Here is a 288,358-nt window from a genome sequence, read left to right as displayed (position 1 = left end):
TGTTATTTTGTAAAGCTTGATATTTAAAGCATTCCTAAATCAAAGTAAACAATGTGACATCAATCTGATGTGTAAAGATCATTATGTATTTAGCAATGTCCTCTCAACTGGAAGTAGTTTTAAAAGGTCGCTAAGGGAAAGTTCTGTACTGTTACCATCAATGCAGAAAAGTCATTAGTTAACACGGTATCTATCTTTACCTACGGATAGAATTCTGACTCTTATTAAGCGACAGAGAGCAGCAAGAATTTTTGCATGTAGATATCTTAAATGGTTCTAGTCTAAGTGGCAGTCTAACAAACACCACTTTGCTGATATCAGCTCAGCTCTGACATAAGTAGAGTCCTACTGCAAACTTACAAATGACAGGTAAGTACAGTGAGCAGATTTCTATTTCAGACCCATTAAAATGCTGGAGGTTGTGTTGTTAAATAAAACCAGCAAAATGGACATGAAAAGCAATTCTTTATGACTTCAAATATTACAATGAACAAAGGGAAGCTAAAATAAGTGTACTTGAAGTTTCCTTGAAAAACCAGCAACATCATCTTCTTAGAATTCATTAATACATACAACATGGTCTAGCTTAATATTGCAAATACCTCAACATGCATAACTAAACAGCCTTCTATGGAGGAAAATGCAGTATAAAAGACAAAGAAGAGATGATGACATAACATTAGCTCAAACTAAAGATTACCAGAGCCTTACAATTCTAGTTACCACCATGGTCAAGTTAACAGGTTTTTACTGTACATAACCTTGTTTCTCTTAAAAGACAGTTGTGTGATCCATGGCAATCACTAGCCACTTAATAGTCCATTTAGACAAGAGAACAGACAAACAGTCCTTTAAGAACACACTGCAAAAAGCAAAGCTGTTGTCCAAGACACTGCTTTGAAGAGACAGCCTGAGCACAGCTTGCAGGCAGGGTGAGGAGGAACTCCCCAAGACTTCAATGCAAGTACAGTATCTGGAAAAATAAATGGGAGCTGTGAGATTCTGGCACAAGGAATGCTGGAAGCCCAAGAGAATGTTCATTAGCAGTAGTCTTAAAAGGTTTGGAAATGTGCAAACACAAAAACTGCTTCCTGTCCAGTAAAGCTAGACTTTCATACATCTTCTTCATACATGTCATATATATGAACAGGACAGTGTCAGAGAAATGCTTTCCTCATCTCCACCCTCTTCTGAACAAGCCAATCATTTCAAAGAGCAAGAATGCTAAAGGTATAAGGTATATCCTGAGATGCTATAACAGCTATATATCTACAAAAGACAAGAAGAATCAGGTGCAAAGCCACATTGAAGAGCATGTGCAAAATCTGCCCTATTGTCATAACATGAAAAATGTGTTTGACCAAGTGGACTTATTCTTTATGGTCTTCACGCCAGAAGTACAGGCTTCATGCTGTACCTCTCAACAAGCAGCTGAATGTTGCACAAATTCATACTTAATACCCTGACTAGCACCACTTGCAGATTACTTCCAAGGAAATGAGTACTTAGGAATTTGTCAGAGACCTGATTAGATGGTGAAATGAATCAGTGTTCATTAGCGCAATAGACTTTGATCAGTTTAAAAATGCCTTGTTTGAACATTTGAAATCATTAGCAAGGTGCAAATGGGAATGATATAATACAGTGTTGAGAGCAGTTAGATGAGAGTTGATTTTGTAGTGTCTATTATTTTTATCTGGTTTAGAAACATTGTAATACTTGCATAATACATGTGACACCCATCCTCCTTGAACATTATAATAGATACATTCTCATATACATGAAAGGAGCAGTAAAAATAGTATTTGCTCATAACTTGATTCTTTCTCTGAGAGAAAGCTGAAGATTGTGGTGGATCAAACACTTATTCTGCTTTCCAAGCTCTTTAGACATTTTCCAAAGATCTACTAAAGCAATCAATGCAAATGGAAATGAAACTTTAAGACCTAGGTCCACAAGATAATTAGACTGAATTGGCTTAGAAAAATCCAACTACAGATATCAAATAGAATGTAACTTCTTGCAAAATACCATTAACCTGGGAATTACATATCTCCAGTTTGTCCCAAGATTTACGGTGTTACTTTAAAAATAAAGTCAAGTAAAATAAACATGTTCCAGAGAGAGTCTATTAAAAAAATACAGTAATCAAAGTCCCAGAGTTCTCCATTATTTATCAAATTAATTTCATATTTTCTATGTGAAGTTCTGATGGTTTCCTCCCTGCCCTTTTCCTAGCAGTCCTTCCTCCTTCTCCAATAACAAAAATTTAATGCTCCCTCATATCACTTGGCAGTAAAGCACAGTTGGGAAATATAGCTGTTTTAATGGTAGCCTGTAGAAAAATAAACACATTGACTGTAGTGGTCTGAAAATGAAGATACATAGCTCAAGAAGTGACCTACTGACAGCCAACAGGGCTTTCAAAATTTCATTGTTTCACACCGTTTAATATCTTCTTTCATTAAAGTAGATCATATTAAGGGCCTGATCTAGGCCATTTCAAACTCAACAGCAGTCTTTCCGTCGCTATTAGTAAGCTTTGGATCAGACACCTAAGCAAGAAATTTTATACACATGAAATAAAAAGGGCCATTTAGAAACTGGTAGTAGGACTGCCTCTATGTGATTTGTGTGTAAAAACAGAAAAACTCATATGGAAACAGAACAGTAAATGGGGAGGTGGTTTAGGTTTTTTCTAATGGCTGTGTTTACAATGAGTCATTTCTAATACACAACGCTTAACATTAGATGGACTACTTCAGTATTTCAAGTAGTTTCCCTCACAGTACCTGCATGTGAGGTACGGTACTAATTTTGTCTTCATTATATACAAAAACCTGAAGCATTTAAATATGCTCATAAACAGAAATTCTGTAACAGAAAGAAAGTTACTAAGCCAAAGTACAAAGTTCATACAACCGACTTGTCTTCCCAACTCTTAAGTCTCTTGCTTATTCAGGCACTGCTGTGATTTTTGCCCTTGTTGGAAGATGGGTAATCAAATAAAAGCCAACAGCAGTGAAACCTAGAAGATCTCAGAGAGAGAGTTAAATAGACAGAAGGTTTCAAAGGACCTTACCAACAGATGTGGATAATATGTTATATCATTGTTATCAGGCAAAACTATTCTCTTGGATGTAAATTAAGTTAATGGGTTAATATCAATACATAGGAATTTGAATAACAAACCAGATTTCAATTATCAGCGTATTTCTATACCTGGTGAGGATTGAGTCCCTTGTATCAGGATACATTCTGCAGAATACTAGCTACTTAGGAGTGATTTTCCTGTTCATCAACAGCTTGCAGAACAGAGGGGCAGAGGAAGGAGGGAAAGCTGGCAGTGGTGCTTCTGATGGGCCCCTGAGTCTTCATGTAGGCTCCCAACACCAGCCACCCACCAGAGGTAAAAGACACGCAAAATCAGGGCAGGCCTTACAGCAGTCAATTCAAAATATCTCTAGGGCAGGTCTGAATATACAGTGCAGAGCTAAGGGCTATGACATGTACAAAAGTGGTGAGAAGCTTGATCCAGTCAGAGAGAAGGAAACAAAATGCTTCCTCACCTCACCTGCTACAGCCTCACAGCTTGTTTGTGTTCTCAAGTGTGAGCCTCCTGTGCACCTTGGCAATGATATCTTCTCACTCTTGGGCAAGGACCCCTACCCTTTATATCCCAAGCTGCTCCACAAAGCTTCCCTGTGCTAGATCTTTCTGCAAACCAAGACAGGAGGCTCCTCAGTAGAACAAGGAGTTTTCCCTCCACATTTACAGCAAGAAACAGGAAACATGTATAATTGGTTAATTTATACCCTGCATTGAATGTTTGTTTATGTTCTGATATTAAGGGATATAAGAATCGTTTAAAACCTGGAAGGCAAATTCACTGTTGGTGCAAACAGCTGACTTCAGTGACATTCAGCTTGTTTATGCAAGCAGCAAATTTGGCCTGTGTGTACTTTTTGCTCAATGCTTCTGTCAGACAATACAGAGCAAACAATATTTGGCTTCAATTCACTCTGAGCAGATCAACTATTTGCACCCAGGACTTTTTTCTTTGCCTGCCCGTTTGAATTTTCCCTCAGCCCAGGCTTTGATGTACCTTTGTAACAGCTGCAAAACACATTTCATGCCAAGGAGCAATTTGCAGGCACAGCACTAGACATTTCAGAACGCTGCTAGTTATTCATACAGCATTTTTTTGGCAGCTTTTCAAAATATAATACCATGAAACTGCCGTCTCTCACAGTAAAAAGTATTTTCATGCATTTGTCTTTTCTGTGAAAATAATTTATAATTTTTTGCCACAACAGAGAACTCATCCTAGCAACACAGAAATTTTGAATCCAATAGTTTGCTTTTAATAGTGCTAATTCTAATGCAGGCTTAATGAAAGCTATCTTGACACATGTGTGCAAATCATGTCTTGCAGGTAACAGAAAAGAAACAAGGAAAATAAAACAAATAAATAAATAAATGAAAATTTACATCCACACCGCATGCTTCAGCTGACCTACCTTCCCCCAGGGAAAGCATGCAATGCCTGTAAATCATATGTATGCTGTGAAAGCAAAGGATCCTCTTTCTGTTCCTGCTTTTTTCTCTACAAAATGTACAAAGAAGTACTTTTAATTTGGATAATTCCCCGTAAGAATAAGGTTTCTGTTAAGCAGGTACAGGTCATATGTACTTCATTTACTTGAAACTCCTAAAACCAGGCTAGGAAGGTTCTGAACTTTGTAATCTATGCATGGTTTCACCATAAAGATATGGTAATTTATTTTCTTTTTTTTTTTTTCAAAATACCTTGCACTCATGCTTTAGTAACTGCAGCATTACCAGCAAAACCCAAAGCTGTTCTTAGTAGCTTTCCTCTATGAAAAAAGCTTCCATCACAGACTAGGTCATGGATTATGACAGTACAGTTTTAAAATACACCTAACTAAGATACAAACGTATTTCCTACAAAGCTGTGCACAGTTTCATCACAGAATTTAAATTCCATTGATATTCAGCTACTAGTAAACCATTCCTGCAGGCCAAGAGCCACAGGGAACCATGCCTACTTTTCTATCTTTCCTCAGTTCAGCAGGTACATCACTGCTTTCTTATTTCACATCGCAGGCAGGTTTAGCCATTCCCTGAGCTACCTCTTCAATGTAGAAATCAGACTCCCAAATCTCATATTCTGGAAGACATCCATCTCTATTCACCAAACACTTCCGATTTCATTCACATTGTCAAAACCTCATTTCATCAGACTTAGAGGCATCTTGATATTCTGGCTTTTAGAAAAACCACTGATTCACCCATGGGGGCTGAGCTGGAGGCAATTCCAGAAGAACCTCTTGAGAAGAGCTGTCTGCAGCAAGTTTCAGCTCACCAGCACATATCCCCTCCTCTGTTCTGGAAGGCAGGTCAGCCTTGCCTGTCCAGAAAGGGATGCCCTTCTCCCATCTGCTCCAGCCCCAGAATCTCTTTGGGAGGCAGGGAAAAGGATAACTGCTGCCAATTCACCACTCTGTTCCTGCCCCCTCACGCACTGTCCCCAGCTGCCAAGTAATTTGATATTCAGTTGGCAGCAAGCATCTTGTTCTCTCAGAGAAAGTAAACTAATTGCCTTCATTATTACTGTTGTTTCTCATCCCTTTTGTGCTTTGTGCCACTTGGCTTTTTGATCATTCATCTTAAATATATACAGACTTCAATCCATTTAGATTTATCAGTGTTGTATTCTGCAAGTTATTACTCTTTCCAGAAAGGAAGTTTTCTTATAGTTTGATGAATGTTTAGATAAGTAAGGAATCAGTGCCTTCCTTTTCACCTCATTTACTTTTCCCCTCCCTCCACATATCAGTTAATAAAAATATATGAATGCAAAGTGTACGGAAATCTTACAAGATAAGAAGAACTGCAGAAACATACAAAGAAGTTAAACACCATCACCTAGTAAATCAATAGCCAAGTCAGAAAAACTTCCTATCTCTTGATGTAAATCACAGACAGTCTCAAAAAAGTACTTTATTTCTAACATATTTCTCATTTCAGTTGCTTGAAATACTTTCAACAGTGAGAGAGAAAAAAAAAATAAATGTGATAAGCTTTCCTTTATTTTCCTGGTCTAGTTTTAAACTCAAAAGAACCATCCAGCATCATCCCTAAACCCTACATTTAAAAATTTAAGTTGATTAAGAAAGCACAGATCAAACACACAGCAGAAAGTGTGGATGTTTTTTGGTTTGAAAAGAGACAATTTTTATTAAAAGCAGAAGAAAAATCTCTACAAGCACTTCTCAACTAACTTGCTAAAGATAAAAAAAAAAATACAAACATAAGACTCCAATTTGGTGTACAGAATAATAACTACATAAGAACAATAGTCAAAACCTAAAGATTCGGTTTTCAGGATCTTCTAATACTGAAAACTTTACTTAGAAGTGCTTTTGGCTAACTATTTGTTAAAAGATACATATATCCAAAATGATCGGAGCAGACAGCACAACTAGGTAGCCTTCAAGTTGTCATTTAAGAGACCCAGATAGGAAAAAATAGAGCCAGCAAGGCAGCTGGATACACAATTTGTTTCCAGTCTCTTTTATCATATTAAAGATTATTTCTCTGTCACAGCAGCAGCATTCATTATATTTGGAGCAGTGAAACAATGAAAATATCATGCTGTAATTGGCCTGGGGGATGCTGGCATTAGGGCATGAGAGTTCTTTCAGTCAGAGGAAGATTGTGGTTCATTCCTCCAGTGACTCCCACCCAGAAGCAGCTCTGCAGCTGAGAGCTCCTGCACCTGTGTTATACGTATTAGTCTATCTCATCAGGCTTAGATATCCTAAAATACACTAAGAAAATTCAAAATGTCATCCCTATTGGATTCTATTCTGGCTTGTAACAAATTGTGGCTTTTATGAAAAATTACAATTAAATCATTTTGTGTTGAAAATGTTATTGAGAGATATCGTAGGAACAAAACCAGCAGCATAATTCAATTTGTTTTCTCACTACAGGTACATTGTTGATCAGTATTTCTTAAATCAAGGTCTTCTACCCTTGTGTCTTGTAAAAGAGAGGACATTTCTCTAACCTCATTAAGTCCATAACAAAGACCAGAAGGAATACTGTCTTCAGTTTTCAAAAGATGACATATGGTGTGTTCCACAGGATTGTCAGAACTAATCTCTGAAATCTTCACCTTAAATTGGCTGACAACTGTGCTAAGCTAAATTTAGTTTTGCATTAACCCTTAGGAATACAAGCACTTTCCAAATTGCCAGTAACCTTTGCAATTCCGTTTTGCTGTTCAACTGAAATCCTGAAGGCAGTACACATGTGCCCACCTTCAGAATATCCAGTGGGAGAGATACTAAAGCCACCTTCAAGACAGAAACATAGAGTAACATATAGAATAAATTAGAGGGCAAAATAAGATTGCAATTCAAGTACAAAGCTATAGAGCTAATTTCCCAAGCCCTAGCTCATAGCTGCAGTCTTACCATTGAAGGAAGTATTTCCTAAATATTTGCAGATCCACTACAGTATCAGCATCACTCAGTTTGAAAAACTCTGAAAACTACCATTTTCGCATTCACAGAAAACCATCCACAAAGGCACTCCAGTTTTGTGGCTTGATGAAAGCTCTTTTCGTTAGAACCCAGAAATACATTAATTCCAACACTTCCATTCACATATGTCAAGAAATTGATGAAACGCAAGAGACCTCTTCCTCATTAAAGAATCAAATAGCTATCGTCTTGAGCAAGGGCCTTAAAGAGTGGTGCCTAAAAGTATTAAGAAACTTTTTTTTTTATAGCCACCCCCACACACTAAATCTATAAGTGGATAAAACATAATTTTGCACTTCACAGATTTTATGAGTAAAGCTGATTAAATACTAAGATACTCAGTTATTATAGCCAGCAAACATGTAGGCAGAACAGGACTTCAGTGAAAGGAAAGTTTTTCCATGAAGTGCAGAGTCACCAGGTAAAGCTTCTCCTTCCATCATTTCAGATGGTCTCTTCCAGCTTTGCTGAAGGTTGTTTCTAGCATTACTCTGTACAGCATGTAAGGCTATCCAGAGAGATCAATAAGATCAGTGAAGACTAGCAAAATCATTTTAACAACACATCCAGACTTATATTTCTCAAAAACTAGACAATGTAGGCATTCTTTGGCTTAGCAGCAAAGAAAAGGAAAGCTTACATCTCTAGAAATCATTTCCGTTTGATCATTTCTTGATCAGACACAACAGCTTCCCTCAACTTTTTCTGAAGAAGCTGCCTTAACCCTTTCTAGATCTTCTTCATACTAAGGCATGTAACATACTACTGTTCTAAGGGCAGGTATTTTTCTCATAAGACATTTGACTAGAAGAAAAGCCCTTTTTGGAAGTGAGGAATATCTGTTGTTCCCAAGATATTTTTGTCCCCTCAGCTGTAAGTTAGAGATTCCTATACATGGGCAGGTGTCCCTGTCCATGGCAGGGGGGTTAGAACTAGATGATCTTAAGGTCCTTTCCAGCCCTAACTATTCTATGATTCTATTATCTTTAACCCTAGCTCCTCACAGCTTCTTCCTAGCTGTATTTCCATGAACAGCTACAACCCATACATATTTTTGATTTGCATGTTCATTGTGCTTGACTGTAGTGTTAAAAATCACAGCTCATCTGGGTGTTGCTTTTTTCTTTATCTGGCTACTGTTCATAACAAGAATTTACTTCTGCATTCTCCCCAGGCTATGAATGTGGTTATTCAGTCATGATACTTGAAGATCATTTCAGAGATCATCTCAGATTCAACAAAGTACAGTCATGAATTACAGGCATTCATTTTATGAACCAAAAAATAAAACCTCGTCAGCTGATGTTGCTCAGGCAATATCAACTTACGCACAGTCTTTAGGAGACATTGCTTGGATTCCCTGTGAATAAAGAACCTTCAGAGCCAGAGACTCTCAGTCGTGCACCAAAAAATGAAGCTTGCAAGCTGCTCTAGGCAAAGAGGAGAAAACAAAGAAAACATTCAAGTCCCCTTTATATCACATACGCATAATAAGCAAGTGAAGGAGCAAAAATAATACCAGTATAAACCCTCCATCTAGCAGCTCATCACCTCCTTTGGAACTGCTAAAGGAAAGACTTTGTGTCAGCTTCATATTGATCGCAGATGTACATCAGTTAACCATTTTTCCCTCACAAAGATTCTCGTCATGAAACTGCAAGCATCTTTGTGATATGAAAGTTATTGCTCAACAACAGAAAAGAAGCTTTAGCTTCAACAGTCCTGAAAATTAGGCCACTAACTCCATTGTGCTGCGGCTTATATTCAAAACTTGCTGCATTCAAAGGAATTAATAATGTCTATCTACTGTTCAAAATTATACCCATCAGTTTTAGGGTAGTTTTTTGAAGCTGTACAGTCATAATAGGATAGGTATGTCTAGATCTTTGTATTTCAGTTATTCCCTGAAAATTAACAGTGACCTTTTGCAGTAGGTTAGTGTAAGTTCAGTATCTATAGACTCTTTTGGAGCTCTGTAGAGACAGTCTCAAAAGAAATACAGACATTACTGCTGAAATTCACATCATCAGAATACATGAAGTGTTACACATGAGAATACTGTAAGGTTGCAAGATCAGACAGGAACAGTTGGCCTATAATTAATATCGCACTGACAAGTGTATGCATGTGTGCACATATTGAAAATTATATGCATCTTTGTATCTTGCATAATATTAACTTACATCTAAAGTAATATATAATATAAATAATTCCCTCCTGCAATAATAATGGTTTCCAGTCATACCTCATATACAGTAAAAGCTTATGCACGTGCCAAAGCATCTATAAATACTTTTATGCTAAGACAACACTACAAAACTATCAGCAAAGCACTTGGGAGCCTGCAGGCCCTAGGCTCTCAAACATCTTTGAATCCAAGCTTGTTTTACACCATCTATATTGGCAAAAGCATTTTGCTTCAAACCAAAGTCTTGACCTTTCCAGTGCAACAAAACTTTCTACTGTAAATTGCCATTTCCAAATGTCCTTTCAGTATCAAGTTCACAAAAGATATTCCAGTTCATTTTCAAGTGAAATACAAACCTATTTTCCCTGGCAGACACCAAGTGCTGGGGAAATGGTTGCTGCTGGCCTCCAGTAATGTCTAGTATGTCTATGATAACGTCTACTATATCTATGATAATGTCTACTATGTGAACCTACACAGCTGGCCAGGGTCTAGACGTCCCAAGGCACGTTCAGGACAGCCTCCAAAAAGTACAAAGAACAGTAAAACACTGTTTCAGCAGCATAAGTAGCCCCTAGCTTGCACAATCTTTCCTGCTGGTTTCAGTGGTCCAATTGGCTTTACAGTGCAAGTCTTCTGGCCACACGCTGGTAGGCTCAGACTTCCAAAATATCACAGTATCACAGTATGCTAAAGATTGGAAGGGACCTCAAAAGATCATCTAGTCCAATCCCCCTGCCACAGCAGGAATACCTAGATGAGGTTACACAGGAATGTCTCCAGAGAAGGAGGCTCCACAACCTCCCTGGGCAGCCTCTTCCAGTGTTCCATCACCCTCACTGAGAAGAAGTTTCTTCTCAAGTTTAAGTGGAACCTCTTAAGTTCCAGTGTGTACCCATTACCCCTTGTCCTATCATTGTTTGCTACTGAGAAGAGCCTGGCTCCATCCTCATGACACTCTCCCTTTATATATTTATATACACTAATAAGGTCACCCCTCAGTCTCCTCTTCTCCAAACTACAGAGACCCAGCTCCCTCAGCCTTTCCTCATAAGGGAGATGCTCCACTCCCTTAATCATCTTAGTTGCCCTGCGCTGGACTCTCTCCAGCAGGTCCCTGTCCTTCTTGAACTGAGGGACCCAGAACTGGACACAATATTCCAGATGCGGTCTCACCAGGGCAGAGTAGAGGGGAAGGAGGACCTCTCTCGACCTACTGACCACCCCCCTTCTAATACACCCCAGGATGCCATTGGCCTTCTTGGCCACAAGGGCACAGTGTTGGCTCATGGTCATCCTGCCGTCCACTAGGACCCCCAGGTCCCTCTCCCCTACACTGCTCTCTAATAGGTCGTTCCCCAACCTATATTGGAACCTGGGGTTGTTCCTGCCCAGATGCAGGACTCTACACTTTCCCTTGTTATATTTCATCAAGTTTCTCCCTGCCCAACTCTCCAGCCAGTCCAGGTCCCGCTGGATGGCAGCACAGCCTTCTGGCGTGTCAGCCACTCCTCCCAGCTTAGTGTCATCAGCAAACTTGCTGATAGTACACTCAATTCCCTCATCTAAATCGTTGATGAATATATTAAATAATACTGGGCCCAGTACTGACCCAGCTCTATCTCTTTAGGAAGGGATGCAGTTCTTTAAAACAACAGTACACTCTTGTATAAACATGTAACTGCTGGAAACAGAGGCAGACCAGCTCAGGAGACACTCTTGTCCCTTCCTCACCAAATTTCCACACTTTGGTGCTTTAGCAAAAGGTTAATCCTCGTGACCATAACAAATTTAGAATTCCTGATGACTGCAGAAGAACAGAACACCACAGGCACCTGCCACCTTCCCTTGATTTTTGATTCAGGAAAAGTTTAACTAAATCCTATCATTTAAATAATCATGACATTAATATGAACACTTGCCACCACTATTTTGCTTACTCTTTTTGTATCCCCATCAGGCCCATTTAACTTACAGCATCTCTGAGATGAGGACCAATTGCTTCATGTTTGCACTCCAACCTGACTGAGCCCTACTTACAAGCATTTAAGATAATAATTGCATACTTGTATAAATTGACACAGAGACAATTCAGACACAGAGACAATTCAGGCACAACTACTTCAGTGCACATAAAAATCTCACTTTGCTGTTATTTGGAAAACAAGAAATAGCATTGAGGACAATAGAAATTAGCAAAATGCATACATATATTTTTTATTTTTTTTTAAAGTCCCTGTCTAAAATCTTCAGGACCCAGGATCAGATTTTCATGCTTAGGAAGTCTGTCCTTCTCTGAGCCAACTCTCTAGTGAAGGTAGAAAACAATTAAATGAACTCACGAAGCAGCCATCCTTGAATCTTTGGTTGAAGACAAAATTCCATGTAATTTTTATTATTCATTGTCCTGGGTTCAGCAGTGGCAGTCAGTTTTTTTCTCCTTCTTAGTAGCTGTTGCAGCACTGTGTTTTTGACTTTTGGCCTGGGAACAAAAAACTGATAACACTGATGTTTAGAATGACCAAGGACTTTGTGAGTCTCATGCTCTGCCAGGGAGGAAGAGGGGCCGGGAGGAAGCGGGGACAGGACACCTGACCCAGACTGGCCAAGGAGGTGTTCCATACCACAGCACGTCATGCCAGGGGATGTAACTGGGAGCTACCTGGAAGGGCACGTCCCCTTTTTGGTCGGGCTGTCTTTTCCGGCAGGCGGTATCGTATTCTCTTCCCTTGTTATTTCTCTTGTCGTTGTTATTGTTGGTGGCGGCAGTGGTGATTTGTGTTATACCTTAGCTATTAAACTGTTCTTATCTCAACCCGTGGGAGCTGCATTCTTTTGATTCTCCTCCCCGTCCCTCCAGAAGCAGAGGGAAGAAAGGTGGGGGGGGGGGGGGGGGGGGGCAGTAGACTGCGTGGTTCTGATTTACAGCTTGGGCTTAAACCACGACAGTTCTATTTTGGCGCCTAACGTGGGGCTCGAAGGGTTGAGATAACGACAGATCTGACCGGAGTGTGTGTAATCGTATTTGTGATAAGCATTCAGTGTTTTGGATTGATAGTCACTTGTCACAATGCTGATTTACTGGCTCTCAAAGTTGTTGGTTTTGATCTCACAGTCTCAATATGCTGTAGGTTACTTAGAGCCGGTATTTGCTGTGTTAGTGTTTTTCAAGTGTGGGGCTTGGGCTAAGGTTATTGTCTCATTATATTTTATGGTAATGACTTGTAATACAATAGAAAAATTGATCATGAAACTGGTCTGGCTTATGTTCCCAGTGTGGTCACCACCTTTATACTTTGGGAGGTATATAATACAAATGTTTAGCAACTATACATCTTTTTTCTCCTTCCTGGGTGGTCAACCTATGAAGGAGACATTCTTTTACCCTCCCAGTGCCCCTTCCAGACCCTTTACAGCATCGTTTGAGAGTTTTGAAGTTTTTGAGTGGCCTTTTAATATTGTTGAGACCTGTTTGCTGATTGTGATGGGGGTTACCATGTTGGCACGCATACAGAGTGTGTTTTGTCCACAACCATTACGTCTGATCTCAAGAGTTAAGCAGAGTCGGGTTTGGGCCTTGCCTGGGGTTAGACGACAAAATAGGGGGACCGAGAGATTTTCCCCAAGGCTGGACAGCCATGAGTGGCAGGGTGTGTGGGATAGTATGGGCAAGTATCTAGGTCAGTGGGCACCTCCAGTGTTTTGGAACTTCACCACCGAACAAGTGCAAAATCCAGAAGAATTAGTAAAACACTTAAATGAGGTGTGCTGTCATCCTGGTCATACCAGAGAGGGACAAATCATGTCAACGTGCTGGGGCTTGGCCTATGCTTACCGGGCCTTGTTCAACACTATCCAGCACCTTCAAAAGGAAAGGAATGTCCCTGGATCTGAGGGCGAAGCAACAGACAGCGCAGCTACTCCAGCTCCGAGCACAGCAGCTACACCACCCCTAGCGACAAGTACAGCCACTACTCAAACTTCGACTGCAACAGACAGCAAAGCTACCCCAGCTCCAACCACAGCAGCTACACCACCCCCAGCGACAAGTACAGCCGCTACTCAAACTTCAACTGCAACAGATAGCGAAGCTACCCCAGCCCCAACCACAGCAGCTACACCACCCCCCGCGACAAGTACAGTTGCTACTCAAAGCACAGTGATAATGACTGCAGCTAAACCAGAGGACCAATTCGTACCAATATCGATTGCCCCCATACGCAAGAGAAAAAGCAAAAAAGAGGCAAGAAGGGTGAAGCAAGATGAAGAAACAATGTATTCACCACCCGGGCCACCATCTGATCAGGAATCATCATCCCATGACGAAGAAGAAGAAGAAGAGGTGACTTCTCGACCTCGGACCTCAACCGAGCTACGGAATATGCGAAAAGATTTCACCCGTCAACCAGGGGAGCACATCATCACCTGGTTGCTACGATGCTGGGACAATGGGGCCGATGGTCACGAACTAGGAGGTATGGAAGCCAAGCAGCTGGGATCACTTGCTAGAGAAGGGGGAATTGACAAAGCAATTGCAAGAGAGAAAAAGTCCCTCAGTCTTTGGAGGCGGCTCTTGGCAGCTGTGAAAGAAAGGTTTCCATACAAGGATGATGTTACGAGTCGTTCGGCCAAGTGGACTACTTTAGACAAAGGCATCCAGTCTCTGAGGGAATCAGCCATCGTAGAGATGATCTATCACACCAAACCGAATAACGGAGATATACCCATAGACCCAGATGAAGTCGAATGTACACGACCCATGTGGCGAAAACTTACACGGAATGCACCGTCATCATATGCCCATTCATTGGCAACAGTAACCTGGGGTGACATAGTAACACCAACAGTGGATGAAATGATTCACAAACTCCGAGAGTTCGAAGACAATCTCACCCCTTCCATCATCTCAGCTGTGGAAAAACTGTCCCAGGATCTCAAACAATTGAGGGACGATCTATCTGATTTATCCAGCTCCTCACGTGTACCAACATACGTCTCAGCTGTTAACAAAAGACGTCCTATTGTTCAAGACAGAAGATATAGAAGGCAAACACCACGGGCCACCCTATGGTTTTACCTGCGGGATCATGGAGAAGACATGACGAAGTGGGATGGAAAACCTACTTCAGCTTTGGAGGAATGGGTGCATGAATTGAAAATAGGAACAAGGGTCAAGACTAATCATCCCATGAGAGCTGCAGCTTCAGTCTCTGGTGAGCAGGTTCCCAGATGGAGCGGAAGAGCTGATTTTACTCCAGCTCCTGTGATAACGAAGAATAATCCCTTTCAACACGACTTAGGTGTCCAACGTTGTGATGACTGTTAGAGGGACCCTGCCTCTAGCCAGGTGAAGGTAGGGGACAATCGGATTTACTGGACTGTGTGGGTCAGATGGCCTGGCACATCAGTCCCGCAGAAGTATAAAGCTCTCGTAGATACCGGTGCACAGTGTACCCTGATGCCGTCAAGCTGTCAAGGGGTGGAACCCATCTATATCTCTGGAGTGACAGGAGGATCCCAAGAGTTGACTGTACTGGAGGCTGAGATCAGCCTGACTGGAAGGAAATGGCAAAAGCACCCCATTGTGACTGGTCCAGGGGCTCCATGCATCCTCGGCATAGATTACCTCAGGAGAGGGTACTTCAAAGACCCAAAAGGGTACCGGTGGGCTTTTGGTATTGCTGCTTTGGAGACTGAGGAAAATGAACAGCTGTCCACCTTGCCTGGTCTCTCAGAGGATCCCTCTGTTGTGGGGTTGCTGAAGGTCGAAGAACAACAAGTGCCAATCGCAACCACAACAGTGCACCGGTGGCAGTATCGCACCAACCGAGACTCCCTGATTCCCATCCATAAACTGATCCGTAGTCTGGAGAGTCAGGGAGTGATCAGCAGGACCCGCTCACCCTTTAATAGCCCCATATGGCCAGTGCAAAAGTCTAATGGAGAGTGGAGACTAACAGTAGACTATCGTGGCCTGAATGAAGTCACACCACCATTGAGTGCTGCCGTACCGGACATGCTAGAACTTCAGTAAGAACTGGAGTCAAAGGCAGCCAAGTGGTATGCCACGATTGATATTGCCAATGCATTCTTCTCAATTCCTTTGGCAGCAGAGTGCAGGCCACAGTTTGCTTTTACTTGGAGGGGCGTCCAGTACACTTGGAACCGACTGCCCCAGGGGTGGAAACACAGCCCTACCATCTGCCATGGACTGATCCAGAATGCACTGGAACAGGGGCAAGCTCCAGAACACCTGCAGTACATTGATGACATTATTGTGTGGGGTGATACAGCGGAAGAAGTCTTTGAGAAAGGGAGGAAAATAATCCAAATCCTGCTGAAAGCTGGTTTTGCCATAAAACGGAGTAAGGTCAAGGGACCTGCACAGGAGATTCAATTTTTGGGAATAAAATGGCAAGATGGACGTCGCCAGATCCCCACAGATGTGATCAACAAAATAACAGCAATGTCTCCACCAACTAATAAGAAAGAAACACAAGCTTTCTTGGGTGCTGTGGGGTTCTGGAGAATGCACATCCCAAATTACAGTTCGATTGTAAGCCCTCTCTATCATGTAACCCGGAAGAAGAATGATTTTAAATGGGGCCCTGAGCAACAACAAGCCTTTGAGCAAATTAAACGTGAGATAGTTCATGCAGTAGCCCTTGGACCAGTCCGGACTGGGCCAGATGTAAAAAATGTACTGTACACCGCAGCCGGGGAGAATGGTCCTACCTGGAGCCTCTGGCAGAAAGCTCCAGGGGAGACTCGAGGTCGACCCCTCGGCTTTTGGAGTCGGGGATACAAAGGATCTGAGGCCAGCTATACCCCACCTGAGAAAGAGATACTGGCAGCCTATGAAGGGGTTCGAGCTGCTTCGGAGGTGATTGGCACTGAAGCACAGCTCCTCCTGGCACCCGGTTGCCCGTGCTGGGCTGGATGTTCAAAGGCAGGGTCTCCTCTACACATCATGCAACCGATGCGACATGGAGTAAATGGGCTGCACTAATTACACAACGAGCTCGAATAGGAAATCCCAGTCGTCCAGGCATTCTAGAAGTCATCATGGACTGGCCAGAGGGCAAAGATTTTGGAATGTCACCAGAGGAGGAGGTGATGCGTGCTGAAGAGGCCCCACCATATAATAAACTATCAGAAAGTGAAAAGCAGTATGCCTTGTTTACTGATGGGTCCTGCCGTATCGTGGGAAAACATCGGAGATGGAAGGCAGCTGTATGGAGTCCTCAACGACAAGTTGCAGAAACCGCTGAAGGAGAGGGTGAATCGAGTCAGTTTGCCGAGGTGAAAGCCATCCAGCTGGCCCTGGACATTGCTGAACGAGAAAAGTGGCCAGTACTTTATCTCTATACTGACTCATGGATGGTGGCAAATGCCCTGTGGGGGTGGTTGCAGCAATGGAAGCAGAGCAACTGGCAATGCAGAGGTAAACCCATCTGGGCTGCTGCACTGTGGCAAGATATCGCTGCCCGGGTGCAGAACCTGGTGGTGAAGGTACGCCATGTAGACGCCCATGTACCCAAGAGTCGGGCCACTGAGGAACACCAGAACAACCAACAAGTGGATAAAGCTGCTAAGATTGAAGTGGCTCAGATGGACTTAGATTGGCAATATAAAGGCGAATTATTTTTGTCCTGATGGGCCCATGACACTTCAGGTCATCAGGGCAGAGATGCAACATACAGATGGGCCCGTGATCGAGGGGTGGACTTAACAATGGACACTATTGCCCGGGTTATTCATGAGTGTGAAACATGTGCTGCAATTAAACAACCCAAACGGTTAAAGCCTCTTTGGTATGGAGGACGATGGCTGAAGTATAAATATGGGGAGGCCTGGCAAATTGACTATATCACACTCCCACCAACCCGCCACGGCAAGCGCCATGTGCTTACCATGGTGGAAGCAACCACCGGATGGCTGGAAACATACGCTGTGCCCCATGCCACTGCCCGGAACACTATCCTGGGCCTTGAGAACCAGATTTTGTGGCGACATGGCACCCCAGAAAGAATTGAATCAGACAATGGGACTCATTTCCGGAATAACCTTATAGACACTTGGGCCAAAGAGCATGGCATTGAGTGGGTATATCACATCCCCTACCATGCACCAGCCTCTGGGAAAATCGAACGGTACAATGGGCTGTTAAAAACTACACTGAGAGCAATGGGTGGGGGAACTTTCAAGCATTGGGATACACACTTACCAAAGGCCACCTGGTTGGTCAACACCAGAGGATCTGCCAACAGGGCTGGCCAAGCACAGTCAGAACTTTTACATATTGTAGAGGGGGACAAAGTTCCTGTGGTGCACATGAAGAATTTGCTGGGGAAGACAGTCTGGGTTATTCCTGCTTCAGGTAAAGGCAAACCCACTCGTGGGATTGCTTTTGCTCAGGGACCTGGATATACTTGGTGGGTAATGCGGGAAGATGGGGAAGTCCGATGCATACCTCAAGGGGATTTGATTTTAGGGGAAAACAGACAATGAACTTAATTGTACGCTGTTGCCTGCTATAGCCCATCAACTAGAAGTCTGCAGGGCACCAGCAACTGGCTCTGACTTCCCTCCGACCATCATCCCAACAGAGAATGAACTTTGATAGAACCGGACGAGTTCTACAGTAAAGGAATGATCAGCATCAGCAGGCAACGATCCAACACTGCATACAGCTTCTTCTGCCCTGACTGTTCCAAGAGATGGAGCCCAACATCATGAACCGAATGGACTCAGTAGCTTTATAGGAATTGGTCCGTGCACTAAGCTAACAGTGCACCGAGATGAGAGTGAGGGTATGTGGAAAATGATCCATTTGGGATCTGGGATCTGAGCATGACGTGAATGGTATGGTACAAGGGGTGGATACTGTCCTGGGTTCAGCAGTGGCAGTCAGTTTTTTTCTCCTTCTTAGTAGCTGTTGCAGCACTGTGTTTTTGACTTTTGGCCTGGGAACAAAAAACTGATAACACTGATGTTTAGAATGACCAAGGACTTTGTGAGTCTCATGCTCTGCCAGGGAGGAAGAGGGGCCGGGAGGAAGCGGGGACAGGACACCTGACCCAGACTGGCCAAGGAGGTGTTCCACAGCACGTCATGCCAGGGGATGTAACTGGGAGCTACCTGGAAGGGCACGTCCCCTTTTCGGTCGGGCTGTCTTTTCCGGCGGGCGGTATCGTATTCTCTTCCCTTGTTATTTCTCTTGTCGTTGTTATTGTTGGTGGCGGCAGTGGTGATTTGTGTTATACCTTAGTTATTAAACTGTTCTTATCTCAACCCGTGGGAGCTGCATTCTTTTGATTCTCCTCCCCGTCCCTCCAGAAGCAGAGGGAAGAAAGGTGGGGGGGGGGGGGGGCACTAGACTGCGTGGTTCTGATTTACAGCTTGGGCTTAAACCACGACATTCATTTTCCACTATTTGGGGTTGAATTATTAACATTTGCAAGATGCAAGCATTATTGAGTCTAGACTAAAACTACACCTGATTTGGCTTCAAGCATCACAAACACAATCAAGCCGCTAATGTTTTTCTTGGGAGCAGATTTTTGCATGGAAAATGAATTCTGGTAGTTCCAGTTTCACCCAGCACTCCATATAAATGACACAAGATTTCTAAAAAGTTTATGATAAAAATATTCAGCTTTCATGCATCAGTGTTTCAAATTCATTTCTAGTAGCATCACAACTCATTATTTGTTGTGCTCTTCAGACTATGAAGAGATGTGCTGGCTTAGTTTTGGGTTTTTCTAAAGCAAGAACCTGAAGAAAAGTGGATCTTTTGATCTATGTAAACATAAAACTATGCAAAATGATGATGAGACAGTTAAGGTTATACAGATTATTAAATTAACCTGCCTCAACAGCCCATAAGGAAGGAAAACTCAGCTGTCAAAATCAGCTGTAATTGTTTAATATGGAAGAAAACCAACAATTCATAAATGATCAGGTAACTTATTGTGTTAGTGTTAATGTGCAGTACCTACATGAGATATACGTATAGAGCCCATTCTGAAGATCTAAAAATCTACTTTTTGTAGCAACTGTTTAGAGAGATGGAATTTAAACTATAGCTTAGCATTTTAGAAATGCCAACTCAGAAACTGAATAGCTTAATATATTATTGTACTAAACACCCCAGTATTTTCAGAGAACAGAAGTTTGTTTAATTTCCCGAGGTGTTATAGATTAAGACATTAAAATTCCATGGGAAAGCATAACTGTGCCGCCTTGTGTGCATTAATAACATCATCATATGACAGGTCTTGAGCATACCACATGTTTTTGTGCCAGCTTAGTTTTCAGTTTATGAAACTTTTCATAGAATTTAGTTAACTCTGGGAATAATTCTATAATGAGTAGCACAAATGTGACAGTTAAGAGGCAGCAAAGGGAGATGCACCATAGGCTGGCCCTCTATCCCTACCATTCATGAGTGCTGTTTGCCCATGATACCCTCCAACACTGCTCACAGGCAGAGGAAATGAAAAAGTTCACAGTATCACAGTATCACAGTATGTTAGAGATTGGAAGGGACCTCAAAAGATCATCTAGTCCAATCCCCCTGCCAGAGCAGGAACACCTAGATAAGGTTACACAGGAATGTGTCCAGGCGGGTTTTGAATGTCTCCAGAGAAGGAGACTGCACAACCTCCCTGGGCAGCCTGTTCCAATGTTCTGTCACCCTCACTGAGACGAAGTTTCTTCTCAAGTTTAAGTGGAACCTCTTGTGTTCCAGTTTGTACCCATTACCCCTTGTCTTATCATTGTTAGCCATTGAGAAGAGCCTGGCTCCATCCTCATGACACTCTCCCTTTATATATTTATATACACTAATAAGGTCCCCCCGCAGTCTCCTCTTCTCCAAACTATAGAGACCCAGCTCCCTCAGCCTTTCCTCATAAGGGAGATGCTCCACTCCCTTAATCATCTTTGTCGCCCTGCGCTGGACTCTCTCCAGCAGGTCCCTGTCCTTCTTGAACTGAGGGGCCCAGAACTGGACACAATATTCCAGATGCGGTCTCACCAGGGCAGAGTAGAGGGGAAGGAGGACCTCTCTCGACCTACTGACCACCCCCCTTCTAATACACCCCAGGATGCCATTGGCCTTCTTGGCCACAAGGGCACAGTGTTGGCTCATGGTCATCCTGCCATCCACTAGGACCCCCAGGTCCCTCTCTCCTACACTACTCTCTAACAGGTCGTTCCCCAACCTATATTGGAACCTGGGGTTGTTCCTGCCCAGATGCAGGACTCTACACTTTCCCTTCTTATATTTCATCAAGTTTCTCCCTGCCCAACTCTCCAGCCAGTCCAGGTCTCGCTGGATGGCAGCACAGCCTTCTGGCGTGTCAGCCACTCCTCCCAGCTTAGTGTCATCAGCAAACTTGCTGACAGTACACTCAATTCCCTCATCTAAATCATTGATGAATATATTAAATAATACTGGTCCCAATACTGACCCTTGAGGCACTCCACTAGATACAGGCCTCCAACTGGACTCCGCCCCATAGACTACAACTCTCTGGCTTCTGTCCTTCAGCCAGTTCGCAGTCCATCTCACTACCTGATCATCCAGGCCACACTTCCTCAATTTAGCTATGAGGATGCTGTGGGAGACTGTGTCAAATGCTTTGCTGAAGTCAAGGTGGACCACATCCACCGCTCTGCCATCATCCATCCACAATGTTATTTCCTCATAAAAGGCTATGAGGTTGGTCAAGCATGACTTCCCCTTGGTAAAGCCATGTTGACTGCCCCTCATAACCCTCTTATCCTTGACATGCCTTAAGATGGCATCAAGGATAAGGTGTTCCATCACTTTCCCAGGGATGGAGGTGAGGCTGACCGGTCTATAGTTACCCGGGTCCTCCTTCTTGCCCTTTTTGAAGACTGGAGTGACATTTGCTTTCCTCCAGTCCTCAGGCACCTCTCCCGTTTCCCAAGACTTGGTAAAGATGATGGAGAGTGGTCTAGCAATGACTTCCGCCAGTTCCCTCAGCACCCGCGGGTGCATCCCATCTGGACCCATGGATTTATGGATGTCCAGATTGCTCAACTGGTCCCTAACCCATTCCTCATGGACTAAGGCAAACTGCTCCAGTGACCTGACTTCATCTGAGGTCTCAGGAGTACAGGGCTCTTCAGGACTGCCTCCGGCAGAATAGACTGAGACAAAGGCGGCATTCAATAACTCTGCCATCTCAGTATCTTCTGTCACCAGGGCACCCATCCCATTCACCAGTGGGCCAACCTTGCCTCTGGTGTTAGTTTTATCAGCTATGTATTTGAAAAAGCTCTTTCTGTTGTCCTTGACCCCTCTGGCCAGATTTAATTCTAAGGAGGCCTTAGCCATCCTAGCTGCCTTCCTACATCCTCTAGCAGCAGCCTTATATTCCTCCCGAGTGGCCAGCCCCTCCTTCCATGACCTGTAAACTCTCCTCTTCCACTTGAGCATACCCAGCAGTTCCTTATTTAGCCACGCAGGTCTCCTGGCCCTCTTCCTTGACTTCCTACGTGTCGGGATGCTCTGCTCTTGAGCTTGGAATAAGCAATTCTTGAATGTCAACCAACTATTTTGGGCCCCTTTACCTTCAAGCAGCCTTGCCCATGGGACTTCCCCTAGCAATTGCTTGAAAAGGCCAAAGTTTGCCCTGCTAAAGTCCAGGGTTGCAATTCTACTTGCTATTGTACTGGTCCTACCACACAAGATCCTGAATTCCACCATCTCGTGGTCGCTGCAACCAAGGCAGCCCTCAACCTTTACTGCTTCGACCAGCCCCTCCTTGTTAGTGAGGATGAGATCCAGCAGCGCTCCTCTCCTGGTTGGCTGATCCACCATTTGCATGAGGAAGTTATCATCCATACACTGGAGGAACCTCCTGGACTGTGGCTGGGTTGCTGAGTAGTCCTTCCAGCAAACATCAGGGAAATTAAAATCCCCCACGACGACCACGTCCTGTGACTGTGAGGCTGCTCTCAGCTGCTTGTATAAGGCCTCATCAACTTCCTCACCCTGATCTGGTGGCCTGTAACAGACACCCACAACAGTATCGCCCCTGCCAGCCTACCCCTTAATTCTCACCCAGACTCTCAACTCGCTCATCCCCTGTTCCTGGACAGAGCTCAGTACATTGCAGCTGCTCTCGCACATAAAGAGCAACCCCACCACCCCGCCTGGCTGGCCTGTCTTTCCTGAAAAGGACATAGCCCTCCATGAGTATATTCCACTCATGTGAGCTGTCCCACCACGTCTCTGTAATTGCCACCAGATCATAATCTCCTGACTTAACACAGGTCTCCAACTCCTCCTGCTTATTTCTCATGCTGCACGCATTGGTATATAGGCATTTCAAGGAGGGAGCTGAGCTCACCAATTTCACCCTAGGATTATAGGAGGCCTCCCAGTCTTCATCAATCCTAGAGTGCTGCCCCACTGGGGCAAGCCCAGTTACAACCCCATCCCCCTTCGAATCTAGTTTAAAGCTCTCCAAATGAGCCCTGTTAATTCATGCCCCAGCATCCTTTTGCCTCTGTGAGTTAAACCTTTCCCACGTGCCATCATCCGGACTGGAGCCTTATAAAACCAGCTGTTATCAAAGAACCCAAAGCCCTGCCTAAAGCACCAGTCTCGTAGCCAATTGTTTACGGACTGAATTTTCCCATTCAATCCCACATCATCACCGGAAGATGGAAGAACTGAGGAGAAGATCACTTGAGCCCCAGACTCTTTCACCATCCGCCCCAAGGCCCTGTAGTCTTTCTTCATCCCCCTCAGACTGCGGGAAGCAGCTTCCCCCCCACCTGTCTGGAAGACCAGCAGCGGGTAGTAGTCTGTCGGGTGCACCAGGCTGGGGAGCGCCTTGGTGATATCCCTGATCCGGGCTCCAGGCAGATTACACACTTCCCGATGATGAGGGTCAACTCTGCATATCGGGCCCTCTGTTCCTCTCAGAAGGGAATCGCCTACAACGATTTTTCTTTCTTTCTTGTCAGAGGCAGTCTTGAGGCGTGAAGTCGACCGCCTTTTCCTATGTGACCTTGTAGTCTGGCCTTGCACCACATCCTCACTTACCTCTCCATCAAGATCCAGGGCCTCAAACCTATTATGGAGGGGCACCTGGGGAAGCAGGGCAGGAAGGGAGGAAGGTTGCCCACGGTTCCGAACTGGAACTCGCTTCCAGCCCTCATCGTCTTTTTGGTCCCTTACCTCTGCGCGACAGCTACAGAGCAGGGGCTGTCTCGGGTCATCCCCCTCTGTCTGAGAGGACAGGGGGTCCATCCCCTTGTGGGGGGTATCTCCCTGGAACCGTTCCTGCTGGCACGCCAGGGAGTTACTCCACCAGTCGATCTCCCTTTCACACTCCCTGTGGTCCTCAGCGTCTCGACCTCCTCCTTAAGTTCTGCCACCAATCTAAGCAGATCTTCTACCTGCTCACACCTCACGCAGGTGGAATGTTGGCCTCCCTCCCTCGGCAGCAGCAGGCTCTGGCACTCCCTGCAGCCAGAGACCTGAACAGCCACGGTTTGGGGCAGGGTCTCTGTCTGAGTTGCTACAGTCTCCTTACTGCAAGCTCTCCTTCTGGAGGCGACCATATTGGTCAGCAGTCTGGGACACCAGCAACACAGTCCACAACACGACCTGGTTGTTCCTCCCTGCGCCTGGTGGCCAGCGCCCTCCCAAAGGCTCTTTCAAGGCAAGGGGCAGGGGTGCGGTCGCCGTTACCGCGGGAACGCCCCCTGCCACGTCAGCCGCTCTCTCGCAAGGGCTGCTGGGGCTCCGGGGATCGGGAGATGTCGGGAATCGCGATGTCTCTGCGCTGTCCCCTCTGATTTTCCTAATCTCTTCTGACCCTCGTGGTCTCTGAAGCGTGCTAGCTCCGATCAGCTGACTGACAGTTGAATTTAAGCTGAAGGGAAGAACAAAGCACAATACGCCTGCAGCACACGACCCATTTAATATCACTACCACAGGTCAGCAATGTCAGGGAACATTGCTGCAGGCAGTGTTTAATGCCACCTTTAATATGCTTTGCATAAGCTTTTTCTTTGCCTTTTTTTTTTTTTTTTTTTTTTAATTGGCTATACAGAGTGAGGATTTTTTTTTTTTTTTTTTAATTAACAATAACAGAGCATAGTCTCCAGAATTCCAAAGAGTCTTTCCAAACAACAAGGAGCAGTTGCAGGGACAGCCTCTGGGCCTTTCTAACTCAGTGAAATAAGGTAACTTGGGTGTCTTTTCTGTGTAGATGACCTTTTCTGTGTAGATGACCTGTATAGTCTCTCCAAAGACATTCACCTCCCTTTGAGTATAAGTTGTCGCCCAGGCTGCACACACAACCCTGCGCTGTGTGACCGACCACGTGTGCTGTTTCAAGAGTTTCATTTGAGACACACAGACCCATAAAAAACAGGTAACTGTGCCACGTAGGCTGCTTTTGAGAATTACACAAAGCTGATTTCAATCTCCCCCACTACCACCTTCCCCATTCCAGCAACCATTGTAGAGGAGAGGAAATGTAAAAGAAGAAAACCCTTGAAGCCTACAAAACAAAAAACAAAATAGCAAACCTGGGTCTACAGAAAAACAGGCAGAGACTCATTATCAGAAATGGAGGAGCCCGAGACAAGTTCAGCCATCTTAAATATTAGGAAAAAGAGACTTCTTTGCTGACTAAAACTTTCCATTCCAACTACTAGGAATAAGAATTGCATTTTCAAAACCTGTTCAGACTAAGGGCATCAAAATTAGTTCTGTAATTAGATCTTGAAAAGTTTGGGGGAATTTTCCACATTGATTCAAGAACTAACATAGGCTTCTTCACATAAAGCATTAGGTGCTCACGTGTATTACTCAGTAGACATTAGAAACACCAAAAAAAACTAGCAAAGTACATGCAGACTGCTATTGAGCTGCACCAAGAGAAGCTTAAAAACCTATTTCAACATGTGATGGAGAGTTTTAGCATATTGAGCAAACTTTAAAAATCCCATTTTGATGCTGTTTAGAGGAAAAACCCACAAATTACTCCCTGCAGGCAGAAAGTCTGCTCTGATTAAGTGGCTAAGCATGATTTAAGACAGAATAGTCTTTTTTCCATGTAACTTGCTGTTTTCTCTCCATTCCCCCTTTACCCCAAAAATTCATTTTTAAGTGAATCAAGAGAAGTAGCTTTCCCTTGAACTGGCTTTTGAACTCTCACTACAATTCCATTAAATAAAACTGCAACCACAAATGCCTCCGTTAGTGAGGAAAAATCTGTTCTGAGTAGTAAAATTTTAGAACTGTTTGGGTTTCGTGTAGTAGCTTCACTTGAATTGCCTGTTTAAAAAAAAAAAAAAAAGAAAGAAATTTCCATAACTCCCAAAAATCCAGTTTGTAAATGGATCCCATCTGTTCAAGGATGTCCAATCCCCTATTGACACAATAATCTTCCTCTTATTTTTTTCACAATCCTTCATTTTCCAATGTGTGCCACCTATCCCATCTCAACTTTGCTGGTTTTGATCATTAACAATGCCCTAATGTTAATCATTCTTCAAAAACAGATGAACAATGCATCTGCATGGCTTTTGAAGTAGAAGGTTGGAGCTTGATTAGCTATAAGGTGATACTCCTCTCCCAAAATCCTGATACCTTACTGGGTCTAGACTGTTAAATGATCTCTTACATCAGGCAGAGAATCACAGTTAGCACTTTTAAAGCAAATCTCTTGACACTTCTCAATAAAGGATAAGAGTATATCAGCCACACCCTACGACTCTGCTCATTATTCATCCCCGTCCCAAAAAACCTGGTTTTCTCAGCTTTACCTTCCTTTAAAGAGTTGTAAATTGATACTGTGTCCCTATAATATGGAACAAATCCTATTCTCATTTCCCTTTAAAACTGTCCCTTGAAATGCAAGTAACATGCAAAACACAGCCACCTGCTCTCTTCTGCAGATAGAGAAAAACACTTCAGGCCAAAAATACACTGGCAAATCAGCTATTCAGGGTTTAGGTAATATTTCCATTGTATGGGAGAAGGACAGGCAACACTAGCAGAACAACTGATTCTCAGGAGTGCTTTAAATGAAGAAAAGGCTTGTCAGATTGCCAGTGGCTGCAGGAGCAAGACTACACCCTCTCCTTCTTTGAAACATAAGGAGAGTTAATGTCACATAAACGTCACATTTTGAAGGCAAAGTTATAAGTAGCTTTAACTAGAGACACATTTTAGATAATCCAAAAAAGAGGAAAAGTTGTAATTAATAACTAAGCAATATTCCAGCATGCAAACTCCATTGAAACACCTTGAATTATAAAATATTCATCTTTATCTTTAGTAACCCCCATTAATACATGGAAGTTCAGCATTTACTTCATTTTCAGTATTTTCTGTATTGTAATACTCCCTTTTAATAACTGGATTTGAGATGCAGCATAGACTGCATAATAATTTGAGAACTACTCAACTTTATTTTTGCCACCTGTCAGCTGGTAATAGAACTTTTTTCAGAGGCTCTTTGTAGGTCTAAACTCATCACAACCACGAATCGCTATATTTCATGTCCTCAAGTATTCTTACGCAATCACACATTTCTCACACCTCTTCTCTGCAGGTCACAACAATTCACTAAAATGGCCTGTGCTTCTGCTAAAATGTTTTTCAAGGAAAAAAGGCTCAAATTGAGAATAAAAAACCTCTGAAAAATGACTTCTCTCTTTTGATTAAAAGGTAAAATATTGGAGCAAATACTTTTTACTGGACTTCAAGAGAGCAGACTTTGGTCTCTTCTGGAACCTGGTCAGTAAGGTCCCCTGGAATAAATCTCTAGGGGGCAGGGGGATGCCAAGAATGCTGGTTGATATTCAAAGATCACCTGCTCCAAGCTCAGGAGTGCTGTGTCCTGATACGAAGGAAATGGGGCAGGAAGGCCAGGAGGCCTCCATGGATGAATAAGGAGAGATTAGAAAACTCAGAAGGTAAAAGGAAGCTTATAGAAGGTAAAAGTGAGGACAAGTGGCCTCAGAAGAATACAGGGATGTCGTCTGGGAAGCTAGGGATCAAACCAGGAAAGCTAAGGCTCAGATAGAACTGAGTCTGGCCAGGGATGTCAAGGGTAACAGAAAAAGCTTCTATAGGTATGTTACAAACAAAAGGCAGGCTAGAGATAGCATGAGCCCTCCCTGGAAGGAAACAGAAGAACTGGCTGGCCTGGATTTGGAGAACGCTGAGGTTCTCAATGACTTATTTGCCTCAGTCTTCACCAACAAGTGCTCTGACCACACCACCCAAGTCTTGGAAGATAGACGCAGGGACTGCAAGAATGAAGCCATTAGACCCACTACTGTGGGTCTAATCAGGTTCGAGACCATCTTAAGAACCTGAACATGCACAAGTCCATGGGACCTGATGAAATCCATCTGTGGGTCCTGAAAGAGCTGGTGAATGAAGTTGCTAAGCCACTGTCCATCATATTTGAAAATCATGGCGCTCAGGTGAAGTTCCCAGTGACTGGGAAAGAGTAAATATAACTTCCATTTTCAAGAAGGGGAAAATGAAAGACCCAGGGAACTTGGTCTGACAGACAACATGGCTTCATTAAAGGGAAATTTGGTGGTCTTCTGACTGGGCTACAGAACTGATGGACAGGTGTAGAGCAGTTGACGTCATCTACCTGGACTTCTGTAAAGCATTCAACAACGTCTCACACAACATCCTTGTCTCTAAATTGGAGAGACATCAATTTGATAGATGGACCACTCAGGGGATGAAGAATTGACTGGATAGCCACCCCTCCACTCTGCTCTCATTAAGACCTCACTTGGAGTACTGTGCACAGTTCTGATGTCCTCAGTATAAAAAAGCCATGGAACTGTTGGAACAAGTCCAGAGGAGGACCATGAGGATGATCAGGGGACTGGAGCACCTCCTGTATGAAGATAGGCCGAGAAAGTTGGGGCTGTTCAGCCTGGAGAAGAGAAGGCTGCGTGGAGACCTCATAGCAGCCTTCCAGTATCCGAAGGGTGCTTAAACGGGTTAAAACTTAAACAGGGGAAGTTTAGACTGGATATAAGGAAGAAGTTCTTTACTGTGAGGGTGGTGAGGCGCTGGAATGGGTTGCTCAAAGAAGTGGTAAATGCTCCATCCCTGGTGGTGTTCAAGGCCAGGCTGGACAGAGCCTTGAGCAATACAGTCTAGTGTGAGGTGTCCTTGCCCATGGCAGGGGGGTGGGAACTAGATGATCTTTAAGGGGTTGGAACTAGATGGTCTTTAAGTTCCTTTCCAACCCAAACCATTTTATGATTTTATGAAGTTGTCCACAGGTTTTTCTCAGTGAAACTACAGCAGCCCCACCAGGCAGCTGGTGTTAGCACCAGGCTTTCCCTTGGTGTGCTCTACAGCAGCAAGGCAGCTCACCAGACACAAGCACAGCACATTGGTTTCAAGAGGTAAAGAAATAGTTTCAGTCACCATGTTTGAATAATAAAACACTGAGACAATATAGCTGAAAAAAAACAAGTGAAAAATTGATACAGAGCAAGGTCAAAGCACATAAACTGATATTCCTGAGAGAAGAAAAGATAGTTTTCCTTAATGCCATGTTAGTAAGGGTGGACCATATATAGATACTTTTTACAGCTCATATAAATAAAATCATGAGCAATACTTGGTAAAGTTGTGAGTGCAAGGGTTTCATTTACGCTTTTTCTGGGATAAAACACAAAGTCAAAAATCTTTTGTAAGACAGCTTCATTAACATTAAAAAGATGTAAAAGTATGACATTCTTCTAGTACAGAGAACAGCTACAAAGGTAGTAACCCTCACCTCCTGAACATCACTTTACGTTCCTTGATAGCAAAGCCCTACGGAAAACGCGTTAAACAATATTATCATAGGCTTCCCACTTCACAGAGAACAGAATCTCCTCATGGTGACTAGAGCAAGCTAGAAGAAAAATGATGTTGCAAAAGGTGACCTCTGAATAGTTTTACAGGCAAGTGATAATATAAACCTATTCTCCCAAAATAGAACGGCACAAGAATTGCAGTTACGAGCTAAAGAAGATTAGTTCAATTCTCCTATAGAATTTTCTCCTATATTTTGTTTAAGCTTAAGAAGCTACAAATTAAGAAATATGATTACATTAAGCAGAATTCAGTTTTGTATGACCTTTCTCATTGACAACAGGGTATGAGTAATCTATAGAAACACTGGTCTTGTCATATCAAGCAGTGCATAACAACATTAATGCTGAAGACCTTCAAGACTGCCTAATGATAAATGGTTACATTGCCATAGAACTAGTTAGCATGCAGAGTGCCAAAATCCCATGACAGTCAAAACATTCCCACAAATATATAGCACAGATTACAGTTTTGTAAAGAAAACAGAACAGATTTTGTACAAACAAATTGAGCAGTTGAAGTCAGCCTTTAAGCTTCTTTTTTCGGTAATCAGGTTGATTTATTTTTTAGAAGTGGTAGGAGTACAAATTCATTTTTAGTCAGTAAAATCCTGCTTTTATAGTCTATAGCAATGCTGAACTTATACGCTTTGGGATTTATACATAAATAAAGCTGAAGCTCAAAAATAGGCAAAGTATTCTCGAAGTCCTGATTAAAAATGTTTAAGAGTTTGTGAGCCAAGCTGACCAGCAGTTTCTTCACAAATTCAAATACTCATATTTTCCTGAAGGTTTTCCACTAGTAATTTTAGTTATTTATTTAAACTTCCTTTTACATTTCAGATTAAAAACAACCCTCAAAGCAAGGTTTTCCTAGCATGTCATTTTTTCTACAACAAAAGAGCTTTGTTAAAGGATGTTGGGAGCAGTGGCCACCTCCAGCAGCGGCCACCTCCAGCAGCGGCCACCTCCAGCAGCGGCCACCTCCAGCAGCGGCCACCTCCAGCAGCGGCCACCCAGACGCTGCCAATGGAGCCCAGCCTGATGCCAGCGCATCAGCACAGGCTGAGGAACATGGCTGCTCCTTTATCGCTGCCAGATTCAATCTGCACCAAACCGCAACGTGTGACCCCAAATTCACACAGATGCACACAAGCATACACACACAGAGGGCACAAACAATGCCAGTCACACAAACTGCCACAGGCAAGGCACTGCCTTCACAGTGCTCACTTACTGGACTCATGTAAAACACAAGCCCAGACAGCCAAGTCCCCTCCTCCTTCCTATTCAGCTGTGGAGGGACAGGCACACACACAGCACCCTTTGGGTTCACAGGGACACTTGTGGAACTCCTGAGCACTGGCACAGCTCCTTTTTCCCTTCCACACCCCTTCCCAGACCCTGGGCCCTCTTACCTGTCCCTCAGGTCCCTTGTTGCTAGCTCTTCCTGTTGTGTTTGCTAGTGAATACACTCACACACCCCAGATCCAGGGAGACACACACTACCACAGCCACCAGCGCCAGCAACACGAGCTGTGGCCGCCAGCCCCTCACTCACCCCACACCATTCCCGCCCAGGGGCTGGGGCCTCACCTGCTCAAGGGGTGGCACAGAGACCCCACTGGCTCCAGTAGCTGCCTCCACAGGCCACGGGTGTTCACAGCCCTGGCATGACTCCAGCTGCTGGGACTATATCCATTCACATCAGCACCAAGTCCTTGCAACACTCACGCACACTGAGATTACACAGAGAGGTCACTAAAAAAGGATCTAATCGGAAGATCAGACTGTGGTGATCAGGTGCAGGGCTCAGTCAGACAGGTGTACTGACTAGCTCTGGTTTACAAGTAATGAGCCCCTTTCGTGCCCTTTTCTGTCTACTCCCACTTTGTTCCTCCCTGATCCCCTTGCCTTGCACATTCCTCCATCAGATTGTGCAGTATCAGCCACTGCAACATTCTGGACCCTCAGGTTAGCAACCGTATCAGCTGCAGTCCCAGTTATTTCCTGATAATCCATTAATTTTTGTTTCTTGTCTTTGTCACAGTATGTTTGTCTGTCAGGTCTGTGTCTGTATTTTCATTATTCCTTCCCCCTTCTTTTCATCACATCTGACAACATCTTACAGAAATAAACATTCCCACATTCCCACACCCTTTATCAGTTAGTGAGACATACCCCCATGTACTCCCACATACCCTTACAAACATCTGATTGAAGTTAAGTGAAATCAAGTAAAAAATGTACTTCAAAAGTCTCCATGGATAAATTGCCATGGGAGTCTTTCACCATCTATTCTTGCTTATGGTGTGTTCAGGCAAGGACTATATTCATACTCATGTACGTAATTTGTACTCCCTGCATTTACAAAGAAGCTCCGCTTTGCTTCAAAGAATCTCTCCGGGAGGAAAGCCATATTCAGTATGAGTAAAGGGCGTTTTCAATTCTACTGCAATAAGCCAGTATGGGGGGGGGGGGGGGGGGATGGGGAAGAGCCAAAATAGTCCACAAACCAAAGGCAAGCATCTGAAAGAAAGCTTATTATTTCTTTCCCTCTTGTTCCAATAGTTACTTATGTGCTCAAAACCTGCACAACAGCAACTCGGCTACAAAATTTAGAACAAATAGTAAGCACAGCAAGAGGACATAGTTTTCATTTAGGAATAGCAATAACATGCTGGTCAAGGGTGGCCAGGGGGCGTAACGACATAGGCAGTGAAAACACATACTAAACAGAAGCACTGGCATCATTAAAGTGGAGAAAGAGGAAAAACATTACATCTTTGGAATTCTCTACTCTCCTCCACAGCTCCAGAAAGATTTCTGGACTTCAAATGCCTGCTCTCCCTAAATGACTGATTTAATTCTCCCTCCTGAAAGCATTTATCGTCTGGGTTTTGGTTCTTATTTTTTCATAATCTAAAGTTCAGAAACACGGTCAGGAGGACACAAGAGATTATGCTTATAATACTACACTGGGTAATAAAGAAATTAAACCCAATGCTCCAAACCAAAGTTATTGAATTAGAGGATTGAGGGTGGAGCTTTTGTCAAAGTGTTAATCTAGGGTAACCATCTAACCATCAGATGAACTCAATCCTTCTAGGCCCTTACAACGCACCTGGGAGATAGAACCCACACTTGCTCAGCATACGCATTTTAGCCTAAAAGAAATGTTTCCTTACAAACGAATCTGAAGTGCCCCAGCTCCCTGTTTAATATGCATTTTGTGTTAGAATTCAATTCCTCTGTGCGCAAAGAATTTGACATAACACTGTTGGAAAGATTAACTCTTCCCTCAACCTCAACCCCTCCTAGGAAACTAAACATAGATTGCACATTCCCAAAAAGTTGCTCCAAGTATCAGCGTTTTATAGCAATTACATTTCACAAAACATTCTTCAGCTTCTAATTGAGCCAGGCAGGTTTTACGAAGAAAGGCTTTTTTTTTTTTTTTTTTTTTTCCCCCCTTACGAAACACAGCTTATGAATTCTACCTGCTTACTGATAAATTTGACACTATTGGAAAAATAAAGCTGCTGATTTAGGAAACAAGAATTATTCACACTGGGGAGGAATATATCATTAACCATTTTTTGTTTCTTAATCTGTTCTTCATGTGCTGTAGATAGAACAATTCTGCCACCTAGAGTAAAATCCAGGACCAAGATAAAAAGATTCTGGTGAACATGCACTATCTTCTTGACTAATTTGAAATGAGAAAGATACCCTTTGTGATTAAATGCAAATATTGTGGGTTTATTCATGTTTTTTTTAAATCATGCTACAAAATATTTAGTAGGCTGCGCTGCTTGCTATCAAAATCAGCAGCATTACCAGGGAACTAGGTGGAATACATGATAAATAGTTGAGATAATTTACATTTGTATTGGCCTTTTCATTATACACATCTCCAAATATTTCCACAACTCCAAAAAGCACACATCCATTTCCCCATACAGAATAAGACAGAATTCCCTTAAAAAGGTTTTAAGTCTGGAATTGGTCTATTTGGTTAAATCAGGAAATCGTCATCCAATTTAACAGAAAAATTGTTCCAGTTCATATACATATATATGTATCACATTTCCAAATATTTTTGAGGCCAAAAACTGCTTCTACTTCATATGTAAAACCCTGTCCTCTAGCTGGGAGGGGAAGTGAGCTAACGGCAAGGCAAAGCAATTTCTTACAGAGTTGATGATCTTCAGCTTAATTTATGTAGAAGCTAGGATTTTAGCATCTTATTAGTATGAATTAATGCATCTATCTACAGTTCTCAAGCTCACAAGGGTGAAGAACTGATGTCTCCTTGCATATGAACCTCTGGTTTTAAAGATTCAGATAAATTTAAAACAATAAATCATCCTATTCTGAGGGCTGAAAGGACATATGTTGAGCTCTTCCATAAGCAGTTATGCCAAAGTACCAAATAGCACATAATATTTCCTCTAGTGACTGAAATACATTTGTCATCATGGTAGATGGAAATTTACTTCCAACAGACTAAAAATATCATTTTCTTCCTCTAGGTTCTCTCTCAGACAGAGGAGAACACCCTGTGCAAGGGTGTGCAAGGTTAATCCCCCAGCTCACTGAGCACTACTTGAAAAGGCAGGGACCAGAATCCCATTTAGAGGCAGGTTCTGAATGTAATGTCCAGATCACAAAGTCTTTAAAATGCTTGTTGCTAGAAGCCAGGAGGGTCTGCCAGATAAAGCATCTGTCTTTTTCACAGTTCTCTTCCTTAAACACCTGCTATTCCTGAAGCCTAGATATTGAGATAGCTGGACCTTGGCATAACCCATCGTGACCATCCTCATGTGGCAATTTTTTTTGATAGGAAAAGCACCAAGAATGAGCTGTTGCTGGAACTAAAAATAGCCTGTGCTTATTGGCAATAATGTGTTGCACCGGATGCACATAGCACACTTCATCTGAGGATCTAAGTGTTTTGCAAACATTAATTAAGCTCTGCACTGCTGTTATGATTCACAGAATGCCATTATCACACCCAAGGGATGCAGGAAAGAAAGCCATTGAAGCAAAGTACAGGGAAGCAAGCCCTTGAAAGCACAATGACTCTGGATCCATTTCAGATCACATCAATCTATACATATATCCTAGGACAAAGAAAGTAAAGTCAAGGATTACTCAGAACAGAGAATTTTATTTTTACATTATTTATAAGCCATAGGTACTTTAAAAAAGTACTGGTTTCTTCTGACCATTCTTTCTTTTCTTGTCACTTGTGAGATTACATATTATGAGCATTTCCCAGCCCTATCATTATTTCTGTTTATTCTGCTCTGTTACTAACCCTGAGTACATTCACCTTTCTTTTCAAATCTGCTAGTCTTGACCTACTCCAATCATTTGTCCTGCAAGTATCACATTTCCTCCAAACACCCTATCCCTCACATTCTTCCACTTGACATTCCCCCCTAGAAGCCAGAGAACACTTTCCTCTCTCAACCTTTACCACATTTCTCAATTCCACACTGCCCGTTTCTGACTCCCTGGGGGGCAAATTGCTTTCTATTGCTAGGAACAGGGAGTAAATAGATAAATATCTCAGGAGCAGAGCACAGCAACCATTAATTGTCCCCCACTACTTCCTTTTCTCATCTCCATTAAAGCAGAAACACACTGAAGGGTGTGTTTTCAGAGCTTCAATAACTGGCACTTTTTGTGCTGTGATAGGTCTTCATAGTATCAGCCATGGTATCAACAGGAAGCCAGCCTGACTGAGCACCTCTCTGGAATGCCTGTGCACAAACACAGCATGCAAAACAGACATTAGGACAGCATGCAGGGCTATGATCTCTTTGGGAACATGGAAACATGGTGGGACAGCTCACACAACAGCTGCTGCGATGGGTGGATACAGGACAATATGGTGAGGAAGGAGAGTTGCCCTTGATGTGAGAGCACTGCAGGCATGTGTGGAGCTCTGCCTGGAGATGGGTGATGAACCAGCTTCTGTGGGTCAGAATCACTGGGTAGATCAAAGAAGGCAATGCCGTAGTGAATGCCTGCTACCAACCAGGCAGATCAGGAGGAAATACTGGATATCTGTGGCTTTCTTCAGGCAACTGAAGAAGCCTCATGTGCACAGACCCTGGTCCTCATGCAGACTTTGACCACCCCAGTATCTACTAGAAGGATAACACAGCAGAGCACAAGCAATTGAGGATGTTTCAGGAGTGTGTTAATGATGACTTTCTGATACCAGTGATCAAGCAGCCAACAAGGGCGGATGCTCTGCTGGACTTTTGACTTACAACAAAAGAAGAATCAGGCAGGGGTGTTGTGATTTAACTCCCACAGGCAGCTCAGCCCCATGTTGCTACTCACCCACACTCCCCCTACAGGGATGAGGGAGAGAGTTAGGAGGTCAAAAGTGATATTTAAAATTTGTAGTTTGAGATACAGACACCTTAATAAAGGGTGGGAAAAGAGGGGGAGAAAAAAAACCCTAAATAAAAATACACAAAAGCAATGGCTTACCACCAGCCAACTGATACTCAGGTAGTCCCCAAGCAACAACCACCCCTGGGAAACTCCTCCCCAGTTTTATTGCTGAGAACAATGTCATATGGTATGGAATATACCATAAACCAGCTTTGGTCATTTGAGGTCAGTGTCCCAGCTGTGTCCTTTCCCAGCTACAAGCTACTCCTTAGGGGAGAGAACAGAGAAACAGAGAAGGCCTTGATGCTGTGCTAGCACTGTTTAGCAACAGCAAAAATATTGGTGTGTCATCAGCATTTGGTAACAAATCCAAAACACAGCCACATACAGGCTGCTATAAAGAAAATTAACTCCATCCCAGCCAGACACAGTATAGGGGGTATGAAGGCTGGGGACAGTGTTGGCTGCAGCAGCCATGAGGTATGTAGTTCAGGATCCAGAGAGGAGGGAACAGATGAAATAGCAGGATCCTGAACTCCAAAAAAGCTGACCTTGCCCTGTCCAGGGACCTGCTTGGAGAGGTGATATGGAGTATGGTCCTGGAGAAAAGAGTGGTTCAGGACAGCAGATAGAGAGTGTTGCATCTTCCAGAAGGCCAACTGACCTCACCTCAAACCCTGGAAAAGTGATGGAGCAAGTAATCCTCTTAAGACATTTCCAAGCTCAAGAAGGACATGGAGGTGATGAGTCAGCATGAACTTATAAAGCAGGAATCATGCCTGCGTAGCCTAACAGCCTTCCACAATAAAGTGATGAACTCAGTGGATGAGGAGAGAGCAGTCGATATGGTTTATCTTGATGTTAGCAAGGCTTTTGACAGTCTCCCACATCTTTCTTATAGATATGCCTTCAAAATTAAGTGGACAAAGCGGACCGAAAACTGGCTGAACTGCCAGGCTCAAATTGGTCATTGTGATCAGCAGCACAAGGCCTTGCCGGATGCCAGTAACTAATGTTGTATCCCTCTTCATTAATGAACTGGAAGACAGGACAGAGCACACCAACAGCAGGTCAGCAGATAACTGATGAGGAGAAGTGACTGACAGACCAGATCAGTGTGCTGCTATTCCAAGGGACCTCAACAGCCTGCAGAAATGAGCCAACAGGAACCTCACAAAGTTCAGAAAAATTTTAAATCTTTATCTTTGGGCAAAAAACCGCAAACACCAGCACAGGCTGAGGGGCAACTGGAAGGGAAAACAGCTCTGCAGAAAAAGACCAGATCCTGATGGACAGCAAATTGAACATGAATCAGCACTGTATCCTTGAAACAAAGACCAACAGTCTTTCAGGATGCACTAGGAAGAGCCCTGAAAGCAGTATAAGAGAGAGACGGACAAACTGGAGTAGTTTCAGCACAGGGCCATGAAGATGATTGCAGGACAGGAACATCTGGTAAGTGACTCAGAGAGATGAGATTGTTTAGGTTGTAGAACAGAAAGTTCAAGGGGACCTTATCAATGTGTATCAATACCTAATGAGAGCAAGACTAAGCCAGACTCTTCACAAAGAAAGGACACAAAATAATGGCCATTAATCCAAATAAGAAATTCCAATCAAAAAAAAAAAAAAAAAAAAAAAAAAAAAATTGGTTTTTACTCTGAGGCTGTTCATATCCTGGTACAAGTTGCCCAGAGATACACTATGGAGTCTCCATCTGTGGAGGTATTCAAAACCTGCAGTAAGGGGACTGTCGTGGTTTAAGCCCAGTCAGCAACTCAGCCACGCAGCCCTCGCTCACTCCCCCGCCTTTCGCCCCCCACTCCCGGAGGGATGGGGAGGAGAATCAAAAGAATGTAACTCCCACAGGTTGAGATAAGAACAGTTTAATAACTAAGGTATAACACAAACTACTGCTGCTACCACCAATAATAATAATGATAAGAGAAATAACAAGGGAAGAGAATACAACCACTCACCACCCGCCAACCGATACCCAGCCTGACCTAGCAGTGATCTAACCCTTCCGGGTAACTGCCCCCAGTTTATTTAGTGGGCATGATGTGCTGTGGTATGGAATACCTCTTTGGCTAGTTTGGGTCAGGTGTCCTGTCTCTGCTTCCTCCCGGCTTCCCCTCCTCCCTGGCAGAGCATGAGACTCACAAAGTCCTTGGTCAGAGTAAACATTACTGAGCAGCAACTAAAAATATTGGTGTTATCAGCGCTGTTCCCAGGCCAAAAGTCAAAAGCACAGCACTGCACCAGCTACTAAGAAGGAGAAAAATGACTGCTACTGCTGAACCCAGGACAGTGACCCTGCCTTCATTAGGGGTGTTAGATTAGACAGTCTCTAGTGGTTTCCTTGGATTCTAAAAGTTCCATGATCCTGTGATCCATGTTCTGGTGACTGAATAAAGTGGGGGGAAAAAAAAAAAAACCCACAAAAACCAAACAAACAAACCAACCCACAAAAAAAAACCAAAAACCACACCAACAAAAAAAACAAACAAACAAAAAAAAAACCAAAACAAAAACCAAAAACAAAACAACCAAAGAAAGGAAACTGACTGTTCCCCAATACATTTCAAAATCAATGTGTGGAAAGCCATCAGAGATCGCTAGACATTCTCAGGAAATACACACTAACTGCAACCCACCAGCAAGTTAAGCCATCAGTCATCTCACCCAGAATAAGATCCCAGAATGCTTTTGAAACACGAGGTGGGCTAACTGAGCATGTTGAGTTGCAATGAAAATCAAGCTGCAAGCCTCTCTTTCAGGAAAGGAAACACAAACTCCAGAAACACTTACTGTGTTTTAGCAGAGTACATATGTTAATGTCTCCAGCTAGTGAGCAGCAATGACAGGATAAGCCTGAACATTCCTCACTCCTATTTGTGTGTATAAAGGATTTCAGAATAACTAGCAACACAGATGTGAAATACATATAAAGCATTATTAAAGTCTTTGTGGTGGTTCTGTGCCACTTTATACTTTATGTTCGCAGTACATTTGTGTCTTTCCTTTCCCCCCATCATGTCACTATATGAAAGTCCCTGTTCAAGATGAAGGAAGGTCAAACCTACTTTTTATATTATACTTTTCCTGTCTTTTCATTTTACTTGCCACTCACTTCCCTTCTCCCTCATCCCCCCAAAGTTACTAGGTTAAAACATTCTGAAACACAGAACAGAGTTCAAGGTAGCTTTGAAAATCAACACTTCCCTTTGCAAGAGAAAATGCTTAGCTCTCAGAAGAGTTTTATCCCTTAATCTAGTGAATAACTAATAATATCTAGAATTCAGAACAGTACTTTCAATTAACAGAAGCTTAACATTTATTTGACCCCTAGCAGGAAGCCAGTTACTACTGCCTTTATTTTACAGAACAATTGAACTGTCTAATTAAAAGTCACAAAGCAGGTAAGTGACAATAAGAACTAGATTTCAACCTCCTGTCTGAAGCTTAACTAAATGTACGTTATCTCTTTGTATTAATTAAAGCAAAGATCCAAAGTTACTACCTTTGTCGATACTCAGCTTTGATAGGCCAGAAAACAAGAGAGATCTTTCTCTTCAAAGTGATAATAGAGAAAACAGCAGATTTTTTCACTTGAATGCTTCACTGCTTTAAGATGTTAGTGGGAATTTATGTGGATCCTTAGCCACATATTTATTTTAAACATATATGTATGTGTACATAAAACCACATACACACTGCTGAAGTTAAGTTTGAAGCAGACAATTTTCTTTTACAGAAGTTTTCTTCTGTTCCTGTCATTACTGTGAAGATTGCCATGATAGGCAGTAGCTGTTTCATTCAGACTAAACCTGACTGAGCTACACTAGGTTGGGTCCTATCAGGTAAGGCCCTCAAAACGTACAAAGCACAGTCTGTAGCAGTCCAGGCAGAGTGATCAAACACTAACTTGGAGTGCACTGGGAAAGCTCAGCTGGAGCTTTATCTGGCTGCTGAAACAGAAAAGAATGAAGTCCTACTGGTTCATTAAAAGCAGTTTTGTGAGACCTGCAGTTTTGTAGAGTATTCCAGAGCAGCCATCACCACATAAGATGAAAAGGGCTGCATAAAGAAAGTTTCATGAAGCAAATTTCTTCACTGTTGTGAGCAAGATATTACTGCTATGCTTTATCACTAAAAAAAAAAAAAAAAAAAAAACCAACCAAAAAAACCCCAAAAAACCAGAAATAAACCCACACAACCTCATTCTCACTAAGGACAGGTAAATGATTCGCATAGTGCAGAGTATATGTGATCACAGTATGATATATTCTTATGCTGTAAAGATGCAAAGTGCAGTCTCATACACAACAGTAATTTTCTATGTATTTCTAGAATCTAATTCTGCTGTGGAGGGACAGTATAAATAAATATTAATTAATTCAGTAATTAAGATTTTGGTTACACTTCCAGCATGACCTAGCAAGAATTTGTTAATTTCAGCTAACCATATCATTCTACCAGATGGGACAGAGGTGCAATAGGAACATTAGTAATAATCTTATTAGAAGACAATTTGGAAGAAATGCTCAAGGTAATTTTCGTAAGCTATAATTTCAAGTTGGGAAGTTGATGGAGCACTAAAGTGTTTCAGGTTTATAGGATACTATTTTAAACCAGCTTAAAGGCCACAGGTGTTGGTAAAATCTCTTTGGTGTTCATACCAGTAAACTACAAAAATGCAAGCTTCCAATTATAGATTCACAATCCTGAAAACTAATACCAATGCAATCTTTGAATTCATATCTTTCTTTGATTCTCTCTCACCCAAATTTTTCATTGCTCCAACTACACCCTATAGTAGAGTACTGCTCAAAGCAGGTGTCCTTTTTCTGCTACAGTCCCGTCTCCTAATGCAAAGCAAAGCACTCCCTGGTAATACACACAGATTTCCCTAAAGTCTTCAATAGGCAAACTATGAGTGTGATATATCATGAACACTGAACTATAACAGTGATTCACCAGTGTCAGACTCTCAAGAAAAAAAAAAAAAAAAAAAAAGAAGAAACAGCAAGTGTTTCCACAGGGTTCAGGCTGCATTTCAAGTGAGGGAACTGTTTATTTAATTCCCAAGTCTGCCTGTGCAAATGAATGTTTGATTTCTCCCAGAGGGGGAATACAGAAAGAAAATCGGCTTTTTCACAAACAGCTAAGAAATTGAGCCGCCTGCCTAGTTTATAAAATTCTTTGTAGAGAAGTCATCCTCTAATGTGCATAGTAATTTTCCCTTGTGAAAAGGAGCAGCAGTAATAACCAACAAGTTGAACATTAGCATATTTGCGACCTAATTGTCAAATCAAAATGTGTGAATTACAGTGCTGCCTTCTCCATTGATGTTGAATTCTGAACATATGTCATCTTACACAGTGCTTGGAGATGAAGAACATCTTTAAAGGGATGGAAAACATACACCCCTTCTCCCTCAGGAGCAAAAGAAGAAAATTAATGTTTGGTTGTAATGCAACAAAATCAACCACAGCTCTTTGATAATAGGTTTGTCTGAGCTCCCCTGGAAAATAGGACACTTGAGAATTCTTAACTACAGGAGATACAAATCCAACATAGCCAAGGAAGGCTGAATTATTTCCATTCAGTCTGGAAATAATACAATCTCAGAACAATTGGTTCTGCAGGAATACTGGACAATCTGGCAGAAGCCAGAAAGACAGAATTATCTGAATCAAAATACATCACCTCTACCTACACATGCATACGGCAGGTAAGCATGAGGTAAATATTCCTCTCAAGTTTGGCAACGGATATACCCAAAGAGAATATCGAGAAAGGAATGAAGGAGTACATGTTATTGGGGATCACACACTTAATTTCAATAGCTCTAGATAAAACAAAAGGGGAGCATAAGCAGAACTGTATTCTCAGCTATAAACTCTGGAGCAAGGCATGGCAAAGTATATGGTCTTTAGCTGCCTTTAGAGAAAGTGACAGCAGTAGTTTCTGCTTTCATGCAGCTCTCCCTCACAGGATTCCCGCAGGACCTTTAAATTACAGGATCTCCAGATAAGTCTCAAATTATTACCAATGTCATTAATGAGGGCTCTGAAGAGCAGAGTCTCTTCAGACATGTGGAAGAGCCTGGCTTGGTTTTCTTTTTCGCTTGCTCTACTGCCAAAGAGTACACTGTATCTCTCAATATGACTGACTCAAAAAAGATCAAGAAAAGCTCTTGTAAGAGCATCACAGTAACTATTACCTTGCATAACTGGCCATACTTTAAATATCTTTATCACTATTTTCTGCACACACAATCTTGACATCATGCATGTTCAAGTTGATTAGCAGCTTAACACCAAATTCTACACTGGCCTGCCAAGTCTCTTTCCCCAGTTCTAAATTGCACCTAAAGCATTCTAAAGAAAGTAGCTGACATTTCTAACATGCACTTATCAAACTCCTCTATGCTTTATTATACAATTTCCATCTTTACCATGTTTAATGAAATTAAATACCAATAAATCTAAGAAGTTGTCTTCACTATTCCCATCAGCTCATGCAAGCATATTATTCCCTTTAGCTTCTTAGCTTGACTGCTTTGTCATGAGCACCTTCTTTTACAGCCCTTTGAAAGAAAAACTACTGTGTTTTCCTTTATCTATAGTACTTTGGAATATTGAAGGACAAAGTAATACTAATTTTTTCTTTTCAAGAAAATAACCAGATTCAAGACTGCAATAACTAGAGCTCCTTCAAGGCTTTTTCTTAATTAATATTTACATGATTTATACAGAAAAAGCTTCAATATTTTGGTGAATGAGAATTTTCTCTACTCCCTGCAGAGCCTCAACTAGTTTACTTGTCTATGGCACCCTAATAGTAGCAATGGCACTGAGCAGCTACAGTAGTTGCCTGGCAATGCTCAGTAGCTCTGAACAGACCTTGAGGAATTAAGTATTCCAGGCTTGACTAATAAATAAAAAAAAAAAAAAATCTCCAATCAAAAACTTTAAACTTGTCAAAAATAAAACTTAGGTTTGCCTGTAACATGAGGAAATACATTGACAACAGCAAAACAGCAGGAGTATGCCAGGCCTGATTTAGACAATGGAGGTTGTGCAAGTACACTTAAGGGCTGCTTTGCACAGGTGCCTTTTCTTTGCATTACACAAGACAAAAAGTCAGATTTACTACAAAACATAACTTCCTGTTGAGGCAGACATTTACACTAGAAAACTTTTCTTAAAAGACTGCGTTCTTTTATTTGAATTTTCTCAACAAGGTTTTGAGCTTGGGTTGTGTTTTTTCTTTTTTTTTTTTTTTTTTTCTTTTTTTTTTTTTTTTTTTTTTTTTTACTTCTACATATTAGATTTGGAGGATTTGCTGTTTACAAATCTGAAGACGTATATCAAAGCTGAAACTACAGTTAAAGCACCCCTTTGGCTGAACAATTCAGCAATGCTTAGATGTATGAATGAAAAAGTCTTTTTAAAGTGTCATGGACTTCATCAGAAAAAGTCCACATTCAGAAGCCCTTTACTTGTTAGATACTGGCAATACATTAACTTTTATCAACTTTCATCAACTCAAGTGTTTTTTCTATGTCTCTGATGCTTCTTCTATCCTGAACAGAAATTAATCAAAATCTCTGACAATTATTCAGACTGTTATATGCTCTAAATGAAAATACTTTAAACACCACAGGTTCTGGTCATTATTGTTTTGGGATTTTTTTTCTTGTAGACATTTAGCATAGTCATCTATCTTGGAGCATTCCTAGCAGATAACATTCTATCTCTAAAGGCATATCTGAAGTTATTTCTGATGGTTTATCCTTCTCCAACTATTTTATCTAAAATTGCTACAAAAGATTAACACATTCTATAGGTTGAGTAGAAAGCAGAATGGATCCCACCTTTCCATACACACACCAGCAGTATTTTAATTCACACTCCTCTTTAGGATTTTATCTCTACACCTTAAAAACAGAGGAGGTATTTTCAGGAGCATGGGGGGGTGGGGATGGAGAGTAGGCATTTCAGTAATTACATAGTCTGTGTTCAAACTTCCCTCTCATATGCCTCATCTTTATAATCAATCCATCATTCCTCCACACTCCTGCATTTCAGAGCACAGTCAAATAATGGTAGACTCTTTCTCCTGTGCCCCTGTCCCCAGCTTCTTTCTTCTCCCACACATGTATTCACATGCCTTCACACATGCACTATAATTGTGACTTCCAAGTTCTGAAATATTTTCCTATTGCTAAGCCTCCTTTTTATAATACCAATGAGAAAAACTGGAGGATAAGTGGCTTTGCCAAATGTGAGCAGTACACAGAACAAACAGAAAATCCAGCATAAAGTTCAGAAATTACTTCCAGAGTATTATCAGCCACTAACTGACAGATAAGGCCTCTTAGAACAGACAAACCCCAGCCTTCAGAACTTAACTAGTTAGTTAACTTCCTCTTGGAAACACTGGGGAAAAAGTGATATTTTTAAATACAGAAGTAGGAAAGACACAGGATTGAAGCAGACAAGTACTGCAGCATTAAGCTGACAGGGAGCCCAGCTAGACATTACTTTGAATACAGATAAATTCCTTGATAAAGAAATATTTTCTGCTGTATAGCTGCATTAGCAGATACTTAGCACATCCTTACAAGGCAGTCAAAAAGAAATGAGAGTAAGGGAGACCTTTAGGAAAACTGACCCAGAACCAGTTTAATCAAGAGCACTCTATCCCTAGGAAGAGCTCAACACCCTAAGGACAAGAGATTACCTGTCCCATTTCAACCCTAATCCACACTTTTCAATTCACAGATTGCAAAAGCAGGATGCTACAGAATTCCACATGCAACGTCAACTCCCCAGTGGAATTGGTAAAACTATCAGTTTAAAAGCCTAAATTTGGCAGGGTGAGGAAATGAAATTTAATTCAATAGTAATCAAAAGCGTTCATCTAGAAGAAAAAATACTTCAGTGACTGAATTCCAGCTTCCTGAGGTTAATTAACCAAAGCTCAGTAATACCCCATGGGATCACAATGCTTTGTGTTCCACTTACTTGGGTGCCCAGTCTTGCAGTAAAGACATTTCTTATAAGCTATGCTATAATAGCTCAATTTAAACTTGCAGGAGAAATTACTAGTAGGTCTCCAACAGGAAGGTATTTAGCTCTCTGAATAAGCAGAGCTAATTTAGGCTTTGCCAGCCTATACGCTTTTTTCCATTGACAAACAGTTAACACTCTTTAATCAAGAACACTAACAACAATTTCAAGGGAAACCAGTGACCAACTTACACCAAGTTATTGCTTCTGAAGAGGGCTGTATTAGAAACTACAACTGAAAATCATTTATATACAGATTCAATTACCCATACCCTATTTTTATCTAGGAGAAACTTATTTTGCACTGTTACGTTCTCTAAACATAAATCACACTGATCCCATGGTCCACACTTGTACTGTCACTCCTTTATCCCACCGCAATCTTGTCATCCCCACATAGGTTCAACTTTTGGTTACAAGATAAGCCCTTTTTAAAAAGCTCTTCCTGATGTATACCTAATGCTTCTTCCTTCTCAGAGCTGCTTCTTTTTTTTTTTTTTTTTTTTTCTTTGGGAGCTCCGGGTTCTCAAACTAATCGTCACACTCAAAATCACAAGGCTATGCATTAATCCAACAGTCATTTGGAACGGCTTTTCACCTTGTTTGAAAGAAAACCTACAAAGTCCCATATGCTGAAAATATGAAGCAACTTAAGCTCAGACAGGCTATTTCAAGCAAAAGCAGTAAGACTCGGGATTTCCAAGCCTAACTGTAGCACCCTAGCTGACAAACAAAACTGTCTCTACATGTGCCTTCCCAGTAATATTGCTGTCAAGTTTCAATAATGTCATGAAACAAATAAATATTGGCCAGAATCCTAAGCAGAACAAAGAAAATTTATCTCACAATTTCTTTGGTTTTTTAAGTAACAATCAAAGTTTATATACTCTGGGAACACTCTAAGATCAGGCAACATTACATAACACTTTCACTAACACAGTTTCACTTTTCAAAATGGAAGTCAGATTTATTAAACATTAACAACACATCAGAAATCAATATCCACTTATAAAATAAAGCAAAGTAACATGAATAAACACAAGAAAATACTGTCTCAGACTCTCCAAGCAGGACATTTCTCAAGACTCACAGGAAAAAAAAATATTTTTAAATGCAAACAGTTTCAATTCCCAAAAACTCATTTTTTCCAGTTGTAAAGCAATATATAGCCAATGGGAGGTAAACTAGAAAGGGGAATGAAATGCATCATGCTGTACGACAAAGAAATACTCCAACTGCATTTTGTGTACAGCATTAACAACATGCAGTAGATGAGGTTAAAAGCAAGTACAGCGTGTATATATTAGAGAGACAGAAAATAGTCTGAGGGCTTTGTTTCTCATTTTAGTTCAACTAATGAAAACAAACAGAAGCTAAGAGCAATTAGAGGAAGAGCAGAATCTGCATGAAGGACATCTCTTCCCAGAACAGTAAAGCATCTTAAGACAGATTTAAACTGTGCACATATTTACTTGTCTTGGTCCTCTTCTTGTTATGTCATTGAAACATACCCAGATCCAATGATGGGTTTTATGCAAGTATCTACATTTTTGTATAGCTGTAATTAAAGAAAACAATGCAAGTCATTCAAGTTCTGCTAATCTTATAAGTCAGGCATTAATATGCTGAACACTCACTACAACTCAATGTTATTTAAATTAAAAATAAAAACAGAGCAAGGCATCTCCCAAACAGCCATGCTGAAATGCATGGTATTTTAATTCTTTTTGTTGCTGGGAGGACAGCAATGTGAAAACACACATGCTCCCCAATTCATTTCATTAAGAACTATTTAAACGATTCTTTCAGACAAAAGGCTGAGATCGTTGTTGGTTCTACTCAGGTCAGAGCCTGGCACATTTCTCTTGCCAGTCCTTTTTTTTTATATTTTTTTACAGAAATGTTGGTGGGTTTTTGGTTGTTTGGTTTGTTTTTTTTTTTTTTTGGTGGGGTTTTTTGTTTGTTTGTTTGTTTTTTTAAAACCAACCCTCAAGATCTCCTATAGCTTTTGTCAGCTATTGAAAAGCAAGCAAGCACAACGCACATGCAAGTTATTAGAATTATATAGCCAAATGTAAGTAACTACAAGGTTCCAAGCAAGAAGTACATCTACATTCCATGGGGAGACTTGGTCTTGTTGGGAGATGGATATGAAAGCTGATAAAGAACACAGGTCACCTGGCTTACTTCAGGTTCTCTGCCTTCCATCTGAAAAATTCCAGGAACCCACTCTACTACCAAACAAGCTAATAAGCCAGTACAATTATTCAGTATTTTAATTTCAGTAAGAATGAACTAATGGCTGACAACTGAAGACTGACTTTCGTAGGGCTGGACATACTGACCTTAATTTTAAACTAATTCAAGTCTGAAAGTAATTGTGCAGCATCAAGGTAAGATACAAATAAAGAACAAAGGAGAATTTAGGAAGGATAACTTTACCACTCAAACATAAATTGCATCAGTCATTGCTCTACCTAGTTCAACTGAAGTACAGCAGTGTTTTTCAAGACTAGAGCATGGTTGGATATTGTAAAAAGCATCTACCATTTTCCGTTAGTAATTCTTTGCTGAAAAAAAAGGCTACTGTACTCCAAACATGAACATAAATCAACTATCAGTACCTGTTTATTTAACAGTAGAAGGATCACAAAGAACTGGATTGAATTAAAATAAAAGGAATGCAAAGGAGAAAGTCTTAATTCATATGTCTTTACCACATATTAAAACAAAACTGACTTTAAGACACACTACTAAAATCATTATCTGAAACTGCTCTGAGGTCTGGCAATCACGTAACTTAGTGCTGTAATTACCAAATTTAATGTGGGGTCAAAAATGTAGTAAAAATATGAAGGTAACACTCTGTAAAGCACATCTGAAAAAGAAACATTTTGTTTGGAGGGTTGTTTGGTTTTTTCTCTTGGATTAAGAGTTACTGATCTGAAAGCTCTGAGATTAAATGTACCTCTCATCTCCAGCTATGTAAGTCATGAGAATTCCTTAGTCTTCTGACTCAGGAACAGACAAAAAACCTCTGAACTCCTTTTCATCAACTGCAAAGAGCAAGAGGAATTTCTTTTTACCCTGCTCAAATGTGCTTTCCTTAACATCTAAGCATAAATTAGTTTTCCCGCTCTAATTTCAGTGAAGAATTAGATACACAGAACACAAATTTTGTAAACTTGAGATTCAAAGTTGTAGAGAAAAAAAGGTAACACAAATCAATGTTATTTTTGAAAGACTGAAGCGGACTGTTTAAGCACTGCCATCTTGCTTAAGTAATGTCCAATGGAAGAGCAACTGGGAACAACAGTTTAAAGGTTAATATTGGTACAGTTTATATGAATCACTGCATTCTGTTTACGCAAGAGAAAACTACGTAGAGGTTCAGATCAGCACCATCACTAAAGAGATGGAAGGGAAAGCTAGCTGTTGAAAATGTGTATGACACTGTTGAACTGCTACTGAAGCCTCAAAGAATGGTTTCCTAAACATTTATATGCTGTCAGGCAGTCAAACTCTACTGGTAAAAGCCTTTCTTTGGTTACTAGTTATATCAACATCTGTGTTTAAGTCACTAGTAGAAAAGTTTATCAGTACTTGGAATCAAACAGCCTTAGTAGGTTTAAACATTGTTCAGTGCAACATCCATGATTAAAATGCCACAGCAATTCAGAGCAAGCAGTGTTTCAGACATGAGATAGTAATACATCACTTTAGTCAGTGCAACCGGAATAGATTAGAAAACTGTGCTCAACCTACTTAACATATTGTACAAGGAGATAAGCAAATGCTAAAGACTTCCAACATCCAAGTCCTCTATTTGGCTTTAAAACAAACAAACAAACAAAAGCATTCAGTTTATTTACCTTCTTCTTCCTTGCTTGTAAGTAAATGCATACATTGTAAAAATAAGGTAGTAATCCCTCTCCAGCAATGTATCTTGGAAATTGAATGAAACTATCCTGAAGCTCTAAAAGCTGGTGATACAAGAAATGCTAATTAAAGCTCATCTCCCTCCTCTGCATGCTGTTCTTCCATATATTGGAAAAAAAAAAAAAAAAGGAAAAATCTTGGAATCTTCAATTTCTAATTAATTTTATCTTGTAGGCTTTCAATCAGTCATAAATTAATGCCTAACTCAAGCTGGCATCCATAAATATACTAAGAAAACTCAAGTCAAGCATCCTTGCCTTCACTATCTTCAAGGCTTCCAAATGAGGAACTGTATTCTTACTATAACATTATTACCTTGACTATGATGGAAAAATCTTCCCTCTTTCAGCAAACTGCCCATCAGAAAGTGGAGGATAATCTGCTACCTAGGTACCAGTGAAGTGAGGAAAGAAAAGCTGACATATGCCTGGAACTGCCAATGTGCAATTTTAAATTCCATCACCGAGAAGGGAAAAAGAATCAACTGGTTTAATCTCCAAGTCTGTAAGGTGATCAAATGCATTCCCAATGGCAACCAGAAATGCCTTTCCTGAAATTTTTACTTTATGAGAAAAAAAAGTGCCACACTGCGTTTGTAAGAATTGGGGAAAGGTTTGGGTTTATTCAGTTTCAGAAGAATTGGTGTCATCTTTATATAGAACCACACACTTGATACTTCTTCCTTTTACAGGTGAAAGAGTTAAACAACCTCTTCAAAGAGAAACCTTTCACGCAGTTTCCACAAAGGGGCTGTTGTCCTGACAAAGTACTCAAAAAAAAAAAAAAAAAAAAAACAACCCAAAACATTTAAGAAAGCAAAGACCCTCATCTTCTGATATATACTGGAGAATTTAAAATAGAATGTGGATTTTAGCTATACAAGCTTAAAAAAGAAGTCCTCAGCCATTCAAAGCTGATGACACTAGATGATTGTCTTGAATGATTGACATGTCCTACAGAAATCCTAGTGGTCGGAATGCTGGCTGGACTGTCTGCCAGCCAGTTCAGGTTACACCATTAAGCAATTGGGCAGAAACAGAAGACCTTTTGAAGCACATCCTTTCACTTCTGAGACGCTGACATACCAGGTACTTCAAAATTAACACTGGACTGGATGTTTGCCACTGAGGACCTACCCAAGTCAGTGCTCTCAACATACCTTCGCAAAAGGATGCTAGCAGTTTGAAGATTAGTAGCCACAATAAGAACAATACAAGTCACTTAAATTGTGGACAAATTTAGGTGTCAAGATGTGCAAAGGGTCTATTAAAATAATAAAAACAATCCCAAATCTATTAACTTAAAATTACAGTTTGTGCTGCAACATCCAATACTCACCACTTCTGATCATAGTAACTGAAGCTATTAGTTCTATAATATTTATTAAGAAACAGCTATAAGTTACAGAATAGCTGGGGATAAACAGTTGTTTTTTTTCCAAAAGGCAGTTAAATTACTTAACACTTAAACTCACAGCCAATGAAGAGTCCAACGCCTTCTCTATATCATTTTTTGGTATGCTTACTACAGAAAGCTGAATTTGTCTGTTTTGGCTTCTCAGCATTTAAGGTTGCCTGACTTTGAAGTCAGGATTAAGAAGTGCTGTCCTCCCACTCCTCAGTACCAGATATTCTTTCCTCATGTGTAAATATACACTCTTCAGTTTCATCTTTTCTGATAACGACAGAGGCAGAGTTCCTCAAAATTCACATTGCAAGATTTACCATCCAACCCCAGATCTTACTTTAAACTCAAGTTTTTGCTATAGCCTTCTCAGATGCAGACATCAAAGTTGAACACTTTTCCGGTAGCAGCCTTCTCCATGCTGTTTAGGAGGCAAAATAAGTTCCCTACTTTTCTGTATTGTTTCCCTTCATACATGTTCAAGGACACCATAAGGCCTCTAACTACAGGTCTGAAGACTGAGCACTGAGATGGCTGTTTGGCACAAGTCTTTCTGCACTGCTGTTTTGGGGTTTTTTTTCTACCATGTACAGAGTGTAGAAACTTTGAGACAACTGTTACCTTCTGATGATTTTTTTGCAGCTATAGCTGTTCAATCTGATGCTTTATATCATAATGGAACAATATCCCATTTCTATTTGTCCTTTCCTAACTTTACTGAACAGCTGATTCCTCCTATGCTTTTCTGTATAGATGACATACAACTATTTTTAAACAGTAAAACTCTGGATGCTTTCTGTTCTGTTAAGGAACTGATGAATGCGTCAGGACTTTTAAGGTATTTGCACACTTTCTAACTCTCTTCTAGTCATTTCACTAGCTGCAGTAAATGCATCTGTTAACATCACCACCACTTCCTGAGGACAGAACTAATACATCAGTTATGTACAGTGGAACCTAAGTAGAAAATGATAGAAAAGACATCACTTGACTCCAATTAGCTACAGATTTTGAAAGCTCCTCACTAGAAAAAGAAACAGGCAGTCAGTGAATTAATTTTTTCATACAGTACAGCATGTACATACTGGCAAGAAGAGAGCGCCCCTAATCACAGGTCCCTGGCAGTGGCACCTGTTACTGTGGAAGAGCTGAAACCATTTAGCCATCACTGGGTAAATTGTGTTCACTACAGCAAGAAGTATTTCTTTGGAATGTACCTCAAAAGAAATTTATGCTCGGTATTAATATTTTCAAACAGACTGAATAAAGGCACTGTTGCTCAAGCAGTACATTTGTTGTCTCCAACTGTTAAAAAAAATAAAAATTATTCTGAACAACTAGCTACTGTTGCTCTAAGAAGGCTTCCTTATTACCCTCCTAGTAATTTCTTCTCTCCCTATAAAAGCTTAACATAAAAACTGCTTTTATCTGAAGCATGTCAAGTCTCACCTTTATATCTAAAATTATGAGTTAGTGTAACAGTATGCATTATAAAATTATACCATTTACTTCAGACATGTCTGAACAGCTGAATCTTAAAACTATACAAAAATAAAGTGTATGAAATCTTACAAAAGGACATTAAGACATTAACAGCTAATCCAAAAAAAATAACACCTTACACACAGCAGAAAGCATAAGCAATGTAGCCTGCAACCGCTTTCAATTAGCAGGACCTCTGAAACAAGTATCAGCTAAAATTGGAACAGTCCCAAACACAATATTTCCAATTTATTATCTTTGCCACAAAACAAACTTTTACAAACCAAATGTCTGTTGTCTGTCAGTCTGTAAACAAAAGCTACTATCCCCCCTCCTCATTTGAAGAGGGTGAATATTTTCAGTCCTCAGTCAAGATTCATATCCATCACTTGCATAAGGAATCAAGAGCCTCTTCTCTTGTTTAATTACCTTTTTTTTTTTTTTTTTTGTCATACAGCCTGCAGTGAAGCAAAAATCACAGTGAAAATCCCGGGAAAAGCATGATCTTTACAGCAGGACTTGAACCATTCTAATAATAAATGCATGTAACAAAGCTTCCCATAACAAAAGCATGGCATTTCCATTTCCAGAAATCAAGTCAATTAGAAATCCTAAGTTCTACTTAAAAACCCCAGAAGATCTAAAAGCGAAAAGATTCATCTTCTCAGACAAATACAAGTCTTTCACTTGTAGAAATTTCCAGTCTGTAAAACAGTAGTGCAATTCCATTAGTTCTACTTTTTATTTTTTCTTAAAGTCCAGTAGATAAATGTCCTAGCTCTACAGAACAATAGGAAGAATGCTCCAGTAAACAAGAGACTTTGGGAAGCCCAGGAAGGCTTACTAGTCCATTAAAGCTTAGGAAAAAAAAAAAAAAAAAAACAACAAAAAAAACCAGAGCAAACACTAAGAAAGACAAACTTAAAAAAAAAAAAAAAAAAAAAAAAGAAAAAGAAATAAATAGGCAGAAATGAATGTAAACTGTCTGAACTTTTTAATGATTTCTCACTGACAGCTGGCACGACCTTTGACAGTACAGTGAAGTCAAATATAGTTGACCTACAGAGCATTCCATTAGGGCATCCAGTCTGGAATGCTCAAATGGAATCACATTCCTAAAGATTTAAAAAACAGTTCTTACAACACTACAACAGGCTTCTTCTGCCCACCTCATTTACACTTCTTCTTAAAGAGGCTTTTTATTTTTGATGGCTTTTTGGTTTTTTCACCATTTTGGTACAGGTCCTGTGGGATGCTACTTATCCTGGGGACAGAAGCAGCTTCATGGCTGGGTTTAGTATCACTGCTGGCTGAAGAACAAGAGGTGTGCCGAGGCTTTGGAATGGGGATCCCAATTGAAAGCTGGTTCATGCTGCAGGACTTCTCCAGGATTCCATTATAAACTTTGCTTGCAGGACTAAAGATCATGCTCTTAGTTTCAGCCATGCCTACGCAGTCAGGAGAGCCCCTAGAAATATCTGCAGTTAGAGAAGAGGAGTCTCCCGTAGATGATTCCTCCAGGGAGCATTCTTCTGGGGATACTTTCTGAGAAGAAAGCACCTGGTACATCTCAAGACTTGCTGGAGGAGACTGCTTCCTTCCAGTGGATGAATTTAACGAGTCACATTCTGAACCTGTTTCCTGTACTTCCCTGAATCAGAGCAAAGAGAGGAGAAAACACAATTGAACTACTAATTCCTTTACACGGTTAAAAAAGGAAATTAATTTAGAATCAATAACATTATCCTAAAAGCACCACCCACACTTTTCCTTAGTTAATTAACAAAAACCATTTAGTTAAACAGTTTATGTCACAACTTGCATTACATCATTTCATTATCTAAACTTAAGATAGTTAATTGTGCAATCTCATTTTTGTGGGCAGCAGCATCAACCCAGAATCAGTCATTTGTATTTCACTTCAAAGAACAAAAACTATCTTTCTGGCATGTGAAGTCAGAAAAGTTATAAAATGAAAGGAGGAGATTTAAGCCCATCATATATAAAAAGTTTCTTCAGGACAAGTGTCCCTACCTTTCAACAAGCTCATTTGCTCCTTCCAAAAGGAATTTAACCTTTTCCTATGAGGCCATGTAACAAGAGTAGGTACACGCTCAACATGCTGTAAGAATTGTGTTACCATCCATCTTCTCTTCGCCCAGTAGCTGACATTGCTTTTGATCCTAGTTTCAGATGTAAAAGCCAGTAACATATTGTAATGGAGAATCAGGGTTAGTTAAGTGCACCCTGGATTGTAACATTACTTAACTGTATATGACATGCTAGCTATTTACATACACACACCAGACAAGAACTCTCTCTGTTCCATGTGGACTATATTAATCTACATTATCCTACAGATTATTTTAACTTTTTGCTTGGTTCAACCCCTAATTCTAAACTGTTACTCTCAATCCTATCAGATTTCCAAGTGCTACTTGCTAATCTCCATACCATTGTTTATCAGCAGAGAAGTAAATGGCTTCCTCCTCATCTTCAGTTCGATAAATTGCTGGGCAGCTTGACACAGAAAGGATGTCAGGGTCAGGGGAGTGCAAAGCATGCTGAGACTGTGGAGATGATGACACAACATTGCGTCTTGATCGACACAAGCTACTGCTTCTTGCCAGTGTGCCCGGAGGTTTTACAATGGACCCTGAGGCAAAGAAAAAGCAAACCAAAACCCTCCAAGTGACATTAAAGAAAGACTGGCATCACCTTATATATTCTACAGTTAGATGAAGCTCTAACTAAGATGCAACTGCAGCAGTTTGTGCCTGCCAAATGTTACTCTGACCATGTGCACTGAAGCTCTGGCTCACTATGCTCTCTTGAGAAAAAAAGAGAAAGATTCTACTAAAACTTCCAACCCTTTATAAACTAAAAATAGCAGTGCTGAAATTAGTATATTACACAATATCCTGTATTTTACTTGTGCGGCAATTTGGAGCTTAAAAGAATATGTGAAGGTTTTGCAATGTAGATACACTTAACCAAACAGCCATGAAATAGGCAGCATTAGTTGAAAGATATATTAGATGCAGAAGATCAGTTTCATTCATGTAACATCATATAAAATATAGAATTCAACCTCAGTTTTAGCTCAAGATTTTCCTTTTTGGTAACACTTTCTTTTGCCAGGCTAACCATGAATTTCTGGAAACAAAAATACTAAGAATGGGTGGAAACAGCAGCTCAAGACTTGATAAGGAAAGTATCTAACAGGAAGGGACAAACTAAAATGTTCTTAATCCAATTCCTCCTTGAAAATATTATTAGGCAGCAAAAACTTCTATGGAAATAAATCTACAGACCTGTTTTCAGGCTAGCTGTTATGAGCCTCAGAATTTCTCATACCCCTCCTCAAACTATCCCACAGAATGCATTACTGCTTAGGTAAGACAGACCCACCCTGATGTTCAAAATGTTTACCAAACACTAAAAAAAAATTGAAAAGGATATTTTTGTAGACAAGGATGTCTAGCCTGACAAATTCATTTTATGTTTTGAGATGCCAGTTTAGCATCAGGTAGATTATAATTTCCCTTCCTGGAATCTCAGAAAAGGTAGGGCTGTCATTCTGGTTTAGTGCAGGAAATCAGAACTTTCACAAAACAGCAACTAGCTGCACCTTCACCAACACTTAGATTTTGTTTCCTACTCAGCTCAACAGAAAAGAAAGGTTTAAAACTCCCAACATTACAGTTGTCATATAACTAAAACTTCTGATTTTATTCTGATGAACTCCCTACTGACCTAAAAAGCAGGGGTTCACAGGTCAAAAATAAGATTTGGTCATCACAAAAAGATTCCCAAAAAGCAAATGTGAACTGAGATAAGAGAGTAAGAACTCCTTCAGAAAATTTATACTATGTGTCGAGGTAAATCAGATGCCATCCTACTCACTCGTATAAAAAAAGAACAAGATCACACCATCAGTGAATTTTGAGAAGTCACAAGCATTTTGGTTCCTTGTAAGTGTATATACACAGAATTATGAAGGATTCAGCAATGAGAACCTAGCATCTAGAGTTGTCTACTACAAATGAAACTCACTAGATTAAGAAATTAGGTGTATCCTAATCAGTCAGTGGAAAAGTGGAAGTTTCACTATCACCTTCATGTATGATTTTGTTCCACTCTTGTACATTATTTCTTTATCCCCTTTTGTTCTTTAACTCAGGACTGATTAATCAGCTCTATTACTTCACACCATTTAAACCATCATCCCAATTGCTGCAGCACAAAGAAGCCTGTCTGGCAGACTTCCAATTTTGTCAATATTGAGATCAAATGATACTGGGGCAAGATAACAGCCCAGATTAGGGCTTAGGTTTAGGACTAGAGACTGAAACAGTTGTGTTCATAGCTGACCTGTCTGCATGTTGCATTTTGCCTGAAGCCTCATGAGTGAGACAAGCCATTTTGCTTCTGTCCTTCCTCATGTGCATTTGTCGTTTTTGTCTAAAGGATAGGAATAATTTACCAAACTAACCTACAATAATCTGACTCCTGTGGTTTCAACCACAGAGCATTCAATTTTAAGTAGCGTTGTAGGGGGATTAATGAACTTTTCATTGTAGCCTGTAGAAAGTTTGTTACATTCAGAAGAAAAACATGTGCTCCAGGCACAACAAATGAAGCCAGCAAAGTGGCAATCATTCTCCTTATGCTATTTTAAAATATGGTTCTAATTTCTTCTGAAAATCACAGCCCTGGAAGAAAAATGTACACATATGATGAAGTTTTCTTCCCTATCCATTCCTCAGCTTGATATTGCTTGTTTAAATAGCTACATGGGAACTCATCTTTTTGATTTGCCTCTAGAGTCCAGTTAATCAAAACTTCCATTAAACAGGCTCTTGTACTGATGCAATAACTCAAGATACAAGGGTGGTCTGAATCCCCAGTGTATATACTTAGATCATAGTTTAACCAAAGCTGAATTTCCCTCTCTCCAGTACTTGGCCTCTCTGCCATGCACTCAAACAACCCACTGTATCCAAACACAAATATTCTGCCTGAAAGCTTCCCTTAGACAACAAGAAGATTTTGTTCCAGCTACTAAAGAATGTTTTAAAAGCTATGTAGCACGCAGCCCTTCTAGGGTGTGATCTTCATGGTAGCTCAAGGGACTCTAGATGAACTGCATCCTTTCCATATGAAAGAACAAGTGTGCTAACAGAAATTCAGCATTACTCATAGATTTTTGTCTAAGCAGCAATCCAAGCATGACAAGCAGACTTTCAAAACCTTAACTGGATTTGCCCCTCACTTCCCCACTGAAACAGAAAAAAGACTTTTTGTTCATGTTACCTTTATTGCAAACCCCAGTTTTCAGTTCATCTAAGTCCCAAAAGATGCATCTGAAATGCTAGACAGAATTGTGGTTCTTTCGGCTTTAATCCAATCCTGTTTGATTTCAGCACTCTTCTCCCACCTCACTTCAAAAATCCCATGCCTCCACAACTTCTTCCCTTTATTTTTACCGAGCTCACCACTTACCATAAAACTGTGAAACTATCGGGGGAGTATCTTCATCTAAGTCATCAACGCCCCCTGCGATTGGGTAAGGAGGAATGGAAACTCGAGGCATAACTACCCAGCTGTGATCAGAGTAGAGAGAGGAGGTCAAGCTTGGTAGCCCAGAATTGTGTGCTATTTGAAAACCACAAATCTTCTCAATCTGTTGCCATCGATAAAGACGTTCTCGTAAACATGTTGTCAACTCAGAGAGTGCTTTCCTGAAGAAAAGCACACATTAAAGTTACATACACTGCTCTTAAAGATAAAGCAAAGCAACACAAGTACAGCCATTCCAGCATACCAGAACATCCAATTAAGATTGTCCAAATATTCACACTTTAACATCTTTTAAACTGATTTACTTAAAAGTGCAAAACCACTTAGACTCTAATTTCCATAACTCCCAAAAAATTCCATTGTTATAAGAATAACCACAAAAGAATATGCATCCTGGTAATACTCTTACTTTGCTTCAAGAATTTTATGGTCCACCTCATCCAGGGAGGAGCTATGTGCAACATGTAATGTTCCAAATACGGTGCTTCTCTTCTTTTTTATCTTTTCTGCCTGAAAAGCAAGATGAAATGCAATATTGACAGTTCGCAAACAACAACTCATAGGAGAAAAAGTATCCAAATTTACCTGAACAATTTGTATTTACCATCTCATATCTAGCAACAGATCAAGAAAAATCTTTAGCTAGAACTTATTACCTCATCTTTGGCGATTGCCAATTGCATTTCTGCATGCTGTCTTTTGATATTGTAATACTGTACTTCAACTTCATGTGTTAACTGAAGCCACTTCTGCAATGCTTCTGGAACAGACCAATTACTTCTCAGCTCAAACTCCTTCTCAGCCTTTTTTAAAGCCATGCGAACCTAACAAGAAGAAATAAAAGTGTCAAGAGTATCATTAGAACTGACAGCAGAAGAAAGTGAAATATAAGCACCTTTACACCCACGGCAACATACTAAGGCTTTACAGAGCTTTGGTGTATGCCAATTGCTGTCAAGAAGGTGGATCTGGCATTTCTGAAATGCAGCATATAAATTTCCATATACTCCATTATACATAAGTATATTTTTTTCTATTAAATATACTCTCTAATTTGAATCTTAAATATTTTTATAAGACAGCATTTTTATTCAGTGCAATAAATCCAATCTATTGCTACTCAGAGGAGTGAGACAAAGGTATCATCTCTTATCTGTTAACAAGATAGAAAAAAAAGCTTTTGTACATATGTATTTTGTTCCATGAATTCAAGAATATTATGATAAGCTAAGGTACAAAGTGTATGTCTTTTTAGGGTTTAAGGACTATTTTACTAGATAATGGCATGATTGATATTTCCATTCAACTCCAGCATGAGACAAATGCTGCTTTAAACATTCCTAAGGATCTATTAAAGCCAGGACCAATCTAAAGTCAACACTAAGATTATAAACATTTTGCAGATACCTGTACTAGCTCTTCCTCTGCATATTTGAGCCTGCTGAGCTCACATTCAGCTCCCTCCCTCAACTCCCTTAGGCGATGAGCTTCCCGTTTTGCATCACTGATCTCATCCATCATTTTGCGCTCCAGATTTTGCTTTTCCACAGCAACATTTCTATTCTCCTCTTGTGCTTTCTCAAGCCTTCACAATTGAACAAAAAATATGAGAAAATACACAGCATATTTGTTAAAAGTTGCAGTTCTCAGAAGAAAATGTCTCCAGCAACAGGGCAAGAGGCAACAGGCACAAACCAAAATACAAGAGGTCTGAGCATCAGGAAGCACTTTTTCACCATGGGAGTGATTTAGCATTGGCAACAAGTTGCCCAGGGAGGTGGTATAGTCTCCATCCTTGGGCATATTCAAAAGCCGCCTGGACATGGTCCTGGGCAACCTGTTCTACACGATCCTGCTTGAGCAGGTAGGGCTGGACAAGATGACCTCCAGAAGCCCCTTCCATCCTCAACCAGTCTGTGATAATAAAGACTGTGCAAGCTTCATGAATCAACAGCAATTACATCAGACAATGTGACGTCTATATCAGACAAAACATGCAAACTTCTAGGTGAGCCTTCATTAAAGGTGTAATAAAATAAAAAGTCTTCATAGACAACTGAGTTACAGGTACATCAGAGAAGACCATCAACTTTCACATGCAAATATGCAACAGCAAGTAGAAAGTAATCAGTCCAGGTCTGCTTCAATCTTAACAGCTTAAAAACAGGACAAATATTCTTATTTTCCATGTATCTAAGCATTCCAAAGCAAACTATAATTATACAAAAATAACAGTACATACTTCTAAATCTGAAGGTTAAAACCCCCGTATTCTCTACCTTCATACAGCCTGCTAAAATATCCAGGAGGAATTTCTATGCAGAAACCCATCACCACTAAAATCACAATTTCCATGCAAAATGAAGATGAACAAGGCAGATGAATACAAGTAATTTATGACTATAAAGGATCTGTATTTTTATTTAGCCTCAAAACAAAAGAACAAATAAACATTAACTTTTTTAATTTTTATACCTTTCCTGCAAGTCAAGAAGACTTTGCTCTGCTGTTTGGAGACTTTCTAAATCCTTCATCATTTTTGTGATATGTTCTCTTGAAGTCCTGTTCTGTGTAAATGCAAACCAGCAGCCTCCAAAACCAATAACTATAGAAACTGTTAATATAAAATCCTTCATCCAGTTGTGAGGGGGACCTGCACAGAAAACAACATGATTATTAGCTAATTCACTGATACAGACAACAGATTATGGACTTCCCCTCCACCCCCCCCGAGCCTAAAAGGTGACAAAACCTGATACTAAACAAAATTCCATTTCCTTTACCTCAAACCATCTCCAACCTTTTAAATGGATTCCAAAGCATTTTTCATACAGCATAATCAACTCTGCTCTAATACAATCTACTTAATCTATATAGCTCAGATCTGGTCTGATGTTTGCAAACTCATTCACTACTCTCTAAACTGACCACCAAGCTCGGGAAAGGCCTCCTAGTTCAGGAATACCCAACATGCACAGTACCAGTAACTGTGTACTAGCAAGCATGCACGCCACTACTGATGTGGTACATTTGGAAATGTCTGGGTATGCTAAAAATGGATCAGATGTGAAAATGCTGCATTAAATTTAACTGCGCTTAAACTCAAGCCTGCACAAAAGACACTAGCATTGGATCTGCACTACCATCTCCTTTTTTAATTCTTTGGGGAAGGTCATCCCCTCTCATTTCAGCATCCCAGCTTACACTGTCCAAGCTAATGCAGAAATGAATGTGGCATTAGCTGCAAGTGTAATATAAACATTAAAAGACTTTTAGAGTACACTTCCTGTGACACAAAAGCCAACATCGATCTGTTAAATGGCATTATACTAAAATTTCTACATAATCTCACACACAGAAATGAATCTTTGTCCTGATCCCAGCATCCAGATCATCTTTTTTAATTCACTGCCCAGTTCCACAAGGCATGCCAAGTAACCTGTCAGTACATCCACAAAATAGACAAGCTGTCCTACCTATCAAGTGTCACTGAAAATTCTATCTGTTGAATTCTTACAAACAAGAGATAAGACCAAAAAAAAAAAAAAAACCCCCCAAAAAAACCAAAAAACACACCACAACTTAAAAAAAAAAAAATACTAACGGGTGAGAGGTCCAAATAAAACAACATCCAATGCTTTAAGCTGAAGCTTCTGTCTATGGCTCCGGTCAATTATTTTCAAGTGAGAGATCATGAAAGCATGTTCATTTACTGCTATCCTGTTAATGATAAGACAAAATGTTACCTATTCCAGAAGCTATAATCAAAACCAGTCTATGGAAAGAAATATATCAATAGCATTTCCCACAGTTATATAGGTTATAATTATGTAATTAGAGTGAGAGATATAATACAATGACAACAGTGCTATTAAAAAAGCATATCAGCATATGGCAAAGGAAGAACAACAAATCATTTCCCTACTTTCTGTAATAATCATAAAACAAATCCATTTAGCGTAGTTAGAGGTAATGGCATATTTGAAGACTTGTGACAACTCTCTAAAATACACACAATACTCAAATTTAGTACTTATGCTCAAAAAAGCAGGTTCTACAGGTAGTTTGAGGTATAACCGTACAACAGATTGGAAATTGTTCAAAAGGAAGTTCACTACTGTACAGAATTGTGTCCATTGATAAAAGCTTCAACAGCAAGAAACAAAGCAAAAACAAAAGAAGCAGCATTTATATTTTGAGTTACTTTGGGAGAGGATAAAAAAAAGCAGCCAGCTTTTAAAAACTGCAAGGATGCTACTCTCCCCTTGCATTTAACTGTATCTTGTTTGACTTTAGGCTCACATAGTTCTTCCCACATAAAGACAAAGCAGCAACCTACAGGGAATTAGTTGAAACTAATCCAGAAGAAACGTTCACCTGGGAAGTGTTGTTCCATTGACATTGCTGTCTCTAAAATTCTTTTCATACTGGGGCAGTTCAACAAATTCTGACAGCCACTGAAGAGTGTCCTCTTGAGTCCAGTTATGAACTGGAAGAAAAAGTCAGATTAATTACCTTTAATTTTTGTGAAAATCAATACCAAGACACCAAGACACAGTAGAAAAGCAGGTTACAGTGAGCAAGAGGGTTTAGCCAAATATAACTGCAGAAAAATTAGTATTCACATTCACCAAGGTGTTTCTGGCATTTTGCTTTTTTCATTATATGCTTCTCAGAGGAAGCTTAGGCAAACCTATAAACAAAAAAAGCACAGAACCAATAGAAAGATTTCTTTATTAAAAATTCCACACAATCATTTAGTGTTTTGCTTTAGTTTAAATCAGGACAGCATCTTGTGACTTTTATCTGCTTAAACTGGTCTCAGCCCGAGTCTTTTTGTCCATGTTACCCCTGCAGAACTAAACACGTCAGCAGGTGCTGTAGCCATTTGAGGCAATGTACCAAGATCTTTCCCAGTATGACGGCTGAAGAACTTGTTTTCACAAAAATTTCTATAGAGGCTCATGCCTACTAACCACAAAATGGGAGCAGACAAGAGAGGAAGAGAGAAGATTGAAAGAAAATACTGAGACACAGAAGAAATTTAAGAGGAAAATAGTTAAATCTCTCTCAAATATGCCCAGAACAGCTGTACTACATACAATAACATCCCACTAAGAAAAAATATTTAAGCATTTATAGAATAATCAAACGTTTTTCTGTATAACAGCAACAGTTAACATAAGCTTTCATAGCTACAGAAATACTGCATAAATATTACACACACAAAAACACCAACCACCACCACGAAAGCATTTTTGGCCCTTACAGGCTAGCTGCTGCAGCTTACAGCTGCACACTGACAAAGTTGAAGGGAAGTTGTTCACTCCATTTATGAAGTCTGCAAAAGTTTGTCTGCACATGAAAGAAACTGACAGCCTCCTTCTGGACAGATGTGTCTTTGCATGAACAAATACATTTAATCTCCCCCCCAAAACTATTTGTATATGACAATGCTAAGCAAGTATTTCTTGATAAACCTTACCACAAGGACACATTCATAGTGGTAAATTTTGACAATGACCCTTTAGAAAGAGCTGCTGAAAGTTTGACAGGTAAGCTGCAGGCAATACAAAAATTTATGCGTTTAAATTCATATTTCAGTTTGCACTGAAATAAGGACTCCTAGGTCTCTTGTCTACACTAGCATAGCTGAAAAAATTAAGCTTAAACACTTCAAATTTTCATCATTCCCAGTAACAGAAGACAGAACACATTTCACAGAGCCATTAATAGCTTTAAAAAAACCCAAAAAAAACTCGCAGTACAATGCACGTGTATTCTATCTGTATGAACGGTTAACATCTACTTCCTGGAATGCTGCCCCATTTCCTCTTCTTCTTTTGAGCCACAAACTGTTTTCCAGGTATTGATCTTGTAACAGACTTAGTTTTGTCATATTACTCTAAGCTTTCATGCAAAATGTCGGGGGTATATTTTTAAGCAGATCATTTTCACATTACAAAGATTCTTAACTCTTTTGTGAATAAGAAGCAATCAGATTTACAAGTCATTCTAAGCATCTCGAAATGGTGGTAAAATCACCCAGAAAGATATCACCTTAATCACCTTGACTGCATTCCAGAAATAGGTTCATATACTGATGCAAAGCAAAAGCATTGTTTTGATGTGACATTAGGGGGGAAAAAAAAACCCTCTTAAAATAGCTACTATACACTACAGATGTTATCACTGACAGTGCAGAACACACAATTTCAGAAGCCACACAACTCACTGAGTTTATAAACTGAGGGGGAGGGGAAAAGGAAAAAAAAAAAGTATTAAGAAGTGTCACTTCAGCTGCTAAAAGTATTTTGTTGTCACTCTTGCAAAACTTACTTTTTTATCATTCAGTAGTAATTATAAATATATAATCATGTAAGAAATGAGGTACATACTGATGTTGTTTACTATACGGCCAATCACATCTGTTCTGCTTAGACTTGTGTGACGTTTTCTTCACAGGATATCAAAGGCATCTCCCCAAACAAACTATTTGTATTTAGGAAAAAGCACTTTACTATTCATTATATATCACTGTATCAGATACCTCCTTTAGTACAGAAACTGCAAAAAGAACCAACTAAAGTCTTACAAACTAGAATCAGAACATTTGGTATATGCTTTGTCCTTTTAAATGGCCAGTCACCATTTAAGTGAAGCATAATCAATAGACTCTTCTGGGATTTCTGTCTGAATCTCTGCCCATGCACATATTTCACTAAAAATTCAGATTTAGCATGTAAAATAATTCTGCATTAGCAGAATTCCAGTGTCAGTGCCCACAAATCCCCTACTTTTCCAGCTTGAACTGGACCCTAAGCTACCATGTTCTTCGTTTCCTACAGCACCACAGTAGAGCCTTGGGAGATTGCTGTACATCAGTGAAAACATTCAGAATGTTTTTGGGTTGTTTTTTTTTTTTGTTAATATCTTGTATATGCTATTTATTGGTAAGAAGTATTGCTTGACAATAAGACTGAAGACAGCATACATGTTTATTCTACAACAGTACTGAGAAGCAAAACAGTCTTTCTTCAGTAGAAGTCTACCGAAACATGACAGAAGTGACACACACCAGGTGTACTGAAAAGCGAGCAGGCCAGCTGAAACTCATCTCAATCAGCACTGACAATTAGAATGTGCCAGCTCCTACTAGTTAGCTGAGGTTGTAACTTTTCCTTATTTTAATCACCAGAAAATAACACAGTGGTTCAGTGGAGTAGCAACTGACAGGGTAACTTAAAGCGTATAGCATTAGCCAGCAATCATAACATCCTTTCCTCTCGCACCTGTTTTGTAAATTGATATCTTGGGAGAGAGGATGTCAGCAACATGCCTTGAGCAGCCGGGTGCAGAAGCCACAGCGTTTACACCCTGATGCAGCACTCTCTCTCTAGACTTGCATAAGCTGTTTTCTATTTCAGATTACAACTTGAGATTGATTTTTAGTTTGGCTGGTTTTGTTTTACTTTGGTGGGCGTTTTTTGTTTGGTTTGGGGTTTTGTTTTGTTTGGTTCGTTGTTTCGGTTTGGTTTTTAACTGCTCTAACAACACATCTGAAGGTGAAGACAGCAAAAGTAGCTTCAAACTTGCCCTACATGAATGTTGCTCCCTGCTAATCCATGTTAATGACCGACTAGAAGATCAGGCTGTATTTTTTTCATGTTAAATTTATCCTGCAGCACAGTGCTTCAGGGCAGACAGTCATGAAGAAAAACAAGATTACAGTGTCAGCCTCAGTACTCCTATGGGCCTCCTACTCCCTTCAGAAATCAAATTACATTCAATAAGTGTTTCACAGCAAGAAGTGGATACAGCTATCTATTAGGCTTAAAGTTGAGAACAGGCTGACCAGGCAACATAGAAAAACATGAGCTTGTTCTACATCAAGCACACAGAAGGATTCAAAAGTTAGTTCTGTTTTAGCAGGACTTCAGCAGCAACTTCAGCATGAAATATGCTGCCACCAGTAGGTTTTTAAACAGCATAAAAAAAGCAAGAGAGGTGTGACCCTAACTATCTTTTCAACAGTTGAGCATTCCAACTCCCATAGAAGAGCCTGTCATCAGTACTGTGCTGGCCCTGCTTGGAACAGCACACTGCATTATGTAATTCACCCTTAGCCAAACCCTGCTTGCATGCATTTCCAGTCTCCAGATATTTAAAAGCTGAGACAGCAATGATTAACAAAGTGTAAGGCAACCATAACATCTTTGTGATATGCATTTTAGTTCCAGTTGCTGCAAGAACCACTTGTGCACTCAATACAACAGGTGATTACACATACAAACATATAGGCAAATAAGCTATGATGTTAAAGAAAAACTACTTTTCAAGGCAGTTTGTAAAAACTAGGTTTTGGTGGTACCCAGATTAGTCTGACAAACTTTTCACGAGCTCCAGGACTGACCACCGAAGTTTTACTTTGCTACAAAATCAAATCCCAAGGGACAACACTACATCATCAAGAATGCGGCACCCTACCTATTCACCAAGACAGTTCAGAAAACTACCCAGCTGCCTTCAGTGGTGATATAGCTGCCTAGTGCTGGTTTTACAGACCCCCTTACTATTGAAACTAAATACCTACACACATCTCTTCAGACAGCAAATTCATATGATCTTAGCCTATTGGGGGGGGGGGGGGGGGAAGAGAAGGCAGACACCCTTAAGACACAGAACTTTCAAAAAACATTGTAAAAACCTGGTATTCAGACATTAAAACAAATGTTCATCTGTCCCCTTTGCTGCACTCACACCTACCACCTCTTCAAGGCCCTTGTAGGAAAAAAAATAGAAGATGCACCTTTAACTCAACAATAACCACTAAGCTTGGTGCTTTAGTCTGAAAGACTTTGTATATGTATAAATACTGCTTAGACAGAAAAAGTCAAATCAAATTCCATACAACAAGCATATACTGGCATTTACATTCAAAGAACAGACACAACAACAGAAGTCAGAGGACTATCAGAAAGCAGTGTTTTCTAGGCTTTAAACAGCTACACTATTTTCCTAGTCATTCCTCTAAATAAAGCTCTCTGTACATTATGAAACTAAAAAAATTCAGTGGTCATGGAAAGCACAAGTAACATGAGCTAGCTTAAACTGACAACCTTGAGTTGTACTGAAGGACCAATTGAAATTGTGTGGAAACACAACAATAGGCTAGATGCTGATTTAAGCTATGATGCGATTCCTTCCATGCAAGTAAAACCAATAGCCTCGAAATTCCTTTAATTTGCATCCATACAGACTATGCCTTAAGGATTCTGCAGCAGATAGGGATTACCAAAAACCTGCCCAGTGCCAGAAATATTAAAAAGCTGGGGTTTTTATTTTATTAGAAAATTTTTAAAGCTTTGAACAGAGCCAATTCTCAGGGTTCTATTCACTGTATGTTTTTCAAGGAATTACTCAAAAATAATCTGTTTTTCTTAATCCTAAAAGGCAACACCAAACAGCAATAACAAACTTACTATACCATAAACTGTATTTTCACTTTCTACCCTCAAATCTTATCTGTCTTACATCACCAATATCTTAAACGGCAAGCAACTTTAAGCAATTTGCCAAATACTCAAGACAAACATCTACATAAAGCTACATGGAAAAGAATCAACAATTCTGCTCAGCATAAACTAAGCAGCAATAGATCCAGAAGATGCTTCTGCATAAGCACTAATGCTCACTGTCCAGGGTACTACTTACAGCTTGCAATTCTCACAACAGATACCTCAACAGACTACTTAAAGTTTCAAATTACTGATACCATCATTTACACTACCTTCCACCCTCTTGTTTAATGCTGTCAAATTACACTGGTACTATAAACTAGCAGCACATAAACTAACAAACCAAAATTCCTAAAAACAGCTAGAAAGGAAAACCAGAATTTTCCATGTTACCTAATATTAAATGAAAGTAGTTTACTATTTGAGGGGCTTCATGCTTCCTAACAGTCACCAGGTCACTGTTAGCACTGCTTGGTAGTCTCATTCTAAGAGCCTCCCCGTGGTGCAACTTCAGTTTCCTCAACAGCATGCACAGTAAGGCCATTATAAGCAGGCACAGTAAGACCAGACATTCCTCTCAAAATCTTGTGTGTCTTACTCACACTGCTCACTACATTCAAGAAGCCTGGAACAAAGACATTACACAGTAGATAAATTAACTCTTCATAAATGTAAGCTATAACAATATCAGAAGTATCTACTCTAAGTCAGACAAACAATTGTAGGGAAATTATCTTCTCTGATAATTTAGTTGCAACACTTTCATTGAACAAGATCTTCAGTAAGTATCTGCAGAATATTTGAAGAGATGAGGATATAAATCACTGGTTAAAATTTAGATATTTACTACAGAGCAAATATTTAATCAATTAATTACCTCAGATTGCATTTAAATTACTTCCTACATAGAACCAGTGCAATGTTCCTAGTTTCATTTGTCCTTTGTTTCCACTTTTAGCTGTTTGACTAATACCAGATCTCTATATGCTACAATACATTCTGGACCCCTGGAAGTTTCATTTTAGTAGCTACATCATAGACCATATTTGGCAGTGAACAGCGTACTGCTCATTTACTACTGTCTTTTGATATTTGGAATATTTGGCTGTATTTACATTTTTTCATTCAAATCAAACTGGAGGAGGGATGGTGGTGTTGGGCTATCAGTCCATTTTACTATATTCCAAGTCTGAAAATATTTCCCGAAATGTTTTGACTAAGAATTCTAATTCTTTGTAGCCCAAAGAACAGTTACATCTAAATTGAAACACCCTGGACTTTCCACTTAATACAATATATCATTGATGTTTTAAAATAGCCTGACTGCCAACCCTAAGGCTTACTAAATTAAAAATGTGTTTATATGGAATTCAGTGCTTGCAACAGTCATCTTCATAAATTACAACCTCGTACAGATGAGGGTGTAAGCTAGCTTAGTTTACTTACAGTACACGCAGCACATCAAGAAAAAATTAATACTAGCTGGACTGAATGAGTTTTTAAGTAAGGTTTACATAGATCTATAAGTAACAGTACCAAAACAGATTCATGAAGATGCTTTTAAAAGGTCATCCATTTACTACTCTAAACTACTTGGTGGAAAAATTATTGAATTATGTCTATTTCAATAACCACCAAAATCTTTAGCTATTCTTTACCTACCTTCAGATGTCTTCCAGCGTTTCCACAGATCCTCAATGGTGATATGTTTGTCTTCTCTGTGCAGGTGATTATGTTTATTAGAGGCATCTTTGTATTGCATATCTTCTCTTAGAAACTGAAGGAAAAGGAAAACATCTTAAATGTCAAAAAAACCAACAGAACTACAAGGAAATCAGGCAGAGGAAAATCTTTAGAAGCTCTTCCTCAAGCAAGCAGCACACAATTCACATAAGTTGACCACATCAGACTCAGAAAACAAGTTAAACACCCTTACAGGAATTCATTTTCACAATGATTAAATCCTAGAAAAACTAGCAATTACTAGTATACTATGCTTAACATTATTAGTATGCCTTACATTTACAGTGATTACAAGAATGCACCACACAAGTCATACTACCTACTTCTCTATTCTCAACATATTTAACCAGCTTCACCTACTTGAAGACCATTTAAGATCTGAAAATGTACCAGTCCTTTATAAAGGAGTAACACTTGAACCCTTCTATACCAGATAAAGCAACTGCTTGAGGTACGAAAGAAAAGTGGTGACTAAATATTAATAAAGTCTTTTGATTAGACAACAAAAATTTTACTTCTGTTTCATCAAATTAAAAAAAAGAAGGCCATCTTAGGGCAAATTTTCTTCTTGCTAACCATTTCTCAGTGGTTACACTCCTAGTTTAGAAGCATTAAACAGAGCTGTTTCATTCTCAGTAATTAATAGTTTGCCTATGTCAAAATATCACTTTTTGCCTTTCAGTAAAAAAAAAGGAAAATAAGATGACAGAACGGAATAGCCTGGAATCCCATCATATATAGCAGTGTTGTATCAGTATTTCACAAGGCACTACAAACAGGATCTCCAAATACATACAAGAAAAAAAAAAAAAAGAAAAAGAAAAGCATGGAACTGTAAAAACCCCATTTTGTTTTTGTTTCACGCAGGCCTAGAAAAGTTGGAATCCTGGTTACCAGACCACCTCTCATTAATAGTGGAAAACTACCATACATATCAGTCCCTAGAAGCACAGCATGAGTCATGTCTGTGGGTAGAGATCTTAATATTAGTACCAGAAAGTTAACGTGGAAGCTAAGTCATCTTCCACAGCATATTGCTTGCTTTCTTCATTTCCTGAAGATTAAAGCTGCTCAGACAGGAACAGCTATAGGCAGTCATGACACTAACTCAAAAAACAGCTTTTTATGTGGCTGGTCATATGCCATCATCACCACTTCAAGCAGATGTGAAGAAGAAAGCCAAGCTAGTGATGCATGGCAGAAGACCCCCCACCTAAAATTTAGTCTTGCTTTATCTGCAAAGCATCCCACACAGACCCCATTTCTAACAAATCAAGAGACTTAGACACGCAAAAAACTGAAAAGTAGTCAATTGTAAACCATAATATTAACTCTTAATAAAAGGAGGCAGTATGGTAGCAGAAACATGCAAGAAAAGAAAACACAAATTCCCCTTATTAAAAACTTCAATCCTACTTGTAAGCAAGAAAATCTAAACACATGGGAAGGGATTCAAGTTTCTCTTCTAACTGCTAGACTTGGGATAAAGTACTATTTGCCTTCCCTAATCCAGTCAAAGTCTATGTGTCGTTTGGTTTGAGGTTGAATGCAAACCCTCTCTCATTCATCTATCACTTCAAAACTTGTCTGACGTAGCTTTCTAAAGCCTTTTGATTCCTAAAATAGTTCCATTTAGCCCATACAAATTACATGGCACTTTTAACTCCTCTTCCCTACGTATATGACAGAGGCATAAATACAGGTATTTATAGATACACAGAGATACATATATACATGAGAAATACAGGAGAAATTTGTGAAATATATGAAAACAAATGAAAATAGAAGCCTGTTAGAGCGATTACAGAACTTCTGCAACACCATGGACCAGCAACTGTAAAAAAGCACAATAAGCACAGAAAAGGACTGACTGCTGTAGCTATATGCAAATGTAAAAATACCTCTTGCATATTCCATCATCCAAGTATGCACTCCAAGCACTTCCCCAATTAGTACAGCTACCATGAAGCTTGCAATCTCCACAGCTAACATGCAATCAAAGCTGGATTAACCTTATTGACTCCCACTTCATTTTTATTAAAGGCTAAATTGAAGAAAAGGAATCCAACAATAGGAAAACAAAAAATCATCTTATTCACTAATGTCTCTAAAACTGTCCAGATTCAAGTAGTCTCGCAGCTGGACCAGCAGGAAAGAACTGACGCTTGCCCACCTCAGCTTTTCCTTTCACACTGCAAGTACCTATTGTCAACTACCATCCCCCCCACGCCTCTTGGGAATAATGTACTAAAATGACAGTAAAAAATACATTATAGTGCCCTCCCTGTAAAAGCCATCTCACTTCATATGGGGGTTAAGGTACATGTTAACACTCTTCAGCTTTCTAGTGACTGGTGATGCAATGCCCTTGGAGACTTCAAATGTCAGGTGTGGACATTTGTTTTGAAAACAAACGTTGTAGGCAATCAAGTTTCTGAAGAGGAACAGAATGAGATATATACTACACTTAAAAGGTTTCAGCAGGTTTCGCACCTGCTCTGCTAAAAGTCGCTTCAGATCAGTTTTGTTCTTAAGAAATAAACTTGCTTCTACCTTTACTGCTAGTTGTGAGAAAAAGTTGTAAAATACTTCAGGACAAGAACATTTGAACAGTTGCAGGTGCAGTCAAGTAAAATCTGAATTGCTGTTAACAATACTACATACAGGAATAAAGAAGATTCCGACTGATATACTAAAAAAGCTTCAAGGTGTTACGACTCACACCAAAGCACTAAAAGGTACTACAAGAAAGCATTCTGATTTTCAAAATGGGACAGGAATGGGTTACCTTGGCACCCAGGTAAGAAATACAAACAGTTTGTGGAAAACCTGAGGCATTTCATGTCATTCACAAGGCCTGCAGAGGGAGCAAGAGTTAACGTATGAATTCATATTCTCAATACAGTGCTAGAGCACAACCTGCTACAGGGTCGGGGAGGGGGGAATGAAAACCCCACTTTCAAATTTCATCACAAATACAGAAAACAAATTCAAGTTCAAACCACAAGATTTCCTGGGAGAATAGCACAACAATGGAACAGATATGGTTTACACTGAGAAGCTACTTAGAATATTTGACTAAGTTCCTTTTTTAAAAAGGGGCTGTTAACACACAAACTTATAAACAGCTTGCATTTAGTAATCAGTATGCAGCTGCTCCTCAGTGGAAGATATTATGCACTTGTGAGAATTTCTTCAAGAAAAGAAAGTAGCTCCTTTTCTGCTCAATGCTACCCATATTGCTCCCAGATCCTGTGAGAATAATCACAATGACTTTCTCAGTGAGGTTCTCTAATAACAGATAGTCACAGCGGTAGTTACAGGGTGCACAGCTGGAAAGAGGACATCATGTTTCAAAGAATGAATGCATTTACTAATGACATGAAACACCACTCTTCTGTTTAAAAGATCTTTGTTTCATAACTGGCCTAATATGGAAGTGCTCCTTCTAAGAAAAGGAATTGTGTCCTAAATTGAAGAAAGCCATAAAAAGAGGATTTTTCTGTTCTTTGTCATGGCAGCTAATCTCTCTTCTGTTGCTCTGATCATTAAATATACAAAGAAAAGGTTAGAAAAATAGCTTTAAATGGGGAGGTTAAAAGAATAAGCTTTAAAAAAAAAAAAAATTAAGAATTATCTTAGCCAACATATTTACTCAAGAGGGAGAAGGCCATTTAAGACTACAAAGTTGAAACAAAGAAAGCAGCAGATAAGATACCTAAAAACAGTGTGAAACAAAAAAAAAAAAAAAAATCATTTGTCAAAGTAGTTACTTCAAAAACAAGTAAAGTGTAAAAAAACCCACCACACCTAGACTCAAAACTGGAGCTTTGTTGATCCCAGAAGTACCATTACAACCATGCTTCTACAAAGATTCACATCCCAAAACCTAAGGTTCAGCAGCATAATACATAGAGAGGAAACTTTCTCCCTCCTGGAAGGAACAAAACTTGTGGAGTTCTGGGAAAGAGTTACAAAGTCAGGTAGCTACACAGCCACCTTTCTTGCTCTTCAGGAAGCTTTTAGTACCATAACATTCACCAAAATCCAGTCAACACATAATCAAAAACTAACCTGAACTAAGAGCCACCAAAATAAGAAGAATAACTCATTCCAATACCAGTTTGACATGGAGAGCTTTAAGGTCACATGCAACAACACAAAAAGTTCACATATGTTAAAATACAGAAGTTGCAAGAGATGCCTGGTCCTTGAACAGCAAATGAAGAATTGCATTCTTTTGCAATTGCCAGTGGAAAAGTAAAAGTAACTACACTCACTAACTGCAGAAGGAAGCACTCATGCTATGTTTACATTTTGTTCTGTGTGAAAGCTCAAGTTCATGAATTTCAGTTTCATCAACTTAAAATAGACTCTTTAACTGACAAGTTTACTTTAAGAACAATTAGTAAAATCTCCTGGCAGTGTTATGTCCTTCAGTTTTATCCCTTTAAAAGAAAACCTGCAAAAGTTACAACTTCGGTTTTCCTCTAATCCTACTTTCAGGTACAGCCAGTAACCGTTAGACAGCCTCCTAATACATTCCCTCTCATCTTCTGCTACCAGACTCATTGTGGCTATCACAATGTCACACTTACTGGCAAGTAGGCTTCTAAAAGGCAATATACAATGATTCAGGTATGACAGCATTCTCAACTGCCTACTCTTTAGAAATGGCTTCTAACAATGTTACACAGTAAAATAAGAAAATGTATTTAAGCATAATAAAACCATCACCAGAAAAAGTTAGGACATGGTGTTACTATGTTGCCAAATGTTACAAAGTGTTACCAAGTACATTTTAAGTAATCTACAAATTCTGTTGGAAAAAAAAAAAAAAATATTGCAGCTCAAAACAAAATTGTAGCTATTCTATTGCAATGTAAACTTCACAATCTCTTCAAAGAATTTCCATGGGGTCATTTCATTGTAGCAGGACTAAACACCTGCAGGCTTACACAAACATGTACAGACAGCTACATATTAGCTTAAGTACCTCCAAGGAGGCAAAGGCATGAAGCAGGTCTGATCCAAATCACATTGCAAAAAGTTTCTATGCAACAGTACACGTGATACACACACTGACTCTATACAGGACACCTTAGCACAGGCATAGCCACAGACTAACATGATCATGTTTGCAGACAAAACCTGGCTCTGAAAAAATCCAGAATGTGCAGACATGCTCAGAGTTGCTTATAAAACTTCAGGAGACAAACTGAGTTATAAAATCCAGTGTGGGGAAAAAAAACAAACCAAAAGAACAACCAACCAAGACAAAAAAAAAAAAAAAAAAAAAAAAAAAAACCACCAGAACACCCTTTACTAACAGATTGACAACCAACTAAGGGAATCAAGGTAACCCAACAGCTCTTGGGGAAAAAAGGTTTGCTACCCTGGTTAGGCCACTAACACACCAAGGAGCCACTCCAGTTTTATGCAAAACAAGTGTGTTCAGTTTCCAAACTGCAGCTAGTATTTCTCTACATGCAGAACTTTGCCTAACCAGTTGACACTGAAGCATCAGCTAGTTTACACAAATATGAACACCAGTTTAAGGACCTTTACTATAGCAATAATGACAAAACCAGTATACTAAGGCAACTTTACAGGACATTTAACACTTGCTGAGTGTATATCTGCAGACAAAATAAACCTAGAGCTCAGTCTATAGCAATGTTTCTCCCAGTTGAACTTAAAACACTCTGCGGTGCTCCTGATGCTTAATCTTCTGCTAAAACTTCTGCTCCCTCCAACAAGTAACAATCAAAAGGAAGAGAAATTCTGTACATAAATTTGCTGCTGGTTCAAGAACACAGAAGGACTATTCATTTAAGTCATCCGAGTTACTATTAAAACTCTGAAAGTGTTTTTTTGACCTCACACTTCATGCTCCTAATATCCAAAATATACATACTTAAAATGGGAGTATCACACTCCCTTGGTATCTAGTTCTTCAGGATTTCTTGTCATGGAATTTCTTGCCATTTTGCCCATAGTATTTAGTACTCATACTGTCCAGAACAGGTTACTGAAATGAATGGGTCCCTGGTCCAGACTAGTAAATCATGTATTGTTTACTTTTTATATCTCTCAAGGAATCAAAGAACAAAGATCCGCAAACTTCTTTACCAACTCCCCTTTACACAAATTGAACAGGCAGGTCTGTTTCAGCAGTAATTCAGAAAATTATTTTTCTATGAGAAGATACATGTTAAATTTTATTTCTCCAGGTTTTCCTGAAGTATGATATCTTAATTTAGCAAGCTTGTAAAATAGATTTTAATGTACAGATGCATATACCATTTTAATTCCTAAAAGAAAGGAAGCATAAACAACCAAGAATAGGACTAGCAAACTGATTATGTAATAAAAGCATGAACTGGTTCTCCTTTATTATAAAACCTTTAATCACAAATTAGCGCTAATGGGAATATATATTGCAACACACATTTCTGAAATCACCCCCCTTCCATAAATTTTTTATTTTGAATCAAGTAGTTAACACTTGACCTCTGTATCTTCCCCATTTCTATTTCCTTCTAGATTCTTCCTTTGACTTTTTTCTTTTTAGACTCCACCTCTTCATCCCCTCTTCAAAAACACAGCACATACTTCAAGATATTATGTTTGTTTCAACTCTCTTGGATTATTTGCATCCAAAATGCAAATATTACCTCAAGCCCTCAAACAAAAGCTTTACAGAGGCCATCCATTCAGAAGATTGTCACTTCAAAGGAAGATCATGGGCTGTCAAATATTCTGCCTCTGTCAAACATACTGTAGCCAAAGTGTGAACAGATTATACTAGCTACTTTTTCTGCTTTAATCTCTGTATAGAAGACAATCATACTCCCTGGTTTAGACTACTAAAACTAGGTTCTTTTCAATTCTTGCCTCAAGACAACATTTTAAGTCAGGCACTTTTTTTACATACGACTTCTGAGGTTCCAGCTTCTTTGACTGTACTGTTAAAAGCTATTCTCTGATTGTTTCATGCTTTCAATACTGCAGTTTCTTCCTCCCCACACAGTTTTTTGTTTGGGTTTTTTTGGGTGGTTCTGTGTGGGGTTTGTTGGGTTGGGGGTTTTTGTTAAGTAACTATGCAAGTACACACAAAAAGCCTAGAACAAAATATTAAGATATTAAGTGATCTATCCACACAGAGCTGTAGATTCATGCCATTAGCTCTGTGTGACATTAAACACACAGTAAGATATTAGTATTTCAAAACATCAACTTACTCTATTTGTACAGTGAGATTCCTTGAGAAAATTTCTTTATGTAGGATCTACATATAAAAGCTCTTTGGAAACAGGAAAAACCTATGTAAATAGTGAACATATGATAAGTCTTACTGCTTTTGCCTCTTCATCATTAAAACGAATCACTAAAACCACACATGGTGGAACAGATGCTTCCTGAGGCAGGTAGCCTCCCACAACACATGACTAAAACCTCAGTTAGTAACGTGTTCTCCCTTTCAGTTACCCTTTTACAGCCTAACTCTAAACCAGTTTAAGCAATTGCAATCTTTTGTATGCTAATAAAAGAAGTAACAACAGAAGATAGATTTGATAGAAAAATTCATATTAGCCTGCCCTAAAAATTCAGGGCAAGTATTAGAAAGTTACATGAATCCTGACTGGGAAAAAAAAAAAAAAAAAAAAAAAAAAAAGAAAACCACAAACATATGAGTAGCAATGTCAAAATGCTCGTTTTCCCTAAGTATTTTGTAATAATTAGAATTAAGAAAGTACCTTCTAGTGATTTTGAAAGTTCAGGGGGTTTTCATCACTATAAATACCTTAAGTTATACCATCTAGTCTAACTCAGGTAAGAGACTAAACAATAAGTAAAAAGCATAACTAACCAGTCCATGCTCAAACTAGAACCCCTCTATCTTCCTTAGAAGACTTTGACAAATCCCTCATGTGTTTCAATGACTAACAGATCCTGTGTTAAAAATTTAGATCAAGTTTCCCCACATCAATTTCATCAAGATCAAATACAAGCTTCTTTCCAGTCCACACAAGGTAGATCCAAAGGGCTTCTAGTATAAGACAATTTTTGAGGAAATAAGTTTCTAGTAACAGGTAAAATTCTCTTATATTCTGAAGAAACTCTTCCTCTATAGAATGATCTTATGTAAGGATTCATTTTACAGAGGAAAAACAAACTACAACATAAAACAGGGCATGACGAACATTAGGAAAAATAGAGTGCAGATGAAATGTCTGCAACTGCTGTTGGGATTTCTCAAAAGTATAAGCAAATTGAAGTGGCTACAAGAAACAGTTCAACATCTTTAGCTCCTCTTACCTTCCTTCTCAAAATAATATATTTACAAGAACTTCCTTCCTTGGTGTAAATATACACTTGTAATTTGTAACACTGCTTTAGTGCTGGTAAAACAGCAGAAAGTTGTACTTTGTGACATTTTTCCTGCCAAATATCTGATCAACACACTCAATGTATGGCTCTTCCAGCAGTCTTGCAAGTAAAAACCATGAAGCATGAAACAGGAAATCCATTACCTAGCTGTTAAGTAAAATCCCTGTATTCTATGTAAACTTCTAATCAAATGGGGTTTTTTGATTATTAATCCTCACTTTTAATCAAAACAAGCAGCATTACCCACTTTGACAGAACAGAAAAAATCTGGTTTTGAAATAGTGGATACTGGGATATATTTAGTATATATTCAGACCTACTGTAATCAGGTAACTGTTTTTAAAACATCAGATCTCTTAAAGGTTATGGTAAAGCTCCAGTAATAGTGTTAACAAGAAGAACATACAGGTTATTAGTTTAACTTGCAATTAAATTGCATTTCTCATTCATTTCAGGTTTGCTTTTAATGTCTTAAAAGAAAGCACTCTGTGCAAATACATATTCATCATTGATTTGCACAGAAAATATATGTAGAAAAAAGCTAATTGTGGGATTTATTAAATATTTCTTCTATGGTTAAAAATGAGCTTGCAGAAGAAAAGATTACATTTCAGTCATTTTATGCACAGTCAGTAGTTTGAATATACAGTTTCATTCATCTGTCATCACCCCAGCAATAACAGCATCCCTCATGAACTGTTTTAATTTCAGTCACTTCAACAGATTTTAAGAGTAGCTTCTGTTGCTGGGGTTTATCTTGACATTTCACTGGAACAAAATGAAACTTAAGATCAGATATAAAGATGGTCCACTTGAAACCAGGACAGATCTTTTGATTATTAACAAGATTTTTCCCAATGTATAAGTATTTCAGTGTTTTCTTTTAACTTTCTTAACAAATACAGCACAAGTCAAGAGAATCATACAGTGCTGAGAAGCTCCTTAAGGAAGCTTAAACTCCATTACTAACATTTCAAGTTTGCAGACTGGATTGTGCCTGTCCCAGACATTACCGACTAACCAAACTTTCTGCAGTAACAGAGCTAGTCTGTTTCTAGCACCTGAACTACCCTCACCATGACACTCCCTAAGGTACAGAGCAGATTTTTTCCCTCCAAAGTTATATTAGTCTGGACTATTCTCTCCATTGTATCATATTCCTTCACAAAACTCCTAGCAACAAAGCATCAACCACCGCTGATGCTGTTTGTACAATAGTCACACAGAAAGGTACGTAGCATCACATTAAACTTGACAATGGTAACTGACAACTCATTCAGGGAGAACAATCTTCCTAATGTTACAAAAACAGGAAGAAAAATCAGCAGTAGATTCTTCTCCCACTCACTTCCAGTGAAAATGGGCTTTAGAACCACATGGCAATACCCTCTTCACTCCCCTTCCTTTCTCAAGCCTATACCTGACAACTGCCAGAAAGCAAAATAAGCAAGAACAATGAAACTACATGGATGTTTCGGTTCCTACCCAGCAACTCTGAGAACCCCAGTGGTAAAGTTGAGACCTGCCTGTGACAAGCAGGTTCAGGGCAGTGACTCTACCCCTTGGCTCTCGTGAGACTCCATCTGGAGTACTGCATATGGTCCCAACTTAAAAAGGACATGGACATGTTGCAGTAAGTCCAGAGGAGGGCCACAAAGATGATGAGGCAGCTGGAGCAGCTCCCCTACAAAGACAGGCTGGGGGAGCTGGGTTTGTTCAGACTGGAGAAGAGAAGGCTCTGGTGAGACATATGAGCAGCCTTTCAGTACTTAAAAGGTGCCTGCAAGAAAACTGGAGAGGGACTTCTGACAAGGGTATGTAGCAACAGAACAAGGAGGAATGACTTTAAATTGAAAGAAGGTAGATTTAGATTAGGTATTAGGAAGAAATACTTCACTATGAGAGTGGTGAGGCACTGGAAGCAGTTGCCCAGAGAAGCTGTGGCTGCCCCATCCCTGGAAGTGTTCAAGGCTGGGCTGGATGGGGCTTTCAGCAATCTGATCTAATGGGAAGTATCCCTGCCCAGAGCAGGAAGATTGGAACTAGATGATGATCTCTGAGGTCCCTTCCAACCCAAACCATTCCATGATTCTATGATAAGCGCAAAGACCTTTCCAGGACCACTAGAAGCCTGCCTACCAAACTCATTCAAGCAGTCACAAAAAACTTCAGGCAGGTCTGCATAACCTTCCTTAGGCAGTACTTGCTACTTGCCCATAAAATGCAAGCAAAAACACATTTAAAAAAAAAAAAAAAAAAAAAACCACCACCAAAAACCAGGAACAAAAAAGCCACACCTTTCTTGACTGCTGTCTGTAACAGGTATTATTTTGCACCATGAAGTCTTAGGAACAGATCTAAAGTAAAAAGCAAAGACCAACAATGCCTTAAGCAGGAAAATCTTGGAGCAAACAGATTAAAATATGAGGTGGCAGATCACATCAACCTCACTGCAAGCTAAACCAACACCATTTGCCTACCTCTTACACTGACCACAAAAATAGCAGCTTTTATACACAGTTGTATAAAATTTTCCTTTAGGCTAAAATAAGAGACAATAATATTCCATTTCAGACAATTCTAGAAGTTAGACTTTCCTTCTACATTTGGCTGTGGGAAGGGCTGAATTAAGAAAAACAGTAACAACTAAAGTGCTGGAACATGAAGAGCAGCTATCTAAAACAGACAGACCTCATGTATGCATAAGTAAAGGCTTTTACTCCTACCTCATCACTTTCATCTACTTCAATACCACCATCTTTGTCATCATCCATTTGCTTATGGATCATGCGGAGAGCTTCTAGACTGAATCGGTCCTCCTCAGTAAAGCACGGTGGGCTGAGTGAACTGCAGGGATCTAAAGGGAAGGGGGGAGAAAAAAAAAAAAACAAACCAGAAATATTATCTACTGTCGCTCTACAATATAAAGCTCCCAAGAAAAACAATGGGCTTAAATTTCTGTATGTGTACATGTCCTTCACCTCGCACAGCCAGGAGGTCATAGATACCAAATTCAGCCGAAAACTAATAATTCTTACAAAAAAAAAAAGTGAAGGTGGGGGTTTAGGGTTGGAGGGGAAAGGGGGTCAACTCTTCATCGGGAGGGAAGCCCAAAGAATAGGCTAGAATAGTTTGGATATTGGAATTTTTTTTTTTTTTTTTTACCCCTGTAACTGCTATCTCCACCTCTCTTATCTATCATCCACCCTCAGTAATATATCACTGCAATAGCACATAAAGTCACTGTGCTTTGCAACCTCTTTCTGAAAGCCTGGGCTAAACAGAGCAGAGGAGGAAAGAAGTGTCATTCCTACAATTATAGCTTCATAAACAGGTAACAAAGGAATGACAGCCATACTGCAGAGCATATTCAAATTAGACAGACAGTACTACTAGATGCAAAATATTCACAGTGGACTGCAAGAGAAGCAAGCAAAGAAAGCTCAACTGATAACAACACATCATATTCTCAGCCACGTATGTTCTGATTAAAAACACCAGAATTACTGTGGAGCAGGTTTCCAGGTCAAAAATAGCACATTTTCATCTACATTCGTTACCAAAGACTAATGATTTGCATGCATCTGATGGCTCTGCTTCCACCATGTCAGATTGTTATAGCTCTGTTATTTCCCTTCCACAAGGCACATGCCAAATGCTCCAAAAATTCTACAAGGCATGATCAATTATCATTAAAGATTGTCTTTCACAGACCTTGGCATTAACTAATAGCCATTTCATTAATTCTGATGTACTGAACACCAAAGAACAGAAGGTGGAGAAGGACACACAAATTAATTTTTGAAAGTTCAGCTTTAGTAAGGTAGTGAATTCCCACTGGAATAGCCATTATAAAAATGCACTCACTAGTCCCATAAACTGGTCAACTCCAATCATATCAAGGCAAATACAAATTGAGGCAGCATAAGTAATTTTTGCTTCTAGTCTACCAAAGGATTAAGCTTCAATGTTACTATAGATTTTATTAAAGGCTCATTTATATAAGTAATGAAAGGGAAGCACATATAGAAATGGATAAGATCAAAAGTTTGCACAGAAAAATATATTTATTAGTTTAGTACCTCCATACCAATTGTGTTAGCATGATTCTGACTATTATAAATTTAAAAACAATCAAAAATAATGGATGCTGATAAGACAGCTTGCAGAAGGCTATAAAGCAGAAATACAAAGGTAGCAACCACAGCATAGCTGGAATCTCTAATGCATATTAACAGGATTGATCCCTACAGCTAGACACGAGTCAATGCACTCTTACTTTATACACCAGTTTTATTACACAGAAGTTAACAGTTACCTGTTATCTGTGTCCATGTATCAATTGAAAAATAAACAAAACAAAACCCAACCAAGAACCAACCACAAAAACAAACCAAACACCTTACTGAAACCATCCCAGAATGGAGATGCTGAAGTAATGTGTCATGAAAAAAAGGGAAACTGAGTAATTTTATGTTTAAAAAAAAAACACCTTCTATTTGCCCATCTTCGCTTCATTAGAAAAGGTTTAATTTGTACAATACACAGTCTTTGGATTTTTGCCTTCTAATGAAAATGTTACAATCATGGGGGGGGGGCTAAAAGACTTATCCTTGTAATACAGAGTATTTGCTGTAGAAAGGCTTCCCTTGCAATAGTATGAATCACTTCAAAGTTCTGCTAATAATTAAATTCCAATAGCCACAAACAAAGAAGATTACATTATTTTAAACACAAACATATTTCAGAAGAACATTTTTGTACTGAAAGATTAGTTCTATACTATGTTTTAAGTTAGAAGAAAGCATAATTGTCAGAACAGATGAACAGGTCCTCCACACTCAACTTCATTTGTAGTTATTCCTAGACTTACATAGAAAACATCAGACCAAGTGTTCAGCTCGCAAGCACTCACTCAAATGCTTCTTTATTTTGTTCAGCTGAAAGCCCAGCTTTTCAATTAAAAAAAGTTTTCTCAGAGTACATTTTCTGAAAACTGAGGTTTTTCAACTCTTTTCTCAATCAATTTCTTAATCAGAGTATTTATTTATCTTAAATATGACTTTTTTAGTTATTTAAGAAGGAAGGCACTTTAAAGAGCTACGGCTCTTCTTGAGAGAAGTAAACAGGCTGCTTGTACTTCAAATGTGCCATGTCCTGGCTCCAGGAACACTTGATCTCTCTTTCAAGACAACAGAGTTTCAATTGCTCCTTTTGGAACTGAGAAACATGGAGCAGGACCACATCTCGACTGTAATAAAAATTAACCCACTCTAAACAGAATCCAAATTTACCTTCAAGGTTATTTTCATACGGTAAAATTAAACATTCCTAGACTGACAACACTTGTCATCCCTCTACTCAGAGAACAATCTCATAACAATTTACAAAGCCACAACCTAAAGAATAAGTGAAAAACATTTCACAAGCATACCTATGAAGCCCTACCAACCCCAAAAACACCTGACAAATTTAATGACCTGCAGCTCTACAGAGGATTCTAGCACACATAATTTTGCCTCACTTGCATGGCAGAAACAATTCAAATTAATGTTACATGAAGCATGGCTAGAAACTCCCAAACATCCTGTTAATTAAGATAAAAGCCAAGAGGAAAAGTCTGAATATAGAACAAGCACCACAAACATAGGTCTGAGACCATGCAATAAATTATAAGACTAGTTGATAGTTTATTTTTCAATTTGAATCTATTGAAGGTGTTCTGGGATTCCAAACCTTCTATTGTACTTTAATGACAAACCATTTCACATCTGGACCAATTTCACTGTCCTAGTCTGGTATGTGTGGCATAATACACTCAGTCCAAAACCATCATCGCAGGAAAGAGCACAGGGATACCAAGTTCATTCAGGGAGTAAACCTGATATTTTAGAATCTGATCCTTCCTTTAACAAAGAGCACAGAAGAATTAACAAAGCAAACAACAGAGATACAGTGTAGATGAGTTGGACAAGAGTCATACAAGCACACCATATGTCACTCTAGGCAGGAGTTATTTTACAGCCCAGTTTTTCATGTTGCTCAGAAGCATGGAGTTTTTAGAAACTCAGGTCATGATATGGAGGGAATTTGCTACTAAAAAATTACATGTCAAATTTGTGGCTCAACAAATGCAGCAGAGGCTTTTGAACTGACCCTTCCATCTGCCTCAAGTAGCTCAGTAACTGGTTCCTAGCTCTGAGGCAAGAGGAGAAAGTACTCTTCACCAGTCCAAGGAGCTGCACAAGGCCAGGGGTACAGACCAGTCTTACACAAGACAGTTTGATAGTAAACTGAGTATAGAGTTATCCAAGGGGGTATACAGGAAACTTTGTATTTGCAGATAAGGGGAAAGTAACACTTACACTTTCCCCTCCCCCCCCCCTTTTTTTTTCTCTTCTCTGTCTTTCAATGAGGTTAGAATAAGGTGAGACTACAAGAAAAACTCCAGTTTGAAACTCTCCTAAACATTAGAATAATGGCTTTTTCATCCCATTTCCTAAAAGCAACAGGGGTTAACTTAAAATGACAATGTCAACACAAACCACTAAGGAAAATTAAGTACATCCATATCTTCAAGCATTTCAGCAAAGTCCTTGAAATTTATTTCAGGAATACACCATTAGAAATGGTCCCAAAGCAAAAGAATACATGCACCTTGCAGTCTTTATCTATCCTGAACTTTTCCCTAAATTGCTGCAATCATAACAGACTTCAGAATGAAAGACTGGCAGACAAACAGCTAGTAATCCTGTGGTCATCCCCTCCACACACACACACCCTGCTGCATATGGACACTGGAGTATAGCAGCTTTGTGACAGAGGGACCCTAGCAAGTGTTTGCACTTCCTATCTGGTCTCCAAAGCATTTGAGCCCTCAAGTCTTTTAAATGCCTCAAAGAGCCTTTCTAAGTAAGAATACGGGGTCACACAAAACTTTTATGATTTTCAAAGGTACCTGGAACTTGACACACACCTCCAAATTTAAAATTTAAATGCTTTTAAATTTCCCTGTTAGTTCACTCAGAGCAACTTTGTGTTGGGAGTTATTGGATAGATAGGCTACTACACATCATTTCTGCTCTGTGAGGATGTTCGGCATTCACAGAGAAGGAAGCACACTTTTTTATGCTAGCATATGGCAGTCCTATGAAAGTCTGCAGTGCTTCCGTGACAGTCTTTTTCTGATAATTTCAGGAGTGTACCATGTTCTTCTAGTTTTATGATTCCTTGTTCCTAAGAAGCCATCTGGGGAGAAAGGGAAGCCTCACAGAAAAGGCAAGCACTATACAAAGTGTCAGCTTCCTAAGTACATACTCTCAGCTTAAAATAACTGTTTCCCAAGAAGTAGGATTTCTTTGCATTTTCCAGAGCAAAGCAGGTGGCCACAATATCCCCAACCCCCCCAACAAATGGATTTTTACCCAACTAGGATTTCTCTTTCATTACATTTCTTTTGTGCTTTAGTTCTACACTATACTTTAATACATAACAGTTTTTTCATCAATTTAATATATTCCTTTCAAGGCAAGATAAAAACCATAAAATAACCGTAAAATAACAAAGTACAAATCTGGGTGTCAGGTACAGTAGAGACTACTCAAATTACTGAAAAACAAGTGTTTTCAAGAATTTCACCAGATGTTCAAAACAGCTATTCACAACAAAGGCAACAAACATGTTTCTTTTAGCTTAAATCTTTACATAAGGTGTCATTAAAGTCTTCAAATGCTTGAAGACACAGGCTCAAAGTAAGCTTTGTTTAATCTTTCAATTAAAAGCTCCCAAAGCAAATCACTCCTACTCTTAATAATTAAACTACTCCATATGGCAAGTAGGCTGAGCAGGATATAACTGTTAACTTGACAAAGTCATTTGTGACATTTATTTAAATGATTAGAGTGGAAAATAAAATTCATCACTGCAGCACATCTTTCCAATAAAAACATTTTAAAAAATTTTGACAAAAAGGGCAGAATACACTTAATCTTTTAATCACAACACTGATTTACTTAAATGAGCTTCCTAAAGAGGAAAAAATGCTGTAATACTAATTACAGCAGGGAAAGGGGTGCAACAGGAGAGGAGAATCAGGCCACTGTTGTCTCCAAAGAATTTTACAATGCAAAATTTCACTTTCCATTACCCCATATTAGAAACAGACAATTTCTGAAATCGTCTTTCTAAGCTCATGTAGTAACAGCAGATAAGACTCAGATAAAACTCCTGACTGCAAAGCCTGGTATCTGAAGCACTTGTTTCTGAGCATATGTGTAATGCTTAGTGACTGGTAGCAATTCAGTTAAAAAAAGTAAATTAATAAACCCAAAGATATTTGCAATTCAGCTCCATGAAAGCTGCCGTAATTCTTTTCAAATCCACTAAACATCCTTCAGTAAAAACAGATCGTTTTGAACAGCCTTAAAATAATTCATTACCACTTCATTATATATATATAAGCAATATTCCCATGGGAAATCCAAACCTGGCTCTGTCACTACTGAGAAGCATCCATTTGGTCTGCTACTTCAGTACCTTTTAATACATGCAAATCAATTATATTTTTAACCCTGCATGGAAACTTGAAACTTGATCAGGCAAGCAAGGCTTTGATTTTTCCTTAAATCACCATTAGCTCATCTCTGCTTTCTCCACACCCACAAAAAAGCTGTCTTACTCTGAACTTAAATTTCCTATTTTTATGCCAAGGAAAAAAGTGAAACCAGTTTGATATTTAAAGCAAAAATTCAGACAATAATGCCATTACAAAATCAAGTCTTAAAACAGTTTTTGATTAAGGCTTTTCTAATCTTTCCTAGATAAAAAGCATAAAAAGCTACAGAACAGCAGAGAGTGTTAACTTTCTGATCATCTGTTAAGATATTCAAAACATCACACACTATTTTAGAAAACTATTCAAGAACTCTGTAGCAATAAAATTGATTATTCAACAGAAAAGATACAAAATAAATTCTCTAGAGAATTAAGTTTTATGTCAAATCTAATTTCGCTTTGATTTAACTGCATTGAAAGCAACTATCCCAAATCAGCAATGCTTGTTTGAAAAGAAAGTTGCAATAAGGGGTTTGAATACATTAATCATGTCAAGGATTATACAGAGACAACAGAATATCAGTATAAACACTTCATTTAGACTCTTAGGAAATTAATTATTAAATTACAACACTGTCTAATTAAACAAAAAATCAAGAAGATGGCTTCATGGCTTTTCCATCTTCTTCCCACACCCTCCCTGAGCAATGACATAGTTTGAAGGGAAGAGGAAGCTGGACAATTACTGTACACAATGGTCAAAGGAGACTGATTTAGAAGAGGAACTCCTGCCAACCCTGACAGAGCAGGATGAGAGGAAACCGGGAGATGCATTTTATGTAAGCCATGAAAAATTCACCTATTTTCCTACTTCCAGCCTTACATGTACTTTAATGGTACTTAATATAAAACCCCAAACACACATATGAACGCTCAGTTAAAATATTAAAAATAATAAAAAAAGGATACCAGATATCTAATACCTCCTCTCAGTAACAGGAAAATCGTCTCACTTATTAGTACAACAAGACCAAGAAAGGAAACATTTAACGCAGTTTAAATCCAAGTACTCATCCATATATCTTGATTTTGTAGTAAAGACTATTTAATGCTCCTTTAAAAATGTATTTTGTACTCTTTGCACAATATCATAATTACCATTTCAAATTTGAATAGCTCCAAGAAAAAAAACAAATTAACACAGGCTGAAAGATGATCTAAATTAATAACTTCACCTGAAATAAAAACACACTCTTAACTCAGACAATATATCCCACACATTTAGAAGTTACAGCTATCAAAGAAAGAGGACTATGAATTTACTATTTGAATTCATTTCTGAACAGAACATTAATAAAGCTGATGAAAAACTGCAGATGCATATTCATATACATTCAGTGACTATTAACGCATATCACATCTAAGCACATAAACAACACACATCCAAGCTTCTAATACATTTTAGGTCTGACTAGTTATCTACCACTGTTCTAACAAGTTTCCTCATTTTCTAACAGCAGGAAGCTGGAAAAGGTGCAGTATATCCCTGATCATATACTTTAATCTGCCTCAGAATTTGTCAGCTCTTAAGGAAGAAGAGCAGCATAGCATTTAAGCCACTTTCTTAACTTGGTCAGAAAATTAGAAAACCAATTTACAGGTGACCCTCAAATGTCTGACAATATGCCCATGTGATTTCTGAAGCAAACTTCCTAGTAATGGTTTCCTAAATAAAACCCCACCTTCTTGCTTAGAATTCTGTTCTTGTTAACACCTCTGCTGCATATTAATCTGGAAGCCTCATATTTAGCCTCTTGGCTAAGTATAGGGTCAATATTCAGTGTACCGATTTCTTTTCGGATACAGCTCAAGAGCATAAGCCACATTGAATTCCTTTCTGGAAGACACTAATCCGCAGACTACAACCACCACTATATTATGGCTGATAATGAAAAAGTCCACAAACTTTTTTCATGCTGAAAGGTAGTTCACAGCTTCTTAGAATTAAAAAAAAAAGGGGGGGCTACCCCTGAAAAGCATTTTACCATCTTACCTAATCTGAAAAAAGTTTAGTAAAGGCATTAGAAGTTTTACAGGTGTGGCTTTAAGATTAAAAAAAGCATCTTTTAAGACCTAAATCCTTACACTCTCAGAAAAATAAACTACTAAAATTATAAATTAGAAGAGTGTATTAAAGTCATTGTTTCCACAAACTCTTGATATATCTTTAAATTTATACTATTAATCACATCATTTTTTCCTCTGATATATTTATTTTCACATGTGATTCATAATCATATCCTATATTCATGAATCAGGCATGTAAGCATGACATTGCTGACATTACTGAATTACTTCAGTCTTCTGGACCATCTGATCTAGTACGTATATTAACAACTGTTCTAACCAAGGAATCAAATTTAATCTTCTGTGAGCACCATCTGTAGGATCATCAGTTCCCTCAGAGTTCCTGTAACAACATGTTGTCAGGATGTATTTATACTTTAGGAGACCATATCAGAATTATACAACTGAAATCTAAAGTAAAAAGATGTAACACTGTACTTACAATAAAGAAAGCATAGCATCAGGGCACCTTCTTTAAAAAAAAAAAAAAAACAAAAAAAAAAAAACCACAATCTGTTCAGATTCTAGCATTTGAGTATTAAATTGTCAGCCTATGTAATGTTTATACTTTCAGAAATACAAAGGCACTGAGTGCATAGATTCATCTATTTTATCAATAACACCATAATGACACACTTCTGTTTAGTATCATTCAACATATCAGTAATTTTAAGGATGTAAATAAATATCAGTTTCTTTAAATAGTTCTATTTGCTTATGTGAGGATTTAGCAGTGCAGACTGCTGCCTAGTTAAGTACTATCCTGCTTCCAGAAGCTTACATGAACTACTCTGTACTCACATCCAACTCCAGATTGCACAACTGGCAGTTTTGCTCCTACTAATACGCTGCTAAATATTTTTCTCATGATTAATTTCACCAAGTGATAAACCAGGATGACAAATTTACTGCTGGTGTCACAGTTCACCTTAGCTTATTTGATGCAAATGAAATCTAAAGAGTTGGGGTTTTCAAAAAAAAAAAAACAACAGGTTTTCAGAATGTAAAAATGAACTGGTCACACTTCTTTGGAAATAACATTATCATTATGCTATCGCCCAAAAACACAGACAGTGCTATTTATAATTATCAGAATGTCAGAATAAACCATAATTGCACATATCTTGGCTACATCTTGGTTGATACCGTTTTTATAAATATATTTCTAGGCCCATAAAAATAGTATCAAATGGTACAGTTTTCCAATATGCATTTGTTTGTTGTTAAAGCAGGCAATAAAATAGAACCCAGACCCTACACAATGAGTGTTCACAAAGTCATGCACTGGAGTCACAGAGGAGAAAAAGAGGAAACTCAGTTCAATTAAACAAGAACTCCAGAACTCATATGTTGGAGAGATTTAGCTTGGATCAATTCTGGTTTAAAAATAAATAAATTAAATTTGTACTGCAAGCACATGGTTCTTCCCATCAAAGAATTAGATACAAGTTTACAAACAAGTTTAAGTAAGTAGTACTGCACCTCTAGACAAAAGTCACACACAAAAGGAAACAGTAAGGTTCCTGAATACTCTGCATTTGCCTGAACAATGCATATTGCCAACTACTGCTTGTACAGCATTGCTTGTACACCTACCCAACAACATGAGTATATTCAGGATGCAAGGAAGAGCCAAAGACTAATGCTAAAAGGATTCCCAATTGTTTGTCCCTTCCTCTCCCATTCCTGTGTCCCTGTATTATCCCCCTCCTTGTACCAACATAAGCACATTTGTGTAATCATGCTGCAGGAAGGCTCAGATAACCGATCCTGCCTGAAGTGGTTCTCTGTACACAAACACTTGTGACAGCAAAGGCACAAGGGGAGGAGGAAATCCATGCAGCAGCAGTCAGAAGTGCACTTTATAGCCAGTGCTGCTGCTAACCCCTGGTCCTGATGTGCCCTATGTTATAACTGAATCTAACAGCAACACAGTAGTGGGCAATAAACTGAAAAACTGAATTAATGCAGTGGAACAACACGTATGCTACATGAGCGGAAAACTCCAGCTCCATTTTTATATCCTTGCTTTCTCAGCTAGGAGGCGCAGGACAAGGTCGTGTCCTAGATAACTTGTTGCAATTAACTGTCAAATGCAAAAATTACCTCTTTACCTGCAACAAGTTGACATCATGGCTGGACTTTAAATAAAGCATTGAGCTCTCTACCTAAGGAAATCTGTGGGGTTTTTTTTCAAGTAGATTTTGTGCCCTAAAAAACCTAAACTAGACTTTTGTAACACTAGCAGGAGCTGGAATAATAGCAAACCCAAATAAAACACCCCACAAGGTTTGACCAAACAGTTTCTAACACCATTATGGCAAGCTCAGAATCTATCCTCTCTCCAAGATTCTCCTCACTAGCCTAGAGCACAAGTTGGAAAGCCTAAAGTCGGAGCACAAACTCCAACGCAGCCACTTATACTGCAGTTAGTCCCCTTCATAAACAGTAGGTCTTCAGAGACAATTCATTTCTACAAACTTACATCAGCAAGCTCAAAGTGTCAGTTGAGTGCATGTCTGCCCCAACCATTGCTATAATTTATGTAGCTTCTTCATTTAAGCTCCATTTTTCTGACCAGTTTCCAAAACCTAGAAGCCAGAACATGCATTAAGAAATTCAATATACAGGACTAAAAAAAAAAAAAAAAAATTAGCTTCTGTCCCAAAGCTGACAAACTATGACACTTGGCAACATAAAGCCAAGTGAGCTTGTTTTGGGGTTTTTCTGATTGTTTTGTTTGGGGTTTGTTTGATTTTGGTGTGAGGTTTTTTGTTTGGTTTTGGTTTGGGTTTTTTTTGCTTTGGTTTGCTTTTGTTTGTTTTGTTGTTTCTTTTTTTATTATTAGTCAACACAGTAAAACATTACAAACAGGCTACACCAGACTGACTGCACTACTGACCCACTATCCTCTTAGCTTAAAAATTACCAATTCAGTTCTCAATTTTCCCTTTTCTTTAAAATTTAATTTTGAGATCTAAAAGCTTAAAATTTACTTAAAGGAAGAAGTGTCAAGGCATTAAAAAGTTTTCCATCTAGGCATATCAGAAGTTCAAATTGAAAACTTTCTTTTAAATTAGTCTAGAAATTTTCTCTCTGTGAGCCACCAATTCCCTATGTCATGCAAGGTAACATTCCTAAAAAAGAAAGTCTGAAGCTGTTAAATGTTTTGGGTGATAAACTTTCCATCTTTTCACTAGAGTAGTAAGAAATTACTCTCTTTTCTGTTTACATGTCTTCATAAATATAGTTCAATCAAAGAACTTTTCTACATGTGATCTCACCTCCAAAGCCTACTGGTTATTATTCATATGTAATGGTCCAATGTGAATAACCTCCAAGCAGAATAATCCTTCCAAAGCTGCACATTTTAGAGTAGTTAGACTGAAAAAATATTGAATATCTTCTGTTCTAAAACAAATTATAGTTTTTCAACAAGCCAATTTACAATCCATGATATTTCAGTAACTTCTTTCTTAATAAAAAATTGCACTGCTTGGCTATACAGATACACATGAACACACACATTTGCAGCATGCAACCTTTTTTTTGTTACAGGCTTATTTTTTTATCCATTAATACTACATGTTCTTACAAATTCTGTCTTTAAAATCTTGTGCTCAATGAACTTGTTCTATTTGATTGGGATTATAAAAAAAAAAAACAACAAAGTTTTGATACTACATAATTACAAGAAGATCAAAAAGCTGGGCTTGTTTAGGTTCTTGAAGAGGAGGTTAAAGTGATCTAGCAGTAGCTTGCAACTGACTACTCGTCAGCAGATGGCAACTCCCCTCATCAATAGCAGCAGACAATATATCATGCGCCAACAGTTAAATTATGCACTGGGAGGGTCAAGTTATATACCAGGAAACCTTCTTTGCTATGTTAGCATTGCAGCACTATGTCATGCTGCTGCATATGTGGAGTCTTCACCCTTAGAGGCTTTCAGGAGCTGCCCAGATGACCTGACGCTGCAATGGTGATATTCTCGCTCAAAGCACAAGTTTGACATCCACTGGTCCTTTCCAATTAGCATCTCTACCATCTCTTTTGAAAAGCAGATTTTAGTATAATGACATTTGTTTCAATATTGTCATTATACTATTGTCACAAATACAAATAAAAATGTAATACCAGTAGCCATATTTATGAAATATTAATTGTAACCTTGCTGTATGTTCCTAGAATGCTCACAGGAAGCACTGTGTGAAGAAGTTGCTGACCTACCACATTTACAACCCGAAGTATCAAGCAAATATCTAATGGTGACAGAAGAATGAACAAGGCAAGGCTGAAGAAACCCTTGGAAAATCCCAATCAGATCCCACATGAGGTCTTACAGCACTGACATCTGCGCAGATTTTACTGCCATTCAATGTGAGTATCTATTCCTCATGTGAATAGTAAAGAGTGTTTATACACATGTATACAAATGAACTTCTCCTTAGGAACACCTTAGCAAAATCTGGTTTTACCATCCCATCAGTTCAAACGAATACATTTTATATGATGGAGAAAGGGAGTTTCAGCAGTACTTAAGCTGTGCTGAAAAACAATAAAGAGAACAGAGCGTAAAGAACTGGTATGCTGTAGAAGCCCAGAGCTTGAAAATAGGGTAATAACCACTCAGAAGAAAGAATTCATCACAACTAGAAGAATAATGTTTGTTCAGGAATGAGTTTTTTTTAAAGCCACACAGTGTTGTAAAACATTGCTTTCCATCATGTAGTCCCATAAGAAATACTTTAGGAGACATCTTAGACACACAACATTATAAAGGCGAAAATGCTATATTTCTATTTTACATGGCCATGCCTAGCTCTAAATAAATGACAACCTGCACTTTTAAGTGAGATATCTATTGCAAAATTCTACACCTCTGTACCATGGCTAAAGCAAAGAAACTCTCACACTGTAAATTTTCTAAAGCTCCAATAAGATTCAGTGCTGTTTTCACAGAAGCCTCACCTTTCTTTTCAGCAATTTAAAAATTGAGACATGAGATTCCCCAGGGATGAATACATTATTAAAAAAAAAAAAAAAAAAGTTCAATGGCTTACACAAGTTTAAAACTAAAGATTCTGAAAAGGGTTATTTTTCATATGCAGAAGAACAGAAGAAAAGACAGGGTTGTTTCAAAATGCTTTCACTGTTTTTATAAGCAGAAAAAGTAATTTAGGAAAAAGTGTTACATAAGTTACTGCACTACAACTGCAATCTTGATCAAAAATAAGATTCAAGATCCTGTTAGCTAAGTTGCAGTCAACAGCAGGGGGAAGGGAAAGTGGAGAGCGCAGAAACAGCAGAAAAGGAGATGAGATAGTAAGGCATTAGTTTCATTGAACTACTTATGGCAGTGAAACAAAAACATCTTACAAAAACATTTAACATATTAGCAAAAAATAATTATTTGTGAACTTAGACTTCACCCATATTTTGATTGGAAATCTGCAGAAATTATTGCATATACGAAATGCACTAATACAGAGAAGCAAGCAAAACCAGATAAATTGAAGTGAAATTAAGGAGATATGAAGAATTAATGCAAGCAACACTCTGAAAAGGTACCCAAATCTGCTCCAATAGAGCCCAGGTCTCAAACTGAAAGAAGTTCTACTTCAACAGGAAAAATACTGAGCTCAGAGTTCATTTGGGTAACTAACCCTGAAGCAAATTCATAGCTTAAAACACAACACACTAACAAGAAATCATTACAGCCTCTTCTGAACAGCATCAGCTGTTCCATGTAACTGCAGACTAAACTTGAGCATTATTTATTGAAAGGTGGGCTTTAATGCAATTAACCAAAACCTTTTCTCTAACACTTGCCAGGAATAGCTTACCTAGTGAGCAAAGCAAAGCTATTAACATTTTTAAGTAACAGGATTTAAGCAGTCTCAAGCAGCAAATTGACATGTAAAAATCAATGTACCAAACATTATTTAATTTACTGGTGTTGACAACTGCAAGTTTCATGGGGCTTTCTTTTTTTTAATGTACAAGTTCTGAGAATTAAGGCAGCAGCAGGTAATGCAAATTACTGTAGTAAATTTAATCTGTGCACTGTATAAAAGCTCCTTTGTTCTTTTTTAGAAAAAAAAAAAAAAGTGTCATTATTTCAACCTAAGTTTTAATAAACAAACTTAAACACTGGAGTTCTTTAAATTCCAATGTTTCATACAAGATCACATGGCTTTTGATTTACTGATCCCTTACAAAGGATCACCTGTTGGATAAAACCTGATTAATAGAATAGAATTCTCTTAGCTCAGCAACTACCATAAATATTACACCATCATTTTAAAGCCATAGACAAGACAACAAGATTACTAGACTGAGGTAAAAATTAAGTACCAACTATTGCAAGCACAGAATGCCAAAAAATTACAGAAACTGTCAAACAAACAAACAAAAAATTCTAACAGTTGAGAGCCAAGCACATTCTTTCAAATGACAAAAGAATTCTGCAAATACCTGCAGAGGCTATAAACAAAAAAATAAAATCTGCATTACTAAAAATTGAATCCTATGTTGCTACTAAAGCACTGCCTTGAAAAGAATCATTCCTTTCATCATCATTTAAGTGTGCCTTTCTATGAAAGGTCAAATGAACAGAAGAAATTCCAGAAACACAGATCAGTGAGCTGACAAATACCCACCTTCAGAACATGTATTTTCAAGTAATTTTACCCTAACCATTTGTTCAAAAAACAAGTTACAAGTAATTCCTGCCCATTCTATAGACTATGAAACATCATATATATGCTTAAAAAAAAAAAAAAAATCCTTAAATGAACACAAACACACCGTTTTCTTACCTGAAAGGGCTTTCTACCTGTAGGCCAATGTGAAAGGACACTGAAAAATGGAGACAGTAAAAGGGTAAGGGCTGTCATAAAAAGGAGATAATCTTTTATGTGCTTAAACACCCACTTGCACTTTCCAAATCAGATAAGCATTTTTCAGAATTGCATACTTCTATGAAAACACATAAAAGTATACTCATGAGAGCAAATAAGTGTATACATAATCACTGAAAAAAAAAAGATATCCAAAGTAACAAAAAAAAAGCAACCAGATAAAATTACAATGAAGACATGCAGGATCTTAGCTGCAGTTTTTCATAAGGACATCTTGAAACAAATGGCCTCTGAAGACCTACCTTTTCTCACAATATATTTATTTTTAATCCCATAGAAATTACTACATAAATTACAATAACATATACCAAGTTCACATACCAATGATTGAGCACAGGCCCATTGACCTACGAAGAAAAACACCCACAGCAGCCCAGTGAAACCCAAAACGGAGGAAGAATTTGAGAGCGGGTTTCAACCTTTTCCAAATTAAGCCCAATGGCAATTTAAAAACAACAAACTTGGACAACAGTTTCCTGATACATTTTCCTTCAAAAATACAGAGTCCAGAATTTGTACAGTTCCCCCCAGCACCTTGATCCAAACCTCTCAGTGCCACCCCAGCTCTGCCTGCACACTAGTCTGATTAATCCATTTCTGCACTCTAGAGAATTATCCACCCACATGAAGATGCAGCTGATAGAAGCCACGCCTTTGAGAGGTTTCAAACAGAAACAAGGAAATCAGGCCAAACATTCAGCCATGTCTGCTGCATCCTGTCTTCCTGTCACCTCCGAGATTGCAAACTGACTAAAAAACCTCTCTTTCCACTAGCATCTTCCCTGTCCTGATCAAAGCTCCACCGCCCAGCCATCTCAAGGTCCCTTACATGAGAATAAAGAGCAAACTGAAGCACAAGCTGAGCACTGGCTGAAGTTGCAGCCTCTGTGGTATGTCATTAACTAATTAGGAAGACAACAGAAAGCTGATTTAATAAGTCAGTCTTGAGATTTTCTGTATGGGTGCAAATATTTAACTCAGCTTGCACACGCCTCAGGCGGGACTTGCAAAGCAAACAATCACTTGTAGCACATCACTGAGCAGTCTATGACTAGAATCACCAGCCTGTGGTTTTGCATGCTCCATACGCAGCCAGGAAAATAGCATGATTTGAACAAGCTGCAGAAATATTTAGTACATCAGAGTCTTGCCACCTGTTTCTCCCACCTAGAACTCAATAAACAAAATAGATCATAATAAAACAACAAAAACAAGCAAACAAAAAAAGGAAGCATTTCAGTTTCCCTATTTGTTCTATTTTTTCCAAGAAGCAGGATTTCATTTTCGCACAATGAAAACATGTTTATATGTGGCTGGTTTTGATTTGTCTGGGGGTTTTTTTCTTGCTGTTGTGGGTTTGGGGTTTTGTGGGGGTTTTTTGTTGGTTTTTTTTTTTTTTTAGGATACTTTCTCTCTGTTAGGGAACTGAAGGGAGACAAGAAATGCAATGAAACTGAAGGAAGTAATACTCCTGTAACTACATACTGAATTGAAGATACTGTAACTCACTAGAATCTAAACAACATTATCGAAGACTGATGCATAAACATGCACAATACATAAATTCACATAATATGTAAATAAAATGTTGCTTCTTAATAGGAGCTACTCCAAAGAAGGTGATAATATTCATCACTTGGTAGGTAAAACATTTCATTAGCAGAAATCAAGAAAATTTTCCCTTGTTCTTTTCAGTTTGGATCCACAGAAATGTTTGGTCCCCCAGAGCCACTGGGTTCCTGATCAAATGGCCTCAATTTCTTTGCTGTTTAACATAAAAAGTCTACCAAAGAAGGAAAAATTGCACTTCCCTTAATGCCTTCCTTTTACTTGCCCTACCAGAGTAACTTCAGTTTTCTCTTCCCTTATCAATACAGTAAATACTGCTTAAATATGTTCCAGAAGAAAAACAGCTACATTCAATTCTGTCTGGAAAACGCTGACTTTGTTTCTTGAAGGTAATCTAGTATTTTACCTGAAGACAAATTCAACAGCCAGTAAATTGTACGAAATTCGTTTCATAAGCCGTTGTACTCAATAGAAGAGCTGGTATAGCATGTGAAACCAAACAAAAGACAACTTTTGAGAAACAGGATACAAATGCAGATAAATACTGAACACGACGTATGGGGCAAATTATTTATACTCAGAGGCTTACACACAGGCAGTTGATATCCAAAACAAAAATTGAGACTTCCCTTTTTCTGCATCAGTGCTGAATAGCTACAAATTCATTTGCAGAAATTATACCATTCATAACTATTCTTCCTTCATATGTAATCTTGCTGTTGGCAAAGTGTGTTAACAAATGCCATCTATGACAACTTGAAGAGAAATCCAAGCATGACCTGTGGAGAGGGAGACGTGGAGAGGAAGATGCAGAAAAACTGACCATTGCTGATCTGCACAGTAGTTCACCTGAGGTTATTATACACATTGGAATGTTTTAGTGGAGAATTTTTTACCAGAAAGATTGCTAATTGGTGTTAACTCCATTATTTGTTTAATAAGCACCTATTAAAAGTTACTAAACAGAGAAAGAAGTAATTACACCTTCCTTGCTTGAGTACTGTGTGCTGTTTTGCTCATCTCCAAACAGAATGGGCATAATTCCAAAGAAAAGGAAGGAGAGATATTTACATGCAAAAGGCATTTGATAAAAAACAAAGTAGAGAAAAATAAGTCATAATGACAGCATTTTAGCTTCTAGTTAAAAAAAAAAAAAAAAAAAAAGGGAATTAAACAAAAAAAAAGCCTTTACATGGTGTAAGACAGTTATGACAGTGAGTTCTACTAATCATCATGTCCAATGACCAAACATTTCTAAATGAGATTTACATGATGGAACATAAAGCCATGTTTGTATTAGGCAAGATAAAAATCAGGCAGTCTGGAACAAGTCTTCACACTTCAGGACATAAGGCAACTAGTAAATGTGTTTTGTTAGGAAGAGTTATACTGAATCACTGTGCTTCAGCTATGCACTATACTTCTTGTGATATCCTTTTCTCAATCCCAGGTAGGCAGTTATTCCAAGATATTAGATAAGCTGCTTCTCCAATTTTGAAAAATAACAGTTATGTTCTTAAACAAGATTTTAACCAGTCACTTCTGGATCAGTGGGGGGGGGGGGGGGAAGCACACAACAATATGCCTAAAAGCATATTCATGAATAGCAGCACCAACTGGTGTCTAAGAGAGCCATGGCTCTGAATAGCAGACTATAGTGATAATATGCTCTGTAGAAATGCAAGTAAGTTTGTTCTTTTATGAAAGCAGTAAAAATATTTGCCAAGATCACTTTGTTCCAAATACAACATTTCAGTGGTCTGTCAAGATCTATAATCACATCCAAAATTTGATTCCATTCATTATTTTTAAAAATTACATAACGGAATAATGTATGATACATGTATACAATCCTCCTTGTCTGTTACCCCAGTCTTTGGAAGAAAACAAGTACTCATAAGTAAGGCTAAATTACTTACAGAAAAGTGAAAAAATAAACCCCTTGAGGATTTCCAGTGGCATAACTTCAGTACTACTCATTCTGGACAATTCTCAAGCATACACTTACACAAATTCTGCTAAACCAAGTTCTTTAAAAAGAAAACAAACCAATTACTAAACCCTATCCTAAAAATAAAAGGTGCTTTATCAGTGACTTAGCACTAACTTCCAGTCATGGAACAGAAGAATGCAAAAGAATATGCCATGAGTGGAATAAAGAACACACACTGTAACCTGCCAGGCACCCTCAGAGTGGAAAATTTCAGAATCACCAAATTTCTCAAACAAAAATAAACCACATAAAAGATGTGTCTTAATTTAGCATTTCTGGTTTGCTTTATGCTTGTTTCTTAAACAGCTATGACAAAATATTGTTTATGTACATGAACAAACACACCAAAAGAATGAGACACAAGGAATAATCCTAAGAAATATTTCCCAGCTTCCCCGGCTTGTTTACTGCTGGGAACTGTGTATGCAATCCTTTAAACCCTATACAAAACAAATCTGTCACCATTGTTACCCTAATGACTTGAATGTCTAAATGCCATCAATGCCAAGGTATTTTTGGTATTTTTTCGCTAGACAGACCCAGCATTTTTACAATGCATTGTGCAGCATGTTCATTCTTTGCTACCCTCCCCTGACAGAGCTCCTCTCTGGCCCATCTCTCATTCCACTGTCAACTTTAATTTAGTTTCTCTCCGAAGTGCAGCCAACATCCATCTTCTGTTGAACATTCATGAGGCTATACTAGCATCCCTCTTTTTAGTTTCTCTTACTTGCCTCTGATTTTCCCATTTCTTCTCTTCTTTATACAATCTGGTTGGGCAATAGTGATAGCTAGTTGGGACATTAAGCATTATGCCAAGCAAGTGGATGAACAGAATGGAGGAATTAATTTTGGCACACCTTTTGCTGACAGATAACCATGCTACTTTTAATTATGGATTCACATTCAAGGAATATTCAGTTACATATTAGAATCACTTTACACAAGGCCACAGGTCAGAAGACATATTAACACTCTAATACCACATATAAAGGTCCTTCTGCATATATTAAGTGTGTTAGACTGAACACAAAAACCATTTCCAACATCAAGTCTTAGGTCAACCATAAACTCTGAATGCAATGATATAGATATTCATTAACGATGCAGAAAATCAAAAATTCAGACAGTAATAAAGCCTTATCTAAATGGCTTTGCATAATATTTATTAAGAACAAACTCGAGATTTCTCAGGTATTCACCCTCATATCATTCACCCCCTATTTGCACTGAACCACCATATAAGCAACAAAAAAGCAAAAGCTACACAGCGGTTTCTTGTTGGCTTGTGTTTCCTTTTGAACACAATTCCTTAGCAAGTTCCATTGGACATTCACCTGAGGAGGTAATTAACAGGTGTTACCAAAACTGAAGGTAATGTTGGACAGACATCCAAAGCCAGAGTTTTGCCCAAGGATAAAATATATTAATTTAAGTAATTACACGACAAAATAAGTCAATCTATACTAGACAAATCACTTTTTTAAAGTATATTATTTAGTTATTAAAATATTTGAATATAAGAGTTACCCTGCAGATTTCTAGAAGCTTTAATTACATGAAACATTCAGTTGTGCTTAGAAGTACAGTGCAGAACTTGGGCATAAATGTTGATTTGTTACAACTTGCTTTAGTCAGATGGAACAGGTAAGAGCTGTCTGCAAATTTCAGTTTTAGTCCAAAAAGGGTACAGCAACTCAGACTCCTATCAGATGTTCTGAACTACTACTGAAAGATCCTCAAACACAGGACAACTGTAGTCTCCTAACAAGCTGCAAATTATGTGTCACCAAACATTCTTGAAGATTTTGGGTTTTCTCTGTGTTTCTGTATCTTTCAAAGACAAGCCTATGTCATCAGAAAAACGATACTGCCCACAACTCTCATCCTTCCTACTGCAGAACATGTATGAATAGTAATGAGCCACGAAGAGCAAATCCAATGCTATGGTAGCTTGCAAAGACAGAGTAGGCAGGCCAGTATTCTGCTTGTGACTAAACCAATCACAGTTGCATGATACTGAACAATTGTGGGCGAGGGTATCACAATTTCTAATTTAGCACAACATTCTGATATGAAGTACAAAGTGTTACTTGAAGTTCTCAGATGCAATTAATGCAGAGGTGGAATTGTTCTTTCCTTTTTCCACAGCTGTGCTTTAGTCTTATCTACAGATCTAAAATATTTAAGAGTTAAAGAACTAGATTTTTATTTTTATTTTATTATTATACTTTATTAATATATTTATATATATTATATTAATATATTATATATATATTAACTGAAGGCAGTCTACTCTCTACTTCTGATTTACTCCTTATAAACACACACAGATAGATTTAAAACCAGCTGAGCACCTTATATCAAAAAATTTGCAAAGCACAGAAATTCCTTCCATGACCTACATGGCATTTTCAGCTATGTGCAGTTGTAATCAGCATCTTACAGAACGCACACAATTCCTCCATAAAAAGCTTAGCAATACAAAATGGTTGTATTTAGCTTTTCAGTATTCCTTTCCACTCTGCAGCAAAAAATAAGCAGTGAATCAAATGAGGTGAGGCGGCCTGTTAAGGAGGTTGGGGTACATAATCATAACATCCAAAACATGCTGGGGTGGAGGAGGCGAAGCAAGGCAAGGCAAATGCAACAGCATGATTCAACAGATAAGATATTTAAAAGAATCTTACAAGATACATTTTGAAACATTACATATAAAAAAAGAAAAAAACCAAACAAAAACAAAAACCTTCTTAACACTGCTACCCAATCATTCTGATGAAATCTTTAAAAGTTAAAAAGCTCAAGTGAATTCCATAATTTATCATCCTCTCTGTAATCTACTAAGAAGTCTAAAACCTGAAAATATTATGGCTACCGAGGCTATCAAAGGTGTGAAGAAGGAGTTAACACCACCTCTCCTACCCTAAAAAACATTAATTACAGCTTCCTAGGTAGTATTACTGATTGGCTGAAACCTAATCCTGCGACATTTTAAAGCTAAATGACATAGAAAACAAATCTTAAGTGCACTTAAAAAGCACTGTGAACATAAACACCAAATTAATATCCAACCTGAGCAGTGATTAATCATTCTGTAGCATTCAAAAAAAACACACACATTAAAGAAACATGGCAAAAATACACCTGACTCAAAAAGTATTATCTGAAAGTACATCTAAACTTTTTAAGTTAGTTTAAGTTTATATCTAAACACTCAACAGAAATTTATCTGACATAGTGAGTAGAGTATGATTCACATCTCCAGACAGTGCTTTCTACATCACGGTAAAACAAATTTACTCTGTTACAGGAGCCCAGACTAGCTCAGATGCTGACATCCCCAGAAATGTGAAATTAATCCCATCCTTAAAGCTACTGATCAAATAACACCCTGGGTATGCACTTGAACATGTCTGGGCCCTACAAACTCAGCAGTGTTAAACAACAAACGAAAATAATGAATAGGGGAAGCAGGAAACTGTGCCCAGTAATTGCTACCAAGTATGCTTTTTCCCTGACACATCTTGAAGTTTGCATGGTCTGAAGCACCAGCTCCCAAACGATGCTGCATTCTCAGAGTCCAGGATAACAACAACAGCCTTGGCATGAGCAACAGCCAAGCAGAAGAAAGCAGGCTCACTGCTGGAAAGATCCAGCATAAGCAGCAACAGGTCCTGCTGGGGCTGGCTGCTTCTTCCCACACTGGGCCCTGCACCCCACATGCATCAACCGCTTCTGGGAGCAGCACTGCAGCCAGCAGCAAAGCTTTCTGCCTGCCCTGCCAAATGCACAATCTTTATTTGCCTATTTCCTCTAAAAGGATGACAACCGGACACGAGCTGGAAGATGCCTGAAAGTCATCTTTGGATGATGACACCTTAACAAAAATAAAATAGAGTTTTTGATAGCAGAAATATTTAACCCACATTCAGATATCTAGGTATACCAAATTATCTTAAAAATATTTCAGGTTAGGAAAGAAATAATTGAGGTTCCTTTCATTACAACTAAACTTCATATCCATTTCAATTAGTAAACAGAAAATTACTAACATGCAATCAGTAAAATTCAGTGGGTTTGCTTGTTTAACAAACCACTTAACTAAAACTTCCTATTTGAAGTAATCTGTGTTTAGCAGAAGTTTGAGGTAGGCCAAAGAGGAAGCCAGTTTCAAAATATTCTTAAGTGAGAAATCCGAGACCATAAGGTGAGGCTATTTCACAAAACAAGTGACCACGTCAGAGCCAAAGGCTCCTTATTCATGCAAATATAACAGGCTACTTAACTCTTGGACAAGATGCAGAGGAAAAGTACAGTATTTACCTTGCCCTAGCACTTAAAACTGCAATACTGTGAGAACTTCGTATGTGAGAACTTTTATTATAGGTGTTGGCACCTGTACTTGTCAACAGTATGAACATCATAATTCACCCTTTACTATATCTCCCACTTACACTTATTTTGCACACTAACATTAATATCCAAGAAGTATGCTCTCTACTAGGTATTTAACAACCCTGGGGTTAAGTAAAATACTTACAAGAAATGCCTTACATGCGTTAGCTCCACATAATACAGAACACTCTATATTCAAGTTCTGATGTGAAATTTACTACCTAACCAACAAAAGGAGCTCTCTGTACAAATGGCAGCCCCTGTGGTGATGCCAGGACATATGTTGTTTTCCACAGCAGTTTACAGTTGATGTTCCCAATACTCATCTATGTGCAGAAAGCAACAAAGAACTTCATATTTAAACCTGTCTTCTCAAATTCTGAATGCAAAACTTCCCTTTGCCAAGGAAAACATAATCATAGCTCTGTCTTGATAGTGAAATACAGGCTCCTTCCTGCTTCTAATAGGTCTCTTAATACACTCCCAATAAACAGATCAGAATTACGCTTATCTTTTATGACCACTGAAAATACAGCATGGACTTGGAAAGCAAGCTGAACTTTCACTCCTTTGAACACCACACTTCTTACTTTCCATGCACAAAATTAGCAATGTTTTGCTTCCACTTTCATTTTTATTGGGCACACAAAAAAAAAAATTTGTAAAAGGCAAACTGAAGTAGACACATTCATGTAACTTTTCTGCAGTCACTTTTCAGAGCAGAACCCCTGGCAAGACCAGACAATTCCACTTTAAGTATTCACAGTCATAAGAGAAGCAGTGAAACAATCATTTTCTTTCCAATAATGAAATCAATTCCTTAGAAACCTTTTGAGGAGGAAAAAAAAATACCAACAAGACGCCACTAAGTCTGAAAAGTTATTTAAGGTTATCTTCAACATCCTGCAAATAAGACTGGCCTGGTAGCACCTACAGAATGAAAATCTATTTTCCAAAGCAAATTGGGTTGACTGAGCCTCGTTGACAGGTTGACTGATCTTCAAAATTGTCACACTACTACCTAAAACACTACAGCTGCCTAAAATCTCTACTTCACCCACAGTCAGATCTGAAGGTAAAAGACAAGACTGGTTCTCTAACCACAAATAGCAAGGTGCTAATCTAGACTTTAAGTAGGCTAACACTCTTATAGTAATGAAAACTCAGTATCTTCAGTTGGTATGCTTAGTCCTCTGCCCACTGTTTTCTCTAATATTTCACAGGCAAAAGATACAGTATCAGAACAACAAATTATCAGAATTAAAGAAGCACTTATTAAAATTTTTGTGCTAAAACTTAAATATTTATTCAAATAAGTAATCAACTACTACATTCATATTTAAAGAATAAAAGCAATAATTTGGGCAACAAAACAATGACTGTCTTGTTCTTTAGCTTCTGTAAGAAAGTTAATCTGCTGCTGACAGCATTTTGGGCATAGAAAATTATAAGTCATTAAAAAAAAAAAAAAAAATCAAGAAAACAAAAACATCATTGTAACCTTACTGACTTCTGGCCGGAAACAAATTTCAGCCCTAGGATACCATTTGGGAGACTGCAAACAACACAAATCAACAGAAAAAACAGTTCAATAAAATCAATTTATAAACTGAGTGAGTGCCACCTAAAATTTTGCCAGTCCTCAGTTGAAAACCTGCAACTAACACCTCCCAAAAACCATATAAATTATGACGCAGCTTACTGCAGCACTATAACATTCTCTATTGAGCATTTTACCCTTATTCTTTCTACAATAGCTGTCACTTTAAACATTTCCATAAAATCAAAAATCAAATGCTAATGGAAAACAGCAGGTATTTTGCCAAACCATCTTTTCTCAAGCAACACAACTGTACCTTTCAGCATCACAGAAGGCTAGCAAAATTGGCTGCACTGACTCTAAGGTGTCCAGCTACTTCAACTTTGCACAGCACTAGTTAGCACCAGATGGTGCCATACGAAGAGTAATGGCAAGAAATTTTTTTCCTCTCTCTGCAAAACAGTCCACTGCAATGCATTTCCTAGTTTAATTCTACCTGTTTACACAGGTGTGCTCTTCCCTTCCCCTAGGAAAATTGGAAGCAGGGGGAGGGGCAAGGTAATATCTACTTTTAGACCTTCTGACTTTCAATAAATGGCCCCAGGTCTCATAGCATGAAAATAACTACCGGTGTTCCTACAGTTGCCTCCTTTATAATTAATACTCACAATTTCAAAGAGGTCTACTGCATACTCACTATCACATCCAAAGACCTGAAACCCACCTGGCTGCCACAGTGCTCTTCCATTCCTCCCTCCCTCTGCCTCCTTGGCTTTCCTTGTTTCCAGCCCCAGGTTCATTCAACCTTTGCTTAGTCAATTTCAGCAAGTTACTCCAGCAGATAATGAACCAAACAACTAAAATGCATGAGGAAGAAGACAGGCTGAAGTCCTAAATCACAGCTGCTAACATATACTGGATTTAGCTTCTGAAGAGCAGCTATTGGATTTAGCTTCTGAAGAACTATTACCACAGGGCAGATCTTTTAAATACAAGAAGTCCTAGTTTCTTTTCATGCACAAAAATGAATATACAAAAACACTGGCAAGGTTTATTCAAACCTTTTCTAGTTTTACATATCCTTTCAAGGGACAGTGACTAGTATACTACTTCCCTTTCTTCATAACCTGTAGTATTTCTTCCTTACCAACAAACAGGCTTCTTCCAAAGAAAAAGTCACTCCCAACAATCTCAAATACAACAGCTTATCAGAACTCAAATTATTTCGTTAAATCCAGCCCAAGTATACACTTAACAATATGAAAGTACTGAATAAAATAAGCTCCCTCCTCCTTTCTCTCCCCACCCTACTTTTTGCACTTCGACACTACCATCTCATCACATTGTCAAAGAGTATTATGAAATACCATCTGAGATCTCTGCAGGCAACAGCAGTTTATGTTAAGTTCCCCTCCATCATCCCACTAAACATCAAATTTCCACTCTCTTCTAAGCTGAACAGTATAACGCTCCATTTATAACTACCTAGTACCATGAAGATGCATCCTTTTCCTTCCCATTAGGATAATATTTTACCTGTGATTGCTTATCAGTCTTACGCAAGAAAATGGCAATTTCTGTGGACCTGATCACAGCCAAGGTTGTGTACATTTCATTGAAATGAGGAAGTCTTACCACTCATCAACATCAAGAGAAATGAGAGTCTCCACTACTGTTCAAAGGATACTCTAAACAGACATGAGGCAACATAAAACAAGTTTCTGAGGGCTTTTGTGACAAAAAAAGAAACACACCACAGATGCCTAATTTCTTAGGAAGGATATTTACTTAATAAAGGAAACAAACCAGTTTTACTTAGATTCCTTTATAACAAAGTTTAAAAGTAGTCAACTGGATGTATTTAGAGCTCAGATAGGTGCTTGCTTGACTTTTTTTTTTTTTTCTTTTTCAAACATCTACAGCTGAGTCAGAATGGGACATGTCTTCATTATCCTGTATTAATAAAATCACATTTCATCAGGTTTGCTTTATACAAGTAAGTATTTATGCCAGGCAAGTGATTTTAGTTTTGAGACATGAACTCTCTCTTACAATAAATTAACTGGCAAAAAAAAAAAATTAACTCCTGAAGCAAAGGTTTTACTCCAAAATTCATTCCTAAATTACTATCATTTACAATAACTAATCTCTTTAAGAAACCCCACTAAAATCTTGGCTCTACTGCTAATCTAAAAGTTACCCTCTACAAATTTTATGGATTCTTGAAGTATTTCCTTACCAGTTTTGAATGTCATTTTTTAAACTGCACAGTTTGTGACATCTGTGTAAAACACTTGTTTTTGTGAATAGCTAAATCTCCCTTACCCACCTTCCTCAATCACTATTTACTTGGTATGCATGGGCTTTTACTACAATGGTTAATACTACCTTCCTCCAACACTATTATCTTCTCACTACCAACTTTGAGTTCAATCAGTTCCCCCAAATTAACTCACCTCCAGCCACTATAACATTAAGGTAGCAGCTGGAACACACAGAATAGGCAGGGAGGGAGAGAAAGCAACAAGCACAAAGGAAGAGCCACCCCTTGCTGCAGGACAGTTTAAACCAATAATAAAGCAACACCCTTCAAAGACTGCAGAGCTACAGGTCTCATACCACTGCCTGCAACACAACCACAGTAAAACCAGTTATCAGGAGTGCAGTTTCATATGACCAAAACCAAAATACTAATTTACTTAAAATGCAGTGTTAAAATGAAATCCTGGTGAATTCATAATATAGGTTTATACACTGAAGTCAATGCAATCCATCACATTGTCTCTTATCTCTGCTGTAGCCTGACATTACTGCACTGCTTCCAAAGTAACTACCATAGCCTCTATGGCTCTGACAGCACTGTTTCAGTAGATACATTCAGGGAAAATGAACCAGGTAGAACAGAAGAGATGAAGGCAGCCATGTTCCAAGAAAGTACTGGCAAAGTTAAGTCTTTTAAAGAAAAATTAAAAATATACCCTGGGGAAGACAGAGCTGCCTTGATGCATTACATTTGCAACTAAAAATCACAAGTAGAAAAGGATATAAATATATTTTCCCTTCTTGCCACATCATGGCATAAGTATTGGAGCTATATGATATTATATAGTCTCATTTTCAAGTTTAGTAAAACAGTAAACAATACTTAGCAATAAAAAAGTAACTGAATTTTCACTTTCAAATAATTTTTAAGTCTTTAGATAATGAAAATAACCTAAGCCAACAGTATTTTTCATATAGCTATACTACGTTACAGCAAGAAGCTACCTAATACAACAATTTATAATTAAAACTACAGTAGGAGGCCTCTACTCAGAATAATTAACTTTGGTATTTATTTCAAAATCATCACAGACTACGGTTTGAGTGGTTTTGTTTATTTGTTTACAGTATAATATTTCTTGCTTGTTGCTCTTGAAATAGTGGGCAGCATATCAAATTGAGGAAAAACTAATCAAGCTTGTTATATCCAGAGTAGAGAAAAACAACATAAGACTTACTCTATTTGGTTTGGATCTAGGCATACAAATAGAAAATTCACCTGCTTACTGCTGCTAGTGAGGGTAGGAGGGAGGAATGCATTTCAAATAAGAGCCTATGGTTGGGACAAACAAAAAATTCAGCAGATTGATGAAAGTCATGTTGTTAATTTCTCAGCAAAGCTCACCAAGCATATTTCCACAGGTAAAGAGAGGAAATATTAAAAACAGAAAAAAAAAAAGGAACACCAACCACTTACTAAGCCATTCCCTCATTCAGCAAATGCTACACACAGGGAGGGAAGAGTGAGCGAACAGCCACACATTTAGGAGTTATTGATGACCAATCTCAATGGGAGCCTAGAGAAGTTATTTACTATTAAGAATAACATAACATTTGCGTGAAGATTTCCTTTCTAAGTGACACATTAAACTCTGAATTTTAACTAATTAAGTTCACACTGTCACCGGATAGAACTGAGAAAAATTATTCCTTTAGCTATGTAACATTACTACATGTGCTTAATAATTACATACAACTAACCCCTTGTTTTGTTCTAAGCCAGAAAGTGAGAAGAAGCATTCATACCACACCTTCACATATGGAAAGCTGCTCATTTTAAAGAGAAACTACAGAGCTTAGAAATCCAAAATGTCTTCATCAAATTTTTAGTCAACAAAATCTTGTCTAAGTTATTACTCTACCACAAGGTTTGTTTGCTTTTAAACACAGCTTTAAACAGGCTCTAATAAACTACTGTTTATTGCTAATCTCTGTTTTAGAAGCTGAGCAGAGAACAGTTTCTTATAAATGAACAATAACGACAGAAACAAAGTACAACACCACAAAAAAAAAAAAAAAAAAAAAAAGACAAAAAAAACAGGTATTAAAATTTTAACTGGCTACAGTACTAGCAGGCTGGGCTGCTGACAAGTCTTCAATTGTTTCCTGATGCGGAAGAAAAGGTAGGAAATGGAAAGCACTGCCTTGAGGAAAAGGATCAAAGTTGTCCACGCATTCCTATAAATTCTGAGCTACAGCAAATGCTAAAGCTGCACATAATCCAAGTAGTCTCAGCAACCACTCCAATTTACAAAAGTTTATTGTGCTGCTTGTAATTGCAATACAAGTTGCCATAGTCCTCCCACCTCTGCATCCAGGAATCACCAGAGAAGCGAGAGTCACCTGCAATAGCATAATACTATCTGCATGGAGAGGAAATACTCTCCTGATATCTTTCCTAGAAACCACAGGAATGAGATTTAAAAGGTTCTTACCTGCCAATTCAAACTCTGCTGACTCCAATGTGACAACAGTTTTGTTACATTGAGTGCTGTTAACTCAAATTCTTAACTGTTCTGACAACCACATCATCTTCAATTTCCAAGACAGATTCTAGTTAAAACTCTGGAGTACTTTTCATTACACAGATTTAAGGATTCATCTAAGAGGTATCTGAAAAATACCATGCTTTTTGGATTGGAAGGAGAAAGGAGCAAAGTCCAAAAAAGGGTAGGGGAAGGTTAAAGATATAGTAACAAACTTAAAAGAGTTCGAAGTGCCTGCAGGAATCAAGTAAACAAATGCAAATTTTATAGTACACAGACAATCATCGCATTCTGTTTACGCTGATTTTAAATTTTAACAACACATTATCATTTTATTCACCCCTCTCCCCCTTTCAGATATGCAATGATAGTTTCCATAGTAACAGGAGAGACTTAGTAGTATCCAAAGGCAGAATAGCTCTAACTTATGTAATAACCTGAAACTCATCTTGGTTTGTAAAATGTTTATACGCTTTTTTTAGGGCAAAATACATAATGGTTATTTACTCTTGACACATACCATATTTGTTCAGATAATCATCTCAAGTTCCTGTATTTCAAAGAGCCAGTTCCACACCTAGGATATAACAGACTAATCCCAATGAAGTCTTCTCATACATCAGGATTTCTGCTCTAAATTAGAGTTAACTCTTATGTAAAATAATACATTTTCTACTTCTTAGGTTTTGACAATGCACTAAAAATTAATAGAAAATTAGTAATTTTCCTAGCTTTCTCCCCCAGTGCTGACTGAGGACATATATTAAATATAAAGAGAGCATACAAGTTACAGCAACAAACTAAAAAACAATTAAAAGGATATAAATTGCTTTCTTTACGCAAATTAAAAAGAAAAAAAAAGGGGGGGGGGCAAGAAAACTACATTTTTAGGTGTTTTTGACAGTGATGCTGTATTCATGGAAGATCTTACCAATTGCCTCTGTCACTGGCTCCAGTTCTCCAACAAATACATGACAGCTCAACCCAGTTATGATTCACCAGTATCACTGAGGTTAGTTAGAATAAAATGAGTCATGACCAAGGTGCGTAGGACCAGCTAGCCAGAATCTGGTAGGAGGTCCCCAGAAAAGCAGAGCTGTCTTCAGAAAGCTTATAGCTGAGTAAGCAACACAAAAACCTGCTGAAGAAGGATGATGCTGAGTCAAAAAGCCAACTCGGGGAAGGCCACTGAGGGGTTTTAAGAAAGAGTCTGCTACAGACTACTACTGTAAGACAAGAAAAAGCAAATATCAGCTAAATGCCTGGCTAATTCCCAACAGTAAGACAAAAGAAATCTTCAAATTTTCAGAAGAGGTAAAACTGATGGTCAAGGAAAAAAGCTCACAGGACACCGGAGGGTGCAAAACACACTAGCAGAAGCACTGAAGAGTTACAATTATAACACTGGAAGGCTGTATAGCAAAAATACTCAGCTATGGCCAAAGCAAGCTACAAGTGCTTGAGGTCTTATCTCTGAACGGGAGCTACATAAAGGCCAAGATTTTTCCTGATTGACTGGTTTTTAATATTTGTTTCATAAAACTCATCAAATCCAGCCAATTATAGCTTTTTTTTTTAGCTATATCTAGTATTTATGACAATTCAACAACTTCTGATTGAGCTATAAAAACTAACAAACCTTGCTGCACAAGGATTTTTTTGCTGGATGGCTCCTATTATCACTAAAAATAAAGAATATGCTAAGAAATTAAAAACCTAATGAAATTGAGAACAGAGCAGAAACTAATTAGACTCTCACTGCATTGAGATGCTACCAGAAAGTAAATGACAGCTTGAAGTAGCCATTAATGGAGAAAGGACTTGAAACTTCTGTCTTCCCAACAGAAATAATAAGACCAGATCATGAAAGAGCTTAAGTAGAAACAAACAAAGCAATGGAATAAAAGAAAGCCTGCAATGCTGTTTTCATCACTAAAGAAATCTACTAGCCTTGAAAAGCAGTTTGCTAGGGAAACAACAGAAACCTCACAGCTCGCAACCTTTTAAGAGCATTGCATGCCAAAATAATTATGCAAAGATCATTCTGCTATGTGACCAAAATCACTGCACTCTTTATCCACTACAGGGGATAAAATATGGCCAGATGGCTATTTAGTTCACTATATATAAAGTCTCACATACAACCATTAACTTCTAAACAGATTATTCAAACCCAAAAAGGTCACAACTGTAGTTTCAGTCACTTAAGAGATGCAATTCCACAGACAATTATGTTGAAACCACATTTCTTCCCCAGTGTTGACCCCACCTGCAGAGTCCCATCCTGCCTCTTTGCAGTGGTGCTAGTGCTGAAAGCATGTCAGGAAAGATTCTGATTAAAAAAAAAAAAAAAAAAAGTCCATAGTGTTTTCTGTTTCCTGTGTTTCTTTTCACGTTCCTGTAAGATAAAGCAACATACAGGGCTCATTACAACACTGAGGGCAAGCAGGGTACAAAGGAGAAACAGAGCAGGAACTCCCTCCCTCCTTGTAGGCTGCAAGTACTGAGATGAGCATGCCTACTACTAGCTCCCCTGTGCTAACAATATTGCTCAAGTGGCCAGCTGGGGTCAATCCCAAAGAAGAAAGCTACTTTTCAACAGCCACACACATTAGAATGCCTTAAACCAGTTGGGCAGTTGCAGATAAAAATACATGTTTTCTTGAAACCATCACCTTTCAAATGCCAAAGTCCAATTAATTTGAAGAGCTCAGAGGGGTAGGATGATGGGTAAGCTCCAGAATGGAAACTCATTTAAAAATTAAAAATTAGTTTAAAAATTTAAAAATTAAGAATTACTATTTCCTGAATAGTAATTCAGGAAAAGGTTGCATTGTGTTGTCCATTGCTTCTTCAGTAAATTCAATGTAGTGAGTTTAAATGGTCTAGCTCAATATTATAGGCCATTATTTGAGAGATATTTATTAGCCAAATACAGGTTCAGGTTCACTCTCTCACCTGAAAGGCAGCCAAATTAATCCACGATCATGAACTAAATTTAGACTTTTAAACAAAAATCCTCAATTATCCAGGATTACAAAGCAATTTAATTAAAAGTCAATGAATAAACTAATGTGAAAACCCAGTGTTATCTTGAGGCTCAGAACAGAAGGTTCCTTAAAGCTTTCTACCAAATTAAGTTGTGAAGGAGCAGAGCCAGAATGAACACAAAATAGCTTCCTGGTGTTCTACCTTGTAAAAACAGCTTTGTTGATCTGATTTTCATCACTGCAACTAAATACACTCAGCACAGTGTCAGATGTTACATATACAGCTCTCACTTATAAATTACCATTAAAAAGGCACATTCACAAAGAACGACATCAGTAATGATAATTTAGATAAACCATTGAGAAAATCCATGAATACCTGATGAAATATGGCAGGAATAGAATCTCAGTCTCTTTAGGAAAGTCCTAAAATTCATTGTACATCCTTTTTCTGTCAAGCGTCTAGATTACCTTTGCCAGTTTCTCTAACCCAATAAGGGGAACTTGCTGAACAACCTACGTAATTTGACTGTCATAGGTGAAAACTTTCCAGCCTATATTTAACCTAAATCTTGCCTACTACAATTTACTTCCTCTTAACGTACATCTTAACCACAGATAAAATGGATAGAGTTTAAAAAAAAAAAAAAATTAATATCAATATGCTTCTGTGAACCATTTCTCATGTACACACCCCTCCTACAGCCTTTTCCACTCCCACTCCCCAAAATAAATCAATACTTTTTTTATTTTCATCAGTCATAGGTTCTGAGCCTCCCAATCTACACTGGTACTTTCCTCTGTACTTTCTGGATTGTTTAATACTCAAGACTAGACACAACAGTGCAATCAAAAAGAAAAAAAGTAAAAGCTTTCTGTAATTTAAACTGGATCAGTATATCAAAGGATAGCACCTACTTCTGCCAGCAGCATAAAGTTGCTTATTCACATCAACTGTTGACTTGGCCTCCTGGATTATTCCCTGCAGCTGTGCTGCCCATACACCTCTACTTGAGCATGGGATTGCCTCTTCCCAGAGCAGCATTATATACTTTTTTCCTTCTGGATTGTACTTCTCAAACCTATCAAAATGACTGAATTGAAAGTTTATTTCATTCTTCTCCAGATGAGTGTTGGCAATCCTTGCTAACTCAATGGCAGATCTGCAAGTTTTATCTTTTAAGGAAAGAATGATAGAAAATATCACTAAAATCACCCCCTGCATGTCATCTGGTTTTCTCCAAGCCTTCAAGGGTTCTTCCAGCTTTGCAAAGGGTAACTTACAAGATCAACTGAAACACGACATTTATCAAGTGGATGAACACAGAACTATGTTAAAAATCTCCTAAAAGGTTGATCCTAAGACGGCTTTTAATCATACGTATTTTCCACGCCAAACTATCCTGTAACACAATAAATCCACCTATAACATGTTATATTTCTCAAACAAATGTATTTCTTCACCAGGTTCACTGCTAGGGGGGAGGGTGGGAAGGACAGCACAACAGCTGACAAACATCTCTGTATTTTTGCAGTCTATAAAATATAAATAAATAAAAATAAACCACTTTTTTTTTCCATACAGACCGACACATCAGAACTGATTAAGTGTGGAATGTAGACAGCATCAGCACTATACATAGCAAAAAAAATACCACCTACAACCAGATTAATTATGGTCTAGAAAAAAAAAAAAAAGCGCTGTTTCAATAGAGCATTTTCACAACACCCCTGGGAAGCATGACTGCTGCTTCAGACTGCGGATGTTCCAACTTCCTTAGTTTATATGGCAAGCCAAAAGATTAGACAATTTAGGCTGCAGAAATGCTGTCCGCAAACATGATCGCTAGCTCACATAGCCTTGCACCTCCATCTCAGAGTTATTTCAGAAACACCGTTGAAGTTTTGTTAATTGAAACTCATGTTCTTAAAGTGTTACATGAGACAAGAAACCCATGCACATTTCACCCACTAAAACCTAGTAATTTTAGCTCAGTCAACACTATTCCAAACATCATCATCAGGTCTTCTCTGATAAGAAATGAAGGGTACTTTAATTCTGAAGGGGTATGTTGGAACTAGATGATCTTAAGGTCCTTTCCAACCCTAACTATTCTATGATTCTATGTTTCTTTCATCCAAGTTCCATACTCTCCAATTAGAGAGCTTTCTGAAAAGCACATTATGAGACATGACAAACTTCTAAATGCTTTTGCCTATTTCTTGAGATAAAAATCCCATTTTCTTAAGTGAAGAACCTAAAGATCATAAAGCTTCCTACTATTCATTACAAGATACATTCAGAATGTGTACAAGTAATTCAGAGCCGTCAAAGCTTGCTGAAATGATACTATTTTAAACGTTTCAGAGCCAGTGTTGTTTTTAACTGCAGGCGTTACCATTTGCCGTTAAATACGGTAAAATAGACATGTTCCTGGAGGAATTAAACGACGGAAAAAAAAGCTTTCCGCACTTCTCCTGAGAACTAACCCCCTCCGAGAGCACCGGATAAACACCTCAGGCTACGCAGCCGCGGGGCTCGGGAGCAGCCAGCTGCGGCGGGTCACCTCGCCTCTCGTAGCCTCCTCCCCGGGGCCGCAGCCGCCCCCTCCCCACACGGAGGAGGTCCGGCACCCCTCCTGGCAGCTGCCCGCGGGTGCCGGGGGCGGCCCAGGCGCGCACAGCGGCTCTGGGCCGGGGCCGTGGCTGGCAGCGCCCGAAACACCCGCACGGACGGCACCGCAAGAGCCGACGCGGAAGAGGCGCCTCCGGATCCCAACAATATCGCTATTCAACAGGATCCTGCACATATCCTGCGGCGGACTCCGTCCCGGGGAGGGGCCCGCGGGGGCAGTACCGCAGTGCCGCAGCCGGACCCCCTGCGGACCGGACCGGCGCCCTCTGCAGAGCAGGGAGAAGAGGAAAGGAGCGAGAGGCGGCTCAGAGCACCGCAGGGCCCCGTCAGGAAGGCGTCCATCTGCCCGTTCGTGTCTGCCCCTGTCCGATCCCTCAGTGGGATGCTTCCCCCACCACCAGCCTGCCGGTAGCACGCGCGGGAGCCGTTACCTGTCACAATCGCCGCCGTCTCCGCCCCAGAGGAGGTGGCACCTCCTCGTCCTCCTCGCCGGCCACCGCCGCCGTCCGCAGCCTCCAGCTCGCACCCCCCGCCGGCGGCAGCGGCGGGCAGGAGCATTCCCAGCAGCAGCAAGCAGGTAGGCACTGCGGTGGCCGCTGGCCGCCCACCGGGCGCTCGGACCCCGCTCATCAGTACCGCCGCTACAGAGAGACGAAGTGAAGCTGAGGAAGGAAGGAAGGGGCTGGAGCTCCGCCGCTACGCTGCTGCCCGCTCCGGCAGCACGAACCCCCTCAGCTCCGGCCCCACGCTACCTCCCGCTGCTTCCGGCGGCGGCCGCCGAGCCGCCCGGGCGACACGTCACCGCGCGGTGACGTCACCAGGAGGGGCGGGGCGAGCCCAGGGGCACCGGTCTAGGGCGGGAAGCTGCGAGTGGTGGTTCTGTCGGTGTGAGGAGATAGTGGGTCGTGTGCCCTGCCCGATGGTTCGGTTACCCCGGCAGCCCTGAACCGGGTCCCTGAACGGGCTGCCCCGGATCGAGGCCGGTTCGGGAAGGTACAACATCCCATAAAAAGACATGTTAGCTGTGGGGGTCCTGGGAGTGTTAAATATGCCCTTGTGACAACAGTGCGAGCGATGCGGTCACCTGGGGAGAGCCTGATAAAGGGGGAGATGTATGAGAGAAGTTTTGAGTTCGGCTACAAGTCCTGTCAAAACAAACATGGAAAATACGGTGTTTTAAATCTGATCCCATATAACTGAAATCAGGGAAATCCTCACAGAGATTGAACCCTGATTTCACTGTGCTTAAGACTTTGGCAAAAATTCCTCCAAAACTGCTTTTCTATAAGATGTTTCCATGGGGTAAAATGGGAATGAATGGGAATAAAATCTATTTTGGGCTTTGCTGTTTCCCAGTCTTCAGGATTTTCAATCATTCTGGTTTGAGACATTTAACGAGAATAATAGCCTTTAAACACCAAATTCAATTTAGTATCTCACATACACAATATATGAGAAAATCATGCAGTATGCCTGGTAAAGCAACATAAACATTGTATTTAGTATTAACTGTTGCAGTCACCTAAGAGATATCAGAAGTGTTTTGAAAAGATCTTGAGAAGGGTCTTTGAGAAAAGCTTTTGGCTGCTTTGCAGACCCTGCAGGAGGCAGGAAGGTAAACCAGAGTGGTACAAGCTGCTTTTGTGGGGCAGCAGACTCCACAAAGCTAACTGTGAAGTGGTTGTAGTACAATGAAATGAACCAGGAAATCATTTCTCTGGCAACACAGTTAAGGTGCATCGTCCACCCCAGCTGTATTTTTAATGGGGGAGAGAACAACATGCAACAAACAGACAAAACACTGTAAATTAGCCATACGGCATATGAAGATTGGGAAAATGTGTCTAAACCTGATGAATTCTCTTTGAACTGTGAAGTGTGTGCATAACCTTATCATTTCTGTTGCTGAATACAACAGCCTTTAAAGACCAACAATATCTGACCAGATCTTGTACAAAGAGAACAATGCCATGCCTGCATCTTATGAAAAAGCTTGCTCAGCTTTGTTTAACTTCAGGGAGGAGAGCTGGAGCAGAGTAAATCCCCCAAACAGAAACAAAGAAACCAGCTGTTAATTTAATTAATTAGTTAATTTTAAAACACAAAGAGAGAGTTATTCATAAAGCGAGCACAAAACCAGCAGGTTTTCTGGATGTGTATGAACTATTTTAACTGACAGCTACTGGAGTCAAAGGTGTCCCATAGAGAAATGCCCAATGTCAGAATAGCTGAGAGATGGGAATGCTGTAGGCCTGAAGTAGAAAATGATCTTTCTTAAAAATCCTTTTACAAAGTGGGTTCATTTTTGCCTCTTGCTTTCAACTACAAGTCTCCAGGTCGGGAAGCATGGAAAAAATTTTTTCAAGCAATACTTGTGTCCTGGAGTTGGGAGATGGTCGTTGCTGGTCAGGGCACCTTTGCTCATAGTGAGAAGCATATTGAATGGGAACGCTTTGTGATGCACTGCCACTTCACATCATGCAAACTCAGCTGTGTGAGCTCAGAATCAAAGTAGGTACCTACCCTGGGCTGCAGCCTAACCCTCCAATCCACAGAAAACAAAATTATTTGTGTTTTAATATGAGGAGCCAAATATTACAGAGTGCCCTGCAAGGCCTGATCACAGGATGCTAGAAAAATCTATGATCTCTAGAGTTCATCTACTCAGCCCTGAGGAACACCACTCATAAACTCATTGCCGGTTTAATTTTGGACTGTTGGCTATTACATTTTGAATAGAATGGTTCAGACTCTTTTCCACCAACCTTGTCCACTTACTCAGTCCCTACTGGACTCCAAAGATGCTACGGATACCTAGCAAAAGCCTTTCTAAAGTGAACGTGTGCTGTGGCTATCACCTCATCACAGAAGGCAATTGCGTTGATAGAACAGCGCTGTTTTTTTCTGAATCAACTTCTTGTCCTTCATCATCCCAGAAATGGCTTACAGAAAGGTTTGCTTCACAATCTTCTCTGAGAGAGAGTCTGGGTTAGGATGACTATCTTGTAGTTTCCTGCCCTTTGCTTTGATGATAGATGGGACATTTGCTTTTTTCCAGTAACTGGAAATCACATGATTGCCACAGCCTTCAAAGGTGCTAGGAAGCAGCACAGTGACATCAGCCAGCCTCCCATCACCTTTACAAGCATCTTCTGCCCAACCCTAAGGACTTGTAAACACCTAATTTGGTAAAGCAGCCTTAATTCAACCTTCCTCCACAACTGGTAGTAGTCTCCTCCTCCAAACTTTGCCACTAGGCATAGAGAGCTCTGTGAGGCCCAAGAGCTGGGCTGACCTTGCTAGTAAAGAACAAGGGAAGAAGGGCTTTGAGTACCTCAACCTTTTCCTTGTCCTTCATCACTAGATCACCTACCCCATTCAGTAGCAGCAAACCTGTGGTTCTCAGGGTTAGTACGCTTGTAATTAAAATTATTTAGATTGTTTTCTTTACCTCGAAGTGTAAATAGCTGTAACAGGAACGCTGGGATTAGCATGGAGCATGAATGAATATCTGGGTCTGGATCACTGAACACCTTGTGTGCTCTACACACCTACAAAAGGGCTCTGGCTCATAGTTTATGGACTCTTCCAATGGCTAATTAACAGGTCATCAAGACCCCAGCATACCGTTGTGCAGTTTCACAAGACACCTAGATGTGGAGAAAAAGAGCAGTGAAGAAATCCCCATGATTCACAGAGGTAGGACAGGATAGAGACACTGATCACTGTCAGCTGCTCAAGGCTACAGAGATGTAAAAAGATCCAAAACCTGTGCGTGGTTGCCAGCCTCAGAAGAACCTGGGATACAAGAGGAGGACTTCACAGGTGGTGTCACTTTCCTCCCATGTAATTGCAGTGGATGCTGGACATAACATCTGGACACAGGCATTGCAGTGCTGGGTGAGCAGTCTGTCATCACTGCTGCGGTGCCCCATGGCTGTGTAGACTTCATGGGTGCACACATACTGATGCTTCTGAGCAGGACAACACCCCGAGGGCATGAGCAAGTGTTAAAGGGTTAAAGTGTTAAAGTGTTAAATTTCAATCTCTGTTTTAAATAAAAGCACCTTCTCCTCAGAAGGTCTGGCGCTGACATGTGCTATATTGTTGATAGAGCGTTGCAATAGTATTTCCCACATGGACATACATTTACATCTTTGCAGAGAGCAAACTGGTCTCAAGGCCTAGAGTTCAGCCATTTCTTATTTTCAGTCATGAGTCCTGCACTCAGTATTAATGGACACATATGTTCTTGGTCAAATTTTCTGAGTGTACTTTGCTGTACGGATAACCCAAGATGCTTTTTTGAGTCCTGTCCTCCGTCCTTCCATTGATCTTCACAGCAGAAAGCTATTTTTCTGTATAGTGTGCATTTTACTGCTTTGAGTTGTCATTTCTGACAGCAATTCCATCATTCACCAAGCCTTGTGCGCATTGGTATATCTAAACAGATAAATGGAGAAGAAATAATCTTCAGAGTTGTTTAGTGCCCACAGTTCTTTCCAATATGTACATTTGGCCAGTCCTAAAAAACTCTGGAAGCAGATTTGAGCAGTAGAATAAAGGATAAATGAATATTTTTACTGCTATATGGTGCTATTTAGAGTCTCCCCAAACTACAAGCTGGGAATGCTTTAGGTAGATGTGAAAACTCAAGAGGAAATATACTAACCAAGCAAAGAAACAGATAAGAGACTAATCTGGTGAGCAAAACAGAACCAAAGCACAAGCTGAGAAAATGCTGAAAGGTCACATTACAAAAAAGAAGACATAGAAATAATAAGCAAAAGCTCAGGTAGAAATTGATACAATCAGATCTATTTCTTAAAAAACAACAAAAAACAACAAAAAAAACCAAAACAAACAAACAAACAAACAAAAAAAAAACAAACCACAATACAAGTACAAACTGACAGGAAGTTAATGTAAATTCACATAAGTGATGACCACCAGATTATTGGCAAATTGTCCAAAAAGCATTTGATTCTGTGAAAAGAAACAATCACTTTGAACAGAGTTGAAAGTAAAATTCATATGTCTTGTCTTGATTTGGGAAATTACTCATATCGGCACCCATATGATAAAAAAAATGTACTAATTACAACCTTCTGGTTCTCTGATTCATGTGCTTATACAATCTCAAATGAAGGTGGAATTCTATAGGCTTCATATTTGCCAGGATGGGAGGATCAGTTTAGGAACCCCTTCTCAGTTGTTTTCGAGTTACTGAAGTTTATGGTTTGAGGAGGGAAAATAGTTAGCTTGAGGAAACTATACTAAGCATTTTAAGTGGTCTTGTATTCCCAGCCATTATGGACTAAGAAGCTACAGGCCATAGATGTTATCTCAGTTCAGTAATTAAATTGAAATAGAGAGAATGGAAGTGAATTAAACATTTTCCTTATCTGATGGGAGTATTAGTCTTTATGATCTTCTTATCAATGACCAAGAGTCTTGGTATGGCTCAGATGAGCAAATTGCATGGTAATATGCTGAAATGCTACTAAAATTACAAAGTCTCTTTCAGTCGGTGAGAAAGAGCTGTCATTAACTGCAAACTAGAGTTGTAGATCTGCAAAGAGTTTTCTGATTATGTCTCCTAATTGAGGTCTTTTATTTTCAGTCAGTATTGTCACTGGTGTTGCAAAGATTATTTTTTTCTTAATAACACTTAACTAGTAAAGTACAGATATTAAAAAAATGTCTTGAAAAATATGGAATGGTCAGCGAATGTTCATTGCAGCTGAATCCCTTATTCATGTGGAAGCTTTGCTTATCTCTTTTTTCAGTATGTTGAGTTCGTTATGAGAACAAGGTTGCCATTCCAGCTAGACGATGTTGGCTAGGCAGACTGTGGTTGAATTTGTTTATGTCAAAAATAAACAAAGACTCAATCTGTTTACACAAGTCCTGGAGGCACATCCAGAGATACCAAACCTGAAGGAAAACAATGGCAGAACGAATGAATAAAATATTTCAGGCAGCAGCACTTTGATTTCTGAAATCTGCAATAGGAGCCAAACAGCTTGCCAGGACACCATCTTACAAGTGATGGAGGAGCAGGGATCTTCCTATCTGATTAGATATTTTTTTGTGTAGATGTGAGTACTCAAGAGGAAAAACAGTTAGATTACAACAGCAGTTAGATTACAACACAGTGATGGGTTGTTATATGTTTTTACAGGTAAAGGACATTGGAGAGCAACACAAGAACAGTTGTGGAAATTAATTCATTACACATTAAGGTGATTAGAATTATATTAAAAACTGCCAGGCGACAGTCTTGGAGATCATGATGTGACTGAGCCCCTTCTCCTTACCTGATTTACTCAGAGCATTCCTCACTGTCACTTTTTTTACCAAAATTGATTACCGTACTGTAAAAGTCCAGAGCAGCTTTGATGTGGCAATTTTGCTTCCCCAGTAAAGTAATGATCATTACATTTGTAGTTCAAACTGTCTTTAAATGATCAATGTAACCATTCTTGATGCTTAATGAACAGCAATTTTGCACAACCAATCTATACATTACAAATAGTTTGCTTGCCATCCTTCTGTTTCCGTTTTCAAGCAATGTGAAAATTCAACACATTTCAACACAGAAGTGATAGCTACAAAGATGACTTACTGAGAAAGGCTATCTCAGAGAAAAGGGAATACAGATAATTTCATTGCCATATGACAAAAACTAATTCAACATGTACACAATCTTTCTTTCACCTTTTCTGAATCTCAGTAAATCTCTAAATCCAGCCTTACCTAAAGCAGAGACAGGCAGTGCTTTGTGTCTGCTTATTCCCTCCTTCCCTGCTAGACAAGAAACAAGTGAAAAAACTACAATCAGGTGATGAGAGTCACTACTGCACATGACTAGCTTCTATCTTAAAACAAGCATGCTGACCAACTGTTTGAAAAAATAAAATAGAAGTCACAATTAAAAACCCTATCATTTAGACATAATAACTCAGCACATACTTGTGATCACAGCAAGTATCAAAGACTGCCTCCTGGGGCATGGTTGGGTATGTTTTCACTGTGAGAAAAATATTCCTACTTGTTTGTGACAGGAACAGTCAGGATGGAGTCTGCCTATTCAGGCTGGTTGAGGTGTTCTGGGGGATCAGTTGTAATCATCTCAGTGGCTACATGGTAATGGTTGCATTAAAATTAATGTAAGAAGTAACTTTCAGAATGTTGGGGTTTTTTTCTAAATAAGGAGCTAAATCCCTGTTAGCTTGTAATGTATAGAGCTGTTCTTTATCTGAATGAGCATGGTCAAAGAAATACTGTCAGATTAATTATTTATAATGGAAATCATTTGCCCTTTTAAATAAATATTTGGGATAAGAATGAGGAATAGGTAGGACCTTATGAAGAAGCAAGATGGAAGTGGACAGAGCTTTTACTTCAAATGTGGTTCTGGTAGTTTTAACAGCTGTTAACTGAAAAATGGAATGAACAATCACACAGAGCAATCACCCAATCGGAGGCCAGAGCTTGAGTGAGTGGGAGATTACTTTCTCATGATCTCTGACTAACAGACAGTAATAAAAAGCCTAGTGAATGTGTGTATCATGTAAATACAATTCTATTATCAGGTGGCTCTGGTAGAATGAAATGGCTGCTCTGAGGTCAGAGCAAGCAGGCTGTTTCCTGGAATTTCTGCAGGCAAGTTGCACATCCTGTAAACAGGAGCTCTAGATCCGTGGCACATACTGCCAGGTACTGTGAGCAACACGGCACCTAATAAATAAGATCATTCTGCAGAGGCAGAGACAGCTTGTCTCAAATCACCCAGAAAGTTGAACAGAATATGGGAACTACTGCTGAGAAAATAAATTAACAGGTATTTTGTCTTTGTCTCAATTTTTTAAAGTTTGGTTTGGGTAACAGGGGAAAAAAAAGCATCAGAGACCATATCCTCAGTTACAAGGTCATTGGAAAGAGGCTATCTTCCTACTTTTTAACACAACCTGAGGCATTTGGCATTGTGACTTACTACAAACAGTTGTATTTCTTGTGGAGGAGGGGAAGCGAGAGCGAAATTTCATCCATTGCTTACACCTTTAGAAATGGTACATTCATTTTTGTTCCAGCTTCCTTTGCAGGTTGTGGTACTTGGAAGGTTGTGTGTGATGTGCTAAGCTTCCCTGAGCACTGGAGTTGGACAAGCTTTCATGCTCTTCCTTAGATCTGGATTTTTTTTATTCCTTCATCTGCCTTCATGATGAAATTACTAGAGTTTTGGTTAAGGGTGAGACAAAAAAGTTCTGCATTCAGTGAAGTTTGCCAGCTTTCTCTCATATGACCTGTATAGGACAAGTCATATTATTTATTATATATCTACTATTTAATGAGCTTTAGTGGTTCTTTTTAAACTATTCATGGTAGTTATTAGGAAACACTGGGAAGGGCTCAACTGGAAGTTAGACATATAAATCTGAGACAGCCAACTCCTAATCCCTTTAGAATCAATAATAATCAAGAGTAATGGGAACTTCCAGAAGGTTGTTCATATCATCATAAAATAAGCACTTAAGATCAGACAACTTTTAGAATCATAGAATAGTCAGGGTTGGAAAGGACCTTAAGATCATCTAGTTCCAACCCCCCTGCCATGGGCAGGGACACCTCACACTAAACCATGCCACCCAAGGCCTCATCCAACCTGGCCTTGAACACCGCCAAGGATGGAGCACTCACAAGCTCCCTGGGCAACCCACTCCAGTGCCTCACCACCCTCTCAGTAAAGAATTTCTTCCTTAGATCCAATCTAAACTTCCCCTGTGTAAGTTTGAACCCATTACCCCTTGTCCTGTCACTACAGTCCCTGATGAATAGTCCCTCCCCAGCATCCTTGTAGGCCCCCTTCAGATACTGGAAGGCTGCTATGAGGTCTCCACGCAGCCTTCTCTTCTCCAGACTGAACAGCCCCAACTTTCTCAGCCTCTCTTCATACAGGAGATGCTCCAGTCCCCAAGTTTTCCTTTTAAACTCTTGTTTCTCTTCATTGACAATAAAGGGAGACTTGCAAAACTATTATAGCCATTTAACTGCTAGATTTCTAAAATATGTTGAACTAGATCCTGCTCTATTCATCTTGCTATTAGAAGAGTTGGGAAGGGAGTTCAGAAGAGAAGTGAATGAAATTGAAGCAAATCAAAGCAAAGAGAGAAGAGGAGACGAGAGGAGAAGAGGCAAATCAACTTCCAGAAAAAAAGAAAGTGAGTGATCTTTTGTCTCTGATCCTCTAGGGAATGACACACAGAAAGTTGTCTTGATGCTTTTCCATCTACTTTATTTCACATCCTTGGGACACAGGAATCCAAATAATTTTTAGGCCTTACTGGAAGTTATATGCCTACAAAATAACCATAAATGTAAATACGTACAGCATGAAAGAGCTGGAACACACATCCAGTAGCAATGGGCAAACCTTTACTAGTGATTTGCTATCTGCCATCCTATTTATGCTGCAGTTAGTTCAGTACCTTCAGAACTAGTCTTCAAGGGTTAAAGAGAGACTCAGAGAAATATTTGGCTCTGAAGATATATTCACAGTGAGATTAGCTGTGCTAACACCAGCAGTGTCCCCTTTCACCTGGAACCAGTGATTGTGATCATTCCATGTTGAAAGTTTCAGTAACATTCCAGGACATTCTACACAATCCTGGTATTTTTGTAGTCTGAAAAAGAAAAACAAGCTCAAGAAACAGCTACAAGACCATAAAACGAGGTTGCCAATGCCTGCTGAATTATAAAGGCTTGAGGTAGATGTGACACCTACCTAGAGTTACTGGAGAAAGATTGCAGCAAACCACGAACTGTGGCAGTTGGTGTTGTTCCTTAAAGCAGGGTGGTTGCCTTCTCCTGGGAGTTTTAAGCTGGAAAGAATGTGTGGTTTGGTTCTTAAGTTCTAACAACTGCCCCTTTTAGATCTAAATGGTAGCCTGAAAGCTCACACTTCAAACAGGGGGGCTAGTGAATATTGCAGTATCAGGAACCATCTTTTTGTTTACATATCTGAACTGAAGTCAGTAAAGAGAGATTTATCCCACACTTGCCATTTAATAATCTCACCATGGTGTTTCCTAAAAAGGGGCAAAATTTCAGTCTGGAGAAAAGTGAAAAGATGGCTTACATTAGGGCTGAAAACACACATTTTGGTTGGGTTGTGTCCAATGTTCTGGGAGATCTGCGGTAAATTTTACAAAAACAGAACAAAAAAGACCAGTTTAACTGAGAATATTCTTCATTAAACTGTTTGGAACTTGTGAACAAAAAATCTGCATCTATGAAGGGCTGTTACTTCTATAACATTTTACATTGCATATATCTTTGTGCTGCTGAAAAATGGTGTTATTTCTCTTTGTAAAAGTACAACTGGCTGAGCTGAGACTTTAAAAAATGCTCAGGATTGCCTAGCTATGAGAATACTAGCCTTGATTGGAAAACATAGAATACCTGTGAGAATTACAGTTCATGCTTTTAAAATAGGAAAATACAAATATATATTTTTATAAATTCCTTTTTTTAATGGGAGAAAAGAAAAAATCATGTAAAAAGGCAAAGATGGACCTTACGTGTCAGAGAGATCCTTACTCATTATTACTCATTATCCCTCCTACATTTGACTTAAAAAATTAAGATTTTGATCAACTTCTGGGGGAGAATTTTACCATTTTGCAGATACTAGGAAGGGTCTGACAAACTAGAAAAAAATCATCACAAATTACTATTGTACATATATTTTATATCATGTAAGGTGATGTTTGGTTTTTTCTTTGCCCAGTTTTCACTGTTCTTGATTTGTTCTCTGGAAATGATACTTTTATTTTGCTCTATCCTCCTGTTCTAGAATACTGTGTCAAGATCTAGTGTATACAAAACAAAGAAGTTTATTTGTACAAGCTACCACTTTGTCCCTTCCCTCAGCCACAGTCTAATAGTAGGGATGAGTTTTCTGAGTAGAATAATGGGAATATATTCCATTACCTGCTTGACAGTTAGTACATACACTGCTGTGTCTGACTTCTTTCAAAGCCAGGGCAGTCAACAACATCTTAGACAGGTTTCTGCCAACTTTGAGTGAATGCATAGGCTAATATCCAGCCTGAGAAAATTTGCAGTCATTATGGTGTCTGTAGCTTCACTGCTCCTCTCTCACTATCTACTTCTAACTGAAAACCTGGTAGGCACGCAGTGCACTCCTTCTTCAGTTTTTCCAGTGTTTACATTCAGAATGGTTACATGGAATGTTCAAGAAAATATCCTGGGCATCAGTCCCTTCTGTTTTGGGAGGGCTGCACTTGACAGGAACATCTTTGATGTATATGGCTTTCTAAGATTTCAAACCTCTGTTTAGGTCTTTATTAACCTGAATTGTCACAAAGCCCAAATATCCACTACTTTCAGCTTTTAATTGTGTGTTTTCAGGCCTGAATATTGATTACCTACCTGAACAAATAAAACCTGATGTAAACCAACATTCCACTGTAATACTTACCCTTTATTCATGTCACCGCCCAGTGCAGGAATGGACTGATACCAAATCTTCACAGTTTTCCTATGATTTCTTCATAACAGATTAGAATAATTGTCTTTCTTAGGGAAAGATAAGTCTACACATTTTGAGCCCTTTTCCACAAGCCCTTTCTTTCCCCATAGTGGAAGTGTGTTTTGTGAGCATGGGGCAGAGGTGGGAAACAGGCTTTCATGCCTGTATGGTAATGGTGAGGGCTGTTAACACTAGTAACACTACTTTCCCATGTCTATCAGTTAAGTGTAATGCCTTTAGAAACTCCTTATGGTAGTAGCACAAATGTATCACAAAATAAAATTGAATATCTAAATATGTCTTTATGTCAGAAACTATAGAAAGAACTTCTTCACCACTAATGTGAGTGCTGAAAGCAACTGCAACTTCCTTCACAAGCTGTAGCTCTGCCAGTTTTCCACAGTTAGAACTTGATGTTAACATTAATGAACCAGGACTGGGCTTCAAAGCAATGCTAATGTTTTTGTAACCCAGATGCACTTACATAAAAAAAAGAAGAAAAGGGAAAATGTTGTGACACTAGACATACTATACAAGAAATTTAGATAATAAATCTGAACAGATATAAAATTAAATATTATCGCTTTTTAAAACATATATTTGTGATAATTTACTGTTTATAATTTGACTTACCGAAAGCATAATCATCCTAAACAGAGCTTTGTAGGAAAAAAAATCAGAGAATGTACCTTTCATGGAACACACAACTGTTGAATAAAATTAATTATCAGATACCTACTAAAACGTATTCTGTGGCTATAACATAATATTTTGTCTTTGACTATCAAATTCCGATTTGTATCTTAGCAACATGATACAGACTTTCTTATTTAAAACAAAGCACAGAAATTGGTCACATGCTTTGTCTCCCACAAATTGTGAGCTTTAACTCCTTTGTTAAATATTCCATTTATTTTGGTCATAATCCCAAAAGAAACAATTTGTTCAAACTGTTCAGCCAAATACAATGTCATTTGGCAAAGCAAAATGGTCCTCCATACAGCCAGTTCTCTAGAGATAATTGTATGCACATAGCAGTAGTCCAACATCTAGAACAACACTGATTTATGGGCACACAGAGGGCCCACTACATCCTCCTTCAGAAACCCTGAAGTTCACCTTCTGTAACCAGCGATGTCTGACAATATACAGAATCAGGTGAACCCCCCTGGGTTTAAAAACTCAAAATCAGGGTTTGCCAGAAAGCAGTATTTCTTCCCCCACATGTTAATTTTAAGGCTGATCCCCAATCAGTATTTAGCACAATTAGGCTGCATTACAATTGTTTACGTGCTGCAGTCTGACATGTGGTGAACCCAAGGCAAACATCCTATTCTAACTGTATATTCATTCTGTCCCCATTAACATCTGCTGACTTCTGCTGCACTGTGTGCCATCAACGGAAGACACAAATATCCCGAGATGCTTCTCAAAAGTGTAATTGGTCTGTATGGCTATCATTTGGTAGGTAGACTATTAACAGCCTAACTAAAGAAATACTAAGATGAGTCATTTTAACAATGTTTTAAAGGAAAGCACAGATGTTACACTGCTGGATCAAATGTATCTTCCCTACATTGACAGTTTTGTGAAGATATTGAAAAAGCTGAGCACGAAGCATCCAGGAAAATTAATTCTTTCAGTGATTTCTATTAGCAGCACAACTTATTCTGGATTCTGGAGATTTCAGATTATCATGTGGTTATTTACTACAAGAACAGTTCTTGCAGAGCTGCTCACAGACTTGCTTGCTGGAGTCCCTCACAGCAGGTGTAGCCTTCTGCTGCAATTTTGAAGGTTCCAGAATGGGTATTTTTTACCATCCTGTACTGGGTCCTAGTGCTGTAAAAAAAAACTCCCAAAGCATAAAAAAACCCCAAAATCCAACCTCACCACAGTTGTTCTTCAGCACAACTGTCTGGTGTGCTGTTTTCTTCTGAAACCCAGTGTGGTTAATTCGGCTGTCTGGAGGGGCATCATTCACAGGGGTGGTTTCTCCTGCTGGTGCTGCCGAGGGGGACAGGAAAGCTGGCTAATGCCCTTGCAGTTGACCATGCCCTCGCCTTGGTCCTGACCCTCCTGCGTTCCCCTGCCCAGTGAGTGCACATGGGGCAGCTTCCAGGGGTGGAGGAAGCCAGCTGTAGCTGGCTGTACAAAACACAAAGCTCTGCTGATCCCAAATACGCACTTCAGCTAATTGCCTTTCCTGTGTGGGCTTCGGGGATGAAAGCAGCCGGTGCAGCAGCATCTGCCAGCAGCCAGGCATGGACAGGAACAGCCTTTAGGAAAGAAGGGAAAAGGAAGAGCCCAGGAGCTCCCGCCACCCCTGCTGCATCCTCCCTGCCCTCCCCCACTTCCTCACATGAAATACTGGACACAGTATTTTACTGATCTGTTTCAATGTCAAAAGGCTCTTCCCCTTCCTTGCTGAAGATACGGCCCTATAGTTCTGCAATGCATTTCAGTATCTTTTAAAGAAATGCTTATTTTAATAAGCTGCTCACTGTATTGCTTTCCTCTAAACCCATCTTTATGCGGCAACTCTGTTTAATGAAATCCCTTCAGTCTTGTTGGAAGAATTTTATGAAATTCATTAGGAAACAGTAAAACAGGCACATGCTTGGGCATACTCTTTTTTTTTTTCCCTGGTTTCTTGTAACAAGTAGAAATGTACCTCAAACTGGTGTCTCTTTCCAGCCTTTTCCCTTTGCTGGGATATCAACTGTTCTACAGTCTCCATACTCCCTCCATGTCTCTTAATAAAATTTGTTACTATGATAAAAAAATTCCACTAAAAAGTAGAAACTGTTCTTGTTATTCAATTGTTCCATTACTCAGCCATCAAGATTTACATTTCAATATCTTTTTGGAAGTACTGAATGGAGATAACTTGGGTACATTTTTAGACAAGCCTATTTACTTTTACATTTTTTAAACAGTCTGACATTACAAGGAACCTCTGAGAGACCGCAGCCAGAATCCCAAAGTCAGCAGCAAAAAATTGATCTTTATCTATAAATATGGAGACAATTGGTTCTTGTACTGAAATGACTGTTTCTATTGATTTCAGATAGGGAGGAACAGACCAAGAAAAACAATCTGACTAAATTGAGCCATTAAGGGTTCAGCTCAGCCTTTTAAATTAATGTCATTATCAATTTAGATATAATTCTATTATCAAAATGCGGCCATTACTTAAAACAGTGAAAATGAGAAGGGAGTTTTGGGAGTTTTAGGAGTTTGAAAGTCAAATGATAGAGTACAGACATCAACAGGTTTGAACTGGTTAAATAAATATATCTTAAAAAATTGATATTACCTATATATACACAAGAGAAGTATCTAGCTATCCTTTTAACATATTTTAATATGTTAAAAATATTTTACATGAAAGAATGCTATTTAAGCAACGGACATTAAAAATACAAGTATAAACCAGAATCTGAAACACAATATTTTGTTGGAACTAAAATGAGAAACTGAGGGGAACATGAGAACAATACCTCTTCAGTAAAAGCCATTTTTTAAAAACAGATTTAAAAAAGGATAGAGAAATCTAACAGTGTAGTTGAAGTCTAAGGACAGGATCTGGTTAATTTTTAATCTCATATTAATCTCAGTTTTAAAGCAGTTATACTCCTGTTCCTGTATACATGTTTCCTGTGTACATCTATCTGTATGTGTATGCATTTTTCCATACCTCAAAAAAGTCAACTTAAACATCTGACCCAAGGCAGCAGAGGACTTCAAGAGATTTTCTGCTAGAGCTGGTCCCTATGATAGCCATCTCAAGAGCTGCATGCAAGCCAGAAAGTAAGAGTCACAGCATCACCCCAGGGTGATGGAGCATCCAGCCTGGGCAGTCAGCACGAGAAGTCTAGCCAAAGACACATGTTGTTGACCCACCCTGGCTGCAGAGCAGCACAAGGTCACCTGCTCAGCCACCAGGAGAAACAGGGGTGGGGAAGAGGAGTTTAAGTTCCCCAGTGAGGAAGGCAGAGGGGACACAAGGGAGATGAGAGACTGTTAGGATGAATAACAAGATGGTAAGTCAGAGGAAAACAGACTGTATTCTGTTAGTCACAGAACTGCTTGCTCACACAAGAACTCAGCAGTCTCTGCCTACTTGTAACATATTCAAAACTATTGAAAATGAAAAAAAAGAGGGAAAAAAACCTGCTCAAAAATCCCAGTATGGAATGGGTCAGAGGAACATTCAGATTTTACACCCTGTACTTGCACAGAGCAATGGGAATTAAGAGGGTCAGCAGGGCTCCAAGGAATCTCCCTTGCTATTTAGTAAATACTTTTAATTCCCTAAAAGACCCTGGTAACCTTGTAATGACCTTACTGAGCCACAGACCTTGTGACTGCTTTGTAATGTTAAAATTTCTAAAGCACTAGCCAATTTTATGGATTTTAAAATCTGCAAAATGCAGCATTTTTAGAGGTAGATGTGCATCGTGTTGTTCTGAAGAGGAAACAAGGTCTTGTGGTTAATACACAAACATCAGCTTGTATTTCAGAGCATCCTGAAGCATAAACTGGAATTTAGGAGACGAGAGACTGCTCACTTCTGTCAGGAATCTACTCTGTAATCTTTAGCAAATCACTTAATCTTTCTATGCCTCCCTTTTCCCATACATAAAACAGGGTAGTAACTTGCTGTAAAAATAAAAGCTGTCACTTGTGTCCTCTTTTTAGAAATTAAATGTCATAGAAAAGCCTCTAGTTAAACAGTTAACACCATTTATCACAAATATTTAGGAAAAGATCAATTCTCTTTCTTATCTAGAACAAAATTTCTCCAAATATTCTTATTCACTATGTCATATCTGTTAAGCAGTTTGGTTCTTTATACAAGAAGTAATCACACTGAGCCCACAACTTTACTTTATAAAAAATCAGCCTTGTAAATTTACTAGCAGTCTATTAAAGTCCAGTAAGTTTCTTACCACATTATCCTGACAGAGACAACAGGAATCAGACATAAAGCTCATAACCCTATCTGAGACTACAGCTTAGACCAGTTGGCAGATAACTTCTGAGGAAACTCTGAAGGATTCATGTTTCAGTGTCATACATTCAGTATGTATGACAAATGATGACAACTACATGTATGTAAATTAGGTGAAGATAAAAGTCCTATGGCAGTGGCTGTATGACCCATTATGTTCTTTGATTTTGATCCTTCTTCAGGTATTAAAATATGCTTTACCAAATCAGATTCCAACTTTGTTATTAAACAAATCAGTGGAAAAAGCTGGAAGACCTCACAAAAAGGTACGATTGCAAGAGACAACGAGCCAGCCTGACCGTGTAGTGACAATCCATCACACATCAATGAGTTTGGATTCTGAACTGAAGACTGAGCTGTTGAATCAGAGAGACTGGAAAACTGGCCAAGGCCTAGCACTGCTCTTCCAAAGAGGGTGTGGGGCACGGCGAAAGGACTCTTGGCACTGTTCTCAAGGAGAATATTTTGGCTCATGCAAGGACTGGCTCCAACAAGCTCTGAAGGAAGCTATGCTCAGGCCTTCTCTGCAGGGAACATATTTTATGACACGGGACCTTTGATGGGATGCTGGGTAGGACTTTTTAGAAGACGCCTGAGATAGCTGTATACCTAACTGAAGATAAATGGGGAATGTGTGACTACATCTCTGTATACGAAAAGAATAGCAGAAGTAGCTAACATGAGAAAGAACATGGAGAAAATTTCTGAGAAGATTATAAATCAGAGATAACAGAACTGGCGCATGATCCTATCTTTTTCTTAGAAAATGATAAAAAATTCTTACAAGTTAAAAGTATCTTAATTTTCTCAATTGACAGTATTTGAGCTGGTATCCTCTGAGAGCTTGAAAAAGTAATTTCATATTAAAAGAGAGCTTTCAGGACTCCAACATTAACATCACAGAACTCAGATCACAAATTACATTTACTTTATTTAATTTAATATTACATGCATTTTAGACACTGATTCATATTGTTTAGTTGCACAGGTAATCATTCTCAATGTACAGTAATAACCATTGCTGCTCTGGTGAAATTCAGTAGCATGCACTGCCCACACTCATGTGCAAAATTACTGTTTTCAGTTAGAAAAATTTAAGGTCATGATTTCTAAACTAATATTGTACATACAGCTTAATTTTGGTTTTATGCAGATATTGCATAGTTGATGATTAGCTTCTCAAGAAAGGCCGAAATTGTGGTACCAGTATGGCTGAAGCAGATCAAGTGACTGTAGCAAACAAGAAGATCTGAAGAAGAGGCATAACTTTCAGGGTTGAAAGGTCAGCAAGTACAGCCTAGGATAAAAACCAAAAAGGCTGTTTAAACTTGACATTTGAATCGAATTTCTTTAAAGCAAGTCAGGAAGTCAGAAAAAGATTAAAATACTGACTACAATACTACTAATAATTAGACTCAGACCTGGCTAGGAAAAAATTATGCTGTTTCATGTTAGGGTCCTATTACATTATTTTTCATTTTAACATTTCAAAGAAAAATATATTTATGCATATAAACCAAGAAACTTTATTTTAGCCTTTAGCCTTACTTCAAATATACATGGCATCATGGGTGAATAAGGGGTTTAACATTTCAACTTGCTTCTAAAAATAATTGGGAATTAAGAATCCTTATCCTGTGGCTTGGCTAGTACTTGTGAAGTAAGTCCAATGTAATGACTCAAATAGTCAATTTCTTCTTATGAAAGTATGTTTGAAACAAAAATAAATTCATCACAAGATCTCAAAGTTCAAAAAAACCAAAATACACCACCAGATTTTTGAAAAAAAAAAAAAAAAAAAAAAAAAAGTATTTTGACAAATTACTATACATAAACAATAATAATCTTCATCTTACTGACTGAATTTTCTTCATTTCCCATGACAGTACTCACAGTGAAATTTCAGGTTCAATATTGACATAAGTAATCTTGCTAAATCTTGGTAATATGAAAAAGCATAGAAGGAACTACATTAAAACATACTGAGAAAGGAAAAGAGGTACAAGCCTCTACAATATTTAAAAAAAAACATAACCCACAAACACAGATCATATATAAAATTAGAAAAAAACCCTAATTGTACAAAATGATTTGATAACACTGCATTTTTGTAGCAAATATACTATTTGATTCCCTTTTACTCCAGAACAGCAGTGTTGTGTACTGCACATTCACAATTTCCTTAGTTTTTTATCTAAGGTAAGAATTTAGGCAGAAAGATTTGTACTATGTACCACGTGCCATATGAAGCTTAAGTTACTCTTGTTGGCAAAGCATCAGAAACTATTTCGATCTCCTCCAAATGAAACTTATCCTTACTTCAGCTGCAGCCAGTGATGTCACCTCCATCAGGTTGACTGCTCGGAAAGCAAACACAGCAGCTGCCAGGACTGAAAGAAAATGCCCAATATTTAAGTTGCTGACCTGGTTAGGATTAATATTGTAGGTAAAATACCAATTCTTACTCTCTTAATTATTTTGATTCTGAGGAATAATATACAATGGATGACTGTGGCTGAGTTTCATTGGCCACTCTTCAAACCAGACAGGAAAAACACAACATTCTTTCAGAAAAGTCTGAGTGAAAAAGCTGGAGTTTAAGATGAATAGCTTTTAATTAAAAAGGACAAGGTGGTTTACAATTAGTTGATTTCTAAACAAATAATTTTAATGTATTTAAATAGCAATATTTCATTTGTATTATGTAACATAAAAAAGTTAATTTATTTTGTACTATCTTGTATAATTATACTCTCTACATAGGTGTCTTATACATGCAAACATAACCAAACCATTTTCTCTTCTATTTACCTACTTTGTATATAAAAACTGATCCAACTGAAGATACATGTCTTCTTTAGAACCCCATCTTAAACCTTGCCTAAATCCTGGGACAATATTTCCTTTATTAAAAAAACTACAAAACCTTCAAAGTCTCTTAAAAGATGGGACTTCAAAAGAAGAAATAAAAAAAAAACCCAGGGGGACTCTCAATTGCTGTAAGTACTGAAGCAGTACTTGCCAGACATGAGGAACATGAATTGTGTTATTTTGTGAAAGGTGATGAACTCATTTATGTTACCACTGAAGCTGGGAGATCATCTTGTGTTCTGTTCAGAGAGCACTTAGCGGTAAAATACCTCCCATATTTTGCTAGAGATGGAGTACTTATGCAATTCTAGTTTTCTAAAAGTTATACTCTGACATGTATGTAATTTGCTTTCAGCATTCAAAGAGCAACATATATATCCACCTGGACTCAACATGTTTTGCAAAAATAATTCTATATTACCAGCAAGAATTTCTAAAGAGTTGTATCCCAGGATCCTGTCCCACAGAAGTAAGAGCTGATCTGTAGCTAAATAACCAGAAAATGCTCGTACCATCCATTTAAATGAAATTCGTAGCCTGCAAAAAAAGTGATAAACAACAGATATTATATTTGTCTCCCATAATGATCAGACAGATCCTCTATAAACTGAAAATATTTATTATTATTCTGCATTTCTCTTCCAGGAAGAATAGCAATTTTCCCTTGCTGCTTTAATTATCAATATTGTCCTTTGCAACAGCCATCAGAAAACTATTTAGCATCTTACTTGATAAAGTACTGATATTAAAATATTCTGACCGAATAATCACATTAGAGGGATCCTCACCTATTACCACCCCGAATGTTTCATCCTTTCTGCTATTGTACTATTATGATAGGTAACAATTGTAACAGCAAGATTTTCAGGTTCTATTGCACTTGGTGCCATGAGTACACTACAGAATGACAGCATCTTGTTCTCTCCCCTTCCAGTAGCTTCTGCTGTAATTAACACATCTCTGTGTCTTCTGTATATTCCCTATGTAAGGAAATAAGTCACTTAGCTCCACCAGATCTGACACGAATAACTGAAACTTAGCTGAATAATGCAGCATTTCCCAGAGCAGTTCTCCCTTTTCCACAGAACATACAGAAGAAATGCACAACTCACACAAATGTTAGAAAAAGGACTCCAACTGACTTTTAAGGAAAAATGGCACATCAATGTTTGCACTTTCAAGTAATTTCCCATATATTTAAAATCAAAATACCACAGAACAGCATTTTCAGAGCAATGAATCTGCAACATCTGTAGCAAGTCAGAAGGAAGTACTTACGGCTGAGCCCCAATTTCTCGAAGGTGATAAAAGAGCTGGGGCAGATGGGTTTGTAGAAGAGTTTCAAACAGCAAACACAACGATACAATGCCCTAACAAAACAAGATCATATCCTGAATACTAACACTCATCCTGTCAAATCTGAGAAAACAGTATCAGCACGTAAGTATACATGAATTGTTAACTGAAGCAATAAAACACTATTAATGATATAATACACAGCTTAGGTAGACAGTGCACAAGCAGTTCTAATGCCTTCAGTCACTAAAGGCTTGCTCCTACAATTTCATTTATATATTAGGAACATAATATGTTGTGATAGTCCCTTTCAACTCTAAGTTACTTATGGTATTTGTATGTCAAGGTCTAAGTACTTAGTGGGTTATTATAATATGACCTACTTGAAACATTTCCACCTTGATGAAATAAACCACAGTTGCACTAAAAAACAGAGGATGAGAGAAAGAGTATCTGACAACCGAAAACGAAACCAGCAATAGGGATAACTAGAAAAAAGTTAAATGCAAACCCATTTTAAAATTTCTGTTACTAGTCACCATGAAAATAAATATATTCCTGTTCTCTCCATTTCTCTGCAATGACTGGGTATGCACAGCCTTGAAATGGTATATCAAGGAAAGGATTAACCAGGAAATTAATTTCTTTTAGCCAGGAAACATTTTCAAAGCATGCTATAACTATTCAGCAATTTGTTAGGGAGAAAAAAAATTACTATATTTTGTTGTTCAAAAATAGAAGATAAACCAATTTCTACATTTGTCTTATATTCAAGAGAGCTGGTCTTGGTCATAAACATAACCAAATTATTTAAAGTCATCTAGTAGTGCTAAAAAGCACTTGCTATCACACTAAGGTACTTGAGATAAAGAAACAGACGTTAACATGATATCACTGAAGCAATATCTGACTAGATTTTAAGCCCTCTACCCTGGAAAATACTTAAATGTGCACTTACATGTCATTGATTAAAATGGAAGTGAGTATGAACTCATGTGACTTCCAGAACCTCAGAAACCTATTACATAAAGACTTGACTCAGAAAAAAAACTCCAAACCCTTAGAAAACTGAGAACTGTACTATTTTAAATTACATAATATTCTATAGCAAAGACTAACATTGACGTAGAAAACCAAAGTATCAAACCTGGATTTACCTAATAATTTTTCCAAGCTTGCCTGAAATATGTTATTATATTTAAAAGGATATATTTCAATCACATAGAAAATCATGTCACTGTACATTATTGTTCCATAGCAAACAGAGTATCAAGTGAGTGGGTTTTAATTCCTAATGAACTTACAGAGGGATGAGAAGAGATGGAATGGAGTCTGAAGAAAAAACGCACATACATCTCACGGAATATCTGATACAATTTGGAAGGTTCATGGTACAGAAAACAAAGTGGAGCAACTGAAAGGATAAAAGAATTATAATTGACTCAACACTGTAAACTGCTAAAAGAGTTCAATGATTAAGTGCATGAAGTATGAGGAAAAACCAAGTAATTTATAGTAGTACAATTTACAAACACAATACAAACCCAATTATTTAGAAAGAAGTCTTTTATATCTATCATTTGATGTAAACAGTAAAGAAAAGAAGTACATTCTAGGTAATAGTTCTATATATTTCAAGAATCTAAACTAAGTAGAACCTGCTTACTACAGTGTTTGCTTCCAAAGCAATAAGGAATATGCCTTAAGGAAACTTCCCTGGGCTGTAAGGCAACGGTATGTTGAGCAGTGCAAGTTTTTGATTCAACCATCTGTAACTTCCAATGTGCCCTTTGGCTAGTGACCGTCTTCAAATTGGTTCCCCATTTGTAAGAGTGGAATAAGTTTACTGCTTGCAAATGGATGTTGTGAAAAACAAAATACAAAATATAGCTTTTGGTTGCTACAATAACCACATAAATATCACAGACTGATATAGAGACCTGTTTATTTCTTGTAAGATCTGAAAACCATGGACATTTGGTAGTTTACAGTTTAGAAGTATTTTAGTTTATCTGATTCAAGATAAGAGTTGGCTACACTTGTAAAGCAGCAATTCTCAAGGAGAAGTTCTCAAACTTTTTTTCAATCAGTCCTTTTCTTGTTTTTGTAAAAGTTCGTCATATAGATAAATCTGTTGTATGCGTATGCTGCACAAACATAATCAGTTCCTTCTGATTGCTACTCCATTCATTCAATGTATGTTTCACAGACAGTTCTTCTATATACATTTCTGTAAACAGACTTTTTATCTGTCTACTCATCACATCTCCTGCTCCATTTTAGAGGTGCATTCGCTATGGATGACAGCTTACATTCTAATAAGCTCACAGTCTCTGTCTCTACATTCACCTTTCCTTCCAGTTTTATTTACACAAAGCTAGGGATGTGGATACATTTGTCTGCATACATATGTATACATATGAACATAGATATATGCACCTTTACATATGTCTATACACACACACACACACAGAGGTGTATGCATGTGTGAATTCATTTTCACATATATATATCTCAGAGAAGGTGGCTTAATAGAAAATAGTGGTGTGTATGACAGGTGAGGTGCTAAGGTAAGGTGAGATGCTCACAGAAATGTGTATTTACATAGGGGTAAGAAAAGCAGAGGGTGTTACTAGATTGAAGATGGAGGTGGAAGATTTGGCAGCATGCGTATGTACATGAAGACCAGGAGGATAACAGAACAGTGCCCGATAGTTGACACCCTATGAGCATATGCATGCAAACATACAAAAGGGTACAGGATTTACATAAGGACCCAGATACTTCCTCCTAGCATGGAGTACACAGGATGCTCTGCTTGTCCCCAGCTACTGCACCCACAGCCTGAAGTGACACTACTGTATTTCTGCTGCTTTGTTTTCCAGCCTCCCTCCTACTCACAAGCAGCATATTCTGAGCCCTTGCAAAAAGAGAGGACAGGACGAGGGAAGCAGCTCCCACTCAGTTTGAGAGACACTGTTCTCAAGGGCAAAGCCAAATCCAAACATTTTGAAAAGCAGTTTCACACAGAAAGAGCAAAAGCCCCCTACTGAGTACCTAAGGAAGAGTTTGTAACTACGCTGTTCACTACCTCATAGACTTAAGATTCCCTACTAGGGTTCAAATTCGTGTTTCATATTTAGTTGCCTGGTTTTAATGATGATGTCATCATTAAACATTATTAATAGCAAAATGTAGCATTTTAAGTATAATCTTAAAATTTGTTTGCTCTGTGTTCCCACAAACACCTTTCATCAATCTAAGGAAAACGCTGAAAAGCTGTAACAGTCTGAATTTGTTGGGCTATCTCTGCCTTGTCACCTCTGAGACCTGAGGAGATTTTTCTGCTCTTTTCCTAGAAATCTTGTTGATACTTGAGTTGAGTTGTGCAGTAAAGTAGCAACCACTCTATTATTTAATCTTCCTTTAACACCTGTTGTAGGCAAATGGATACAGCAACAGGCCTTTCACATAGTTCATTTTTTTAAGAACTCTTTTCACAGGTAACATGTTCTACCCGAAGTGAAACACAAGAAAACAGCATTCTGTCAACAAACTGTACCCCTCTATTCACATACATTAAGATGTACAACTCAGCTATTATCTCTCAAAGAAGGAACTCCCACAAGGTAGCGAGCTGTAATGTAAGTAAATAGAAACAGCTTGGAATTTTTAAATTATATAGAACAGTCTTCATACACAAAGAAACAGATACATGCAAGTGGAAAAGTTGCAGAAAAATACATGTTTAAACTGCAACATGATACAATGGTTTTAAGAGTTTATGAGAATCACACTTACCATACATAGAAAAGCCATGGAAAGGAATTACACCTACAAAACAAAAATAATTCTTTTTTGTTCTTTCATATTTCCTTTATCCATGTAAAAAAAAAATGCATTTCCCCCCCTAAGTTTCTAGATTGTATTCTATCTACCACAGGAATAAAGTATTTCCTTGTAATGGTACCTGCAGCCTTAGATCTAAATCTTGTAAATATTTAAGTACAGGAATTGTATCACTTACTTCAGTACAACCAACTACATGCTTAAACACATGCTATAGCTCCTAGAAAGCCAAGTAAGGCTCTGTTTCCGTGAAGTTACTTGTCGTGGTTTAAGCCCCAGCTGTAAATCAGAACCACGCAGTCTACTGCCCCCCCCCACCCTTCTTCCCTCCGCTTCTGGAGGGACGGGGAGGAGAATCAAAAGAATGCAGCTCCCACGGGTTGAGATAAAGACAGTCCAGCAACTAAGGTATAACACAAATCACCACTGCCGCCACCAACAATAACAACGACAAGAGAAATAACAAGGGAAGAGAATACGATACCGCCCGCCGGAAAAGACAGCCCGACCGAAAAGGGGACGTGCCCTTCCGGGTAGCTCCCAGTTACATCCCCTGGCATGACGTGCTGTGGTATGGAACACCTCCTTGGCCAGTCTGGGTCAGGTGTCCTGTCCCCGCTTCCTCCCGGCCCCTCCTCCTCCCTGGCAGAGCATGAGACTCACAAAGTCCTTGGTCAGTCTAAACATCAGTGTTATCAGTTTTTTGTTCCCAAGCCAAAAGTCAAAAACACAGTGCTGCAACAGCTACTAAGAAGGAGAAAAAAAACTGACTACCCCTGCTGAACCCAGGACAGTATCCACCCCTTGTTCCATACCATTCACGTCATGCTCAGATCTCACATTTTCCATATACCCTCACTCTCATCTCAGTGCACTGTTAGCTTAGTGCACGGACCAATTCCTATAAAGCTACTGAGTCCATTCGGTCCATGATGTTGGGCTCCATCTCTTGGCACAGTCTTTCAGGGCAGAAGAAGCTGTGTGCAGTGTTGGATCGTTGCCTGCTGATGCTGATCATTCCTTTACTGTAGAACTCGTCCGGTTCTATCAAAGTTCATTCTCTGTTGGGATGATGGTCGGAGGGAAGTCAGAGCCAGTCGCTGGTGCCCTGCAGACTTCTAGTTGATGGGCTATAGCAGGCAACAGCGTACAATTGAGTTCATTGTCTGTTTTCCCCTAAAATCAAATCCCCTTGAGGTACGCATCGGACTTCCCCATCTTCCCGCATTACCCACCAAGTATATCCAGGTCCCTGAGCAAAAGCAATCCCACGAGTGGGTTTGCCTTTACCTGAAGCAGGAATAACCCAGACTGTCTTCCCCAGCAAATTCTTCATGTGCACCACAGGAACTTTGTCCCCCTCTACAATATGTAAAAGTTCTGACTGTGCTTGGCCAGCCCTGTTGGCAGATCCTCTGGTGTTGACCAACCAGGTGGCCTTTGGTAAGTGTGTATCCCAATGCTTGAAAGTTCCCCCACCCATTGCTCTCAGTGTAGTTTTTAACAGCCCATTATACCGTTCGATTTTCCCAGAGGCTGGTGCATGGTAGGGGATGTGATATACCCACTCAATGCCATGCTCTTTGGCCCAAGTGTCTATAAGGTTATTCCGGAAATGAGTCCCATTGTCTGATTCAATTCTTTCTGGGGTGCCATGTCGCCACAAAATCTGGTTCTCAAGGCCCAGGGTAGTGTTCCGGGCAGTGGCATGGGGCACAGCGTATGTTTCCAGCCATCCGGTGGTTGCTTCCACCATGGTAAGCACATGGCGCTTGCCGTGGCGGGTTGGTGGGAGTGTGATATAGTCAATTTGCCAGGCCTCCCCATATTTATACTTCAGCCATCGTCCTCCATACCAAAGAGGCTTTAACCGTTTGGGTTGTTTAATTGCAGCACATGTTTCACACTCATGAATAACCCGGGCAATAGTGTCCATTGTTAAGTCCACCCCTCGATCACGGGCCCATCTGTATGTTGCATCTCTGCCCTGATGACCTGAAGTGTCATGGGCCCACCGGGCCAAAAATAATTCACCTTTATGTTGCCAATCTAAGTCCATCTGAGCCACTTCAATCTTAGCAGCTTTATCCACTTGTTGGTTGTTCTGGTGTTCCTCAGTGGCCCGACTCTTGGGTACATGGGCGTCTACATGGCGTACCTTCACCACCAGGTTCTGCACCCGGGCAGCGATATCTTGCCACAGTGCAGCAGCCCAGATGGGTTTACCTCTGCATTGCCAGTTGCTCTGCTTCCATTGCTGCAACCACCCCCACAGGGCATTTGCCACCATCCATGAGTCAGTATAGAGATAAAGTACTGGCCACTTTTCTCGTTCAGCAATGTCCAGGGCCAGCTGGATGGCTTTCACCTCGGCAAACTGACTCGATTCACCCTCTCCTTCAGCGGTTTCTGCAACTTGTCGTTGAGGACTCCATACAGCTGCCTTCCATCTCCGATGTTTTCCCACGATACGGCAGGACCCATCAGTAAACAAGGCATACTGCTTTTCACTTTCTGATAGTTTATTATATGGTGGGGCCTCTTCAGCACGCATCACCTCCTCCTCTGGTGACATTCCAAAATCTTTGCCCTCTGGCCAGTCCATGATGACTTCTAGAATGCCTGGACGACTGGGATTTCCTATTCGAGCTCGTTGTGTAATTAGTGCAGCCCATTTACTCCATGTCGCATCGGTTGCATGATGTGTAGAGGAGACCCTGCCTTTGAACATCCAGCCCAGAACGGGCAACCGGGGTGCCAGGAGGAGCTGTGCTTCAGTGCCAATCACCTCCGAAGCAGCTTGAACCCCTTCATAGGCTGCCAGTATCTCTTTCTCAGGTGGGGTATAGCTGGCCTCAGATCCTTTGTATCCCCGACTCCAAAAGCCGAGGGGTCGACCTCGAGTCTCCCCTGGAGCTTTCTGCCAGAGGCTCCAGGTAGGACCATTCTCCCCGGCTGCGGTGTACAGTACATTTTTTACATCTGGCCCATTCCGGACTGGTCCAAGGGCTACTGCATGAACTATCTCACGTTTAATTTGCTCAAAGGCTTGTTGTTGCTCAGGGCCCCATTTAAAATCATTCTTCTTCCGGGTTACATGATAGAGAGGGCTTACAATCGAACTGTAATTTGGGATGTGCATTCTCCAGAACCCCACAGCACCCAAGAAAGCTTCTGTTTCTTTCTTATTAGTTGGTGGAGACATTGCTGTTATTTTGTTGATCACATCTGTAGGGATCTGGCGACGTCCATCTTGCCATTTTATTCCCAAAAATTGAATCTCCTGTGCAGGTCCCTTGACCTTACTCCGTTTTATGGCAAAACCAGCTTTCAGCAGGATTTGGATTATTTTCCTCCCTTTCTCAAAGACTTCTTCCGCTGTATCACCCCACACAATAATGTCATCAATGTACTGCAGGTGTTCTGGAGCTTGCCCCTGTTCCAGTGCATTCTGGATCAGTCCATGGCAGATGGTAGGGCTGTGTTTCCACCCCTGGGGCAGTCGGTTCCAAGTGTACTGGACGCCCCTCCAAGTAAAAGCAAACTGTGGCCTGCACTCTGCTGCCAAAGGAATTGAGAAGAATGCATTGGCAATATCAATCGTGGCATACCACTTGGCTGCCTTTGACTCCAGTTCATACTGAAGTTCTAGCATGTCCGGTACGGCAGCACTCAATGGTGGTGTGACTTCATTCAGGCCACGATAGTCTACTGTTAGTCTCCACTCTCCATTAGACTTTTGCACTGGCCATATGGGGCTATTAAAGGGTGAGCGGGTCCTGCTGATCACTCCCTGACTCTCCAGACTACGGATCAGTTTATGGATGGGAATCAGGGAGTCTCGGTTGGTGCGATACTGCCACCGGTGCACTGTTGTGGTTGCGATTGGCACTTGTTGTTCTTCGACCTTCAGCAACCCCACAACAGAGGGATCCTCTGAGAGACCAGGCAAGGTGGACAGCTGTTCATTTTCCTCAGTCTCCAAAGCAGCAATACCAAAAGCCCACCGGTACCCTTTTGGGTCTTTGAAGTACCCTCTCCTGAGGTAATCTATGCCGAGGATGCATGGAGCCCCTGGACCAGTCACAATGGGGTGCTTTTGCCATTTCCTTCCAGTCAGGCTGATCTCAGCCTCCAGTACAGTCAACTCTTGGGATCCTCCTGTCACTCCAGAGATATAGATGGGTTCCACCCCTTGACAGCTTGACGGCATCAGGGTACACTGTGCACCGGTATCTACGAGAGCTTTATACTTCTGCGGGACTGATGTGCCAGGCCATCTGACCCACACAGTCCAGTAAATCCGATTGTCCCCTACCTTCACCTGGCTAGAGGCAGGGTCCCTCTAACAGTCATCACAACGTTGGACACCTAAGTCGTGTTGAAAGGGATTATTCTTCGTTATCACAGGAGCTGGAGTAAAATCAGCTCTTCCGCTCCATCTGGGAACCTGCTCACCAGAGACTGAAGCTGCAGCTCTCATGGGATGATTAGTCTTGACCCTTGTTCCTATTTTCAATTCATGCACCCGTTCCTCCAAAGCTGAAGTAGGTTTTCCATCCCACTTCGTCATGTCTTCTCCATGATCCCGCAGGTAAAACCATAGGGTGGCCCGTGGTGTTTGCCTTCTATATCTTCTGTCTTGAACAATAGGACGTCTTTTGTTAACAGCTGAGACGTATGTTGGTACACGTGAGGAGCTGGATAAATCAGATAGATCGTCCCTCAATTGTTTGAGATCCTGGGACAGTTTTTCCACAGCTGAGATGATGGAAGGGGTGAGATTGTCTTCGAACTCTCGGAGTTTGTGAATCATTTCATCCACTGTTGGTGTTACTATGTCACCCCAGGTTACTGTTGCCAATGAATGGGCATATGATGACGGTGCATTCCGTGTAAGTTTTCGCCACATGGGTCGTGTACATTCGACTTCATCTGGGTCTATGGGTATATCTCCGTTATTCGGTTTGGTGTGATAGATCATCTCTACGATGGCTGATTCCCTCAGAGACTGGATGCCTTTGTCTAAAGTAGTCCACTTGGCCGAACGACTCGTAACATCATCCTTGTATGGAAACCTTTCTTTCACAGCTGCCAAGAGCCGCCTCCAAAGACTGAGGGACTTTTTCTCTCTTGCAATTGCTTTGTCAATTCCCCCTTCTCTAGCAAGTGATCCCAGCTGCTTGGCTTCCATACCTCCTAGTTCGTGACCATCGGCCCCATTGTCCCAGCATCGTAGCAACCAGGTGATGATGTGCTCCCCTGGTTGACGGGTGAAATCTTTTCGCATATTCCGTAGCTCGGTTGAGGTCCGAGGTCGAGAAGTCACCTCTTCTTCTTCTTCTTCTTCTTCTTCTTCATCTTGCTTCACCCTTCTTGCCTCTTTTTTGCTTTTTCTCTTGTGTATGGGGGCAATCGATATTGGTACGAATTGGTCCTCTGGTTTAGCTGCAGTCATTATCACTGTGCTTTGAGTAGCAACTGTACCTGTCACGGGGGGTGGTGTAGCTGCTGTGGTTGGAGCTGGGGTAGCTTCGCTGTCTGTTGCAGTTGAAGTTTGAGTAGCGGCTGTACTTGTCACTGGGGTAGCTGCACTGTCTGTTGCAGTCGAAGTTTGAGTAGTGGCTGTACTTGTTGCTAGGGGTGGTGTAGCTGCTGTGCTCGGAGCTGGAGTAACTGCGCTGTCTGTTGCTTCGCCCTCAGATCCAGGGACATTTCTTTCCTTTTGAAGGTGCTGGATAGTGTTGAACAAGGCCCGGTAAGCATAGGCCAAGCCCCAGCACGTTGACATGATTTGTCCCTCTCTGGTATGACCAGGATGACAGCACACCTCATTTAAGTGTTTTACTAATTCTTCTGGATTTTGCACTTGTTCGGTGGTGAAGTTCCAAAACACTGGAGGGGCCCACTGACCTAGATACTTGCCCATACTATCCCACACACCCTGCCACTCATGGCTGTCCAGCCTTGGGGAAAATCTCTCGGTCCCCCTATTTTGTCGTCTAACCCCAGACAAGGCCCAAACCCGACTCTGCTTAACTCTTGAGATCAGACGTAATGGTTGTGGACAAAACACACTCTGTATGCGTGCCAACATGGTGACCCCCATCACAATCAGCAAACAGGTCTCAACAATATTAAAAGGCCACTCAAAAACTTCAAAACTCTCAAACGATGCTGTAAACGGTCTGGAAGGGGCACTGGGAGGGTAAAAGAATGTCTCCTTCATAGGTTGACCACCCAGGAAGGAGAAAAAAGATGTATAGTTGCTAAGCATTTGTATTATATACCTCCCAAAGTATAAAGGTGGTGACCACACTGGGAACATAAGCCAGATCAGTTTCATGATCAATTTTTCTATTGTATTACAAGTCATTACCATAAAATATAATGAGACAATAACCTTAGCCCAAGCCCCACACTTGAAAAACACTAACACAGCAAATACCGGCTCTAAGTAACCTACAGCATATTGAGACTGTGAGATCAAAAACAACAACTTTGAGAGCCAATAAATCAGCATTGTGACAAGTGACTATCAATCCAAAACACTGAATGCTTATCACAAATACGATTACACACACTCCGGTCAGATCTGTCGTTATCTCAACCCTTCGAGCCCCATGTTGGGCGCCAAAATAGAACTGTCGTGGTTTAAGCCCAAGCTGTAAATCAGAACCACGCAGTCTACTGCCCCCCCCCACCCTTCTTCCCTCCGCTTCTGGAGGGACGGGGAGGAGAATCAAAAGAATGCAGCTCCCACGGGTTGAGATAAAGACAGTCCAGCAACTAAGGTATAACACAAATCACCACTGCCGCCACCAACAATAACAACGACAAGAGAAATAACAAGGGAAGAGAATACGATACCGCCCGCCGGAAAAGACAGCCCGACCGAAAAGGGGACGTGCCCTTCCGGGTAGCTCCCAGTTACATCCCCTGGCATGACGTGCTGTGGTATGGAACACCTCCTTGGCCAGTCTGGGTCAGGTGTCCTGTCCCCGCTTCCTCCCGGCCCCTCCTCCTCCCTGGCAGAGCATGAGACTCACAAAGTCCTTGGTCAGTCTAAACATCAGTGTTATCAGTTTTTTTTGTTCCCAGGCCAAAAGTCAAAAACACAGTGCTGCAACAGCTACTAAGAAGGAGAAAAAAACCTGACTACCCCTGCTGAACCCAGGACATTACTACATATAAGTTTTGCTGAAATTAGAACCTAATTTCAGATAAATGACAACCTGTAAATGTCAGGTACTGACAAGGAGGGAGCTGGAACAAAGGAGGCCAAGGCCTCTAGTGATTCATATAGTACAAGAGCACTTGGCAGTTGTATGATGACAGTTCTCCTTTCCAGCTGATCTTGGCTCCCATTCATTAATTTTCATATAGGACCAGTAAAAGGGAGCTGCTTTTGCAAAAGGTCATAAGGACAATGCTTCACGGCTACAAAGCTGCAGAGAATTTTGGAGGCAAAAATGAAAGAAAGAAGAACAAAACTATGTGTTACAAGTGGCACGACTGACACGAAGACATAAAAGGCCAGAGATACAGATGCAAGACTGGTAACATACTGTCTTGAAAGCAAGAGCAAAGAGGTTGAATTTAAAATGCAAATGCAGCGCAAAACCAGAAAAAGGATTCAAGAGGCACGGATTGAAATGGTCAAAATAAGAGCTGAAAAAATAATTTTAATAATCGAAATAACAGCAAAAGCAATAACATTAAGATTACATGAATTTTTAAAATGAACACAAATTTTGAAAGAAAAATACTTTTGAAAATGTTTGAGTACTGAAAAGCTGGGGGTCAGAGAGTTTCAGCAGGTGTCATTCAGATCCTCCAAGTAGTGATACAAGACTGGAATACAAGCTGCTGCACCAGAAGTTTTCCTGCTCCTTCCCACACACATAGACAAACTCTGTATGTGAATACTAACACCAACCTGAATGCTTTTTTGGAGTAGCTTCAGTCCATCTTACTCCTTTAAATTAATGAATTTCAGAGAATAACAGCAAAACATAATTTGTAATAGAAGAAGTTAGTACGTATTTGAGGAAAAAAGCCACAAACCTGTATCTTTTCAATCTACCACTAGAGGAGGCAATAGTATAATTCTTACCATTTGGAGGATAAAAAACGGCATATTCTTCCATTCCAAGTTTTCCTGTGAATCATCAAAACACAATTAAAATATGATTAAACTGTTAAGAGGTATAACATTTTAAATTAAAAAGGTAGATTATTAGTTATAAAAATCATAATTAATTACATTATTGATCATTTTATAGTCTTTAGAACAAACAAGAAATGCAATAGGACAGGTATAGTTTTAGATATAAACCTAAAATGCAGCATCAGTAAGGGAGGATGACAAAAAGCAAAACAGAGGAGGAAGATTTCAGCAATGCTATCCCATAGTGGTTTTATCTGGCTGTATCTTAGAAGCTCTAAAAGTGTTTGCTGCAAACCTTGAAGCCAGTGAAGCTCTATGAGGATATAAGGTTAAGGCGTAAATCTGACATGTTGTGGCAGACTGACCTAGGCACAGAAAAGGTGTTTAAAAAGATCTAAGACCAGATAAAAAAATATTCAAGGCTTCATTAAGCCTGCAGCAGAGAGGAAAGATGGGTGGTATAACTGTGATACAACAAAAAAACTATATAAGTAACCTGTTGAATACAAAAGATTAAGTCTAGACAATCACAGATAGTACAGACTGACCATGTAACTTTTTATCTTCCCTTCAAAATGAACATGTTATATTAGTTAACCATATTTTAACTACAGAACCTAATAATTTAAAACCCACTATTAAAAAATAAAACCATTTATTTAGAAATATAAGTGGTTTTAAGCATAATTACAACTAATTAAAAACTAATTATTTTAGTTTTAAAATTAGAAAGTTCAACTAGAAAATGTAATTATTTATATGAAAACATAGAATATTCAGAGTTTTTTTAGATCTCTGTAATTTGTTCACTCTATGCAGAAGAATTTAGTACAGGGAACTTTTGTCAGGTTCAATGGAATCTGGATGCAAGATATTTTCCTGTAGCATGAATTGACTGAATTAAACTCAAATTTACCCTGAGAAGCTTTGCCTACTACCCCATGAAAATAAAATCCAGTATTTTCTAATTACAGAAATCAGTTGTTTCATTAAACTAAAAAATATTTTTCACTTTTCCTTTCAAAAGTTTCCTTGCTGTACAGCCAGTAGCTGTAATTTGGAAGGAGAGTATTTTTAGCATGAAGCACATCTCTTGGAAAATTAGACAAAAATAGGACCAAGAAGCCTTTTGGATTTACACTACACAGGTTCAGCAGAGATTTAGATTTCAGCAACTTCATTCCCCAGGTTTTTCTAGGACTAAGCAGGATGTTCCCCATAACTGCATTTCTGGGCTGCCATGGCTGCCTGAGCAGAGAGCCCAGGGAGACCTGGGATCCTACTGCTGTTCTGCTCTCAGGTGAGCCTTTTGCTTGTTTAAGAAATAGGTAAAGTCCCTAATTCAGTTAAAGAGAGAGGAAAGACCAAAAAAGCAATGAAGTAGGAAGAAAAAAAGGAAAACTGCCAGCATGTCCTGCTCAAAAAAAGTACTTGGTATGGGGATCCCATTTGGCTAAAGAAACTGGTGGAATGCAGAAGGTAAAGGTACAGGTAAAAAAAAAAAAAGGTGACTGGATGGCTGAATAATTCAAGAAGGAAGACAAAATTAGAAATCGCTGGGTAAAGCCAAGGCAGGTGAGGATCTAAGAAGCAAGAAAAGAGTCTGGATGCAGCATGAGAAGTTAGCAGAGAAGGCAAGTAAGATTGTTAAGAAAGACTCACGTGAGAACTTAAACCAAAGAAAATCCAGCGGTAAGCTAACACTCTGGAAGACGCCATGCTTTACCAAAAATCAGCGTAAGTCTGCTTGGTAAAGCTCTACTCTCCCAGACCTTTCAACAGAGCCCGTAATTCTCCAGCAACATGTTCTGCTTCCGTCTACAAGTATCCGCAAAGTATACTGCTTTGGGAAGATAACATCCTATCATTACTTCCGTTCTAAATTTATTGAAGTTGCAGAGGACAACGTTGTGCATTTAAATTTCTGGCTCTGATGAAGGTAGATGCTGTCAAGAGTTTACCATTATTGTCAGAGTTGTGTGTTCAATTTTTTTTGGTAAAACACTGGAGAATTATATACACAAAACTACAATAAAAGAACATTGCAATCTGGCCTTCATGTGATCAGCTTCTAAACTGTCATAACAAAATCAGTGCTGATGTCAACTGGACATATGAAGTATTTATAAATGTTCTTTTAAATGTAGTCTACTACATCTCTACAATCTTTTTTTTTAAAAACAACTCAACTCCATTTACCTCGTATGTATGATTTGGGTGGGGTGGCACTACTGTAAGTAAAGTGCTCCAATACAGATGTATCTCGGGAAAAACAAAGTAATACCTGTTAGAAAAGACAGCATATAAGAATCAGCTGACTTATTGGATCAACAAAGCAATGTCAAACACGTTTAAAGACCTGCCTGAATTAGCATCTACTGGATGCTATTGAAGAGAACTAATAAGGCTGGAAGCTCTTGACCAAGTTAATTTACTTTCCTGTTCAAATTTCCAGGCTTGCTTTGAACTTGCCATGATTTTAGTTTCACATTCATTTGTTGTCAGTAAAATATCCTCATTCTCCAACCCTTTTCTTTGCCTCTCAGCGTGGGTTTATCCGCTTCAGTCACATCATTAGTGACTGTGCATGCACCTGGCTGCTTTGATATCTATTAGCTTATTTTTCTGTTCAATTACTATGACCTGAGGAAGCCCTAGAAAGTGAATAAGCAAATGAAACATTTCCATTTTTGCATGTGTGCAGTTCTGGAAGACTGATCCTTACATTTGCTTTTGTTCCCAGGAGCTTTACAGAATGCTTGCATGATATCAATGTTCTTTCAAAAAGCATAGAGTATAATTTTCATCTCATATCCAAAGTTCTGAAATGCACATTGTATTTTGTAAAATATATTTGGATTTTTCATTGTTTACGTAAACAAAAAGCACAGCATTCACAGCAATGGAGTATAAAATTAAATAGTGAAAGCATTCACAGGAAAAATTAACAAAGAGTCTTGCTCTATATGCAGTTGTAAAAGTGTAATAATTACTATTATATTTCAAAATGTTCACGTTTTCATGCACCATTAAGAATGTACACAAGAGGGCAGAAGTAAGACAGACTTCAACTTGCTGCTGACTTTTTTGCCTGCCTTAAACCTTCTCTGCTCTTGCAGATTTTAACTCGTTGTTTGCTTTAACTGTAGACAAGGTGAAAAGGTAGAAACATTTTAAATGGTGGTTCACTACATGATTTGTTGTGAAGAAAAACGAATGGCTTCTTCCTTCAACTAATTATTGCAAGCATTTACCAGGTAACAGCATTTGTCTAAAGGCAACATGCAAAACTGAAACACTGACATCTGAACATCCTTGCTTTTATCAATTTTTTATGGAAGCAGGTCATATTTTGAGACTTTTCCTTCTTTTGAATCTCAAAACTATTTCTCAGATGCAAATGTCTTTTAAAAAATAAATAGGTTCTTTATCTCAAACAGTTTAAGCTAAATATTATTTTTGCGCAATATACAGTCATTTTTGTAGCTGCCAAAACACAGCTGACAATAACAAAACACAGGCAAATGTAATTCTCTGTATATGTTAACTGAGGTGAAAGAAAAGGAACTAATCTAAGAGGAGCATTAATTATCTACTCTCATAGGGGAAAGAATGTAACTTTCATTTGTAGGCCCCCTTTTTTAGGAATACAGTGTCCAGTACCAGTATCTGGAAGTCTTTAAGACTTTCCATCTTTATAAGAGATAGACTGTAGCTCAAACATAAGTGATGGCAATACCTAAAAACTGGGTGTTCTTTGCATGCCCTCATCATGCAGGATGTAAGACTAAAGTATTCAAATTGAACCTCTGGCATGAAAAAATGAATTTAAACATATTAATCCACATACTATGCTTGTAATTCACAAAATTATAATGCTAAAGAAAGAAATGACACAAACCCCTTTTAAGTACAGAAATTTCTGACAAACTATTGGACATTTATAATCAAAATTGAAAAGAAAACTACGGATCTCAAAGGACTGAGAATAAGAACAAAAAACCCAAAGCCAAAGCTTTTATCAAAAATAAATTACTATATTCAAAGTAACTGTATTCTATTTCAATACTTACAAAGAAGTAATAAAAACATATAAACTTTGGGATAAAGAAAGCAAAGCTATTAAAGAAAATAAATGACAATTTCACAGTGTTCTTCCCAAAAAGAATTGCATGCTACGAAAGAGGTACTAATAATCCAAACAAATATCCTCATTGCTATTTTACCTCACGTTTTCTTGTTTTGATGGGTGCTTTATCTGGTAAGTAATAGACAGACAAATGCCACATTTTTCTCAGTGACTTGGAAAATTTAGAGGCAGTAAGCAGTCATGAGAAAAAAAAACAACAATCAAAACACACACCCAGTGGAAGCACAGAAATAATTCATCTGGTTTAAACTAACATTTTCATTACCTATTTTATTTAGCCAATATTTAATCCCAGTTATCATATGAAATCAATAAATAATATTCCATATCAGAGTGACTCATACTGCTGAATTTTTCCAGGGGCCATAGAACAAAATCATTTGGCATCAATGCATTTGCAAATCAGGTTGAAAGAGAAAATTATCATGGAAAATTGGTAACTTGCTTCTAGAAAATAGTCTGAAGAATACCACAAAGTACAAAACAAACCTAGAGCAACTAATAGTCAGAAGTTTGAGATATTTTTTGCCTCAAAGACTTGCAGTGAAACCAGCCAATTTTTCAAATATTTTTGGCTACTCTCCTTCAAATTACTAAGGATAATTTAGTCCTTTTTATGTTTTTCATTCTGTAATCATTCTTTTAGTTAATAGAGATATATAAAAAAAATTAAATATTCAACTGTGCTGTATATTAAGAATGATGAACAAAATCAATTTCTGATGGTCTTAAATCAAAAGATTATACTGTATACTAGTTCATGCTCCTTCATAGATTATAACACTGTGTCTACTGGAACTGTCAGTTAATGACTAATTAATATGCCTTAGTAGTCTCTATAATGAACAAAGCAGAAATAAGAATGAGATTTTCAACATCCTATGTTGAAGAGATGTTACAATAATGAAGATCATGTTTGACTCTTAAATCAAGAAAAACATACATGTAAGTTGTCATTATGTAGTCACTTCTCAAATTTTCATTCAGAAACAAATTCAGATACAGATCTTAATACTGTAATTGGTTTTAAGTAAAAAAGCCTATACTTATATGAGGTTACAATTTTAAGTATTAATGTTGAAATGCTTATTATGCTAAAATATTATCCATAGACACGACTGAATAGTATGCTTAAATAGGAATGCATATTTTTATATCTCTATGGAATAAACAGCATTAAGGACAGTTTCTTGCTTAGTTAAATTACTAGCAGTTTTACTTATTGCCATCAAAGAAAAAAATCATTTAGTTTCATATAGCTCAAAACCAAAAAATTAAGCAAGTCTAACAAAACTGATGTGCCTAATGAAACTGAAAGCACTGTGGAAATGGTAAGTTTGCTGCATGACATTTATGTTGACATTGCAATCAACTATATATTAGGAAATTCAGAAATGTAATCTCCGTTTATTTAAGGGCATTTGACAGGCAGTAATGAAGATAATTCTTTATAAATTATCAGGGTTCCCCATTGCTAGAAGCAGCTTTGGAATGAGATGAATCCTGAAAGTAACCATACATATCACTACCTTACTCAGAATCAATGTCTTCAATTTCAAAATACGTCAACACAGTATCTTTTATGCTTACTGCAGCAGGTCACTGTATTTTTATAACTGGAACCCTGAATATATTTCTTAAGTCTTAATATCTCCTCTAAGCCACCGCTGTTCATAATTTCATTACTGCAAAGCTGGAGAGGGGAAGAATATAGCTGACTTCATATTTTCTCATTTACTTCATTAGAAAGACATTGTGTAGAATCCTTCAGAGCACGAGCTTTAGAAGCCTGTCCTACTTAATCTGTTTAAGTGCATAAGACTGTTATTCAGAACAGAAAGTATAAGTAAACCAGCAAACAGATCTGTCTAGGTTACTGCTGTACTCTGCCTATACATGAAACACAAATGCAATCCTTACTTCAAAGGGGATATAATCCCACTGGAGTATATTTTGTAGCTTTTCTAAGAAAAAAATAGTTACATACCTGATATAAATAATCCTCAAATACAAAATAATAGTCATCATTGCTTGCTGTCAGCTTTACATCCTGTAATTAAAAAGCACAGCAGTTAGCTTGAGAAAATGTATTTTGCTTTCAGACTCCCATAGAAGCTAAACTTAACACAGCAGTAGAAGACGCTGTTTCACCACTGAATCATGAAAGAGCTGTAGTTAAGCATACACTCCATATTTTAAAATTAAAAAATGTTGTAGTAACTTGATGATTAAAGTATTCAGAATTGAAACCATCTAACTTTTTTCTGTTTAAAAAACAAGATGAGTGTATAAATCACCTAATCACTGTTTAGTGAATTACTTACTTTGTAAATCAGACTGTCCACTAGAAGGTCATGCTGAATCACATTTGATTTAAGCTGTTCATAGTACAAGACATCCTGAAATTAAAAATATTATCATCATCAGACTGAGACACAACTTTACATTTAAACTAACAAAGCCAATTCTTAGCTACTAAAAAAATACATATAAGCATGTGTTCAGCTGAAGAACCCACTGCATAATTTATGAAGCACTCTATCATGGTTTATTCTAGTTTAAGTCTTAAGAAATTAAGCAGATATTTGAGACATTAGAAAATGACTTCCCCTTTAGAATTAATGAGAATGAAGGAATTAGTTAAAATAAGAGATCTGCATTTCCAACCTTTGGGTCTTTCTACACATAAAACATTTTCAATGCTCAAAATCGTCATGCTTTTTTCCTTTGTTACCCTCTATTTTCATGCACCTCTCCACCAATAGGTTCTGTCACATCTTCTAGTATTAGTGAGTTGCTGCAAATAGTTGATGTTAATCTGACTCTCCAAATAGTTTAAATTTGTGTAAAGATGAAATTGTATATATATTAAAAAAATCTTGTGAAGAATATAAAGAACTCAGACCTTTTTTTAAACTCCAATTACTTCCCAATGTCTACAGAACATACTACACAAGGGTGAAATGATGGGAAAGAATCAGAACAAGCACTTCTCTGCTTTTGCTTAATTTTATCCCTTTCTTCTTAGAAAGAGTTTGCAAAGGAAAAAAAGAATTAAATATTGCACTATCATCATTGTAATTCTAAATCTCTAAATACCTCTCTGCCATTATACAATTGAATAACGGCTTCAGATTGAATAACACAGCTTCAGACAGATTTGGAATCACTCATTAGATAGATCAGCAGTCCCAAAGCTCCTTCCCACTTCACAAAACTATTCTGATTTCAGTGTCTCTGTGGACACCACACAAATGCTTGCACATTCCAACATATTCTTCACATAACGTTTACTCCTGATTTATTTGCAAAAAGGGTTAGTCTGGAGTAAGGATTTAAAGAGCATATGGGAAGTAAGATAGAATTCTGAGAGGGAGAAAATTGAAAAAAAAAAAAAAAAAATTAAGAGAAGGCCAGGCAACACTCGAAGTGTTCTTTGTATTAACCCAAAACTGAGAGGTGGTGAATAGTATACAATTAAAAAATATTAGAACTGATATATTATTAAACTAATAAGTAGAAATGAGGACAAACCCTGTGCTTACTAACCACTTATAAATACCACAGGGAAAATACTTCCATTTTTCTTTCTGAGAAATAAAAAGCAGAGGTATAAATACTGCACTATTTCTTTACAAAGAATCAGACATAAATATTTACTAAATGTAAATTATTTACAGTATGAATACAGCACTATGTAAATATCGTTAAAGCTACAGAGAACTAACTCTAATATTAAAGTCACAATTTTAAAGTATCAATACTGTAGTCTAATTAAGTGTAACACTGTCAAATGAATAATGTCTAAAGGCTTTTTTTTTTCCATCTCAAATGACTGTATATATTAGAACAGAAGAAGTTAATACAAAAAAAATACAAGCCAAACTTTTTTTTCATGCTAAGCAAACAGCATGATTAACTGTTTCTGTTGCACAGGCAAGTACTCCTGCATAAAGAATGCTACACTGAAACTCATGGCTACAAGCATACTAGATAATGCAACTACTAATCTATTGTAACTTGGGAAAGAGATTCTAATACCTCATGGTTTCCCTGTTAATATTTCCTAGTTTTCAGTTCTCTAGAATTTCTTGAACTGCTAAAAGGCTGTTTGGAAGTGGGAGATGAAAGTGGCATGAAAAAATGAGTAATCTTTTGAGACACATATAGAGCATACTTTAAATTTATATGCAGAAACAAGTTTTCTTTTTAAAAAACTTTCATCTGAGGTCACACGGTGGGTTCAAGCCACAAATGAACTTCATCACTAGTGTTCTGTGCTAAGCTTCTCCATCCTAAATTATCACAGAATCTTAGACTGGTTAGGGTTGGAAGGGACCTTAAAGATCATCTAGTTCCAGACCCCTGCCATGGGCAGGGACACCTTCCCTTAGACCAGGTTGCTCAAACATCGAGCCTGGCCTTAAACACTTAGAGGGATAGAGCATTCACAACTTCTTTGGTCAATCTGTTCCAGTAAATTGTTTCCAATTAGAAAGCCTTTCAATTATGTTTTACATTTGCTTACAAGAGTCCATAGATTCTCCTGTTATTATGAAAATTATTTAAAGTCACAACTAAAAACTAATCATTTAAGTACATGGACCATTCATCTTAACAGTCAGAATAACTTGGTATCAAGTTTAATTGCAGCTGATTTACTCACACTTAAAATAGATTTCATGATTTGGTATGTGAGGAATGACTTTACTGAATGTATGAAGAACAAATTTCTGGACAAGAAAAAAGATATTCATAAATGATGCTCTACTCCACTGACATCATGAGTTTAAAGTGCTAGTTTCAGTGCAGTTTTATGGCATCATACTGAACTATGACTTATGTCATTAATTTCTTAAAATGTTTATTAGCTTCATTAATTCAATTCAAATTAATTCAACTGCATTAATTGAAATGTAAATAATTATGTTAACTGCAATACCAATAGTCAGTGAAAAGTATCGTCCACAAAATAACCCCAGAAATCTGCCAAAAGAAATATAAATTCAATATTTTAAACCAGAACAGAGGGTTTGCTATTTGGTAATCCAGAATGACACATGCATTTAATACATTTTGTAACATATATTTTTGCTTTCACAAAGTTATAGTATAGAAATTTTTGATTTCCTACCTTGTGTACTGATTTTAGAAAACCTACTTGTAAGAATATGGAAAAATACTATCTGAGAACAGAGATTTGAATTACTTAACCAATAGTATGCACAATTTCAGAAATATATATCCTTCCCAATTTTCCTCAATTTGTTTCAGTTGGGGTAAATATTTTAAGCAAGTAAAAAGATGGTTTGGGCACTGCCTTAAAAGAGATAATAACTGGGCTCAGATTCTTCAGCAACTCCCAGAAACTGAATGCAAGTTCTTTATAACTCAGTTGAATACTTTTTTCAATATGATCTTAAATGAAAAGGGTCAACAGTTCATCAACTTTTCTTTTTTCAGAAGTAATAGTTAGTTTCTCCTTTACTCTTACAAAACCCCACTACGGCAATTTGGTCATTACTGAGAAAATCAAAAACCGTTTGCTGCTGCTGTTTTAATTTCAGCATGAACTAAAACTTCAAACATAACTCAAAACTCTGCCCTGAAAAAATAGCAAATTTACATTGCAAATATTAGCAGAGTAAAACAATACTTAAATATTTTAAGAGTTCAGTAATTTAGTAAAAAGACCCAGAAGGACAAGCTGTGCACCTGAACTAGAACTGAGAAGAAAAAGTTTGGGAAAAAAATCAGAAATCACTAAAAAGGGACATGTAAGGGAAAACCGGTCATAACCATTCTAGGACTAAAGGTTTTAACTCAGGACTCATCATCCATTTTCTCTTAAATTGTGATTATTGTGATGCAAAACAGAAGTCTGGGCTTGGGAATCATGCCAGGTTTTTTTCAGCAGTAAGTTGCCTACAAGAGGATCTTGCCCATGCCTCTTGGTAAGACACGAGGCTTGTGATTCACGCTGTATTAATAATTTCTTCCTTATATCTGAAGCATAAACAAGATTGGTCACAGATTTACTTTCAAGTCACATGACTCTCTCTGTAATCAGTTTTTCTCACTTTCTAAAAGCTTCACTCAGGCTGCAAAAAAGATTCAGGTCTCATTTTACTATTTTATTGGCTGCATTTCTTCAAGTTTCTGGAGTGTCCAAAAATGCGGTATCTTTCTTAGCTTAAAATTAGGCTAAGAATTTAATTAAATTCAACTATAAAAACAAAACCTTATAATTTTCATCTGATTCAACCTTTCTTCTCTGTCTGCCAAATTTTAACATAACCTTGGTTTGTAAACTTTTCCCTTTTTAAAAACGTTGCAATTTTATATAGACTGTAGCTTTAAGTACTGCAGTGCTTAGCCCTCTTGATCTTACAAAGCCACATACCACAATTCCCACCCAAAACCATCATACTGTATCCACTTGAGAGCATAAGGAAAAGGGAGCTCTGAAAGCAGCACGCAGGCAAGAGAGAAGAGTATCTTTCAACAGTACACAGCGAAGCTAGTATAAGCAGTTTGGTGATTCACCTTCTCTGAAATTAAGGTTTTGATTACTCAACATCCTCTGTGCAGGCACAGTCCAGCTGTGGCCTGTCATGAAATCCTTGGCACTGGAGCTGCACACTCACTGTTGAGCTATAGGCAGCTCATGATTGATTCCTAGGTTATCCTTGTCACGCGATTGCACTATCTATACTTGCCTTTCAAATCTAATTCAAGAAATGGATGAGTGAAGCATCCATTTCTTCACATTGAAGGAATGTGAAGAAAGACTGACACTCAGGAGTCTAGAAAGAAGACACTAAGAATTGTGGGAACTGGATGAAGCCTGAAAAAATGGCAACCAGCATTAATTAGGTGAGCTGTAGATTTTGGAACAGAAGCGCCAGAAACAAGTACAAACCAAAAATTAGTCAGATTAAACAAAGAGATAATGGACAAAAGAGTTAAAGAAATTCCCTCCTGGCAAATTCTTGAAAAGGATCCAAAGCTTATTCTCCTTTTACCATATACCCATGAAATCTACTTGTAAAGTACATTCTTCTCCAATCAAAGATGATAACAGTACATTATTGCTACTGGCTTCTCTGCTGTTTGAATAGTACAGTGGGTACCTTAGGCTACTGATCCTAACCTAAAAAAAACTGATAAGGCACAGAATTACACAATGCTCCATTATGGACCTACCACCTTGCCTATTTATTAAACTTTTCAAACCTAGGAAGTTACATTCAATAAAAGCTGTAGTAAAACAGCACTACTCCTTTTTGCATGCTGGAATTTTCAGAATTAGGATTTATTTTCTACCTATTAACTCAAAAAAAAAAAAAACTAGAGGGGAAAAAAAGCCTATGAGATAATGAACAATTTTGGTTTTTAAGCACTGCTGGAAGAGCATGCAGTGAATAAATCATAGGAAACAGAAGGGAAAAAGAATTAAACAGATTCTCAGTAAGCATGTACCATCCATTTTGTGCAATGAATAAGGCAGACTTTCCCTATGAAAAAACTATGATTGTGTGATTCAAGATCGTACACTAAAATGCATATATACACAGCAAACTGGACTGGTTGCAGAGACAATATTAACAGTGACACTGTTTGGCTTTTAAATGTTTGACTTTGCAACCTTCAAAATTTTCTTTTAACACAATTTGTCTAAAATATACCGTTACAAATGAAAATCAACAATTCATTGTCAGGCAATGTGTTTATGCATTTCTAAATAAACCTGCATATAGAGCTTACAGTTTATCAGTTTTATGATTGCGATGCTAGATTGCTAATATTGTCCCTTACTTGGCTCTATATTAGCTTTATACAGAGGCTGAGCTTTACTGAATAAAATTTTCCAAACAATATTGGATGCTAATAAACACCATGTTGCCCATACCAAACCCTCATAATGTTTTACATTAAAGAAAGGAAATTCACAGTCCTTATGAGTTACAGATTCATACAACTATAAATGGAATAGAGCCTTAACTGCAAATCAGAAATACTACAGCAAGAAATCTCTGCAACCACACAATTCAACTCCAGCAGAGAAACAGTACACAAGAGGTAGAGAAATGTTAGATAAATCAATAAAGTCTATATGAAATACAGTAGATCATAAAGCAGCTACATGTATATGAAAACTGCTTTGCTATACTTTACAAAAAATAAAGCAATGTATTCAGCATATGCAAGAAGAATGTCTCAGGGTGTTAGCATTCTGGTAGTAGTTACAGCCTTACCTCTATGAAATGCTAATAAGTGCAATGTTTAAAATGAACTATAGACATCCAACTTATAACATAGCTATAGTAATCAGTGTGCTCTCCTGCCTGATCTATGGGCAGTCTGCTAGGTCTCAGTCAGACAGCCTATCCTTTTAGTGCATTTATTTTTTTAGTACTCAAAGTCCATAAAACAACTGTAGCTTAGAGCCCAGGACAACAAATACTATACTATATAATGCAAAAATAGTCTTGGAAAATAAGATAAGAGGCTCCAATAGCTGTTTCATTAGAAGATACAGTCTCAGTTTATATGACAGAAAAACATTCATATGCACTTACATCACCAGCTTAGATGAATTTCTCCAACATAGGATACCTTGTCCACAGACTTGATAATTTCTGTTCTCTGTTGCGAGGGAAGGTTGATTTTTGTATTTTACCCTTTCCCAATCGTGTATTTCAACAATCTCAAAGCAGTGACAATTTTTCAGTAAGCATCACTTCATCCATCCTTACTTACCACTTTCTCCTGATGTTATTATTACCATTTTAAACCCATTTATCCTCATCTTTCTAGGGCTCTTTCAGTCTCATCACAAAATACTGCCTCACCAATACCTCCCTGCACACAGTCCATTCAGTTCAGTCTCAAGGCTCTGGACTCTGCAGAATGTCTCCTAAAGGAGACTGCCTACTGCACCACATCTCAGAACACTGGATGCGTATACAATTTTTTTCTTCTTAATCTATAGTTCACAAGTATCATTTGCTAAGTGTGTAGAAAGTGATCTCAACATAAAATGTCAACGAGAACGTAATAGCTGCCCTAACACAAATGTCCACATGCATCCTTGCAGTAAGCTGGAGATAAATTACCATTTATTACACAGTAGAGGCACATACATGGCACTTGGGATCAATTAGCATACCGTTCTCTATGTTACCTGACAGTAAATGGAGTTAATAAACTCACAGCAGACTAACCTTTTGAGAACGTCTAAAATATTCACTCTTCAGGCATAGTATAAACACATATTAAAACCAACTATAGAGTTAACTTTTAAAGCAACTAACGGTGTGGCTGGCAAAGATATTAACAGATAGACATGGCTTGTTCCTCTTTCACAAATCCATGTGAATTTCAAGGAAATGGATTTTAATAAATCTATTTCTGTAACAACCCATGCTTTACATGAACATAGAATATTTTATCATCTTTCTGATTATTATCTTGACTTTCACTAATCCAAACAGAATATCTGGCGCTTTTTTATTCAATCATTTCATTTTCCACATTAAAATGAAAATGCTCTTACAGCATGCACAGATTAACAGAATATAAATACATGCAATGTAACCAACATCAATTTCACACCTCTCAAACTCCTGCTCTCATAAAGACTTCCAAAATTCAAGCTGTCCTGATAACTAAAAATAACTTAAATCTAGTGTTGAGCATCTTAAATAAGATGTATAGTATTTCATTATTTCAATAGCTTTTTCTTCTACAGAAAATTCAAACTTTACTAAAAACAAAAACCTATTTTATTTTTTCAGAAAATGAATAAACTAAGTAATTCTAATACCAAATAACTTCAACTCCTTAGGTAAGCTGTCAATGAACAAGATTTACTTTGTTTCTAAGGGCAAGATCTTATGATTGCACTAAGTAGTTACCAACAAATGCCTGAGTATTACAAGAAAATGGCTACATCCTCGAAGCACATGAGACACTAAAATTCTCACATTCATAAGCAAATTACTGAATGTTATTTTTTATTGCAACAAAAGCCTTGCATCAAACTATTCACAAGTCTGCAAAGATTTAGATAGGATTTAACTTTTTAAGTTGTATTAGATATATTTGCTACAGTATGGCTTTGGATTACATCACTGTATGGCTTTGCATACTGCAAAAGATTTCATTGTTGAGGACTTGAGTCAAATACAAAGTACTATACAAAAACTGCTGCTGTACAAAGGAGTAGGAAGACAATCCACGTCTTATCAGGTTTTCTTGTCTTTTAGCTTGTACATATATAGAATATATGCAATAATATATGAAGCAATTTACAAGATATCTTTAAGGTCCCTTCCAACCCTAACCATATCATGACAGATTCAAATAACCAGGAAAAAGGTATAGCACATCTTTTTTTAAAACTCAGCAAAGATAAGAGAGGTTCAGTCTTCTTTCCAGGACTTTAATCTTGCCCCCTTCTGAAAAAAGTCAGCACCATACAAGAAAACCTCAGGAGCTAGCCAGATCAATTTAATAGTTTGTTCCTAAGCATTTTGCTCATATATCTGTTAAAAAACTAGGGAAGAGCCTGAAAGACTTCACCTGTGAAAGACTTCACAGCATGGAGTTTACAGAAATGCATATTTCTCATAAAATGTTTATCAGTTTCTGTGACAATTCAGTAAAACATTTTTATTTTGGAAAAAGATCACTAGAAGACATGTGCTTGCACTTTTGTGTTTTCACCTGGTCTTCGTATTTTATTGTCACTTTTCTCCTTACCTCTGGCTGATTAGAAATATTGAGAATGAGGGCCCACAGATCAGCTCGGAGTGCTGTTGGACATCCCTGACGAACATATTGTTGAGATGCAGCACTATCTTGCTCTGCTAAAACTGTAAGAAACAAAGCAGATAAGAAACTGATGTTTAAGACTTCCAAAGTTTATCGAATTATCAAATACTTTTATTTTTTACTTTAAAAACTGGTTTATCATGCTGTAAGCATTAGCATTTAGAAAATATCTAAAAGGTCTGCTTCCACAAAGCAATTCTGAAGTAGTTCCCTGGGAAACAAGGCAATTGGTATTAATAGTCAAGACTGTATTACCTTCTGTCATAAAACAGCACTTAGTATCTATCTCTTAGTATGTATCTATGACTATATCGAAGCTAATTGCAGCTAGCAGGCTGCCAACAAGTGGAAAAAGCAGCTGTATATAGCCACAAAATAATTCTGTTTAACTATGAGTGGTATCTCAGTTGAAATAGGAAATTGTCACTCATTCTGGTTTTTCGACTTCTCTATTTTTATGTGAATTATACAAATATCTTCACAGATAACTGTGGGGCAAGAATTTTCCATTTCAAATGTACTATCATGTTCTCTCACTATCGGTATACATACTCTGGAGGATAAACACTTTTTTTTCTCAAAGACTTTGTTTTTCCTTCAGAATGACATAAAACAAATAATCTACTGTTGACAGGTTTGTTTAGATGGGTCACTGTTATGAAGCTTTAGGCTAGCCACTCTTGTGACAAGGGCCTCACCCTGAATACAGTACTGTACATACCTTGAGGCAGATATTAGAAAGAAGCTCTGTACTGTGAGGGTGGTGAGACACTAGAGATTGCCCAGAGAAGTTGTGCTGCCCCATCCCTGAAGTGTTCAAGGCCAGGTTGGATGGGGCTTTGAGAGACCTGGTCTAGTGGAAGGTGTCCCTACCCATGGCAGGGGGTTGGAAACGGGTGATCTTTAAGGTCCCTTCCAACCCAAACTGTTCTATGATTCTGTAATTATCTCATTCCTTATTTAAATTGATAAACTTGAAAGACATGCATCTTTAGCTATCCTAATGTAGTAGAAGTGTTGTTTGTCATCAAGGTTATGTGATCAACTATACCCTCATACTTGAAATATCTTTCAAAACAGAGAGAATTGGGAGAATGCTTCTGTGATATTACCTAGACATTAGATAGGTGTTGTATTGGTATTCAGAACTTCTGAAATTTGTATCCTCAGATTTTTCTGAAGTCTCTCAGAAACAACTTGCTTTTCTGAATTTCACTAAATTCAGTATTCACAGTATTTGTGCTCTCGTGACTTTGAAGGCTGAGGTTTGGAATTATAAATCTATTTAATTGATTTCTCCCTCCTTCCTTCTCATCTTAGATACTGAATAGAAGAGTCTGCCAATTTTCTGTTTAACCTGCAGAGCTCTAACACAGATGGTGTGTGATCCCTTCTTCCTAAACTAAGAGGGCAAAAATTAAAAAGTCTTACATTCTTCACAAAATTTTAGGAAAAGGCTGTGATTCATCTCAGTGTCCAGGAGTGTTTACCTTAATTTTTTTTCTTACTGAGACACAAAACATTATGAAGTAGGTCTGCTATATACAAGATGGGGTTTGCTACATACAACAAGGAAAATTCCCCAATTTTGGCAATACATCTACTGTAAAAACAAAATCAATATATTAGTGGCAACCAAAGTCATAACAAACACCCAAGAGAGCATTCAGTAAGATTCCCACTGAATGAACTGAGATTTCAGTTTATGGTCAAGACTTTTAACCTATATTTTTACAAAATTTTGTGTCTTTGCATATAAGAAAAGCTAACACAGTATCTGTAACAGGGGCTGCTCTACACACACAAGAGGTAAGGAGTGAGAATTATATTGTGGAGTTGAATGGCTGGGTCAGGAAGTCTGGTTGGGGAATTTATTTGAACATGAAAAGAACAGAGAGATGGACAGTAACCTAATGAGTTGCTCTTGGATCAGAAAACAGATGATAAGGGATAGAAAGAGGACCACAAAAGGAGAAGAAAGAAAGGTCACTGTTTTGTTACTGCAACAAAAAAAAAAGGCATGGAGGACTTTTTGGATGGTATTCACTCCATTTTTTTTGATGGTGATAAAATTTAGCAGGAATTTCAAGAGACTGTAAGGTGCAGATATGGATGAATTTCAAACATTCCTTGTGTATTTCTTTTCATCTTTTCTTTGGTAGCTTAGTTCTTAACCTACAAAAAAACTTCTTTAGAAAAAGCAATATACAAAGACAAATGAGTGAATTTTCCACAGTGCCTAAGTACTGCAATATTTAGCAAGCTCTACAATTGCAAATAACCGTTAAAAAGACTGTTTTGAAGCACAGGCGTAAATCCCATTACACTAATGAGAACTTCGTGTGCAGAGAAGGGAGTCCAGAGTCTTTTGATTTTAAAATGAAATTCAGTAGTGGCAATAAGTTATTATCAAAAAGTTATGTCTCTATGCTTCCTATTTCATTTTTAATGAAATATCTGTGGAGCCATGTATCTGGTAGCTACCAGTAGACTGCAAATGCTTGCTTTTCTGTCTCTGTCTAAATGGCAATAGTATTACTGACTGTCTCTGTCTAAATTACAAAGGTATTGCTGGCATGCTTTATGTTAGTCTAATTTCTTAAAATTCTAAGAGGTACACGTAACAGATACAAATTTTCTAACGGTATTCCTAACTACTCAGTTAATTACAGACGAAAACAGACCCATACCTTTCTGTCCAACACGTACATGTTCATTTTCAAAGAACTCTAGAAAATAAATAGAAAAGAATGGCAAAGAATAAATGAAAAAAAGCATAAAGATACTTCAGCCAGTAGTGGTCTTCATAGTTTTACTCCAAGCCATTACATTCAGCTGATTTTTACTGCTAATGTCACTAAAAATTAATCTGCATCAGCATCAGTCTTCTTTCTCAAAAAATAAGGAATCATACTACAGATTTTTTTTGTCTGAAGGACTCAAATACCAAAGCAGCACTATACTACATGAATGTAGACTTTTAATAACGTAATTTTCCACTTAAAACGAAAAATCACTTGATACTACAGCATTTTTCATTTTGATATGGACAGACCATTTACAAACCTGTTTCTACATGAATAAATGCATACATGGGAAAACAACAGAAACTATGCACTTTTAAAGCTCCTTAATATTAATATATGGATATTTCCATATATTTTCACAGAGAGTTTGAGCAGCCTGGTCCAGTAGGAGGTGTCCCTGCCTATGGTAGGAGGGTTGGAATTAGATGATCTTTAAGGTTCCTTCCAACCCCAAACCATTCTACGATTCTATGATATATGCATATCTGTTAGTTGGCTTAACATTTATTGATTATTTTCTGTATTTTTGGAGACAGACAATTTGGTTCTTTTGACCCTGAAGTGTTCAAAGACACTGAAATTAACATATTTTTCAACTGAATGTGATGATTTTACATCTTCTCCAAATCTGACCCTTCATATTTACAATGTTTTCTATTATTACCTATGTTTTACTAAGAAAATAACTACAATCACAGTTACAGAACAAATATTTATGGTTTATTATGGTGAAAAATATACAAATTACTTGATAATTGTAACGTATTCTACTCATTAGTGTTCTATTTAAATGACTGAAGCACAGCATTAGCTAACCAGGAGGCACTTGTGCTGAATCATCAATACCCAGCTGTCCTATGTTTAAGCCTAGTTCAGTGAAGTCTTCTTTCTGAAAAGAAACAAAACCATAAAACAGTAATTAACAATGTTTAATTCTCTAAATCACCAGAGATTTCTTCTGAAGGCTTAATGCAAATACTTTCTAAACCAAACATAGCTCTTTTAAGTGCCTAAATATGAAATATGAGCTCAGGTTTTCAAACTGAAGAATCTCACATCAATTCTTTTCATGTCAACTATGAGCTACACCTGGATGTAATAAAGTGGTAAATTAAAGATCAGCTTAAGTATCTCTAATTCTCTGCTCTTTTCCAACCCAGGTGCCAGTTTTTCTACTAGCATAAAATCATCAAGAGCCTTATCACTGAAGCATTAAGAGCTCTCCTATTTTCCAATTATACCCAAGCATCTCCTTTCATTCATGATCTGACAAAAAAAGAGATTTAAAATTACTTTGACAACAAAACCAGAAGCTAACTTATTATCAGGTTACTGATCTTGTATAGCATTAAACAGAACTCTAGAACTAAGATAAGCTACACTGAAAAAAAAAAAAAGAGTAAGTAAATAACACATACAGAAGTACATTTTTGGCACAAATCAAACCTATGTAGCACAAAATAAAAACCTTCCTACCTGCAGGTAATTTGCTGTTTAGTTTTATTTTTCATTAAAAATGCTTTTTCATAAAACTTTCTTATGCTCGTATTTTAACTGCTTGTTTAAATTGATTTACACTTTCAAAAAGAGAAACTTATCATTATACTACAATTTTTTCCTTATTGTTTAGAATCTTATTCATTAGCAAGGCAAAATAATTATTACAGAAACCTCTTGTAAGATAAACTATACTTACCAATTCTGGGATATCTTTAACTTTTAGAGGAACCTGAATTAGCCCCAGATGATTTCTGAAACTAGGCTGGTCTCCATTTTCATAATTTGGGTTTCGAAGATTCATCAGTACCTTAAAAATGGTAGCTCTGTCATTCCTTGGGTATATTTAGAAATTTACATTCAGAACTCTTCTTAACATCATCAGTATTACAAACAATACACTCACTCAACAAAAAAACATTTCCTGCAACTATCATATATACAGGCCCAAATTATCAAATTGTACCTCAACATTTTCAAAATCAAAAAGAACCCAAACTTTTAAGGAGGCAAAGAAAAAGGTCAATTTATGAAATAAAAAAGCAGAACGTATCAAATTATCAGCTTAACATTGCAATTTAAAATGAAAAATTATTTATGAAATCAGAAGGAGAATGGGTCTCAGGAGGAAAAAAGTTAGCTCCAAACTGCTGTTTAGAGAAAGATAAGTTTGTCAGAAATATGCCAAATTTCACTTGCTGTAAAGCACAAATTGTTTGAAATACACTTAATTATTTTTCCCACTTCACATAAAAGACTATAATGGATCCAAGTCAATGGCTGAGTCATTGTTTCATAAACACTTACCTCAAGAAAATCTTTAGGTGCATAAACAGGGCGAAAGAGACTTAGATCTGAAATAAGATTAGAGCAAAGATTAAAGTAACAATGTCACAGATATCATGGCTACAACCACCACATATTCTCCAAACATTCCAGTCTTTGGATTGAACCATTCTTAGATATGGGAGAGAGATGATTTTCAAGAGTTTTAGTTTGGTTTTTTTAACAGAATAGATTGTTAAATTAAATGTAACTGCTGTAAAACAAAAAATAGGGGCTAGCCATAAATGATCCATGAAAAGTGTTTGCCATTGCAGAGGTGGTACTGTGATACAAACCAGTACCTTTGCAAAAATAATTTAAGGAACTTGGCCGTCACCAAGGCAGTTATCCTTGCTCTCCAAAACTGTAATGTGACTGACTATTCTGTGCAAATTATATTTTTGTATTTTATTAATAAAATGTCTGAGCTTAATTATCCAAAGTTCTGAACACCTTCTTTCTATTAGCCTGAGCTAACACTAAGAGGAGCTGTGCCCTAGCTGTATAAATCCCTAAAGCACTGGAATGAGGAGCATTATACCATAACCTCTCTGTGATGATTCAAAGCTAATAAAATAATTTGAAACAAAAAACCCAATGAAATGAATATTTATTTATGCATAATGAAACACTACCAATGAGAAAAAAATATTTAAATCAGTTTATCTTGAAGTGATTACATTGATCTTTGAGTGATAAATAAGATGTATATGCTATTTTTCCATGTACAAAAACTTAATGCACATAAATTTAGTGGATCTTACCTGGCTCATCAGTTCCCATTTCATTCCATTTATTAAGCAGTTCTTTCTGTTCACTTGCAGGCCTCTGAAAGGCACAAGTAAGTAACTCTTCGTTTTTTAATAGAATCAGTAAAACCATGCCTATTTCAAATACATAAATTAATGTAACACATTAAAAAAAAAAAAAAAAAGCACTAGCAACACAAACTTATTTTGCTTACAAATTATCCCCGGCCTGAAGGTATATTCTACTGTAGAAAGTCCAAGTTCCAGTTCAAGGAAAAAAAGAGCCCACGTGTTTACTAATGAATTTTAAGCTGTTTAGTAGTCAGTTTCATATTATTGAAGATTTATTGTTCATTCCATTGAGCTGTTGGACTTCATCATCAAGTTCGTGTCCCTAACTCTGTCATGAAAACCAAACACAGCTGTATCCTTAAACTTATTTCCATTATTTCCCAATTCCACGATCTTTAAAATTAAAGTCTCTAAATTAATAAGAAACAAACCAAAACAGAGCAGAATGAATGACATTGAAATTAGCAATGTACCAATCAGTACCTCTCTCCAAAGTACCTGTTCAGATATTGTTTCCTCCAGTACACAAAGTATATCCCTATTGTGTACAGGCTGTACAATTAGAAGTTACACAGCTGAGTCTGCACACAAAAATGCTCTAATAGAACCAATAAATATAGCAATTAGCTTTACAACATGCTGATGCTCCCTCAAGAGGATAATTACTGCAACAGCAAAGAGGAAGATTTACTTACAGACTTCTGTCTTCTCCCAAGATGAGCTGCTGCAAACATTGCTACTATCCCCAAAAATTATTCTGCATTAAAATTACCTGGATAACAGCCTTTCTGCTCTCAATAACCATGTATAAAATGAACATGTAAAATGAACTTGTGTTACAAGAGTGCAAGATGAGGCTTAATTTCCAAAACCCATCAGTTTGGAAGCAGAAAGTTAATACATTACCTTCTGTGCTAATGGGATACCGAGTTCTGTGCACATGCTGTTTAGACTTTTTAGGATTCGCTTCTCCCAGCTTCCCTAAAACACACAAAAATTAAATTATATGGAACTACTTTATCCTCCAATTGCATTTATCACATAATAGCAAGCAACTTTTAAAAGTTATATATAAGAAAAGCTAGCAAGAATCACTGACTGAATCTGCAAAATCATAAAGGGAATATTTACATGCTAGTTTAAATGGAAACAACAGAGCAAACAAATTTAATATAATAATAAAGAACCAGAAAATTGAGTTGTTCACATTTCAAATCTCCAAAAAGCATGTATTTCACACTTATTTGGTTTTGACATATGCCTAATGATCAAGCTTCCTTCCATATCAACACACAACATTTTTCAAATGATTGTAAGCAGGACAATCAACTGTGGAGAATACCTTCTCCACTTTGTGACCTGAAGAAAGTGCAAGTCTTTCTCAAAACAAGGTATCTTAAATGTTCTCAGAAGTTAAAGAAGTTAGAAATCTGGTATTCTGTAAAACTAAAAAAAAAAAAGAAAATTAAAAAAAAATTATATTCTTGTAAAATAATGCTCAGGAAATAGTTCTCTAAACAGAAAATCAGAAGTAGACAATACCTCAGCAGCAAATGGACAGCCTAAAGAGCAATCAGGTTCTTCTGACTACTGCATTAGACTTCAAACACACCATATGGTGCCTAATCCATGGCTAATTCCTCTGAAGTTAATGCCAACTAGGACTGACTTCCTTGTCAACTGACTTACTTAGGATTTTGCTTCCGTGATTATAGCAGTACCGGTGGGTTGCGTATTTAATTAAATTTTCTGTGGACCATGAGTCAGGCCTCAATCAAATGAATGCAAAGACTCCTCTTAATGTCATTTACTTCTATTTATTATTTGTGATTTGCTTTAGACACACAGCAGTTAGTTACGGTCTAACCACATGTTCCTCAAACTTAAAGTTCTGTCCAAAAGAGGCTGCAGTTTATTAAACAGGAAGTGAATAAAGGGCAGATGTTCAAACATTCAGTAAAAAAAGTAAAAATTAGATCTTGTCTGCAATTGTTTCATTTTAGCTTTCATTTACAAGGCCCTTCCATGACTTTTTCCATCAAATGAAATATCTATCTTTTGATTAAAATTTCATCCCTTTACCCTCTTTTGCATAAACAAAACAGGTTTGAGTTTCAACTGTAAGGAATGTTTTCCAAATTGCAGTATTTTTATAATATTCTGTACAGTATTTTTATTTAACTGAATTATCATATTCAAATGCCTTCCAAATGCTGCAGTTAAATAAACTGGTTATTCTCTCAGGGAGGGATGGTGCAGAGCATTTATAGTATCCTATTTTTGCTAAAGAGTGGTTTTGTTGCTGAAAGAAATGAGAAGCAACAGAGCAGAAAGATTACTCAACCATACAGTGTAAGAAAGTGGAAACAGAGAATATAGAGGTGTTAGTAGCAGTTCAAAAAACAAACTGAAAAAATCAAGATCAATCACAGAATCATAGAATACCAGGTTGGAAGGGACTTCAAGGATCACCCGGTCCAACCTTTCTTGGCACAAGCACAGTCTAGATTAGATATCCCAGCACCTCATCCAGCTTAATCTCAAAGGTGTCCAACACTGGGGAATCCACTACTGCCCTGGGGATATTATTCCAGTGGCTGATTGTCCTCATTCTGAAAAATCTCCCGAGGAGTAACTTGTGCCCATTACCCCTGTCTTTTCCATGTGACTCCTTGTAAAAAGGAAGTCTCCACCTTTGTGGCTACTCTTTAAATACTGTAGCAGGGTGATAAGGTCACCCCTCAGCCTTCTTTCCTCAAGGCTGAACAAATCCAGTTCTCTGCGCCTTTCCTCATGCAGCAGCTTCCCAGTCCTTGGACCACCTCTGTGGCCCTTCCCTGAATCCTCTTCAGCCTGTCCACGTCTTTTTCATATAGCGGGGACCAAAACTGAACACAGGATTCCAGGTGTGGTCTGACAAGTGCTGAATAAAGTGGGATAAGGACTTCTTTATCTCTGGTGATGCCCTTGTTGATGTAACCCAGCATCCTGCTGGCTTTCTTTGCCGCAGCTGCAGACTGCTCATTCATATTGAGCTTGCTGTTCACCAGGACCTACACATCCCTTTCCATGGAGCTGCTCCCCAGCTGGGTAAATCCCAGCTTGTGCTGCACTCCTGTACTGTTTTCCCAGGTGCAAGACCCTACATTTGTCTTAACTGAAATTCATAAGGTTCTTGTTAGCCCACTTTTCCAGCCTATCAAGGTCTCCCTGCAGGATGTCTCATCCTTTCAAAGTGTCTACTTCCCCCTTCAGTTTGGTATTCATCAGGGTACACTTGATCCCATCAAAATTAAGGGGTGAAAACCACACAAACAAAAAAGGCATGGATATACTGCAAGTCAGAAAAGCTACAGAAGAAGCACAGAGGAGGCAGATGGCAGCTTTGCAAGCTCGTTCCAAGGAGCAACAGCAGTCAATACTCTTGGTGTGACTGACAATTGCCAGACCAGGCATTAACTCACTTATTGCACTGGGGAAGCAACATGTGAGTAATAAATCACTTCCGGATACTCAAACTGTGCCATAATTCATACTTCAAGACTCTGCCTGTAAAAGATATTCAAATAAAAGCAACCAAGTGAGGGCTACACAGCCAGATGCCCCCTCTCCCCAGGACAGTGGAGTTACCTGCAGTAAGCAGAAACAGAATGAAGCATCCTCAACTGAAATAAAAGGCAGAGTTCAAAAAGTAATTCCATTAATGGGAACAATACATTTTCCAAGATGATCCCTCTAATTTTATGAAGAAATTTAACACACAGGAAACATGTTGCTGGGATTGCTATGGTGACAATGATAACCTTCACCACTTAGTTGAATCCAAGGAAGGCAGTACTGGAATTTGCAAACAATTCCATAGAGTCATTGAATGGTTTGGGTTGGCAGAGGCTTTCAAGATCATCTAGTTCTAAGCCCCCTGCCAAAGGCAGGGACACCTTCCAATAGGCCAGGTTGCTCAAAGCCCCATCCAGCCTGGCCTTGAACATTGCCAGGGATGGGATATTCACAACTTCTCAGGGCAACTGCTTCCAGTGTCTCACCAGCCTCATAGTGAAGAATTTCTTCTGAATGTCTAATCTAAATCCACTCTTTTTCAGTTTAAAGCCATTCCCCCTTTTCCTGTCACTACCTGCCCTTGTAAAAAGCCCTTCTCCAGATTTCTTGTTAGCTCCCATTTAGGCACTGGAGGCTGCTCTAAGGTCTCCCCTGAGCCTTCTCTTCTCCAAACTGAAAGAACCCAACTCTCAGCCTGTCTTCACAGGAGAGGTGCTCCTGATCATCTTCATGGCCCTCACAAGCCCAACAGGTCCATGTCCTTCATACATGTCTATTACAGACATGTAATATGAGATTTATCTTATCCTGTAAAAAGTAATTTATAAACTTTCACTGCAGTTAAATGAATCTGGGTGGGCAACAAATAAACAGAAATAATGTCACAATTGCACAAACTAGCCAAGATTAGTTACAGTTTCTTCCACAATAATGAATCCTAAAATTCTCCCTAGAAAAATGTTTTTTTCAGGGTGTACTTAATAAGACCTACTCTGCAGGAAGAATTCAAGGTGTCTGGACACAGATTATTATTCATTTAGTACATTTTCTCTAATCAAACCCTGTAAATTTCAAGCAGAAGACAGTGTTTAGTTTGTTGTGAACTTTGTAAAATCTACATATGACACAATTAGAAGACAGCTTTATGGGAGATATTAGACTGTGAAAACACTTCCTAACATTTCTTTGGACTCAGCTTTTTATGCTACTCTTTACCTCTTTTTGCTCTTATTTTTATGTTATCCATCTCACTTCTTCATTACTGTTTGCAGCAAAGTTGTCCTAAATCTAGCAAAGGCTTTCTCAGTGAACTCTGGAAGCAATACAGTTGAAGGGGTCTGCAATCATTTCCCCTCATTAAAATGTAGATATGAAAATAGTCGATACAGCAGTCCAGTGGATTCAGGAATGTTTCAACTCACATCAGTCACTGCTGGGCAGGTAAAGCTAATTAGCAAAATTCAGATTTTTAATCCTAGCATCTAGTGTTAACTCCTTGTCTGCATTAAGATGCATAAGCTTTAAGCAATAATTCTGCCATTTAACAAGGTAGGAAGAAGTGAGCTATCTCCCCAAAACTGTAAGCAGACCAAACACCTCAGAAAACACCAGGGATGCATGTTTTAAAGAAAGGTACTAAATATTGTATCTGACATTTTTCATTAAACAAAATTCCAAGACATAGCACTTCTCTGTCTAGAAAAGACCTAAACCATGATAGACTAAAGCAGCCGTACCCAGTGATCTGTCTCAACCCACGCAGGACCAGCTTTGGAGAACACACAATTATAAAATACACATTATGTTACACCATTATGCAAAGATATGTAAATATTAATGACAGTATTTTTTCTACACTGGACAATACCACAACTGCATCAATGATTTACAGCACTACTACTCCTTGTGTTAATGCGTTATCCTTTCCTAGAAAGCTGTTTTTCTTTTGAGGTAATGAAAGGAATACTGTACAAAAACTTCAGGTCTGCCACCTAAGAATGAGAGAACAGAACCAATTTCAGGAGAAAAAGGGTTAATTACATGCATTTTTATATCTACTTAGAAAAATACTAATATAGTTTTAATTACTGATTCAAAGTCATTCCAATAACTGATATCAAAGTAAGATGGTTTTCAAGCAGTATTACCCTTTTTTCCAGAATTCTTAAGTAAAGCAAAATTAATTAAGATAGAAAAGGATAAAGAAAATGTCAACAAACTCGTAACAATGGAAACAACATCGTAAATGGTGGCTGTGCCTAATTTAACTAGACCATAACTTATACGGAAAACATTTTTCTGCCAGGGTAAATTTTGTTGATAGCACCAAACTATTCTTTTCCAACTGCTAGGATGCTAAAAGTCAAAGTGGAAAAAAAAAAAAAATCTGCCTACAAATAAATCAAAATAAGTCTTCTCCCTTAAAAAAAAAAAATTAGATTTCCAATACCTAATCAAAAGAAGTTGGTAAGTTTCCACTTTTATTTCTCTCCCAAAAGGTACTAGCAACCTGTATGTTTGCATTTAGCTATTTCCAAATATTTTAAACAAAATTATTGAAACACTAACTTTGTAAGATTTTTACATTGTTTATTGCTCTTTAATCAAATAAAGTAAGAAAATAAAACCTAGTTGTAATTCAATTGATCTGGTCATGATTGTTTTCTTACAGACCTATTTCCTACAATGACCAATGTGTGTTCATCTTGAAAATCAAAATATTTTGAAAATACTATGTTAATTCCTAACTGTGTATTTATTACTATTTCACAACTATACCATCTAACAATATTTCTATATGAAAAGGATTCCTATGTCTTTATTGAAGAGCTCCATTTCAAGAAAGGACTTGAAGGAAGATCCACTGCTTTTGGTTGGGATGGAGTTGTTTTTCTTTGTAGTAGCTGGTATAGTGCCATGTTTTGGATTTGTGACCAAAAGGGTGTTGATAACACACCAACGTTTTGGCTACTTCTGAGAAGTGAGTACATAGCATGCAGGCCTTTTCTGTTTCTCATGCTTCCCACCAGGGAGTAGGCTGGAGGTGCACAAGGAGTTTGGAAGAAACAGAGCTATGACAGCTGACCACAACTGAGCAAAGGGATATTCCAGATCATATGACATCATGCTCTAAATAAAAAGGCTGGGAGAAAGAAGGAAGAAGGGAAGCATTTGGAGTTACAGTGTTTGCCTGCCCAAGTAACTGTTATAACTGTTGGAGCCCTGCTTTCCTGGAGATGGCTGAACACCTGCCTCCTGATGGGAAGCGGTAAATGAGTTCCTTGTGTTGCTTTGCTGGAATATGCAGTTTCTGCTTTACTGTTAAACTGTCTTTATATCACTTTTGCCCTTCTGATTCTCCACCCAATCCCACTGGGGGAGAGTGAATGAGTGGCTGAGCTGCCTACCACAGTTGACCTACCCAAGAGGATATGGATGCCTAATATTCTTTGAAACAGGGATATGAAATTTTGAAACTAGTAAAGTCAGGACTTCTACTCATTTCTAAACTATTAGAAAAACAGTTCATCCCACAGAGAGCTAAAAATATTGGTTACCGTAAGTACTATATATGCTTTTACAAAATAATAGTCAATGAAACTGGTTTAGATAAACATACACATAGATACACCTCTGTGGTTTTCCCATTAGTAAACTGATTATTTTCAGGCAGTAAATTGTGGAATTATATTTCACACCACAGAGGAAAAATTGTTTAATACAATACGGTCCCCAAATGCTAACGACTGAAACGCAGGACAGCAAAATAAATCTTACTGGAATAAGAAACCGTATGATTGAAAAAGGAACACAATTTGTTGAATACCTTGTAAAGGAATACTGCAATATATTTCTAGGCATGCCTGAGTTAAGTATCATTTCATCCTTATCTCAGATACTTGGGTTAGATCACATTCTTCAAGCATTCTTTTTTAATGTAGATTTTTTTTAAATTTATTTCAAATGTAAAATATTGGTGAAGAAATAAAACCAACGAAGCAAAAATATCTTTTCATGACACCAAAAATTCTCATTTAATCTTCTATAGTTCAGTTTCTCTTACTGTCCTTCAACATGCCTTACTTAAGCTCCTTAGCTCTATACTTTTCATCTTCCTTTCAAATTTCTAAGTACTAAATGTATCTCTCCTTTCTTTCCTATGTCTGCAGCCTGTTCTCCTTCATTGCAAAACTGCCTGCCTGTGTCTCCTCAAAACAATATTTTTGCAACCTTAAGTGAAATGATTTATAGCTACACTTTTCCTTCCTGCCAACAAAATAAAATTCTCCTCCTTGACCTATTTCACATTATCTCTATTCCACAATTTTCACCTACCTGCCACTATATCCTAATTCTTTCATTCTTGAACATTTCCTGTATGTAGGTAAAATGTCACATATACAATATTATTAATTTTGATGCAATTACAAATTTGTTTTTCCAATTGTACAACAACATTATATACAGTAAATCTAAAATAGTCTAATCAAAGATCTGATGTGAATGGTAAAATTGACAACAACCAACCTGTGCTTTCCTCATATAAGCTAATGGTTCTTTCATATGCTCAGGTGGTGCTGCAGGATGGCAGGGCGAAGGAAACCTTAAAGAAAGTATAGCACATTTTAAATGCTCAGATTTTTTTTCCCCCAGATTTTTATTAACCCTGTAATCGTAAACCTAAACATAACTTCTTTCATGAGAGCACTAGTAATGTGGATCAGAACCAAAAACGGCCATTATTTTTGGATACATTTCTTCCTCATCTTTTCCTATGAACACAAACAACGTAAAGTTATGTTGGTATTAACGTTTCAACATGAGTTCTTATATTAAAGATAATACTTCCTCATAATTTCACATATATGGAAAATAAAATAATTCTGTGAACAAATCAGCTATTTTAAAAGTGCCTCCTTTTCACATCACGTCATCTTTATAACCCCTGAAACTTTAACTATTCAGGATATTATATTTTTTACAAGAGACAATGTAGGGTTTGGAAGAGTTCCTTTTAAAAATCAATACTGAACACGTACATATCCAATGTGGTGTTGACCTAAGCAAAGCTGAATATCCATTCATAAACTGCATATGCCAAAATATAAAAGCTGGAACAGAAATAACTAAAAAAAAAGCATGACTAATTTATCTTCCAGTACTGCAGATTATTTCCAATGGGTTATTGCCAAACATTTTCTCCAGCTTAATTTTAACTGTCTCAAATGCCCTTCAGGAAACAAAATTTACACAAAGCTTCTCTCATAGCTAGCCTGAATTTTCATTTGTTTAAATGCATTCAAGCAGCTCACAAAATCATAGAATGATTTGGGTTGGAAGTGACCTCGAAGATCATCTAGTTCCAATCATCTGCCACAGGCAGGGACACCTTCCACTAGACCATGTTGCTCAAACCCCATCCAATCTGGCCAGTTCTTATCATATGATTTTGGAAAACCTTCCCCAAATTTCTTCCCATTTTTAACTGGTAAGGTCATTCTTGTACTTGATGCTTTGTACTACACAATTCTGTCCCTCTGTGTAGAATGGAATTAATAAAAATAAATTTCAGCAATGTTGTTTCTTGGCTTTTCCACAATGCTCCTAAAATCATACTACTCTCAGTTTCAAATTTACAGGGCTAATTTCATTATTTTGCAGCTTACATCCATGAACTCTAAAAAAGCATAGGCATTAGTCCAAAACACAGGTAAATATTTTTCCTATGAAAGGTACAATGACAATGAATCCTTATTAATAGATACAAGTACAGCTGAAATGAGTCCCTCATACAACTATGACACATTGTTCAAAATCAGCAACTCTAATAAGCTTATTTAAATTAGCACAAATAGATTTGCATACACATTTCTTATTATACAGTTGCATTTAATGCTATATCCGTTGTGAAATTCACCTTTCCTCCTTGTCAGAATGTAGAGGTAACTTACGCTTCCCACAAGTCTAATGCAAAGTTTGCAGAACAATAACAACAAAGGATTTTCAGAAATTTCAGTGTGTTTATAACCATATCCCAAGCATGATAAGCACTGATCTGGTAAGTCTAGAGATTTAATATCTTATGACTTATTCAAATAATTAATACAACAAATATGTGCAATGCTGCCATAAATGTCTGAAAATCATTAAAATTAATTTGCAGCAACTACCTCAGCTACACACGAATCACATTATGACTGTTGGTACTTTTGGACATAAATCAGCAAATTACTAAAGTTACAAAAAAAATTGGTGATATTTATTTCACTCATTCCTTAAAACGTACTTGAGTCCAGTATTTTCACTAGGATTAAAAGAAATAACGGTATTTTAAAAACAGAAATGAAGCAGGTACCCTTGGTATGACAGATCTTGCAGTTAGCAGTAACACATCATACACCTACATATACAAAGGAATCAGAAGTAAAACATGCAAGTACATCTTATTAAATAAAAATACTAAATAAACTCACACATTGAGTTGGCTATAAACAGCATTCTGAAGCTTCTTTTCCCAACCTGTTAAAATAAAAAAATACCCAGAAGACAACTTTAGGAAATAAGACTAATGGAACATGAATCGGACGTTGCTTTGCAGTCACCAGTTTTCTGTCCTGTTCTAATTCATGTCTACCTACCAGAGAGGAAGAGATGAAAAATCCTCATCCTATCAAGATAGGAAAAACTACAAGTTGAGACCTGTATAAAGGTTAAATATCCTTTATTTTCATCTACTGTTCAAATAATTCAACACAGCTTTGGTTAAATAATTATATGCTATTTTTTCAAAGCCATCATATTATTATAACAACTATAAATATTAAGAAACACAGTGTTTCTGATTATTATTTATCACTTATGATCAAATCTTAATAACTTATCATCAAATCTTCACATTATAGTTACACAGCCTGCAAATTCCTATGGAAATAGGAAATTTAACTAAGGACAAAATATTCAAGAGTACTTCCACAAATGCTACTTTCCACTTTCAGAAGTGACTGAACTCTTGTATTATTCAGAACTTTCAGAAAAATTACCAGTATCTTGTAAAAGTATAAAATCCCTTCTTTGCATAGTATGTTTTCTCAAAATTCTGCTGAAATCCAAGAACTGTTTCCCTTTTAATTTTCTCTCTCTTGTTCAATACTCTGGAATCACTGAATGCTTAATTCTGGATATTGTGAGCAAAAAGACACCAAGCTGCACAAACTACTACTTTCATCATGTATGTTGCATATGTTCTTACACAGATCTATACTATTCACAAATGTATCAACGAAATAATACAAACCTGATGTCTTCAGAAAATCCTTAATGTCTTCTTTTAGTGATTCCAGTTTAATTTCTGGTTTGTGTAGGCTAACCTAAAATGAAAAATTAATAAATAAGCATCAAGCGAGCACTAAAAAGAAAGTAAGTTGTATATAGTAATATATAGTTATATGCACTATATATATATAGTGAAATAACACACATGCTTAAGGTTACACACAAAGCAATCTGCTTCCTACTAACTTGACAATGGTAACTGCAGCAAAAAATATCAGCCAACTTTCTCCTCACTCGATGTCTTTTCTTTCACATCAGTGCTAAAAGCTGATGTGGTGAAGGAGGGAGAAGAAGGGAGCGGGAGTATGGAGTGACATATATCTTTAATATTCTGAGCAAGCAAAAATGCTAGACTACACATTAAAGGACTGGTCATAAGGTACATAATTAAATAACTAGAAGCCACTCACTATATTCTACATGAAAGAATCGAACTAAAAATGTTCCCCAACTCTTCATTTAACCTCCCACAGTTCACTTCTTTCAGATATGAAATGACATCTTCAAACTTCAGATAAAAACTGTGGACCAAACATTTCTCACTGCAGCTGTGACTACCAGGTATATACATCCTCTTGTAATGAAATACACTCAACACAGACAATTTAGGTACCAACCAGCTTTACAACCGTACCATGAAGCTACCACCAAGATGGTGCTGCAGACTTTTCAGCACCAGCGGGAGCAGCTGCTCTAGCATCTCCTGCTTCTACAGCTAGACGAAGAGGAGAAAACAAATAGACCATAAAGGTCTAAAAGGACAACAAACAGAAACTCAGGAATTTCTGTAACTTCTAATACATATTTTCCTAAAAGTGGAGTGTGACAATAGCTGATTTACACCAGAGGATAAAGCTAGAGGCTTAAAAAAGAATAGCAACCCTGACTGCTAACTGGAAAATAACACTGGGAGATCCATGTGCAACTTACTCTACTGTCGTGACAGCTGAAGGCATATGTTAGAAGCATAGGGCCACATAATCTACCCCAAAATGTGAGATGTCTCTTACCAAAAGCAACTCAGCAATATGCTATAGACATATCAGCTGCTGATTCAACTGCAGGAAGTTATGCTGTAATTAAAAATAAATTTTCATCAGCCTGTGCACTTTGCCAGCCCTAAGAGCACCGCAGACAGCATGGCATGCTTAAGGTCCATCACACACAACTAACAAACTTCACAATCCTTACCATTTACACACAAAAAAGGGAATTTGCTGTGCTTGCTGGAAAAGTTGGTCTACATGAATTCACAATGCAAAATTTTAAGGAAATCTTTCAATTTTCCCTACCTGAAAGGAGGAACGCCTAATAATGCAGAGACTGATAGCATCAGCATTTCTGCTCTTATTTTAAGTCACCTTGCCACTATAGGTAAGGAAGGCTTTTATATTTGGTTTACTGACTGCAACAGCAAAGAGACTATTAAGCATGCTTTCTGAGAAAGAAAGGTGATCCTAAGCACAAACCATGAGGTGTGATGAACTGCATAACTCTCATGTCATGTATCCTGTTCAGCACAACGGTAAAAGCTGGCAAAGGGTCATCATTAAAGGTAGGAAATCAAAGATTTTCGTGGTAGTTCTTGGGCAGCTCACAAATCGCCCTTTTAAGCAACAGCCTCAAGGAGTATTTTATGAATGGCTCCTTCTGAGCCTACTTTTGTGGAAAGTGCTGTTTTGGACTGACATGCCAGGCGGAGGGTTTTTTTCTGCCGCAAGGCAGTGGTTCAGTACCAATCCTGTATGCATTTTAAACAAAGTAACACACATCAAACTGGGTAAACTGTGCCTTACTGTTCCTCAGAAGCTTTTGTGCACACTTTTGTAAATGTTCAGCTTTGTATTCTGGGTTAAATATGGCCAATCCCAAGGTCCATGGGTTGTTTACCTTTAAAATCCTTTATAGATATTCAAAAAACACCTCAAAAATACAACTCATCAAGAGATGATAAATTACACACACAAAAAAAAAAAAGAGCTTTAGAATCTATTGAAAAGCAGGTTCACTGTCTTAACACTGTGAGTAGTGAAAGAAGTGACAAAAATGCAACCAGGAGAACAGTATTTTAATCCTCTGCTGGTCACACATCTGTAATATTTGTGGGCTCGTGGCTCATTAAGGAAGGTCTGACACTCATACTGACTTTTTCTTATGTGTGGATTCCTGGAAATTATGGCTACTCATATAATATATTGCATTAGAGGAGATAAAGAGTTCAGTCCGCACAGATTACTTCCCATTTTTTCTGTCAGGTCAAAAGATAATGACAGAGGACCTTCTTGTGAACTGCAGTTCCCAACAGAGTCTGCTCCCCAGCTGTAGAACAAAGAAATAGTGACTCTTTTGTATGCAGCAAGGCAGCAGCCGAAAAAGCAGCAGGACAGCACCACAGGGAAAACTTTCTCCAAGGATTACATTAGTGCATCAATCAGTTACCTTCATGTCTTCATGCCCATTTATTCAGTCAAATTCTATTTCACTATTCCTAGCCCTGCTGCAGCTGCAGCAAATACTCCTGTGCTAATCTTTAACTTACCGGAACTTTTAGCCTCTTTCCTGTACCCTTTTCCTTCTCTTGACTGCAAAATGCCCTACTGAGACAAACTTTCATGTAGGAAACATGAAAATTCTCCCTCCCTCCAAATTATGCGGGCATTTCTGTCCCTATTGTTGCCATTTCAGGACGCAACTGCCAAAGCCTCCTCCCATTCCCACTTTTATTTACTTCTGGATTATGATAAATACATTCCTACAGTGCTAAACAGAGCTACAGAGACACAGAAACTGCTACTGTTAGGGACTCATTGCATACTGGATTGCTGCTCAGTCTTCAAATCAGACTTCTCACCTGAAAGATGGCTCAGACAGCTGCTGAAGCCAGTACAGAAGAACATACCTCTTTGGAATTTATATGGGTGTTTAAGGGAACTAAACTGTGGAGTCAAGCAGACTTAGCAGAGATGATGTATCAAAATCACCAGACCACGTTTACCACACACTTTTATTTTCCCTTTGGACTAACTGATCATATTTCTGTGTTGTACTACGTTGCAAAATATATTTAGGTGTTTATATTTTAAGTAGGGTTTGTTTGTTGTAAACTTCTTGGTACAACATGTTGCCTAAGTCTCATTTGCATTTTCATCCCTATGAGGGTTTGGTAGAATGAAAAGTATGTTGCAAAAATTTTTTTTATATAAAAAGTATTACTGTGATTTACACTGATAAAAATGCCTGGCTAAGGTTTATTAGGAAAAAAACACCTTGATGAGATTTGTACTGATGAGCTGAATTCATTTCCTGCATGATCAAAATGCAGCATACACCCAGGTACAACTACAGACTGCAATTTCAATGCACACATCTTGATGAAAGAGTATCTTTCTTTTAAAAGAAAATAAAATCTGGTACTATAAGGAGGCTATCACAAGCAGGGTAAAAGAGAGTGAACAATACAGGGGAGCAACCCACAATGGTAGAGTGACAACCAGACCAGGGAAGAATTCATGCTATGCAGAGGCTCAGTCAGGCCAACAATCCTGAAAGGAGACAGGGATGAATGCAGCATATTTCAGCAAGCAATAACACATTATTTTTAATAACAGTTGATGCCTACCAGTTTCTTTTCCCATATAACTGGCATTGTGAATTCTTATGGGTATACCAGCTTTCAGGCACTGGGTGTCTGTGTTCATCTACAGTCTTGGTCAGCTTCTTGCAAATCAAGGAGCAACTGGCTGTTAGACATTCTTTCATAAAACAAGCTATTAGTACAGCATTTCTTGGCACCCTCTTCTTCAGCTGTACAGAAGAGAAAAGGTAGTTTTGAGACTCGAAATTCTGCCAAACCTTCTGAAAGCTGGCTAAGGTACCACTAGCAGTCCTTCGTATACATCTTTGCCTTCGATTTTGGCAAAGTATCCCACTGAGATCTGGGCAGTCACCACCGTAAGTGATACTCTAAATGTACACTTTCTGTGTACTTGGATGCCAAGATAGAAGAAAACCCAGACACTCAACACTGATCTGGCTGAAAGCAAGCAAAAGAAAAGCACAGCACTTAGGTGGAAAATGCTGGTGGGCATAGTAAATTGATTGGTAGAGCAACTGAACAGAGAGACAAGTCTAGGGGCAAACTATCATCCAAATTTGGAAAAGGCATTCAGTCACCATAACTGAGGCAGCATTGACCATGCAAGAGGATAGATGAGCCATCAAAGTGCAGCACTCATAGAAATATAGGAATATAGCTAGAGCACCAGCAACATATTACAAAGGGGAGGCTTGACAGAACAAAGTGTTCCAGCATAACTCCAGTGCTAAACTATTTCTTTTCTCAACAAGAATAAACACTGCAGAGAAGTGACCCAACTACACTGAAATGTAGAACTGCATCAGGTGAACACATATTTTTATCCTGCTGCAAACAGTTCTGCAAACAACTTTACACAATCTAAATATTTTTACAGGCTATATGCCATAAGTTCTCTTCAAAGCTTTTTTGGTTTAGATAAGTATGTACACTCCTAGAGCATTTATTACTGTTTATTATGGTTTTGCACAAGTGTGCAATGTTTTTAGCATTTATTGCTATTATTTCCCAAATTACAATAAAGCACACACTCCCAAATGCAGTCCAACTTTAGCAGAAGTGAATTCAATGAAAGCTAATAAACATTCACCTTTTCTCACATAATCCATTCTGCCATAACTTCATTTTATCAGGATGAAGCCCACCTGTTAAAAACTACTTCAAGTACAACCACAACAATTTCAAGATAACACTCTCTAAACACTTTAAATCCTACAAATTTTAAGGGAATGGTTTTGGTTTATACATTTCTGTAATAGAAGGAGGAATTATTCTGAGCATAACCAAAACAAATCTCAGCAAGGGTAAAACCCTGATTAAATTGACAATTTTCCAACCCTTCTACATTTCTGCACTGTAACAGAGAGCTTCAATTAGCCTTATACAAGAATAAACAGCTTCAAATGTCATGTTCTTCTAAAAGATGCACAGGATAAATTTTTTATAATATAATATTGATGTTTTAATAGTTTTTCTAGGTTTTATTTGAATATTAGTGCTGCAAATAAGATACACAAAAGGTAAAACATCCAATGTACATTACTAAAAAAAATAAATCTGTGAATCAAGCTTGCATTGCTTCTGAACTCCATAATTTGTCCAATGTATACACAACTGCATTCAATTTAAAACTCACTGTACTGCAAATGTTACTGCTGAACATTTAAACTAAAGTGCAAGCTCTATCAGTAAGCCCTTTGTTAAATACAATGCATGAAAAGGAATCATCAATTATCCAGGATGACTTACAAGCCTATGTTTATTTGCTACGTTTTATTAAATAAATGCTACATTTCACAGAAACATTCTCCTCCTTAATTCGATCTCCTACTTAAGTAGTGACCACTACCAATTTATTTTTTTAACTGTTGGAGAAAAATGTCATGCGAATAACACCCTCAGATATTTTGGAAACTGTTCACTCACATAAATTCTAAGATGTGTACCTGTACTCCCTTTAGAAGCACACAGTCATGCAATACCCCAGCTGCAGTGTTCCTAGCACTCCCAAAGCAAGCTCCTCTGCTGCTTCATTCAACTGAAGTCTTGTGTACCCCAGTAACCCCAGCAGCAATTCTACCTGTTGAAAAGCTAGTATCTAATATTTTGGCTCTTTGTAACTGTTACTATTTCCTTTCCAACACACTACAAAATATGCTCAGAAGAAATTCCAAAGCAAATGACAGACACAGCAACACTCCTTCTGGCATTCATCTCTTTGTATTAACTGCAGGCATGTTACCAATATACCAGAACTCAACCTGCAAATTCAACCTTACATTGATTTTCCAAATTGTCGCATAACCCTACCTCTACCTCAGTTTTCAGGACAAAATGTGATTATCTTGGTATCCCCAGAGCTAAAGCTGTAGCAGCAAATCATTTGGTGCCCATGCCAAACTTTATCTCAAAGAGATTGTGTATCACAGTCCTTGACACTAGCTCAGGCTCTCAGTGACAGCCAAGCACAGCTCTGGTGTGATCAGTTCATAACCACAGGGCTACTCTATCATCTCTCACAAATAATGCCAGGATATTGTGTCTTCCCAAAAATTCTATTAACTTGTGAAAGAAACTGCTCATTTTCACCTCTCCTTCCTAGACATTAAAAGAGATGAATTTACAAAACATAGTTTTTGTTAATATTTACAATACTGTTTGTGAGACCACATGAACTCTCAAAAATCGCAGGTAATAGAATGGACCTTATGATCCATTCTGACTCTCATGTTTTCAAAACTATTTACTGTCCCTGAGGAAAGAGTATCAACAAGGTCGTTTTCTACACTGACAAGATGAAGAGGAATCTTTGTAAAGGTAAAATACAACTGTAGTATAAATACTCAAAAAAAGTAGGTTTTATTCTAATGCACTGCCTCAAGAGATTTCTCATACTACTATATGCATCCACCAAAATAGTTTAAAATCACCTAAAAAGGGACCACCTGTGTAACAATACTGCAACCGGTGCAGAGGAAGCATTGTTCAGTGTCATGGTTTAAGCCCAGGCCATAAATTAGAACCACGCAGTCTACTTCCCCTCCCACCTTTCTTCCCCCCACTCCTGGAGGGACGGGGAGGAGAATCGAAAGAATGCAGCTCCCACGGGCTGAGATAAGAACAGTTTAGTAACTAAGGTATAACACAAACCACTACTGCTACCACCAATAATAATAATGATAAAGGAATAACAAGGAAGAGAATACAACCGCTCACCAACCGGTACCTCACCCCCATCCTGCAGTGATCCAGCCCTTCCGGGAACTCTCAGTTCTACATCCTGGGCATGACGTGCTGTGGTATGGAATACCTCTTTGGCTAGTTTGGGTCAGGCGTCCTGTCCCTGCTTCCTCCCAGCTTCTCCTCCTCCCTGGCAGAGCATGAGACTCACAAAGTCCTTGGTCAGTCTAAACATTGGTGTTATCAGCTCTGTTCCCAGGCTGAAAGTCAAAAACACAGTGCTGCAACAGCTACTAAGAAGGAGGAAAAATGACTGCTACTGCTGAACCCAGGACATTCAGAAACTGACTGTTAACCAGAAGAAGGAAAAATAAATATCACCTCCTATCAATAAACTGAGTTCAGGTGTGATGCACAGCAACAGCAAAGTTTTCCTATTTGGTAATGCAACTTCAGTAATACTCCATGTAATGGAAGGGAAATCAAACTTTCATTTAACACAGAGAGAAGCAAATTCAGAATTCTGCTGCTAAGTGATGGACAAAGATAAGGGACTCACTGACTGGGTCTTTGCAACTGCATAGTATAGCAATAATATGACTATACAAGCATTACAAATAAAACAAATCTATACTGTGCATGAAAGAACATAAATGCATGGAAGGTCAATAAAAAAATTTCAAGATCAAGGAGAACATAAAGATTCCTGACAAACAGGGTGCACAACTCTCTACACTGAGAAATCCTTTTGTTGATGTAGCTATATTTTTTCAAGTCTTTCAGATCACTACACTGAACTATAGATCTTCTATTGATCTTCTATTACAAATTCTGCAAACACCTATTCTAAGAATCAATCAGAGTATTTGTTGCCCTGATTATTTTCCCTCACCTTAACACCTTGTATGATTAGATTAATTTTCTGATCTACATACATACATGGGGTTTTGTTTGTAAAACAGTGCTCTGCAAAACTATCATGACAAATTTGGCTGTGGTCATTAGATCATGTTTTATTTATTTTATAGGTTACCTTTACACTTTGATTATGCAGAGTTTCTGCTTGTATTGAATAAATTGAAATGCTACAGAGTCAGTGAGGATTTAGGGATTTAACTGCCCTTCCAGATATCAAACACCACCATGGAAGGGCACTGCTAAGGCCCTCAGAGGGTATGCCTGTATGAAAAGGCTGTACAAAATTGCCATCCACTAGCAGAGTTTAAACACCCCACTAAGTCCTGATGACATCCAGCTTCCGCGTGTTTCAAAACAAACATGCAAAGTATGAAATAGCTGTGAAATCAGGCCTCAAGGGAGACAGAGACAAAAGAATGAATGTGGAGGTGAGAACATAAAGGTTTTATTATAATCAGTAACAGAGTTGATAGAGAACCTGTTTACCGCCTTTGCTGAGGACAAGGTCTTGAACTTCACTTTCCACACCTCGTGTCAGGCTTTGTGCAATGATGAATTGCCCAACACTTAGGAGAACCCAACATCAATACTCTTATAATTCCAGCCCCCTTCAAGTTAGGCACATTTGCTTACTCATACATCCAGAGAGCAGTCAACAGGAGCAAAGCAGATGTACATTTAGAAAAGCAAATAGACACGAAACTGGTAATTAAAAACAAATAAAAAACCAAACCCAAACCCCCAAACACCACCCCCACCCCAAATTTCATAAGACCCAACCCAAAACATTTCAGTAACGCCCAACAGCATCAACATTACAGCACCACTACTATGTTATTATGGTTCCAACAACTGACACAATTTTCACCTGAAACATCCTAAATGAAGTTCAGCTGAAATACGAAAATCTGGCTTCAAGTGCAAAGAAATTACTAAATTTTAAAAAGCAACTGCCTTCCCAGCTACAAAAATGAATTTTAATATGCATTTCCATCTATTTTCATTTCCTTTCACCAAACACTCATTTTCTCAGGGTCACTCTGCAGGGGTGGGCCTGTATTTAAAGCTTTCCAAATTAGAGATTAAAAGACAAAGAGATTAATTTTTGGAACTATATGAAGCAGCGAGATTTCAAAAGGACAGTCTTCATATTCACTTCAGTCCCAAGGGGGGAAAAACTAACAATACAGTTCTAGAAACCAACCAGACCGCTCTCCGGCCCCGTCAGGGAGGGGAGCAAAGGGAAGGAAGAGGAGGCCGCACGGGCTGGGCAGGGCTGGGGCGACGGCCGGGAACAAAAGACCGGGAAGGGGAAATGGGCAAGGGAGGCGAGCCTGGGGGCACGGCGCCAGGTCGGGGCTCACCCGGGCCTGTCGCTCCAGCTGGGAGTGGAGGCTGGAGCCCTTCAGCCGCTGCACGATCCGCGCTATGGTGAGGGAGAGCCCGCTGTCCGGGTCCAGCATCGCGACACGACACCCCTGGCCACTGGAGGGATGCTGCACCGGACAGCTTTCGCCGCGGCACCCCGCCTCGGTAACCGGCGTTACCAGGCAACTGCGGGAGCGGGGCCGGTCCTTCGGCTGCGTCCGGCTGGAAACTGACGCCGCACAGAAAGGTTCCTGCCGCTGATCATGACCCGAGCGAGACAGCGTCGCCTGCCTATATGCCCAAACCCTCGTGGCCACGTCGCCGCTCAGCAAGGCTTAATTAACTTGTCTGGCTTTGCCTTGTAAAGGGCTAAACTTTATCTTGCAGTCAGCTATTGCACCTCAGCTGAGATGTTGTTATCAGTAGCTTACAATGCAGCATCTTTTTGAACTCCTGCTCAAAAACAGCTGACTGTGAAAGAGCTTCAAACCCAGTGCAGTCAGAAAGATCAGCTTAGAAAACATCTTTAGCTGCAGTTTAAGTGACTTTGCTCAGTATGAGGTAGCAGAAGTCATATATTCACATCATTAAAACTTGAGAAACGGTTAAAAAGCTGCTTTAGGACCTGAGGTATCACATCCAGCTGGTTTGAACAGCAAATTCAGCCCTGAGGCTCATTTCTGTGTGCTCCTTGAGGAATTCAGGTGAAGTTTTATTGTGCTGTTGACTATTTTACCCCTGTCTGCTCAGCATTAAGAAGCATTAATTCATGCTGAGTAACAGGAACCAGCACAGCCCTCATTTAAGCAAAGCAGCTGTGTGGCACTATGTATACCTCACTGGGTGATGTAAATGCAAGGAACTTTAATCTACTTAGCTTTTACGGGAAAATCTATTCCTATGTGCATCAGTAACAGGACCATGTAATGAGATTCTCACTTAATAAACTAATTTACTAAGCCAAAGTACTAATTTTGAAGATCCCAGAATAATTAATAAATAAGCTAAGAGAGTTCAACGAGGTAACATGGAAAAGCTGAGCTCTGACCTCCAAAGCTAAGCATTAATACCATTTTCAGCTCTGAGGATGGCAATACCTCTGTAAAACAGAGAATGTGTCAAGATTCTGAAACATCAGGTTGTAACTTTTTCACTGCTGTGAGTGATGCAGATGTGAGGAAATGAAGATAGATGTCGTCAGTTACCTTGCTAGAAAAAACAACTAGGTATAATAGGTATAAAACTACACTGGAACTCATCTGTCTGCAGCCTCTTTCGAATTATCTGTGAGCATTTCTGGATAAAATTAAGTTTAAAGAAGAATGGTAGTAGAATATCAGAGATATTCAACAAACTGTAGAGAAACCTGGAGAAGTCACTTATGCTAAATCAAAACACGGAGGAGAACCCACTTTTTAATTCATGGAGAACACGGAAATTAAATGCCCAGATACCAATGCCTTGAATATCTGTTCTAATTTACATTAAGTTTTCTGTCAGTTCTGCTCTTACATGCATATATGAAGTTATAGGCAACGGTGAGCACACTTTATTCTTTTTCTCTGTGTATTGGGAGTTAATTTGCCCACATTCCCAACTGGACAAGCATACAAAGTGTGATAGTTTTGTGTGCTAGTTCATAATAGAATTCTGCAAAGAGTTCACACTGAGGCAGTACCTCTCCTCATTTTTCTTTTATTGAGCAGAATTGTTTCTTTGTGTAGGAACTTCATCTGCTAAGACAAGCTCATGTGGAAGAAAAGATCATGCCACTAAACTCCACAGCATTATGCCTCTAAGTCTAGGGTTTTACATTGCTGCTGCAAGTGTGAGAATAAGCCCTATCCCTTAGCCTAGTACAGTGCTCAGCAGCATTTTCTTTTCTAGTTTCTGAGAGGACCTGTGGACTGCCACAGGGATAGCAGTCTTACATTGCTTTTGGCAAGTATGTTGCTTGATATGTAGGGACTCACAGGTTGGGTACATTCCTGCTGGTAGCACAGCATGGTGTCTGGCTGTTTTCCATGCTGTGATCTGCAGGCACCACGTTCAGCCAGATGGCAGGTTGTGGAGCAGGATGAAAGTCACAGCACTTTGCTGGATAGAAGTGTGTGTTCTCTTGCTCCTGGGGAATACGGGGAAACGATACATCCAGGTGAGTTTCATATGCAATGCATAAGAATTTGCAGGTCTGCAAAAGCCACCTTTATCTCTGTAGGTCAACAAAACAGCAGAAAAAGCTAATGTCAGCTGCAGATGGGTAATTTCCTCCAGTTGCCTACCTCTGCTGCAAGTTTGCCTTTGTTTGTTATCCTCTGCATGTGCATGTCTGTCACTCTTCACTGTTTTTCTAGGCTATTTCCCATCTGGTTTCCTTCCTCCTATGCACTGGGTTTCTCTTTCACCAGTTATGTCTCCAGTATGGGTAGGAAAACTTACTTCTTGTAAATGCCAATCAAAGATAAAAAGGAAGGCAATATAAAGAGATAATCTTTACAGAATCTCACTAAGGGCTATTAGCAGCTTGTGTATCCTTACCATATCCAGTTAAGAAATCTCATGCTTCTTTTTTGCTTCCTTACAAGGAGCTTACTGCGTAGCAGCTTGAGAAATGCAGGGTCATTGGTAAAAAATATCACTTAAATAACAGGCATTGGCAGAAATCCCAACCATCTCTTTAGCCTGTCACCCTGGTATCACATGACTGGTTTAACTTGGTTCATGTGATAAGTGTTTGGCAATTACTGCTTTTTCATTGTGATTTACTTTTAAATTGCAAGTAAGCGACTGCATAGGGTGGTTTTATGATGTCCAGTGCCACATACCAGAGATGCCTGCTGGTTTGATCATTGGTTCTGGTGTAGGTGTCATTGTTTTTCTGGTTTGGGTTGTTTATTTTTGTGGTTTTTCCCTCTCTTTGTCTCGGTCCTACACTCCTGAACACTAATTCTCTTCACCACTGTATTCCTCCTCCATTTACAGCTGCAGTGCTCTACAGTGATATACCTTTCTTTACTGCATTTTGTGTCAAGTTACTGCAGTTAGCTCTACCTGATACTAGTATCCCAATTATTTATCTGCCACTTCAGGTTTGGAAATCATCAAGAGTTTGGCAAGGGATGATGAAAACTGCATTATCAGTATTTGAAATATTTCACCCATATTCTCTCCATCTTACCTTGGTGGATTTTTGATTGAGAAGAGGAGAGGATACTAAGCAGCAGATACATCATACTGTCATATTGAAGTCACATGAGACAAAATGCATTTTAACACTTTTGGGTGATTCTGAAGACCACTTTATTTCCTGGAGTGTAAATGCAGTGAGTAAAAAGGGAAAACAAAGGATGCACTGAGTGCCTGGAAGTTGGCTTTTTCCCCGTGTTAGTCGATCTAATTAAAACCAGGGCTGTCTGCAGGTATTCACCAAAGGAGGCAGTTGTCTTTTAAGACAGAGTAATAGTGAAGGAAGTCAAGAAAATCCCAGCAGTCCCAATTCCAGACTCCCAGCAGTCAACACAATCCCAGCACTTTCAGTCACCTGCTCCCAAGACAGTCTTCCCCATAGCAATTTGCAACACTCGTGCTGCCCTGATCCCACCATCATCTTTCGTTCTCTTACTGGTAGAAATGCTAAGTTATAAAGTCTCCTCTCAGGGCTGCTTTTTCTGCTGGTAGTACAGGGGTGGGGAGGGCCTGGAGGGAGACACTGCCCCTTTACCTGTGCTGAAAGTGGGTGCAGTCATGCAGTCAGTGCTGGCAGGGTGAGGGAAGGAGGGATGGTGCAGAATACGACTAAGCATGCAATTGTTGTCGCTTACTACGGTACATAAGCCACTTACTATTCCTTGACACCCTGAGTAACAGGGGGTTAAGCTGTCCAGGGAAGCTACATGTTGCAGTCACCCTGATAATGTATCACAAATATTGTGTAGATCTCCAAGTTGTCCCACTTTTTTGCTACATGAGACACTGCCAGGAGAATGACATTTTGTGCAGTCCCTAATGGCAGACTGAGTCACGTGTAAGAATGGCTATGACCCAGCCAGATTAGTCAAGTGCCATCACAAAAGTATAAGGCATTAAAGGAAAGCAACAAAAATCAAACTCAAATACACCCCACACACATCCTCCACACCCCCCACCCAAATTTGCTCTACTTCTCTTCTTCAAACAGGTGAGTGGGGGTTTTTATCCCCTCTCAGGTAAACTGAATTTTTTTGTTGTTATTTTGGATATTTTTCATCAAAAAAACCACTCCTGTCCAGACCTTCATTTCTTCTTTCTCCACTTACAGACATTTTAACTCATGAAGGTTTAAAAATCCATAGTCCTGATCCTCAGTCTCAAGCCATTATCAGAATATTACCTGTGAACTGAATTGTCAGGTTCAAAAAGCTACTCCTTGGATTTTTCATCCAAGCAGGTGAACATCATATTCATTCCTTTGCTCAGTGTGCTCACTCTTTATATTAGACTAGTGGATATTAAACTTTAATCTCAGTTATGGGCCAATCCTGCAAGCTCACCTTTATAACATCCACTCGTTTCCTTGTGCAACGAGAAGCATGATATATTGTTTGGAGCTGATTACACACAGGTGTGACAGAAAAGAAATTTCTGTCAGTGACTCACCTTCATCAGTTTCAAGCTTTATCCAAATTACTGCCCAAAAAGTGACAGTGTGTATTTTGACAAGTTTCAATACTTTATTTAAAATAATCAGTTCCTGTACAGTAATGAGATTTTTTCCCAAATACCACTGATGCAGTCTGATGTAGGAAGCCTAGATGATGTGTCTTCACTCGTCAGGGCAGAAAACCTCTCTTATTGCAGACTATTGTTCATGAGAAGTATATATTTTATCTAATATGTGGCTGAAATTGAGAGCTAGACTTTGATTATCAACAACATTAAGGATTATCAGTCTAATTTTAGGAGTTTCACATTGCTTCATTTCTTGATTTTAGGTAATGTCCTACCAGACAATGGAAATGCTGAATGAACTGAACATAGCAAGCAGAACCTTATGAGTTTCTCATGGTTTTGTCTCCACTGATGGTGCTGACAGCACTTTTCTTTCCTTGTATGGATAAATGCTTTATGCCATCTGAAGGGAGCACTGGGCACTGAATGAATATCTTCACCAACTATGGAATAGAGTCTCCTCTAATTGATCTCGGGCCATGGCAGGGGCCTGAAGAATTGTCTATCAAAAGACTCGCAATTTTCCTGTATTAGTTCAAAAGAGATTAAGCCAAAATATAAAACTGAGCCCTAACTTCTACACTAATTCTCTGCTTATATACAGGAATATATTATTGCAGAAAATAATCCTAAAGCATTGAGCACTAATGCTGCCTGTTAAAAGAATCACTACTAAATGATCGGTTTTTACTCTGGAAATAAGCTTATAACAAGAACATTCACAAGAATTCAAAGCAACCACCTGAAAATAGTGGAACAATGAGGTGGAAGAGAAAACATACGTAAACCATAGCTCTGAAGGCTGGATTAAGAGCCATTGAATAGCAGGCTACCCTGCTTTCACTAACCCCAAATATACAAACTAGTGTATGCATCTGCTTAAAGGAAAAATGGCACTGAAATACTGTACCCGGCTCTAGGGAGCACAAACAAACCCAGATGACATGGTTTCAGTTGAAGCTCTGCACACTGAAAGCAAAGGAATTTCAGTATACAAATGCAGTCAGGTTTTTTGTTTTGCTTAGAGCTCTGTAAAGAAATCTTTCTAATGAAAAACAGATTTGCTATATCAAAAAAAGGACAGAGGTACTACATTAAAAAAATGTATTAGTTTGTTAATGAACAGGATGCAGGATTGAATCTTACAATCTGTACTGCAGCATGTTCTCAGAAAGACCAGGAAGGAAAATTAGAAAATATTCACAAACGTCATCGTGCTAAAAAGCTGAAGAAAGGTTGAGATTATTTGTATTCATGGCAAAAAAAGAAAATTAAGAGACATATTATGAAGCTGGTAAAACAATTTAGCAAAACTGCACAGATTTGCTCTAGCTGAGGCTATCAGTCATTAGTGTTAATAAACAGTCATATAGCAATGTAATTGGAAGAATATGCAATGTCAGAAGGATAACTGTGATTCACTAGACAGCTAAGGTGTGGAGTATTTTAAAGTCAGATTTTCCCTGATCCACCTCCAGGAGCCCACATACCTGAGCTGAAGTTTGTCAGTAACTTGCAATAATCCAACCTCCTCAGCAGGATGCCTCCCTCCCCACCCTGGTGACTTTTATCGTGGATCACTTTAGTCCTTCATAGGAAGGACCTCTGCAGCCAACATTCCTACCCACTGTTTTCCAGAGCAGATGGGATAAAATGTGCTCCTACCTTATATGAATATGTAGATATACACTAGTAGTCAGTTGATAAAAAATTCCTGGTCTTTGTCTGAATCTGCATTCAGGCTTACACCCATAGAGAGGTGAGCAAGGTAAATTTTTGCTGGGTAGAATGTATAGCATCAACCTAAAATATAGCATTAAAATACCTCATTGGAGGTGTTCAACAGCAGAAGGGCTCACCCTCACTTACGAGGATTTTGATTTTGGTAAAAATTATATATATTTTGATCAATGAGCTGACACATATACCTGTCCCCCACACGTGTACTGACCTAACAGGAAATAGTAATGGGAGATGACACTGATTCTTTGAAGTAATCTGTTTTCAAAACATAGTTAATTTTTACCCAAATACAACTGTGAAGATTTGCAATAAGAATGGGGCAAAGACTTAAAATAGCCTATACAGGATTTGGTAAGGGATTTGGAGGAGAAAATATATGTATGTATATTGATTTTATAATCAAAAGCTCACTGAGAAAAACACTTTGCTTTGGCATGATTATGCAGTGGTTTAGAACACCAAAACCCCAAAATGCCCATAGCCATGCAGTGGTTTTAACTTTCAGTGCATTTAACTGTGACAAGAGTTAATATAATTTACTTTTTAAATTTAATATATATATATATTTTAATTTCCTTATGCAGTGAGGTGCTACAGGCTTTCATACCTTTTTCCAAGAGGCACAAGTCTGAGACCTAACCATTTATTTACTCCGTAGCACTGGATAAGAGCTCTGTTGAAGGTACTGAATACAGCTCAGTTGCACGGGCTAAGGGATGAACAGTTGGGACTTAAGATGCTATTTGCAAATTCACAGTTTTGGTTAAATTGGTTTAAAGAACGAGAAATCACACAGAGAGGAAGGGCAATAGCTAAAGAAGCACTCATGAGGATGCATCAAAGAAGGTACAGAGGAAAAGAAGTCCTTATCATGTTACTAACTAAATGAGTCACTATGTAGTGAACAGCATGATGGGAAAAGTGTAACCAAGGAAAGAACCTGTTTTGTTTCTCATTCCCCTGTACTATTCAGGGAAATGAAATTTACTGCCTTCTTGATACGTAAGCTGGGTTTCATCAAAGACATATCAATTTGTACTGCTAGTTTCTTCTCAAACAGCATTAAATCTGGAAGGTCTTGGATATTTAGCAACATGTCAGACCAGAAAAACAAGTTTCCTATCTTCTTAGGAGTGATAATATTGTATATGACCTATTACCTACTCCTTCCTAAAACTAAAAATGTACTTAGAAAATTATATCATGATCTGATTTTTTTTGAATTTATTTGAATATTTCTCACAGAATCCAATCTTAAATTTCCAGCTTTCTCTATATAAGGTCTTGTGAACAAGATATTCCAGTATGAAATGACTCACTTTAACAGCTAAAGAAATAAATAGTGCTTTACTTTTTATTTTGCCAGAGCATTCCTGTTTGACTTCTAATAACAACTTTTGTGAACAGTCATTGAGAATTAAGTGAAGATTTTAGAGAGAACTGTCTTTACAAAGTATAAAATTGCAGCTGACACTTCTGGCTTTCTAACTGAAATGTAAATGAAATATAAAGAGATAAGATTACTGTAAGATTATGGTTTGAGCAATATTATACTTCTCATACTGCTGGGTTTAAAAGCAGAGTGAGTGAGAGTAGAATCTGGGAGCATTTCACTAGCATGTCACTTAAATTATTTAAAACCCCTTTACTTGCTCCAGCAACTTCGAAACAAAGCTTGTAAAAATAAAATACTAATTGTTACTGATCTTTTGTCACGGTCTCATCAGAAATACTTTTCCTGCTTCAATTTATTTATTTTCCCCACATTGCAGGAGTGCAAAATGCATGCACTAGAATAAAAGGAGAACACTGGGAAAAAATAAGGTATCTGAGAAATGACACAGTAGCCACAGTTGCTATGACCTGTGACTGTTTCGCACTGCTTTGTCTGTACACAACATGCTTAATGCCAGTGTAGTTGATTACAGAAAGGGCCAAACCAGTATGTATGAAATTGCAAATGTAAGACAATGACGTCAGGCACACAAAAATTAGTGAGAGAAATCATCCACATGAGTTGCAATTTTTCAAACATTTGTTAAAGCAAAATCAACAAAGTATCGCGTAACTTTCTGTATACAAGGATTACATCCCAAAGATCCAGCTTCTGATATGTTCATCTGATTTAAAAGCCCCTTCCAACCCAAATCATTGTATGATTCTATGATTCTACGCACATCTGGGAATACCATGGCCTCTTAACTGAGTCTGGCTCTATCAAAAAGGGAATGTAGAGAATTCAGAGCAGAATTTGTCCTTGGACAAGAACTTGTCCTTGGACTTTTCTTTTGAGAGTTGTGTCTTCTCCATGGCAGCTTTAAAACAGTTTTGTACCATAAGCAAAGGCTAAACAATGAAAATGAATTTAAAACTTGCATGCTTTCAGTCACATTAACTCCCTGCACAATGTAATATTGTATAAACACAGACAAATAGTCCAAACTAACTAGAGCAATTCTTCCTTGGAGTGTGTTTTCTTAAGAATTATATAGACAAAACTACTGCAAGTAAGGCCAATAACACCACCATTCAACAGCCAGTCTGTGCTGAAACTCTAGAAATTATTATTTTCACAGTTTGAATAATATTGTGAAATCACTCTGTATGGAAATACTGTCAAATACTCCCAGGAGTGCTTAGCACAATAGTTAAAATAAGGCAGTATTTGAGCTTTTGATCTTTCATTTTCTCAAAAAATTATAACTGACAGCTTTCAATGTCCAGTTATTGGACAGCAATTATACTATCAAAGAAGTCCAAAATGCAAAGACAGTTTGGCTAATTTACAAATAAAGATAAGCATCCCAGAAATGAAGACCTAGAACAGAACTTCAGCCAGGGTAAATTGTCTTCACTCCCGATGGTCTCCCTGTACCTCATCTTACTTGTTGAATGGTTAGTCCAAACTATCAGCCACAGAGTTCCAAAACAAAAAAAAAACCCTGGCCTTCAGATTGTCACAGTAAAAGAACAAGAATCCAACAGTAAAATACTTGATTGTGTACAACAAAATTCATAGTCATGTGCCTGGCTTAAAATCTTGCTTTTATTTTAGGAGCCCCAGAACTTGGGAACAGCCCACCATCTCACTGGCTGAGTACCCTTCCATGCAAAATCATGACAATGGAAAAATAGCAAAATTCTAGACATCACACAATGTTTTGCTCTTCATTAGATCAAAAACCTACTTGGGTTAAGTACTTTCAAGGAGGGAGTATTTTTTCTTTGTGGAGATAACTGGAAGGGGTTTGTAGACAATAGTAGCTGTCTATGTTGTACTTATAGTAATAGCAGAAAGGTCTTCTAAACATGTCCTAAAATTTTTAGATAGAGCTCTATATTTAGAAATAGCTCTGGATAGCTATTTCATAACTAGATACCCTCCTGCAAATACTGTATCTCATGTTCTTCTTTTTTTCTTATTCTTTGTCCTTACTTCATGTTCTGAATTATCCTAAATGACTAAAATTCATAGTCAGTTCTTGATAAGAGACTTAGCCAGTTAGTTACTTTGAAAAGGTGAGGCTGTATGTGCCCCTCTTTAGCTACGGAATAATACACTATTCATCAAAATATAAGCAAATTTTATGTTCAATTTCTTGTGCAGACTTGTGCAAATTTGTGAAATCAGGTCACTGCTGTTCACAGAAATTTTATGATTCCTATAAAACCTGAAACTTTCAAGAACTACTGTTGGTGATTAAATGAATGTAAGTGTAATTTTCAGTATTTTTCTAATGGAGACAATGCTCTTGCTTCACATACTTCAGGTTCTCTTAAGCCAAGGATCATATGGTTCTTGGGAAGTCAGATGTCAATGAACAAATTTCAATAGTATTACCTTACATGTATTTATATATATTACAGAAACTGATACTCCTCAAAAATGTAGATGTCAGCTCAGATGTCATGAAACAAAAGGTAACTTCTCTCCGTACATAGTAAGACACGTAAACTTTGGATTCTTAAATTAAAGCCCTGGCTTCAGACATGCTGGTACCAATTTACCCAATAATACGTCAGCTGACTTTATTTCCTCCCAATTAATCTTTCAGGCAGTCACTTAATGGCTTAGTTGGTGTTGTGAAACTAACATCTCTTTATCTCATTCTATGGAAATGTGGAAATCTATTTTATCTTAACGTCACAAGTATAGGAGGGCTTCTTTTGAGGGCAAAGCTGTCTGATAAACATAGCACTGGACCAAGTCTGAAGAGACTGCCTTCCTTTTCCTGACTCTCCCACCAGCCCATTGAGTGGCCTGTGTCAAATATTTCACTTTCCTGTGCTTCATTTTTTTAATCTTTAAGTTGAAATTCATAGTGACTGCAGTTAACATAACTGGCTTCTTTTGTATACTTCTGAGATCTACTAATGGAAACCTCTAGAAGTAAAACAGTACTGACTCTTCGTTATGTGCTTGACTGAATCTTAAACAGAAAAGACTACAGTTCTCAGTTGTTACAGGTAGAGGTTTATTTCATTGCTGCAGTTTTGAGTTTTATTAAGGAGTTGAATAGCATGCTGAACAGTTATACCGTTCTGTTGCTGACATTTCGACCTACGGGGTTTCTAGTTGTTTCTAGTGGCAGCCCATATCTTTTATCTTTGTTACAAACTGTGTCATGACTGTACCTCAGAAACCAGTCTCAGGGGACTGGTACCTTCGAACATGTGATGGATTCTGACTTTGACTGATGCTGGTTTAGTATGCAAAAATATGCTCAAATGAGCACATTAATGGTCACAACACCTGACGGTGTTTAGATAATCCAGAAAAAGTGACCTCTTTGGCCATGTGTTAAATCATCCCAAACATCCAAGAAGTTAAAATACTGTGAATTTGCATTTCCAAAGAAAGAAAAGTAGTCACCCCCAAAATACTTTAAAAGATACCTTGAGAGATACCCAGATGGAGTATCATCTATCAAGATCTGTGGCATCTTCCAGGCATTTATTAAGATACATGCCACAGCACTGTCATACATGACCACTGGAAACGCACTGCAGGGGCAGCAAGAGCAACTTGTTTGCCTTTGATCCGCTCTACAGCTGGTGAATGCTATTTCAGAAATCACTGATGGTACAGCAAGGTGCTCTGAAGTAAATTTCATTCTTCTGTTACTGAGTTCAGAGGAGTATGACAGACACTGGTATTAATTGCAGTTACTGTGGGACACTGATAAGACTGAAGCTCAGATCACCTTGAAAAGGCTTAAAATCAGTGTGTTCCTGAGAATTTTGTGTGTTCTCCAGAGGCTGGCCTAATCGAGATCTCCCTGTAGTTTGTGTCTATGTGAGTAACAATACTGACTCAGTGGCCTAATGTCAACATAACCCTGGCAAGTGAACAGAAATAGATCATGACTTTCCATATATATTTCTTCTAATTTTTTTACTTTATTTCATCTGCCAGGACAAAAAAGGCCTGGCAATAAAGCAAAAATATTTGTCTGTTTGACACAAATAAACATAAGTTTTTCCAAATTCATAATTTTACAAGTGGCATTTCTATTTAAATTTAGGTAAAGATCTTTGTCAAATTAATGAAAAAAATGAACAGATGATTATTCTTCAGGAAAAAGAACAAGACAAATGTAAATTGATGTGGTTTGGATTTGGACAAGAAAAGCATTATATACATAGCATGAAATGACAGAGCACAACAACTGTTTTGGCTGCAAAGACTGTGTGTTCAGTTTTTGACATTATAGGAGCAAAAAAGCATTAAGGCTAAAATAATAAAAAAAGGAATAAGTGTCAGATTCTTTTGTTACCATGGATTAGGAACCTGCTCCCCTTCGAATACAGGGAACTTTTGTATACTTTTCTCTGAACTACCTGCAGAGGTAAACTACAGTACCTAAATTATTTCCTAATTAACAAAGCCAATTTTATTAATAAATTAGTGTTGTCAGTAAAGCAGCCAACTCAAAGGAAGTTCTTGCCCAAAACTCCCAACATTTCAGATAATGCATGACTAAGTTCAAGTGGGACAGACAGGTTCTTTGGTTTCTCCTAAGTAATAAAATTCCCTCAGTGATTAGCAAGCATTTCATTAAAGCAGCATCCTTTTGTCTTTCTCTTAAAGCTTGCAGGGAGATAATGAGATGATACTGATCTGCACAGAGAGTGACCTATCATAAAATTAGCTAAAGGTAGCGGAGAGAAATGATGTCAAAAAGGCAAGTCAGAACTGTCCAAACATTACAATTATTGGCTGTATATTTGAGTAAATCTATGCAAAAAAATGCCTAGAAAAACAAAACTCTTTGATCTTCGCATGTTTCATGCAGAAATCCACTCCAAAAGGGGAATCAAGAGTTTATAGCAAGCTCTTACTCATTTAGTCTGCAAATTAACCAGCAGACGTTGAATCCAGCTCAGCCCAGGGCCAGATGGTATTCATCCAAAGCTTCTAAAGGAAACAGTAAAATTATTAAACATGATATGTAATCGCTTGCTTAAAATTATGGTGTTGCCAGAGAGAGAAAAATGGGCTAATGTGATGCCAATGTTTAAAAAGGGCTCCAGGGGAACAAAACCCTCGGAATTACAAGCCAGCCTATCAACCTGGCACCCACAGGAGGAAAACGGATAAAAATCTCTGGACACATGGTCTGCACAAATTTTGTAAAGGAAAGCTACACCTTACAGATTTAGAGACCTGAGCATGCGAATAGAATGATCCGGAGTGGTTTAAACAGTAACTACACAGTTGTTGATATTTGCATAAGATAGCATTCCCTCACTTGTCCCAGACTTGGTTGAAATTAGTACCCTCTGGAGTCAAAGTTGGCTCAGTACTTACCCCTCAACCCTTCATGTCTATGCTCCATGTGCTCCCTTCCACCACTGTGCTCTCCAGCACATTTGCTTTCTGCATAGTATGTGACTATAATGAGAGCCTTCGCAAAGCAGGATGCATCTAAGGGAGTTTGGTCCATTTTGCATTTCTGCTGAATACATTAAGTCTCTGGCTGCAGTTGCTGGCCTCATCGATTTCAGCCCTCTTGCATGTGCTTAGGATGCATGTCTTAACACTGTAGTGGGCCTATCCCTTGGGATGGGGCTAGGTTCTCTCTCAGGAAAGCTGGCCCTTCACACCTTCCCACATACAGTTGAGACTGAACTGAGAGACATGCACTTTATAGTGTTTGCTGTACTGAACTGGAGCCGTGGCCAGACTCTCACCCCACTGAGAGCAAGGGGGTTAGTGGGACCTTGCAGTGGTATGTACCACTGAAGGCCAGCTGTGTTCAGGACCTCCAAAGGAGAAGAACATTGTGTGATGTCCTCCACAAAAGCCTACTGCTCTCTGACAGTTCAGCCTTCTCCATATAGCACGGCCATGGCAGGCTTTTTTATGCACAGCCTGGCACTGCCACTGCCACCACCAGTGGGCTTGTATTGGGAAGACATGAATGGCAAGGGATGAAGCCATCTGCTTACATGTAATTCAGGACAATAAACTTGAGATATATCATCTGAATTTGCACATCCAGGAAAACTGAGCTGCAATGCAAACATGACTCCGGGCTTCCTCTGAAAAAGTGTAATAGAAAGGTCTGATTTCCTTCTATCCCTGGAAAAGACAAAAAAAGAAGTGAAAAAGGCGCTCTCCCCTTAGGCTGGCAATCAGAGGCAAATCCTTGGAAGTCAAGTTCCTGGCATCCATGAGCATCCTGTGGACACAGAGCCAGTGATCCATGAATAACTGGTGATTTAGTGGTACAATGCTGGTAAAAGTCTTAATACCTTAGTTGAATACATGCTGAGTTTTCCAATGACTTGCATGCATGCTTCAGGCTTTGTGTTTTGTTCCTTTAACTTAAAACTTTATTGCATCATGCTGTGAGCACAACTCACATCACTGAGCTGCTGTATCACTTATTGTTTTCTTTCTTCATTGCTTATCTAGATGGAGCTTCCTAAGACCTAAGATGATTTGACACATGGCAATCAATGTTCACAGATAATCCTGAAAGACTTCTCTGGGCTGAGGGAGCGAAGCTGGCATGGATTTGCTTGCCAGAAAGAACAAGAAGAATCAGGGAAGAGGCTCATGAGTGATTTCTAACACCATGGACAAGTAGACCATTGATCTGGAGTGAAACAGGGAATGGTATGATTAGAACATTGGAAATAAAAAGTAGGAATGGAAAGTAGGAATGAAAGGCAATAAATGTAGCCCCACAGGGAGCTTTGCTACAGCGGTTTGTCTCTTTCAAAAGCTCCAGAAATGTGAAGAGGGGTGAGGTTTAAGAGTTTTGTACTGATGCCAAGTCGTTCAATGAGAAGAGATGCAAAAACTGACTTTGGAGAGCTGAAGAAAGTTCTTTCTGATAAAATGGGAGAATAAAAATCACTGCAAAGCAGAAAACAATTGTAATTTTTCCTGAATGATGTAAGGCTCTAAATTAGACATTACTATGCAAGAAAGAGACTGCTGAACTTAGAGTAGGTTCTTCCATGAAAGCATCAGTTCAGTTCTCAATAGTCATGAGACAGGCAAATAGAATTACAGGAATTATTAGGAAGGGAACAGAAAAAAACACAAAAACTTAATATGCCATAACTTAAATCCTTGGTTCATCTTTATGTGTTTGTGGAAGACTGTATAGAATAACTAGAAAATATTTTAGACCTGGGCCATGATGATAATGGAAGGTATGAAGCTGCTTGTTTACAAGGAATGAATAATCAACCTGACAAAATCATGACAGGTACAGAGAAGATAACTTCAGAATGATAATTCAACTGTCTGTTATGATGCAGTGAGAGACAATAGCCCCAGTGTAATCTCTTAGACTGAAATGATCTCCCTAATGACCCCTCTAATCTTGTCTTCCCTCCTGATCACTGACCATGTCTCCTCCAGACCTTCATTCATTCCATTTCTTTTCTTCTTTTTAACCAGGTCCTGAACACTTCATGGAAGACTTTATGCAACCCAGTTTAGCAAGTCTGGAGGCCCAGCAGATGTTGACAAGTGCAAAATCTCAGTTTATATTTGACAACATAAACAAAAGTTAATTTTTCTCCTTACTGTAATGTTGCTTCCTCAAGGTGCAGGAATAACCAAGCTGTAACTCATCAGAACACCAGCAGTGGTGCAACCAGTACCATGGTACAAACAGTGTACAAATGGTAGATTAAAAATGAATACAGGGAGAATCCAATCTCAAATAGCAACTCATCTATGATAAATAAATAATACAGTAAATAAAAATACTGGTAATATCAGTCATTCAACACAACTGCAGCTGAATACTTATCCAATCATTTCTCTAATGCAGATCTAATAGAAGGTGCCAGGAATCCAAAAAGATCTCTTCCACATTAAGACTAAGCCCAGAACGACAATTTGACATCTTGTTTACAGAAAGACTTAAACTCCATTACAGGCTATTTAATTCAGTAAAGAAACTGCTAAACACAATGACACAGCCTGTGTTTTGCAGCACGTCAGACCATTATAATAATTATAAATAATCACAGTAACTTCTTTTGATACATAAAGGTTTCTCAAAGCTCAAAATTGTTCAGACCAAATGCTACTTCATGACAAAATACTCTAAAATGTAAAGACTTCATTGAAGTGAGTCTCATATGCATATAGAAAGCAGGATTATATCTCAGATGTAAAGGACACCTTAGAAAGGCAAACATAAGCTACAAAATTTGGTCTGTCTTGGTTTGCCCTTGATTTTTGTTCTATAGGAAGTAATTTTTGTAGGAAAGATCAGCTGTTAACCAGAAATCTGGGCAGCTTAGACTGTCTGCATCTTGCTGTTTTACATGAAGATAAGCAAAAAAGCAACTTAAGCTCAGTAGCCTTTCCATTCCTTTTTCTGCACATTACCGTTACTAAATCGGCACCTGTCTTGGCTGACATTCCAGCTGTTTGGGGTATTATAATAACTTTAAAATACCAGAGAAAATGTTCAGGAAATACTGGAATAATTACAAATAAATTCAAAACTAAACCAACAAAAAACAATTCTATGTTTAATGAAATGAGTGTTTGTCATTTAATAGAGTGCTTGATTAGTAACACCCATCAATTTAACCATAGAAAACATTAAAAAAAAAATTAAGATTAATTGGGCAGCTAAGAAATAAATGGGTTTCAGAGATGTTGGTACCTAATGTTTGAACTTAATGCTCAATCATTGCCAAAATGGAAACATATTTTAGTTTCTTCAATATGATTTTCTCCCAGTTTGAGAACATGTCATTTTAGATTAATTTCCTACCAGTACATTACACTTTTGAAACTGGAACTGAGTCCTGCTGGACTGAATGTTTCTTTCAGCTCAGACAGTCACACACGGTATACATCGATCGCCAGCTTGAGTCATTTTATCTCAGATTTTCAAAAACTGCAAAAAATCTGTAAAAGAAATGGAAAAAAATATAATTAATATGCTAAAGAAAAGATAATTTAGTAATTAGAACTTTAGGTGTAACTATTCATCTCTACTTTCCTACATACCTATTCCCATGGCATGATAAAGCAAAGCTGTCGAGACGGGAAAAGAAATCCAGGCTTTCCAGTCTGTGTATATCAACTTTAAGGGGTCCAGACTTGTTGTTAGGAACTTGTTATTGCTTTACCTATTTACGTAGAAGAGATTTTAAATGTGATTTGTTTTCATTGAGTTATAGCAGAGATTCATTTATAACACTAATTTGCATTTTTTGCCATAAACAACCTGTATACTGGAAGCTAAAAGCCCATAACTTTGTGAAAGCACCAGAGATGATGATATTTATGTGTTCAAAAGCAGAATGCAGAAGACAGGGTTTCTTCTAAACAAGCAAGATTGTTGTGTTTTTACACTAACGTGTAACTAAAGTGCCACAGCTTATCAGTTCATCAAGTTTGTGTCTGAGTCACATACAAGTCCTTGCACTGAGAAAATGTGTAGGCTTCTGCTTATATTAACCAACAATTCTGATATCGTACTTTCATAAGGCTTGATCCAAGAACACTGACATCAGTGAATCTTTCTGTTGACTTGCAGGGGTTTGGATCAGGTGAGTACAGTGCTTTTGTATGAAGCCAGCGTTTCACCAAAAGAGATAAATGTAACAGCTCTTGTTTTTCTGAGCATACCCAGTGTTTAGTCTACTCTGAAAAACATGAAGGTAAGAATTGTTTTCAGGTATGGCATAAAAAATCTTCAGTATGTTTTTCTTTTCTCTGCCCTTTTATTCAGCTACTCTTACCATTTTAAATGTTGTTGATCGAGAGATGGTTTCATCACTCTGATCACTCACTGGTTGTGAGTTGTTTGCTGTGGCATAACAGAGTATCTCTGAAAAATATTGCAGAGCTGTGAGTAGGAGCAATCTTGCAAGGGGTTAATGCTGTAATCTTTTTCTAGCCTGTTTATAATCCCCACAGTAGTCCAGTAACAGAAAAGGGTGGATCTAAAAAAGTACCAGAGGAGATGTGTGTGTGTGTGTGTATGTGCGTGCATATGCATGAGCGCGTCTGTGCATGCATGCTTTGCTTTTCTGGACTGCCTTCTGTGCCCCTGGAATAAATCTTGTTCAGCCTTAACAGGACCTGTGTGCCAGGTGCTCCTGACAGAGTTAGAAGAGCTTCCTTGCACAACTGCCTGTCTTGTGTTCCTCCTGGAGATTTCACTCAGAAATGTATTTGTTTACTGCAAGAATGGGCAGGTAGTTACAAACCCACCCTCTTTTTCATCAGAGCTAACCTGTGGACACTGAAGAATGGAAATAGTTGATGCTAGCTTCCTTGGGAACAGTACCAATTTTACTGCTTTCCTGTGCGATATCGTCTTGGAAAATGACACTTTTTTCTGTGTGGATGATCCACCTTATCCTTCTAAAGGTATGTATAGAGGAACAGATTTTTCCAGGCAGTTTTAGTTCTAGCTGGAAATAGAGATATTATGGAAAGAAACAGACACACAAAGCTTTTTCTGTGTGTGTAAAATCAACTGCGTGCTGATAAGTTAGGATGAGAAACAGGCAGGAAAAATGTAGTATGTGCTGGTTTTCCAAGGTAAAATTCATTAGAAAAAAAATCTGGATATAATGCAGAACTAAACCAGTAGCAGTACTGGGCACAAAATGTAAACAGCTCTGCTAAGGGTTTGAAGAAACATAATTTATATTTTTTCAGCAATTCAATAACAATGAAGTTATCTGATCTGAAGCTGTGTAGGAAAGTGATTATGAATGAAACTATAGCACTCTGAGGCTGGAAAAATATGCATGTACTAAAACATTTGATTGCTGTATTGTTTCTTACTTCTGCATAAAGAAGGATCTCCTATGGTGAGTGAGTTGTGCACCCAAAATGCTGTGGGCTTCTAAGGAGTCGAATTTGGCTCTCCAAATGTACACGTTATTGCATCTATTATATTTTAACGATATGCAATTCAGGTAGATCAGAACAAGTTTAAAAACTGCAGCACTTCCATTGATTTTGCATAGGTATAAAGACATAAACCTTAATAAAACTGAATACAGAAAGACTTAACTTTTGATTAAAGACTGAAACACGATATTAGTCTATGAGCTGTACACTGCATACCTGATCTTTCCCTGTGACAATTTTCAGATTTGCATCAGATAATTCGGATTCTGCTGTATTGTCTGATATTTCTGCTCAGCGTTTTGGGGAACATCCTGGTAATCACAGTGCTGATAAGAAACAAGCGGATGAGAACAGTCACCAACACATTTCTGCTGTCACTAGCAGTCAGCGACCTGATGCTCTGCCTGTTCTGCATGCCATTCACCCTCATCCCCAACCTGCTGAAAGATTTTATTTTTGGAAGCACTGTTTGCAAAACTGCCACTTATTTCATGGGTAAGTCTTGGAGATTTATATTTATTTTGAAGACTGACTAATGAGATAGGTGAGAAGGTCATTAGAGACCTCTAAAATACTGATCATTTCCATCTGCCATTGAACAGTTACCAAAACCACAAAGGAATAGCTTTGTAGTGTCATAATGGTTCTGGTTTCCTCAGCCTGATCCAACAAAATGCAGAGGCACCCACTTAATTTTAGCAACATATAGAATTCTTTTGCTCAATCAAGTGAGAGGTTAAGTGAGAAGTATGCTGCATGATCAAGCCTTAATGAGGAGCCCAGCACATGTGCTTGAGTACCTGTCACTAACAGGTTTATTAGCAGTGGTCAGATCACCCACCAGAAGTGACAGGGTTGTACAGTCCTCACTAAGGGCAGATTTTTCCCACAGATTTTTGGTAGCAGTGGTGCATGAAAAAAGAAATAAAACCAGACAATGCCAGTGCCATTTTTGGAGCTGGAAGTTAGAGCAGGCACTTTCTGAGAACAGACCAGGTGTGGTAAGAGCTCACTGGGAGACCACAATGTACAGATATAGGTTTCAGAGGCTGGCTTTAAGAAACATCACTTTTATATGCCTTGCCATACTCCCTTTACTTGTGGAGCCAGGAGTTTCAGAATGCCTGGATTACGTACGTGTGTGTAAGTGATTTTGTGTCACTTCCAGAACTTCCTGTGCATTTGTTGTTTCTTAAAAACAAAAAAAAAGGAGAACAGTGAGTAAAGCTTTTGCTACCCTGGGACACCTTCAGTCCCTTACAGAAACCTCAGGTACCCTTTCAACCTGTGCCCTTGAGAACTTTGCTGTGTTGTGAAAGTACACACCTAAAGTGTGAGAATGGGAAATCAACATCTTTTTGTAGATAAAGCCAATAAAACTAAAGGCCATGTTTAAACAATTATAACGAATTGCTGCCATAAATACCACAAACCACTACCGAAGCGTTGCTGTATTCCTCTTTTTTCACACTGTGTAAATTACTTCAAAAAAAAAAAATCCAGTGAAATTTATTCAAACATGAAGTTTTTCATTATGAAGGTGTTTTAAGAGACAGAACGTGGATATTTCCCACTATCAGTTCAGCTTGTCAGGGCCTTCAATTGACACTGGCATGCATTGCATCACCTATGCTCAATTTTTCATTTTTCATTTTAAGGTGTGGGATGACTTGTATTAAATTACAGATAAATTGTGTACAGCAAACTGTAAAGATATTGGCATTTTATATTTTGATCCACGTTAGAACATTCACAAAGACTATTAAATGAAACTCATTTACTGAAAGAAAAAACTGTGACAAAAGAAGAAATATTTATAATCTTGCAGTGATAAACTGGGGCACCTCAGTGACAGAAATACAGACCACTGTGCTACATTTTGTAATATATAATCAGGAGAAGTTAAGGGCATTTGAAGGACAAAGATTCTGCTTCATGACTTCAGTTTTACTTTGTAACCCCATTAGCATCTAATTTAAAAAGTGATGGCATATTTAATTCTCCTGAATGAGAAAATCAGATCTCCAGTCAAGCAGGATGCTTAAAAAAATTAAAGCAGTAAAAGAGGGATTGTGAACTTCTGTGTTAAAAGAGCAGTTAACAGCATAATGCCACCAATTACAAATGCTTGTTTCAATTTCAGTCCAATTAGTGGAGTGGATAAACCACAGTAGTGAAGGAAAGAATTAGGAGGAGAAATGTCTTCTTTCCCTGCTATCAGAATTTTGTGGTTTGACAGAACGAATCTTTTCTCTTGGACTTCTGGCATTAGAGAAATGCAGAGCAGAAATATCATTCTGGAGACCCAGACCTGTTGCCCACATATTCTTCACTGACTTTATCAGTATGATATTTATGCACATTTTATATTATAAATAATCCTATATTTCATTTTCCCTGTGCCTTTGGAAAGTTAGCTAGACTATTTGAAAATGAAATGAACCTTTAAAACAAACAATTAACCTTTTTCTTTATTTTATATATGTAGGTGTCTCTGTAAGTGTGTCTACATTCAACCTGGTTGCCATATCTTTGGAGAGATACAGTGCCATTTGCAAACCTCTGCAGTCCAGGGTCTGGCAGACAAAATCTCATGCCTTAAAGGTGATTGCTGCTACCTGGTGTGTTTCCTTTACCATCATGGCACCATACCCAATTTACAGCAAGCTGGTACCTTTCACCAAGTATAACAACACCACAGCAAATATGTGCCGGCTCCTTTGGCCAAGTGATGTCATTCAGCAGTCTTGGTAAGACATAACTGACTGTTAGCAAATGCATAATTATCTGGCAGAAAACAGGATTTCATGGTAGCATTAAGCCTATTGAAAATCAAGTATTAACCTTCAGCATACATTTACACTTCTAGCATGCTTATTTAAGAAGTAAAAAAAATATTTTTAAGCTGCTTACATTTGACACTTGTATGACTTTTCCCTTGTCATACGAATGATACCCAACATGGCAATGATTCTCACACTGTAGTCTGCTAAAGCCCTACTGTTGCTGTAAAGCAAGCATCTGTCACTCCTCAAGTATGAGTACTGCTTTGACTCATTTATACACAAACTTAAATATTTTTCAGAGAACTGCTTGATTAATCTTTGAGAAATGCAGGCACACACAAGTGCCCCTCTGTGTGCTGCCTTGCCCATTAATTTGTTTGTCTGAAGGTCCTCTGAAGCAGAGAAGCAGCAATATTACTTAGACATTGTGTCCTTGCACAATGACTGAACATTTTAACTGGCACTGAGAAGATGTAAGAGTTTTTTGGATACTGACTGTCAATTGGAACTGGGAACAAGATTAAAGTGTGCACCACTTCAGGATGGTGTATCCACAAACAGCAATTTTGTACTAATGCTTTCATAGTCTCAGGTATTCAGCAGTGTGAATACAGATGAGGAGGGAGGTACAGGGAATAATTCTCTCTCTCTGGTGTCGTGGATTTCCAGGTGCATTAGTGAGTTTGCACTAAAGTCCCAGGGAGCAGAAAAGATGTACGCTCATGAATGCAGTTAAACATAATTATTTCCCCAACTTGTAATCACATTACAGAAGCTGCCTAGAAGATTAACAGAGGTGCAACCAAGTAAAAGCTGCTTCCTATAGCCGAAGGGTGGCTGGCCGTGGGATCCCTCCCTGAGGGTTCTGTTTATTTGCAGGGATGAAAGCCCAGGTCATGGCTGTCCTGTCCCTTCCCACATGTGCCATGTCCCTTGGCATGTAAGAGCTCATGGAAGAAATGGCTGCCAATATCAGGGGCTCTTTGAGAATCAGCAGCGGCTCGTTTGGCTTCTGCAAGGCAAATCTTACATCCTTTGAAAGTACAGGGCATCTGATGCTCACCTGGTAACAGCACTGAGCCCTGCTCTTGGGCAGAGAAACCTCCTGCTCCCTCTAACCACTATGGGGGTGCCCATCTCCTCAGGGCCTGCAGAAATTGGGTGATGGATGTTTTGCAGCCACAGTAGCCTTGTTCCTACTGTACTTTTCTGGGGAAGAAGGAGGAGAGTTGGAAAGCTCCTGATTTCCAGAGCTGTCAAAACAATGCTTTGTATTAGCATGAAAGAATGTCAGAAAAAATCTTGCCATGCCATACATACACATATACATCCCCAGTTCTCGCCTGGAGCAAAAGGAGCTTTTCTGGGTTTGTGCTGTCCCCTGGTCTCAGTTTCTCTTTTGATTCTTTAGGTACACTTTCCTGCTGCTCATACTCTTTCTTATACCTGGGATTATAATGATGGTTGCATATGGCCTCATTTCTTTGGAACTCTACAGAGGAATAAAATTTGATGACAGCCAGAGAAAACCTTCACGAGGTACCAATACATTTATACCCAGGGCTGGGGTTCTTTAAAGTTAGAGTTGAAGATCTGAGCAGTCAGTTTGAGGCTACTGAAAGCAAACCTGTCTATTTGCAAAAATGATCATTATGGCCAGCTATGGTTGTGAACCTGCCAGATGCGTTTGTTGACTGCAGTTATTCCATTCTTCACTAGCAGATAATTCCTCATCTATGACTTGTTTACAAACAGTCTGGGCAGGATATATCAAATTTTAATTTTCTTATTATGGAAATACCAAGATTTATTTCTTTTTCTGGCCACAGATGAGGACCATTCCTGGAAATAAACACCACAAAATTTGTCAAATTTAGGTAGAAGCACATAATTTTGGAAACTATCTTCAGTGAATACTGGAGCAAACAGTGTTCTTACGTCCTTTGCATCAATTTCTATGGAGCTAGGATGTGAGAATATTGGGAAATAGTAGATGCAGAGCAGTTGGTATTTGACTGACTCAGAAGCAGGCCGGTGCTTCCTCTGCAGCAGTTGTCCGGCCATGAATTAGGTTTTTTATTTAGACTTACATTCCATTCTCAAATTCTTACTTTGAATCATTGTTCAGAGATGTTTTGCCAACCATTTAAGCACTAACTTATATGTACAGAAAGAAAAACAAGTACCTGCAGTGCCAAATATGAGGAAGGAGATGGATGCTACCTCAACAAAACCAAGAGAAAAAGGAAAATGTCATTGCAACAGCTCTCTGCTACTAGCCATAGCAAAATAGACAGGGTGAGAAGCAGCAGCTCTTCTGCCAACTTAATGGCCAAGAAACTCGTCATCCGCATGTTGATGGTGATAGTGGTTTTGTTCTTCCTTTGCTGGACTCCCATCTTCAGTGTCAATGCCTGGCGTGCATTTGACACCACTTCAGCAGACCAGCATCTCTCAGGGGCTCCCATCTCCTTTATCCATCTGTTGTCCTACACCTCTGCCTGCGTGAACCCCATCATATACTGCTTTATGAACAAGCGCTTCCGCATGGGTTTTCTGGACACTTTTACCTGCTGTGCAAAGCCAAAGACCCCTGTGACAAGGGGAGAGGTTGGTGATGAAGAGGAGGGGAAGACAACAGGGGCTTCACTCTCCAAATGTTCTTACATGCACATGAATGTGTCTGCACCCCTGTGAGCTGTGGCAGAAGGGGCAACAAGTGGTCTACAGAAATACAAGTGTCTATCATCTAATCTTGGAAAGTGACTGTGGCATCAGCTGAATGCGATTTAGTTCTGAGGTAAAGAAACACTTCAGCTGACAGTAAATGCAGTGAGAGTTTTGTGGGAAATGGATGTTATCACTGTCTGAGCTTTTTATCATTCTCCCTTCAAAAGTAGGAAGGAGGAAAAGGCTCTTTGAAGATAAGAGACTTTATAAAAAGCCTTAGAAAATGCTCTATTTGTCATAAATTTTTCTGTAAAAATTGGTGTCCTCTGCATCAACAGGTTTGCTCAGTTTTCAGCTGCAGTCTGAGTATCTCTTAAAATTTCCAAGACACTAAAAGATCCTCCTCAAACATGAATATATGTATTGCAGTCTTCAATATCTATGTCTCAAAATCAAAACCTTTCCATTACATTTGTAATGAAAGTATTTTTTCATGTTATTTTATCTGAGCTAATCCATGTTGAGATCATTTTGGTGTCATGGTCAGTTAAAAGAGGAATTCTGGGGTGGGGAGAATGGGCTTGTCCATGTGCAAATAATGCTTTTAAGTCAAATAATTTCATCTTTTTCTTAATAAAATGAAAATAAGTATCGGTGACTTTGTGGATGGAATGCATTCTTCACTTTGGCAATAACATAAATTAAGATAATTTAATGTTTTTTTGGTTTCAATAAACTCCATCAAATAAGCACAAAGAAGTGATTTTCTTCTGTGCAGCTGCAGGCACTCACACTTAAAGGTGGCAAGGTCTTAGAAGACTCCCAAAGGCTTGTGTGGAAATAATCACACTGGGTTAAATTGATAATTTAGCCTAGGGATAAATGCTTGGGATAAAGGCAAAGAGGTGATTTTACAAAAGATACGGGACTGAAGATGTAGGACAATGCCCAGTGTAGTCACATGGTCCATAGATATATATTTGCAGTCACTCCTGGCATGGTACTGCCCATGTGGAAATAGAAGCCATTGGATGTATAAAGGCAGAAAAAACACACACAATGAGCAAAAGTGGAAAGCCTTTGTCAGAAAACACAGTTTTCTAAGCTTTTTCTCCTTGTACACGATTTTCTCCAAGCACATGTATTTGTAACCGTGACTCAGCACTTGGAACGATGCAATTGTTGGTGTTCTGTTGAGCAAGGATTGCAGTCTCTTTCCTGTGCAGTGCAGAAGTGAGTGTGGGTGTTCAGGTCATTTATTTTGTTTTGTGAAAATATCCTGTTGGAAACACTTCTATCTTCCACCTGAATCAGTATTATTTAAAAACTTGTTATTAGACAGAGATTAAATTTGAGCACAGCACAGAATGCAGATGTGGATATTAAATATCACATCTTTCAAGGTTTTTAATCAGGAAAATCTGATCTCTTTACAGAATGGTTTTAAATTGGAAATACAATTTGAGTTCCAGGCACTCTGATCCATGTTCTGCACTCAGATAATGCCTGACATGGTTTACCTGTACAACTTAGTGCACCACTTTGGCCATTCTTTTTGTCACATCCAGCTTGTCCACAGACAGGAAATTAAAACAAAAATAATTCCAAACAGTATTTATGCACAATCCATAGAAACAATGTTTTCCCTGCACGGTAATAAAGTGCCACTGTTCCTGGAATGGTGCCGAGACTGCTGATACCAGCCTGACCTTCTGCAAATACTCACCAAATTAAATTATGGGCTTTAATTCACAACAATGAAATGGAAATTTTACTTCACTGAAGGATGCAGGATAAGACCCTCTAGAAACCTGTCCTGTGTGCTGAAACTGAGGGAACAGATTTCACTGCTTTGGGATTTATGTGGAACAGTGAGAGCAGAAAAAATATTTGTGAAGTATTTTACACTATTTGAAAGTCTGGTTTTATTATAGGAGACAGTTTAAAAATTGTTGTTTAAGTAAAAAAAAAATGTAAATCACATTTTATAATAGAAAGGATGTGAATTTTGCTATGTGCTGTACAGTGAAACCATCTACTTCACTACTCTGTGTGCAGTTTAAAAGGTAAATTCCTTTTTGTAGCTGTAGATGCTCCAGTACCTTTACAGCCTAAGTTACAGTATGTGCAGCGTTAGCAGCTCCAACTGATTTAGTCAAGGAATAGTGGTTTCAGATGAAAGGTAAAAGCCATTTTCAACAATGCCTTAATCAGATCACAGCCCCCCATGGCCTCCATTCAGTACCCGCAGCTGAAAGGAGCAGAGTCTCTGACTGATTCCCCACTCGTGACTATCAGGGAGCACAATTTGGAGGTGATGAAGTGAGAGAGGCAAGAGAAAAAGATGCTGATGGAGTGGCAGTTGGGCGACAATCAGGGGAGGGTTAGAAATGCGCCCGAACAGAGATGTTTCCTTTTCTCCAAGGCTTGTCTGTGCATGTGTCACTCTTCCCCTCCATTGCCCCTACGCACATTTTGCTTTTTAAATGGATGCATTAACTCTTCAACCAAGCTCCAGAGTCAAGAGCCTTAAGACAAATTCCAGCAAGGGGGAGGAATCAAGTTTTTAGAATGCAATATTGCAATCCAGTCATTTTGTCTCCTTCTGCCCTGCTTTCTTAGCACAGAAAATTTCAGCCTTCCTGCAACCTGCACGCATCATAATGACATTTACCTGATCCGTGCATTGCAGAAGTCATTCCTGGCTCCAAATGTTGCCTTTCATTGTGAAGAGCTGGGGAATTGCCCCAGCATCTTTAACTCAAATACTGCTTTATGTGGAAATGTATCTTCAGCAATAAATGTGGGTGGAATAAATACATCAAAGTAAAAGAGACCATGAAATCTCCTTGTTTTAACATTAGTTTATAGGAGCCTGGGGGAAGAAATCCTATCCCAAAAGTCTTCTACAATGAATGGGCAGAACCTAATCTAAAGGCAATCTGTTTCCTGGATGTAGCACATAAATGACAAACCAAAAACTTTCAGGTGTATAGTGCCTGTAAATCTCTGAAGTCTTTCTCTTCTTCCCCTTTCCCCCCTGCCTCCTGTTCTTTTGTCTCCCTTTGTCTTTCCGTTATCTCTTTCAGCTGCATCTCATCATGGTTTTTTTCTTCTGTACCCTTCCCAGTCTCCAGGTTACTTTCCTCCCATCAGCAATTGCTAGATTTTCTTTCCTCTTTGACAGGTTTATTTTCCTTCCCAGATTTACTTTCCCAGAAAGCACTTTCATCTTCATTTCCCCCCTATCACCCACAGTTGACAGACTCCTGAAACATATTGTTCCAAGCAATATACCCTGCCCACAATGCAACAGCTCTGCAATTGTCTCTTACAATCTTGTCTGAGTTCACACATTGCATCTCTTGAACACCAGCTTCTGGCATGTTCAAACAAGTGGTATGTGCTAGTTTGTAAGACAAAACCATAGCACAAAATAACATCCAAGTCCTCCTTTTCTACCCTATCATTATTACTTTCAGCCTCTATTATTAGGGTCACTTGAAGGCAGATGCTTAAAATATTGCTAAACAGAGCACTTGGTGGGAAGGGTGAAAATTGAGGATATATTTGACTGTTGCCAAGGCAAAATGCAGGTGCTCTGAATGAAAAGTAGCATGTGGGTTTGGAGCTGCAGCCACTGAAAGTTTACACCTCCTTGGACAAGTTGTGATCTCTTTTGTGATGCTGCCAAGCCCTTTTTGGCAAGGTGGTGAGCCTGTCCCGGCTCATGCCTGCTCCTCCTGCCTCCATGCCCAGGGATGGTGCAACCTGCATTCACACATCATGGCTCGTCACGACACTCTTCTGGCATGGAACAGATTATTTCAGGGTCTGACAATACTGAAATACTACAATGCAATACACACACACTGCAGCCAAAGCACAACAAATGAACACACATAAGTTTCTAACAGCATTCAGCAGGATTTCCCTTAAAGCAGGCACTTATTCAGACCATGTGCACAACTGTGCTAGGGCACAGGCTCACCTGAGGGCAGCTGCCTTCTGCGGGACCTCACGGATATCGGCTGCCAGGAAAATCTGGATGAACAACTGTGTAGTGCAGGGTATAACACTGCTCATGTTTCTGCATCAAAGCTAATCTACACTTGGATATACTCACACTGTGCTCAGACCAGAATGTGGCAGCCATTTAATGACTGCAGCCAAACCAGCTTCTAATGTTACGATTGCAATGATGAATACAGGTTTTATTTTTATTCTGTTTCCTCATGAAGCATTAATCTTGGAAGTACCCATACAGGTGTTGAGAGGACTCTAATAGCTACTCACCTACTTTATTTTCTCAGGTACCCATTTTTTCACAGACGATGCACTTTTATACAATTGAGATGTACAAACTAAGAGCGTCTTCAGATTCAAGAACTGTACTTACTCCCTCCTCCATTTCTCAGGACTTTGATAAAAATGCCTCTTTTTTTTAACTCAGTCTAAACTTAATGGATGTTGAGCTAAACTTCATGTTCCTGGTGGCAAAAGATGCCTATTCTCAAGAGGAAATTGAAGAAAATGTAATGGCTTTGAGTAAGGATTATATGAAAGGAGAGGCTGTAATCTTTTTATTACAGCACAGGAGACAGGGTGGTAGAGAGGGTTGTGTTTTTTTACAGATGTCTTGTTCTTCCAGTCAGAATATGACACAGACCAACCAAACCACACTTCACCCAGGTGTATGTAGGTCAGCAGTTTGCTCACCCTCTGACCTCAGTTTTCTTACCCATTTTTCTATATGCATTATTCATTTCTTTTATACAGCTCCAGACTTCTTTCCTCAGCTTTTCTCTCAACAGTTACATCCACAACATAAAATTGTGTGCCTTAGAGATGCCAGAATTTCTGTGTAAGTGCTTTATAAAAAGACCCATTTCTAGCACTACCTTTTTATTTTTCTCCTCCAATACTTGTTAGGTTGCCTTGGGTACCTACCAAAGTGACAAACATGCAAAGGAAATGTTTGTGAATTGTAAAGCTCCTGCTTTGCTTGCCTAATAGCAAATCATCCCTGCTAGGAGTTATTTGTCTGCATCTTTACAGATAATTATGGCATGAAAAGTTTTCTTTGGCTTCCGCTCCCAGTTGTGTCCAAAAAAGCACTGTTTTCAAGCTAGTGAGATGTCAGTTGTCCACTGTACTGAGGACGAGAACAAAACATCTTCATTAGCATCAGCAGGTAGCAAACATCAAGTAGGAATCATCCCCTATGGGGTAAACACCATTTAATTGACTTCCTGCTATTTTGGCAGTTATTAAAAAATTTAAATATGTCTCCTGACAGAACAAAGAAATGCAACTTATAATGAGAGTTTGATTTAAAACTGTGGACAAGTAGCTCCTTTGTGAACATCATACAAACACCAGTGTTACAAAACAAGCATGACAGCTACAGAACCCATAGAGATGAGGGGCTGATCATGCTCTTGGCTTGCTCTCAGAGCCCATTTTTTAATTAAATGGACAGTGGTTCAGGGCCATGTTCTGGGAACATTTAGCAACTGACAAGAGGCCTCATTTATGACCAAGTGAAGAATGACACACAGAGGTGAAAGCATGAGGCCAACCACAATAATCAGATGACAACAGCCAAGGGAGAACTGGCCAACCATCTGAGAATGATGCCTTGGCTCTTTCAAACCTGCTACCGGCCTTCTAACATTGAGATCTTCAGGACTTCATAACTAAACTGGGGCAGATGCGGAGTAACCAAAGCTGCTTCCTGTTCTGAAACAGCTCAAAACTGAGTCCACATCCCTGTGAGGGGCATCTGGCAGCGTTACCGTGCCTGGCTTGCTATTACCTTAAAGGAATATAAGCACAGTAATGTCATCTAAGACATTCCACCTTTCTATCCTTGGAGTTGCTTTTTCTGGTGTCTTCCCAAAAGATCATCCTGCCACAGTCCACTTGCAGGTAGGAAAAATGACACTGTGGTTATGGTCTGAAGTCAATGCATTGTGTCAGAGAGGGCACAGCTGCTGCTTCTGCCAAAACCCCAACCCCTTGTAGCTTCCTAGGGTGCTATGGCTAATTTTAACACACCTCTGTTTATCTGATGCGGAAGGGCAGAGGTCATCACAGGATGAGGAGGCTGCCATGTCTTAAAGACAAGGAGCTTTTTATTTGTGGTCAGAGTTCAACTGAGTTGAGAAAAAAGCAATAGTGACCAAAGCAAATTTTCAGCTACGAGACAGGTTCTCACAGTGGATTTTTAACCAGAAGAAAGTCTTGCTAGCATCAAAGTCCTCACTTCATTGGGACTGCAGATCTAGGAAAAGGATCCAGAAAACATCTCTCAGTGCCCTTGTGTTTACTGGATAGAAAACCTGTTTAAATAGCACCAAGTGACTGAAGCAAAACAATACAGTCCAGGAAAGACTGTTAGGCATAGCTTTATGTTCCCTGGTATTTTTCAAACATATTTTTTCTGCTGCATTTATTTCCTTCCTTTTTAGTGAAAACTAAGAGCCCGTGGAAATTCAAAGAATGCTCATTGAAAGGCAGTGTTTTGCATGAGACATCAAATCTTCATTAACATCCAACCTCACTCCTCTGCTGCACTGATTTGTCAAATATCTGTTAAAACCCACAGAGACTTTCTTTGCTACACACTGAAGCCAAGACTGACAAGCCTCCAATTACAGAGGCTGTGTAGAGAGGCAGAGAGCAAGCTGCAGGTGCACAGCTTTGTTCTGTATTGCTTGTGAGATTTGAAAGAGATTAATAAGGTGGATAGAGGAGCAAATATTTAGAAGGATGGTGACTGAAGAGAAAGGTGAATTTGATGCACTTGCAGCTGGAATGTGGCTCTACAAGGCCCAAATGTAGGGCTGGGATAAGAATAGAAGGGAAGGAAGGTGAAAGGGAAATGTTTTGGCCTTGTAGAGTCAGGAAAAAATTATAAGGAGGAGGAAAGGACAATGTGATCTGATCTGCGGAGAGAAAGAATCATTGGACTGTCAAGAATGCTCCCTTCATCTTGCTCCCTTCTGAGAAAAAAAGCAGCTGTGCCCTGTATGTGAAGGAGACACATGGGGGCAGACAAAATTTTGCCTAGGCAGCAAGATGGAAGGAAAGCCCAACTTCACTTTCTGTACAAAAGCACACAAGGGTGTGCTTTTAAGCAAGGGTGAAAGTGGAGATCTGAAAGGAAAAAACTATTCTGGAATGGATTTCTTTTCCACAGGCTTTGCACAGGGTTTTGCTGCTGAAGGGATTCTGACAGCAAGGCAGACCAGGCAAGTGGATCTGGGGTCTCAGCAGCATGCCCCAAGCCAAGAAGCCAGATGGAGAAGTGCTCTCAGGACCATGGGGTATCGGCAGCACACACTGTACTGCTAGCGAGCAGAACATTGCTCTTGTCTAGCTGATGGGTTATAAACATAACACTATTTTCCTCTGTCCCCAAAGCCTAATACCTCAGAACACTTTGCATTCACTGTGCATCCTACTGAGATCTCCAAGTCTTGTCCACCAGCCAACCCAGATCTCATCTCTGCCACCACTGGCATGGTAGGAGGTGTCCTATAAGGATCCTATGTTCCATCAGACTGAGCTAGAAGTGACAAAGGTCTCAGAAACCATAAACCCCAGTTGTGGTCAGTTAAGTAGGAAAACAAGTACCTATGTAAGCAAGGGATTATTTAAAAAAGAAACCAAAAAACCCCACAACCAACACCCTCCTTCCTCCCAAACTGTGGTGCTTGCATTTATTAGTTACCAGTAACTGAAACAAGATGCTACTTTTCACTAGCATCCTGTAAATGAACTTAAAGAGTGGTACTCTCTGCTAGGAGGAAACAGCTATTGCGTCTCCTGCCCCACCTCCAGCTCACTCTAGCTATAGGTCCTGTGTCTTCATTCTGCTGACTGACAGCAGCAGTCTGTTGTGTATCCCAGTGCTACCAGCTGGCTTTTCTAGACAATAATTTCCAAATCTATGTGTCTGCTTAGACTACAATGCCTTGTACATTCAATTATTCTCCTGACTCTTACCAAGAGCAACATGTTTCTAAATTAATATAAACTTACCAAAATGCAATTTTATAACTGATTCACGTTGCATCTGCTCTTCCTCCAAATTTAGTTTGACTAATGCTTTCTAATCTACCACTACATAAAACAAACTGAAGAACTTTGCTGTTATTTCCATGCGCCTGTGGACTCAAACGCAGCCATCTGTGCAACTTCAGGCTCTGCTTCCGAGCCAAGAATTGTTATTTACGTACATCTGTCCTTGGTCCTCTCTGGAGGAACATATTTGTACAAGTGCTTTTGAGTACATTTCTTGGTCTGTGAGACTCCCTCCACCTGTGCAATCAGTTATCTCAGATAGCAGTCGCGAGGGCTTTTGAAGAACGGACACTTAGGAACACCTGCTTTTCAGTTACACAATCCAGTAACTTTATATCCACTTTTCCTTGTTTTCTTTTTTATACTGCAAAATTTCACATCTGCCTTGCCTTCCCTTTACGTTGTTTCCTAGGTTTAATATGAACCGTTCTCTTTCACCCCCCCAACCGATCTCTTCATTCTGACATTCCCATTGTCCATATGAAGTGTGCCAGGTCTAATGCTCTCACATACAGGTCACCAACACGAATAGATCTTCTAGATTTCACTTTTTGCAATATATTTCAAGGACGGGACATACACATCTATTGTTAAAGAAGGTGGAGCAAGGTGAGAGTGGATTAAAGCTTTTGGCACCTGGTGAAACAGGAGCAGAATCTTCAGGCCACCGAATGAGCACATAGATTGTGTCTGTACTGAAGTAAGAGGAAATTAGTTTAAACTACAGACATTTAAATGTCTTTTGGCCTGGGTAAGTGGACCTGCAACAGAAATCTTCAGAAAGGGATAAATCTTGCAAGAAATGGTCTGAACAAAGGTGCAGAATACTTGAGGTACTGCTGATGACATGGAAACCCCTTATACTCCATTAGCTACTTCTGCTTCAAACCCAGCCTGGGGTCAGTCCCATCTAATCCTGTTTGTTCCCAAACAGCAGCTGTTACGAACAATTTTGGGCTTACATTTGCAGAATCTGTTGTCATCCGTGAGAGTTTATCTGGGTAAGGATGTCAGAATAAGCACAACTTCCCTTTTCTCTGGGTATATGAAATGAGATCATATATTTAAGTGTTTGTTCCTACTGGTCTTAAATACACCAGCTCAGAATCCTATACTCAGGTATATCCAGTGCGACTTCAGACCACAAACACTGATTTCTGGGGTGGCGTGGGGCTCAGAAAGCCACTGATGTAGTCTCCATGAGGCCCAAAGTGCAGGCATTTATTGTTTTATTTTATTTTAGTTCAGGTTATTTTTAGCAGATAGAACAGTTTTAGTGTTGTAGTAAGGTGCTGGAGGGTTTGTAGCAGTTACAAGGCAACAATTCTTCTTTCACCTTTCTAATGAATTGAAATTTTAGCTCTGCCTGTCAGCTGAGATTCCTGCATCATTCCATTCAAAAGCTCAGCTGATTCAGCTGACTGATTTAGATGGCTTGGCAAGTAGAAACCCAGCACATTGGCATATTTCTCATCAAACAGCCAGTGGGAGTTTTCTGGACAGCAGCTGCAGTTTAAATTCCAGTAGCCCCCAGTTTCCCTTGAACACAAATCCATTCTTATCCCTTCCATTTTTGTTTATGGTCTGCTGTGCCTAGACCCTTATCAAGCACCTAGAGTACTGAAGGTGACGGCTCAGTTAACATCATTTGGCTTTTCATTTGTGCTCACCAAATCATTCGTATTACTCTGTCTCAGGGACATAATTCACCCCTTGAAGAACTTTGCAGTTCAACTTCAGCTGAGAAGTTCAGTGAAGTGACAGTTCATCAGGAGCTTTCCTATAAAAGTATCTGCCCAAAGAACTTTTGATGGAGATGAGGCACTTAGAGTGAATCCTTTTTGGCAGGGAGAAAGCTGCTCTAATCCAAGACAGAATTTCTGATTTAACATGAGAAGGGAGCAGGTTTTAGTTCTTTCTGTTCTTGGTTCAGAAAAAGGATTTAAACCTCAGCTTGCCCTATTCCAGGTGAAACAAACCCACTGAAAGGTTACAGACTTTACAACCTCTCTGGGCAGGGGTTTTATCAATGCCTATAAACTATTCTTAACTGGAAAACCAGGAAAAACAGATTAGAAATATCTAGAGAAACTGTTACTGTACTTCAGTGGGATGTCCCAGCTTTGCATGCAAAGCAAGTATCTTGATCAGATTTTATTATTATTTTTTTTACCCTTTTCTACTTTTTAAAAAACTTGCTCTATGTGGCTCTGAAATACATCAGATTGATTAAGATTGCATAAATTCAAGATTATTTCAACTTGGACAGCACACACCCCCAAGCTTTCCTAGTAGGTATCGTGTATATGATTTGATATTTTGTACCTGAGCTCTTGGCTGTTTACCAATGACAATAAATGAATTGCTGGAGAACGACAGATTGTAACTCAGTTCTGCTCGAGCCCAACAGCTGATTGCACTGCTATTACCATTCATCTCTGATTTGATTTTTCCCATTTTACATTGTTAGGTTTTAGAATAAAATGATTCATAAGTCCTGGCCATCAAGGAGACACCTTAGCTGGTACTCAGCGGAAGGGTTTCATGTGTCATCATTCCTCCTTCTGAGTCAGCAGCACTGTTGGCCAGTGGAACAATCCCCTAACAGCATCTCCTCTTGGCCTATATGACAAGTAATACTCTGACTTTCATAATGGCTGCATACATTACATGATTCATAACTCCCATCAGCCCTGAAATTTCCAGCAGCCTTGCTTAAAAGCTGGCATTCGCCTTTGCTGCCAGCTCTCTCCATCTTACATAATAATTTGGCAGTACTTATGTTTTACTTAAGGTCTAAACTCCTTGTTTTCACCCTCATCTGGAACCTGGGCAAATGTCCTTTGCATCAGGATATTACTGCATTGGGACCGTGAATTTCCTGCATCAGAAGAATGACAAGTGTCCAATTTGCATTGAACATGCCATAGTGCTTTTGCAGAGAACACTTCACTAGCTGGCTAGCTAGTGAAAAAAACCCCATCATTTTTAAAAGAAAGAAACACTTCCATATATATGAAATTAACTGAAAACCAAGATAAACATCAATATTCTTAGTGTTCACTCTAATATGACCAGCTGCAAATAATTCACTTGTTATAACAGAATGAAAGTACAGGTAAGAGAAAGAGAAGTTAGATTGTAATATAATGTGAAACTGGTTGATGCTTTTTTCCCAGGTCCCAACAGATAAATAGCAAAACTTGCCCATATTTCACAACTGTGTCCTCAATGTAGCTGGAGGAACAAGCTGCAAACACAGGTTCACACATATTTTTTAAAAGCTATGACTGCATAATGTATTTAAATGTTCTCCTTGCTCTGAAGACAATCCCATGCAGGTGGTAAGCCCAGTTTATTGTTTCACCATCCTCATGTCCAGTGAGGGGATGTGGATTTTTTTGCTTCCTATTTTAACACATTTATATTGGTAGCTGATAGCTATTTTCTCCAAGTTTACCTGTCACATGACAGTAAGAAGTTGTGCAAAAGCAGAATTTTATCAAAATTTATCATTTAAATCTCTGATTTTTAAAGCAGTCCAGGATATAAAGACACCCAGATAATAAATTTTTAGGATGAAACACAATTGGCTCATGATAGCTCAAGAGCCAAAGTATCTGAAGGTAGAATATAAACCAACATGTAAAAAAAAAATCACATAACATTTTTTCTTTGACTAAATAGCATAAAATTAACTTGAATAATGAACCAGCAGGTAGAAAGTGCAGACGTATTTGAAAGCTTAAACACTCACTGATTGCATTTATACTCCCAAAATCAGAAAAAGTATTTTCCTTATCCACATTACTTGTAAATTAAATAAATAATAAACTTTTTTTTTCAGACCATTGTTCCACTTCTATGTCTATTGAATCTCCAAGGTAAAACCCTTTACCAGAAATTGATTTAGAAGTCTAAAACTTTCTGAATGTAAGGAACCGGGAAAATGACATAAACATCAGTCTTACAACTGAGGTCATCACACCAAGCACAGCCCAAAACCCTGACAGCTCCTTAAACCGTGGCATGCTGTAAAAGGCAGTATGGAGCAGCAAAAGTACTGTCAAAACAGATACACATGCCCACACAGAAGTTAATCCACATCAGGCCCTTCAGAAATTATTCAATTTCCTAAGAACTCTTCTGAAATTTGCACTAACTAATCAGTGATCTGCACAGCACTGCCACAAGGTGTTTTCATTTGGAAAAAAAAGAAACTAAACTCCTTCTTTAACTGGAATTTTGTGCTAGTTGCCTACTTTGTCAATAAAAGATTTTAAGTTTTTTGTGGTTTTTAATGGTTTTGCAAGATATTCTGCTTTGTATTGCTGCAGGCTACAAGACTGTGCCATCTTAGCAACTATACTTGATCACACCACTTAAATTGTCACACAAATCAGGCTCTACCACCAGTAAAATCTGATCAGGCTGAAGAAACAATGGGACTGCTGACTTTCTTCCCTCAAAATAAGAAAGTAGATGCTGTGGCAGAAATTGCATTGACTTCAAGAGGTAAATCTGCAGTTGCCTTGTCTATATGTCAAGGTGCTTGTTTCTTCAGGCTTGCAAAGAACTCCACAGAACTAAGTTAAACAGTGAGAGAAATTTAAAATTCTTGCTTTCAAAGGCAAAGCCCAGAAACACCTTTCATTAGGACCAAGATATGAACACATCTAAAGAATCAGGTATAGCATTTCTTAACCTAATGATTTCTTACATATTAAAATCTCTCACATTTTTTTGTAAATTCCCAAATGCGTTTTTTAAGGCAGTACATTACCATGAATCCTCTTTTTGCCCTTTGCCAATTTCCACAAAGCAGGATTGTTGGCAGTGAGAGAACTGAAACAGAATTAGAAGCACAGCTAATTGAAAACCAAAATAAACCAAAACAGAAAAAACTACAAGAATAGGAAAAAGACATAATTTAAGACATCACAGTAACAGATTACTGAGGACAAAAACAAAAGATGGAAGCTAACAGATAAACTGACGATTTGTGTCTGTGGTTTGTGTATCTCTATGGTGCTGCATGAGACATGCCTATGCAGGTAAAGAAATATTTAGAGTTCACACTGAACTAACAGTGCAACCACATGCACATACAGAAGTATCATGCAAAGTTATCCAGATGAAGACCAAAAACCCACGTTTGAAGTCACTGCTGTCATGTTTGCCATGTGTGATGAAGACAGCAGTGTGGATCTCAGGATTACATCCCATTTCACAGCACAGATATCTTGCTGGATTAAACAGATTACATAGAACTTATCAGAATTATCAAAATCAAGAAGATAGAACACACTGACTCACCCAAAAAAAAAGTCACTGGGCTTAAACCAGAATTAAACTCGCTCGGAGCTTTTAAGGACTACTTAAATGTTTGTGACCAGTTGGTTATTAGACAATTTCCAGGTAGAAAACACACTATGTATAGCTCGGTGCTTCTACCTTTTATATATTGGTATTCTTGAAGCAGAACTATGAAGGTTTTAATAATACGCTGATGATATGGTCTGTAATGCTGTGGTTTCTGTAATGAAATCCTTCCTTCTGTACAGGATGGCCAATGGAGAACAACTTACTATAAATATCTTAAAGTATGGGTATAGCAATGAACAAGTGAATGCAGCTGCTATTATTTATTTGTATGTCAAAGGCCTCAAAGCCAAGTCACTCAGGAGAAGCTGAAGTAGAAAGTAAGAGATGGGGGCAGGGCACAGAATTAGCTCAAATGGTATAAGGTCCCATCTTGCTTCAGAAACACGTCTGTGGGAATTTGCAGAGGTGGAAAAGGACAGATTTCCCAGTGAACAAATCAGGAAGTAGAACAAATGTATTTTAGTTAAAAGCAGAGATGATTTTAAGGTTTTAATGAACACAGGTGAGGGGGCAACACAACAAGAAATATAATTAAAAGGTGAGTAATAAGCAAAGAATTTCTACATTCAGATGAAGACTCACAGGCACCTTTGTATAGTTCCAAATTACATGTGCCATCTTCAGATGAAGACCCGCAGATCACTAAGGCCAGGTCTGTAGAAACTTCCATTCAACGTATCTACAAGCAGCCTAAAAAACAATGAACATTTCTTTCTCCCCCATCCCACAGCACAACAGTAGAAACAGCAGAGATGACAGCACTTAGTCTCACAAGTTAATAGTTCACCCTAGGTAACACCGACTCCTTTCTCCTAAATTATGCAGCAAAATTTACACATTCAGAGAAAAACCAGAAACTAATTAAAGATCTGGAAAAGTTCCCTTACATGAAAAGTAAGGGAACTGAGACAAGAATACAATGGCAATACAACATGGAAAAGGCAACAGCAAGCTTTTAACCATCATTTTCCTTACTTGAAGATGATGCACTATCTGAAAGCTGTCAAATTCAGACGGCTTTATCAGATCTTTTTCAGACAGCAGTTAGCTTGCAAGTTTGCTGAAGACTTCCTCAGCTTATTTATCTTTAGCATAAGTAATTAATGCTGATATTCAATACAAAAGTATTGATAAATACTTGAGAAAATAAGTAATATGGGCTAATTCTCAATGCTTTTGGCCTCACACTAAGAATGTGCTACTGGGTATCAGAACAAAATATCCTTTATGGACACACTAACTGAGCACATACAAGTGGTTTCTATCCTTCTCAGAATCACGCAACTCCAGTCTACACAAGGCACTGAGAAAGGTAAACTCTCTGTCAAAGTTCTGTAATTCTGCATGCTCCTGAAACAGCATATATTGCATGTAATCCTCCAAATGAATCCTCTCCTGTAGCCAAATAATTCCACACCATTCTCATTTTAATCCTCCACACTCTGGATTTTAACAGTATTTATTATCGAGACTGTTTACATAACTAATTGTCAAGGTTTAGATTAAGAGATTTTTTCTATCCATAGTTCTTCACTGAAGACCAGCACCACCCCATGCAGTTTCTTATGTACCAACACTAAAGTTTAGCAAATGACCGTTCTGTCTGCCAAAACCTCAGATCCAATTCCTATTCTGTTCCAGAAGAATCAAATTATCATTCCTGAAACAGACTGCAAGAGTCCTTGCAAAATAATTTTAAGATGCAATCTGCCCATACTGTCCCTGTTTCAAACAGCAGAAGCTCTATGAATGTCTTGTTTCTGGCTACTTTATATGTCCTAATAACAATGGCATTCACCTCTGTAGATGTCTCAATAAAAATCTGTAATATGCTTCTTTTAGTCAAATGATCTATGTTTTCCAAAGACATCTCTCTTGCTCTCGCCCCACTTTCTTAACAACCACTTCTGGCCCCTTCACAGTCTTATGGATAAACCAGTGATTTTTGGATTAAACAAAACTAGTACTGGTAGGTTTTTGCCATTCCATATTGTCTCCCTGCTGTGTCCACATCCCATCTCAGAAACTTTTTTCAAGTGACTGTGTCACCTGTGCTTGCAAACTAAAAGAGTGCATAATTTCAAGCTCCTTAGGGGCCTACTAGAGTATTCTGTCAAAGAAAGAAACAAACTAGCTTGCTAAATTTCTACTTCTAATTATTAGCCAACTGAAAGAAATAACAGACAGCCTGCAGCTAAGGAAAGAATGAAAACAAGTCAGATATACTAGTTACAATAATAAAGTAGCTAAAGTTAAACAAGTAACAGGTTTTTTTTTTTTTTCTTATTTAATAAATAACAAAAAAGTGAACCAATTATTGGTTTGGTTTTTGGTTATTTTGGGTCTTTTTTTTTGTTACATTATGGAAATAAACAGTTTCTTATCTAACTCCAGCAATAATACAAGCAATAACGAAACCAATTTAGATTTTTGGGTGGACATTCCATAGCCCATTTAAGTGGAGTCCAGTGTGCATAGCCTCACAACTAGTGATGACTTTTCCACTCCTGGCTTGATTTTCTTTCGTGGTGTTCTGGCTCCATAGATGGCCTCATTGTTTGTTCACACAAATAAGAAAATAAGAACCATATTCCTTGGTTAACATTGAAAAAATCCACAAAAATGTGGCAAGCTTCAGCACCTGATCAAATCATAACTACTTTTAAATCACTGTACAGATGTTCAATTACATTTGTCACATCAACAGTAACATGGCATTAAAAAAATGAAACCCAATAGTATATGCACATACACACACACAGAGTACACTTGACAAAAACACTTTTATGTGGTTTACATTTCACTTTTATTTAATCCTCAAAACTGCCCATATTGCAGGGTTTTTCTTGATGAAATATGGAACTGAGCAATTAATTCTACAAAATTATGGTAAAAACTTGCTCATTTTTCTACCTTATTGCTAAGAAACTTTACAGGTGCACAGTTTGTAAAAATAACCCTTTTAAGACTGAATGTATACACATGCTACAGGATTTAGAAAGAAGTCATTAGCATAGCACCTCCAGATGGGGCAAATGCAGTGCTGAACACAGCATGTTTACAAAGTTAGAACTGCTCATTTAATTTACAGCATCTAAAGGGAAGAAGTCGTTCAGTCCTAAAAGGGTTAAGTAGAAACCCTAATATACTTCTTTTTCTAACAAAGCTGCCACTCAGTCCCCACAGTACAGTGCTTGAAAACAAAGTCAAAAGTCTGGCACAGGAAAGTATACACATTTGTTCAGTACTCATAAACACAGCTGCTTTTGAAAGAAAGTAAATAATATGGTTAATAATTGAACAGCATCTTAGTTTCAAGATGGACACCTCAATGGAGTCATTCAATCAACAAGTGGGTAGCTTACTTCCAATAGATAATTTGCTTCACTTGGCATTAAAATTTTGTATATGGGGAATTCTCTGATTTATGTGTTGAGTTCATGTCTTTTCAGGTAACCATTCTGATCTTACAAGTCTGTGCAATGAAAAGAAGTACAGAATACCACTATTAACACAGTCATGGGATGCCCTCAGGCAAATAATTAGGAAAAACATCAGCAGCAGTTTATTAAAGACTATGCTAGTGTTGAATTCTGAAATGCAGTTCCAAACAAAAGAAAGTAAGAAAAAGGCATTGCTAAATTTGAGCACTTAATATGCTTTTTATGCTTTTTCTTCCTATAGTTGGAACTATAACAACATTCTGAACACAGACTCAATTTCTATGTATACAGAATTAACAGCAGACTTAACACAGCTAGACTTGAACAGTTATAATAGTTTCATACTGAAACATTCTAAATGTAGTTTTATCAAAATCTCCAGATATTGTTAATAGCATGAAAATTGATTAACAGCTCACAAGGCCAATAAATGTAACAATATCACCCCACAGGAAAAAGTTCAGGAAGATAATATATCTGAACTACCAGACATCTTAACAACAGTAAGGACCTGGAAGACCATTTCTGTACTACTGAATAACTACTGGCAACAACGGAGCCACAAGCCCAAGGGTAAAATGGGGTTTAAAATGATCTTGTAAGCAGAACTTTAATAGTCTCTTTTTTTCACCCACTTGGCTGTAGTGTGTAGAACACCAAATATTAGGCTAAGTCATTAGGTTCTTTACAAGTCAAGGAATATTGCATCTACTGGGCAAAATTACTGTAAGTACAGAAACTGAATATAAAAAGTATTGCATTTATATGTAAAAATTTTAAAATAATGAGTATAAAAGCACGTGTCAAGTTCTGAAAAGCTATTTTAAATAGTCTTTGAAGGTTAAAAGGCTTGTTATGGTTTGTCTACCATGTGTATATTGTGGTTTCTTCTTGAATACCCTCTGAATCTGATATATATTTATCGCTTATTTCAATTCTCAGTCTAACTGGTGATGAAAATCTGTGGCTCTTGAATTAAGCCATACTGTAAGATACTTATGTGCTTCTAACAAAAACACTGTGAAATGATTCCTGCCACAACACAATTAAAACAAAGTTTTATAGCACTCACAAAGGTAAACAGATTTGCAAGTAAATGCCAGTAAACAGTTTAAAACAGAGATAAGGCCACAATGAATTCTGCCCTTGGTCACTGAAACGGAGATGAGGTGAGGCAGTATTCACTAGTGCTAAGAACCAGCATTGCGACTATGTCATGGGAAGAAATTTTGTCAGACAGAATAGCAAATATGAAGGCCTGTGGTAGAATATAAGCACATTGTCCAACGACAGTGGCACCAATTTTACTATTAGCTAAATATGCTTTATAATCAATTTCTTCTTTTAACCACATTGTTTCACACATACAACAGAGCACTAAAGCAAACAACTAGAATGGAGCACAGAGTACACAAATATGGTGCAGAGACAATGCTTTAAAATGGTGGTGGGTGTTGAAACTGGAATAAGTGGTCAGAAATAAAAACCCTATGAGAATGGTCAACCGATAAACTTGTAAGCAACACACTGTAGGAAGCCACAGGTTCACATTTACACAGCAGTTGTGACTCTTGCTTCAGGGTATGGAAAAGGCTGAACACAGCACAAAATTTGTATTTTGGCTTTTAAAAAGGAAGATCACACTATCAGAACTTGTCCTATGAGTCTATGCCTAGTTCTGTGACTACAAATGAACTACTGGGGTATATTTTCAAAAACAAATGAGGCAGGCAGGTCTACAAGGAGGGACAAAAACATGGCGAAGTCAAAATGAAAAACAAATGCAACAACCAACAAAGTCAAAGTGCAAATGAGCCTTGAATTTATGATGGAGAGAAGACTTGAATGCTGCACAAGCTGTTGGCAAGGAAAGAGAAACCCACAGGAAAGAAGGATGGAAGGAGTTAACATCTTCATAGTGCTTTTATGGTTTTCTATTTGCCCATTTCTAAGTAATAAAATTTACTTCTAGTTATTATGGTATGATCACTTCACAATGAAAGCACGTTCTCAATACAAGCGTTACACCAAAGTCTGGCCTAATTTACTGAACAGTATGAAGGAAAACATGCCTGTTGTGATTCTCAAATGATGAAGGGCATCACCTACCGATCCCATTTGTAGCACGTATTTCTCATGGTACTTTAGTTACATGCCAACAAGACAGACTACATGCTGCCAAATGAAGTTATTGGGAACATTCCACTTTTGAAATAAAACATTTAACTTACACTTAATACAAATTATGTACAAGATTAGAAAAACCTGAACAGATCCTGAAACATTTTCAGATGTACTATGACTCAGCAAGGAAGAGGGGGAGTAACCCAGCAACAACCCTTCAAAAACACCAACGTATGCCTGTGACATAAACAATCATTAATACGACTGCTTGAGATGCCACTTTTAAAAAAACTCACGTAATGTTAGAACCTCATGAATTATCACTATAAATACATATTTAAAAAAGAAAAACAGAAATAACTATTAACAATGACTGAAAACAGAGCACTAAAGTTAACATACATTGCATGTATTGCAGGCAAGGCAGAGGCATTTTTTAAAGCTTTTGCACAGACTTCATATATCTTAAAAAAAATATGCTGGCCTTTACAAGGTTCTACTTGCTGAAATAAAAACAATTTCAGTTCATAAAAAGTCACAAGACTTCAGTTTAAAAAAAGGAACAGTTCCAGCCACAGACCAAAAATATATATATATTTTTAAAACTGGAAGAGTATGGTAATTAGATTATACAAGCATGGTCAGGCTTGGAACCTGAATATACTTCAGAGCAAAAGCTCAGAGGAAAAAAAAATATAAACTATTTGGTAACAAAAGTGTACTATATGTTGTGATACAAAAAAGGTATGGTGAAAATGTACCTTTTATACTAAAGCTTATACAAGTTCCTTGGTCCATAAAAACTATGTTGTGTTCATGTTTTCTAGTTTTCTCAACATGTATCCCAGCCACATTTTTTGTTTCTTGCCCATTAAAAAAAAAACAGCTGAAAAATAGATTTTCAATAAAGTTCTTATGTTTCCGGTGTTGGTGGTGGTGGTTGTTTTTTTTCTTTATTGTGGCTTCTATATTTAAGATCAGCACTTGCAGGTAACAAGGTTCAAATAATATCACCTAAAATGGAAAGGTGTTTTCCCATGAAACCACAAAAATTGTTCAGTTCTCTTGAATGTAGCACTCAAAAGTCAGTTAAAGTCCAGACAAACAACAGTAGTTAGGAAACTACAGTTGCTGTAGATGATGTGACATTGGTTGGATTTGTGCTGACATTTGTATAACTTCCCTCGCTGTTTGTATTTGTTTCACTGGAGGCCATGAGGCTTGAGCTGGCTCTGAGGATTGCTCCAGCAGCACTGCAGTGTGGTCGTGGCCCTGGTTCCGGTGTGTACGTAAAGGTAAGGCTGGTGGAGTAAATTATGCCATCGTTACGGACCAAAGTTACTGGAACCTGGACTGGCTGACGGACCCACCTCCAGCCCTCTCGAAATGCAGAAATATCTGGAACAACACACAGCATACTCTCTGCACACCTGGAAAACAAGAGAGTCAACTGAGCACAATAAAACTTAAGCTTAGAGAAAAGAACAGATCAGAATAGTTCTGTTGGATGGGTCTTACAACAGATCTAGTTCAGCTGCCTGACCACTTCAGAGCTGACCAAAAGTTATAGCATATTATTAAGTGTTTTTCAAATGCCTCAAATGCTGACAGGCTTGGGGAACCAATCACCTCTCTAGGAAGCCTGTTCCAGTGTTTCACTGACTTCTCAGTAATGTTCCCTAAAGTCCAGTCTAAATCCCAACTGACACAGGTTTGAACTGTTCCCATGCATTCTGGCACATGATACCAGGGAGAAGAGCTCAGCACCTCCTTCTCCACCTTGCCTCCTCAGGAAGCTATAGAGAGCAAGGAGGTCACCCCTCAGCCTTCTTTTCACCAAACTAGACAAGCCCAGAGTCCTTATCTGCTCCTCACAGGACATTCCCTCCAGCCTACATCCTACCAGCTTTGTTGCCCTCCTTTGGACACATTTAATTACCTCCATATCCTTCTTAAACTGTGGGGCCAAGAACTGCACACAGTGCTCAAGGTGAGGCAGCATCAATGCTAAATACAGTGGAATAATCACCTCTTCTGACCAGCTGGATGCAGTTTGCCCTCTTGGCTGCAAGGGCGCATGCTGACTCATATTGAGCCTGCTGTCAACCAGTACTCCCAGATCCCTCTCTGCAGGGCACAAAGTATACGCTTCAGTGTGTACATGTGAATGTATGTTCTTCAAAGCATCCAGTAAAACGCAGTTACCATAAAAGTAGTAGAAAATAATGTACCTGTACATGGTTTCTGCTTCCACATCCCCAAACCAGACACGTAAATTTGGAGTGAAGTTCTGTCCTGTAAGTTCCAACATTGCTACATCTCCACCACCATTCAACTGGAAAGGAATTGAATAGGAAAAAGAAGAAAATCCACGTAAAAAAGTATTAATAAAAATATACACTCCCCTCTGAGGAAGAAAACCAAAACAAGAAAAAATTCTTCACATGCATATTAAGAGCTGTAAACAGTGCCGTTTCTATCAGCTGGATAAAACTGAAAGAAATACCTACACAACTGAACTGTAAAAGAAGTAACACATCTAAAAGATACTGCCAATTAATGTGATATCCTGAAAGAGCTTACAAGTTTTGATAGTGGCTACTCAGAACAGGAGTAAATAACGCTTTGAAAGCAAAGAACAAAGAATCTTTCGGAGAACGTGTTAGGAGAGCTTCAAGTTTTTCCACAGCAGAATGCTGATTTTCTTAACAAGGTATCTGTCTGGCTCTTTCTGATCTATAGTTGGTTGGTTTAAGGGCCAAAATCAACTTCTAAATAATCAAACAAAAGTAGAAGCCCTAAGGATATTACTATCAAAGTACTTTAAGAAATAAAATACTTAATGTATAGAACAATATTAATATTATTCCTATGATGGACAGGCTCATGTATTCTGAAATGTAGGTAAGAAAACTTGTTGCAACATAAAGTAAATTTCCTATTTATAAAGCAAGTAAGAACGCTTTCCTACAGTATTCCACAATGGTATCATGAAGGTTAAATCTGCATGACAAAAATAATCTCACATAAGAGAGTTTATTAAAAAAACAAACAAACAAACAAAAAAACCCCAACCAACTTACCTGAAGACTTTCTACAACAGGCACAGGTGTCACAGGAGCATGGACCGGTCCCATCCCCTCATAAAACGTGTATTCTGCTTTATCTGTGCTAATGATTGTCCAAGAAGCTCCGTCATTAATCATTTCTTTATTTGGTTCTTTTGGGCATGGAGTGGCCTTAGAAAGAAAGAAAAGTTTTCAATCTGAGCTGTAGACTCATTTGCCAAGTCACAGAGCTAAAAAACAACTCAGCCAGTAACAATGTTTATTCCAAAAACATGTATCCTTATATATTTCTTGTAACAAAATGACCTAAAGAAACAGTCACATACATTTCAGAAAAAGTAGTAGAAAACTAAAGCTTGTGAGAACACTGTAACCCTCACCTGTGATACTGTCATGTTTCCAACCTTCTGTTTATTATTGGGTTTTATTTCAGTTCAGCTTTCAAAGTTTTAACATTATTCAACAGCCAATAACCAACAAACTATATCAACTACAAGCAGCTATTTAAAATAGATCTTGCTTTAATAATGCAAAGTGACTAAAACACCTACAGACTCCAAGTCTAATAAGTTTCCATTGCTGTGATCTACATACGGGCAAGATTTTGTTTTTCTTCTTAGAGAGCTCTTCACCATCCACAAAATGATAGAAAAAACAAGCTTATAGAATCATAGATCCATATTTCAGTGTTTGTGCAGACATGGGAGAGAAGCTGAACTGACAACCTTGCAAATTAGTCAAACGTTCATTGTCTCCCTGTAAATAGTACTAAATTAGCATACATGTGTACATGGAAAATACACTGACAACTATTTTTTATAGCAACAAACACCTTTCTGGCTAATTCCATCATCTAGCAACCAGTAAGAAAATTGTGTATAGGTTAAACACAGGTACAGGAAAAAAAAAATGGGACTCAAATATTCTAATTTTAATACCTAAATTCTGTTTTCTTCCATTAAGCTTTAAGGATATCTACATATGTAACCATAACCTTCACTCTTCAAAATGTCAGATAAACTTCGACTCCCGTGAATTTACCAGTTTAGATGAAAAGAAGATCAAAGCTGCATTCTCATGTGACTCTTCATTTTGCTATGATCATGTAAAAAAAAAGCACTGAAAACAGCTTGCAAGAGAAATGTGTAACAAGGATAGGAACTACAGATCTTTCCAAGCTCAATCCCATTTTAAACAACTCACTTGAAATTGGATTATTCTCTCCTGGGAAAGGCACAGATACATTCTCTCAGTGTCTTTAAGGTAAAATGCACATTTATGGAGCTGCGATACTGGATCATCTGCATCCAATAACGCTGTTTGTTTATCTACTTTTCGAATTATCTGTGAAGGAAAATTGCACATATATATATTTAGGTCAATTTCTGTACTTCATTACGTTGGAGATTACATATGTACTGTTAGTAAAAGGTATTTTTCTTAATTTTCCATGCCTCCTGTTTTAATACCAACATTAGATTCATAACTCTCAATGCTTTTGAAGTAAGAACACAAAATTGAAGTGACACTCAGTACTACATCTTCAGTGTGCTGCATGCATACACATTTTATCTTTTTTTTGAGTAAGAGTAGGGAAAAAACTTGCTTCAGCAAAATCTACTTTTGTTCCATTTCATGGTACAAACAAGCAGTAGGTCAAATATTAACAGACTTCTACAGAATCTTCAATCATTGATAGCATCCACAACATTCTGTGGCAGACTGGTTGCTGAATAAGAATAGCTGAAAATAAATATTTACTTTGTAGGTATTGAGATGTCCTTAAGTACAGTTTGGCAAACATAACCATCATAGCGTATCTTAACAATAGGTGGTCATTAAATATTACTTAAAGACAACTGCAAAGAACAACTGTTCCTCACATCCAACAGCTCAGTGAAAAAGTAGCTGCTGACTTAATTCAGAGCTGTTACACTGATTTATTTTTAAAAATTAAAAAAGTTATTCCCTTACAGACAGTGGAAATCTGCAGCTTGGAATTTAAAATCAACTTCTAGAAAAAAGTTTAATACTTCGTTTTATGCAACATCAGCAGAAGCAGCAGCCAAAGTGCTTGAAGATTTCTAAGCCAACAATCAGAAAGCCAATCAGGTCCTCTGGAATTTCTAATGATAATAAATGGCATTATTAGCAATATAAGTTTCAAGGTTAACTTGTTTCTTCAAAGTTCTTTGCATTAACCTATAAAATGTCTGCAAGTTACCTTTTAATCACATTACCTTCAATCAATCTTGTAAAGCAGCATGACAAATGTTCTCAATAGCAAACAAAACAGGAATCTTTAGCCTGTTTTAATCTATTTCTACCTAAAAATAAGGTTTCTGGAATCATAAATGATGGCATCTCCTTTCAGCAATAAGAAAATATTATCATGAAGCCCACAGATGAAGTGAGATCCTCTTAGTGTCATGTGCATTGAACCAGATCAACAGTAACAAGGTCTGGATTTTTCTGTCAAATAACGTGATTAATAAAACAACTAATCAAGTGATCATTTTATACTACTTACTCTGAGCAGTTTCACTCTTCTTTTTTAGCTAAGTTTGATATTAGGAGAGAATTTCGTATACAGTCCTAGTAAAATAAGTCTGGAAAGGGGAACAAAAACCTGCCTGCAGGGAAGGTTGGTTTTATATTGGCACATTCTAAAAATTGTTTCTAGTTAAAAGTGGAATTAGCAAAGCCTTGTACGAAGTTCATAATGGGCTGCAAACCACAGTTTCACAGAGGACTGCATATGAAGTATTGTTTATTATCAGTCACATAAAATTCTACTTCGGTTGACATTAAGTGCATAAAACAGGAGATAAAAAATAAATCTGTAATTATACTTAAATTTATTTATAAAAACCATTACAGCAATAATTTGTTTGGTTCACAGACCATAACTGGTTATAATCAATTTTGTGTCTGTGACAAAAACAAGGGCTGAAATTGTCTCTTTCTAAAAAAAGTAATTACAAAGGCATTTTCAATGTTTCATATTTAAAACAGGCAGTATTAATAAATGTCCAAAATGCTTTTGCAAGCTGATATTGATATCATTATGTATCCTTAGAAGTACACAGAAGTGGTTTCAGATTCAAGCTGGAAGAGCATTTTTAAAGCTGTGCTGAACTCAACAAATGGAATAGTGCTGCTGGCTGCAGAGACTTTACTCAGCTATTTGATATCAATATTTAAACTATTTTGCTACACTGAGGCCTACATTACTGTTTTAAAATAGACATATTTTTAAGGACAGTTTGCAAATTAACCTAGCTTGGCAGGTTTGAATTCTGAGAAGTTCCCTACACTTATGTTACAAGCTGTTCTTTGCTTACAGAATTAATCTGCAGATACAAACATACACTTTCATTAAATTGAATGCTATTTTCCATATAAAACATATATTACTAAAAGAAGAAATAAAGCCAGATATTGTAAACAACACAAATCCAACTATGCAATTACACACACTATGCAATCTACAGATTAGTTACAGCACTGGAGAAATTAAACTGTACCAGTCTTGGGAGTGCCATGCCAGTGACTGAGCATACAAGTTTGACAGTCTGCCCGTAATGTATGTAGCCATCTCTCACTGTGAATTCTTCTCCTTCTGATTCATCATCATCCACTGCATGAAACAGGAATTTTCACGTTATTTGTTTTATCCACTGTTTACCCCAATAGGAGGAACATTTAACACCCCACTATTACATCAAATATACAATCAGTAACAAAACAAATCCACATATGAGCAACTAATATGCAGGAAAAAAAAATCCAAAACTTTTTTTGTGGGGATGGAGGGAGGGAGGTGAAAACATATATTGTTTCATTTTTACTTACAGAGGTGAATGTAAAACGCTCCCCATTGCTGTGAACTGGCATGGAAATTACCACCTTCTACATGCAAATATCTGGTGCTAACTGTTTGGGATCGAAGTCTATTAAATAGTGCCACTTTTGTCCCTGACGCAATACATACTGCAAGGAACACATACAGACTTGAGATTATAAAATTACTTCATTATTACATAGAAAAGTAACAAAACCTCACAAATACAGTAAAATAAACTGATGAAATTAAGAAATACTTCTCAACCATTGGTAAATTTAGAAAGTATTTATATTCGTGACAGATCAAAACTAATCACAAAATGACAAGTGGGGAACATACAGTGGGCTGTTCTCCAAAGGCATGCTAGTTCACAGAATTTTGCCACTTAGCCAAACAGGCCACTGCTTGCCAGCTGAAAACTCCTGTTCTTAGTTCTCCAACAACTGATTATTTGAGCTTAAGCATTAACTTGCCCTTGTGAAGTACTCCAACTTTCAGTGATCATTCAGAGTATATATGAAGTATAAAGAAATTATTCATAGAAATCACAATAAATTGAAAGGAAGACAGACATAACTATGTAAAATTGTAACCATGCAACTTGACATTTTCTCTTATCTGAACTTACTTGTCATTCAAGACAAGAGAGAAATGCTAAATCCGCTCCCCTGAAAAAATCTGCAACTAGCATTTCGCTATGAAACAGGCATGTTTCTTCTACTTGGTTAGTATCTACTATCAAAGAATGCTTGGTTCATATTCACCGTCCATCAAAACTATCTGTCTGAACACAAAGTCAACAGTGCATACTCTGAACCCACGGGCGTGAACTCCACAGCAATAGATTGCCTTTAGTCATGTGGCAAGCTAGCGCCCTGAGATCCACATTCCATAGATGAAATGGGTTCCAGCCCAACACAAATGGAAGAGCCTTTTAAAGCACTAGTGAAGAGAGAGAGAAAACCAAACAAACAATAAAAAAAAAAAAGGTATCTCTTGAGGTGCTCCAGTGGTATGGAGGCAAAAACTCTGAGGGAAAGGCAAAAATGCTCCCAGTTATACATTAGCACCAGAGATACCTTTACTTGAAAAAACACAGTAAGCAAATAAATCTGGGTGAAAAATCACCAGATTTTCTCTTGACCAATTACATAAAAGGAACCATGCAAAACATATTAAAAATAAAAACAACATGCAAATTTGCGTGAGATAGTAAGAAGGTAGCTGTGATATGATGAAGTGCAGTTTGGCTAATGTGATGCTATTCATCTATTACAATCTGAAAGCTATCTCTTTGAAGCTGATCAGACCATCCTAAGCACCACATCAGGCAGCTTAAGAGATCTAACAGCTTAGAAAGCTAAGGTAGAGCATTCTTTATGCATTTGTCAACAAGGATTCACTCCTAAGAATAGTTTTTTTGGTGGACCTTTTATATTTACTAAATAATTAACTGTGACCACATAAAACTCAATGTAGTCTGAAATACATCAGAAAAACAGAAATTGAAAACTGTATTTACTTTGTAGTCATAAGAACACCTAAGAAAAAATCAGCAGGAGGCAAAATGAATTGCTACATAAAGAAGTGTAAAATACTTACAGTCTGCATTTTTCAGTGACTGTTTCTTTTTAGAAGGTTTGGAGATGACTTTGATCCGTTTACTGAGGAACACACCGATGTCGTCACTATTGCCATAAAACATTTTTACTGATAACATGAAGTGCTTTCTCTTGTCTGAGTCTGATATGTATAATGTTTTGGCAGTGCAATAATTCTGTAGGTGAAAACATACTGTTGGTTTTTCAAGTCAACCCAGTTTAAGAAACTACATATATTTAATTATGAACAAAATTGGAAAACTGATGCAATAGTTTCTAAACTAGATCAGAAACTGGTTTTTCCATCTCTTCGATATGGGTATCTTTTATGACTACTGTTTAGCATTGTGAAGTTTAGCACCTGACTTTAGTGCCTTTTCCTAAAGACCCTTATCAGAACTAGAAACCAGATGATTAGATACTATAGCTATGTCAAATCCATCTCTGATTAAGAGCATTACTAAAAATTACATTTGAGTAGAGCTATAGTAGAGCTATACAGGCAGTGCACTGGACATGCACAAGAGGCTGCCTGTGCCGAAGAAGTGTTCAGCCAATTTTTTCTTGAAAGGCTGGGAGATGACTGGGGTTTGAAATGTGAAATGTGGCTAGGTGCTATATGCTAGCTGACAACAGGAGCTTCAAAAAAAACCCAAAAAACAAAACAAAACCACCAAACAAACAAAAACCTCAACAAAAAAAAAAAAATCTCAAAAAGAACTTTTATTCTTTTCCCTGTTCAGCAACATATGAAGCATTTCTAAGTAGACTGGGCTGGAAATACTAGATAGCTATAAAATACTGCTTAACAAAACAACCAGCTGAAATGAGCATTGACATGTTGCCAGTTCTGTTCCAACTGTTTAAGTCATCACAAATATCGTAAAATTTTTTTATAGCAATTTTTATCACTGAAAAAAAACCCAAAACCAACCTTACTAAATTTATTAAGACGTCATTTGAATTGTATTTTTATGCAAAGCGACTTAAAGACCTATTCTGGCAGCAGATGGTGTTCAAATACTTCTTTGTTAAGATTATCCATTCACGTAAGCCAGAGAAAAGGACACAGAGTTTGGGCTAAAGACCTTACTTCAGTTAATCACTGATGCCTACCAAATAATCGAACAGTTTACTGACTCTGAATCAACAACCTACAAGTTAAAGGTTAGTACCCTGCTATGATCCCATGAACCAAATCCACCTAATCAATTGTCCTACATATTTTTGACAGATTTTTTAAAACCACTTACGTAGTAGCTGCTACTGTGTAAAAAGTAATCAAAAATAAGCAAAAGTATTCCTTGAAATATGCACCATATAGCTACAATATCTTTTGCAGTAATCCGAGTGGTTTATTACATTTCTTCTACCTTTCCTTCCAAGTTCAGCTGTTGCATTTCTTGGTCACTGTTTCCTATTCCAATGAAGGCGCAAGGTTGTGACTCTTGCTCAGTGCAACCATCCCGTTCCATTTGCTCTTTTTTTTTCTTCCATCCGCTGCCCATAAGATACACACATGGAGGAGGACAAAAGAACCTGAAAATGAACAGCATGTTATAAGATTACACACAGCTTTCAAGAAAATTCTTGAGACCAACACTGTTGTGTACCCAAAGCTTTCTCAGCCCAGTTACTCTCTGCATTTGAGTTTATACATACATGCCCTTCATTTGCCTGAAGATTCTCTAAAACACAAATCAAAAAAAAAGAAAAAGCAAAGAAAATCAGCATGAGATGCAGTTACTGAGTATCTTTCCAGTTCAATATATGCAATGTAACATTCTGCATTTCTATAAAACAATATCTGCCCTTAGAAAGAAGAAATTCTCAAAGAAAGTAAAAAGTTGAAAGTGATGACAGTGTTTTGCTTTTATAGGTGCATAACATGATTCACACAGAACAATTCCACAAACTAATTTAATGGACAACTGCTGACTACAATTCCTAAACACTTGGTGTTTCATCATTAGCAAGGAGGGAGTCTATTTCAACAAAGCATAAATCTCTTTGCAGTCTTTAAATGGAATACATGTTACATCTTCATAGAATCATGGAACAGTCTGGGTAGGAAGGGATCTTCAAAGGCCATCTAGTCCAACCCCCCTGCAATGAACAGGGATATCTTCAACTAGATCAGGTTGCTCAGAACCATGTCCAGCCTGGCCTTGAGTATCTCCAGGGATGAGGCATCCACCAGCTCCCTGGGCAACCTGTGTCAGAGTTTCACCACCCTCACTGTAAAAAACTTCTTCCTCACATCCAGCCTGAATCTCCCCTCTTTTAGTTTAAAACCATTACCCCTCAAATCCTATCATGATCACATCCCTGCGGCAGCACCTCCCTGCGGCAGCAACAGCCCACTGTGGAGCCTTTCACCAAGGCACAGGTGACCAGCTCTTCCAATTACTCTACAGTAATGAGTTGTTTTAACTTTCATTGCTGTAAGAATAAAGTTCTGAAATTTTAAAATGGCCATGAATACAAGGAATAAGCAGTAATACATGCTATGAAACAGCACACATGGTATATCCCTGTTTTGCTTGCTATTATGCCTTTTGTATCTCATCTTTCGCTACCTGACCTCTGCTGTTTCAGCTTTCCTCATGAAGATGCTGAATGATTGAACAGTATATTTAAGTACAACATGACTTTCTGTTATGTGCCAACTAAATCCTCCCCTTCCTACTACAATTTTTTGATCTCAAAACCAAGAATGAATTTCCTACTTTTCAACTGCATTTATTTCAAACAGAGATGACATGACCTAATTTTCCCCAATGCTTCTCTGAAGGAAAAATGGTCTTAAGAGCACTGGTGAGGGAGACAGTGCAACAACAATGGTCAAGAAGAAAAAATTCATATTAAAGTACAAGGTGCATGTTACTTTCTAAAGGACCAATCTAATCTATATGCCCTATATCACCCCGAAACTAGATGTAAATACCATAATTGTCACCTGGTTGCTGCAACTTTCAGCACATTTTAGGAGAAAACTGAAACAAAGCAAGAAATAACTGCTTTAGTATCAGACTGAGAAAATGTCTACTGCGGACAACTGTGATCGCATTTGAAAAAATACACAGATATACACAGATACATATATGTGCAGGTGGGAAGGAAGCAAGAGTGTAAGAAGGAATCACATTTTTATTAGATTGGTAAGGGGTCAAGCAAGGGCAGCAATCATGCCCAAGTGCTGCTTAGGAGGCCTACTCTACTTTGCCATCCCAGATAGGAGAAACATGATGGTGGTCATCTGTGAACAATACTTTTCAAATGGGGGTTATGAACTAACTCCCAACTATTTGGGAAGTTTCAAGTAAAAGATCTTTTGGAAACAAACTCATATTGCCAGAAAAAGCACACCATATAGCTAGTCAGCTTGTGAACTCCAATGACAATGCAAGACCCTTTCAGTTTTAATAGAGGTATCCCACTAATTCTCTTCTCAACAGGTATAAGCTACTTCCAGTAAGAAATTATAAACAGACTAAAAATTAATATCAACCTTCATTAATAAAGCAAAACTTTGCAAAAAAGGATTCATACCCCTTGTCTTCTAAGTAGGTATAACATCATAAAGCCAACATCACATTTACCTTTCTTCCTCATGTACTCTTTTGTACTTTTCTTACTGTTAGAACATAAGGAAACAAAAAAAACCAAAAACAACAACAAAAAAAAAAAAAAAAAAAAAAAAAAACACACAAAAAACCTCAAACTTTTTCATATAATTTTTCATTACAGCTTTATTCTAAATCAAATCCTTTGAATAGCTATGGCCACTAGGTGGCAATGAAGATCCAGGAGAAATGAGTTTTAACCCACTGACAGAGAGAAAACAAGCCACAACAATTAAAGCACTCTTTTTAAACTAGAGCACAGACAAAAACCTTGGAAAACTATAGCTTACTGAACAAAGACAGAAACTTTCTAAGCTGAGACAATTTTATGTTTGGTTTAAACTACCAAACAAGAAAGAAAGAGTCTGGACACCCACAACTGGAATGGGGTTCCTTACATGCAGTCTCCTAACCTTCAGATACAGACAAGTACAGTATTGGGGCTTTGTCCTTTGTATTTACAAACCCAGAAACTCATGTATAAAAGAGATTAATTATAATTTTTCTATCCAATATAGTGTGAGTAAACCATGAGTATTTCTGATTTTCACAGATGATTAAAGAAAGTATCTTTGATATGTATAAAGTAACTGCTGTAAACAGGTTCTCTCATTAATATTTCTGATGTAAATAGGAATGTAAATATTTATCTGAGAAGCTGGCTTTCAGATAACTACAATGAGCAAATAAGAAAATCAACTCCTTAAAATAACTAATTTAGGTAGTTTCCAGTATTACTGATGGGAAATAAAGTAGGACAATGTTAGGTGGAACAAATGAAAATACTCTTCCTTCAACCTTTGATTTACAAGGCCTACCTCTCTCTCCTTTCACCACAAAACTAAAATAAGACTGAATAGGAGGTAAAAATTCCTCTGAAGTATTAATTTGACATACAGTAAAAAGAAAATCATGTTGGAAGGAAAGGCAGCTGTGTCTGGTTCTTCTGAGCTTGCTCAGAATATTCAGTACCAGAAATAATGCTGGAAAAGCACATAGGATGCAATCTCCTCATGGGGTTTATAACATATTCTCTTAATATCTCTTTTCTATGGTGTGAGCAGAGTGGCAATTCCGTGCTGAACATGCAGTGAAACAACGCAGGACCTTAATGCTGAGTGTTCACACTGTTCAGACTCTGAAGAGATAAGTCTCAGTGAAAGGTAAATATGGAAATAGTGTAAGAAGCACCAGACAAACACCCACACTCATCACTAAACATCACCTGAGTATCAGCTGAATGGTTTTGAAAGATGACAGCCATCCAACAGGACACATTAGGCAAAAAGTCTTAAACTCAACTGAAGTCCACCCCTAAGCTTCTTACCTCCTGGCTTGTCAAACTAAATGACATTAACTTTAAGAAGAGCAAGGCTAGTAACAGTAGTCCACTTGAAGAAAGTGGACATCCTTTCATTACTGTTATTTACAGATAAGTACCAAGAACACGCTCAAATTAATCCAGAAAGTCTCCATCCACATGGCAACAACCTGGAATTGCATTTCTGTAAGGCCTATTTATACCAGACCACACTACATGAGACTGTGCCGTGTACCCTGAGTTTTCAACAGAGTATTTCACTATCTATTAAGCCTCACCAGAACACTGAAAGGTAGTTATTGTGCTAACCTTTAAATTATGCCATGCAACATTTCCTAATGATAAATATTTTCCATGAGCGCACAACAAACAAGGTTTAAAGACTAGAACAAAAGGTAAAAGCTTGTTTAGGGTTTTTTTTAGGTTCTATGTTGAAAGACATAAAACCTAAATTTAAGAAATAATTGAAATTTAAGAAATCTAAGACAAATTTAAGAAGTAATTCCTTTTGTAATGTGACTTCTCAGTTACAAAGATAGTGCAATTTAACTTTTTCTTCAAGGATCAAAATTTAACCAGATTATATCCATGCCATCATTACTGATGCTAACAGTCTGGGAACTAGCAGAACAGCAGCAGAGACAGTTTAAATGCTGTGTTAAAGCATAAGAAAAACTAAAATATTTAAACAGGATAATGAAAGCTTAGTATGTATTCCCAACTTTCATTTCATACCCATACCAGAATGGCAATCAGTTCACTATGACAAAAATCCAAACATTTTCACTCCTAGTCATCTATTGTTGAGTTCTGAAACTCTCTAGACTCATTTGACATGCTCCCATTTTTAAAGAGGTAAATCTAAGATACCTTTCATGAACAAATGCAGCTGTGCTGATAGGCCACTGAACTGCACCTCCTAAAATCTAAAGTGGTAAAAGAATGCCTAATGTCAGTTAGCAATCGTTTCAAGCAGTGGGAAACCAGTAACTAGTTTATTGAGCATTACTAGTACTTTGGTAACATACGTGCCAAAGTGATTTTTAGCTGAATCAAGTGAAATATACACATATATTGAGGGCAACACGAATTTATGGCAATTTACTAATTACACATAGGCACTTCCAGAAACTTTTAGCAAATAACAATTTGAAGCTTTGCTCTGTATTCTTCAGAACACTTATTTAAGCTTTCCAAACTGTAACGGAACTTTGAATTATCAAAATTACTACTTTATCTTTTTATTTTCTCCCTTCTTTCAATGCAACCTGCTCTCCAAAATAATGATACACAGGACAATACTTTGCAAAATGTTCTGTCCTCATGAACTGCTGCAGCCCCTGGAGAACAAACTGACTGAAGTTACAGATACATTGTTTAGAAAATCACTGTCTTATCTGCAGGCACACCCCTCATTTTTTGGGAGTAACATGCTTTACTCATCTGCAGTAATGAGTCAACTATTCAACTCTTGAATGACAACACAATCTGACAAGATAACGATCAGAGACCTCTATACTGCCATGATAAATCTTGTGGGCTGCAAAGGGTTAAAGTTATCATTTACTACTAGTAGTGCCTTGCATTGCAACACTTTTGCATTTAAGTTTGGCAGTGAGCAAAAAGGCTGTATAGTTACAGAGCAGATACGCAGCACACTTGTCTGCTTCCATGCCTTTCCTCCTTCCTGTTTTGCTGGCTTCCCATTTGATTCTCATCAAGAATTGCACAAAAATCTAAAAAACACTTTGAATTAACAGTTCCATGGAGCTACAGAACCTGGACCCTGCCCAAAAGAAAAGGCTAACAGAAAGGACCACACATATCGAAAAGACAAGCAGTCAGGCACAGAATACTGAAGGATAGTTGAAAATATAGTCTGCATCTATGATTCACAGACATCAGGAAGTGTGATTTATATTGGCAGCAATGAATGGAGAACTTTGCAGGCTTAATTCTAACATTCCTGTTTTCTAACACTTTCATGTATAAGTATGTTAAAATCTCAAATCTCAGAAAACTGTGAAAAAACATAACGATGCAACAGGGCACAAGAGTGAGTGTAAAAGTAAGGTTAAAACTTCAAAACCATTAACGTACGAAATGCGTGGTCTTTTGTGATGAAAAAATATTAATAATAAAAATATCTGAAAACTAACCAAAGACTGCACTTCTTATTTTAGTGAAGTTGAAGGTAGAAAAATACAGTTTATACTTAAAATTCTATTTTACCATGAGCGGACTAGAAATCTGCATCTGAAGGACCATCCTATTTGCTTCCACTAGTCATTAAATAAAAATATCACATAGAGAAGACTGCAGGAAATTCACCTTTACCTAAAAAGCATTCATCTTCATGTTTACAGATTCCATCCTTTAGAGAACTACCTATTACTGTAAGTTGTACTGTACTGATTTTTACAAGAGAATGTTAAGGAACCATAAATATGGTTATGATTGACCTGTTATTATTTTAAAGCTATTACAAATCTGATTCAGAAGAATATCTTACTGAGGCTGGTAATTTCCCTTTCATATTAATTTGAAATTACTCAAGAAAAACCTCCTGTACAAATAGTCACCATTGATCACCTTGCTTACTCCAAACTTAAAATGGAAGATTTAAAATTAGAGCCATTTTAGTTCAATAGAAGAAAAACTTCATGCACAGATAGAGAACCTGTGGGTAGAAATAGGCATCACCACACAAAATTGCCACAGGTTTGCAGCTTTTGTTACATAATCAGATGATCTCAGGAACACATTCTGGCTTACGCTTCTTCAGGCTATAGTATGATCTGAGGAATTCTACACCTACTACATACCAGACCACATGCTACAGTTTCCCTAGCTGGGAACTCTAGAGGAAGCCAGGAAAGAATAGAAACTTACCTTTTTTCATTTCCATACGACTTCTGAGCAACTTTTGCATGGAGTATTAGCACTGTTTGATCACCTCGCTCCTTCAGGTAATTTCGCATTGCTTCCCTAAAAATTAAAAGACAAAATAAGCTTTGAAAATTCATTTGTTTTGTTTATAATTATAATTATCCAAAGAAAATTTTAAGACAAAAACCCCCAATACCTGAAGTTCCAAAAAGTCAACCATTAATAGCATCAAGATGAGTTTGCTTTGGTTTTTAAGACAATCACACAGCAAAAAGCAGCAACTCTCTTGCATGAAGCTAGCAGTAAGGTTCTGTGGTCATTTTTACAAGTACTACATTTTCCAGAACAGATGCTTGTGACGTAAAATTGTATCAATGCCAATGACTACGCCACATATAAAGTCCATGCCACAAATACTTGATTAGAACACACTTTATTAATTGAATATTGTCTCCTTAACCAACTTAGATAGTAAAAAAAAAAGTTAGATTCTCCAGCTTATCATTTCATCTGGTTTTCTAGAGGAAGTCTCTACTTCCTGCACACAATTGGGTAAAAAAAAAAATTAATTAGATTTTCTATCGTTCAACATCACTGTAATGACAGACGTCATATAAAAGCTGTAATTACCTTAAACACACCAACAGTGATTCCTTGAGAGAAGTAAGAGAACAATACACTCTATCATTCTTCTGTATAATAATCTAACTGTTCATTAAGCAGCATGCCAAATTCAACACCCTGGGCTTTAGCTGTGTCGGAGTGCTGACAGGAACACTTGTAAGTTCCTGGAGGAGCTTTTGTGGGTTGAATGCCCACCAATGTGCTCATCTTCAAAGTCATCAATCAGAGAAACAAATTATGAATTTTAAGGAAGTTATATGAAGAGATGAAACCCAACAGATGAAAGCTTTTTTTGTTGTCATTTTGTTTGGGTGTTTTTTGTTGCTGTTTGGGGTTTTTTGTTTTGTTTTGGGTCGGTTTGTTTTTTCAAACTGTACCCAAATGTTGAGTTCTCTTTGGACAGATCCAGAAAACCAAACATTTCCAGTGAAAAAAAGATGGAATATTTTGGATGGAAGCAGTATTTTGTTCACAAGGCCTTTTCCAAAAGAAATCCCCACAGACAGTTTCACAGGGGAACGCAAGTAGGTGGGGGGTGTTGGACAACAACAATCCAGCTTTGTTAATGATGTTTTGTAAATTCTTGCATTTGTCACGTCTGCATAAGACAGTGACCAGTGTGTGAAATTATCTCTGTAAACAGCAAGATACAAGAGCAAAGACTTGAATTTCTGTTTTAAATTTGAACTAACTTGATCTATGTGTATTTGACATTGGTAAAATCAACATTTATCCATGAAAGCACAGCTGGAAGATCTATCCCAAAGCATGCAGACTTACTTTTATGTACAACCACTGTTTAAGAATACATTTTAAACCACAATGCATAATTCACTGTGAAATCATTATTATACATTTCATTATGATATTATTAGTTGCATGTAAGTGGTTTAAAAACTTGTTATGTGACAATTCAAAATACTATTAAGAACAGTGTCATACTAAATTTAGAACATCTGTCATACTGAAATCTTTTGACTTGACTATTATTTAAAAAAACACCAGCAACCCGCGCACACAAACGCTAGGTGCTAGTTAATGTTTATTTAGCACTGTAAGAGGATGAAATTCTGCCTTTTCTACTGGTCTGTTGTTACAGTGGACTTGTACAATCCAAGCTCCTAAGAGAACTACAAATATTCCCCTCAGACCCCTCCCACTGATAAAGAAAATACATAACCATTGTAATTCTTACACAACATTTTTCTTTTATTAAATCTTAAAACTCTCTACGAATGTAGTATTCCCACAGTTTACATCTAAAAACAACTAGCACAGTATGATCAAAGTAGGGCTGCTCTGCTGAAACTTGCATGATGATAAACAGATTATTAGACAAACAGGACTGCATTTACACAGAGGCAGAATAATTTCCCAATAATTGAACTAAATGCCTTTAAGGGTTTACAGATACATTTTTGTAGCATTATGTAAACCAATCACACTCTTAAAAATGTGTTAAGGTTTTTCCATTGTTTGTTTCCAGCCTCTAGCAGTACAGAAAAGGTTTACAAGTCACTGAAGGATGGCTAGCAGTTCCCAGCTGCATATTCACAGGAAAGAGTACCTGGCATATCTAGTAGCTAAAATCCTGCACATGAAATTTAGAGTCACTACAGTTATAGAAAACTTATTTAAAAGACCTTACACTGAACAGTCATTATTTCTGTTGTTCTTTTAAAATCACAGAAGATAAATTCTGTCAGTAACTTCACAGTGATACTAAGATGCTACCGATGAAGATAGAAACCAGTTCATTATTTAAAATTTAGTATTCTTAAATATCCCTGAAAATAGGTAGGCCAATGGGAAACAGGAATGTTTGTTCAATTACTTATAAGTCAGTGTAGATAAATTTTGCATTGAAATGAAGTTTAACAATACACAAGCTAACCTGAAGCTTATCCAGAAACATGATGAGACAGATATACCCAACACAAAATGTAAATCCTCCTCCCCACCCTGAGCTTTACACGAGGCATCATAATTTCATTCAAAATATACGCAGGCCAGAGTGATGTCTTTATACAGCACTATTACCACACAGAACTATTGAAAAATTGCACACCTATCGTACTTCAAGCAGACAGTGGATTATAAACTCAGTAGCTACTTTAGATCAGCACAGTTTGTGGCACAGAGTAATGAACATTTGCACAGACTGTGTTAGAACAATGGTGACTACCTGACAGATTCTGGTGTACATACTTCCAGGCAGACCAGAAGCAAATCAGGCACTGTACTTCAATCACTCTAAACACTTTCCAGAATGGTCTGACTTGATGGTACTAATTGATGCTTTCCCTGACTGTTCAGGTTTCGTCAAAAACTGGTTAAGATCACTCCTTGACAGTACTGTGTTCATTTTGCTTCTACCTGCTGCATGACAGCAGTAACACAACAACCGAATTTTGGCACTAAGAAGTGCTTTAGCAAGCCAAAATTTTTAAACTTAGAAATCCTTCTGAGAATGAAAAGGGTAACTTTATAAAACTGTTAAAAACAGACTTTCTTTGATGCTTACCTGGTAAGCCGTTTTGGTTGAGGTCGCTCTCCAAATTTCCTGGAAAAAAAAGAAGATGCTAATTTAAAGGTGCTTAGTCATAATTTTGCAGTGAAATACTATCCCAATTTTACAATTTTTGAAAATGTATTGACATTTGATGTCTTTTCATTGTAATTTCCCGGAGAGGTTACTATTAAAGTATCAACCACCTCCTAGAAATAGCTTTGTCCACAATAGCACGGAGGGGTTTCTTTATTTGGAACACTGGATGACCTTCTTTGCTAAAGTCACATTTACTTCCTCTCTGAATCAGTTTTGAAAAGTTCAGATATCACAATTATGTAAATAGCCCAGGGATCTCTGCCACAGCACTGACCAGAAGTGCCAACAAAAAGCAGTTATTATCACCATACAGAAATCAACAGACTAATCTCCAAGTTGACAAATCACAGTGAATGCTTCCCATGAGGACAATTCCTCATAAATTTGCTTATCCTTACTGACTTCTCACAAAAAGGATGACCATATATTTCATACGTGCTGATACAGAATTGTAAGAAAAATCTCCCTCGCGGAATGTAGCCAAGCATGATCCAGAAATACCCTGTTATACATTGTTTTCTTAGCCATAAGGCATAATGTGTTCTGAGGCAAAGCTTTAACACTGTTCATGACAGAGAGGATGCTCCTTACATGCAGTTAAGACTTTCCACAAAAGTATTTATTCATGTAAGACACTGAGTTTACACAGGACAGAAACATTTTCATTAACAAAAACATCCTCAGATTAAACTAAAATGACCAGGTAAAAAACCTGAAAAAAGAAAGGCTATATGCTGCAATGTACATCAACGTGGCACAGAAGTACAACCACAGCTAAAATAAGGAAAAAGAGGGAAGTTAGGGGAAAAAAAAAAAAAAAAAAAGAAACAAAAGAAAAAAGGAAAGGATAAAAGATAGAGGTAGATTTAGCTTAACACCTTTCTATCTAAAAATAAGCTGAGGCATAAGAGACTCTGCTTCTGCTGCCAATGTTCATAAATATCTCTATAACTTGGCAAACTCTTTTGTAAGTAGTCACATCTTTGCTTTTACACTTCCGGGATAGTGAAAACCTTCCCCTGTCCTAATATTGCCCTACAACAGTGTTGGAGGCTCTCTAGGACAAGAAGTACTTCATCATTAAATGATGAAATGAGAAATTCCACTGTTGATGCCGAGGATTTGTCCTGAACTCTACAGCAACCAGTGGTGGAATGATTTGATGTATTCCAATTTCATATGAGTAACTCCAGAAATGCACAAAGTAAAAATGCAGAGCTAACAGCACTATATACAGTTGAGCAGAACAGCACTGAAAAGAGTGACAAGAACATTCAGCAAATTCTGAAGTTATCTTTCACAACTTGAGAAATTAATCTTCTAAAGTACTAGCAGTCTTTCCTATGCAGAAGAAAAGAATAAGTAAGATGAAATCAAATTATTTCTTTTCAGTTTAAACAATGAAATTAAAATTTACATTTCCAATCAGAGAGAAGCTCCTTTCACATTGTACTTAGTTATTGTTAGCATACTGTTCACTTGTTTGGCTTTATTTTAACTTCAAATGAAACAATGAAACCAAAATTTTTGTTGCAAGATTTGTTTCCATGTATTTTCGATTTTGAGATGTATGGGACATGTGCTTCATTACTATTTTCCTCTGTGGTATGTATCACTGCATTATCATATTTGCAATGCAGAAAGGTTACAAGAAAACTGAAACAGTTTTGCCATTTTGCAGCCAGAAGGTTATATCCCAAAGCCTATCTGCTTATCTTTCAGGATCAGTCTAGTGTTATCTCCCAAGCACACCCTGTGCCTCTGATTTTCCCCAGATAACAGTGTGAGTAGGTGTGTGCATCCCACCTCACTGTTCTCCCTTGAAGACCTAGGATCATTAAATCTGGCAGAGGATTCACCTGTCTGTGACTCACTGACTAGACAACAGATTATCTTTAAGCAATAATTTACAATATCCCTATAGGTTAGCTGCCTTATCTGGAGTAGAACTAGAGTCTTTGTTTCAATCCCTCTGCACATTTTAACTCACCAAGAAAAAGGTTAAGAGGTGCCTATTCTGGAGCAAAGGAGACACTGCACACACCACACACCACACTTGCTTATACCATGGTCAAGAGATCCCATGCAAGATGAGGACACTAGTACCTCAGAAACCACATTAACACAGAAAAAACCACCCAGAAAAAATCTTACACTCCCATAAGGCAATATCTAGCCATGCAGAAGTCTGAGCATAGATGATTCAGTCCTCTTGCACATACAGTTACTGCTGCCTAAAAAACTTTATTAATAATAGAGGCATCTACACACAAAAAAAGAAGCCATTACTTAGAGAAATAAACACCCTATCTTTCTTTAGTCAACTCCTGAATATACCACACAGGAAAAAACACCAAAATTCCCATTCTTCAGAGGCAGAGCTAAAACACTATGTCATTCTGAAGCTGCACAGGGTAAACCCGGATCACCTGATGCTCAGTGCACCACCATTATACTTCAACATGCCAACTTTCCCTAGCCTCCTCCATCCAAAATAAAGTTAGTGATGTCACTGTAATCAACTTGCGAACCTGTATAAAAGCTACCTTTAGCAACATAAACCTTCCAAGACATTATGCAAACTAAATTTGGTAGATCTTTTATTATTCATAGAGTCATAGAATGGTTTAGGTTGGAAGGGACCCAAAAGATCATCTCATTCCAACCCCCCTGCCATGGGCAGGGACACCTTCCACTAGACTAGGTTGCTCCAAGCCCCCTCCAACCTGGCCATGAGAACTTTCAGGGATGTGGCACCTACAACTTCTCTGAGCAACCTGTGCCAGTGTCTCACCACTCTGATAGTAAAGAATTTATTCCTAATATCTAATTTGTATCTACTCTCTGCCATCTTAGTGCCATTCCTCCTTGTCCTATCACTACATATCCATGTAAAAAGTCCCCCTTCAGATTTCTTGTACGCCCTCTTTTAGTATTGGAAGACATTAGAGGGAGGAGCAAAGCAGGAATAAATTATACATTCATAGTTACGGAAAGTCCAACTTTTTACTATCTCTGAATTAAATTCAGCTACTTTTTCCTCAGTAATGTTATCTTGATGGCCAGTTGATGGTTATGTACCCTAGCCTTCATGTTACTGAACAGCACTTTCCCGTATCATAGAATTATAGAATAGTTAGGGTTGGAAAGGACCTTCAGATCATCTAGTTCCAACCCCCCTGCCATGGGCAGGGACACCCCACACTAAACCATGCCACCCAAGGCCTCATCCAACCTGGCCTTGAATACTGCCAGGGATGGAGCATTCACAACCTCCCTGGGCAACCCATGCCAGTGCCTCACCACCCTCTCAGTAAAGAACTTCTTCTTTATATCCAGTCTAAACTTCCCCTGTTTAACTTTTAACCTGTTACCCCTTGTTCTATCACTACAGTCCCTAATGAAGAGTCCCTCCCCAGCACCCTTGTAGGCCCCCTTCAGATACTGGAAGACTGCTATGAGGTCTCCACGCAGCCTTCTCTTCTCCAGGCTCAACAGCCCCAACTTTCTCAGCCTGTCTCCATACAGGAGGTGCTCCAGTCCCCTCATCATCCTCGTGGCCCTCCTCTGGACTTGTTCCAACAGTTCCATGTCCTTTTTATGTTGAGGACACCAGAACTGCACACAATACTCCAAGGGAGGTCTCACAAGAGCAGAGTAGAGGGGCAGGATGACCTGCTGGTCACGCTCCTTTTGATGCAGCCCAGGATACAGTTGGCTCTCTGGGCTGCGAGCACACACTGAAGCCGGCTCATGTTCATTTTCTCATCAACCAACACCCCCAAGTCTTTCTCTGCAGGGCTGCTCTGAGTCTCTTCTCTGCCCAACCTGTAGCTGTGCCTGGGATTGCTCCGACCCAGGTGGAGGACCTTGCACTTGGCATGGTTAAACTTCATAAGGTTGGCATCAGCCCACCTCACAAGTGGGTCGAGGTCCCTCTGGATGGCATCCCTTCCCTCCAGCGTATCAACCGAACCACACAGCTTGGTGTCATTGGCAAACTTGCTGAGGGCGCACTCAATCCCACTGTCCATGTCACCAACAAAGATGTTGAACAAGACCGGTCCCAACACCGATCCCTGAGGGACACCACTCGTTACTGGTCTCCAGATGGACATTGAGCCACTGACCACAACTCTTTGCGTGCGGCCATCCAGCCAGTTCTTCATCCACCGAGTGGTCCACCCATCAAATTGATGTCTCTCCAATTTAGAGACAAGGATGTCATGTGGGACAGTGTCAAAGGCTTTCCACAAGTCCAGGTAGATGACGTCAACTGCTCTGCCCCTGTCCATCAGTTTCATAGCCCCATCATAGAAGGCCACCAAATTGGTCAGGCAGGATTTCCCCTTAGTGAAGCCATGCTGGCTGTCACCAACCACCTCCTTGTTTTTCATGTGCCTTAGCATGCCTTCCAGGAGAATCTGCTCCAAGAGTTTGCCAGGCACAGAGGTGACACTGACTGGTCTGTAATTCCCCAGGTCATCCATTTTTCCTTTCTTAAAAATGGGGGTTATATTTCCCTTTTTCCAGTCATCAGGAACTTCACCTGACTGCCATGATTTTTCAAATATGATGGCCAGTGGCTTAGCAACTTCACTCGCCAGCTCCTTCAGGACCCACAGATGGATTTCATCAGGTCCCATGGACTTCTGTACGTTCGGGTTTTTAAGATGGTCTCGAACCAGATCCTCTCCTACAGTGGGACTAGGGTCTTCATTCTCACAGTCCCTGCATCTGCCTTCCAAGACTTAGGTGGTGCGGTCAGAGACTTCGCCAGTGAAGACCGAGGCAAAGAAGTCATTAAGAACCTCAGCCTTCTGCAAATCCAGGGTAGCCAGTTCTCCCGATATCTTCCGGAGGGGGCCTACATTGTCCCTAGTCTGTCTTTTATTCACTACGTACCCATAGAATCCCTTCCTGTTATCCTTAACATCCCTAGCCAAGCTTAATTCTAACTGGGCCTTAGCCTTCCTCACCCGGTCCCTAGCTTCCCGGATGACATCCCTGTATTCTTCCCAGGCTGCCTGTCCCTTCTTCCACCTTCTATAAGCCTCTTTTTTCCTTTGAATTTTCCTCAGCAGCTCCTTATCCATCCAAGGAGGTCTCCTGGCCCTCCTGCTGCACTTCCTTCTAGTTGGGATGCAACACTCCTGAGCTTGGAGCAGGTGATCCTTGAATAACAACCAACAGTCTTGGGCCCCCCTGCCCTCTAGGGCTATATCCCATGGAACCTTACTAAGCAGGCTCCTGAAGAGGCCAAAGTGTGCTCTCTTGAAGTCCAGCGCAGCGAGCTTGCTGCACTCTCTTTTCACTGTCCTGAGGATCTCGAATTTGACCATCTCGTGGTCGCTGCAACCAAGGCTGCCCAGGAGCGTCACATTTCCAACCAGCCCTTCCCTGTTGGTGAGCACGAGGTCAAGCATGGCACCTCTCCTTGTCGGCTCCTCTATTACTTGCAGAAGGAAGTTGTCTTCCACACAATCGAGGAACCTCCTGGATTGCTTGTGCCAGGCCATATCATCACTCCAACAGATATCAGGGTGGTTGAAGTCCCCCATGAGAACAAGGCCTGTGAGCGTGAGGCTTTTCCTATCTGTCTATAGAGTGCTTTGTCTGCAGATTCCTCTTGATCAGGCAGTCTGTAACAGATCCCCACAGTAATGTCTTCCATCACTGTCCTCTCTTTAACCCTGACCCACAAACTCTTTGTCGACTGCTCACCTGTCCCCAGACAGAGTTCCATGCTCTCCAGCCTATCCCTAACATAAATAGCAACTCCCCCTCCCCGCCTGCCAGGCCTGTCTTTTCTAAAGAGCCTGTAACCTTCCATTCCAACACTTCAGTCATAGGAGCCACCCCCCCATGTTTCTGTGATGCCTGTTATATCATACCCCCGTAGATGTGCACACATCTCTAATTCCTCGTTTGCTCCCCATGCTACGGGCGTTTGCATAGAGGCATCTGAGCAGAGCTCCAAATGAAGCCGGCTCATTGGCTGGAGTGGCTGGAATATCTCTACATTGCTCCGAGCATTTATCACCTCAAATATCACCTCAAAGTATCAAGTATCACCTCAAAATAATTTCAAAGATCCCATAAACGTTCCTCAGAACTAAGAACTCTAACTGACCCACAAACCACTTTCATCACTAGACATCTTCATAGAGGAAACTATATTTTGGTAAAAAAGAACGTGACTGTACAGGAATGCTATAAATCAAATTATTTAAATAAGTATTCAATAAGTACATGAGTAAGGTTGATTGACATAATATTCTTACACATCCAATAAAAAAAAAAAAAATCTCCATAGCTCAATAGCAACAACCAAACAAGTTAGAATTCAAGAAAGATTAAGAAAGGAATAGGAAACACAAACATTAGTATGTCACAGCATTATTCTGCCACACACTCACAGTCCTGAAAACTGCCTGCTGTTCACTGAAAACATAGGGGAAAAAAGTTCCTCGGAGTAATAAAACATACCACAAAAGTCAATATGGATGATCAACAGCTTTCATATGCAATTGGTTAAAACATTTCAGCTTTTAATGAGAGTGAGCACACAAGAGAAAAGTGACAAAGACGTAGGAGACTAATATAAGATACGTAAAATGTGAAAAAGAGATGGCTGTTCTCCGCCTTGCAAACACCGGAACTGGAAAATATATCTATCTGAAAATTTCATTTTAGAATAAAAATATTTTCCCTTGCTCTACAAACCTGGTTATAACTAAGTTATGAAACATACTGCTACAGGATATTGTGAAGGCTAAAGCACAAATGGACTCAAAAGATTAAGCAGAAGTCTGGTACAGAACTCCATTAGCTTCTACTAAGCATGATGACCTATTTTTTATAACCTTGTTCTCAGGAAAACCTGAACCATTCTCTATCAGCAGCGAAGAAGTTACCAGGAGGGAAAAAAAAAAACAACAAATCAACCCAGTCTACATTTAGTCTCTTTTACATTCTTAAACTTCCATCACTGATGACTACAAGGCACAGTCCAGTGAAATACTTCTACAAACCAGGTACATTCAACAGCAGCAATTGCATCCAGGATGCCAGATTTTCAGTCGTGTTGGAAAACTCAAAACATACAAACAACACATGAAAAAACGAACCATTTAATGGTTCACCTGGTTTATTCATTCCTTATGTTTGCAAACTTGATAGAGATACCTCTATTGACAACATAATCTGAAGTACAAAAACTGTCAGTAACTACGCTGCAGAAGAAAAGACCGAGGGCTTTTGCTTTTTCTGATGTTAGGACAGCTCATCTGAAAGTGCAAGAAACACATTATCTATGGTTTTGTACTAAATGACAGACATTGTACAAGTGATGACTGCTGTTATTTCAAACTTTTGTGTTTCACTGGCATGTTGAAAAACAGGCCGATTCAGACATTTCAAGGTTACCCGTCAGAGACGACAGAGACTGCACTATTTTTCTTGCATAGGTTTTCCCTGGATTTCACTGTTCTGGAATTTCTCTTGATATTTACTATTTCTAGACCTCTTCTTTGTTTACATCTTGAAAATTTGCAGATTGATGGATAACAGAAGGATACAGTAATGTATCACAGTTCTATTCTTACAGTGGTTATTAAACAAGCTAAATATATGTAATTTTAAATCCTAATTATAAGTTATATATCATTATATCTGAATGCTCACCAAGTCCCTTTTTTTATTTTACTATCCAAGAGTCACCACTGTTTCAGGTGCACTGTACTAGAACTCTGGACATACGGTCGAGTTGCCATTTTAATTCACAAAACAAAAAAAGCTTGCTAATTCAGTTCAGGACAAACTGTATTTTATTAGTATTTCCCTATCACACTGCACTGCAAACCTGAGTGTGAGCATTTAGTCACACCATAATCACTTGCTGCAGCAGCAAGTTCTACTTGTTCTAGTAATTCTTTTCCCAGTGTTTTCTCTAGCTAGTAGTTTCTATTCCATTATTTTCATGTATTTTGTTTTCTGATGCTTTGCATATATTAACTTCACTTCCTCATTTTGCACTGTAGGCATAACTTTACTCCCACATCATGTCCCATATCAGTCTTCTTTTCAAGTCCATCCTTTTCATTTCACAAGTCCCAGTTTGCTGTTCAAACTTCTATTCGAACTTCTTTTCCCCATTCAGAGAATGGGAAATAAACTTACTCTTTTTACCTCTTTACTGACATCAAGTAACTATGGAAATGAACAACTGCACTAACATTAATCTTCCAAGTACACTAACTAGTTTTGCTCAAGCTTTTAATATTCTTAGGCTAGGTAAAAGCATGACACAACATATAGAGTGTTTCAAATATTTTCATGAAATATCAGAATACCAAATCCTGTTTGGAATTCCTCGCTCAGATACAATAGGTACTATGTTATAGTTTTCTATGGCTGCAGGAATGTGACTGTCCATTGCTTCCAGCATCTACAACGAAACACAAAGGCAATCTATAACTTATTTTTCTTTACTAAAAGTATCAAACTTTTTTCCTATTATACAGTCTTACTTTCTAGAGATAAGCATAATTGTAAGGGCTGAATTGCCTTTTTTTTCTTTTTTTTTTTTTTCAATGGTTCTACACTTCAAGTCAACTTTGGAAGGAAAAATAAAAATTAACCAGAGATGTGCCATTTTCAAGAAAAAAAAAAAAGTATAAATAAATAAAAAAATCACATGCTATGCCATCCTCAACTTTGAATATTTGTAGTCGCTAAACAGCTCTAGCATCCTCCTGAGTGGAATATGAACTTCAAATCCTTCCGGTATTGGCCTTCAGCCAAGAACATCCTTTTCACAGTCCCTCATAAATTCCATTCACCTTTATTTACCGAGCACAGAAGCCTTAAAAAATATTTCAACAACATTCAAATAGAGGCAAACTTCAGTCATTTGCCTTAAGAATTCTATCTTCAGTTGGCCTATAGACTGACACCACTCCTGGCATCTAGTAGGAACAGCATGGATCTTTCTGTAAATAATGCTCTCCAGAGAGGCAAAACCAAGAGAGTTGTCAAATTTGAATACAGCAGGAATAACAGCTGAGCAGAAAGCAAGCATGTTGGAGAGGCCCATGTGGGGGGAACAGCAGGAAGAATGAGGACTGAGAATGGGAAGACATGAGCGGCAAATTAGGACTTGCTAGGTGAGAAGAATGGGACTGAGAACATTGTGGGAGAAGAGGCACCAGAAAAGCCTGTGGCAAGACAAAATATTCAAATTTAACTCAAGAATATACAAAGACTAGTAAAAATATACTACAGTTACTGACTTCTCTTTTTATTTTTGTGACAGTTTTCACGGTGTTTTAAAAATTTCAACACTGAAAATAAAAGCAAAATACTTGCCTTACCCTGAAGAATCCAGAAACATAGGAAATAGCCATGTGATGAGATCTCTTTTTTTTCTTTTTGCCTTACATAAACATGAAGAGATCAGCATGGGTGTTGGGGGCTAAGCTCGGTAAGCAGCTAAGAGCCACGCTGCCACTTACTCTGCCCTGCCATCGGACAAGTGAAGAGAAAAGCACGAGTGGAAAACAAGAAACTTGTCTAGATAAAAACTGTTTAATAAAAGAGAAGTGGAAGAAGACAGAAACAAAATAAAACAAGCCAATCACTCACCACCTCCCAAGGGTAGACAGATGCCCAGCCAGTTCCAAAGCAAATGCTGGGTTAACCTTGCTAAACCCTCCTCCTCTCCATTTTATCACTGACACTATATGGCATGGAATATCTCTTTGGATAGTTCAGGTCATCTGCCTGGTGGTGTACCCTCCCAACATCTTGTGCATCCCCAGTCACTCTGGGGGGGATGCAGACAGGACACAGTGAGAAACCTTAACACTGTGCAAACACTGTTCAGCCAGAGCTAAAACATTAGCGTGTTATCAACACTGTTTTAATCGCAAAGAACACAGCATCAGACCAGCTGCTATGAAGAAAATTAACTCCATCCCAGCCAGACCCAATACAATGAGAAAACTGAAGAAAAACTGATGCTTTCTACATGGGAAGCAAGTGCCAGATTTTGAAAAGGCAGACTGCCTGGTCAATGGAAACATTTAACTCCCAAACATCCCACTGTCAAATCATTTCCAACTGGCCACCTGTTGGTGCTTTTGACTGATTTAGCAAGGGCACATATCACAGCATTTGCTGCAGAACATGTTATAGGAACTCTTTAATAAGCTACAAGGGATGACTGTAATACCTCAGCATAGATTCTGGAAACAATCTCCAGACAAGTGCTCAGAAGGCAATGCCCTTGCAAGGAAGTTACCCTGTAACTGTTCGGTTCAATCCTTTCAGCTCATTCTCCTAAACCACAAACCTCTCAACATTGTCAGAAGTAAGATATGGCGATCACTTCTCCAGGGCAATATAAGACCCAGAGACTGACCAAGTGGCAAGTCCCACTTGCCTTAAACAAAGCTGTCAAATAAATGGGTTTTGAGACAAGTACACTATGCTTCACATAGGCTTACCAGAGGATAGACATGATTAAGAACACTAAATTAAATACAGAACAGAGGGACTAAAGAAAGTTTTTACTTCCTCAAAGGAGGTCTGAGGGAAACAATGCTTGAAACAGGAGGGGTCTAATGAAAAGAATTTCAGATTTTTATATAATCTCCAGAGAAGTTTCAGAATACACTGTGTAATTCAGAAAGAGAAAACGTAAGAAATTCCAACCTCTGCTCTCCAACAATATGAAGTGACAATGAAGATTGGTGAGAAGCTGAAGTTAAGTTCCAACATTTCTAATATCTACCAAATACCTGGTATCCCAAAAGCCATTCAGTATGACAGGACTGGGGAGGAAGAAATACTGCCACTTCAACTACTACAGGCTTATCATAGTTAGGAGAGTACCAAAAGAAACCTCTGTGCTACACTTAATCCCAGTTCTAAAAACAGTGAACTGTCAGATGCAACCTTCTCCTACACCTCTTACATAGCTTGGAATCTGTGAATGAACATGAAGAGCTTGTGGTTGAACAGTGAGAAGAAAGCCTTTTAAAGAAAGAAATAAAAATAAGGCAAGTAATTTACAGCTACTTCTTATTATTCTCCCTCAACTTTAAAACAACTGCTACATACCTGAAAAGCTACAGTCTTTCAAATGTACATTTAGCTTTTAAGACAAGGCAATCCTCATCATAACAGGACCTACTGCTTCCACCATAAGAAACAAAAATACTTTTCAAATAATTAATTTCAAGTTGCTATGTGATCAGTTACTACGAACACATTAAATGTGGTGTACTACTAGATCACTGGTACGCGACCTCTCTGGGTTTACCTGTTCTACTGAGGTTGTATCTAAGATCTAGGAAAATGAAATCTAGGTTTCACTTAGGAACCTAGGTTTTCTAGGTTTACATTTAAAGTTTGAGGATTAACATAAAATATTCTTTTTCAGCCATTAGCAGAGGCATCATCTAAGAAAGTTGAAAGAGATGGATTCAAGTAGCATGCTGGGACTCTATTTTCGCTCTCTTTTCTAATCCTCTATCCTTTGCCCATTTCCAGCTTCAATTTGCTTACTACAGACAAATGAGTGAGGAACTGAAAAGGCACTAAGGAAAGCTCGCACTCATGGACTTTAAACATGCTTATCAAAGTCAATAACATATAAGTGTCCATGTACAGGACACATTGAACACTCCCCAAGAGCTATCCCTTAATCTTCCATTTGTTAAAAACATTTCATATAGGTTAAGCAGTATACAGCAACCTACATGGTAAGACTCAGCTACTCTAGATCAGACTTGGGTTTTGCATACTTCAACATTTAGAACACCACAATACATCAACAGTAAAAGCAAAGCAGCAGATGTCCATTTTAAAACAAAGGGATTTGCTGTTTATGTAGGTTTATTTTTCTGTGCACAGATTTCTCTGAAGACAACATGCAAATACTGAAAATATTTCTGTGCATTCACCTACACTACCATATTCTCTTATAAACTTTTTAGAATACAACTCCAAGAAGATCATCTATCACAAGGAAACATGATCCCATCTGCTGATTTTACAGACACAAAGAGAATTCCTATGTTTTAAAAAATGGCCCTTTATGATCTGGCGTGAGCTGGCATATAAAAAAGACCATAAAATTTCACACAGTGAAACAGCAGAACACAGCAGAACAGTGGTTTCTGCTACAATTGGCCTATGAAATCCACATTAAATATAGTTGTTGATTCACATCACTTTTAGTATTTGTTTGCTGTTGGAGATACCAGGTGCATTTAGTTTTTGTAAGTGCAATTTACTCTACACTGCTATCCTTTATTTTTTAAGTTAAGCTGAAAACAGGGCACTCTTACAATTTACCAATGATAAATGCACAGCTCACAGAAGTGAGGTTTTACAGGTTTAATACATTAAAAAAACCCAAAACACCTACAGGACACAATTTCTAAGTGATTAACGCAGAACACAAGTAATTGGATCTACAAATTCAGTCAGGATGGAACTAAATGCAAGCAATTACTATTACTTGTGCTCAAATAGAATATTTAACTTTTATCTTTTCCATGGATGAGAATACTGAATAAATGAACCATACAAATGGCTAAAATAAGGACCTTCAGAAGGAAAATTTTACCTTCTCCAAAACAAAAATGGCTTTAATATCCACAGGTCGGATCATTAAGGAAAACAAAGACAGTTGTACTGCCCGTAGCATCCATTGCTATGAAGACTTTATCCTGAAGATAAAGACTTGAACTAAAAGCTAACCCATTTTTTAAAATAAATACAGTTTTCATATCCACACATGATGTACAAAGAGCCAACCTTAGCTAATCTGCTTTGACATACCACTGACCCAATGTACCTTCTTTCTTATCCATTCATCACCACACTGGAAACACAAACTAAAAGCCAAATAAACAGGCTCATATTGTCAAAAGAAAGGACAAGTGATGAAGCAATTCTCTCAGTCACTCTATACTCCACAGCCCACGATTCCACACAACCTTCATTCTTCAGAAACTTGTGAGCAGATGCACTTTCCTCAGGCTACTCTGCTCCACCTCCCACACATATTTTCAATTTGCCTTCCACCGCTTTTTACAGTTTGCTGTAACTTAATGCCATACAGCCTAATACAACCCAGCCTACATTGTGAGTGCCACTAACCACTGTGGCTTTACCTGTGTGGCATCTTGGAGAAAGGAGTTTTTAAATCCTTAGACTAATCATACCCTAAACATTTTATAGTCTTTTACTATTTCCTTTCACTTAGCACAACCACGTAAGTTGTTGCTGTGCTACTTCCTCAATAAAAATACTGCTGTGGCTGTTATTCAGTTCTAAGAAGGGTCAACATGACACTGAAGATTATGCAGATCCACTACATTGCAGTGATGTACCTGTCTTAGGAGTGGGGTTTTTTCTGCTGTGGACATACTGTGATTTATGTAAGGACATATGTAATGCAATACACAGGTAAATGATGCATTTCAGAGGCTCTCATTCATTCTATAATATCACATACCTGAGGAACAGAAACTGCTGCAGAAATCACACTGATCTCCCTTGTTGCTCCCTCCAGGTACAACTGTGCGCAAGCATGATCCTTTACTGCTGATGAAGTCAGCAAAATTAAGTTTCCAGATCACCCATCACACCACAGGCTGGTTCATCATTCAGGATGAACACATGCACTAACAGAGTCATATGCAGTCATCAGCTCACTCTTACTTTCACCTGCCAGCATCACTTAGGCCCTGATTCTCATCAGGCTGTCTACGGTAATAAATAGTGCTGTGAAGACTTTATCCTGAAGATTAGGAGTTGAACTAAAAGCTAACCCATTTTTTTTAATAAATACAGTTTTCATATCCACACATAATGTACAAAGAGCCAACCTCAGCCAATCTGCTTTGAAATACCACTGACTCAATGTACCTTCTTTCTAATCCATCCTACAAAATTAGGTAAAGTTAATTACAACCTCACCAGTTGAGACTGTCTAAGGGACATGAACAATCTAGCATTTCTCCTACTCCTGAAGTCCTTTTCTTCTCTGCAAAGAGCAAATGATGGGTGGTCCAACTGCACTGTGGCTCTGTGGAAGTAGGGGGCACAGCAGCCCCTAAAATCACAAAACCAGAAAGCTTTTCATCAGTACACAAAACATTCCCTCTCTTCAAGAAAAACAATAAGAAAAAAGAAAAAAAAAGACCCACCTGCTCCAGGGTGAATGCCACCAACCATGCACTATCACATCTTTGTACTGCATATTCCTGCACTGCTCCAGCCTACACTTAAAGAATTTAAGTCCTCCAGCACAGGGAACATGTTACGTGTTTGAAACAAGTCTTCTACTGTACAGCCCTATATACACTTTTGGCACTATATCAAATAATACTGACATAAATACAATAGAAAAAGCTCTGCTTCGTTTAGTCACGCCCTCTCACTAGAAGTCACTGGTTCAATGAGAAACTCCCTCTCCCTTTTCTGACCCGCTTTCATCCTCCCACGTTGCTTTCATTATTGTCCTCTCTCTTTTCCAATCCCCATAAAAAGAAAATCGCAGAACCACAACTGCAATTTAAATACAGCTTGCAGTATCAGTAAATAGGTTCACTTTTGAACAACTTACAGAAAGTAACCGAATTCACTTCTTTACAGTAGTCTACCTACCCCTGGGAAAAAACTTCATCCAGTAAATCACTACACTTTTTCATGATGCTAAGAATCAAAGGTCTAGTCCAAAAAGGCCGTAATTTTAATCCAAACAGAACTCACACAACTCTGACACACTAAGTAAGGCAAGAAAGTCAGTAATGACAGCTTATTTAAGAACAAGAAAGCACCTAAATACGTATCTGCAGACATGTTTTCCCTGCTTTTGCTTTTTGCTGCAGATACTTGCAGCAAAGATCTCAAGTATATTAAAGAACTTAGATATATCAACTTCAAGTTGCCATTAAAATGTTGGAATGGTATAGAATGTGAGAAACATCATAAAAAATTACTCCATGTATAAGATTAATTTATATTCACATGCTATTATTTCTTTTTTATTAACTCCCTAATAACTTTGGCTCCAATGAAAACTGCAGATTTGCACACACTTACCTTAGCAACTGATAGTGTTATCAGCTTGAAAAACCAGCATGCCAACAGGATCTCAGTCCCTAAAACACAATATAATTTGGCTCAGCTATTGTAACTGCATAGGGAACATGCAATATAAGGCTCATTAGTTTTATCTTCATCCGCTCAAATCAAAAAAGACTGTTAGGAAAACAACTGCACATAGTTCACAAAATTGGCTACTAAAACAATGGTAAACCACTCACACAAAAAAGCAGTCTGAAGCACGTCTCCATGCGTAACATCCCACATTCACAATTGTCACCAAAAACTACTTTGCTCAATGTATGGTTATTTGGATTCTTCTTGACCAACTAGCACAGTAAATTTTCCCCTGGATCTTACCTTGCACATCACCTGTGAATAGATTATTTCACAAGTGAACTTGACTTTTGTTTCCTAAGTGGTTCTATGTCCCCCTTAACCATAATTTTAGTACCAGCAAGCCTTTAAAAAACAAGCAGCTACCTTTTAAAAAATTAGACTTCTAAATAAGGTAAGAACAGAGTTACTGAGTACTAAAGCAGTGCTTTTGAGTTTACCATCTGCCAATAACTGCAAATAAGATTCTTTTTTATTTTTAGTTGCATTAGGTATCAACTTTAATAAACCTACTGAATGTTACCTCTCCTGCTGGATTATTTGACAAAAGTCACAAATCAGACATAAGAGAAGACTTTTTTACCTACTTTCCTGCCAATATAGGAACCCTCCACAGTACTGTAGTACCTGAGGATTTGCTCAACATTGCTTTCAATGACTGAATGTCTGCTGTTCAGAGAACAGGTTCCCTCTTTAAATATACCTTCAATCCTTCACTGGAAGACAAGCATTCATCTTCTGTTCAGAAGGCAACTTAAAAACCACTGAATAAAAAAGGACAAAAACTTAAGGTTCATGGCTTCCTTTGAATTACCACCGTTCACTGTAATGCCAAAAATATATGAGAAGCAGAAATTGTGAATGATTTTGCAAGGAAGTGGTAAAGAACCATACTGAACTGCAAAGGAGGAAGACTCAAAAAGCCAGCCTAACCTCACTAACCATAAAGGCAAATACATACTTATTTTGAACATCCCTTAAAGAGGTAACAGGTTCTTGACAGGTGTGGTCACTGGACAGCTCAAAATTTCTAACCACTGCTCTAATAAAGTAATAGCTTAATCACTCTTCCATGCACTTTTCCTTACTCTATACCCACATAAACAAACGAGTGACTGCTTCCTACCAGCAGAAAAACAACGAGAACATACTAATCTGTCTCTAAGGGGCTTAATGTCCTGCTCAAAGTGCCCCAACCGGCTTCCCCTGCACCCACCACCTGCAGAGCTCAGACCTTCAGAGGGAGCCAACTCAGCCCATCAATCTGTCACACCACTAAAACACTAGGAAGCAGGAGACAGAAGGAAACCAGTAAGTCTGGTTGCAGAAAGCTGTTTGGTCACCCCAGCAAATTCAACTTTAACAGAAGCCAAAAGAGATTACATAGAAGGAGCAGCTAAGCTTGTTTTCGGTTACATTCTACCAAGTCTGTAACTCCCATGGGAAAGAACTATATGTAAGAAAATAAAACACAGAGAAATTCTGTAAGGAAAATGACTGGCAAAACTTAAGTCTTAAGCATAATTAACGGATCTTACCCGCAGACTAACATCCTTACTCAAAGTTTAGCTTAGGATAGTTCTAAGACTCTCACTCCAAATGCAGACAGAACTTAATGCAAAACGACAGCTAAGTATACTAATATCTCTAAGGTTTAAGCAGACTGACTCTGACAAGTCTTGCTGCAACAATTCAAGTCACCACTGTCTCAAATGTCTTTCCCACCTCTCTGCTAGGTCAGGGTAACCTAATGTGTCTGTGCCCCAGCTGCCCCAGTTCACAGCTGGAGTGTGGCTGCACAGGCAGCTGAGCTGATTTGCAACCACCGAACACAGGGTGTCTGCCAGTTTCCCCTGGCTACCCTGAGCTAGTCTTACACCCCCTACTCCAGCACTTGTCAGACCTTTCCACAGACAGACTGAAACCAGTAACACAGAACAAAACCTGTATTTTAGAAAAGGAGAGGGGTGAAAGAAAGGAAGGAAAGTGAATTTTACTGATTCAGTCATAAATCCAGTGAGTGCCAGCATGACCACAATGCAACCAAAAGGAGAATGTGATCTCCCACTTTGGTGGCAAAGCACTATTAGAAAGCTGGTGCATCCATAGCTTCACTTTAGACCCATTTCAGCATATTTTAAATGATGTAATAGTATGCACAGTAATGCAACGGTATATACAGTGCTCAGCCCACCAAAGCAGAAGTTTCAAGAGCCATCTTTAAAAATCTTTACTGTATTTTTATACTTCTACAAAACACCTTTAGGAAGTGGGCATGATTCCCTATCATCTCCTTTCTCCAGCAACTCAGTCAGTTGAGATAACTTTTTATATTGTAATTTTTTTAAACACAGTATTATTACAGTCTGCACCCTCTCCTTTCGTTCCCTTTCTTCCTCCAACTTCCATACTTGAAATCCTTCAAAACACAAAATGGAAGCAGCTCCGTATATATGTTAAAAGAAAACTGCTAGAGTTTACATAAGCTTACTGCTATGCAACTATGTCTCATTCACAAATTCTAGATACCTACCATACGAGCTATTATGGAGTCTGGCTCTTTAAATAATCAGATTCACTTGTGACTGGTATCACAAGTGATACCAGTATGCAAGCAAAGAATAGGTTATTAGCTCATAAGCAGGTTTCCATGCAAACAGTAATTTCCAAATTGGCAAATAAAATTAATCTCTTCAGTAGATCAAAATGATGACACAAAACCTGTGAATACATACACTTTTTAACAAAGCCGTATTTGGCACCAACCTGGTTTACAAAATTACAGGGTTTCCTAGATTTCAGATGTTTTATTATTGCATCACCCAAGAATTATGCGGTTACACTAACTGGGCGCAGTTGCAAAATGAGCTGTCAGTATCCTAGAATTAATCAATCTCATGTATATTGTTTTGTAATTAATCTTATGAATACATCATCCCATGAATATAAAAACAGCAGCAATAAACACACATCTCAGAAAAGAGGGAGAATTAGAAGGCTCTTTTTCAACTTTCTAGGACAACTAAATCATTTGGAGACCATTCTTCACTGTGAATCTTTTTCACAGTGGTTGTGCTAAAGGTCTCCAACTGGGAAGCATTTATACACACACATCAGTCTTAAAGGTTTAAAGCCACATAACTAGACAGCAAAACTAGGTGATACTCCCTGTGCCGTTTACAAACCTCTGTTTTAATAAAAACATACATGTTTTATAATATTTAAAAACATTGGAATTATTGTTGGTGAACTGATTCATAGTTCTACGTTTCCAAGAGATTAATTTATTCTCCAGCTAAAGCCCCTGCAATAATGAACAGAGCATTCCCACATATGAAAGTCTCAGAAGTTCACATGCCAATATAACAAATACTTGACTACTGAAAAGCGAAAAACAGGGTATGTACAGCAAGAAGGGTATTTCTGTTTAAATTATACAAGCTAGACGTTGCTTTCAATTACTGCTATTTTTAATTGCAAAACTCAAATATTTAGAAACAAATTGCTAGAGAAATGTAATCTCCACAAAGCCTATCATCAAATATGATACTTTTAATAACTGTTGTGGTAAATGGGTCAGTGATCCCTGAACAAGATCATTAAACAGACACTTCAAAAATATACTTTTAGTATATTACATTTTTTTTTAGTATAATACATTTTTTTTAGTATAATACATTTACAACAACCATATGAAAAGATTAAACTACACGTCTGGGATGACAGCAGGCTAACACCTTGTCATACTTTCTCCTGGTACTATAATATCACAGTTCTCTTACATACTTTGCACATGTACCTATTGTGCCTAAATAGCTTTCACAGGGCATTTTTCTAAGAAAAAAAAAAAAAATCAGCAGAGCCCAAATGCAAAGCAGTTATTATTGTCCATTTTTTTAAATGGAAATTGTGTGAATCATACTTAATTCAAGTAGGCTTGCTTTTCAGGTTTGTCAAGTTTAAACTCCACACAGATGCAAATTACTGGTAAAACTTCTCCCTGCATCTTAATGAGGTACACTATAAACAATGAAGCCAACTTGAAAACAAGAACGTTTCTGAGACAAATTCTACTTGACCTAGGTATTCTAAGTGTTTAAGAACTAGTATTTAAAAGAATATTTTATCCAACAGCACTTAACTTCTGCATGATCTTGAACCTGGGACTGCTACAACACTCGTTTCCCAGAATAATGCCTGTGCTGGCATAAATTTTTGTGTAAGGATTTTACTGGATGATAAGCGTGCCTAAGCAGTGTTGCAAAGGCTCTGGAACTACTGAGCTCTGAACCCAAGCTCTTTTCAAAACATTGCTCATCCTTTCAAGTACATTCAGGCCAAAAGGGAAAGTAAATTGTCAAAACTATTTTGAAGTACTAAACAACTAAAGTTAAGAACTCATTTCAGTCACCAGCTACAAATATGCCTCAGTCGTATCTTGACCGGTTTAAAAGAGATGGCCAACAGATGGCTGCTTACTGTGTAGTACGTGGAACAGGCTAATCAATAGGGAGATTTGCTTCCCACAATTCCTGCCTACTGCTGCTTCAAACAGGAAGACTGAGCTCTCCAAGAAAAATGGGAAAATCATGAACATATGTGATCATTAAAGCTCAGCAACCAGATAGATAAGCTGAACTCCCGAATTAAAACATGCAGATGCCTGTGCAGTCAAGATAAATGACCAAAAAAGTCTCACCCTGCAGAAAATTGGGGGATGACCTATATTAGAAGTTACAGCTTAGAATTCAGCATTGTAGAGAGATGGTAGCGTTTATTCCATGGCCTTAATGCATTCTGGAAAACAGGGACACGCTAACATGTCCAAAGAGCAGGCCCAGTACTCCACTAACAGCTAATACTCCTTAATTGCTTTAGTTTTGCAGTTTACAAAAAATGAAGCTTATGCTACAAAACCGATTAACCATCTTTGCAGTAACTTTGGAACCCATACATCAATCCTAACTAAGTTTAAAAAGAATAGTTAAAGTTTTAACAATTAAGTTGCTACGAGTTTTATTAAATCTGGAAGCTGGATAGGCATTTCCAAAACACTGATGTCACTGAAAAAGACAAGCAGAACTTGGAAATTAAACGCTGTTTCACAGCTGGTCACTCTACATATACTATTTGAATAAATAGTAAGCATATGCCTTAGTGATACTACAAATACACGTTAGCCCATTAGGGCTATTTAGCCCATTTTACAGCCCATTAGGGATGAAGGAACTCCTGATACTGTCCAAGAAACTTTCCTCACCATACAGGGCACAAATGCATAGGAAGCACAAGTTCTTAAGTCTGGCTATTGACAGAACAACTTGGAGACCAAAAAAAAGCCCTGTTACTTGACAACAGCATATGCAAAATGCGGTATAAAGAAATGAAGAAAATTCAGAACACCAATTTGAAAGTGCTTTAATTATCTTATAAGGTTATGGGAAAGTTTAAATACTGTCAAAACAGCATTCACGCATACGGAATAAATACCAGCATTTCATCTTGCAAGTCTTTTCGATTTGATATCTACATTCTGTTCACACAGGCATAAGAAATATAGAAACCAACTGTTTGCTCTGCAGTCAGATTGTAAGCAGAGGGTCTCCAGAATTTCTAATGATAGAATGCCACTTAACTGTTGAGTCACACACAGTTTTAGTGCCCCTGCCTTAAGTGGATTTTAAACAAAAAAACACAACCAAACAAACAAAAAGCCCCCCACAGCTATGAGTTTCGTACTGAATTTATTTACGACTATAAACCTGTTGAAAGGGGTATCAAATTACGTTATATTTACTAGCCTGAAGAAAAGCCTAATAAAATATTCTGACAATTTAAAGATAAACACCAGAAAAGTACATCCCTTTGTAATTTGGTCCCCGCCCCCCCGCCCCCAGTGTTTCACAGGTTGTTGCAATAACTTTGTGTGGCAAGTTACCTACCATATTAGCTATGGTGGTATCTAGCTCTTTAAATAAGTGATATTGCTATGGGGACAGAGGAAGAACTGCTGAACTGTTCCTATGACAAGAAGGGTAGTGGGAGAAGTGAAATGTGAGCAGCAGGTTTGGAAGCCTGAGGTATTTTTCACTTCTGTATTTTTTCCACATACACAGGAAACTCCCTTGGGGGGGAGAAAGACCAACTTCCCTACAGCTAAATACAAGAACACGTGTAAAACAGAAAAGCCATTCAATATTTTCTTAACCTTAACAAAAAATAATTTAAAGAATCAGACAAAAATTTCCATACTGAAATAGCCAAATCTGATTTTCCCAACTTCAAAATTTCTTCGGACAAAGTTTATTTAGTAGTAGAAAATTCAAGAGAATCAAGAGACAAAAGATTAGGATGCCTCCATACACATATTATCTACCTTTGTATTTAGAGAATTCGTTCCCTTCCCCAACCCCCAATTACTGCCCATCCATTCCTCTTCACTCCCTTTTGCTGCTGCAGAGTGAGGCCATGAGGAGGAAGGTCAGATAAGACAGTCCATCCAGAGGTACAGAGACTTCTGCTCCCACTGTAGTGGATGCAAGCATTATTCTTACTCAGGCCAAGCCTCCAGCAATCCATCTGCCCATCTCCAACAACAGGATTAGCAGACAGCTGAAGAACAGTAAGAACCAAATGAGCTTAAATGGTACTTCCCCTCAACATTCTCCTGCATATGACTGTTCTCAGTTCAGGGGATTTCTGAGCCCTATGTTGATGCCAGGAATTAACACAGCATTTATTAATAACTGGACCCCTCATGGTCCAAGTATACTGAAGACAGTAAAGAACACATACTATGTGCTTTGAAGATCAACGGGGCAGTGAAAAGACAAAAAGAGAGAGTTCTGCTATCTAACAGGACTACACTAGATGGACAACGGAATCCCAAAGCAGCCTGGCATAATCAGTATGGTGAGCCTCAAAAGTTCACCCCACTCCTGAACTAAAATTCAGTTTTAACACATCAGCAAAGCCAGTGTCATACTGGAGTGACATCTGAAAAGCCTGCAGCTTGGAAGCTGCAGCCACTCACCCTGAACTGAACACTGCAACAGAACACCATACCTGTCTGAAGGTGCACACGGAATGTATGTAACAGCTGTCGAGTGCAGTATGATCATGCAAATGCTTATTAATAAAACTAACTAGAAACAGTAAAGGAAAGCACAGTGAATCTCCACTAGTCATGTCTTTGCTTTTAGAAAACTGAGCTTCTACATGTGAGACTCCCAGCCAGTTTTGGTAACATGCAATGCAGCCCTGCTACCAGATGTTTCCAACTTTTGAGACAGAATAAGACCAAAATTTTTTTGGGGGTGTGGCGATTATTTGTTTGGTTTATTTAAGGTTTTTCTTTTTCCCCAACAAAAGGATTTTCCAGTTTTCCTCAGAGACTGACAACTACAAAGCACAAGGTCCCTTAGGAAAGATCTTCATCAACCACACACACAATGCCATGACAGGCACCCAACAGCTGCTCAACTATGCTACTTCAAATAGTTACAAGATCTCACCAATCATGCCGAGCGCACCTTGGGACAAATCTAACATATTCACCATGAGGGCACCACTCTTCACAATACACAAGGAGCAGAGAGAGGCCCCAAGAGCTCCAGTTGTCCTGACTGGTTTTGTAATGAAAACCAACATAGTCCATCCTTTCTGTAAAAAGGGCTCCCTGATCCTGCATGCTACCCAATAAATGATGTTTACAAGCAGCATGAGTTATAGCTGAATACAGGCTACTTATGGGAATGATACTGTGCCAAAACCTAATATACTCTGAACTCTGAGTCCCCAAGAAGATGTTTCTAACAGCTACAATTAACTGTAGACACTGCAGAAAATGGACAGAATAAGGAATCAAGAGGACTGCAACAGAAAGGCAAAAGCAAGTAGACAATGCGATAAAGGCCTCAGGCAGAAGGAAAATGTAGTGGATTCCATTACAGATCATTTGGCAAAGGAGAAGCTGATAAATGACTCAAGTCTTAGGAGAACACCATGAAGTTACTTTTGGCTTCCAAGGCAGAAATTAACAAAGCAGCTGAGAAAAGGAAGAGGCCACAGACAGAAGGAGCAACGAAGATCTGGGACAAAGCCTAAGTGTTTGCTTCCTGTTTCTCCAACTATGGTCCAGTGTTGCAAGACTGAATGTTTGAAGGTTCCTTTTATCGAAGGAGAAAGGTTGCACATCTGAGCCTTGATGGCTAAAACTGTTATTCAATTCTGATATCCAAAGGACATCCCTATTTGACTTTTTAAATTATGTTGCAAAATGAAGAGGGGAGGAATGCTTTAGCCAAAGCTGCTTAATCACTGAGAGTGAAAGGCTCACTCATTTTGAAAGAAAAAGTGCACCAGTGTTACATATCTACTTCAGGAATATCTTTATGTTAAGCTTCCTAATACGTATTTTTTGTGGCACACCAATAGCAAACAAGCTCATGACAAGTACATCACAAGAGCTACAAACTACTAAAGATGCCTCCTCTGATGAGAACAACAAACACAGGAGAGAACCACAAACAAACTGGTAAATTTTAACCTATAATAAAACATCGCAATATGAAGACTATTTCTTTAAGGTTCTGAAATGGTATTAAGAAAAGCAAATTCAACCACTGAACAAGGCAAAAGGAGAAGTTACAATTTTATGCAGAAAGTTACACATGCTCTTTTAACCCATCTTAGGAGAAACTTTATGTACAGTAAATATTAGCTCAAGTTGTAAAACAAAAGCTGTATAACAAACAACCTAAAGTTTATGTGTATACACACACACCCTTTTTTGGGCAATGCTTATTTACAGAACTCAGCTTTCAAAACCTGGTCTCAGCTTTACTTTGTTTGCTTTCATCACTCCAAAACCAATCCTTTCCCCCAGTTCTGTTGCTTTAGAAATACACCATGTTAGTAAGAACAAAGTGTTCTGTTTCTTCACTACTTTCAATATATTCCCCACAAAGCCACTAGGAACAGATTGCAGTCCCTGAATCCATTCAGGATTCTATTTATCCATCCCTCTTGAAGCAACAAAAGGATAACAAAATAGTAAGTTTCCCATATACTTCTGAGATGATGAAGAGGACAGAAACACATCGAAAGAGAGAAGAGAACCAACAGAATTCCTCCAAAATAAATGATCCTCCACTATGTTTTCTTCCTATCCCTCATAAAATACATTTCCTGCCTTCACATTATTAACACTTAGGATCTTTCTTTGGCTTTCCCCATATAACTTAATTTTCCTCATCCCTCTGTATCAATGTTTTGTCTTTTGTTACACAAGATATCTGCGGTTCTTGAACTCTTTAGATTCTGTTTTATCTCAAATCCTCACCCATTCTTTAGCTGGGAGACAAGCAGCATACCAGTGCTTATTAGACATCCTCTCTCACAATCAAAGACATTGATATGGCCAAGCTCCAAATACCAAAAAGTAAGGAACAGGGTTTGGACTTGACCTAAAACATATAGTTGTTAGATTATCACATTGGGTGAGTAGTAACAGCCACTTCACCATTCTGTAGATAATGCTGGTGATGTTTTAAGTACAACACAAGCCTGACAGGGTTAGTAACAGCAAAAACCAGGGAGGGGGGCTGTAGGGCAGGGAGAGAAAAGAGAACATGACAGACCCAGAGCAAGGAGCAACACTGTTGGGAAGTACTCTGGAAGTACTGCTCTGGGCAAAGGTAAGTGAACACAGACTGCCCAGAAACAAATAACAGGGCTTATACAGAAACTTCACCCAAAAAGAGGGAACAAAGTATTCCAGTATACTACTGGAGACAAGCAGCATACCAGTGCTTATTAGACATCCTCTCTCACAATCAAAGACATTGATATGGCCAAGCTCCAAATACCAAAAAGTAAGGAACAGGGTTTGGACTTGACCTAAAACATATAGTTGTTAGATTATCACATTGGGTGAGTAGTAACAGCCACTTCACCATTCTGTAGATAATGCTGGTGATGTTTTAAGTACAACACAAGCCTGACAGGGTTAGTAACAGCAAAAACCAGGGAGGGGGGCTGTAGGGCAGGGAGAGAAAAGAGAACATGACAGACCCAGAGCAAGGAGCAACACTGTTGGGAAGTACTCTGGAAGTACTGCTCTGGGCAAAGGTAAGTGAACACAGACTGCCCAGAAACAAATAACAGGGCTTATACAGAAACTTCACCCAAAAAGAGGGAACAAAGTATTCCAGTATACTACCTCATGAAGAGGTGTAGAAGCAAAACCAATTGAGGGCTGTTCACAAAGTTCAGGCAAGAGCAAGGCTAAAAGCAACTATGTAAAACAAAAAACCTCAACATTACTTCAATATGCTTTATATATAACATGAGGAAGCAGAATTGACCAGATCTAAACTAGAATCAGAGGAAAGGAATTTCAAGCAGTGGCTATACACATTTTTCAACTAATGTCAAAACAGAAAGGAGAAACTATTAGTCAGGAAAACAATTTGGACACTGGTACAGTAGTATTTTCCATCCTGAAAAAGAAAGTATTACTGAAAGAAACCGCCTAAAATCAGGACATTAAATAGGAGAATATCGAACGCAACAGAGCAAGTCCCAAAAGTGCCACCATAAAATCTGTGTTAAGAATGTACCTTAAACAACAGTATCCACAATTTGAATCCTATGCACAAGAAGCACAGACAAAAATTTCCAGTAAGTGAAGAAGTCTCTTATCTCTAGAGATGTAATACTCACCGCTGCCTAATAATTCCTGGCAAATATAGGTCTGTTGCTAATGGGTTTAAGAGCTGCTCTAACTGAAAAAGATAAACTTTCAAAACTGAACTGATGCAATGTGACTTTCATGACTATGCAAACTGACAGGTCTGACCAGTCTAATGCTAACTCTAAGTGCCATACAGCAGTGAGGTGCAACAGCCAAAAGTCAGTTCAGTTTTTGATTGCTTGCTAAGGATTGAACAATATTAAGAAAATTTAAAAAAGAAAAAATAAAAAATTTAGATTTGTCTCCAGAAAAACTATCTGGATGAAACACTGGAAAATCACTGGATATGTCCAGAGAGTTCATTCTTTTATATTTTATTTCCAAACAGAAATTCTGCCTAGATTCATGCAATACTCACACAAGGACTGGCTTCAAACTCTGTCTTGACAGGTACCTTTAACAATCTTCTGAGGTCACCTTTTATTTACTACCATCTCAACAGCTACATGTAGATGCAGCAGCTAGTCCAAAAGAAGAACAATTATCCTTACAGCTCAAGGGATCCAACAAAAAGAGCTGTCCTATACTTTCTAATAACCTTTAAGAATTGTGAATGACTGTGAGAGCCTGGTCTACTTTTCCTTTGCTACCATTTGAAGTCACTTCAACAAGCTAATTGTGAGCAAAACTTCTCAATAAGACCTTTTCACAACATTGTTTCATAACAGCTTGTTTTGCCTGCTAACTATTGTGAAATGCAGGTATTCTGCCCGTTGCAAATAAAATGCAAAAAGTTCTGACGTTTGCTTTAGCGTAGTTTTCACGTTTGTTTTAACACAGTTCTTAGTATTTTGAGAATGCTGCAATCTAAACACAAGCACTGCAAACACAGTTTTTATCTTCTGCATTACCAAAACTGAACATGAACCTGGCCAACATCGGTATTATTAAAACAGACATCATAGTAAGTTTTTCTGCCTCAACTTTACTGTTTCTGATGACCTTTGGCAAAAAAAATCAGATCTAGAGAACTTCCCATTTTCTATCTATACATAACATACTGCTCTATCACTCTAGCAGACGAACCAAGAGGCAGATTTGCCTTCATAATCAGCAGCAGAACAATTAATATTGGAAGCCACTCTTGTAAATTTAGTGCTTATATGAAGATCTCTCAAGCTTTTACATCATGATTAGGACTCAAAGCTAGTATCATCTGTGTCAAGTTTGTCACAATGTATCAAGTGTGCTACAACCCTCTTCCAAAGAGGAAGCCTGATGCCAAATACTTATTTTGATTAATTATTCTGCATAACTTATTAATGAGAGATTGGTATCACACACGTAAACAAAAGCCAAAAATACTACCAACCATGCACTACTAAAAAGAAATGGAATGCATCAGGAAAAGAAAACAATTGAACAAATAAAAACCACACAAGAAAAATCGTAACACCCTAGGACTGAGCACTGGCAAAGTTTTTTGCTGTATCCCCCTCACTTCTGGAAGATATTACATTATTAAGGATTTTACTAGTCATCACTATGTATCTACTACAAAACTAAGCCAGCGTGAAAAGAAACACACACACATGCAGAGTAACACCAGTCTTCCACTAAAGCTTTTCTTTTCTGAGTTCTTACACTCACTACTGAAGCCAGAGCTGGCTGGCTGATCTGGAAAGCAGTAGAACATTTTGAATTTTAAAAATAAATACCTATACCGGATAATTTCTTCAGTAGTATAAACACATGGCTATAGCACATTGCAGCGCCACTTCACTTTTCTTCAAGCCACAGTTACCCACTGGTCATGCCCTACCCATTGCTTTTATGTCTCAACTATATAAGAGCAGCACCTCTTTAGTGTCTACTCTAATAGCCCTCACTATTACAAAACACATGAATCATGAATACAGTCACTCTCAGTCTTCCTTATCATATCTTTTTGTTACACTGATTAAAAACCTATATTCTGACCATCTTTCACAGTCACAGTAGGGAGAGAAGACACGATTCCACCTGCAGCAAACTGCACAGCAAACGACCCATAACCACACAGAGCAACAAGAACAGAAGCAGAAGACTAATTCTATTTCCACCTATAGGACCTAAGTCCATAAAAGGACCTAAGTCCTCTTTATGTAGGAGCACTCGTATAAGCACTAAATCATTATCAGAGAGCCCCCCACACCATATCAAAACCAGATAAATGCTCCATTTCACAAATTCTTCTAGTGAGCAAACAAATTTAACCTTATTTTCTACACTGGCAGTTCCCAATCTGCAATTTGCAGAAGAAACACCACCTGCAAGATCCTCTGCCACTGCTCCCAGACAAAATTAAATTTTAGAGTCAAAATAAGAGCTACCAGGCAAAGGAAAGCAGGATATTGCCTTGAGCATTTTTCACTCTGTGCCATTTCTATGGTCTGTCGAAAATTAGGGGCCAGTATTTTACTCATTTCAATTCTCTCTCTCAGGCTTAGAAAATTCTGAATTTCATGGCTGCCTGATCAAGTTTCATTCTAGTACCAAGTTTCCTGGTAATCTCTCAAAGCACCACACACTGGAAATATGCCACAAGTACAGGTTTGAAAAAAAAACAACGTACAGATGAAATGTTTTACAGACTAAGTAGTGTTATCAAGAATACCAACAGAAAGACTTTTTTACTTACGCGTACTGGGAAGTACTTGTGCCTGTACTCTTAAAGGGAAAATTGTGTTGAATTTGCTACCCAAATAACTAGAAATACTTAGATTTACAGCAAAAAGACTATGACCCATTGCAATGTATACCCTTGAATCTCACCTACCAGAAGTAGAAAAATTAAGTAACAGGTGTAATCTCACACAGAGCAGTCAAAAATGGCCACTTGCCAATACAGATTGTTCCCCATTACAACTGTTCTGGATTTTTAATATATTTATTAAATGGCATTTCATACAAATTAGTCATACAATTACAACAAAAAGGAGATAGTTCTTGCTCCTGAATAAGAAACAAATGAGAAGTTATGCCTGTGTGTATATGCACAACCACTTTAATGCCTTCATGTTTTCCAAGCGAGGCAACAAAACCAACTTTATTTAAATAAATTACAGAAATATAAACTTAAATTCAACAAGAATGTTTTCAAAGACATATCTACATAAAAAGACATATCCAAAAAAGAGCCCCACAAACTCACTGAAGAAACATGCAGTGACTGAAATGTTCCGATTGCTTTAGAAATAACACATTGTGTCCCAGCAGCATGCCATTCATGGAATAATCTGATTAATCAAAATAGTGAAACATTTCAATAATTGTATCTTATGGTAAGAGTTTATATATATCAGTCAAGCTCTTTTCAAAAATTACACAAAATATTAAATGGAACACAAAACCAGTATTATCCTTGTAAAGTTATAGCCTCTGTCTATTCTGAGGATGCAAAACTGGAATGGTAATCCAGAGATTTCTCACACTTTCCATACTGAAAGCCATACCTTCTTCTCTTTCTTGCTAAAAAAGTTTACCACTGCAGATATGTAGCTTACAAGTTACAAACTGAAGAGCGTGAAGCTACATGGCCATATATCACTATCTGGCTAAACTAAACTCCAGTTTAGAGTATGAAGTATTTTTCAGAAAATGAATTTATTTTAAATAGTATACATAGGCTCTGAAAAGTGGTCAGTGATGTCACATCTAAATAGGCAGTGAAAGAGCTTCTTTAGGTTGGAAAGGGTACTTAATATTTTTTTTACAAAAGGCAGCAACCACAAAATACAGACACACACGAATTACGAGCAAAGAACCACAACATCAGTAGAACCCCAGGAAATGAGATAATGTCAAACTCTAAGTTTAGCGCTTACTTTTGCAAGACTCAGAATCTAATTATATGGAAATTGGTATTTTCTATTCGTAATTTTCTCTTCAAAGAAATGTATCTTCTGTTTCCTCTTCCACGTTTTTACATTGAAAAGAAATAACCATAATTCCATAGTATTTCTTTACCTCATATGATCTTAATGATTAATTATTGCAATTATGTTCAAGACAAGTGTATCATATTAGAACATTGTAAGCATGGCCACATAAAATTAGTGAAAGTTCAGTAAGATCAAGAACATAATTTTACACCTATAATTATGAACCTGCCTTGAAATACTATAGACTTAAAAGGCATACAGAGTTTTGTCAACAGAATTAAGATTTCATCTGACAATATAGCTTGTGATGTTCACCTTTTTCCTGTCTTCACCTAAATACACAGGGAAAACCGTGCAACTCTGTAAAAGCAGACAGACACTGCAATTACTGAGATTTTTAAAATACTGCAATAACATAAATTAAAAAGATAACATCCACTTAAAACTACACCTTGCCTGTGAAATGTTCTTGGGAAGCAGTGATTCAGCATATTACAGTGCCATTTAGGTCAGTTAATACTGTGCTTGCAATTAACATCCAAACCATTTAGAATGGCAAGTATGACAAACATAGAAAAGATGTCCTGAAACTTTAAAATTCTGCTGCCATGATTCACTCTCCAAATGTGAAACTATTATTTTGTATTGTGTAAGAGAGAACACTTGTTTGTATTAAATATTTTACCAGCTCAAAATTACAATTTTTCTCTTCAATTTTATCCAAACCCTAAGATTGCATAGAACTGGTACATATCACGTCTTAACTGTACACTTCACCAAAAATTAGTTACTAACTATAAAAACTTGCTTCAAAATCTTTGCCCATGAAGGCACCACAGGTCTTTTAGGAGGACTTTACAAATAGCTATAGGCTACTTTAGCTTCTTTTCACATTCTTTTTAAAGATAGAAATTGCTTAAGCTCAAAATAATGAAAAACAATCATAGAATCAATTATTACTGCAAAGCAGAAATTAGCAAGTCAAAGAAACTCCCATTCACAAACTAGTGATCATTTATGCAATTCATAGAACGGAATAGCGTACTTAAAAGAATTATCACTGCAAAGAGATATCAGCAAAGGGTACTGCCCTTTAACTAGCATGAAAAAAAGCACATGTACTATGCCTAATAAAACAGTCTACAGATCTTTTCTGGAGAACTCAAGCTATAGAAAAATTATTTTCAAAGTTTCTTTGTGCTACTATCAACCAGAATAAGTCATAAATTACAAAGAGCTACTTAATACAATGAATAAACAATAAAAGTAAATAACATCAAAATCAAGAGCTTAACTTCATAAAATTGCACCTACTGAAACTACAAAAGGTTAAAGAATATTTGCAAGCATCTCAGAAGACTCCTTCAGATATACTGCCCACAAAGATTTCCCAATAGCCAGACTCAAGACACTGACATGCTCTTTGATAATGATTTAAATGTTAGTCACGCAAAACCATCTACTCATTTGATTGTAAATGAGTTTTTCCCAACCTTTAACACTCACCATGTGCATACACACTATACAATAGCCATAGTTGTGCTATTACTCAAATCTTAATAAGCTCTATGGTTAAACCTCCAGGGACAGTAAAAACTGTAGCCTGAAGATCCCATGATCTTCCCTTGAATTCTACTCCTACAGTCTATATAATCCTGTTTCTACACCTTGAGCATCACTGAAACCATTCTCACTAACATCTCACAGCCTAACCCTCCAATGAGGCTTGCAATCAAAAGGTAATTCTCATCTTCCTAGATCTGTCAATCACACAAGACTACCAGCAGTGCTTCTTTTCCAGAAATATTCTCGCTGGTTTCCCTGGCATGTTGGTCTCATGATTCATCCCTTATCATTCTAATTGTTCTTTCACTGCATCCTCCTTAAGAAGCCTCCACATTCACCTGCACTATTTTATGAATCATTTAATCGGTTCCTGTCTTGCACCCCTTTCCATTCTCATTCCCTTTATCCTGGGCCAGGACTGAAATCAAACTATTAACTCCCTGCCATTAATCACAACATACTTTCTACTTCATATCTCCTGTGTTTGCCCAAGCTAATACCCTAGCATGCAGCTTTCTCCATACAGATACCTGACTATCAGCTGAGTGTAGACAAAACACAGGTCTTACTCTTTCATTGCTTCAGTTCCCTTTCCACTACTGCAAGTCACTAACTTTTGAGACTCTAAACTAATCATCAGCCCTCAAACTATGGTTCTGTATGAGTCCTAGAATTAATCTGGTTTTCATATCCTGGGAATGCTCACCACATCACTAATATAAGCCTTTTAGTAGCTTAAATTTTATCCCGTGACCACAGCAGTTTACATCTGAACTAGCAAAGCATCCTGGTTCATCTTTCAAAAAGCAGAGCTGACCTTGTTCTATTCATTCTGAATGCTGCTCTCTAGATAGCTTTTATAGCCTAAGGTCAGATCAAACAAGTTCCCCCTTCACCCCCCGTCTCCTGAGCAGCATCTGCTTCACTCCCTAATTCAAGACCTTACTGGTCAATGCCCTCATCCCAAAATTACTAATCAGAACATTGATGAGGTTCATGTTTCGATCAACTGTTATATTTTCATCTCTGAACTTCTCCACAAAGCAGCACCTTATTCTTTCAAAACACACCTACAAGTGTTTCCATAGCGCTCACTAAAAACAAACAAACAAACAAACGGACCAGATGGCTGGCACACCTAGACCACTATGCTAAAATTCACTGCACTGATGCCAGATATTCTCCTGTGTCTTACCCTTATATCGTTAAATATTCTGGGTCAGGAAACACCTCTTAACCACAGAGCTGTGGGATGACTAATTCAGACACATAATTCAAATAGTCTGATACTTTAAAAAGTGTTACTAAAACAACTGTCTACTTTACAGTGCCTATGGAAAACATCTTAGCAGTGACAAGCCCACTCAGTTATTTTGTCTTTTTCAAGGCTTCTCAACCTGTCTGAAAAATAATCCAAATACTATCCTTTATACTGCGATGACAGAGGTTTTCACTGGCAATCAAGCACTCAAACCAATGCCCAGCACTTCTCATTTTTATCTATCTTTTCTAAAATTTTGATCACTTGTTTGGCGGCACAGGAATTGCAAAGGTGATTTGGGTTTGGTCCCTGGTTTTTTGTTTAATTTTTTTTTTGCAATAGCTTCTTGCATTACTTTACAGTATTTTAAAGATCAGGTCGTCCCAGGCTACAGAGACACTATTCTGTATTTTATGTCACTGTAAAGTGACACAAAATTCAGTTCTTTGGAATAGAAACTCTCTGTCATATGGTTGTGTTAGGTGTAGCACAGAAAGTTACAAACTAATTGAGGCCTATATGCATTTCTGTAGTATCAGCAATTATTTAAAACAAAATGTTTTGCACTCATGTAAACGCTTCTCTAATTAAAAACCACTTTATTTTTGTCATCTTACAGTGATGTTTCCCTAAATCATTCACAAGCAAAACCAAAAATACTCCACAAAACCCCAAAATACTATCCTACTATTCCAGCCATAAATTACCCACTTCATTTTAAATAATGGTTCAAATAGTAAATCATTTTCAGTTATTTGTTTGATGTTTCTGTGTACTTTCTCATTACAGTTCTGCTCCTGTGCAATACAGGTTCCGTCACACCACGCATAAGGGATGTGATGTAAGCAGCAGGAGTGTGCCACATGCTACAAACAAGAAACTGGAAATGTAGTTTGACTGCCCCCCAGAATCACTGCAGTAAATTCTTACTATTCCGTTCCAACACAGCATAAACCTATGTACTATCAGGTAGGCTTAAGCACAAAGTTTTTGCAGGAAAAAAATCGCAGTACTTTTACGTTAAGCTTACACTGACTGCAGAAACACCATATGCTTTACCTCAAAGTTTGAGCACCCCTAAGAACTGCAAATTGTCCCTTAAAATACAACATGGTATTTGCATACTACATTCTTCAGTTAAGCTTTTTAACTTCAGGAACTTTTCTTTCCTGTGCAAGCCAGCTTTTACACAAAGAAAACTGCCTTTACTATTTGGAAAAACAAAAGGAAAATAAAAATCAGCTACTGAAGTAACATCAATTTTTAATATTAACACAGGCAGCTCAGCATCGGAGCCGCACTCCAAACACAGGACATAAAAAAAAAAAAATCAGACTCCTCAATGCAATCTAACTGTAACATTAATTAAAGTTAACAGACTTGATTTTACCAAAGTTAAAAATATTTAACAGTAAGAAAACAAGACTACTTTTTCAGAGAATTATTCAGCTTATAGGTTTTGAACAATAAATTCAGTATTAAAAACCTAAAATACACACCTTTTTTTTCCAATTATGGTAAAATGCTGGTTTTCCTAATATTCAAATTATTTGATCATTATTATAAAAATAAATAATCTACAGTTGTTACTGTTAACACTGTAACGGATCTTAGAGAAGAATAAAAGTAACATCACAAACATGAGAACAATTCTGACAAACCTGTACTAATCAATAAACAAAAGGAAACGGAACCCAAATATTCAGATGAATACAGGAAAAACTTAGTTGGTAACTAGAGCACAGACTAAAACTTATAGCAAACTTTAAACGCATTTGCTCCCTTCTTTCAACTCTAACCTCTAAAACAGCATACTCCAGGAACCACAACAAAATATGACTAGCTTGCCCGAAGAACATTTAATTGGGAAAATGTGTATCAGCCACAAGCTGCCTTTATCAGGAGAGAAATCAAGCAAAAGCTTCAGTTTAGTTTTCGACAAACAAGAGTGAGGAATTGGAAACACTACTGCAGCCAAATAAAACAACAAAATACCATAATGCTACCTTCTCCATGAGAACAAAAGCATCAACCACCAACTCCACCCCACCCCCAAGCAGGCTGTTGCTCTCTAACCACAGAGCCAACGCTGTAGACAATGTAATCCCACAGGGAAGACAGAAGGTCACAGACACACTGTGAAATCAGAAAATAAGGTCCACGTTGTAGAAGGACAGGGCAGTACTTTCACCACTTAGGGTTTCATTTGCACAAACAGGTGGAGTATAGAAACAGCCCGTTCATCTCTTGACTGTCCCTTCCCTCAACACATAGAAAGAGGTCGCATGGGCTCAGTCTAGTCCAAAATTAAGGACACAGCACTTACAGTAAGCAGCAGAATTCAAGATGTGGTGATACAACACGCAATGTAACACCGCAGGTGAGATTGCATACTGTGTACCGGCAGTGGATCTGTTATTATTCATCAGCTGTAGGTGGCTAAGAGGGTGTCACTTATTACAGTGACACACGCTGCAGCTGGCTAGCCATGATTAAGTATTACCCAGTGTGGTTGAAAGGGATGGCGACTATCATTCATTACACTCCAGAGTGGCTTAGCGGGGTGGGGAGGCTGCTACCCTTCGCTGCAACGCAATACTTGGAGAAAAGCGGCTAAAATTCCCTAAAGCCTTGGGAATGGTGCACGGGGAGGAGAGAAAGGGAGCCTCAGTCCCCTAGCCTGCGGGAACTGGTGTCCTGCTAGCAGCGGCGGAAAGCCTGACCGCGCTCCGTGCGACCGGGAGCGCTCCACCTCAGCGCTCGGCGGTGTCAGAGCCACCCCGCTCCTGGGTCGGGCCAGGGGCCTCCAGCTAGCCCCCGCCCTGCGAAGGGGCTCAGGCAGGGCAGAAAGGCTGCGCTCAACTTCTCCAAACTGCAAGAGCAAAAGCCTTTGTCCGAGAGCTCCCCGGTATGCGGCCGAGGGAGCCCGGGAGTCCTCCTCCTACGGCAGGTTGAACTGGGGCGGCAGAGAAGGGGGAACGGCCTGTGCCCGCCCTGGGTCCGTCCCCGTTGGGCTCCGCTGCTCTCCGGGAAGCCCTCAGAAAGGGACCCCTCCAGAGCAGCCAGGACGAGCACTGACCCCGCACGGAGTCCCGACCGCTGTGCCCGTGCGGGACAGAAGCGGAGCAGGGTGAGCGCCGAGCCCTGCCGAGCCCTCCCCACCAGGGTGCCTCTGGGAGGGGACCCCGGCCGCTCACGGCCTGTCACCCAAGGCGCGGGGGGCCTCCTCCCGTGTGCCCACCCGGCGGGATCCCAGCCCCCCGGGGTTTGCTCCCCGGGGCCTGCCCCAGGGCCATTAGAAGGGCAGCTCTCGCTTCCCCCGAGCGGCGGCCGAGGCGCCGACGGGAGGGCATGGAGCAGCCGGCGCGCCGGCACTCACAAAATCAACCGGCTGCCGGCGCGGCGCCGCGAACCCCCCGCACTCACCCTGTCACAACAGGCGCCATCTTCCACAAACTCTCGCCAAAACTCCTACTCTCGCGAGAGCGCCCCCCTCCCCGTGCCCGGAGCGCGCGTGCGCGGGCCCGTAAGACACGCGCAGGGCGGGGGGAAGAGGGGAGGAGGCGGTGCGCACCGCCCACTCCGCGCCTGGGCTCTCAGACACAACAGCCGAGGCGTGGGAACCGTGCCGCTCTCGCGAGAGCCGCGAGCCGCTGGCCGGTGGGCAGAGCGGTGAGAGCGGTAGTTCTCGCGAGAGCAGAGCGCGCGGGGCGGAGGGGAAGGACGGAAGACTGAGGTATTTCCTCAGCCCGCTCGCGGGCTCCTTCTGGCTCCTGCGCCTTTCCTCGCTGGCGGGAAGAGGCGGGGAGGGGCGGGGAGAAGCCGTTCGGGGCGGAGGGGGATGAACAGAGGTGACTGACAGCCCGCGGGATCTGCCCCGGTGCCGGCGAGGGGAACTCGCCTCTGTCCCCTCCGCCCCTAACCCCGCGGGAAGCGCCTGTGGGGCCGCCTGCCTCGTGCTGCCTGTGAGCGCGGCACATGCTCGGTCGGCGCTCCGGGCTGAGGCTCCTGCCGTGTAACCGCGTTGTGCGGACGGTCGCCGGGGTGTGTGGGGGAGACATAGAAGTCCTTTTTCCTAGTATAAAATCTCTCAGGAGTTCAAACGGGAGCTTCTGTGGCAGTTTTGTCAGTGCCTGCTTAGACGAATCGCGTGAGTCAGACAAAACCCCAAGCTCATAACCGTTGAGCAGCTTCGCTTCCCTGCCATAGCTAGAGAAAGCCAGACCGCACCAACCGGCGGAAACCTGTCATGTTGTGTCTGGTGGCTCTGTCAGGCAGTACGGACTAAGCACTTCCTATTTATCGAGGTTAAAAATTCATTCGTACAGAACTCCATACAGAAAACAGTGGGAAACT

General features: G+C 38.6%; 4 protein-coding genes across 7 annotated transcripts; 1 reads left to right on the top strand and 3 right to left on the bottom strand.

Annotated features, from left to right (window-relative positions):
• Window positions 1-52,482: 52,482 nt before the first annotated feature.
• On the bottom strand, window positions 52,483-115,399 carry STIM2 (stromal interaction molecule 2; the record flags this gene model as incomplete). Of its 3 annotated transcripts, XM_080618920.1 has the most annotated exons (13): window positions 52,483-53,646; window positions 54,450-54,651; window positions 57,501-57,739; window positions 57,988-58,088; window positions 58,235-58,402; window positions 58,986-59,163; window positions 60,054-60,231; window positions 61,183-61,298; window positions 61,956-62,067; window positions 68,759-68,873; window positions 79,960-80,090; window positions 94,735-94,774; window positions 115,201-115,261. In XM_080618920.1, 11 exons carry the CDS (start codon window positions 80,020-80,022, stop codon window positions 53,166-53,168), a joined length of 1,953 nt encoding a protein of 650 aa, XP_080475046.1. In that variant the 3' UTR covers window positions 52,483-53,165. The 3 variants fall into 3 exon arrangements, with proteins under 3 accessions (XP_080475046.1, XP_080475045.1, XP_080475047.1); XM_080618919.1 differs by lacking the exon at window positions 94,735-94,774 and having other exon boundaries at window positions 115,201-115,399; XM_080618921.1 differs by lacking the exons at window positions 94,735-94,774; window positions 115,201-115,261 and adding an exon at window positions 54,030-54,178 and having other exon boundaries at window positions 53,483-53,646; window positions 79,960-80,876.
• A 17,098-nt stretch (window positions 115,400-132,497) lies between these two features.
• On the bottom strand, window positions 132,498-188,514 carry TBC1D19 (TBC1 domain family member 19; the record flags this gene model as incomplete). 2 transcript variants are annotated; one of them, XM_080623218.1, is made up of 21 exons in its annotated part: window positions 132,498-132,640; window positions 133,663-133,733; window positions 134,636-134,751; window positions 135,493-135,584; window positions 136,815-136,924; window positions 139,312-139,344; window positions 147,476-147,520; window positions 149,729-149,813; window positions 153,667-153,729; window positions 154,004-154,078; window positions 162,447-162,559; window positions 165,209-165,247; window positions 166,142-166,214; window positions 167,022-167,132; window positions 167,630-167,676; window positions 168,412-168,475; window positions 169,375-169,449; window positions 176,554-176,629; window positions 178,500-178,545; window positions 179,321-179,393; window positions 188,416-188,514. In XM_080623218.1, 21 exons carry the CDS (start codon window positions 188,512-188,514, stop codon window positions 132,566-132,568), a joined length of 1,581 nt encoding a protein of 526 aa, XP_080479344.1. In that variant the 3' UTR covers window positions 132,498-132,565. The 2 variants fall into 2 exon arrangements, with proteins under 2 accessions (XP_080479344.1, XP_080479345.1); XM_080623219.1 differs by lacking the exons at window positions 176,554-176,629; window positions 178,500-178,545; window positions 179,321-179,393.
• Window positions 188,515-206,617: 18,103 nt separating this feature from the next.
• Window positions 206,618-212,713, top strand: CCKAR (cholecystokinin A receptor; the record flags this gene model as incomplete). Its single annotated transcript, XM_080635876.1, has 5 exons — window positions 206,618-206,738; window positions 207,474-207,725; window positions 209,719-209,980; window positions 211,428-211,555; window positions 212,187-212,713. The coding sequence occupies 5 exons, from the start codon at window positions 206,618-206,620 to the stop codon at window positions 212,711-212,713; spliced, it is 1,290 nt and encodes a 429-aa protein (XP_080492002.1).
• A 14,794-nt stretch (window positions 212,714-227,507) lies between these two features.
• On the bottom strand, window positions 227,508-287,496 carry RBPJ (recombination signal binding protein for immunoglobulin kappa J region). Its single transcript, XM_080637795.1, has 11 exons — window positions 287,429-287,496; window positions 251,230-251,268; window positions 248,085-248,180; window positions 241,619-241,784; window positions 240,247-240,421; window positions 238,653-238,790; window positions 238,325-238,437; window positions 236,001-236,141; window positions 234,813-234,968; window positions 233,961-234,064; window positions 227,508-233,159 (listed from the first exon to the last, which is right to left on the bottom strand). The coding sequence occupies exons 1-11, from the start codon at window positions 287,446-287,448 to the stop codon at window positions 232,844-232,846; spliced, it is 1,464 nt and encodes a 487-aa protein (XP_080493921.1). The 5' UTR covers window positions 287,449-287,496; the 3' UTR covers window positions 227,508-232,843.
• Between the last annotated feature and the right edge of the window lie 862 nt (window positions 287,497-288,358).

This window comes from Psittacula echo (assembly GCF_963264785.1).
Source record: "Psittacula echo genome assembly, chromosome: 1".
Taxonomy (NCBI): domain Eukaryota; kingdom Metazoa; phylum Chordata; class Aves; order Psittaciformes; family Psittacidae; genus Psittacula; species Psittacula echo.
This window is presented reverse-complemented; position numbering and strand designations above follow the sequence as displayed.

Excerpts from the sequence above, each read along its gene's own strand:
- RBPJ (XM_080637795.1), bottom strand. The coding sequence starts at position 287,448 with ATGGCGCCTGTTGTGACAGG. Across the intron at positions 236,142-238,324 it reads GCATGGCACTCCCAAGACTG|ATAATTCGAAAAGTAGATAA; the intron begins GTACAGTTTAAT and ends TTTCCTTCACAG. Across the intron at positions 233,160-233,960 it reads GAAGCAGAAACCATGTACAG|GTGTGCAGAGAGTATGCTGT; the intron begins GTACATTATTTT and ends CTTGTTTTCCAG.